Source organism: Xiphophorus maculatus, chromosome 17 (genome assembly GCF_002775205.1).
Source record: "Xiphophorus maculatus strain JP 163 A chromosome 17, X_maculatus-5.0-male, whole genome shotgun sequence".
NCBI classification, from domain to species: domain Eukaryota; kingdom Metazoa; phylum Chordata; class Actinopteri; order Cyprinodontiformes; family Poeciliidae; genus Xiphophorus; species Xiphophorus maculatus.
This window is the reverse complement of record NC_036459.1, coordinates 12,816,385-13,091,602: the sequence shown is the minus strand read 5'-3', so window position 1 is coordinate 13,091,602 and position 275,218 is coordinate 12,816,385. Positions and strand designations below refer to the sequence as shown.

The following is a 275,218-nucleotide window of genomic DNA, read 5'->3' as shown; positions in this document are numbered from 1 at the left end:
GGCACTTATTTTAACTTTCAGTTTGATCGTTGAGCTCTTTCAAAGGTCAAGGAAGTGTTGTCATGATATGTTTAGAATACTGCAAAAGTATTCCTCATCTTATTACTTTTGCGTACTTTCTGATGGAGCAACGGTGTAGTACCTTGTTTACAGCAAACAAGGTACTATTTAAATGTGATTGTGGCAACAAGGTGTTTACAAAGCTGCCGTCACTCCCAGATTTAGACACGGTGGAGGCGGCATCATCCTGTGGGAATTCAGCAAGGACAGAGAAGTTAATAGGAAAATTGATAGACCCTCCAGCTGGTTGATGGCTTGCTTGAAAGTCAACCTCCAGTTCGGAACCAGTTCGATACACAAACATGTGTTTTAGTTAATTACTTTTGAAAAATACTAATAATTACTTTGTGAGATAAATTTAATAACCTTCTAGGAAAACAAGTACGGACTTTGACAGATTTATTAGCACTTATTAGCCGTCTAAACCTTCGCTTGCAGAGTAATTCTAAAATTTCCAAGTGTAAGTGAAGGCATCATTGAATTCTACGCATTTACGTATCCTATGGTGGGTTTTTTATGGAGTTAGGGCTGAAGTGAAATGGAAACGGCGCCATTTGTTAGCGATGAATAGTGAAACAGCGCTGGATAAACATGTCTGCGAAGTTAAACAGCGATTATGTGAGTAAAGTTTGTTCAGTAAATATTTCAGAGCTAGCACTTTGGAGCTAGCCCGAAACAAATATAGCTGAATATTATTACATTTCATCATATCCTGATATCGTCACCATGGCAACTCGGCTTTTTAATGCGAAGTTCGCGGACAAGAATGCAGCCATACTGGAAATATGACGTATGTAGGCAACGAATGTATTTCAGGTGGAGATTTAAAAGTCACACCAGCACCGTAATGAAATAATTTTATCAGAAAACAACAAAAAATGTTACAATTTTTGAAATTTTGAGCTGAACATTTGTGTACTGGTTGTAACGTCCGACTAACCACAGTGATATGTTTATTTTCTCAGAGCCGAAAGCAAGTTGGGAAAGATGAGAAAAGAGTGCATGGAAATAAGAAGGATATTCATTTATTGAGGATTCCTTCCTTGAGAAGAAGAATAAAACGGAACCAGAACCAAGTACTGACCAGGAGAAGAACACAGAACAAGGTAGGAGAATATTATCGTAGAAATGCAAGAGTTGCACTTTAACAGGGCTGCCACTTGTGAATATGAATGAGGACAACTGCATAAGTTTGAATCACTGAAAATGCAGCAGCATCGTGGCTGAATTTTCTGATGGCAAAAATCCTAAAGAAAGGTGTAATAGTTTCCAGAAAAACATCCATTCAAGGCTGGTTCGAGAATATAAAATATGAAGCTGCAGATTTACTTAAAACAAAAAAGAGAAACTTAGTTAACTAATGTAACTAAATGAAATTAGTTACATTACTTAAAGTAGTATTTATTGAACAATACTACATCTTTCGAGGGGCTTGCATTCAGAAAGCATATTTTAATTTGATCAATAATATAAAAATAATAAATGCAGGTTCTCACAGCGTGTAACTACGATACTGATAAGCTTTCCAACACTGATCAAATCTGTGAGCCTCGTCTTGTTATTGCCATGTGTTCTCACGCCACCAGCTCTACATATGGTTAACTGTACACCCATGTCAGCTTAGGTGATTTTCACTGTACGGGCGCTGCTGGTTGCAGCCAACCAAACAGGCCCCACCTCCTTATATCAATAATTTACTTTCTCTGCTGTGGGCAGGTTTATGGGGGGTGGAGAGGTCACAGAGAGGTTTCTCACCAACATCTCGCTGTCTGTGGAGCGCTTAAAGCGGACGAGTCAGACGTGTAAACTCCTCTGAGCCACTGAGGTTTAAATATTCTGGTAAATTATGACACTTAAGCTCTATTGATTACAACATTACTCTCGAGGTACTGCTTTTAGCCAAAAAAGAAGAAGTAAAAACCAGTTAAATATCTAATATAGCTCTTACTACTGTAAAAAAAACAATTTTTAAAGTTCATAAAGCAAACAAATTTTCCCCAACAGGCGTCTAAGAGGACAGCATTTTCTAAACCATGTCAGTCACTGAATGTTTAAAGATAAATGATTTTACCACAACAACAAAAAACATTTGTAACAATTTCAGTAATTTGCAAAAACAAAACAAATGTAAACAAATTCACAAAAGACTGATATCTGAGTGTCGTTTCTGTGCATCTCTCTGAAATTAGAGTTTGATCTGACACGTCTCTTATTTCTAAATATCTTCACTTCCTTTCTTTTTTGGCAGCCCAGCATGGTATTTTATTGAATTTTCTGGTCTTGCATTTTGAAAGAAATCTTGCTCATGAATATTTAGTTATTGTTTTTCCCTGAAATATGTTGAAAGAAATGTTTTCTCTCTTTTCCTATGCTTTCAGATATGTGCAAGAATATATAGTCCACTTTACTCTGATACCCTGAAATAAAATGTCATTTATGGGTCAAGGTTAGGATGTAACCCCTCCTTTACATCAAAGCAAAATCCTTAAGGTTCGAGAACACAAAGCAGACACAGAAATAGACACAAGCACTGATCCAGGAGTACTTTTTATGTTAAATAAGTAACTACAGTATTTTTCGGCCGCTACTTTTTTCCCCCACGCTTTGAACCTCGCGGCTCATAGCCCGGTGCGGCTTTTCTGTGGATTTTTCTTCAACCGCCAGGGGGCTCTGTAGCAGGAAGTGAATGATTGGAAGTCAAAATCGGAAATCAAAGAAGAAGTGCTGATTTTTATTTAGAACGAGCACATGCTAGCAGCAGGCACATGGAGAAATTTCTTCAAACTCAAACCTACGGTGGCCGACAGGTGCAAATGCGCAGCAAAAGAGAAAACATGCAAATGCAGCAAATAAAAAGAGAGACGCAAACACCCCCGAATGAAATGCAGCAAATAAAAAAAGAGACGCAAACACCCCCGAATGAAATGCAGCAAATAAAAAGAGAGACGCAAACACCCCCGAATGAAATGCAGCAAATAAAAAGAGAGACGCAAACACCCCCGAATGAAATGCAGCAAATAAAAAGAGAGACGCAAACACCCCCGAATGAAATGCAGCAAATAAAAAGAGAGACGCAAACACCCCCGAATGAAATGCAGCAAATAAAAAGTGTTGAAAACGGAAGTGCTCCAGACCACTAGGGGGAGTCAAAGAAAATAGTATTCATTTCTATGGGACCAGATGCAAGATTCAGAGAAAGAAATTTGAAAGAAAGTAAAGGTATCTCTCTGAATCTTGCATCTGGAAAGTGTGATTATTGTGAGAAGTCTGAAACAATAGAGCATGTTATTTTAGAGTGTTGTAAGTATGAAGAAGAGAGAAGATGCATGCTGAGAGAGTGTGTAGGTATTAAAGAAAGGTTTAATTTAATAGAATTTTTGAGGAGAGATTTCGGGAGTAGACATATTCAAATAATTATTCGGTATCTTAAAAAAACAAAGCTATTTCATAGGATATGAGTAGAGCAAGTTGGGTGTGAATGTGTAAAGAATATCAAAGAGGGGTATATAAAGCTATAAGCAAGTTGGATAATATAAGCAGGTGTGTATGTGTGGGGGTATGTTTAATCAGGAGTTAATGGAGGGAAAAGGTAGAAAGTGAAAGTTTATAGACCATCTCGAACCACACTCCATACTGGTAAGTGGCGGTAATGCTACTGTAAGTTTGTTGCCAACCGCCAATAAATACCAAGAAGAAGAAGAAGAAGAAGAAGAAGAATCTTGCATCTGGTCCCATAGAAATGAATACTATTTTCTTTGACTCCCCCTAGTGGTCTGGAGCACTTCCGTTTTCAACACTTTTTATTTGCTGCATTTCATTCGGGGGTGTTTGCGTCTCTCTTTTTATTTGCTGCATTTCATTCGGGGGTGTTTGCGTCTCTCTTTTTATTTGCTGCATTTCATTCGGGGGTGTTTGCGTCTCTCTTTTTATTTGCTGCATTTCATTCGGGGGTGTTTGCGTCTCTCTTTTTATTTGCTGCATTTCATTCGGGGGTGTTTGCGTCTCTCTTTTTATTTGCTGCATTTCATTCGGGGGTGTCTTCTTTTTTGTTTGCATGTTTTCTCTTTTGCTGCGCATTTGCACCTGTCGGCCACCGTACAAACCCCCTCATCATGGAAACAACACGAAGAAGTTCATATGACGGTTTTCAGTTTTTATAATTTAAAAAAAAAAACAACCTTTGTGGGTGCGGTTTATAGTGAGGTGCGCTCTACAGTCTGGAAAATACGGTAGTTAATGGAAAAACAGACATTTCCCATCTTCTTGAACAGTGACAGAGCCAAGTGTCTCATCTGTAGAAAGAGACCTAGTCAAAGTCCAAACTCACGTAAATCCATTGTGTCCAGCCAATGTGACAGAGCTTGATCTATTTTACAAGCAAGAATGATCAAAACGGGTTTTTTTTTCTAGATTTCCAAAGTTGGTAGAGATGTAAGCAGAAAGGCTTGTAGTTGTAGAATCCACATAGAATATATAAACGAGAAACAGTTCAAACGATTTTAAGACTTTTCTCAGGGCTCTGGAAATAACTGTGAGCCGTTTACCTTCTCACTGGCACACTGACATTAATGGGAGGGGGTCGGCTCACGCCCCTCACTGTGCTGTCTGAGGGTAACTCCGCCCTCTCGGGACACGCGGGGACAGCGAATCAAGCAGATTTGTGAAGTCGGGGGGGGACATCATCCGCAGCAAGAGAAACAGATAGAAAGAAGAGGAAGAGGAGACCCTCAACTTGGTTCCCCGTAGTGGAGCAGCTCCTCCTGGTGCGGTGCAGTCTCGGCTCTCCGCCGGACCGGGCATGCACGACCCGCCGCGGAGAGAGTGATCCACGCCGCAGCGAGCAAAGATGCAGGCGGAGGACATGGAGGTACCTATCATTAATAACCTTAACGATAACGGCGACAGACAGAGGCCGAAAGGGAAAGATGTGTTCAAGGATCAGCAGAAAGAGTCGGAGGTAAATGCGAGAGGCGATGTGTACATTGGGGCTGTCACAGCTTGTAGTAGGTGCGTGTGTGTGTGAACGTGTGTGTATGTTGTTGCTGGGGAGCTTTCAGATCAGCTGAATGTCCTTATTCCATGCAGTGTCTTGGCTCGAAAGCGTGCAGGCATGCAGGCAGACGGGGATGTGTTATTTTGGCAGCTGAGTCCTAAAAATAACCCGGTAATCCTACAGTGGTGCTGCATGCAGGTGGTGAAATGTGACTGCTGCTGCCAGGACCACTCAGCAGCCACCAGACACGCATTTACAACAAAACACTAGCCTACTTTACGCTCTCTAAACATCACCAGTCTTATAGGTTTTATTGACATCTGGACCATCCAATTTTTTAAAAGAATTAGATCATGTGTAATGTGAATAATAATTGAGATGTCTGGTTTAAAGCTAATATCTTGTTAAATATATATATATATATATATATATATATATATATATTGAAAAACAGTCTTGAGAATAAAAACCCAGTACTGTGGATTTCCACATCAGGATTTCACAAATTGTTTTTTAAAAGCACTTTGAGTAAAAAAAACCATGCTAATTTTGCTTTGTTTGTATTTGGGTCTGTGACATCACAAGAGGCACAGGAATCATGCCGATTGATCTCAAATTTGAGCAACAGTTCCACACAAAAAAATTACATGTCCAAAATATGAGCTTTCAAGTTTGATATGGTCTTGTTTGCAAACTACTTGTGTATATTTCAAACTTGTTTTTTATTTTTATTTTATTGAAACCTTATATTATTATTTTTTTACTGTTTTCCAATGTACACATTTACAAATGAGACAACAGAACAAGAAGTCACATTTCTAAAAATGTGACATTGTAGAAATATTTCCCAGCAGGCATTGAAGAGGGCACCATTTTACTAAAATGGGTTTCAAATGTAAAATGTTTGATTGGAGTAAATTATCTTACAGGGAATAGGTTTCACAAAAGGACTTTTAAAAGCATGAAATGTTGTCAAACATGTTGCTTAACTGTAAATAAACAAATTTTACACAACAGATACATGTCAGTGTAGTTTACATAATATGTATCCAAAATTTGAAGACAAAAAATATTTGACTTTTTTATTTTTTTTATTTTTTAGCTCCAACCAGAATACAGCAATTCCCATTTGAAGAATATATTTGATTAAAAATGTGTAAAAACAAACGATAAAAGTTCAAATAGATGGACTTGAGAATTCATGCCTCTTGTGATGTGATCAGAGTCGTGCATATGGGAGCTTGTTTTAGAGAGTAGATAGTCTATCTTAAGAAATGTTTTATATATATGTATAAAAAAATGTCAGAACAGATAGAAACACTCCATGGCATGTTATTCTGCAGGTGTCCATTCATATCTTAAGACATTTTGGTTGATTTCAAAGAAGAGTCTGACTTGTAACTTTAAGTAATGCGTTAAGCTAAAAGAACTATTACTTCATTTATGCATCGTATTGCTACTTTTTCTTGTGTTTGAACTCTGGAAATCAACTTTGAATGCCTCCTTCACTTTCTCAGCCCTCATCAAGCCAGCACAGCTGAGTTCATGTCTATTAATGATTCTCCTCATGCAAAAATAACAAGAAGATGAAGCTGTGTTGCTAGGCCTGCCGAGTCCAGATGTGGTACATTAGAGATTCTGGTTGTCAGTCAGTGCTGTCATTCAGCTCATGCTTTGAAAGCAGCGGAGGGGGTGTTGGAGAGAATTAGAGCAAATTCGTCTCACAGCCGTTGGATTCTGGGATGGGCAGGGCCGAGGAGGGGGTTGGTTGATGGTGTCGGTGGCTCCATGGCTCAGGCGTTGAAAGCTTTTATTGTCAAAGCTGTGTTTAGATGCTCTGCGTATGAAGTCGTGGCTGTGTGGAAGTTAGTTGTTTCTGCCGGTTCCAGTGGTCATCTGTTGTCTCTGTGGCAAGTAAGAAGACAGGATGAAGAAGGTAGGAAAAAAGGCAAAATGGACTTGGTGCGAATGCAAGCTCTCACTTTTAGGATGGTGGATAAACATCTCCGTTCTGAACCTTGTCTCGTTCAGATACTTAAAGGGATAATTCAGATTTTTCAGAAAATTTTAAACCTGCCTGCTGTTGTCAAGTCTATTAGTGTGTTAACTTGGACAAACAGATCAGGTTTGGAGCTTGTGGTGAGCATTTGTATTCAGCCCCCTTTAGTCTGATACCTTTGATTAAATTTCAGTGCAACACATTGCCTTCAGGAGCCACTTAATACTCAATTAGACTCCAGCTATGTGTAATTTAATCTGTGAATAAATCCAGCTGTTTAATGAAGGCCTTCGAGAACATTAGTGAACAAACCGCATCATGAAGACCAACACACACAGCACACACATGTCAGGGTGAAAGTGGTGGAGCCGTTTAAAGCAGAGTTGGATTCTTACTCGTATTCCTCAACTAAACCAAATCCTGAACTTTCCTACTGCTGTAGCAAATGATTTCCTTACTTATTTGCACTTTTACGTGGGTCTTTTTTAAGAGCAGTAATGGTATGGAATGGTGTTATTTAGCCAGTCCTACACGATGCTGACTGAGTGTCGGCATGTATTTATAGGAGACTGTTAATGAACTGCAGCAGACGGTTATTTAATCGGGATGGCTGACTCAGAGAGCACGTCCTTATTTACGAATCTGGGCTGGGCCCCTCAGGGATTGTTTTCATAGGGTTAAATGCAGCTAACTCTCCGAGCTCAGAGCTTCAGGTGACGTCAGGATTGTATTTAATCCTCATCCGCATAAAATTAGACTTTTGTTATTAATCTGGTGGTCAGGCTGCTTCCCTTATTTGTTTTTTTGTTTGATGTATTGGTCCATAATGTAAAAGATTTAGAGCACTCTTATTATGATCGGTTCCTGTTTACGTTCCAGTGTTGTCTTCCACTTTCATGCCGTGATGTGTCTTGCACAACCTGTTTTCCTGCAAATTGCTTCCTTGTCACACGCTTGCCTGAGTGTGCAAAGAAATCCGTCAAGCTTGGATCTTGTTACCTCGAAACCAACTTTTAAACTTCTTGAAACCCTTTCTTCCTTGTCCTGAAGGTAATTTTTTTCTTATTTTAATGCAAACACTTATAATATATTTGCTGCAGTTGCACTGAGCTGCTGAGCATTTTCTATCCCATCACATGTTGGGTCAACAGGGACCCCCCCATCCTCCCTTCCTGACCACAGCAGCTAATCCTCTGTGAAACCGAGGCGGCCATATTTGATCGTGTGCTCCTTCCATCCTCTCCTCTACTCTCCTCTTCTCTCCCCTCTCACTGCTGCATTGCCGCTGCTCTTTGTTGCAACACCAGACCACTTTGAGGCTCCTGTAACCGTTCAATTACAGGCTGATTAATTCAGGAGCCGCACATGTCCCACAGAGAGCACCTGTAAACTGTGGGGCAAGGATCTGAGGCAAAATATGCAAATGGATAATCAGCACCACCTGAAACCGGAACAGGCAATATTAATAACCTGAAAATCCAAATGGGGAGACAGAATGAACCAGAAGAAGAGAGTGTGTGTTTATGTGTTGTTTATGGGTGGAACAAAAATGTAAGACAAATGGTGCAGAATAATCTCAGGACAATGGAAAACTTTGGTGTGCAATGACACTGTCAGCTGGGTCATGCCTATTCTATACCTGGGTTTAAGTTATAGGGATGAATGAAAGTTCAGAATGATTCATGATGGGCTAATTTGGTTGTTTTTCCCTCAGAGCTCCATGGAGTCTCCAAACCTGGAGTTTGAATATGGAGACTCGGACATGCTCACAGCTGAGCTCTCAGGTAGGAGTCAAAGGTCACTGAAGTCCCTTCATCTGCTGCATGCTGACCTTTTTTCAAGCACTGCCACCCTTTCATATTTTTTGTAAAAATATGTAGAAAAGCCTTAAAGGAGATTGGCACTATGGCAACTTAGTCCAGCGTTCACGTTTTGCTGCAGCTCCCAAACTACTGTATAAGCTAGGACGAAGTTTGTTTTTATTTCCTATGTTCTTTGCCTTCCTCTTCACTGTCCGTTGTGGCGAGATGAACTTACGTCCTGTCTTCCAGCCTTGTTTGTCACAGCTCAGCTGTTTCAGACTCTTCGTTTTTGCTCAGGCTATAGAAAAGGGCAACTGTAGGTCAGTAGTTTATTTTCTTGGAGCCACTTCCTGAACTTTGTACCCTGATATTCCATCTTTCCAAGGGTGCATTCACACCAACCCTTTAATCAAATTCTTGTTCATTTGCCTAGAAAGTCCAGTTCTTTTGAGGACGGGTGAATCTAACTCCAAAAAATAAAATCTGGTTTGCATAAAAACCTTTGTCTCACTCTACTAATTTTTTGTTCACATTTTGTGAAGAAGTTGTGCTCAGAGGTTTTTGTGTTGTTTCCTTCAGTGGTTCATGGTGCAGCGCCCCAACCGTTGAGGTGGTAAAGGGTTTGTTTCATTTGACACAATGCAGTGTGAAAGTGAATCGCACCAGCTGAAAATGCAACAAATGTTGCAACTTTGGTCCCCAATCAAACCAAACCTATCAAGGTGTGTGAACATCCTACTTTTGAAGAGGCTTTTTTTTTAATCAGGGGTGCCAATATAGCAAATCCAACCATATCCAAATTTTTTTTGATTGACCTTGACTTAATTTTGAGTGACTAATTTAGGCTTCCATCCAGCACCAGTCTGTGTTTTGTACGTGTTTGATTTTGAGTCATGATGTTCACGGCACGCGGCGGGCCATTTGCCAGAGTCTTACTCACCCTGGTGAGCATGCAGTCAGTCACAACAGCTCATCTCCTTGAGGTCAGACGATAACGAGTGCTCTGAGAGCAGAAGGAGACTTGTAGCAGTGTGACAAATGGATGGATGCCCACGAAAACGATGTGATCCACATCAATTTAGACAGAAGCTGAGGTCTTTTCTTCTGTAAGTCTAGCCAGAACCAGTTATCCTCTTTTGATTCAAAGCCTGGTCTAATTAGCCTCCTTTAAGGAGTTTGCCTCGTTTACTGGCACATTTTAGGTCAGTTTCACTAAAGAATTTTTTTTTTTTCCTTTTTTTTTCTCTGAAGAGTTTTTGCGGCGCTAGTGGCTCGTATGTTTTTTGTACAGTAGGCAGACAGGAAGGAGGGTGAGGAGAGGGGGGAAGACATGCGGCAAAGGTCGTCGGGACCGGGAGTCGAACCCGCGACGTCCCCGTCGAGGACTAAGGCCTCCAAACGTGGGGCGTGCTAACCCCCTGCGCCACCACAGCACGCTCCTTCACTAAAGAATTTAAGCCAGGCGTCTTCAGTTTGCTGTAAAGCTTAAAGGATTACAATGATTGTTGACAGGAAGTGGACCTGGAGAGTCAAAATTATGCTCTGGTGAGAGGCTTCGTTTTAAACACCTGCCTGACACTTAATGAAACCAACTTCGAGTTTTCTAAGTACAGACAGAAGGGGGTTGTAGTTACCAGTAGTTACCATCCCATCCCCACTCTCCACGGTTACACATTTCTTCTGTTTTGTCTCGCTTAAATTTTCAGCCCAACATTAAGAACAGATAGATATAATCAGCATAAATTAAACAAAATTCATTTAAAAAATAAATGTGTTTTTAAATTTGTTGTGGAGACTATTTGGTTCACTTTTCTTTGGAAAATTTGTTTTATTTTCAAGCATAAATTTGAGCCTATACTTCAATTGAAGTACTTCATAATTTTTCTTTGAAACATACAGGGAGACACAACTGTACTTTTTGACAGGAAAATTGTAATATTTTGTTTCATGTTTTCTGCAGAGCTGTACAGTTACACAGAAGAGCCAGAGTTCGCCCTGAACAGAGACTACTTCGAGGAGGACTTCAGGAGCCATGGTAGTGTTTCTCTCCGTCTTAATGTGTCTGACTTGAATTAAATTGAAATTTATTGAATTTATTTTGGTGATGGAACAAAGATCAGAATTAACACCTACTAACAAGAATCAGGTATCATCGAGCATAACAATACAAAAAAACGAAGAGCTTATTTCCTTATTTCCCTATAAAACTCAGTACAAACATACATTAACAGACACATTACTACTGAAAACAAATGGAAGGAAAGAGATGGTATAAAACTTATACTGTTCTTAAGAGGACTTAAACCCTAAAGAACAGAATATCTGGACACCTACACATAATTTAGTTACTGTTTTATAACCAGGTAGGAAAGAAAGAAAAAAAAGCTGCTTTTCTCTTTAAGGTTTGGGGATTTAGCAATATCTCTACCAGCCAATCATAGACTTTATGTAACTCAGTGCTAAGCATCTCCTCAACCCAGTCTGCAACCAATAAAACTGAATCACCAGCAGATAAAGTGACTGGGAGAAAACAGAAGCTTCAAAATTGTTCAGAAATCACAAATAAAACAGGGAGCTAAGGATGGTTCCCTGTGGTGCGCCCAATCCCAGAGCTTTTTCACTTTCAGATTCCAATTTACTTCTACCATTTGACCACCCAAATTGTATTTTTCATTTCTAGATCAATCCTGTTTTTGCTTTTTCTTCCCCCCCCCGTTATTTGTCGACATTTCATTTTAGCGAGCCAGAGGGTTTCACCATAAAAAATAAAAAACACACAAAGCACTCACTGTGCTCCAAAAAAAAAAGCATGTACTATTTTTTTTTTAATCAGAAGTGCTGCTCTGTCACCTCGCCTCCGAATTGATGGGTAATAAATAGCAGGATTAGATGACGGCCTCTCTGGCTGCTGCTTCACAGAGATGCAGCTCAGGGCCGCCTGTTTGCACCGTGGTCTTTTCATTAGGATGAGTGCGTTGTGTGTGCAACCGATCGACAGGCTGGTTTCCCTGCTTGACTTGGGCTCTGCAGTGCATGTGAAACTGACAGGCTGCTCATCAATCTTTTATGTTGCTGCCCCATGAATTCTCAGGAAGAGAATTCACAAACATAAATTACAGTAATAGAGGAGACATGTCTGATTGAGGCCTTTTGCAGTCTTTTTTTTTTTTTTTTTGACAGGGCTGAAATTAAAAATCTTATTTTCATTTCCTGAGAGCACACAGAGTAAGTCTCAGCATCCTTTAAAGGCTATCAGTTCTTCCCCGATGATGATGCTTAGTGTCTATTAAAATTGATCAAATAAACAGTCTAATAATGGATCACAGTGAAAACAGGAAAAGCATTTTGCTTTGTTTTCCTTCTGTAGAAGTGTACTTATTGTGTGTGCCTCATTTCCTGCTGGGTCTTAATAATCTTTTCCAATTTCTCATAATAGCACCATCAGTTCCTGTTAATTAGGGCTTTCTGTGCTTTCAGATACTTCCTGCAGCTAATGCAAAGGGATGGCACTCAATATGCCACTAATAACACACAGACTGAAGCAGGAGTTGGCCTCCCCATTCACATCCGTACTCGCCAAACAAAGTTATTACATACCTGTTATTATTATATACGGTAATTATTAAATCAGAAAGTAAGGGAGATGATGGGCCTGATTAGGAGACAAGTAGGACAAATCATGTATTAAGACAGTCGGGAGATTACTGGAGAAAACAAATGATGTTTCAGAGTACCTGGTTTTGACTTCTTAAGTTGAGAAAAAGAAGTGGGCCCAAAACAGAGCCTTGGTGAACCTCGTGATTTGGCTTTTTGTCCATTTCACTCAAAAACAAATAAAAATAATTCCACAAAAAGGGTTGTTGAAGCAGATGTGTTATGGTGAAGAAATTTGTTAAGTCAGGGGATGATGAGCAGTGCAATTTATTAACTATCAATTTGATAAAAATCCTAAAATGTTTAGAGATGTTCTAGAAAATGTAGCACCTCCAGGGTTTTAGGCTTATCTTGTCACAATACCAAAATATTTTCAAATGAAGATTGTAGTTCAGAATCTTTTTTTTACTTCGAGTCATGCAGAACCAACATTTTCTTGCTGAAAGAGGCAAGATCACCCTTGTTTAAAAAAAATATATATATAATAAATGTAAAATGAAAGTCGGTTGTATGTATTTCTCCAAACAGAAATTTAAATGTTTCAGATCATCAAATTAATTTTAACACCAGACAAGGATAACTTTTTGTAAATACAAAACACAGTTTTAAAATTAGGATTTATTTTATGGATTGAGGGAAAAGGTTCCCGTTCATCACTGTGGAGATGTTTCTTTTATAGAATGTCCTGCCATAGCATCGAAAATGGATTTAAGGTTAGACTTTGAATAGGCCATTTCAGTTGTTTCTTTATTTCCACTAGCCAAGCAGTGATCACGCCCGGGTGTGGCAAGTTCAATTGTGGTTAAGTATATTTTCACACAGGCCGGTAGTTTTCGGTCGCTTTTTCTCCACCCGAGAAATTGAGTCATCATTTGAAAGCTGTTTTTCAGATTGCTGGTATGAAAATGTGTTGAGAACCATGGAAGTAAAGCAAAAATAGAAGCAAACTCTTGCATTGCAGCTCGAGGCAGAAGGTGGACGGAGTTGACGGTGGACGAGCAGAGGGCGTACGTCATGAGACTGCTGGACGCGCTGGAGGTGACGGACAGGGACAAGAGGCTGAAGGTGGCCAGGGCCATCCTCTACCTGGCTCAGGGTTCGTGCTCCCAATCCATCACCAACAGCCTCAGCACATTCAGCTCTGAAAAAAAATTAAGAGACCATTTAAAAAAATCAGTTTCTTGCATTTTACTTTTTATAGACATATGTGTGAGTAAACTGAACATTGTTGCTTTATGCTATGAACTACTGACAACATGTCTCTGAAATTCCAAGCAAAAAATGTTGTATTTATTTGCAGAAAATGAGGAACGGTCAAAATAAGAAAAAAGATGTTATTTAGACATCAAATAATGCAAAGAAAACAAGTTAGTATTAATTTAGAAACAACAATACTAATGTTTTAACTCGGGAAGAGTTCAGAAATCAATATTTGGTGTAATAACCATGGGGTTTTCAATGGGACTCAATGCAGTGGGATCTTAATTTTTCCAGAACTGTGTAAGTATAAATGTGATAGTGTTACTCCATCATTTTATCACTTCTGCCTTTAATTTCTTTTCACTTTCAGACCTTTAATTGGGACCCCGCACTAGCTAAACTACTGACAATCAGTTGGTTTGTGTTTCATTTCTTTTGCCAGGTGTGTTTGATGAGTGTGACACAGAGGTGGATGTGCTCCACTGGTCCAGACACAACATCTTCCTGCTTTACGACATGGGCATCTTCACAGCGCTGCTGGAGCTGCTCAGCATGGAGATAGAGTAAGCAGGAAACGGTTCCCTTCACTAAAGACCAAGAGAAATTTGTAATTTATATATGGATACTTTAAAGGGTACTTCACGCCTCTTAGATTTTCTTGTAAATATGTGGTTAGTACTGCTGGTGTCAGCCTTCTTGGGAATGTAGTTATGTAAGCTTCACCAAGGCACAGTCTAAGTACAAATCTGTACTAGTGAGACAAATACATATAGAATGACAGATTATGTTGGGAAATAAATAAAAAAATAACACTCTTGATAAGACTTGTTGCTCATAATGTAATTATTACTTGTTTGCTGCAAGTTATCTTGTATTCCTTTGCAAGGATTTTCAGACTTTCTTGCGATTAAAAAAAAAAAAAAAAGAACCAATATTTCTTTCTACAGTAACAGCCAGGCGTGCAGCAGTGCAGTGAGGAAGCCTGCCATCTCTCTGGCAGACAGCACCGAGCTCAGGTAAGTCATTTGAACACACGAATCGCAGCAAACACCACTCCTCGTTTGTTTCAGATGAAAATACTGAGAGATGATAAGTAGAGGAAACTGACTCTTTACTGTTTGTTCGTTTTAATTTCTAAGCTTCTGCTTCTTTTGGTGGAAATGATGCTTAAACAAAGTAGGCCGAACGCCACAGTCACACTCTTTGCTCAGATGACACACTCAGAGCTCCTTCTGTGCTCTTTCTGGATAAATGTGCACAAATAATTACCAGCTGGAGAAGCAGATTTACAACCAAGTACTTCTAAAGTACTGATAAGTGTTGAATTAGAAGTACTTGCAGCATATAATTGTCAGCAGTGTTTTGTACAGTGAAATATCCGAGGACACTGTACAAGCATAGCAACTGAATTAAAATAATTCACCAAATAAAATAAAACAATGTAAGTAGAGTATCTAATCTGCCAGCTTTGCACATTTAGAGTCTGACATTTTGTATACTTTGAGCAGAACTGCTCAAAATTAGTCAGATTGGACAGAGAGCACTTGTGAATTGTCCATTTTCAAGTCTTTCCATTGATTTTTAAATGAATTTATATCTAGATCTAGGTCTAAATTCTAAATATTAAAGACTATGCTTCAACATTAGAGTGTGGCTGTTTGAGGACTTTGTCCTGCTGAAAAGTGAACCTTTGCCCAAATATCAAGTTTTTTGTAGATTTTAAGACATTTCTGGAATTTAGCTTGAAAACTAGCTAGACCCAGACTTCCTAAACTAGGTTTTAAATTAGATTTTACTCAAATATATTTAGGTAATCATGCATTTTGCTTCATTTGTTGCTTATTTTGATAATTGCACTGTCGGTATTTATTTGTAATTTTGCTACAAGTCACAAGGAACAAACAGGAAGCTGTAAGCCTGTTGAAATGTGCTTCTGAAACCGTTTTTCTGTGTGGGAAGGCAAATGAAATCCAAACAATCTTGATAGATTTTCCACTGCCTGCTCCTTCATCATGGGAGAGTGTATGTTCAAGAAAGAATGGCTTGAAAGCAGCAGTTTTAATAGCTGACTAAAACATGTAACCTATGATTGTTATGAGCAAATATGTACCCTGTAGGAACACATGGAAGTTACATGACAAACCATGTAAATGAAGTTGACATAGTTATATTTACTTAAGCTATTAATTAAGCTTCAAACAAATGATTAAAGTAGTAATTTATGTTTTTTTTAAGATTTCTTTTGGTCTTAAAGTTACACCATAATGGTGGTGAAACTGTCTTAAAAAGCCTTTAACCTAGCTTATTGTCCTGTCCCTACTGGTGGGGGGGAGCGTTCCCACATCATGATGCTGCCACCTTCATGCTTCACTGTGGAAGTGTTTATTTTGGGATTTCCACTTTCAGTCCATCTCTAATATTCCTTCCACTTCATAATTATGCACTCCAATGTGAGATATGAAAAAGTTCAAGAGGTACGAATGCTTCATCAAAATACTGTAACTAAAGAGGCTGCTGAGGATTTGATCTTGTACTAAAACAGAAACGGTTTGCAGAATCACCCGAAGCTTCAAGGACAAAACCACCCTTTGCACGATCTGTCTAACTGTATCATGTGCTCAAAATCTCAGAGTGCTCCTGAGCATCATGTACCTGATGGTGGAGACCATTCGTGTCCAAACAGAGGATGACCGACCCGAGTGGAGGGCAGCCAGAGAGACCTTCAAGAACGAGCTTGGTGTGTGTACGCAGTGTGTTTGCACAGCTTTTCTCATGACTGTCGTCGTTTCTAACCCGCAGACTCTCGTAACAACCCTCAGGTTCGCCTCTGTACAACGGAGAGCCCTTCGCTCTGCTCCTCTTCACCATGGTGACCAAGTTCTGCAGCATGAACGCGCCTCACTTCCCTATGAAGAAAGTGCTGCTGCTGCTGTGGAAAACTGTGCTGGTTGGTGCAATAAAGCTAAAAAAATTTTCTATGTTCTATGAGCTTTAATGTGATTTATTATGATTTTATGTGATTGACCAAATAGTTTTAAAATGTTTTTTCAGAAATAAATCTAGTAGTGGCAGCATCATGCTGCTACTGCATTCTTTTCATTGACGCATAGTGGCGAGTAAAGTCTGCCGTCCTTAATATCTCTCTGTTTTATTCTGTTCATCTTTTCTTTTTATATTCAGCAACCAAAGAGGTTTCTGTTTTATGTTTTATAAATACGTCTAATTTTAATAACGTGAGGAAACTTGAATTTTAGTATTTTGAACAGCTGAGTTGGAAAAGTCAAAACGTTGCTAGGAAAAAAACAGAGAAACTTTATATTCACTTTATATTAATCTCAAATTTTCTAAAAAAAAAACTTGGAAATTTCTAAGTTTCAGAAATCAAAACATTTCAACTTTTGACTCAGAAACTAGAAAATTTGTGAGATCATTAATTTTTTCTTACAAATTATTGACTTTTCAAACTCAAATTTCTCAAATTATTCTAAAAATTCCTGAGTTTTTTTTTTTTTTTTAGCAAATTTTAAACTTTTGAAGCTCAGAAAGTAGCTATAGTTTTTTGGTGGAAATTTACTTTTTTTTTTTCTAGCCACAATATCCCTAATGCGCCATTGTCCAACCCCCTTCATCCAAGACAAAACTGAGCTTGTATTTAGCTGCTTATGACTTAATCATTAAACGATAAGATTGATTGATTAATTCATTAATAATATCTGAGAATCGCTGCTCTTATGTCCCGCTTCCCAGTTCACGTTGGGGGGCTTCGAGGAGCTCCAGCAGATGAAGGTGGGGGCCCGGGAGCGCCTCAGCTTGCCCCCGCTGCCGGAGGACAGCATCAAGGTGGTGAGAGCCATGAGGGCGGCGTCTCCCCCGGCCTCGGCCATGGAGCTCATCGAGCAGCAGCAGCAGCAGAAGAGAGGCCGCCGCAGCCGCAGGGTACACGCATCCAGACCTGCTCACACTCACACATGCACCCCCCCCCCCCCACCACCACACACACACACACACCTCAGCTGTTTTGCTAACAGCTAACCCCTCATTAGCATGGAAGAGTAGATCTTCTGCAGCTTTTCTCTAACTGCTTCACCAACATCATCAGTTCCCTGCTGTAAGTCAGTGACCGAAGATGATCTTGGTGGGATTCCCAGCCCTCTGCTTATTATTTATTATTATTTTTCTTTCATTAGAGCTCTAACTGCCCTCTGGTTTCTCATTGCCCCTCTGCCTTCTGTCCCCACAGAGTGCCTTTGTTGATAGCTTGGAAGGAGACAGTCCCTTTCCCAAGAAGCAGGTCTTTACCCACAAATTCCCTTCTCTTTTCCTCCTGCATTTCCTCTTTGCACCGAGCTGGACTTTTTGCACTCCTCTCCCACTTCCCTGCGGTCCCACTTTTCTTCTTCCTTTCTGTTAGTTTCTTTACTTTCTCCTCGTATGTTATTTTCGACTCTCATTATCCCACTTTTTCTAATTCCTCTTCTCTCTGTCTGTGCTCTGTATTTCCTCCTTCCCTGATATTCTCCTCCTCCTCTGTGGGCAGCAGGGTTGGCGGAACAGGGCTGACTTGCTGGCTGTAACCATCGGCTCCGGAGTGGTCACTCTCTCCACTCTCCCATATAGACAGTTCACTTCAGACATTCACTTTAGGAGCATCTCTCCCGCAGTATCCATCACATTGCGGCTAGTTTCTTTTAGCTTCAAAACAAGCCACCGCGCTCTGTAGCGTTTCGGCAAGGGGCCACTTCCTTTAAAATGCATTCATTGAGACTCTATTTCTAGCTTGAACTTCTCCAAGCTCTCAACTGGATGTAATTGAAAGCTGTGGCCCTCCTAACCCCGATAGCAGAACTCCGGCTTTGTCGTTTCACTCAGCAGAGAATGGCTTTTCCATATAGAGAATGGCTCCCCACACAGTTCCACCTGCTCCTCTCTTCTCATCCCCCCACCACCACCACCTTCCCACCACACACACTCTATGTACCCGTCACCTCTAGTTCCCCGATTGATGCACCATACATCAGCTGCAGTAGTCCAGCTAGCAGCCAGAAAGCTTACTCATGCCTGATGCTTGCACCGTTGCCATTCACACACTGTGTGAGTTTGTGCGGTTCACACTCGGAATGGGATTGTTTGGACGTGAAAACTCGGTGTTGGCTTGAGTTGTGTGCCTTTTTCTTCTGATGTGCTCCTGTGTGGTAAGTTCAAAACGCTGCGTTTGGTTGCTGTGGAAACGTTCTTTTTGTCCCCCACTTAAGTCAGACTACTGCGAGCCGTCAGCCCCTGAGTTTGATTTTTGAGGTTTTAGAAAAACTTTCGGCATTCAGCATTCTGATTTGTCTTCCTATGCAAATCAGAAAATATGATGGATTTGAGAAATAATGATCTAATAACAGTAACAGTAAGAGTCTGGGTCTTTTTTTTTTTTTATTCCACCTCAAAATCCCTTGAAGTGATTCTGATTTCTGGCAAGTTCGGTGGTGGTGGTATTATAATGTGGGAATGCTTAGGTTGGCTTAACCTAAAAGGTTATCTGCCAAATATTGCAGGATGCTTTCACAAGAAGCCAATATACCATCAATTGTTGCCGATTCTGATCAATAGTAAGAGTGATGACAGTATCACAATGTGAGAATGTTATTTTATTGTTTTTTGGGAGTTTTTTCTTTGCTTGGAGCCTAGAAAATAGGGATATATGCAGAATAAAAAGCATAAATATAAATTTTCTTCAAGTTCTTTGTGGTCAAAAATTCTTGATTCCAAGCCCTTGCAATTTTTTGTTTAGATTGGACTTAATCCCATAACAAACGGCAACAAGAACATTTAAGGTTTTTTTAAATTCAGAAACATTAAAACGATTTTCTGACTTCTTGTTACATCCTCAATCTACATGTAACTACCAACTACTGCCTTTAAGCAGGAGCCAGTGAGTGGAATATATATTTTTTCTTTTGTAAACCCAGATAAACTCCTGTGGGTTTATTACACGTGCCGCAGGCAAACAGGTGTTATCGTCGTTTAATCTGTCCTCCTCTCCGGTGTGCGTGGGTGTGTGCAAGTTGCGCTTGACTGACGTGTTTCTCCTCCTGTTTGTTTTGTCGCAGCTGTTAAAAGGCAAAATGATGGAAGATTTCATTCGTTCTCATAATCACGACTCAAACTCTAAATTGTCCTTTTTAAGAATAAAGAAAAATTGGCCGTTATATTAGAGTACGGCAGTGTGGGCTGGTAAGTTTAAGGAGACCTGTCAATGTTCTTATACGTTCATCCAAAAAGCAACTGAAATAAAGATTAAAAGATGATTAGAATGTTGTTGGTTTTTTCCAAGATGACACATTTGAACTCCCATAAGTACAGTCTCACCTTGTGAGTGTTGACTCCCTGTCCTCTGTCTCCCCTTCCAGCCCCTGGTCAAGCAGGACAGCCTGGACACCTACAACGAGCGGGACCCCTTTAAGAACGATGACGCCCGTGACGAAGAGGACGACCCGGAGGACACGGACAGCGGCATCGAGGGGGAAGTGGACCCCCTGGATCGGGACGTCATCATCCAGCTTCCGCCGCCTCCGCCTCCACTGAGACCCCCAACAGAGAGGGTCAACTTCCCCAAAGGCCTGCCGTGGGCCCCCAAAGTTAGGTGAGCGTCTCATTCACTGAAGGATTTGAAAAAAAGTTGAAAAGGCTGGAATTTTTTTTGTTGTTGTTGAAGATTTTATTTCAGTATAGGGCTGAAACGGTTAATCGTGATGAATCGATTATTGAAATAATTGTCAGCTAATTTAGCAATCGATTAATCGTTAACTGGAGAACACAGACAAAAGCAGTAACTAAGCCAAAACTGTACCAAAATATTATACATTTTGCATTTACAATAATAGTAAAAAAAACTTGTCTATAAATATGTTCTACCCAGAACTCAATGACATAGTTTTAGCTTCATCCAGTTAAAATTCTGTGAAAAAAAGTCTGTTTAGTATCTTTTGCTGTCCAATTATTAACCAGTAAATCCAAAAAACATATTTAACAGATCAGGGCTGAATTGTGTTGTTATTGAATCCAGCAGAAATAACTGAGTTTTTCACATGTTGTTAGAAGGATATTTTTTAGCTTTACATTTATCCTTTGCTACAAATCAAGTGTACACAAAAGCAATGCTATGCTATTCCATGGTAGGTAATAAAATGTTCATTTTCTTTTAGTGTATTTCAGATCTTGTATAAAATACGTGTATGTATGTATCTATCCGATTAATCATTGGAATAATTGATTAGTAAAATAATAGCTTGCTATAGCACTATTTAAATTTTTAAAGAGGAAAATTAGATTACAGAAAAAGAAAATCCTCAATATGTTATCGAATTGTTACATAAACACCCACAATTTCTAGTATTAGTCCGTTTTTTTTTTTTTTTGTTTTGTTTTTTTGTCAAATCATGAAATTCCTGAACTACAGTCAGAAACATGATGTTTGTTTTTCATCCATTTCCTAACGCTGAACCCTGAAAGGCCGTGTTGTCAGGACTAATTTTCCCTACTTTCATATATGCCAGCATTTAAAAGGTTAAAATTAGGTCTAAATAAAAATTCCTTACAGTTTTCTCTCTTTGCTCTCAAGCAGCAATATGCTCTCCATCTGTTTATTCCAGAGAGCAGCCTGGGTGTTTCTGCAGGGTGCCGCTGCTGCTTCAGTACGCATGAATAATGTCAATGCTGTGCATCTTTTATCTCTTATTAGAACACCTAGCTGCTGGGTTTGTCTTTCTTGAGCTGTGCTGATTCCTGCAGGGCCAAACAGGAGCATTTACTCCACCGTCTGATTCTTTGTATTCACAGGGAGAAGGACATCGAGCATTTCCTGGAGACCAGCAGGAACAAGTTCATTGGTTTTACATTGGGAAAGTAAGTGCGCCGCTCCTGAAGGTCAATCAGTTCATCTCTCTGCCAGGTTTAACCCTTTGGTCTCCCATAGTGACACGGAGACCCTGGTGGGGTTACCCAGGCCCATCCATGAGAGTGTCAAGACCCTCAAACAGGTGAGTAGGCGAACTTTTACTGTGTTTTGCTTTCTATAAAAACTTTTTACAGTGCTGCGAGAAAACATTGGGACCGGCAGATTTCTTCTGCTTTTGCTTTTTTTTCATGCAGTTTTCAGGCCACTAATCAATCTGGAACATCAAACTTAATAACTGTTTGACTCTCACTTTGGTTTACTGGAGTCCAATCACCTGAGAAATGATTTTGTAATCCTTTCCAGACTAATATATGTCAATGACTTTGTTTCTCATGTGTTGAATTTTGGTAGGACTGAAACAATTAATCGGGTTAATCGTGATTAATCAGAACAGTCATCAACTAAGTAACTGATTAATCGTTAACTGGAAAAATAAAGCTTTCTTTGAGCAGTAATTAAACCAAAATTGTACAAAATACAGTATATTAACATTTTGCCTTTCATGTTAAAAACATATTTGTCTGTAAATCTGTTTTCGTTGAAATGCCACAAGCTGCATAGTTTTAGCTTCACCGGGTTCAAATTCACTAAACGAACAATATGTTGTTACATTTTAGGCAACAAAATGTTGATTTTCTTATCTAAAAAACAAATTGAATTGTTTGTTTATTTACATCTTTTAATAAATTTCTGTTGCATAAAATGGCTTAAGTGGTTAAATGAAAAATCTGGAGAATATGCATATTTTTTTAATCCGATTAATCGTTACAATAATCGATTACTAAAATAATCATTAGCTGAAGAACGCGGCCTCATGTTTTGTCATGTGAAATTTGCTACCCTACTTCAACCTGTCTGACAGGTTTTATTTAGATAAATTACTTTTCCACAAAGGGTGAGCTTGGCTTTCAAAGGCTTTTCTATTCAATATATGTTTTTTGAAGTTCCTCCGGTTATTTTTGCCTTTGTCGAAAGAAGTCGGACGATCCACAAAAGCAAAACTAAAAAGACACTTTTTCACAGTCTAAATAACAGAACGGTTATTTAGAACCATTACAGCAGCTGCCTTGTTCTTCTCTTCTCTAGCACAAGTATGTGTCGGTATCTGAGATCCAGATCAGGAGAGAAGAGGAGCTCCTGCAGTGTCCACTCAGTCTGGTGAGCTGCTGTTTCAATTTCTCTTCATTCATCATTAGACTTGGTTTAAGCTCAAATTAAAACTCTAATTAAAGGCAGCTCTGTTAGACACTCAACGTAGTAATTGCTTGTCTGATGTGTGTGTTGTGCTGACAGGGTGAGGAGGAGGTGGAGGAAACCCCTGCTGAGATTCTATACGTGGGAATGCTTCCTAATCTCTCGCAGTACGTGGTGAGTGGCTCTTTATTAACCTCTCATTACTCATACCCCCTCTGTGAAGGAAACCTGAGCACTTTTTTCAAATGTAGCTGAAGCATTTCAGCCTTATGAATCAGACTGAAAATGTAATGGTGTAATAGGACCAATAGGTGGTGCTATAATGTGTTACACATTCGGAGGCGGGGGGAGGGGAGGAAACTGAAAGTCATATACAGCTTCTTTTTTACTCAATTAGACGCAAGTTTAAGTTTTAATTCTTGAATAAAGCTGATACAAACCCCATTCTGCTGACTACTTGAAATTAGTGATTTTACTGTCATCTATTTAGTCCTTCCCTGTTCCCTATTACTTGTTGCCTGTTTTTAGTAACCATTGGAGCCCTTTTTTGGAATTGTTGCAAAACTAGCACAGTGTCTTTCAAAATAAAAGCAGTGATTTTGTTGTTTGTAAACCAGTAAAGTTCCAAATGCTTATCAAAACTTTTCTTTCCATTCACTTAAATGCATTTGGGAATACTGCACACAGTAATCTTAACCAAAACATAAAGATGTATCCAGGCAGAAAGTGGTGAACAAATATTCAACTTCACAAAATCGTTAATATGAAACAGACGCACTTTGAGCTTCATTTGGTAAAACCTGGAAGGGTCTTTCCAGGTTTTTATTAAGCAACCTGTTAATGGATAATATAAAGTTGCCCGTTTTCGTATTCTCGTCAGATCGCCCTCCTGAAGCTCCTGCTGGCAGCAGCTCCGACATCCAAAGCCAAAACCGACTCAATCAATATCCTGGCTGATGTGCTGCCCGAGGAGATGCCGTAAGCGCACACATCCTGCTCACTTTTTTTCTTTTGTTGTTTGTGTTTATTTTAACATCATAAATACCAACGTTTCCCATGAATTTATGGCAGATTTTTTCACACTGGATAGACTTTTAAATATGAAGTCCACCCAAACCAGGGAATGCAAGCAACAGGAAAGGAAGTTGAGGAAGGAAGGATGGAAGGACCGACAGGAAAAAGTAATGACAAAAGGAGGGAAATAAGACAATAAGATAGCAAATAAAGTCTACAAATACAAATATTTAAGTTAGTCATTAGGTAGGAGTGACTTATTGATCAGGTGACTTTTACTCCACAGAATTTGTCTGCTTTCGTCACAGTTTGTCTAACCATAAAGACAGAAAGTTACAGTTCTCGTCAGTTTGTATTTTTGTCCAAAGGAGGCGCTGTTGAACATAAACCGCTTTGTATTATTTATATGTTGTTGGATGTCTTTGACGCAGTCAGTGGAAAAAAGAAACATTTCCCACCCAATATGTCACACGTTTGTCTAAGTTATCCTTGACTCCGAAGGAGGAAGAGCCTGGTCTTCCTCCTTTTCTAGACATATTTGTGTCATACAAATCTTATGGATTACAGTTAGAGTGTGTGTGTGTGTGTGTGTGTGTGTGCGTGTGCGTGTGTGTGTGTTTGTCCTGCAGCATCACCGTCCTTCAGAGCATGAAGCTGGGGATTGACGTGAACCGTCACAAAGAAATCATCGTCAAGGCCATCTCCGCCCTGCTGCTGCTGCTGCTTAAGCACTTAAAGCTGAACCACATCTACCAGGTACCAGCCATCAGCGCAGGTGTTCCCCTGACCTTTGACCCCATACTCACAACTCCCAGTTCCACAGACATCATCACTCCATTCCGCTTTGGAGGAACGCACCGATGTAGATATTTTCTGTTGCTATGAGGAAACGTTTTTTGTAATCTCCTTCAGTTTGCTGCTGAGTGGAGTTAAAATGCTGGCTCCCTCTGCTGCCACAAAGAGGAACTGCATGCATTAAAGTATTTTGCAAATATTAGGGCCCTATAACATTTCACAGAATTATCTGAGATCTAAAGAACCACAGTTATTACTTCAATGGCAGGTGGAAGAAATAAAAAAAAAACCTAATGTCTTGATCATTACGGGAATGTGCACAGGTTTTTGCTTTTTGCACGTTTTTTACGCGACAAATATTTTGCTGTTCAGTTAAACTCTAAAGCATTTTTCAAAAGGAGTCTTCTATGTTAAAAACAAGACTCTTAGTTTTGCTCCTAATTTTTTTATTCTTATTTTCAAAAAATGATGGGGAATCACAAGCCTTGGTTCAACAAAACCAATGTTCTGTTGAACCAGCGAAGTTTTGTTATGTTTGTGATCCAGAATAACAGTGAGTCTTGATCTGTAGCTATTGTTTTGTTAATTTTGTTTTTCATCCACAGCTTAATTACATACTCTTGCGGTTAATAAATATGATCAGAATTGAATTCAGAAAAACAGAAAAGGGGAAAAAAGTGGAATTTGTAGAAAAATTAAAGATTTATTATGGCCCTGCTTTTCCTTCCACTTCACAATTATGCATTACTTTGTGTTGATCTGTCACATTAAATCCAAATAAAATACACAAGTTTGTGGTTGTAAAGGCACTCTATGTTTTACATTATTTGACAACAAATAAGCTAAACAATTCAGGTTAGATATAAAAAAATGGAAGTTTAACTCATATTTAATCACTTGACTTTTAAATCCTGATAGCCCGCTGCTGAACTGATGCTGTGTGTAATCTTTCTAAAGCTTCTCCAGCAATGTGAAGGATTTATATTTCTGCTGCATGAGAATAAAATCCTCCGACTCTTGACCTTTTCCACAGGCAAAACCTTATTAATGAAACGGGATCATTTTTGATCTTTGAGCATTTCCTTTTCCCGCAGTTCGAAATAGTCTCCCAGCATTTGGTGTTCGCCAACTGCATCCCGCTCATCCTCAAGTTCTTCAACCAGAACATCATGTCCTACATCAGTGCCAAAAACAGGTAGGAAACGTCAGCTCACATACAGAATTAAAAATGTTGCAGAACGTTTCGTTACATACGTGAAAACATGCGATGTGTCGCAGCATATGCGTGCTGGACTTTCCCCACTGTGTGGTCCATGAGATGCCTGAGCTCACGGCCGAGAGCTTGGTGAGTGACAGAAAGCGCCAGACGAAGATCAGCTAGCATCTCTGCGTCGCTCCGACTCGGCTGAGTTGTGTTTGTTTTGTTTGTTTTTGTTTTTTAGGAAGCAGGAGACAACAACCAGTTCTGCTGGAGGAACCTTTTCTCCTGTATCAACCTGCTGAGGATCCTCAACAAGCTGACCAAGTGGAAACACTCCAGAACCATGGTGTGTGTGTAAGATGTCTTGATAAGCCAATAGCACCCCTGATGAAAACATATGGAAAGCTTCAATGTTTATGTATATTTAAGTGCAGCAGTGTCATTTTGCATTGATTCATTTGAGCAATAATTGGAGCTTTTTATCACCTTCTGAGAGTTTTTGTAATATTTGTTTACATCTTTTATATTCATTATATCAGAAAATACGAGCTTTTCTTTTTGCTAAAGTTTTATGCTCTTTTTATTTTAAAACTTAGAAATAGAAATATTACTGTGGGTCATTTGAAATATTTTCTGTAGTAGAAATGTAAAAAAAATTATTGTACTTGTCTGTTTTACTGTAATGTAACATTTACGGCTTTTATTTAGCTACACTGAGAGCAAAAATGGCTCTTTAGATTCTAAAGGTGGCAGACCCGGGATTTAACCCAGAGGCCTTATACTTCAAAGCTGCGATCAAATTTTTAGTTCAGTGTTTAGATTTTACAACAAATGTTTAAAATGCCACTGTTCATAATGAGAAAGACTAGAGAACATGACTCAAGACAGGACAGGAAATAGCTACGAGAAAATAGCTGCTTACTTAAATTTTCAGTCAGAGCCATAAATAAATGGCTAAAAAATATAATAATTATATATATATATATATGTATATATATTCCTCCTTTTCAGATGTTGGTTGTTTTTAAGTCGGCCCCCATCCTGAAGAGAGCTCTGAAGGTCAAGCAGGCCATGATGCAGCTCTACGTTCTCAAGCTGCTCAAGATTCAGACCAAGTATCTGGGCCGCCAGTGGAGGAAGAGCAACATGAAGACCATGTCGGCCATCTACCAGAAAGTCCGCCACAGGCTCAATGACGACTGGGCCTACGGAAACGGTAAACATGCGTTTCTAGCGGCTAATATTTTGAGGTTTGAGGTCTAAAACATCTCAAAAAGCAATGCAACTCCAATTGGCTAAAAAAAAAAAAGACAAAGGTTTTTTGGACAGATTTTTAAAAAAATGCCATTAAATGTAATTTTGTGTTTATTTCAGGGTTATTCCTTTCCAGTATTAAAATGTTTGGTTTGTAACATTTAAGTGTGATTAAAAAAGGCAAAAACAGAAAAAATTTATCAATTTTTTTAACAGCGTTTCTCTCCTCACTATGCACAATTATAGTATTATTGTGCGCTCTGAAACATAATCCTGCACCAGTCTCTTGCAATAATCTGGGTGGTGTTGCCATAGCAACATAGAGGGGGCAGACTTCTCAGGGTCACTATTTCTCATAGGAGAGTGATTTGTCACCATGAGAGAAGCACAGATTGATAGGAAGAGGACATATTACATGGAGACGAGCAAATGTGGACACAAATGTCCTATCTGAAAAAGTGGAATTGATTTCAATCGACGCATGCTAATACAAGTTCTTCTCCTGCTCTCTGTCACCAGATATCGATGCTCGACCTTGGGACTTCCAGGCGGAGGAGTGCGCCCTGCGGGAGAGCATCGAGAAGTTCAACAGCCGGCGCTACGACAAGAACAAAAACGGCGACTTCGCGCCCGTGGACAACTGCCTGCAGAGCGTGCTGGGCCAGCGCGTGGAGCTGCCGGAGGACTTCCACTACAGCTACGAGATGTGGCTGGAGCGAGAGGTGTTCTCTCAGCCCATCCAGTGGGAGGGGCTGCTGCAGAACCCGTAACGGCCGAGGCTGGGAGGAGGTGAAGGCGGCAGGGAAACGTGGCACTGCAGAGGTCAATTAAAAGTGTGGTTTTTATTTCAGAAGTTAGCTAGGTTTCGCTGAAAGACGACAACAACGGTGTTTGGTCAAATCTCAGGAGGAAGGAGAAACGCAGGTAAGATCAGGTCGATTTGATGCCGCACATATACATTTTCTACGATAACATGTGCCTAAGACTACTGTGAACACGTAAGCACATAAGAATGAAAGTAGCAGCTCAAAAACCTTTCAGATTGTTGTAGCACGACACTGTTTCGGCCAGTTCTACTGCCCCCACCCCCCGCCAGTCCCTCTTCTTTAGTAAGTCGGTGCTCTTCTGATTCCTTCATTATGTTTTATTTATTTTTAACACTTTATGGGAAACATTTTATGATGTTTTTAGAAATACACGTTAAAATCCAATTTACTTTTATATTTCGAAACAAATTAGTTGGAGGTAGTAGGTTTTAGATTGTAAGCAGAAACTCAAACATTGTTTTATCCATTTTCTTTAAAAAAAAAAAAAAGTTGCAAGAATAATATCAACAAAAAAAAAATACGGTTCTGGGAGCTACAGGAAAATAGGGAAGCAAAACCAGCTGTAGGTGTATTAGTTTATTTATGGATGTTGTTTATGAAAGGAAAGCAAAGCAAACACAGTTAAAGGAATGTCAAACAATAATTCTTCTTTTTTTTTAAAAAAAAAAAAAAAAGCTATATGCTGAATGCTTAATATTAAACTACAGAACTGACGGGGAGAATTACTTTCATTTTGAGTTTGGAGTTAAACTTGCAGACACAGCTGTCGTCCATCTGCTATACATATCAAAACCTGTCAGCACTTAGAGTTCTGGATGGTTCCACAGGAAAGTTCAGGGAGATGAAATTCAGACCTGTCCTTCATAAAAAAATAAATTTAACAGGTCATGCTTGTAAGATGGGCACAAAATTATGTGGTAATAAAGCTAGCTACTTACTGATATTATGTACAGTAGGGTTAGCATTGACTAAACTGGCCTTTCTATGTTGTTGAGGGACATTTTTGGTGTCATAAAGTAGTTACAACTGAGAAAGTCTGCAGATTAAATAAGCAACTTCAACACAGTTTTCAACAGTCACTACATTTTCCTTTGTGGAGTTGCTTCCCTGAGCCTTTCCCCTGAACCATCTGGGTTTCTCAAATCTCAGCAATTAGCACTTACATGGAACAGCTGGAAATCTGTAGCGACTCTCATTGACACTATGTTTATCTTTCCAACTACAGCACAATATGTAACTGTTCAGCACACCGATGGTGGGATTTGATTGCTACAATAATTGGTGCTGTTTTTTTTTTTTTTGTTGCTATTCTTCCTTCACTTTGGAGTACCCAAGCAGGGCACCAAACCCAGTTGTTACGCACACGGACGAGCACAGTGGGATGTTTTGATGTCATTTTTTGGTTTGTAGTGTACTCGCTCTGTGGGACAAGTTCCTCCGTGTCTTTGTATACAGTAGGATCCTCATCTTGACGCTCGGCTGTTTGCCTTTGTGTACAAATTGTGCATGACCAACATTTTCTCTGCACCTGTATTCAGACATTAAAGGGATACTTCAGGATTTCTGAAGCAGAGTTGGGTTAAAAGGTAATAAGCTATCAAAATCTTACATGCAGTGGAAAATACCTTTGGTGTCTACATTAATATAAGTCTAAATAAATTGGTTTGATTTATCCTGAATGACGACGTCAAGAAAGTTAGCGACTGCAGGTAAGATGTTATCAGCTTGCAACCTTTAAAAAAAGAATCTTACTTCAGAAAACTGTATTTCTAGCTCTATTATCATTATTCTGTTTTCCTGTTAAAGTCACAATTTTCTTCACAAAGAAAATAGTTTGAAAATAGTTTATATATATTCTCAGGTTTATGGAGATAACATATAGCAAGAGTTTTAAAATCTTCCTCACCGTTGTCTAGCTCACTACATGGAGAAACGTACACAGCTCCGCTCTCATAGTTCAGTACAATAAACTTTAACTCCAGAAGGTGTACACAGTAGTGAAGTCGCATTTGTCAGCTGCATTTAATTTCTTTTTATATATATATCTTGTGCCAAATTTGAGTGCCATCTCCTATTTGTTAATTATGTCGACACTTTTGCATTGAAATCACTACTGGAGGTTTGCAATACAGTTGTTTTATTTTCTACCTTTTAACTGTACAATCAAAAAAATAATAGCTGTGTCTTGTATCTTGTACAGTGTTTTACATGAGGTGTGTAGGATTCTGTGGAAGTCAGTACAGTATCTATGTGTGTTTGTATTACTCTTCCATATCTGTATATTCTGGATGGTGTTACTTCTCTTTACTGAATTTATTCAGGGGTATGTGCAATTACAGATCCACAGAGGCATTATACAACAGAGTGATAAATTACAATATCAGAGTTACCTATTAAAACCTGTCTAAAAACTTTATTTGCTTCTGATCTGATTTTTAAGCATACTTTGTGCGTTAAGCCAAGTGTATTCGTGCATGCTGGAGGTCAGGCGAAACGCATCCAGGCAGGATTCGGGAGTAAATAAGAGAATAGAGAACTGACTTCATCCACTTTCCATTAATATTCCTGGAGTAAGAGTTGGAAGTGAAGTAGTTAGAAACAGCCGACGCGCCCAAAGCGGAACCCGTCCGATAATGTAATGTGTTAAATGAAGCTGACGCAGGCAGGCACTTGCTGTGTTGAAACACAGAAAGTGACTCTAGGCTACAGACATGAAGCGCTAATTTCAGATATCTGCCCGCTGAACTGCAGATATTCTGCTCATGGACCCTTGCTCTTCGGCTTAATCAAATTAATTAGCTGGCACTTCATTATATAATTTTAGTATATAAAAAAATCGAGAAAGAATTTATGTGGGATTTCAGACAGACCAGAGTGAAAAATTAAGTGGATAAAACAAAACTACACAGAATGACAAAAAAAACGTTTTAACATCTTGAGGCAGGAAACCATGCAGCAGATTAGCAGTTCTGCTTTGTTGTTGTGGCAGTGTTTGCCTCATGGCGGCAGTTTCAAACGTTCATGCGGTGCGTGTCAGGAGCAGGGCCGGATTTTGTAAAATGTGGCTCCCCGGGCCAGGGCCAGCTTGGCGACCTCACCACACAAGCTTCTTTTACACATGAAAGTGAGAATATATTCATATTCATTCATATTCACCTTCATTCACCCCATGAGTGTTTCCAAAACGACCTTTGTGTTTTAAAAACAAAATTCATTATAAACTCTGCATCATTCCTACTAATTTATTCATCCTCGCAAGGAAATAATCCAAAATGTTAATCAATCTGACACAATGTAGCGCCAAAGTCAACAAGATGCAAAATAAATTTGAAATTGTATATCTTGGCTTTTTTACTCTGCTCATTGGAAATTATGACTTGTTTACACCTTAAATCCTTCACTATGTCATTTCTAAACCCATGAAGCAAATAAACGCCCCTTGCCACATCCGTCATTTCAAAGGTGCCTTAACCCTGCCTGCAACTGCTCTCTGAAGGAGGCTTGCGTGTCCAAATTCAGCTTCAAGAGCTGGGAGCTGCCGTGGGAAGGAGTCGTCAACAGGTCCTGATCAGCCAATCGGAGACGGACTGTTTATATTATGTTGTTTAGAGGAAGAGAACAAGAATTTAAATAAAGGATATTTTAGATTAAACTACACCCGTTGACTCTGCTTCCTCAAGATTTCCAATATCTAATTGTTTTACTGAATAAATAGAGATGTTTACATTTGAACGTTTAATCAACTTTCAATGTTGGTGTTTTCCTAAGGCAGTTTAGCTTTAGTACAATGATTCTTTAGTCTGTTTTTTTGTCTAGAGGTTGTGCAGCAGTTTGAGACCAAGCGCTGCTTCACCGTGGAAGTCTCCAGTCCACTTCAGGCCTTGTGTGTCAGTAAAGGTACCCTCTCCCTCCAGCCTATAAAACACCATTCCAGATTTTCAGAACTGTGCTTTGTGACATTTGAAATGACTGAGGGTACTCTGGCGACTACCTGTCATTGTAAAATTGGCCCTTATACATAGAGCCGTCCGGAAATGTGTACGTTCCAGAGCCGTTGTACGCGTTGTCTTTGAACTCTCCTTCATACACAGCCCCAGAGGGAAACTGCAGGGTCCCTTTGCCCAGCATCTGGAGAGAGGAAAGACATGCATCATAAACAAACAGATGTTAAAAGAGGACAGAGAGATGGATAACGCATACTTTGTCCTCTTGCCACTCTCCTATATATATGATGCCACTGGCTGAAGTGTGTTTTCCTGTGCCACTTCTCACCAGCTCTCCAGATTCAGACTTGCGACACTCGCCCTCTGTGACATGAACAAACAGCTTATGTAACTCTGGCACTACTCCTGATTACTTTAATATGTATTTACTTTATTTTACTCGTAGGTTTTTGTCATCATTTGAATTATTTTTTTATAACTACGTACTCAGGTTATCTTTCTGTGATTAAAAACATTTGGTCAAACAAATGTTTCCAACTCACAACTTGTGTGACTAAATGTGCTCCACATTGGTGAAATCAGTTGGGCAACCTTTGTAGATTTTTGTTGCATCTTAAGTAAAACTTCATTAAACCTGTACAGGAAATTACAAAACCTGTGGGAAAAGGTCCAGACATTCAAGTGTTGGTTGGGTTTACGTCCCTACTCACCATACTTGTCCCCATTTGGAAAAATGAGGGAAACCTTGAATGCAGCGTCTGCAGACAAACAAATCCATTTAACACTTAAATAAAATTGGTCTAAATGTGGATATTTACATATTCAAACTATGTCCCTTTTTGTTGTCTGACAGAAGATAGAATCACTTGGTTTTTTTTTTTCTCTGTGTGATAGTATTTGCACCTCACCAGTCATGCTATGACAGCTTCCCTCAGTTGGCAGATGGCTGTCGGAGTCAACAACAGACGCTGTTTCACTATGAATGGGAAAGCAAAAAAAAATGTGTAAAGTCGGAAAATTGATCCCAGAAGTCGTGGAGAATGAAGAGTCAGTCTTAGCAATGCCCAAACTGGTGTAATTGGTCTACAATTTTCACACGTTTTCATTAAGAACGAGCTCCGGCAGTTAACTGCAGGTAGGTGTTGCCATGGTAACAGTGGGGTCTGGCTACCACTGCGGAAGAGGACGAGGTTGTACATCGAAAGGGCGTGGCCTATTAAAAATACGGACTGAGCCGAACACCGCCATCCTCTGGAGAGCGGAAAGAACTACAACTACATTTAAAAACCGTACAAAAAAAGTTTTAATAACTTTACCAAAATGTATCAAAATATTTCAGTGAATCTGGATGCCTTGGACATGATTATATTTTAATGGCTTTATTAAAAATTAATTTGGACTTTTTTCTTTTGTTAGGAACGGCCAGACATGACTAAAATGAAGTTTCAGTTCAAGTTTTTCTTATCAAAACTTGAAATATGATTTTTTTTAAATGGAAGTAATTTACCATTACCTGTGGACTTTGAACCCAACAATGACACACAGCGGATGGTATTATTGCATTTATTACACTGTGGATACAAGAATGAGAAATGTTTTCAATTTATATTATCTGTAGTTTGCCTGTTGTGTGACTTTTTATACATTTAGTGATAAAATTAACAGAAAAGGCAGCCAGACAACATTTTTCTCTGCAGGGAGACATGCAACTAAAAGCATTAGTACTGTACATGCAGCTTTTTATTTGCACCTGTCGGCCACCGTAGAAATCACTGCAAATATTACTAGCTGATGATATAACTGTATCCATGCTACATTCAAAAAAGGAAATTTAGAAAAGTTTCTAATGCTAGTTTGAATGGAATAAAGTTTTTTATTAGTATTTCTCTTATGTTTACTTGCTTCTTTCTCTTTAACTTAATGCGGTTAACTTATGTAGCAGCAGCGGAAGACAGGAGAATCAAGGACCAATCACAGCAGTTAGGGGGCGGGGCTTGACTTTAAATCCCGCCCACTACTTCCTCTCACGTAGTTGGAAAAATGTATAGATTTCTTTAAGGTATTGTTTCATCAAAATTGATATTACTGCTAAGCTCGTGTAATGCCAAATGTTATGAGTAACTTAAGAGTGGTTTAAAAACTACAGTTATGCAACACAAGAACCGGAAAAGAAAGTATGAACTCCGAACTTCGGCCAATGAAAGAGAATGTAGTGTGCCGGGGGGCGCAGGGTGTCGGAGCTGCTGTTTCAGGTATGTTCACATTTTAAAAGTTATTTTCTGAAAGGTGTGCGTCGTCGGCGGTATCGGTTATGTCACGTTTCAGACGTTTAGGTTAATCCTAAACTGTGAAACATGAGAGTCTGGGCTGTGAGGAAATCTTTTAACACATAGCCTAGCATGCTACAGTGGAAGTTAAGAGCGTGCTAACTGTTAGCTTGTTAGCTAACAATATGGTCGGGCTCCCGGTTCGCTAATTTCTCATTCGTAAACAAACCACATGTACCGAGACCTTGTACAGTTTATTTCTCATAGTAGCTGCGTATTTTTATGAACTATTACCATTTCATAGTAGTATAAAAGACTCAATTATCATATCTTCTTTAATTTGTGTACTATTTTCATTTAAACCTTTTTTTCTACATAATTTTTCAGTTGATAAGTATGATGGTCTTTGTTTTTGACATGTTAACTTGTAGGATACACGACACATTATGTCTTCTGATCCCACTTAAATAACTCCAGGCGACCTCTTGGATGATATTTGTTGAAGTCATGTAATCAAATTAATTTTGAGTACATCGTAGAACATTTCCTTAAACCCTCAAACACATTCCCACTCAGTAAATATGATTTAATTGGGTTTAGTCATGAAAAAGCTGAATGTTTTCTCAAATTGGAGTGCTTGGAGTTTTAAATTAATAATGAGGTCAAATTAATTGACCACCAATTGAGCATCAGTAGCCTGAGGTTAGTGGTAGTGAACTGGACTAGATGTGTCCTTAAGAACATGATGATTGCTTTAACACATTTTAAAATCACATCAACCTCTGAAATATAGTATATTCAGTATAGAAAGACAATTTACAGATCATACAAATTTTTAGTCTTATTCAGCTACATGTCCATAAAAAAGAACCTAATAATAGGAAGTGTAAAAGATTAGAGTGATTCTGTTTTATAAATAAAAAAATCAAATAAAAAAACAACGTATTCTTAACAACAGTAAAACTTTTGATTAGGACCACTTAAAATTTTTAATTTTTTAAAAAACATATCTATAAAAAAAAAAACACGAAACTGTTTGAAGACAAAAGCGCTAAGCCAAAGAGATTATATTGATTAAATTTAGCTGTCGTTTCATATTGGCCATGAGGAAAGACAGATTAAGAAATGGCTAATATCTCTAAAATGGCAACCCTAATAATAATAAAATTATATATGGTTTGTGCAATAATAAGAATAGGAAAGATAAATTCTTAATACCTAGGTAGCCTTGAATTTAATACCTTTTCCTAATAATGCTGAAGTGTGACTGTAGCAAATTCAATCTTGATGATGTCAGTTTGATTTTTACTTTGCAGCATTTCTGTACTCAAATTAATCTTCTATAAAAATTTAAACCACATCTCAAAACACACCTTTTCAGAACAGCTTTTAATGTACGATTATTGTCTTGTTTTATGCTTATTAATGTGCTATTTATTTAAGTGTTATATTGTTATGATTTTGTTTGATGTACTTGGCGTTCTGTTCGTAATTTTACTTGTTTCCTGTAAAGTGTCTAAGTGTTTAGCAAAGCACCACACAAATAAAATGTATTATTATTATAATTACTATAAAAGCCAATGTAGAGCTGTAAAACAATTAAAATTTGACAAGAATGTTTTAGATAAAGTTTGATAATCGAATTGATTAAAAGAAAAAGTGCAGATAATGTTGTGTACAACGCAACCTGATTGCACTGTGGAATTAAAACTTGGTGTGTACGACTAAATTAGTTTTGTTTGTCTGTGTGTGTGTAAAAAAAAACCTAAATAAAAAAAGAAAAGTACAGACTTTATGCGTTAAAATGACAAGCAACCCCCCCATCTGACTTTTCTTAACTCTCTGAAGAGTTTCTAACCTTCCCCATGATTGTGCCCTCATGGCTCTTTTTGCTAATAATACGCCTGAGCAGCCGCGTCGCCTCTGGACTGTGCGGCCCTGCTGGGGTTGTTACTCCGCGGTTTGATTGCGTAATTGCAGCCAACAGCGTTGTGTGTCAGCCACCATCTCATTGCTTTGCACTTGAATTGAAAATCCCCCCTCAGCTATAAGCCACTCTCCGCTCCGTCGTGCCCGTACAGTAACCGCCTCGCTCTGCGTCTAGCAGACGTCTCCGCTGCTGTTTCCAGGATTCCATGCTGCCTTTCCTTTTTTTTTTTCTTGCTTTAAAAGCTGAAAACACACACATCCAATCTGCTCTTTTTCTGTCTCCGTTCACAGATGGTTCGCAGGCATGAAGGAGCACTGACTGAAGGTTTGCCTACTTTGAAGTTTACGGGAGTTTATTTGGAGAAATCCTGTGTGTTTTATTTTTTTGTTTTTTTGCACTGATTGTGTGTGTCGGAGCAGAAAGATGAACGCCAAGAGAAGAGGAGGGAAGCCAAACAGAGGAGGAGGGAGGTTTAACAAGCCCAGAGGAGGCGGAGGTGGCGGAGGTGGAAGCCGGAAGGGAGGAGGAGCCGGTCGCTGGGATGACGACGACGATGATTTCAGCCTCGATTTTGGACCCTCTCGCTCCAGCAGGTACTCACGGCATCACTTGTCACTTTATCGCCTTTGCCTTCCCTGAACTTCCGTCACTTCAGACCTGGCAAAGGACGAGGCGGCATCGGTGGTGCCGGCGGTGGCGGGCGTGGAAGGGGGAGAGATGCGGGACGAGGACGGGGATTTAATGATCGCCGAAGGGACTCGAAGGGCGACAGGAAGCCCCTCCCCAGGTCCCTTGTGAGCACCAGGGTCCCTCTGAAAGCAGGCGATGGCAGCAGGCCCGAGGCGAGCAGCATGCCCTTGCAGAGGATCTTCATGACCAATGAGAACCAAGAGCAGCTCAAGGAGTTGCTGCGGGAGCTGCAGACGCAGGATTTTGACGAGCCTTATGAGTGAGTCTACGCTTCTGTTATTATAATTTTATGAGTTATTGGGCACAAACTTATGACTCTTGTTTGCAGCAGGGAGTCTGGCTCTGATTATTCACAAGAAGAGGGGGAGGAATATGATGAGTTGGATCCTCGTGAGGAAGGTCAGTTTTGGGTCACTAACGATGAGCCTGTGGAGCGAGATGAGAGCCCTGCTTATTACCCAGAGGAGGAAGAGGAAGAGGAGGAAGACAAGGAGCGGCCCACACCTGAACCCGTTATCTCCTTATTTGCTGTTGGGAAGCTCTGCAGGTGATCGCATCATGAAGTTTATGTTGGGAGGTGAAACAGGGTTGAAACCTGAAACCTGAGCTGCTCCTGAAATTAATCAGTTTCTATTAAAACTTTGGAAAAGTTTGGACTTTAACCAAATTACTTTTACTAATTATTTGATTTTCCAAACTTTATTTTTGATATTATCATGTCTGTGTTTTTTTGTTTTTCTTTCATTCTTGCCTTCTTTTGTCCTTCCTTTCATCCCCTTTTCCTTCCTTCTACTAACATCTTTAATTATAAATATAATAACAGATACAAGTTTATGCAAGTCTTCAGTTTTTCATTGAATAATTAATTGAATTTCTACAACAGAATTACATTAAAGGTCCCAGTAACATGATGTAGATCTGTTTTTGTCAGCTTTTTTTGTTTTTTAGATAATTTTCCATGAATATCAACATCCCAGAAATGAAAACAGATCCATTCTTATTTATCCAAAGTGCTATGTTATTTATTTTAAACATAATCAAAATAATATGGTGTTTTTTTTTTAAGTTACAACTAATTTCCTTTACTAGATTTTTATCTAAAGCTCATGTAACACTTGGTGCTCTGAACCAGTTTTATTTATTTTATTATTTATAATTTATTTTCTTGTAACATTTTTGTGTTCCCTTTTGAAGATACGGCTTCGACAGGGAGAGAAGCAAACAGGCTCTGGAGTCCGGCGGAGGAGAATTCGGGTCGACTTTAGAGCATCTCCTCCTCCAGGTCTTCAGCGAACGCTATGGACAGAAAGCGGTTTCCCCCGATGGCCTCCAGGGGGTGCCGATGGACGAATGCCTGAGCCAGCGTCAGGAGGAAGCCCTAGCGTTGGCTGCCATTTTTGGCGACCGTTTCTACGAGCGCATCGCCAACGCCGTGTGGACGGTGTCTCTGGACGTCTCCTTCCTCTCTGACAAACCGGCCCGAAACGGAGGCGATGCCGCGGGCAAAAACAGCCGCAACGTTTGTAAATTCTACCTCAAAGACCGCGGCTGCCGCTTCGGCGACAAATGCCGGTTCAGACACGAGCTTCCGGGTAGAGAGAGGTCCGGGGCGGGTTCCTTGGACCCAAAAGGGCCAAGCCAGCCCGGCTTCACCAGCTACTCTCCTCCTGAGTATGAGCTGGAGGTCCGCTTCCCAAAGGGAAACCGTTACCCTCACCAGGCGCCGATAGTTGCCTTCAGCACCAACGACGAGTCGGTAGCAGCCGCGGGGAGACTCGGTGTCACCGAGAAGCTGTTTGGAGAAGCACTAGCTGCGGCGAAGAGTGGCGAGCCCGTCGTTTACACCCTGATCACCCTCTGCGAGGACGAACTCAGTATGAAGGAGCTTCTGGCCGTCGGGCATCACAAGTACAGCACGCCGCCTCCTGTGGTGGCACCACAACCGAATCCTCTCGGCATCGCAAAGAGCAGAACCAGCAGCACGAACAGCAGGAGGGCCGCTCCACCAGCAACCCAGAAACCCGCAGAAAGTGAGTCATCCAGGTCCACAGACATCTGACATTTGTTGTTTCGCTTTTGATGCCTGTTTTTCCTTTCAGTAAAAGCGACTGGAGAGGCTGAGGAGCCTGAGGAGGAGGCAGAGGTGGAGGCAGAGGTGGAGGTGGAAGCCGTCCCAGTGGAGGCTGAGAGCTATGTCAACCTGAGGAAGAAGATGGAGAGCAAGCACAGTCAGAAAACTGAGAACCTCCTGCAAGAAAACGGCAAGCTGTGTCGAGACTTCCAGAGAAAACGGGTAAATCTGACTGAAAACATCAGGAACTTTACATTGTCCCCTTCGTACAATAATGGCCTAAGTCGTTTTATCCAAGATAACATTTGGAAAGAAAGAGGTGATTTTATTTTGTGCCAAAACCACTTTTGCCATAACTGTGGAAAGGTGTCCATTTATGTACTTTAGTACGGAAGATGATCAGGGCCACTAATAAAAACTGAATTCTGACTTTAATGTCAATATTATGACCTTTTTTCCCCCCCAATTTCTGACATTTTTCTTCTGACGTTTTTTTTCTAATGTTGATGTTTTTTTCCCCTCCAATTTCTGACGTCTTTTTCTCCAAATTCTAAAGTTTTTTTTCTCCAAATTTTGAAAAAAAAAATTTCTCTCCAAATTCTGACTTTAAACTCAGATTTCGGACTTCAATCTCAGAAGGCCGATTCTCAGAATTTGGACTCTAAACCCTGAATCCAGTCTCTGAATTCTGAATTTTTTTCCTCAGAATTCTAACTTTTAGACTTATGCTTCTCTTTCATTCCCGGCCCAGTCTTCCCGGCGCTTTAAGTCTATGCTGGAGCAGAGGAGGAACCTCCCGGCTTGGCAGGAGAAAGAGAACATCCTGGATGAGTTGGACAGCTGTCAGGTTCTGGTGATCAGCGGGATGACCGGGTAAGGCGACGCTCTTCATCTGTCGTGTTTCTGTTCTCTGTGCATTTTTAAAACGTCTCCCATCTTTCCAGGTGTGGTAAGACCACTCAGATTCCTCAGTTCATCCTGGACGCCTCTCTGGCCGGTCCCGCCGGACAGGTGGCCAACATCATCTGCACCCAGCCTCGGCGGATTTCTGCCATCTCTGTGGCTCAGAGAGTCGCACAGGAGCGGGCCGAGTGTCTGGGGAACTCGGTGGGCTACCAGATCCGCCTGGAGAGCGTCAGGGTATGCACACATGCTGGTTTATATTCCATTAGTAAGTGCGTGTGCAGGATTTTAACATTTCATGACATTTAAACTCATTTCAAACTCTTGATTACATGTAGAGGAAACCCAAATGTGGATACCTTACATTTGCCGTTATTTCAGCACCTTGCAGAGAAGATAAATCTCTTTCTTTCCTCCAATTTTCCAGACGCCGGCCACCCGGCTGCTGTACTGCACCACAGGCGTTCTGCTCAGAAGACTGGAGGGCGACGCAGACCTCAGAGGAGTCTCGCACGTTATTGTGGATGAGGTGCATGAGCGGACAGAGGAGAGGTCAGCTTACTGAACTCAGATGAATGTCAAAACCTGTGCAGAGTCTTCATGTTTTCTTTATGTCTTCTGTTTGTTTTTTTTTGTTTTGTTTTGTTATCCACACAGCGACTTCCTGCTGTTGGTGCTTAAGGATCTTATTACAAAGAGGCAAGACCTGAAGATTATTCTAATGAGTGCCACTCTCAATGCCAACCTCTTCTCTGAGTATTTCTACGACTGTCCTACTATCCATATACCCGGTACGGACTCTGGTCCACAGTAAATAACTTGAATGTGGAACTTTAATGTATCTAATCTAAATGTTCCTCTTCTCCAGGTCGTACATTCCCTGTTGATCAGTTTTTCCTTGAAGATGCTGTTGCTAAAACTGGGTAATAATCTCCACTTTTCTTCTAGCTAAACTCATAATTGTTTTATTGCAGCAGGGTTCCTAAGTAGTCTGGAAAAGCCTGTCATTTGATTTGAGATTTTCCAGGTCTGGATGAAATGAAATGTTTGAATTTTCACATTTTACTCTTTATTCCACTTGTCTTCCTTTCTTGGTTTCCGTCTTTGCTCCTTTGTTTCTTTGTCTGTTTTTCTTTCCATTGTCTGATTTTTACTTTCTTTTTTTCTGTTGTTTTTCTTTCTCTCTTTCATTCATTGTTTCTTTTTACTTTCTATTTGTCTTGCACCTTTTTTTCTTGTTTTCTGTCTTTGTTGTTTTTTCATTTCTGTCTGTCCTTTATCTGTCTGTTTGTCCTATCTGTCAATCCATTTTTACATCTGACCTTGCCCCCCCCAATCCTTTGTTTCATTTATGTTTCCAGCTACGTCATAGAAGACGGCAGCCCTTACTTGCGCTCAGGAAAGCAGAACTCGTCTTCCGCAAGCAGCCAAAGAGTTACGAGGGACACGGTGGACGACTTGGGCGACGACGTGTGGAACTTCATGTCTTTCTGCAAGAAAGATTTTGTCAAAGACTCGACCCCAGACCAGCAGCTCAGCCTGCAGGAGCTGACCATTAGATACAAAGGTGAGTTTAGAAGAAATTATTCAGCTTCAAGGTTCTTTTGGTGTTTTAATGATCCACTTTACTCTTATAGACACAAAGAAATCTGTCCTGAAAACTATTGCTGCCATGGACCTGGACAAGATCAACATGGACTTGGTGGAGAGCCTGCTGGAGTGGATAGTGGACGGACAACACAACTACCCACCAGGTCAGAGTTCCTCAGAGCCAGTCAAGACACTTTGTGCTGCTCTTCGTAAAACGGTGATATTCTTAATATTTTAAACTACTTGTATTGGTTTGATTGCAGGTGCTGTGTTGGTGTTTATGCCAGGCCTTGCTGAGATTAAAATGCTTTATGAGCAGCTGCAGTCCAACAGAATATTCAACAACAGACGCACCACCAGGTTTGGGACCTTTATTACATTTTTTTTTTTTTTTTGAAGTGCAATTATTATTATTTTTTTAAAAGTGAGCTTTACAGAAACAAAACATTTGCCGACATTAAATCCCACAGTTTGTGCAGCAAAATAATAATTTTTGGACGTTTTAGTCAGTGGGCGAAATTGTCTTCCAGAAAAATGGCAAGAATCCCTTAAAATAAACTGAAAAATTTACTTACAACTCATTCTCTTTTTTAAGTTTAGAATTTAGAGTAGTGTGGGAGTTTAAGATGATTGCTCCCACAATAAAAGGTTCACTTATTCTAAGGCTTTTTGCACATCCTGTGAATTCACTGAATTACATGATTCTCAGTTTGTAAAAGATCCACGATGTTCAATTTCTATGTTTGTCACACACACACACACACACACCAGATGCGTGGTCTACCCCCTCCACTCCACCCTGTCCAACGAGGAGCAGCAGGCAGTCTTCAGCCGCCCCCCCGAGGGCGTCACCAAGATCATCATCTCCACCAATATTGCGGAGACCTCGGTAACCATCGACGACGTGGTTTATGTCATCGATTCTGGAAAGATGAAGGAAAAGAGGTGGGATTAGATTAAACAGATGAATCCTTTTTTTAAAAAACGGTTTTGAGACGAGTCCGTGTTGCGCTGTCTGTTCTCAGGTACGATGCTTCCAAGAGCATGGAGAGCCTGGAGGACTCGTGGGTGTCCCGGGCCAATGCGCTGCAGAGGAAAGGTCGAGCGGGCCGAGTGGCCTCGGGGGTTTGCTTCCACCTCTTCACCAGCCACTGCTTCCGCCATCAGCTGGCCGAGCAGCAGCTGCCCGAGATCCAGAGAGTTCCCCTGGAGCAGCTCTGCCTGCGGTCCGTCCGTCTACTTCCTGGCTTTGCTCTTTTGTCAAAGCGGAGTTTTTAAATTCTAACTCGTATTTCCTACTCTTTCCGTGACAGAATTAAGATCCTGGACTTGTTCGCCGAGCAGCAGCTGGAGTCCGTCTTCTCTCGGCTCATCGAGCCGCCGGCCGAGGGGAGCCAGGACGCCGCCAGGCAGCGCCTCCAGGACCTGGGAGCTCTGACCCCGGATGAGAAGCTGACCCCACTGGGCTACCACCTGGCCTGCCTGCCCGTCGACGTGCGCATCGGGAAACTCATGCTGTTCGGCGCCATCTTCCGCTGCCTCGACCCGGCGCTCACCATCGCAGCCAGTCTGGCCTTTAAATCACCGTTTGTAAGCAGGCCTCGGATTTTCTTTGCAATGTGAATCACAACTACGTGGAGCTAATCTCTAATATGAAAAAAGAAAAACAATCCAACATCCTGATTCCTGAAGCCTTTGTGCATTTGGGCCATTTCCAGGTGTCACCATGGGATAAGAGAGAGGAAGCCAGTGAGAAGAAACTTGGCTTTGCTGTGGCCAACAGTGACCATCTGGCTTTGTTACAGGCATACAAGGTACTGACTGTTATTTTTTTTTCTACATGGTATGAACGGCATTACACAGTCTAATTATCTTTCCCACCATCTGTGTGATAAATCTCCTGCTTCAGTGTAAAAAAGCAATCCACTGTCTTATGATACAGCAAGAAAATGTGATAGAAATATCTGGGAATGTGAGTTTTGGAACAGTACAAATTGTGTAACAGATCCTCTCCCTCCTTGGCAGGGTTGGTGCTGCGCTGCAAAGAGCGGTAACCAGGCCGGCTTCCGCTACTGTAGGGAGAACTTCCTGTCCTGGCGCAGTTTGCAGGTCAGAAATCACAAACTTCTTAGATAAAAGTTTGGGATCATGTTGTGAAATAATTCTTTAAACTTTGCTCCCTGTCCAGGAAATCGCCAGCCTGAAGAGGCAGTTTGCAGAGCTGCTGTCAGACATCGGCTTCATTAAGGAGGGATTGAGGGCCAGGGTTATTGAACGCTTATCCTCACAGGGAGCGGATGGTGTTTTGGAGGCTACTGGGCCTGAGGTGAGTCACATGCACACACACACACACTGAATCCATCATTTTGCTTTAAACGTGAAGAACGCCTCTTAAAATCAGTCACATTTTGCTTCCCAGGCCAACCTTAACTCAGAAAACATCCGCCTGATGTCTGCAATGCTGTGCGCAGCTCTCTATCCAAATGTGGTGCAGGTGATTGTCCTTTGATGTTTCCTGCTCCCAATAATTTAAAAAAGGTTCTTTTATGAGCTGAAGCTCGATATTTTTGGTCGATCCAGGTTCGAGCTCCGCAGGGGAATTACAAGATGACCAGCAAGGGAGCCATGAAGATGCAACCGAAAGCCAACGAGCTGCGCTTCATGACCAAGAGCGACGGCTGCGTCCACATCCACCCCTCGTCCGTCAACTACACAGTAAGCTTGAGCCGCACGGAACCGCCGAGGTCAGCTCAGACCAAAAAAAAAAAAAAAAAAAACGTGATTCTTTCGACTCTGAGGTGCGTCATTACGGCAGCCCCTACCTGGTTTACCACGAGAAGGTGAAGACGAGCCGCGTCTTCATCAGAGACTGCAGCATGGTGTCCGTCTACCCGCTGGTGCTGTTCGGAGGCGGTCAGGTCAATGTGGAGCTCCACAAAGGGGAGTTTGTCATCTCTCTGGATGACGGCTGGATCCGGTTCGCAGCAGCATCGCATCAGGTCAGACAAACTATTACGGATGAAATAAAATAAATAACTTGATCCCAAATTCTTCTTTTGTTGGGTCGAGACTACCAACCGACCAGCCTGTGTGTGTGTTTTCCAGGTGGCTGAGCTGGTGAAGGAGCTGCGCTGGGAGCTGGACCAGCTGCTGGAAGACAAAATCAGGAACCCGAGCATGGACCTGTGCAGCTGCCCCCGAGGTTCCCGCATCATCCGCATGATCGTCCACCTCATAACCACCCAGTAAGGCCCCGGCTGAGCTCCTCATGATCCGTTTTTCCTGAAGGGCTAAAACACGTGGAGCTCTGCTATTGACTGTAATTGAATCTCCAGCTCTATGAAGAGGATCAAGTCTTATTTTTGATATCTCGTTTTGTGTATCAATTCCAAACTATTGCTGCACTAAAGCACACGTGCACTTGATGTCAGATACACTTTTTAGGTGGTCATTGTAGGTGGCGATGGGGTTGTCTGTGTCACAACTTGAGCTTTTTCTCGGGTCCATATTGGATTTTTTTTTTTTCTAATTCTGAAGTGACTGCATGCAAATGTGTATTTATTTGAAATGCATGATTGATTGAGATCCAAGAGTTGTTGCATGGTTTTCAGATATTTTCCCAATATGCTGAATGTATTTTTCTGTCGAAATGATGTCAAAACTACACTGTAACAACGCTAGAGAGACGGGACGTGATCTACGCTGCCAAAGAAAGCCGTCATCTTTCAAATGACAAACCCCAACTTTACAGTGCACTGCAAATAAAACTGAAAGTAATACCTGGTTTCAGTATATTCTTTGTCTTAAAAGGCTAATTTTTCTACAAAGTTTCACTTCAATTGATGCCTTTTCTATTATTAAGATGCTGTAATGAGGTTAGAGTGGCGCTCCAAGTTGGGTTGGGAGGTTTGCTCTCTTGGATTCAGTGAAGAAATGTGGAGGTTTGGGAGAAAGGCCAGTCGCTTTATTCAGTCCAGTGTCCACGGTCTCCAGGACAACAGGCTATAAACAAACGGAGTATCACCGTCTCACCAGGACTCATTTGGTTGCTACTCGGAACCGTGCCAAGACAACCACTGGTAAGAATTATTTGGTTTTTTTTTTTACCTTTATACTTTTAACTTATTTTCTTATTCATCTGAATCTTATGTGTAATGTCTCTTCCAGAAATGTAAAATATCTTCTGCTATGGTAAAGTACCAGTCTATGACTGGTAAAGTCATTATTTTAAAAAGCCTACCTATCAATCACATATTAAGAAAAGTTACTTTTTATTTTCTTTCTGTAAGCCTATCAAGCCGAGATCCCACAGCTCCAAGTCTGCCAAGAAAACCAAGAGTCCAAAAACTCTTAAAGAAATCTTCTTCCAAATGCAACAAGATGGAGGTGGACGTCCTCAGCTCTGCAGCCATGGAAAAACTCTACTACATATCCCACAATGCACCAGACTGTCTGGAGTACAGAGGGTTTGGGTGGCCAAATTCCCAAAAGAAGGGAACAGATAAGATCTGCCAAACATTAAAGGGTTATAGCGCCATCTGTTGAAAGAACATTTTTAATGTAAGAGTTGAGGCTCAAAGGAATGAGAATGTTATTAATGTCATTTTCTGTAATTTTATTGTAGGCTTGAGGATTGAGAACAATGTTTGTGAAGGTGTAGCAAAACGTTTGGCAGTTGTTACTAAAAATTCAGAAGGTAGTTTAATTATATTGTACATCTCAATGCACTTTAAACATTATCATCACACTGCATTATAAAAAAAAAAAAAAACAACAGGCGACCAGTGCCGGCAAACTTTAAAGTGATCCCACCAGTTAGCTGCATTATTCGTTAAATCAAGTTTCTAGGCAATTTACCCATGGAGGAAAACTCCAATGGGAACAAGGATTTATTACAGAGAAGGGAAACGAATACTGCTCCTGGAACTGCTTATGCTTTTACTCATGTCAAATAATCCTGTAGCGAATGCACACCCCCGTCCACCCTGAGACAACAGAACCCTGTGGATAAATAATCTCTGCAGAAGATGTCTCCTCTTCCTTGAAGCACAGTCCAGCTTTGCTCACTCAGGGGGCTTCTTCTTGGCCTCCACGTCCTTTTTAAAAGCTTCAATTTTCTTGGCTATGTTGGGTACCTAACGGGGTCAGAATCTAGGTTAATATTGGCAACAGAACATTTAAATAGAAATAGCAATTGGCAAATAAGAGAAACAGCATTTGTCTTTTTTCTTTCAGTATGAGCAGGGTTTCACATTTATAGGGCAGGGGTGTCAAACTCTTAAAGAGCTGCTTGTGCCAGAATATATTTATTAAACCCGTTAAAGATATTACTGAATTCTTATAATTAAATAAAGGGCCACATAAAAAACTATGGTGGGCCGGATTTGGCCCTCGGGCCTTGAGTTTGACACACGTGGGATAGGGAATAAAGTCTAGAAATATGACATTTTTAATGAAACAAATAAACAAAACTTACTTCATAATTTTGAGCAAGGTACATTCCCACTACATTCCCCAAAGTGAAGCCAGCCTGCAAACAAAGAAGTAGAGCTGTTATTCATCCCACATCTTTTTGGAGGGTCTCTGCTGCTCACTTTACTGTGTACAGCAGAAAAATAAAAGGTATGACAGAAAACTGTTTTTACACAGAAAAAACTTTGTTACAGCAACTCCGTAAAGCAAACTGTCTTGTAATTGTAGGAGCTTTCTTTTCTTTAGATCAAGGACATTCACCCAGCGTTGACAAAATTACCAACTGACAATATATCCACTAAACTAGACCTTATTCACAAATGATAACTTATCTTGAAACGAAAATTAAGTTGTATTAATGGGGTGTCAATCTTTCACATTTTCAATGTTTTTTGCTCTTTGTTAATTTACTTTCAGATTAAATTGATTATCTAATCTAAATATGGCATAAATATTGCTAGTAGCATACATATTTTGATGTGCCAAAAATTGCAACAAACTCATTCAATCCTATAAAGACAGAATCTCTCAGGTATTTTCTCATGATCAACTTTTAACAGATATTTTATCAGCATGTAGCGCTAACAGTTAGCATTTAAGCTACTCCGGACTTGGCAAAACTATGGCTGTCAGGCGTCGACGTGGAAGAATAACTCACCAAAAACTGCAACATGACGACGTAAATAAACGTATCAAAGTTCTGCTCCTGTTACTGATAAACGTTGTAGCTAAAAGCAGGTCGGTGCGTCAAAGTTAAGCGATCCAAACCAGCTAGCTAACGAAGCTAGCCGTCCACCAATACGCATGCGCGTGACAACGAGCTGTTTCCGTCCTGACTTGTAGTCTTTTTCCTTTCAGCTGAAGAAACTGCAACTCCCAGCTCCACGCGGTCTCCGTTGTCGCAATGGTGGTTCCGGGGGGACATTGAATGACTTTGGCTCCATCTCGACATAGAGCCTCTTTAAAACCCGTTGACCAGCAAACATGGAGGCTCTTATCCCCGTGATAAACAAGCTGCAGGATGTGTTCAACACCGTGGGGGCCGATATCATCCAGCTGCCGCAGATTGCAGTGGTGGGGACTCAGGTAAAAAGCTGCGCCTGTGAGCATTTTGGTGATAGCAGCTGTCATGCTAGCCCTATAACCTTGCTTCAAACATGCACGAATGAAGCGGAAGCACTAAAAATTGCAGTGTTTGATTTAATTGCACTTTATTATATCCTTGAAATAAGTGAGATTTGACCAAATGGTTATGACGAAACCGTTTTTATTGGAGCTGATGCACATGATCAAATCTGCACACTGGTGAATGTTATCAGCCCACATTCTTAAATTAGCCCCAGTTGTCTAAAAGCAGGTCGGTTCCTGAGTGCAAACACCCCAGCTGGCTGAATATGTTTCCATATCAGGCTGTGTTTATATTGTCTTCGTGCCTCCAGAGCAGTGGAAAGAGCTCTGTGCTGGAGAGCCTGGTGGGCAGGGACCTGCTGCCCCGTGGGACTGGCATTGTAACCAGGCGGCCCCTCATCCTTCAGCTGGTCCACGTAGATCCTGGAGACCGCCGGAAAAATGAGGAGGGAGGTGGGTGCCTGCAAGAAATTCACTTCTTTCCTTGACATATGTGGTGTTCGGTCAATAGAAAAAAATATCCAATGCAGTAATGAACATAAATAAACACACCATTTTGAATTTTATAGAGATTTATATATTAGGATGCACTTTACTGCTACTTTTTCCATTAAATCCAACAAATACAGTAAGGATACACAATAAATGTGGAATCCTGATCCTGTAGAATTAAATAGGCTGGACTTTTTTTTATTTATTATCTTTATCTTTAGATAGTTTCCCACATGATTGGAGTAAAGCAATCAGTTTTCTCTCTCTGTGTCACTATTTTCCGAACCACATGCAGAAGCAAAGCAGAGCGCCTCAGAGTTACAGCGTTCCAGGTGTCTGTATTTTTCATAGCTGAATTTAGCGTCTTGTAGCTCAGCCATGATTCCTCCTCCTCTCCCATATTCTTAGCTGCTTAGATAAACCACAACATTACCTCTGGCCAGATGTTGATCCTTGCATTAGTTGTGTTTAATTTGCCTCCTGTACACAGCAGTTTCTTTCTAGCTTTAATAAGTTGTTACTGTTTTTTTTTTTTTTTTAAATATATGTTTATGACTCAATTTCTCACTGTGTCTCACAGATGTGGAGGAGTGGGGGAAGTTTTTACACACTAAAAATAAGGTACTCCTCCACGTAATCCTGAACAGTGTGGTTATCTTGGTCATGACTTGTTGTGAAGCTTTCCTCCTTTTTTTCTTTCCATTTTGCAGATCTACTCAGATTTTGATGAAATCCGACAGGAAATTGAAAACGAAACGGAGCGAGTGTCGGGGAATAACAAGGTGAGATGGAGAGCTACGACCGAGGTGGTGTGTTTGTGTGTTTCCTGACGGCCAAAAAGTTACTGCGATTGGAAAACAAAATGAAAAGCAAAATGTTGTTTTAGCCTTTTGTTTGGGTTTAATAAATCCTTGGCTTTGTGATCTTGTACTATTCTACCACGAAGCCTCGTTCATCAAAACTTAAATACACCAAACCCTCAGTCTCTTGTGAATTGTTTGTTGTGTCTATCTGTATTTATTAAGTGAGAGAGTAACTTCTTCTCTATGTCGGCAGCATGAATATTGCCATTTGGGGCAACAAAATTAGTGATTTTTGAATCAGTTGTTTAGTGATTATTTTTTGTGAGTTGGGGGGGAAAAAGATGCTTTAACTTTCAGGATTAAAACTATATCAGTGAGTATTTCTCCGCAGGTAGACGTTATAACTCCTGTAAAGTCAGTCCAAACTCTGCAAAGGTTTAACTGTGACCCTTCGTACGTCATGGACGCAGACTCTCGTCTTTACTGGATTTATACCTGAGACGCTAATTTCTGATCGCCAGCTCTTACATTTTGAAATGGGGTTAAAGTTCCTCCTAGCTCCAACAAAATAGGGCATTGACGTAGCAAGCTAGGACTGTGCTAATAATAATAACAAATAAAACGACAGTATTTTATAACCGGCAAGGGTCGGGAACATAGCAAAAAAAAAAAAAAATGCAGAGGTACGAAAGATTGAAATAACGACGACGGGAGTGACGGCACCTTTTAGCAAACAAACAGCTATCAAGCCGTATAATTAGTTTTGTTAAATATAAATTTCTTGTCTTATTTTTTATTTATGTTTCCACTGTTTTTAAATATTATTTCCTGTTTACATTTCCCACAGTATTTTAAAGGGCATTCATTTTATTAATTTTTTATTTTTTTACAAACTAACCTATGGTGTTAATTTTTTTTAACCATATAGGCAAAAAGCATCTATTTAAAAGTACTCATAGGCCAAAGAATTATTTTTATTTTAAATGATAAAATTTAAAATCCTTAATTCTATTGATTTATTTTTTAACATATTTTCAACTACATAGTCAATGTTTGTTATTAATATTGTTGGACAGGGTGTACAGTCATGGCCAAAAGTATTGAGAATGACACAAATATTATATTTTCACATGATCTGCTGCCCTCTGGCTTTCATGTGTGTATGTCAGATATTGTCATCACATACAGAAATACAATTGCAATCATATTACTAGAAAATTTCTGAAGAAACTTAAACAGGGCCTGCCAAAGTGTGCCTGTCGGTTGGAACCCAGCGTTCTGATGCTACAAATTAGCATCAATGCTAAAGTAAGCTGCAATGTACTTTATAGCATGTGGAGAGTCACAAACATGTTGAGTAACATGGACTTATGCAGTATGTTGAAATTAGTGTACAAGTTAAAATGAGCCATATTTCTAACATTAGCCAAAATGCTGTCAGTAGCATGTGGGGCATCACTAGCATGTTGTCTTACATTGACTTACTCCATTCAATGTACTAAGCGTTGCTAATAAATAAGAAAAATAGCTAAAAGCTTTTTTTTAGGCAAAAGGCTAATGCTAAAGGAGGGCAGTGAAATGCTAATGCTTGTGATAATGTTAATTCACTGCCTTGCGTAACTCAGAGTTCCACCATCATTAACTGGTAACACAACCCTCCTCCCTAGTAACTGAGTGTTCCGCCATTAATGTAGTTCTAACCATCAGCCATCATTGTAGTTCTAAAGGGCAGCTCTGACCTCAGCCAACTGTCGTGTGTGAGAGACAGAAAGGTGGAGAAAGAATTCTATCTTTGTGAGACACACAGCCAGTTTTTCTGGAAAAAAAAACAGTCCAAACAACTCCTTCCTGTTCAGGAACCGTGAGACTTATTCGAAAATCGTTTAAAGCGTGCCAGAGGGCTATTTCTCGTCTTTGATAGTAGTAGATTCATATCTGTACCTCACTCACAGTAATAGCAGCGATGAGAGCGAGATGGTGTCATCATGACCGACTATCATACCAATAGAGCCATATTTGTGAGGGTGAGTTAAAACTGTTTTGGGGTCAGAAATCCACTCTGTCTGCCTAAGACAGTGCACTAACTTGAGAGGAATATTGAGGCTTTTATTTTGAAATTTTCAGTAAGCTTCATTTTAAAGGGCCACAATAATCCCATGTCTAATAGTGGTTGGATTAAACCAGTCATATAATGACCAAAACAGCAATTACCTGTTGTGAAAAATATAAAGGCTTTTATTATGTAGGGTATGTGATGCTCTAACTTCGACAGTCCATTGTGGTTGTCAGTTAAGGGGTATCAGGATTCGTGACTTCCTTTGCTCTTCTGCCATCTTGTCTGTATTAAATGTTCCATCAAGGTGCTATTTCTGTATTTCTGAATGGCAGCTCAGCCTTCGGTAGTAACTCAGTGTTCCAACATCACTGTAGTTTTTAACCCTCTGAATGCACCATTATATGAGGTCAGAATGTTCAGTTCCAATCGTATCAATGACATCAGCAGTTATGACGTCACTCTATGATACCACAAAGGAATCTCTCTCTTGAATGTAGCTCACAGACAGAGTTTTCTCAGACCTGTTCCACAGTTCTATCGCGACAGATCACTCTTCAGAGCAAGTTCGAAATTAATCGAAACAAGCGGGATATCGATTCCAGATATTACACGCCTTTCAGAGAAGCAAGAATTTACCAGAACATCGACATGAAGCAACAACAGATTGCTTGTGAGCATGAAGCTTTTCCAGCTGAGATTTCATGGGTCGACATGATGGACCTGAACATCCAAGTCGACTACGACGCTGTCATTTCTTTTGAAGAAGACATAGACAGCCCCATTAAACCGGAAGATGAATCAGCAGAGATCCAGGGGGAATCGGGTCCTTCCGGCGACTCTGAGAGTCCAACATCATTGGAAGTCAAGCAGGAAACAACTCCCTCTGCTGGCTTCGAGATTACCCCCTCAGAGGAAGTCGTGGAAGAGACAAGCCAACAGGTCATTGATCTGACAAAGCAGGTAGACGATCTTAAAAACGAGTTGCAGAGTAAGATTTTGGATCTCCATGAGGAAAGAGAACGAAGGATTGCATGTCAGGCTGAAGTCAAATCACAGCAGGAGGAGATTGAGAAACTGCAAAAAATGGTAGTAAAAGAACATCACCTGCGACTCCAACGTGAACATGGAAGAAACGTGCCAGAGAATAAAGATGTATCAAAGGTTTCTTGCTCTTCTAAAGTTACAGCCGACAAGAGCGTTCTTCAACAGCTGGAGTATTTTAAGAGGGAGGCTGAAAAATACGCCTCCCGCAACAAAGGTCTGATAGAAGTCATGGTAGAAGAATACAGAGTGAGACTTAAATATGAAGAGCAGCTCAAAAGTCACACTGAGCAAGCTTCCAAATTCAAAGCCCAGGAAGAAACAATGAAATCTCTGCAGGGTCATGTTGCAGACCTGAAGGTGAAGTTGAAACTTGCTCTGGAAAATAACCATCTTAGAGTCTCCACCCAACCAGAGACCCCCCTGCAGACAGAAGGCACCCTGCAAACAGAGGAGTCCAAGCAAAGACAGACCTTCAATCAATCAGGGAGGTCTGAGGAAAGACAGACCTTCAATCAACGATTGGTCTCCCATAGCCTGGTTCAGCCTTTGCACCGACCCACTCCCAGGTTGCAACCAGAGGAGTCCATGCAAAACCAAACCTCCACACAAACATGGAGGTCTGAGGGAAGACAGACGTCCAATCAACCAGGGAGGTCTGAGGAAAGACAGACCTTCAATCAACCAGGGGTCTCCCATAATCTGGCTCGGCCTTTGTGCCGACCCACTCCCAGGTTGCAACCAGAGGAGTCCATGCAAACCCAGCCCTCCACACAAACATGGAGGTCTGAGGGAAGACAGACGTCCATGCGACCAACCTCCACTGGTTGCATGGAGGGCCTTCATGTTGGCATTGGTATGAAGGCCAATCTATGCCCGGCTCGACCTTTACGCCGACCCACACCCAGGTGGTACTAAACTAGGTCACTATTCAAACCCATGTTTAGCTAAAACTGGGCATTATGGAAATTTGAGGCTTTACACAAATTTGGTAAGTAAAAACAAACACAGGCCTCAACGCAAATAAAATTCCTGACTCCAAAATCAATGGAGAAAACACAAGATCAGTTTCAGAGTTCAAAACAGCATAAGAAATATTATTAAAACTTTCCTATATAAAAACTGATCAGGTAAAATTGATCAAAAATTAATTGATTAATTGATCTCTCTAAATTGCCCTAAAGTGTGAATGTGTGTGTGCAAGGATAAGTGTGTTAGATGATGGATGGATGAATATTTGTTAAAAGTGTCTGACAGTAGAATATGAAACAGAGAATCTGTGAAAAGTCCTCTGGCTCTGCTACTGTCCAGAAACAACCAATCAGAACCAAAAGACAAACTTTTGGTTCTGATTGGTTTCTAATGTGTTGAATGTGTCTCAGCACATTCAACACATTAGACTACTAATGTACTGCAGCTACACAATTGGCAGAAATACAACCTAACATTATACCATCATTGTTTATAATGATTTAGAAAACAAAATGCTGTACAGGTTTGTCAAAACTATTTCAACCCATATTAGAACTTTGCATTGATTTCCCTTCATTTTAGTAGCTGCAATTTTGCCTAACCCACACATTTTCCCTAACCCTAACCAATACTAGTCTATTCCTAACCCTAACCCTAACTAAAACTTAATTAGCATCTTACCTCTAAATGTTACCCCTGACCCAAAACAATGAGTCCATCATATTAGGACTGGACTTTGGTCCTAATATGATGGAACTAATGCAGTGTTTCTCCATTCCGGTCCTCAGGCCCCCCTGCCCTTCATGTTTTAGGTGTTCCCCTTCTGCCACACACCTGTATTGAATCTGTGGGTGATTAACATGCTACTGCAGTACTTGATGACTGCAGAAGAGATCATGCAATCATTTGGATCAGCTGTTCTGAAATAGAGACACATCTAAAACATGCAGAGCAGGAGGTTTAAAGACTGGAATTGAGAAGAACTGACCTAAAGTGACACTGGACATATAATGGTGCGTTCACACCAAATGTGTTTTGAGCGTCAGGCACGTCTGGTTTATATTCAAAGTCTATGTGGAGGCGCGTCGAGGGCCGTTGCGACTCGCTTCCAGCGTCTAGCGCGGCGCGATTTGAACCGTTTGGAGTGTTTGACACATCTAACACATCCAACACTCCACATAGACTTTGAATATAAACCAGACTCACCTGATGCTCAAAACGTGTTTGATGTGAATGCGCCATTAGAATGTTCAGTTCTACTGGTAACAATGACATCAGCAGTGATGACATCACTCTTTGATGCATCAAATGAATCTCTCTCTTGAGTGTAGCACTCAGACTGTTTTTCAGACCTGTTCCTGTTTCAGACTTATAAGTTATAAGTTATGAATCTTTTCCAGGAGTATTGTTAAAATGATTTGAAGGCACAGAATCAGCCCAGTACAGGTTCACATTCTCAGGTTAGAGAGACTCACCTGGTATAAAGTTAATTTTTCGGTACTGGAATTACATTTTTTACTTTAATGAAATCATGTCATGAATATGTGTACATGTGTCCATCTTAAGTCCAGAGCATACTAGTCTTTTGTTGCTTTTGTCTCCACTAGATGATATGCATATAAGATATAACATAAACAGCACTATTCAGAGATGCAATGAGTTCATAGCAGTTGTTCGAATTATCTAGTCGTCTGTTGATTTGCAGTAATAATTAATAGCAGATATAGACGGCCCCAAAATAAAATTCTGCTTTGTCCCCATGGAGGCTTTCAGCCTCCATGGGGCCATATTAAAGAAACCATATTAAAGATTGTGATTGTAGCATTTGTTACACACACCAGGACTGGTGTCAGTGTAACAGATGTTGATTTTCCTGTAAAAAGTAAAGAACAGGTAGGAATGATTAAACAAATCTGTGCTTCACTGATCCTCCTGGAATCTGTTCTGGTTTAACATTTATTAAACATTTCCAAACAGCACCAGACCTGATCTTTCTTCAAAATAATCATTGTGTCCATGTTATTTTCTTTGTCGTTCTAGAGAACATACTCATTCCTGTAATAAACAGTTTTAGATCCTTTAATACAGAGGATCTAAAACTGCAACAATATAGTTGCAACAATATTATTTTTTAAATCATTTTATAAATAAACAATGATGATATAATGTTAGGTTGTATTTCTGCCAACTGCAAAAATACAGCTTGTCACACACTTAAGTCTAAGAATAACCCCCATTTGTTACCCCCATCTGCCTACTGCATAAAGAATATACAATCTATTGGTATTTTTTTTAATACACCAACATGTTCACAGAAAGACACAAAATAGCTAAACAGATTTGACTCATGTAACATAAAAGCAATCTAAACAACATAATACTTTCTAACAACTTCCAGAAGTATTTCATAGCTGATAACTGACGGCATATTAAGCAATCTGTACATAAAAACAGAACGCAACAGCTCCTGTACAGTAGCTTTATACCTCAGCTAACTAGAACCGGGTCATTCTTTTTCCTCCCCACGCCCGTTAGTTCAGTTGCTATGACAACGGTAAATAAAACACAAAAGAAGTAGAATTGAATGTTCCACCATGTCTGTAGTTCTGACATTCTGCCATCACTGTGGTTCTAAAGAGCAGCTCAGAGGGGCAGACTAAACTAGAAAATTTCTGAAGAAATTTAGCCGGGGCCTGCCAAGGCGTGCCCGTCGGTTTGGGCCCGGCGTTGTCATGCTACAAATTAGCATCGATGCTAAAGAACGCTGCAACGTAATCAATAGCATGTGGAGAATCACAAGAACGTTAAGTAAGGTGGACGTGCACCATTCAGTACGATTTAAAATTTTGTCAAGGCTTTTATTTTGGAAGTTTTGTTAAACTTCATTTGAAACGGTTACGGATGAAAAATAAAGAATTATAATAATATTAAAGACACCTTTCTTGGGAGAATAGCAATAGGTTCCTGCCATTGCTTTGCATGGCAGGCCCCAATGAGTAACAAAAGCTTTTAATGACAGTTAGAATGAGTTAATGCAGCAAGTCAATATTTGCAGTGTTGACCCCTCTTCTTCAGGACCTCTGCAATTCTCCCTGGCATGCTCTCAATCAATTTCTGGACCAAATCCTGACTGATAGTCCATTCTTGCACAATCAATGCTTGCATTTTGTCAGAATTCCTAGGTTTTCGTTTGTCCACCCGTCTCTTGATGATTGACCACAAGTTTTCAATGGGATTAAGATCAGGGGAGTTTCCAGGCCATGGACCCAAAATCTCTATGTTTTGTTCCCTGAGCCAGTTAGATATCACCTTTGCTTTATGGCAAGGTGCTCCATCATGCTGGAAAAGGCATTGTTCATCACCAAACTGCTCTTGGACGGTTGGGAGAAGTTGCTCTCGGAGGACATTCTGGTACCATTCTTTATTCATGGCTGTGTTTTTAGGTAAGACTGTGAGAGAGCCGACTCCCTTGGCTGAGAAGCAACCCCACACATGAATGGTTTCAGGATGCTTTACAGTTGGCATGAGACAAGACTGGTGGTAGCGCTCACCTCGTCTTCTCCGAACAAGCTGTTTTCCAGATGTCCCAAACAATCGGAAAGGGGATTCATCAGAGAAAATGACTTTACCCCAGTCCTCAGCAGTCCACTCCCTGTACCTTTTGCAGAATATCAGTCTGTCCCTGATGTTTTTCCTGGAGAGAAGTGGCTTCTTTGCTGCCCTCCTTGAGACCAGGCCTTGCTCCAAGAGTCTCCGCCTCACAGTGCGTGCAGATGCACTCACACCTGCCTGCTGCCATTCCTGAGCAAGCTCTGCACTGCCGGTAGCCCGATCCCACAGCTGAAACACTTTTAACAGACAGTCCTGGCGCTTGCTGGTCTTTCTTGGGCGCCCTGAAGCCTTTTTGGCAACAATGGAACCTCTCTCCTTGAAGTTCTTGATGATGCGATAGATTGTTGACTGAGGTGCAATCTTTCTAGCTGCGATTCTCTTTCCTGTTAGGCCATTTTTGTGCAGTGCAATGATGACTGCACGTGTTTCTTTCGAGGTAACCATGGTTCACAGAAGAGAAACAATGATGCCAAGCACCAGCCTCTTTTTAAAGTGTCCAGTGGTGTCATTCTTACTTAATCATGACAGATTGATCTCCAGTCCTGTCCTCATCACCACCCACACCTGTGTTAATGGAGCAATCACTGAAACGATGTTAGCTGGTCCTTTTAAGGCAGGGCTGCAATGAAGTTGAAATGTGTTTTGGGGGATAAAGTTAATTTTCTAGGCAAATATTGACTTTGCAATTAATTGCTGTTACGCTGATCACTCTTTATAACATTCTGGAGTATATGCAAATTGCCGTTATAAAAACTGAAGCAGTAGACTTTGTAAATATTAACATTTGAATCATTCTCAAAACATTTGGCCATGACTGTAGCTCTTTAGCCTTAACAGAAGAAAGAACGGTTTTAAGCAGTTTTGGGCTCGGTTGAAAAATGTACTTTGTCCTCCGCAATAAAAACAGGATTTGGAATCATTTACTATTTTTAATGAAGTCTCATAACTAAAAGCTGCCTTGGCTGCACCAAAGTGCTGCTGAGTAAAAGTCACTGGGTTGTTAAAAGTTGAATACTTTGCTTTCTGTGTAGCATTTTGCCCTGTAAAAATATTATTTGTCAGTAATGATTAAATTAACTGATTAAAAGAAGTAAAAGTCCCCATCCGAATTAACCATTCCTTGCTTATGTATCATTCTTGAGTCGCTGTCTGGAGTTTTGTGTCTAAAGTTGATACTGACGTTTATTTAGTTATTTTAGAGCTGATTAATCTCAGGCATCTCAATGATACGACTGTTTGGGGGGTTGGCAGGAGCTGGGCTGTCTTTTGGAAATCCATTATTCAAGTGTAGTCTAACATTATTAAGTTATAAATATACTGCTGGAGAGAATAACAAAGATCCTGTGGTATCTGCTGCCTGGCGAACAGCAATATACTCCTCATCTGATCGCAGCCTGCAGGAGAATCTAAACGTATCTCGCTGCTTCTGATTCTGTGACGGACGACGCGCTGAGCTAACTTCCTGTTCCTCTGCAGGGAATCAGCGACGATCCCATTCACCTGAAGATCTTCTCCCCTCACGTCGTCAACCTCACACTGGTGGATCTGCCAGGAATCACCAAGGTAACCCATCCCGTTTCCGGCTCCCGCAGGACGAGCCTTTCGATCGCTCTGTGAAGAAACCTGACACCATCTCCTCTACCTTCTGGACCCGCTCCTCTCCAGGTGCCTGTGGGTGATCAGCCCAAAGACATCGAGATCCAGATAAGAGATCTGATCCTTAAGCACATCTCCAACCCCAACTGCATCATCCTGGCGGTCACGGCGGCCAACACGGACATGGCCACCTCGGAAGCCCTTAAGGTGGCCCGGGAGGTGGATCCAGACGGTACGAAAGCAAAACGTGATCTTTAAATGGCAGCGATCCTCGCCGAGTTTTCGTTTTGAATGGATGTGAATCTTCAGGCAGGAGGACGCTGGCCGTGGTGACCAAGTTGGACCTGATGGACGCCGGTACGGACGCTATGGACGTGCTGATGGGCAGAGTCATTCCTGTTAAGCTGGGGATCATTGGAGTTGTGAACAGGTGTGAGCAGCATTTTATTATCAAACATGAAAGTGGCCATGATGCCTCATCGTTATGGGTAGGCATTAGGGCAAAAAAAGAGAAATTTATAAGTTTTCTTTTTTTCTCGTAAAATCCCAATTTGATAAAAAATAATATTTGTTTGTATAATTTTACTAACTTGAGTCAAACACAACTGAGGTTTAAAAAACGTTTAAGTGACTAAATGAAAAATTGTGTATGATGATTATCATATTCATTATTTAACTTCAGCTTCAGATGATGCATATCAGAAGTGACGTGTTTAATGTACAATCAAAACAACTCCAACCTTTTATCATTGCACCAACTAAATATGGCTTTAATGTTAATTATATATTAAGAGTTGAATGCCAACTAAATAATAGTAACTGTTTATGGTTTTATCATTAAAGCCCTAAAAGCAGAAGCTAAGTTGTGAGGCTGAAGGAAAAGAAACAAAACTGATGTGAAAGCATAGACCTTTATTGTATAGAATGTGTGTTACAGACAATCTTCCCCTTTTTGCAGATCATGGGTAGATTGTTGTCCTTCCAGATGCAATGTTATTATCATAGTTCCCACCCCTGCTCTTAGCTTAGCTCAAGTGAACTCAGGCATACGTTGTTGTGGTACAATGTAGATTTCTTTCTGTAAATGTTTCTGGTCTGAACCCTCAGGAGTCAGCTGGACATCAACAATAAGAAGTCTGTGGCCGACGCCATCCGCGACGAGTACGCCTTCCTGCAGAAGAAATACCCGTCGCTGGCCAACAGAAACGGAACCAAATACCTGGCCCGGACCCTTAACAGGTGAGCTCACCTCTGGGGGAAATGGCTCAGCAATAATGCAGTGCATGAAAAGTCAGTTTTTAAAAGTTCATAGCAGTAAAAAGATCAGAATTTGCATTCCCACATCAAGCTGCTCCCACTGCCGTGCTTCATGTCTGTTAACCTTTTGCCCACTGTGCCTTTACTGCTATTCTTCAAATATAATGACGAAATAAACACACATTTCATCAAACCAAAGACATTTTTAAAAAAGCTTAAACTGCAGATATTTTTGCTATTTTAAAACTTTGATTTTAATTTTTTTTTAAGACATTAGTTCTATAATCCAGGAAATATTCTAAGGTGATGAAAGTCTGACTTTGTAACTACTCCTATGTGTCTCTGAATGTCGCATAGACAGAGGTAAAAAAATATGTTTACATAAATTAAGTATTTTGTTCCAAGCTAAACATCAATTACAAAACAACAACGCAGTTTTTTTTTTCTTTATTTCTGATATACAAAATATTGACTTATTATCTGCACCTCCTACGACGTTTCTAGCTCTGAAGCAGCTGATGTTGCAGCTCTGAGTCGCCTCAGTAAAAATAAATTCTCATAATTTCAGCTCAATTTTTTCAATTTCTTCAAGCGTGCAGCCGCCTCTCACATCCCCCACAACAACAAATTACACCCAGGCAGGAGTCCTGCTGAATGATGTTTGTTGTTTTGTTCGTATTATGTGGCTCTCCTTTTTTATTTATTCATTTTTTATAGACCAAAGAACTTGTAAAACAACTCTCTGACATTCAGCTCTCATATTTTGTATTTGTGCTTATGCTCCCATATTTACCGTCCCTGTTATCAGAGGACATGATGTAAAGCCGCATCGCTCCTCCTGGAGCAGCAGGCGTCTTCCCAGAGAATTGCTAATGTCTGTCATTTAAAGCCAAGCGTTCTGCCCTTTCCTCTGCTAATGTCAGGCTACTGATGCATCACATCCGAGACTGCCTCCCAGAGCTGAAGACGCGGATCAACGTCCTGGCGGCCCAGTACCAGTCCCTGCTCAGCAGCTACGGCGAGCCCGTGGAAGACCAGAGCGCCACCTTGCTGCAGCTTATCACCAAGTTCGCCACGGAGTACTGCAACACCATCGAGGGCACGGCCAAGTACATCGAGACGGCAGAGCTGTAAGTAGCCGGTGAACCGCTTTCGGTTTCTGATTTTATTTATTTATTTAACCTTTAAGACAAGATAAGATGACTGAGAACAAATTCTTATTTTGAACAATGACCTGTTCAGAAAACGTTAAAATGTCACACAGCTGAAAACTGAAGAATGTCATGAAATGGAGAAAGAACAACTGAATACACATAAGTGAGCAGTTTTTAAAAATAAGTACATTTAGGCCTGTCACCATTACACATTTTTCTGGTCGATCATTTTTGTTCCAGAAGTTACTATGACAAACGAGTAATGTTGTTGTTTTGAGGCCATTTTTTAAAGTAATATAATGGTAATGGCAAAATAAAGAACACATTCTCAAAGATCAGTAAACTTTAAATTCTGATGAATATTTAACACTACAACTGGAAGAGATATTAAATATCCAAAGTAAATGAATAAGACAACAAATAAAATGAATTTTGAAGTCTTTGTAAGCAAAATTGTTGAGACCAAAACACCAAACTGAAGACTGTTATCATCCAGCTTTTGGTAGAAAGAGAGGGAGAGAAACAGTAAATCATGTTAATGGAAATTATTGAGTTTGTTTTAATTGATTTATTGATTATAGTGACAGGCCTACGTAAGGTACTATGATTTTTTAAAAGTTGATAAATGTCAATATTGAACGTACTTGAGCTTTAGTGTTTGGGGGGTTTTTTTTGCAAGTTGTTTCCATCGTTGGTAGCAGCAAAATGAAATGAGGATTGATCTAATGATGTACGTCTGGGACCATCAGAGTGATGAACTTATTACAGCGAAAAGTGCAAGCATTGTTGGAAATGCTGAGTGAGAGATATCTATAGTTTTATAAATGAATTTGTACCAATTTATCAATCTGTGTGATGGCCAGTTTACAAGGCACCAGTAATAAAACGGACTGCAGAGCAACAGATGACATCTAGCTCATGGAGTTGAGTTGTAGACAGATTTTTCATCTTTTAACATGCTGGAAGTTGTGAGTCGGATGCCGCAGCGTTGACATGACGACCGTCTCCATCTCCGGCCGCTGCGTTTCAGGTGCGGCGGGGCCCGGATCTGCTACATATTCCACGAGACGTTCGGCCGGACGCTGGAGTCCGTGGATCCCCTCGGAGGACTCAGCACCATCGACATCCTGACGGCCATCAGGAACGCGACGGTGCGTCTCACGTCCTTCCGTTCAAACAGGAAATAACAAATAATAATAAACGGGGCCGAAAGCACGAATCGCCATCGATTATTGGAGTAATCACCTCAATTAGTAATCGATTAATCATCAACAGGAGTACACAGACTCTGAAACATGCAGTTTGCAGAGCTGTAATTAAGCAAAAACTCCTTAAAAAACAAACAAACTCCTTTGTCTATAAATATATTCTAATCAAAACTCAAGTGGCAGTTTCTGCTGCCACTTCTTAAATTCTTTTTATTCCTGCCATTTTTCCTTTCCAATTATTAATCGCTTAATCAAAAAAAAATTTTTTTTAAATCAACAGATCAGTTCCACACTGTCGATAAGTAAAGCTAAAGGAATCCTATGCTGTTTGCATTTTAGACAATAAAATTAATTAGTTGTTTATTTGCATTTTTATACTGCATATAAAAGACTGAAGTGGTTAAATGAAAAATCTACAGAATGCGCCACTTTTTAAAAAAAAAATTTATTTGATTAATCTTCAGAGTAGTTGACTTATTAGTCGTAGCCCTGATAATAAAGCCGTCCCCCGCCGTCCCCGCCGCCAGGGCCCGCGGCCGTCCCTGTTCGTGCCTGAGGTTTCCTTCGAGCTGCTGGTGAAGAAGCAGGTGAAGCGTTTGGAGGAGCCCAGCCTGCGCTGCGTGGAGCTGGTTCACGAGGAGATGCAGCGGATCATCCAGCACTGCAGCAACTACAGCACCCAGGTAGAAAAAACACACTCATTCTGTGTCCTCATCTTCTCCAGATACACACACACACACGTTCATGGTCACACCGTTTTATCTGTCAGGAGCTGCAGAGATTCCCAAAGCTTCATGAAGCCATCGTTGAAGTGGTCACCTCCCTCCTGAGGAAGAGACTCCCCATCACCAACGAGATGGTACAAACCTCTAGCCGCACGCCTGCGTCTGATTGGCTGCAGAGTTTAGGACGAGTTATTCTCCTCGTTGCAGGTTCACAACTTGGTTGCAATCGAGCTGGCCTACATCAACACCAAGCACCCAGACTTTGCCGACGCCTGCGGAGTCATGAATAACAACATAGAGGTGCGCACCCGCTTCACTAATTTCATCTGACCGGAATTTCTTTTTTTTTTTTACCGTTTCATTTATTTATTTTTATTATTTTAATTTCTAGGAGCAGAGGAGAAACAGGATGAGAGAGCTGCCCGCCGCAGTACCGAGGGATAAGGTAAACGTTTGAGTCGGGTTTCTGAAGTCTCAGTCTCATTTGCTCTAATATTAGAGTTGGAATCTGCAGCGTCTGCTCACAGCGAGACGACCGGCAAACGCAAACAGCTCCGGATAGTTTCCGTCCAGGAATCTAATCCTAAATCTCCAGGCTCATTCTCTGAGAGTCTTCTCAACTTCCCACTGCCAGCCTCGCCTTTTTTTTTTTTTTTTTTTTACTTCTGTCTTCTCAGAGCCTTTTTTTTTCCTCCCTCCCCTCCTCTCCTCTTCCACATTTCTGCCCTCATATTCCTGCTAGTCTGTTGGCAAAGGCCCGGCAGGCCCAGCTGCGGTTTCTGGCGAGCCCTCTGCGTCCGGAACAGACGTGGACAGTGCCAAGGTGGGCACAAACTGCAGCCTGCTGGCTCCGCGCCCAGCCGGCTGTGGGTCTGATGGTGCTGCACGGACGGACGGATGGATGGATGGATGGATGGATGCTTAGATGGATGGATGTGCATGAGCTGCTGGCATGCACTGTGATCTTTGTCTGCAGACGTGTTGCTGTCCCTCAGACTGATGGAACTTGCTCTAACAGCTGTGTGCGTGTTTTTCTTCAACCAAAGCTCGTCCCACAGGAAACCCTCCAAAAATAATAATCTCCCTCTCTTCCCTGTTTTTCCAACTCAACACTTTTTAATGCTTCTTTGATCTTAGGAAGATCTTGTGAGGCTCAGATCCCGTTTGGGGTTTTATTGGTGAATTTGAACAGTTTTGTTTTTTCTAAGAGGGACACACGGATCTGATTTTGATATCAGTTTCGTATCGGCCGATCGGATACAGAAAAACGTTTTTGTTTACATGCAGACTTTATTACAAATTTCATTAATAACTGCACCAGTACGTCACTGGCATGTGCATCACAGATATCAATATCAGATTGGTGCATCTCTAATGAAAATTACAGACTTCTCCATTCTTTGTAAATGGGAAAACTTGAAAAGTCGACTGTGCATCAAATGCAAATTTTACCCCACTGTTCCTTCTGGATTTCAACCTTGTTAACTACATGTCTCTTGGATCAGGAACCTGTGGTACTGATGAAACTTTTTAACGCCAGACTTCTACAGTTGAAGGACAAACGTTGGGTTTCGTTTGCTTTTCTTTAAAACCCATTTCGAGTCGGGTTTATGTGGCTCCTTGTATTGCCCAGCTGTTATTTTAGCTTTGCTTACAAATGTCAGAAAGCTGCTTGGATTCCTTTTTATAATCTCTCAGCAGTAAATTTGATCCCCATTTAAAGCAACCAGGTTCCCCCACAGCATGACTTTGCCATTGCCCTGCTTCACACCTTTTAATAGTTTTGACTTCCAGTGCTGGATTGCCCAGTTTCGTTTCACTTAAAGACTTTTTGATCTCTGTACTTTTATCTCAAGCGTTTGTGCAGTAGATCCCCACGTCGTGGCTGTGGTACTGCTTTGCTTCACACCATTTAATCTTTGGTTCATTCTTGAGAGTGTTTTAATGCATAAATTCAAACCTGCAACAAAGCTTCCCACATCATGAACCTGCCACTGCACCAACCACAAACCAGTCCTGATATGTAGGATTAAATCAGAGACAAGTAAATTAGATGCAGGCCAACTTGTTTGTGTATTTGCTTGTTCCACCAGAAACAATTTTTGTGAATCCTTGTTATCCTAACTATTTTGCTTTTAACCCTTGGTTTGTGTGTGTGTGTGTGTGTGTGTGTGTTAGGGAGCGGCTGCAGGGCCTCAAGGTGAGCAGGACGGCACCGGGAACTGGAGAGGGATGCTGAAGAAGGGGGAGGAAACGGCCGGCTCCGGACCAGGAAGTCCCCTGAAAGGAGTTGTTAACTTGCTTGACGTGGTAACCAAACCTCACCCTGCAAAGTGCATTGTTGGATTTTTTTCAACTTTTTATAAATGAACTCCTTTCATTGTTTGGACCTTTTGGTTTGCTTCCCCAGCCGGTCCCGGTTGCCAGGAAGCTGTCGTCACGGGAGCAGAGGGACTGCGAGGTCATCGAGCGCCTCATCAAGTCGTATTTCCTCATCGTCCGAAAGAACATCCAGGACAGGTGGGCCCAGGGATCTCCTGCTGAACCTTTATACCCTGATAAAAATCCACAGTGTGCTTCTAGAAGTTTATTTCAATGGCATGCTCTCTTGGCCTTCTGACTTTGAAAAGTGGTGTACAAAATGGAGCCTTTTGACATGTCATTGCTTAACTTTTTATACTCAAAAGTGAAGCATAAAAAAAAAAAAGCTTTCTACTGTTATAGGATTTTTTTAAGGGTGACACCAATGACGTCATGTTGGTTGAGGATCTCCATCCGTTTACTTTGCCCCCCCTTCCGCAGTGTGCCAAAGGCGGTGATGCACTTCCTGGTGAACCACGTGAAGGACAGCCTGCAGAGCGAGCTCGTCGGACAGCTGTACAAGTCAGGCCTCCTCAACGACTTGCTGACGGAGTCTGAAGACATGGCCCAGCGGCGCAAGGAGGCTGCCGACATGCTGCAGGTAACATGCGCCGCCCTTCCAGTGTAGGAATCTAGTTCTTCCTATTTTGACTTTTATTATTAATTAGTACATTTTTATCCAACAGGCATTACAGAGGGCCAGTCAGGTGATCGCTGAGATCAGGGAAACACATCTTTGGTGAAAAAGTCACCAGAGGATGACCAGAGGATAATTGTTCAATTCATCATCTCTGAACTTGATCAAATTGTACAATAGTTAGCATACAAACATCTAAGAAATGCTTTTAAAAAAAACCCAGAAAGCTTGCACTGAATTTGTGGGACATGTGTGTGATGGTGTTCCCACTGAAAGTTAGAAAATAATAATTTCCAGCCTTTTTCCTTTAAGAAGTAGCACTTGTCAAATAAGAACACTGAACTTCTGTTTATTTTATTTTTTTTGCACTATTGTCAAACTGTATTGTAAAGCAGGTCACAGTTACCATCAGGTTTATTTATTGTGTCATTTAAGTTTACATTTGCTGCCTAGATGTGAAATTTCTGTAAAGCTTCTAAAAGAATGAATAAATAAGTATTTTATTGCCATTAAATGCAACAAAACAAGGTATTCTAAAATGTGCTTGATTTCTGTCGACTTGTTTTTTGGTGCAACTCATGCAAGCCTTTCCTATATTAAGAAAGGCTTGCAGGTAAAAATGAGCAAAGCGAACAGCTGGTTAATTTATCTACTGCCTTTTTTTTTTCTTTTTTTTTACACACATGATCAAATTCTTAATCGTATTGTATAGTATGTCATTTTTTGGACATTTTCGACGTCATAGTACTACTGACGTAGAAAATGTCCATAAAATGACATACTATACTATGACGTTGAAAATGTCCAAAGAATGACATAGTATAGTATGACGTCGAAAATGTCCAAAAAAATGACATACTATACTATGACGTCGAAAATGTCTATGACGTCAAAAATATCCAAAAAATGACATAGTATAGTATGACGTCGAAAATGTCCAAAAAAATTGACATTTTCCAAATGTCCAAAAAATGACATAGTATACTATGACGTCGAAAATGTCCAAAAAAATGACATAGTATACTATTACGTCGAAAATGTCCAAAAAATCACATGGTATACTATGATGTCGAAAATATCCAAAAAAATGACATACTATACTATGACGTCGAAAATGTCCAAAAAATGACATACTATAGTATTACGTCGAAAATGTCCAAAAAATCACATAGTATACTATGACGTCGAAAATGTCCAAAAAATGAAATACGTATTACGTCGAAAATGTCCAAAAAAATGACATACTATACTATGATGTCGAAAATGTCCAAAAAATCACATGGTATACTATGACGTCGAAAATGTCCAAAAAAATGACATACTATACTATGATGTCGAAAATGTCCAAAAAATCACATGGTATACTATGACGTCGAAAATGTCCAAAAAATCACATGGTATACTATGACGTCGAAAATGTCCAAAAAAATGACATACTATACTATGACGTCGAAAATGTCCAAAAAATGACATACTATAGCATTACGTCGAAAATGTCCAAAAAAATGACGTACTATACTATGATGTCGAAAATGTCCAAAAAATCACATGGTATACTATGATGTCGAAAATGTCCAAAAAATCACATGGTATACTATGATGTCGAAAATGTCCAAAAAATTACATACTATAGTATTACGTCGAAAATGTCCAAAAATCACATGGTATACTATGATGTCGAAAATGTCCAAAAAATCACATGGTATACTATGATGTCGAAAATGTCCAAAAAATCACATGGTATACTATGACGTCGAAAATGTCCAAAAAAATGACATACTATACTATGACGTCGAAAATGTCCAAAAAATCACATGGTATACTATGACGTCGAAAATGTCCAAAAAAATGACATACTATACTATGACGTCGAAAATGTCCAAAAAAATGACATACTATACTATGACGTCGAAAATGTCCAAAAAATCACATGGTATACTATGATGTCGAAAATGTCCAAAAAATGACATACTATATAGTATTACGTCGAAAATGTAACAAAAATCACCTAGTATACTATGATGTCGAAAATGTCCAAAAAAATGACATACTATACTATGATGTCGAAAATGTCCAACAAATCACATGGTATACTATGACGTCGAAAATGTCCAAAAAAATGACATACTATACTATGATGTTGAAAATGTCCAAAAAATCACATGGTATATGATGACGTCGAAAATGTTCAAAAAAATGACATACTATACTATGACGTCGAAAATGTCCAAAAAAATGACATACTATACTATGACGTCGAAAATGTCTATGACGTCAAAAATATCCAAAAAATGACATAGTATAGTATGACGTCGAAAATGTCCAAAAAAATTGACATTTTCCAAATGTCCAAAAAATGACATAGTATACTATGACGTCGAAAATGTCCAAAAAAATGACATAGTATACTATTACGTCGAAAATGTCCAAAAAATCACATGGTATACTATGATGTCGAAAATATCCAAAAAAATGACATACTATACTATGACGTCGAAAATGTCCAAAAAATGACATACTATAGTATTACGTCGAAAATGTCCAAAAAATCACATAGTATACTATGACGTCGAAAATGTCCAAAAAATGAAATACGTATTACGTCGAAAATGTCCAAAAAAATGACATACTATACTATGATGTCGAAAATGTCCAAAAAATGACATACTATACTATGACGTCGAAAATGTCCAAAAAATGACATACTATAGCATTACGTCGAAAATGTCCAAAAAAATGACGTACTATACTATGATGTCGAAAATGTCCAAAAAATCACATGGTATACTATGATGTCGAAAATGTCCAAAAAATGACATATTATAGTATTACGTCGAAAATGTCACAAAAATCACATGGTATACTATGACGTCGAAAATGTCCAAAAAAATTGACATTTTCCAAATGTCCAAAAAATGACATAGTATACTATGACGTCGAAAATGTCCAAAAAATGACATACTATACTATGACATCGAAAATGTCCAAAAAATGACATGGTATACTATGATATCGAAAATGTCCAAAAAATGACATACTATAGTATAACGTCGAAAATGTCCAAAAAACTCACCTGGTATACTATGACGTCGAAAATGTCCAAAAAATCACATGGTATACTATGATGTCGAAAATGTCCAAAAAATGACATCTATACTATGATGTTGAAAATGTCCAAAAAATCACATGGTATACAATGACGTCGAAAATGTCCAAAAAAATGACATACTATACTATGACGTCGAAAATGTCCAAAAAAAATGACATACTATAGCATTACGTCGAAAATGTCCAAAAAAATGACGTACTATACTATGATGTCGAAAATATCCAAAAAAATTACATACTATACTATGACGTCGAAAATGTCCAAAAAATGAAATACGTATTACGTCGAAAATGTCCAAAAAAATGACATACTATACTATGATGTCGAAAATGTCCAAAAAATCACATGGTATACTATGACGTCGAAAATGTCCAAAAAATCACATGGTATACTATGATGTCAAAAATGTCCAAAAAATGACATACTATAGTATTACGTCGAAAATGTCACAAAAATCACCTAGTATACTATGACGTCGAAAATGTCCAAAAAATCACATGGTATACTATGATGTCGAAAATGTCCAAAAAAATGACATACTATACTATGATGTCGAAAATGTCCAAAAAATCACATGGTATACTATGACGTCGAAAATGTCCAAAAAAATGACATACTATACTATGATGTTGAAAATGTCCAAAAAATCACATGGTATACTATGACGTCGAAAATGTTCAAAAAAATGACATACTATACTATGACGTCGAAAATGTCCAAAAAAATGACATACTATACTATGACGTCGAAATGTCCAAAAAATGACATACTATAGCATTACGTCGAAAATGTCCAAAAAAATGACGTACTATACTATGATGTCGAAAATGTCCAAAACATCACATGGTATACTATGATGTCGAAAATGTCCAAAAAATGACATACTATATAGTATTACGTCGAAAATGTAACAAAAATCACCTAGTATACTATGATGTCGAAAATGTCCAAAAAAATGACATACTATACTATGATGTCGAAAATGTCCAACAAATCACATGGTATACTATGACGTCGAAAATGTCCAAAAAAATGACATACTATACTATGATGTTGAAAATGTCCAAAAAATCACATGGTATATGATGACGTCGAAAATGTTCAAAAAAATGACATACTATACTATGACGTCGAAAATGTCCAAAAAAATGACATACTATACTATGACGTCGAAAATGTCTATGACGTCAAAAATATCCAAAAAATGACATAGTATAGTATGACGTCGAAAATGTCCAAAAAAATTGACATTTTCCAAATGTCCAAAAAATGACATAGTATACTATGACGTCGAAAATGTCCAAAAAAATGACATAGTATACTATTACGTCGAAAATGTCCAAAAAATCACATGGTATACTATGATGTCGAAAATATCCAAAAAAATGACATACTATACTATGACGTCGAAAATGTCCAAAAAATGACATACTATAGTATTACGTCGAAAATGTCCAAAAAATCACATAGTATACTATGACGTCGAAAATGTCCAAAAAATGAAATACGTATTACGTCGAAAATGTCCAAAAAAATGACATACTATACTATGATGTCGAAAATGTCCAAAAAATGACATACTATACTATGACGTCGAAAATGTCCAAAAAATGACATACTATAGCATTACGTCGAAAATGTCCAAAAAAATGACGTACTATACTATGATGTCGAAAATGTCCAAAAAATCACATGGTATACTATGATGTCGAAAATGTCCAAAAAATGACATATTATAGTATTACGTCGAAAATGTCACAAAAATCACATGGTATACTATGACGTCGAAAATGTCCAAAAAAATTGACATTTTCCAAATGTCCAAAAAATGACATAGTATACTATGACGTCGAAAATGTCCAAAAAATGACATACTATACTATGACATCGAAAATGTCCAAAAAATGACATGGTATACTATGATATCGAAAATGTCCAAAAAATGACATACTATAGTATAACGTCGAAAATGTCCAAAAAACTCACCTGGTATACTATGACGTCGAAAATGTCCAAAAAATCACATGGTATACTATGATGTCGAAAATGTCCAAAAAATGACATCTATACTATGATGTTGAAAATGTCCAAAAAATCACATGGTATACAATGACGTCGAAAATGTCCAAAAAAATGACATACTATACTATGACGTCGAAAATGTCCAAAAAAAATGACATACTATAGCATTACGTCGAAAATGTCCAAAAAAATGACGTACTATACTATGATGTCGAAAATATCCAAAAAAATTACATACTATACTATGACGTCGAAAATGTCCAAAAAATGAAATACGTATTACGTCGAAAATGTCCAAAAAAATGACATACTATACTATGATGTCGAAAATGTCCAAAAAATCACATGGTATACTATGACGTCGAAAATGTCCAAAAAATCACATGGTATACTATGATGTCAAAAATGTCCAAAAAATGACATACTATAGTATTACGTCGAAAATGTCACAAAAATCACCTAGTATACTATGACGTCGAAAATGTCCAAAAAATCACATGGTATACTATGATGTCGAAAATGTCCAAAAAAATGACATACTATACTATGATGTCGAAAATGTCCAAAAAATCACATGGTATACTATGACGTCGAAAATGTCCAAAAAAATGACATACTATACTATGATGTTGAAAATGTCCAAAAAATCACATGGTATACTATGACGTCGAAAATGTTCAAAAAAATGACATACTATACTATGACGTCGAAAATGTCCAAAAAAATGACATACTATACTATGACGTCGAAATGTCCAAAAAATGACATACTATAGCATTACGTCGAAAATGTCCAAAAAAATGACGTACTATACTATGATGTCGAAAATGTCCAAAACATCACATGGTATACTATGATGTCGAAAATGTCCAAAAAATCACATACTATACTATGATGTCGAAAATGTCCAAAACATCACATGGTATACTATGATGTCGAAAATGTCCAAAAAATCACATACTATACTATGATGTCGAAAATGTCCAAAAAATGACATACTATAGTATTACGTCGAAAATGTCCAAAAAATCACATGGTATACTATGATGTCGAAAATGTCCAAAAAATCACATGGTATACTATGATGTCAAAAATGTCCAAAAAATCACATGGTATACTATGATGTCGAAAATGTCCAAAAAATCACATGGTATACTATGAGGTCGAAAATGTCCAAAAAATCACATGGTATACCATGATGTCGAAAATGTCCAAAAAATGATATAGTATACTATGAGGTCGAAAATGTCCAAAAAATGATGTAGTATACTATGAGGTCGAAAATGTTCAAAAAATCACCTGGTATACTATGACGTCGAAAATGTCCCAAAAATGACATGGTATACTATGATGTCGAAAATGTCCAAAAAATGACATACTACAGTATTACGTAGAAAATGTCCAAAAAATCACATGGTATACTATGATGTCGAAAATATCCAAAAAAATGACATACTGTAGTATTACGTCGAAAATGTCCAAAAAATCACATGGTATACTATGATGTCGAAAATATCCAAAAAAATGACATACTATAGTATTACGTCGAAAATGTCCAAAAAAATGACATACTATACTATGATGTCGAAAATGTCCAAAAAAATTGACATTTTCCAAATGTCCAAAAAATGACATAGTATACTATGACGTCGAAAATGTCCAAAAAAAATGACATACTATACTATGATGTCGAAAATGTCCAAAAAATGACATACTATACTATGACATCGAAAATGTCCAAAAAATGACATGGTATACCATGATATCGAAAATGTCCAAAAAATGACATACTATAGTATAACGTCGAAAATGTCCAAAAAACTCACCTGGTATACTATGACGTCGAAAATGTCCAAAAAATCACATGGTATACTATGATGTCGAAAATGTCCAAAAAATGACATCTATACTATGATGTTGAAAATGTCCAAAAAATCACATGGTATACAATGACGTCGAAAATGTCCAAAAAAATGACATACTATACTATGACGTCGAAAATGTCCAAAAAAATGACATACTATAGCATTACGTCGAAAATGTCCAAAAAAATGACGTACTATACTATGATGTCGAAAATATCCAAAAAAATTACATACTATACTATGACGTCGAAAATGTCCAAAAAATGAAATACGTATTACGTCGAAAATGTCCAAAAAAATGACATACTATACTATGATGTCGAAAATGTCCAAAAAATCACATGGTATACTATGACGTCGAAAATGTCCAAAAAATCACATGGTATACTATGATGTCAAAAATGTCCAAAAAATGACATACTATAGTATTACGTCGAAAATGTCACAAAAATCACCTAGTATACTATGACGTCGAAAATGTCCAAAAAATCACATGGTATACTATGATGTCGAAAATGTCCAAAAAAATGACATACTATACTATGATGTCGAAAATGTCCAAAAAATCACATGGTATACTATGACGTCGAAAATGTCCAAAAAAATGACATACTATACTATGATGTTGAAAATGTCCAAAAAATCACATGGTATACTATGACGTCGAAAATGTTCAAAAAAATGACATACTATACTATGACGTCGAAAATGTCCAAAAAAATGACATACTATACTATGACGTCGAAATGTCCAAAAAATGACATACTATAGCATTACGTCGAAAATGTCCAAAAAAATGACGTACTATACTATGATGTCGAAAATGTCCAAAACATCACATGGTATACTATGATGTCGAAAATGTCCAAAAAATCACATACTATACTATGATGTCGAAAATGTCCAAAACATCACATGGTATACTATGATGTCGAAAATGTCCAAAAAATCACATACTATACTATGATGTCGAAAATGTCCAAAAAATGACATACTATAGTATTACGTCAAATATCCAAAAAATCACATGGTATACTATGATGTCGAAAATGTCCAAAAAATCACATGGTATACTATGATGTCAAAAATGTCCAAAAAATCACATGGTATACTATGACGTCGAAAATGTCCAAAAAAATGACATACTATACTATGACGTCGAAAATGTCCAAAAAAATGACATACTATAGCATTACGTCGAAAATGTCCAAAAAAATGACGTACTATACTATGATGTCGAAAATGTCCAAAAAATCACATGGTATACTATGATGTCGAAAATGTCCAAAAAATGACATACTATAGTATTACGTCGAAAATGTCACAAAAATCACCTAGTATACTATGACGTCGAAAATGTCACAAAAATCACCTAGTATACTATGACGTCGAAAATGTCCAAAAAATCGCATGGTATACTATGATGTCGAAAATGTCCAAAAAATCACATGGTATACTATGATGTCGAAAATGTCCAAAAAATCACATGGTATACTATGAGGTCGAAAATGTCCAAAAAATCACATGGTATACCATGATGTCGAAAATGTCCAAAAAATTATATAGAATACTATGAGGTCGAAAATGTCCAAAAAATGATGTAGTATACTATGAGGTCGAAAATGTTAAAAAAATCACCTGGTATACTATGACGTCGAAAATGTCCAAAAAATGACATGGTATACTATGATGTCGAAAATGTCCAAAAAATGACATACTACAGTATTACGTAGAAAATGTCCAAAAAATCACATGGTATACTATGATGTCGAAAATATCCAAAAAAATGACATACTATAGTATTACGTCGAAAATGTCCAAAAAATCACATGGTATACTATGATGTCGAAAATATCCAAAAAAATGACATACTATAGTATTACGTCGAAAATGTCCAAAAAAATGACATACTATACTATGATGTCGAAAATGTCCAAAAAATCACATGGTATACTATGATGTCGAAAATGTCCAAAAAATGACATACTATAGTATTACGTCGAAAATGTCACAAAAATCACCTAGCATACTATGACGTCGAAAATGTCCAAAAAATCACATGGTATACTATGATGTCGAAAATATCCAAAAAAATGACATACTATAGTATTACGTCGAAAATGTCCAAAAAAATGACATACTATACTATGACGTCGAAAATGTCCAAAAAATCACATGGTATACTATGATGTCGAAAATGTCCAAAAAATGACATGGTATACTATGACGTCGAAAATGTCCAAAAAAATGACATACTATACTATGACGTCGAAAATGTCCAAAAAATGACATACTATAGCATTACGTCGAAAATGTCCAAAAAAAATGACGTACTATACTATGATGTCGAAAATGTCCAAAAAATCACATGGTATACTATGATGTCGAAAATGTCCAAAAAATGACATACTACAGTATTACGTCGAAAATGTCCAAAAAATCACATGGTATACTATGATGTCGAAAATGTCCAAAAAATGACATACTACAGTATTACGTCGAAAATGTCCAAAAAATCACATGGTATACTATGATGTCGAAAATATCCAAAAAATCACATGGTATTCTATGATGTCGAAAATGTCCAAAAAATCACATGGTATACTATGATGTCGAAAATGTCCAAAAATGACATACTATATACATATAACGTCGAAAATGTCCAAAAAATCACATGGTATACTATGATGTCGAAAATGTCCAAAAAATCACATGGTATACTATGAGGTCGAAAATGTCCAAAAAATCACATGGTATACCATGATGTCGAAAATGTCCAAAAAATCACATGGTATACTATGATGTCGAAAATGTTCAAAAAATCACATGGTATACTATTACGTCGAAAATGTTCAAAAAATCACCTGGTATACTATGACGTCGAAAATGTCCAAAAAATCACTATGATGTCGAAAATGTCCAAAAAATGATATAGTATACTATGACGTCGAAAATGTCCAAAAAATGACATGGTATACTATGATGTGGAAAATGTCCAAAAAAAGACATACTACAGTATTACGTAGAAAATGTCCAAAAAATCACATGGTATACTATGATGTCGAAAATATCCAAAAAAATGACATACTATAGTATTACGTCGAAAATGTCCAAAAAAATGACATACTATACTATGATGTCGAAAATGTCCAAAAAATCACATGGTATACTATGATGTCGAAAATATCCAAAAAAAAGACATACTATAGTATTACGTCGAAAATCTCCAAAAAATCACTTGGTATACTATGATGTCGAAAATATCCAAAAAAATGACATACTATACTATGACTTCGAAAATGTCCAAAAAATGACATACTATAGTATTACGTCGAAAATGTCCAAAAAAATGACATACTATACTATGACGTCGAAAATGTCCAAAAAAATGACATACTATACTATGACGTCGAAAATGTCCAAAAAAATCACAGGGTATACTATGATGTCGAAAATGTCCAAAAAATCACATGGTATACTATGATGTCGAAAATGTCCAAAAAATCACATGGTATACTATGATGTCGAAAATGTCCAAAAAATCACATGGTATACTATGATGTCGAAAATGTCCAAAAATGACATAGTATAGTATAACGTCGAAAATGTCCAAAAAATCACATGGTATACTATGATGTCGAAAATGTCCAAAAAAATCACAGGGTATACTATGATGTCGAAAATGTCCAAAAAATCACATGGTATACTATGATGTCGAAAATGTCCAAAAAATCACATGGTATACTATGACGTCGAAAATGTCCAAAAAATGACATGGTATACTATGATGTGGAAAATGTCCAAAAAAAGACATACTACAGTATTACGTAGAAAATGTCCAAAAAATCACATGGTATACTATGATGTCAAAAATGTCCAGAAAAATGACATACTATACTATGACGTCGAAAATGTCCAAAAAAATGACATACTATAGCATTACGTCGAAAATGTCCAAAAAAATGACGTACTATACTATGATGTCGAAAATATCCAAAAAAATGACATACTATACTATGACGTCGAAAATGTCCAAAAAATGAAATACGTATTACGTCGAAAATGTCCAAAAAAATGACATACTATACTATGATGTCGAAAATGTCCAAAAAATCACATGGTATACTATGACGTCGAAAATGTCCAAAAAAATGACATACTATACTATGATGTCGAAAATGTCCAAAAAATCACATGGTATACTATGATGTCGAAAATATCCAAAAAAAATGACATACTATAGTATTACGTCGAAAATGTCCAAAAAAATGACATACTATAGTATTACGTCGAAAATGTCCAAAAAAATGACATACTATACTATGACGTCGAAAATGTCCAAAAAATCACATGGTATACTATGATGTCGAAAATGTCCAAAAAATGACATACTACAGTATTACGTCGAAAATCTCCAAAAAATCACTTGGTATACTATGATGTCGAAAATATCCAAAAAAATGACATACTATACTATGACTTCGAAAATGTCCAAAAAATGACATACTATAGTATTACGTCGAAAATGTCCAAAAAAATGACATACTATACTATGACGTCGAAAATGTCCAAAAAAATGACATACTATACTATGACGTCGAAAATGTCCAAAAAATTACATACTGCATTACGTCGAAAATGTCCAAAAAAATGACGTACTATACTATGATGTCGAAAATGTCCAAAAAATGACATACTATAGTATTACGTCGAAAATGTCACAAAAATCACCTAGTATACTATGACGTCAAAAATGTCCAAAAAATCACATGGTATACTATGATGTCGAAAATGTCCAAAAAAATGACATACTACAGTATTACGTCGAAAATGTCCAAAAAATCACATGGTATACTATGATGTCGAAAATATCCAAAAAATCACATGGTATACTATGATGTCGAAAATGTCCAAAAAATCACATGGTATACTATGATGTCGAAAATGTCCAAAAATGACATACTATAGTATAACGTCGAAAATGTCCAAAAAATCACATGGTATACTATGATGTCGAAAATGTCCAAAAAAATCACAGGGTATACTATGATGTCGAAAATGTCCAAAAAATCACATGGTATACTATGATGTCGAAAATGTCCAAAAAATCACTTGGTATACTATGATGTCGAAAATGTCCAAAAAAATCACATGGTATACTATGATGTCGAAAATGTCCAAAAATGACATAGTATAGTATAACGTCGAAAATGTCCAAAAAATCACATGGTATACTATGATGTCGAAAATGTCCAAAAAAATCACAGGGTATACTATGATGTCGAAAATGTCCAAAAAATCACATGGTATACTATGATGTCGAAAATGTCCAAAAAATCACATGGTATACTATGACGTCGAAAATGTCCAAAAAAATGACATACTATACTATGACGTCGAAAATGTCCAAAAAATGACATACTATAGCATTACGTCGAAAATGTCCAAAAAAATGACGTATTATACTATGATGTCGAAAATGTCCAAAAAATGACATACTATAGTATTACGTCAAAAATGTCACAAAAATCACCTAGTATACTATGACGTCGAAAATGTCCAAAAAATCGCATGGTATACTATGATGTCGAAAATGTCCAAAAAATGACATACTACAGTATTACGTCGAAAATGTCCTAAAAATCACATGGTATACTATGATGTCGAAAATATCCAAAAAATCACATGTTATACTATGATGTCGAAAATGTCCAAAAAATCACATGGTATACTATGATGTCGAAAATGTCCAAAAATGACATACTATAGTATAACGTCGAAAATGTCCAAAAAATCACATGGTATGTGATTGTCCAAAAAATCACATGGTATACTATGAGGTCGAAAATGTCCAAAAAATCACATGGTATACCATGATGTCGAAAATGTCCAAAAAATCACAGGGTATACTATGAGGTCGAAAATGTCCAAAAAATCACATGGTATACTATGAGGTCGAAAATGTCCAAGAAATCACATGGTATACCATGATGTCGAAAATGTCCAAAAAATCACAGGGTATACTATGACGTCGAAAATGTCCAAAAAATGATATAGTATACTATGAGGTCGAAAATGTCCAAAAAATGATGTAGTATACTATGAGGTCGAAAATGTTCAAAAAATCACCTGGTATACTATGACGTCGAAAATGTCCAAAAAATGACATGGTATACTATGATGTCGAAAATATCCAAAAAAATGACATACTATAGTATTACGTCGAAAATGTCCAAAAAAATGACATACTATACTATGATGTCGAAAATGTCCAAAAAATCACATGGTATACTATGATGTCGAAAATATCCAAAAAAATGACATACTATAGTATTACGTCGAAAATGTCCAAAAAAATGACATACTATAGTATTACGTCGAAAATGTCCAAAAAAATGACATACTATACTATGACGTCGAAAATGTCCAAAAAATCACATGGTATTCTATGATGTCGAAAATGTCCAAAAAATGACATACTACAGTATTACGTCGAAAATCTCCAAAAAATCACTTGGTATACTATGATGTCGAAAATATCCCAAAAAATGACATACTATACTATGACTTCGAAAATGTCCAAAAAATGACATACTATAGTATTACGTCGAAAATGTCCAAAAAAATGACATACTATACTATGACGTCGAAAATGTCCAAAAAAATGACATACTATACTATGACGTCGAAAATGTCCAAAAAAATGACGTACTATACTATGATGTCGAAAATGTCCAAAAAATGACATACTATAGTATTACGTCGAAAATGTCACAAAAATCACCTAGTATACTATGACGTCAAAAATGTCCAAAAAATCACATGGTATACTATGATGTCGAAAATGTCCAAAAAATGACATACTACAGTATTACGTCGAAAATGTCCAAAAAATCACATGGTATACTATGATGTCGAAAATATCCAAAAAATCACATGGTATACTATGATGTCGAAAATGTCCAAAAAATAATATGGTATACTATGATGTCGAAAATGTCCAAAAATGACATACTATAGTATAACGTCGAAAATGTCCAAAAAATCACATGGTATACTATGATGTCGAAAATGTCCAAAAAAATCACAGGGTATACTATGATGTCGAAAATGTCCAAAAAATCACATGGTATACTATGATGTCGAAAATGTCCAAAAAATCACATGGTATACTATGATGTCGAAAATGTCCAAAAAATCACATGGTATACTATGATGTCGAAAATGTCCAAAAATGACATGGTATACTATGATGTCGAAAATGTCCAAAAAATCACATGGTATACTATGATGTCGAAAATGTCCAAAAAATCACATGGTATACTATGACGTCGAAAATGTCCAAAAAATGACATGCTATACTATGATGTCGAAAATATCCAAAAAATCACATGGTATACTATGATGTCGAAAATGTCCAAAAAATAATATGGTATACTATGATGTCGAAAATGTCCAAAAATGACATACTATAGTATAACGTCGAAAATGTCCAAAAAATCACATGGTATACTATGATGTCGAAAATGTCCAAAAAAATCACAGGGTATACTATGATGTCGAAAATGTCCAAAAAATCACATGGTATACTATGATGTCGAAAATGTCCAAAAATGACATGGTATACTATGATGTCGAAAATGTCCAAAAAAATCACAGGGTATACTATGATGTCGAAAATGTCCAAAAAATCACATGGTATACTATGATGTCGAAAATGTCCAAAAAATCACATGGTATACTATGACGTCGAAAATGTCCAAAAAAATGACATACTATACTATGACGTCGAAAATGTCCAAAAAAATGACATAGTATACTATGTCAAAAATGTCCAAAAAAATGACATGCTATACTATGACGTCGAAAATGTCCAAAAAATGACATACTATATATAGTTTGACGTTGAAAATGTCCAAAAAATGACATACTATACTATGATGTCGAAAATCTCCAAAGAAATTACATAGTATACTATGACGTCGAAAATGTCCAAAAAATGACATGCTATACTATGATGTCAAAAATGTCCAAAAAATGACATACTATACTATGATGTCGAAAATGTCCAAAAAATAACATGGTATACTATGACGTCGAAAATGTCCAAAAAAAATGACATACTATACTATGACGTCGAAAATGTCCAAAAAAATGACATACTATACTATGACGTCAAAAATGTCCAAAAAAATGACATACTATACTATGACGTCAAAAATGTCCAAAAAAATGACATACTATACTATGACGTCGAAAATGTCCAAAAAAATGACATGCTATACTATGACGTCGAAAATGTCCAAGAAATGACATTCTATAGGATGACGTCGAAAATGTCCAAAAATGACATAGTATACTATGTCAAAAATGTCCAAAAAAATGACATGCTATACTATGACGTCGAAAATGTCCAAAAAATGACATACTATATACTATGACGTCGAAAATGTCCAAAAAAATGACATACTATACTATGACGTCGAAAATGTCCAAAAAATGAAATACGTATTACGTCGAAAATGTCCAAAAAAATGACATACTATACTATGATGTCGAAAATGTCCAAAAAATCACATGGTATACTATGACGTCGAAAATGTCCAAAAAAATGACATACTATACTATGATGTCGAAAATGTCCAAAAAATCACATGGTATACTATGATGTCGAAAATATCCAAAAAAAATGACATACTATAGTATTACGTCGAAAATGTCCAAAAATGACATAGTATACTATGTCAAAAATGTCCAAAAAAATGACATGCTATACTATGACGTCGAAAATGTCCAAAAAATGACATACTATATACTATGACGTCGAAAATGTCCAAAAAAATGACATACTATACTATGACGTCGAAAATGTCCAAAAAATGAAATACGTATTACGTCGAAAATGTCCAAAAAAATGACATACTATACTATGATGTCGAAAATGTCCAAAAAATCACATGGTATACTATGACGTCGAAAATGTCCAAAAAAATGACATACTATACTATGATGTCGAAAATGTCCAAAAAATCACATGGTATACTATGATGTCGAAAATATCCAAAAAAAATGACATACTATAGTATTACGTCGAAAATGTCCAAAAAAATGACATACTATAGTATTACGTCGAAAATGTCCAAAAAAATGACATACTATACTATGACGTCGAAAATGTCCAAAAAATCACATGGTATACTATGATGTCGAAAATGTCCAAAAAATGACATACTACAGTATTACGTCGAAAATCTCCAAAAAATCACTTGGTATACTATGATGTCGAAAATATCCAAAAAAATGACATACTATACTATGACTTCGAAAATGTCCAAAAAATGACATACTATAGTATTACGTCGAAAATGTCCAAAAAAATGACATACTATACTATGACGTCGAAAATGTCCAAAAAAATGACATACTATACTATGACGTCGAAAATGTCCAAAAAATTACATACTGCATTACGTCGAAAATGTCCAAAAAAATGACGTACTATACTATGATGTCGAAAATGTCCAAAAAATGACATACTATAGTATTACATCGAAAATGTCACAAAAATCACCTAGTATACTATGACGTCAAAAATGTCCAAAAAATCACATGGTATACTATGATGTCGAAAATGTCCAAAAAATGACATACTACAGTATTACGTCGAAAATGTCCAAAAAATCACATGGTATACTATGATGTCGAAAATGTCCAAAAAATCACATGGTATACTATGACGTCGAAAATGTCCAAAAAAATTGACATTTTCCAAATGTCCAAAAAATGACATACTATAGCATTACGTCGAAAATGTCCAAAAAAATGACGTACTATACTATGATGTCGAAAATGTCCAAAAAATGACATACTATAGTATTACATCGAAAATGTCACAAAAATCACCTAGTATACTATGACGTCAAAAATGTCCAAAAAATGACATGCTATACTATGATGTCAAAAATGTCCAAAAAATGACATGCTATACTATGATGTCAAAAATGTCCAAAAAATCACATGGTATACTATGATGTCGAAAATGTCCAAAAAATCACATGGTATACTATGACGTCGAAAATGTCAAAAAAAATTGACATTTTCCAAATGTCCAAAAAATGACATACTATAGCATTACGTCGAAAATGTCCAAAAAAATGACGTACTATACTATGATGTCGAAAATATCCAAAAAAATGACATACTATACTATGACGTCGAAAATGTCCAAAAAATGAAATACGTATTACGTCGAAAATGTCCAAAAAAATGACATACTATACTATGATGTCGAAAATGTCCAAAAAATCACATGGTATACTATGACGTCGAAAATGTCCAAAAAAATGACATACTATACTATGATGTCGAAAATGTCCAAAAAATCACATGGTATACTATGATGTCGAAAATATCCAAAAAAAATGACATACTATAGTATTACGTCGAAAATGTCCAAAAAAATGACATACTATAGTATTACGTCGAAAATGTCCAAAAAAATGACATACTATACTATGACGTCGAAAATGTCCAAAAAATCACATGGTATACTATGATGTCGAAAATGTCCAAAAAATGACATACTACAGTATTACGTCGAAAATCTCCAAAAAATCACTTGGTATACTATGATGTCGAAAATATCCAAAAAAATGACATACTATACTATGACTTCGAAAATGTCCAAAAAATGACATACTATAGTATTACGTCGAAAATGTCCAAAAAAATGACATACTATACTATGACGTCGAAAATGTCCAAAAAAATGACATACTATACTATGACGTCGAAAATGTCCAAAAAATTACATACTGCATTACGTCGAAAATGTCCAAAAAAATGACGTACTATACTATGATGTCGAAAATGTCCAAAAAATGACATACTATAGTATTACATCGAAAATGTCACAAAAATCACCTAGTATACTATGACGTCAAAAATGTCCAAAAAATCACATGGTATACTATGATGTCGAAAATGTCCAAAAAATGACATACTACAGTATTACGTCGAAAATGTCCAAAAAATCACATGGTATACTATGATGTCGAAAATATCCAAAAAATCACATGGTATACTATGATGTCGAAAATGTCCAAAAAATCACATGGTATACTATGATGTCGAAAATGTCCAAAAATGACATACTATAGTATAACGTCGAAAATGTCCAAAAAATCACATGGTATACTATGATGTCGAAAATGTCCAAAAAAATCACAGGGTATACTATGATGTCGAAAATGTCCAAAAAATCACATGGTATACTATGATGTCGAAAATGTCCAAAAAATCACTTGGTATACTATGATGTCGAAAATGTCCAAAAAATCACATGGTATACTATGATGTCGAAAATGTCCAAAAATGACATAGTATAGTATAACGTCGAAAATGTCCAAAAAATCACATGGTATACTATGATGTCGAAAATGTCCAAAAAAATCACAGGGTATACTATGATGTCGAAAATGTCCAAAAAATCACATGGTATACTATGATGTCGAAAATGTCCAAAAAATCACATGGTATACTATGACGTCGAAAATGTCCAAAAAAATGACATACTATACTATGACGTCGAAAATGTCCAAAAAATGACATACTATAGCATTACGTCGAAAATGTCCAAAAAAATGACGTATTATACTATGATGTCGAAAATGTCCAAAAAATGACATACTATAGTATTACGTCAAAAATGTCACAAAAATCACCTAGTATACTATGACGTCGAAAATGTCCAAAAAATCGCATGGTATACTATGATGTCGAAAATGTCCAAAAAATGACATACTACAGTATTACGTCGAAAATGTCCAAAAAATCACATGGTATACTATGATGTCGAAAATATCCAAAAAATCACATGTTATACTATGATGTCGAAAATGTCCAAAAAATCACATGGTATACTATGATGTCGAAAATGTCCAAAAATGACATACTATAGTATAACGTCGAAAATGTCCAAAAAATCACATGGTATGTGATTGTCCAAAAAATCACATGGTATACTATGAGGTCGAAAATGTCCAAAAAATCACATGGTATACCATGATGTCGAAAATGTCCAAAAAATCACAGGGTATACTATGAGGTCGAAAATGTCCAAAAAATCACATGGTATACTATGAGGTCGAAAATGTCCAAGAAATCACATGGTATACCATGATGTCGAAAATGTCCAAAAAATCACAGGGTATACTATGACGTCGAAAATGTCCAAAAAATGATATAGTATACTATGAGGTCGAAAATGTCCAAAAAATGATGTAGTATACTATGAGGTCGAAAATGTTCAAAAAATCACCTGGTATACTATGACGTCGAAAATGTCCAAAAAATGACATGGTATACTATGATGTCGAAAATATCCAAAAAAATGACATACTATAGTATTACGTCGAAAATGTCCAAAAAAATGACATACTATACTATGATGTCGAAAATGTCCAAAAAATCACATGGTATACTATGATGTCGAAAATATCCAAAAAAAATGACATACTATAGTATTACGTCGAAAATGTCCAAAAAAATGACATACTATAGTATTACGTCGAAAATGTCCAAAAAATGACATACTATATACTATGACGTCGAAAATGTCCAAAAAAATGACATACTATATATAGTTTGACGTTGAAAATGTCCAAAAAATGACATACTATACTATGATGTCGAAAATCTCCAAAGAAATTACATAGTATACTATGACGTCGAAAATGTCCAAAAAATCACATGGTATACTGACGTCGAAAATGTCCAAAAAATGACATGCTATACTATGATGTCAAAAATGTCCAAAAAATGACATGCTATACTATGATGTCAAAAATGTCCAAAAAATCACATGGTATACTATGATGTCGAAAATGTCCAAAAAATCACATGGTATACTATGACGTCGAAAATGTCCAAAAAAATTGACATTTTCCAAATGTCCAAAAAATGACATACTATAGCATTACGTCGAAAATGTCCAAAAAAATGACGTACTATACTATGATGTCGAAAATATCCAAAAAAATGACATACTATACTATGACGTCGAAAATGTCCAAAAAATGAAATACGTATTACGTCGAAAATGTCCAAAAAAATGACATACTATACTATGATGTCGAAAATGTCCAAAAAATCACATGGTATACTATGACGTCGAAAATGTCCAAAAAATCACATGGTATACTATGATGTCGAAAATATCCAAAAAAAATGACATACTATAGTATTACGTCGAAAATGTCCAAAAAAATGACATACTATAGTATTACGTCGAAAATGTCCAAAAAAATGACATACTATACTATGACGTCGAAAATGTCCAAAAAATCACATGGTATACTATGATGTCGAAAATGTCCAAAAAATGACATACTACAGTATTACGTCGAAAATCTCCAAAAAATCACTTGGTATACTATGATGTCGAAAATATCCAAAAAAATGACATACTATACTATGACTTCGAAAATGTCCAAAAATTGACATACTATAGTATTACGTCAAAAATGTCACAAAAATCACCTAGTATACTATGACGTCGAAAATGTCCAAAAAATCGCATGGTATACTATGATGTCGAAAATGTCCAAAAAATGACATACTACAGTATTACGTCGAAAATGTCCAAAAAATCACATGGTATACTATGATGTCGAAAATATCCAAAAAATCACATGTTATACTATGATGTCGAAAATGTCCAAAAAATCACATGGTATACTATGATGTCGAAAATGTCCAAAAATGACATACTATAGTATAACGTCGAAAATGTCCAAAAAATCACATGGTATGTGATTGTCCAAAAAATCACATGGTATACTATGAGGTCGAAAATGTCCAAAAAATCACATGGTATACCATGATGTCGAAAATGTCCAAAAAATCACAGGGTATACTATGAGGTCGAAAATGTCCAAAAAATCACATGGTATACTATGAGGTCGAAAATGTCCAAGAAATCACATGGTATACCATGATGTCGAAAAAGTCCAAAAAATCACAGGGTATACTATGACGTCGAAAATGTCCAAAAAATGATATAGTATACTATGAGGTCGAAAATGTCCAAAAAATGATGTAGTATACTATGAGGTCGAAAATGTTCAAAAAATCACCTGGTATACTATGACGTCGAAAATGTCCAAAAAATGACATGGTATACTATGATGTCGAAAATATCCAAAAAAATGACATACTATAGTATTACGTCGAAAATGTCCAAAAAAATGACATACTATACTATGATGTCGAAAATGTCCAAAAAATCACATGGTATACTATGATGTCGAAAATATCCCAAAAAAATGACATACTATAGTATTACGTCGAAAATGTCCAAAAAAATGACATACTATAGTATTACGTCGAAAATGTCCAAAAAATGACATACTATATACTATGACGTCGAAAATGTCCAAAAAAATGACATACTATATATAGTTTGACGTTGAAAATGTCCAAAAAATGACATACTATACTATGATGTCGAAAATCTCCAAAGAAATTACATAGTATACTATGACGTCGAAAATGTCCAAAAAATCACATGGTATACTGACGTCGAAAATGTCCAAAAAATGACATGCTATACTATGATGTCAAAAATGTCCAAAAAATGACATGCTATACTATGATGTCAAAAATGTCCAAAAAATCACATGGTATACTATGATGTCGAAAATGTCCAAAAAATCACATGGTATACTATGACGTCGAAAATGTCCAAAAAAATTGACATTTTCCAAATGTCCAAAAAATGACATACTATAGCATTACGTCGAAAATGTCCAAAAAAATGACGTACTATACTATGATGTCGAAAATATCCAAAAAAATGACATACTATACTATGACGTCGAAAATGTCCAAAAAATGAAATACGTATTACGTCGAAAATGTCCAAAAAAATGACATACTATACTATGATGTCGAAAATGTCCAAAAAATCACATGGTATACTATGACGTCGAAAATGTCCAAAAAATCACATGGTATACTATGATGTCGAAAATATCCAAAAAAAATGACATACTATAGTATTACGTCGAAAATGTCCAAAAAAATGACATACTATAGTATTACGTCGAAAATGTCCAAAAAAATGACATACTACAGTATTACGTCGAAAATCTCCAAAAAATCACTTGGTATACTATGATGTCGAAAATATCCAAAAAAATGACATACTATACTATGACTTCGAAAATGTCCAAAAATTGACATACTATAGTATTACGTCGAAAATGTCCAAAAAAATGACATACTATACTATGACGTCGAAAATGTCCAAAAAAATGACATACTATACTATGACGTCGAAAATGTCCAAAAAATTACATACTGCATTACGTCGAAAATGTCCAAAAAAATGACGTACTATACTATGATGTCGAAAATGTCCAAAAAATGACATACTATAGTATTACATCGAAAATGTCACAAAAATCACCTAGTATACTATGACGTCAAAAATGTCCAAAAAATCACATGGTATACTATGATGTCGAAAATGTCCAAAAATGACATACTACAGTATTACGTCGAAAATGTCCAAAAAATCACATGGTATACTATGATGTCGAAAATATCCAAAAAATCACATGGTATACTATGATGTCGAAAATGTCCAAAAAATCACATGGTATACTATGATGTCGAAAATGTCCAAAAATGACATACTATAGTATAACGTCGAAAATGTCCAAAAAATCACATGGTATACTATGATGTCGAAAATATCCAAAAAATCACATGGTATACTATGATGTCGAAAATGTCCAAAAAATCACATGGTATACTATGATGTCGAAAATGTCCAAAAATGACATACTATAGTATAACGTCGAAAATGTCCAAAAAATCACATGGTATACTATGATGTCGAAAATGTCCAAAAAAATTACAGGGTATACTATGATGTCGAAAATGTCCAAAAAATCACATGGTATACTATGATGTCGAAAATGTCCAAAAAATCACTTGGTATACTATGATGTCGAAAATGTCCAAAAAATCACATGGTATACTATGATGTCGAAAATGTCCAAAAATGACATAGTATAGTATAACGTCGAAAATGTCCAAAAAATCACATGGTATACTATGATGTCGAAAATGTCCAAAAAAATCACAGGGTATGTGATTGTCCAAAAAATCACATGGTATACTATGAGGTCGAAAATGTCCAAAAAATCACATGGTATACCATGATGTCGAAAATGTCCAAAAAATCACAGGGTATACTATGAGGTCGAAAATGTCCAAAAAATCACATGGTATACTATGAGGTCGAAAATGTCCAAGAAATCACATGGTATACCATGATGTCGAAAATGTCCAAAAAATCACAGGGTATACTATGACGTCGAAAATGTCCAAAAAATGATATAGTATACTATGAGGTCGAAAATGTCCAAAAAATGATGTAGTATACTATGAGGTCGAAAATGTTCAAAAAATCACCTGGTATACTATGACGTCGAAAATGTCCAAAAAATGACATGGTATACTATGATGTCGAAAATATCCAAAAAAATGACATACTATAGTATTACGTCGAAAATGTCCAAAAAAATGACATACTATACTATGATGTCGAAAATGTCCAAAAAATCACATGGTATACTATGATGTCGAAAATATCCAAAAAAAATGACATACTATAGTATTACGTCGAAAATGTCCAAAAAAATGACATACTATAGTATTACGTCGAAAATGTCCAAAAAATGACATACTATATATAGTTTGACGTTGAAAATGTCCAAAAAATGACATACTATACTATGATGTCGAAAATCTCCAAAGAAATTACATAGTATACTATGACGTCGAAAATGTCCAAAAAATCACATGGTATACTGACGTCGAAAATGTCCAAAAAATGACATGCTATACTATGATGTCAAAAATGTCCAAAAAATGACATGCTATACTATGATGTCAAAAATGTCCAAAAAATCACATGGTATACTATGATGTCGAAAATGTCCAAAAAATCACATGGTATACTATGACGTCGAAAATGTCCAAAAAAATTGACATTTTCCAAATGTCCAAAAAATGACATACTATAGCATTACGTCGAAAATGTCCAAAAAAATGACGTACTATACTATGATGTCGAAAATATCCAAAAAAATGACATACTATACTATGACGTCGAAAATGTCCAAAAAATGAAATACGTATTACGTCGAAAATGTCCAAAAAAATGACATACTATACTATGATGTCGAAAATGTCCAAAAAATCACATGGTATACTATGACGTCGAAAATGTCCAAAAAATCACATGGTATACTATGATGTCGAAAATATCCAAAAAAAATGACATACTATAGTATTACGTCGAAAATGTCCAAAAAAATGACATACTATAGTATTACGTCGAAAATGTCCAAAAAAATGACATACTATACTATGACGTCGAAAATGTCCAAAAAATCACATGGTATACTATGATGTCGAAAATGTCCAAAAAATGACATACTACAGTATTACGTCGAAAATCTCCAAAAAATCACTTGGTATACTATGATGTCGAAAATATCCAAAAAAATGACATACTATACTATGACTTCGAAAATGTCCAAAAAATGACATACTATAGTATTACGTCGAAAATGTCCAAAAAAATGACATACTATACTATGACGTCGAAAATGTCCAAAAAAATGACATACTATACTATGACGTCGAAAATGTCCAAAAAATTACATACTGCATTACGTCGAAAATGTCCAAAAAAATGACGTACTATACTATGATGTCGAAAATGTCCAAAAAATGACATACTATAGTATTACATCGAAAATGTCACAAAAATCACCTAGTATACTATGACGTCAAAAATGTCCAAAAAATCACATGGTATACTATGATGTCGAAAATGTCCAAAAAATGACATACTACAGTATTACGTCGAAAATGTCCAAAAAATCACATGGTATACTATGATGTCGAAAATATCCAAAAAATCACATGGTATACTATGATGTCGAAAATGTCCAAAAAATCACATGGTATACTATGATGTCGAAAATGTCCAAAAATGACATACTATAGTATAACGTCGAAAATGTCCAAAAAATCACATGGTATACTATGATGTCGAAAATATCCAAAAAATCACATGGTATACTATGATGTCGAAAATGTCCAAAAAATCACATGGTATACTATGATGTCGAAAATGTCCAAAAATGACATACTATAGTATAACGTCGAAAATGTCCAAAAAATCACATGGTATACTATGATGTCGAAAATGTCCAAAAAAATCACAGGGTATACTATCATGTCGAAAATGTCCAAAAAATCACATGGTATACTATGATGTCGAAAATGTCCAAAAAATCACTTGGTATACTATGATGTCGAAAATGTCCAAAAAATCACATGGTATACTATGATGTCGAAAATGTCCAAAAATGACATAGTATAGTATAACGTCGAAAATGTCCAAAAAATCACATGGTATACTATGATGTCGAAAATGTCCCAAAAAATCACAGGGTATACTATGATGTCGAAAATGTCCAAAAAATCACATGGTATACTATGATGTCGAAAATGTCCAAAAAATCACATGGTATACTATGACGTCGAAAATGTCCAAAAAAATGACATACTATACTATGACGTCGAAAATGTCCAAAAAATGACATACTATAGCATTACGTCGAAAATGTCCAAAAAAATGACGTATTATACTATGATGTCGAAAATGTCCAAAAAATGACATACTATAGTATTACGTCAAAAATGTCACAAAAATCACCTAGTATACTATGACGTCGAAAATGTCCAAAAAATCGCATGGTATACTATGATGTCGAAAATGTCCAAAAAATGACATACTACAGTATTACGTCGAAAATGTCCAAAAAATCACATGGTATACTATGATGTCGAAAATATCCAAAAAATCACATGTTATACTATGATGTCGAAAATGTCCAAAAAATCACATGGTATACTATGATGTCGAAAATGTCCAAAAATGACATACTATAGTATAACGTCGAAAATGTCCAAAAAATCACATGGTATGTGATTGTCCAAAAAATCACATGGTATACTATGAGGTCGAAAATGTCCAAAAAATCACATGGTATACCATGATGTCGAAAATGTCCAAAAAATCACAGGGTATACTATGAGGTCGAAAATGTCCAAAAAATCACATGGTATACTATGAGGTCGAAAATGTCCAAGAAATCACATGGTATACCATGATGTCGAAAATGTCCAAAAAATCACAGGGTATATACTATGACGTCGAAAATGTCCAAAAAATTATATAGTATACTATGAGGTCGAAAATGTCCAAAAAATGATGTAGTATACTATGAGGTCGAAAATGTTCAAAAAATCACCTGGTATACTATGACGTCGAAAATGTCCAAAAAATGACATGGTATACTATGATGTCGAAAATATCCAAAAAAATGACATACTATAGTATTACGTCGAAAATGTCCAAAAAAATGACATACTATACTATGATGTCGAAAATGTCCAAAAAATCACATGGTATACTATGATGTCGAAAATATCCAAAAAAAATGACATACTATAGTATTACGTCGAAAATGTCCAAAAAAATGACATACTATAGTATTACGTCGAAAATGTCCAAAAAAATGACATACTATACTATGACGTCGAAAATGTCCAAAAAATCACATGGTATTCTATGATGTCGAAAATGTCCAAAAAATGACATACTACAGTATTACGTCGAAAATCTCCAAAAAATCACTTGGTATACTATGATGTCGAAAATATCCCAAAAAATGACATACTATACTATGACTTCGAAAATGTCCAAAAAATGACATACTATAGTATTACGTCGAAAATGTCCAAAAAAATGACATACTATACTATGACGTCGAAAATGTCCAAAAAAATGACATACTATACTATGACGTCGAAAATGTCCAAAAAAATGACGTACTATACTATGATGTCGAAAATGTCCAAAAAATGACATACTATAGTATTACGTCGAAAATGTCACAAAAATCACCTAGTATACTATGACGTCAAAAATGTCCAAAAAATCACATGGTATACTATGATGTCGAAAATGTCCAAAAAATGACATACTACAGTATTACGTCGAAAATGTCCAAAAAATCACATGGTATACTATGATGTCGAAAATATCCAAAAAATCACATGGTATACTATGATGTCGAAAATGTCCAAAAAATAATATGGTATACTATGATGTCGAAAATGTCCAAAAATGACATACTATAGTATAACGTCGAAAATGTCCAAAAAATCACATGGTATACTATGATGTCGAAAATGTCCAAAAAAATCACAGGGTATACTATGATGTCGAAAATGTCCAAAAAATCACAGGGTATACTATGATGTCGAAAATGTCCAAAAAATCACATGGTATACTATGACGTCGAAAATGTCCAAAAAATGACATGCTATACTATGATGTCGAAAATATCCAAAAAATCACATGGTATACTATGATGTCGAAAATGTCCAAAAAATAATATGGTATACTATGATGTCGAAAATGTCCAAAAATGACATACTATAGTATAACGTCGAAAATGTCCAAAAAATCACATGGTATACTATGATGTCGAAAATGTCCAAAAAAATCACAGGGTATACTATGATGTCGAAAATGTCCAAAAAATCACATGGTATACTATGATGTCGAAAATGTCCAAAAAATCACATGGTATACTATGATGTCGAAAATGTCCAAAAAATCACATGGTATACTATGATGTCGAAAATGTCCAAAAATGACATGGTATACTATGATGTCGAAAATGTCCAAAAAAATCACAGGGTATACTATGATGTCGAAAATGTCCAAAAAATCACATGGTATACTATGATGTCGAAAATGTCCAAAAAATCATATGGTATACTATGACGTCGAAAATATCCAAAAAAATGACATACTATACTATGACGTCGAAAATGTCCAAAAAAATGACATAGTATACTATGTCAAAAATGTCCAAAAAAATGACATGCTATACTATGACGTCGAAAATGTCCAAAAAATGACATACTATATATAGTTTGACGTTGAAAATGTCCAAAAAATGACATACTATACTATGATGTCGAAAATCTCCAAAGAAATTACATAGTATACTATGATGTCGAAAATGTCCAAAAAATGACATGCTATACTATGATGTCAAAAATGTCCAAAAAATGACATACTATACTATGATGTCGAAAATGTCCAAAAAATAACATGGTATACTATGACGTCGAAAATGTCCAAAAAAAATGACATACTATACTATGACGTCGAAAATGTCCAAAAAAATGACATACTATACTATGACGTCAAAACTGTCCAAAAAAATGACATACTATACTATGACGTCGAAAATGTCCAAAAAAATGACATGCTATACTATGACGTCGAAAATGTCCAAGAAATGACATTCTATAGGATGACGTCGAAAATGTCCAAAAATGACATAGTATACTATGTCAAAAATGTCCAAAAAAATGACATGCTATACTATGACGTCGAAAATGTCCAAAAAATGACATACTATATACTATGACGTCGAAAATGTCCAAAAAAATGACATACTATACTATGATGTCGAAAATCTCCAAAGAAATTACATAGTATACTATGACGTCGAAAATGTCCAAAAAATCACATGGTATACTGACGTCGAAAATGTCCAAAAAATGACATGCTATACTATGATGTCAAAAATGTCCAAAAAATGACATACTATACTATGATGTCGAAAATGTCCAAAAAATAACATGGTATACTATGACGTCGAAAATGTCCAAAAAAATGACATACTATATTGCATGACGTCGAAAATGTCCCAAAAAAATGACATACTATACTATGACGTCGAAAATGTCCAAAAAAATGACATACTATACTATGACGTCGAAAATGTCCAAAAAAATGACATGCTATACTATGACGTCGAAAATGTCCAAGAAATGACATTCTATAGGATGACGTCGAAAATGTCCAAAAATGACATAGTATACTATGTCAAAAATGTCCAAAAAAATGACATGCTATACTATGACGTCGAAAATGTCCAAAAAATGACATACTATATACTATGACGTCGAAAATGTCCAAAAAAATGACATACTATATATAGTTTGACGTTGAAAATGTCCAAAAAATGACATACTATACTATGATGTCAAAAATGTCCAAAAAATGACATACTACAGTATTACGTCGAAAATGTCCAAAAAATCACATGGTATACTATGATGTCGAAAATATCCAAAAAAATGACATACTATACTATGACATCGAAAATGTCCAAAAAATGACATACTATAGAATTACGTCGAAAATGTCCAAAAAAATGACATACTATACTATGATGTCGAAAATGTCCAAAAAATAACATGGTATACTATGACGTCGAAAATGTCCAAAAAAATGACATACTATACTATGACGTCGAAAATGTCCAAAAAAATGACATACTATACTATGACGTCAAAAATGTCCAAAAAATGACATACTACAGTATTACGTCGAAAATGTCCAAAAAATCACATGGTATACTATGATGTCGAAAATATCCAAAAAAATGACATACTATACTATGACGTCGAAAATGTCCAAAAAATGACATACTATAGAATTACGTCGAAAATGTCCAAAAAAATGACATACTATACTATGATGTCGAAAATGTCCAAAAAATAACATGGTATACTATGACGTCGAAAATGTCCAAAAAAATGACATACTATACTATGACGTCGAAAATGTCCAAAAAAATGACATACTATACTATGACGTCAAAAATGTCCAAAAAAATGACATGCTATACTATGATGTCGAAAATGTCCAAAAAATGACATACTACAGTATTACGTCGAAAATGTCCAAAAAATCACATGGTATACTATGATGTCGAAAATATCCAAAAAAATGACATACTATACTATGACGTCGAAAATGTCCAAAAAATGACATACTATAGTATTACGTCGAAAATGTCCAAAAAAATGACATACTATACTATGATGTCGAAAATGTCCAAAAAATAACATGGTATACTATGACGTCGAAAATGTCCAAAAAAATGACATACTATACTATGACGTCGAAAATGTCCAAAAAAATGACATACTATACTATGACGTCAAAAATGTCCAAAAAAATGACATGCTATACTATGACGTCGAAAATGTCCAAGAAATGACATTCTATAGGATGACGTCGAAAATGTCCAAAAATGACATAGTATACTATGTCAAAAATGTCCAAAAAAATGACATGCTATATATACTATGACGTCGAAAATGTCCAAGAAATGACATTCTATAGGATGACGTCGAAAATGTCCAAAAATGACATAGTATACTATGTCAAAAATGTCCAAAAAAATGACATGCTATACTATGACGTCGAAAATGTCCAAAAAAATGACATACTATATATAGTTTGACGTTGAAAATGTCCAAAAAATGACATACTATACTATGATGTCGAAAATCTCCAAAGAAATTACATAGTATACTATGACGTCGAAAATGTCCAAAAAATCACATGGTATACTGACGTCGAAAATGTCCAAAAAATGACATGCTATACTATGATGTCAAAAATGTCCAAAAAATGACATAGTATACTATGACGTCGAAAATGTCCAAAAAAATCACCTGGTATACTATGATGTCGAAAATGTCCAAAAAATGACATGGTATACTATGATGTCGAAAATGTCCAAAAAATGACATGGTATACTATGATGTCGAAAATATCCAAAAAAATGACATACTATACTATGACGTCGAAAATGTCCAAAAAATGACATACTATAGTATTACGTCGAAAATGTCCAAAAAAATGACATACTATACTATGATGTCGAAAATGTCCAAAAAATAACATGGTATACTATGACGTCGAAAATGTCCAAAAAAATGACATACTATACTATGACGTCGAAAATGTCCAAAAAAATGACATGCTATACTATGAAGTCGAAAATGTCCAAGAAATGACATTCTATAGGATGACGTCGAAAATGTCCAAAAATGACATAGTATACTATGTCAAAAATGTCCAAAAAAATGACATGCTATACTATGACGTCGAAAATGTCCAAAAAATGACATACTATATACTATGACGTCGAAAATGTCCAAAAAAATGACATACTATATATAGTTTGACGTTGAAAATGTCCAAAAAATGACATACTATACTATGATGTCGAAAATCTCCAAAGAAATTACATAGTATACTATGACGTCGAAAATGTCCAAAAAATCACATGGTATACTGACGTCGAAAATGTCCAAAAAATGACATGCTATACTATGATGTCAAAAATGTCCAAAAAATGACATACTATACTATGATGTCGAAAATGTCCAAAAAATAACATGGTATACTATGACGTCGAAAATGTCCAAAAAAATGACATACTATATTGCATGACGTCGAAAATGTCCCAAAAAAATGACATACTATACTATGACGTCGAAAATGTCCAAAAAAATGACATGCTATACTATGACGTCGAAAATGTCCAAAAAAATGACATACTATATATAGTTTGACGTTGAAAATGTCCAAAAAATGACATAGTATACTATGTCAAAAATGTCCAAAAAAATGACATGCTATACTATGACGTCGAAAATGTCCAAAAAATGACATGGTATACTGACGTCGAAAATGTCCAAAAAATGACATGCTATACTATGATGTCAAAAATGTCCAAAAAATGACATACTATACTATGACGTCGAAAATGTTTTTAAAAATTACATACTATAATACTATGACGTCGAAAATGTTCAGAAAATGACATACTATACTACACTGCTCAAAAAAATAAAGGGAACACTTAAACAACACAATATAACTCCAAGGAAATCAAACTTCTGTGAAATCAAACTTAGGAAGCAACAATCAATTTCACCTGCTGTTGTGCAAATGGAATAGACAACAGGTGGAAATTATTGGCAATTAGCAAGACACACTCAATAAAGGAGTGGTTCCACAGACCACTTCTCAGTACCTGTGCTGTCTGGCTGATGTTTTGGTCAGTTTTGAATGTTGGTGGTGCTTTCACACTCGTGGTAGCATGAGGCGGACTCCACAACCCACACAAGTGGCTCAGGTAGTGCAGCTCATCCAGGATGGCACATCAATGCGAGCTGTGGCAAGAAGGTTTGCTGTGTCTGTCAGCGTAGTGTCCAGAGGCTGGAGGCGCTACCAAGAGACAGGCCAGTACACCAGGAGACGTGGAGGAGGCCGTAGGAGGGCAACAACCCAGCAGCAGGACCGCTACCTCCGCCTTTGTGCAAGAAGGAACAGGAGGAGCACTGCCAGAGCCCTGCAAAATGTCCTCCAGCAGGCCACAAATGTGCATGTGTCTGCACAAACGGTTAGAAACCGACTCCATGAGGATGGTATGAGGGTCCGACGTCCACAGATGGGGGTTGTGCTCACAGCCCAACACCGTGCAGGACGCTTGGCATTTGCCAGAGAACACCAGGATTGGCAAATTCGCCACTGGCGCCTTGTGCTCTTCACAGATGAAAGCAGGTTCACACTGAGCACATGTGACAGGGTCTGGAGACGCCGTGGAGAGCGGTCTGCTGCCTGCAACATCCTTCAGCATGACCGGTTTGGCAGTGGGTCAGTAATGGTGTGGGGTGGCATTTCTTTGGAGGGCCGCACAGCCCTCCATGTGCTCACCAGAGGTAGCCTGACTGCCATTAGGTACCTAGATGAGATCCTCAGACCCCTTGTGAGACCATATGCTGGTACGGTTGGCCCTGGGTTCCTCCTAATGCAGGACAATGCTAGACCTCATGTGGCTGGAGTGTGTCAGCAGTTCCTGCAAGATGAAGGCATTGAAGCTATGGACTGGCCAGCCCGTTCCCCAGACCTGAATCCGATTGAGCACATCTGGGACATCATGTCTCGCTCCATCCACCAACGTCACGTTGCACCACAGACTGTCCAGGAGTTGGCGGATGCTTTAGTCCAGGTCTGGGAGGAGATCCCTCAGGAGACCATCCGCCACCTCATCAGGAGCATGCCCAGGCGTTGTAGGGAGGCACTTGGAGGCCACACACAATACTGAGCCTCATTTTGACTTGTTTTAAGGACATTACATTAAAGTTGGATCAGCGTGTAGTGTTATTTCACTTTAATTTTATGTGTGGCTCCAAATCCAGGCCTCCATTGGTTAATAAATTTGATTTCCATTGATGATTTTTGTGTGATTTTGTTGTCAACTTTGTACAGAACAAAGTATTCAATGAGAAAATTTCTTTCATTCAGATCTACGATGTGTTATTTGAGTGTTCCCTTTATTTTTTTGAGCAGTGTATTTATGTGTATGTACATATTTTTACTTCACCTTACCCTGAGAATCAGATTGCGTTGCACCATAAACTTTTCAGAATTTTCAACTATCAGTTTCATAACATGCTTTATAAAGTCCTTTTTCCACTGCTGAAAAAAATGACATAAAAAAAAACAGAGCCAGAAATTCAATATTTTTTATTTTTCTTAAAAAAAAAAAAAAAGAAGAGCTCAGACACACAAAAAAAGCTAAAAATATTCAGACTTTCTGAGAAACAGCATTACAACATAGTCTGATACCTTTAGTCACTTTCATATAAATCAAGCATGTTTTAAAAACAGTAAATCATGCCTCTGCTTTCAGAATGTCAAGAATAAACAGCCGTTACAAATGTCAATAAAAACCAAACAATACTCAAAGTATTTCTGAAGGGAAATAAATACATTTTAAAGCATAACGCTAAAAATACATTCTTTTCCCAGCAGAGACAAAAACAATTAAATAAGCACTTTGGTCTTCCTCCTCAAATGCTCTCGAGACATAAATGATAACGCTAGCAACTTTACAACTCGAACTTGTTTTGAGGCTTCTTTTATGTCAGCATCCTAATCACAACTTTACGTACCACGTAGGATTTCCTTCAGAGAATGATTTGAATTGTCAAAATAGAAAAGTGCTAGCTAGCGTTTACTTCCAACACAAGTGAGGTACATAGAAATGTGACCACAAAAACATTTGTAACTTTCTACCCCATAAAATCTGATGTTAAAGTGCATATTTCTCATTTGCATACAGACGTTACTAACATGCGTTGTCTCAGACCGGCTGTACGGCAGAGAGATCTGTGAAATCGAGTGAAGTATATAAAAATGCCTTTGATCAACACTGAACAACATAAAACAGCATCTTTAAAAGTAACTAACTCTCTGTTCAAGAACCTCAATGTGCCCAGGAGACTGAAACTGCTGAAGTTTATCTACAAATTACACAAAACGAAGGTTTTGCTGCTTGTTAGAACACACTCAGTTTTTATTTGTCCTAAGCTATATAAGGAGAGGTTCTCTACCTACACATGTATTGCTGTAAATACTGCTGAGGCCTGAAACAATCTGGTTTTAATCAATGATTGTTTGTTGAAGTGCTGCCGTGTTCTGCCAGGTGAGAACAAGTCATGGATCTATTTTCTCAGCTACACCAGACAGAGCTATCGCCATCATGAAATGTAATGTCTACAATGTGGGGTTTAAACTGTTTGCTGCAGATATGCAACCATTATCAGCATTAGATAGATACAGTGTTGCCCTCTTCATGTTTTGCCTTCGAGTTAAAAAAAAAAAGAAAGAAAAGAAGGTAATGTGCAGCTGAGAACATAACTTATGTTCATAACGTGTTTTCCAGAAGGCAAAAATAGCTTCGTCTTGTGTTACAGAACACAAAAGTTGTACAACCTAGAATTAAAACAAAACTTAAGTAGAAACACTGAGAGGGTAAATAAATAATCTGAATTGCACAAAGTGGAAACATAGAAGGTCAGGAAACTGATATGTCCAGACTGAGATGCAGTTTCTCTTTATTGTCATGATTTGATCTTCCAAAGCTGCGAACAGAAGAGAGAAACAGATTAGACTACAAATGGCATCAAAACTGTTGGCTATGCAGAAATTATTAACCTTACATTAAAAGCTTTTCTGTTTTTTTTTTTTGTGTGCCAGAAACGTACATATTCGTAATTAGAATGTTTCATTACATCTGAACAGTTACTTTTCATGCATTGACTAATAATGCAAAATATAAAAAATAATTGTGCACACAGGTTCAGATTTATGCACTAATCTTTGGTAAAATAAATTTTAGCAGGTTGCAGAGAAAAAATGTGTTTCTAATAACAAACAAATGGGTGCAATTTTGACAAAAATGTTTGAGTTCAGTTAAACTGTCAGACTCCACCTTTGATATGATGAAAGGTCAAGTATCCTGACAGTCTAACGCCAAAAGTTTTTTGATGTTTACAAATAATCTGGTTTAATGCAGCTCATTAAAGGTCATCCATCCAAAATTAGTGCAGGCCAATAAACATCTGAGGTGATATTAATTATGTAAACCCTATTAAAATATGAAAAAGTCATTCAAATCATCCGTCCTAGAAGACTAAGTGTTTAAAAACAAAAGCGTGTATGTAAATGGCCTGACCATTTACAACTGGATCAGAGGAAAGAACAAGAGACTAAGTGGGTCATTGCAGTTTCTGTTTTATTATGTTTTGCTGATCCAAGTTGAGTTGATTGGGACAACACTATGATAACTGTTCAATCTGTATCCTCTACAAGATAAAACATTAACTGGACAGGGCAGAGAGTTGGCTTTCTGGTTGTGAAAACAGTGATTATCCAGATTTATGTGACAAAGTTTTATTTGTCCTCTGCTGATGACTGCTGAGAAAATACTTTCAATAAACAAAAAATCTCTGGATCTTTTTAAACGTGACACTAAGAACGTTTTGGTTGGTTACTGAACTTGATGAGAACAGTTCTTTCCTAGCTAAAGGAGCACCAGAACTTAAAAAGACCCGGCAATATAGAATAGTTTTGGAAATAGAAGTCAAAGTATTTATAATACTCTACAGTTAGGACTTTATTGCTGTTACCTTGAGATTAAATCCTAGTAAGTCAGAAATGACTCCTGACACAGCAGACAGGATGACGACCTGGGTGATGTTGTAGAGCAGAGGGTTCATGGTCAAACCGTACAACCTGAACGGAGTGTCCAGCTCCTGGACAGAGAGAAAAATCAGACAGCAGTGTAAGAAATCCAAACCGTCTGGATCTAAGATGAGTTATGAGGCTGAGAGTTGGTACCTTGAGTAGCTTGGTAGCCAGTTTCAGAACATTATTGACCAGCGTCAGCTCCTCCTTCTTGTTCGGCTTCTTCTCCATCTTTAGATAGAGGTTGATCTACGAGAGATGGAACAGGTCAGTGCGACTGTGGGAGCAAAATCCTCTGCTGCATCTGCAGTCTGCATTATACCTGTTCAGTGAGCAGGATGGAGGTGTTGCTGTACTTCTTGCTGGTTTCTGAGCCCAGAGTGACAAACCTGAGCAGGAACAGAGACAAACTGGTGCACCAGATCACCAGCTCCCAGTTATAGTGATACTCCAGGAACGTTTCATGGACGTGGAGAAGCTGGAGGAAGATGGAGAGGCAGATTGGTTGAGTAGAAGACAAACTTGTAGATATTGTTACTGCAATTGGACTCCTATTCTATAACTTAAGTTTATTTCCCCCTATGTGCCAAGAAAAAAAATCAGAATGTTGAAAAACTAAACTGACACTTACAGATACAACCCAGCCAAATACTAAGTCTTTAAAACGTTTCTTCCAATAAAGTATAACCATTAGAATTAAACAGCCAAGTTGTGTTGAACAAAATGTCGCCCCAAAGCCACCTTAATGTTGCAAAAACTCCCTTTTGACATCTAATACAGATGTTTTAAAGCCTTAAAATAAATCTCTTAGGATAATCTCATGTTGGGACTTAAAGCATGAATTGATTGAAGAGAAAATAATTAAAGGTTATATTTTTCAACTTGAGTTCAGACTGTTGACCAGGGCTTCATAAAGTGTCTGTTAACCATTAAAGTCTAATTTTCTCACCTGGGCACAGCAGATGAAGACCACTGACAGAGTGAGGAGGAAGGCAGAGGACACAATGACGTCCACTGAGCGCTGAGGACCTCGTCTCTGCAAATTCATTCAGATTTGAATCACGTCTTCCAATAAAACCTCTGTCAGATCATGAATATGTATTATTAGTCGTGTACCTTGAGGTAGGAGCGCAGCGAGAGCCACATCTTAATGTTCTGAACTTTCTTCAGTCTAAAATGTGGGACTTCAGACTTCCTGGCTCTGCGGGCCGACGTCAGGTGACCAAACAGTTTGGCGAACAGCAGCCTCTGAAATCCAGAGATCAGAGGAGCTACAAACACCTGCCGGTTTTATGGGAAATTATGCAGGATTTCATTATCTTACCTGTTTGTAGGTCCTCTCTGCTACGCTGAGCAGGAAGAAGAAGAGCCATATAAGGCAAACACGCACCAGAAAGCTGAGTGTTACCATGGTGATCACCAAGGCATCAGATTCAGAGCCTCCCCCCAAAACAACAGAGAGTATCTCATTGGCTGAAAGCGTGGTGAACTGATCCAGGTCGCAGTATTGGATCAACCTGTGGAGGGAGGAAATGTGGAAATCAGGAAAGTTTCCAACATGAAATGATTTTAGGAACATTGGAGTTTGCTGTACCTGTAGACAAACGGTGTGAGTCCGAGTGTGACTGAGACCAGGTTCCCAAACACCTGGTAGCCAATACCAGGAGTGTAGAGGTTCACCTGAACAGAGAGGAATGTCAGCGTGGTTGACTCAATAAAACGTTAATTTCCTTCCACAGGTACTCAAATTGCCGCTCACTCTGTTCATGATCATTCCACTGATCTCTAGGACGGACATGTCGGCCTTCTTGCACTCGTTTCCCTCCCAAACGATGGCGCTCACCCTCTCCAGGCCAGGGTTGGAGCTGTGCAGCCAGGGAATATGACTCTGCAGCAAAAACAACAACCAATGACTATTTAACACAAAACTCAGAAAACGTAAATATTATCAAGAAAAAAACACTTAATACACAATGTTTTGTTGTGGCCTGGAAAGACTACTGACTCGTGCAACAGGCATCCTCTTAGTTCATTGTTGGCTGTTTAAAGACTTACATCTAAGCATATATGTAAAACGTTGAGTGGAAGGAAAAAATACGCAAGGATAAACAGAGTCCTGACCAACTTAAGGTTTATGCTGTATGGAGTTTAAACAATATAAAGACTCATATATGTTCAATGCTTGGTCAGTGAAAGAACAGAGATTGGAAAAAGAGTGTACTTTCTGGAAGTCATTTCTTATTCTATTAAATATAAAAACCTCAGTATCTAAAAGAAACAACAGACCAGATTTCACTATGCTGATCTTCCCATCCTCCTAAATAAGGGTTAAAATGCCAAACTCTTAAAATACATCAGAACAGAGGCATAAAATTCAACAAGCTGAGCTGTAAATATCTGGACTATATGCTTTCACACCTGATGGAAAGGGTCGTCCCTGTATTCCTTCTTAGATGGAGGACATACAGATGTCCCTCCTCCTTCTCCCTCTGCAAAAACAACAATCACAGTATAAGCCATCATGCTGGAGCCCAAAGTTTTCCATGAATGTTTAAACCGTCCCACCTGTCTCTGAGGTGCAGGACGACCTGCATTCTGCACAGTGCAGGAAGTCCTCCCACATCAGGTCCTCTGTTTCCGACTCATGCCGAGTGCTCTCAGAGTCCTGGGTTCTCATGCTGGAACATCTGGAGCTGCAGCTGGTGCCGGATTTGGGAACATCCTGAAAGACGAAAACAAAGGGTTGTGATTTTTAAGAAGCAGATTCTCCGTGGTTTTTCTTTTAATCAGACTAAGTGGCTTACCTCCACAGCGTAGTGTTTCTTGTAAAGATGTGTGTTTTTGCGGTTTCTGAGTGTACCGTCGCTGTTCTTTCTCTCGGATGCCCTGCGGAGGGCGCTGTAGGACGCTTCAGGATCCTCCTCACTAGAAGCTTCATCAGATGCAGGCTCCTTAAAAGCCAAACAAATAAAGTAGTGAGAAATGTTCCCTGATGTCTTTGTAAAACTAATAAAGTCGAGTGAATTTCTGAGTTATTACCTTATTGCCACCTGCCATGAGCAGCCCTGAGCTGTGCGGTGCGTGAGAGTATGAGGGCTGGATGTGAGGGGTCCAGCACGCCTCGTCTGGCCGGGTCAGTAGGTCACATTTCTGCTCTGGCAGCTGAAGCCCCTCCTCGGTGCTGCGGTTGGTCACCCGACCATCCAGAGACACGTAGCCGTTATCTGTCTCTGTCGATTTATCGATGGACAGCTTGGACTTCTTAGATCTACAGAGGGAGGGAGGCGAGTGACCAGAGTCAGCGGATCGGTCGTCATTGGGTCTTTATTGGATGCATTGGATACATCAATAATACAGAGGGTCATGTGTCATATACTGAACTGGAGATGAATCCACATACTGCAAATATGGTATTACTGCAGACAAAATAAATTGTAGCAAACTTCTTAAATATTGGTTTTAGGAATGGGCGAATAGGTAAGTGAATTATTAAAGGGCATATATCCTTTTACAGCCGAAAATGATAAAAACACGAAATAATTTTTTCCCCATCTCAAGTCATGCTCGCTAAAACAGATAAATCACTATTATGTGAGGATGAGTTAGCATTTGCAACAGCACAAACTGGAAATTTCACACTGTAATCACAGGAGGATTAATTGGTTCAAAAAATAATTTTACCATGGGGTTATAAAGTAAATATTTCAGATTAAAGGGTAGGAACAAAGAGATGACATTTTACGGTAAAGATACTACACAAACAGCGAGACTATTAAGCTATGTGTCAGCATAAAAATGTATTAGGTAAGAAAATGCTCTCTTTTTCCTTTGTGCCTGAGCCAAGTGAAGGACAGAAGAGTGAACTCGTCTTCCATCCACCATTGTTTCAGTATAAAATGACTTTCATGTTTCTTGTAGAAAAAGCTGTTTATAAACTTACTGAGATCGAGTCACATGACAGGATGTTTCGACTTTTACATTATTGTAGCATCTATTTCCAGATTCTTTAGAGTAGTGCCTTTCTAAAATATTCAAAAGCTTGGGAAGCTGAAATAAATGCCTTGAGCTCATATGTTTCTTCTTAACATTTTTGCATTTTAAAAAAATGCATGTTATATGCCCTTTAATAAGAAAATCAAGTGAGATGTTCAGGTTTCTTTTCACTAGATGAAGTGACACTGATGGATAAAATAACCCAAGACTGAAATCTTATTAGAGGGAAAACATGGACGGGAGGAAGCATGCTTTGTTTAAACACAACCTTAATGAGCAGATTAATCACAACAAAATTAGCTGCAAAATCCTTCAACTGCTCAATAAAAAAAACAACAAACTGATTTGGTGCTGCAAGGAATCAACAGAAACTTTGGTTTTAGATCAGCTGTATTAAGACTTAATTTCTCAGAAGGGTTCAAGGCGACAGTAAAGGATGTTGCAGCTGAGGAAGCACAGTAAAGTCTGAGGCAAGGCTGGCTCTTATTCCGTTTAAAACTTTACACACTACTGCCAAATTTCACATTTGAATAAACTGCATTTTGTGTGATTAAATAAACCAGATATTTCTTTTCTCTTCCCAAAGCGCAGCCTCGTCTCTTTGCATCGTCTCATCACAGAAACCAGGAGAATGAAAATACACACCCAGCTTTACAGATATCATGCCAGAAATCTTGGAAGAAAGCGCCCAGGCTGTATGTGGTGCTGGCTGAGTGAGAGTGTGGCGCCCCCTCCTGTGTGTTATCGGTAGTGCTAGACCCGTCTCCTTCCCTATGCACCTCCATCTGAGATGCCTTCCTCAACTTCCTTCAGTTTGGAAAGAACGGAGATTAGAGAAAAGACTTAGAGAAAACCAAGAGGCCAGAGACGGGAAAGTCTTCAGAATAAGGCTGAGACAGGATTTAAATCATTAAAAAAAACCTTCACATTGGTGTTATTATTCTGCAAAAGTAAATATTTAATGAACTCGTTAAAGCAAAGCATCACAAAAGTGGATAGATGACGTTTTTAATGCTTATTTTCTCTACTGTTGCAGAATTTACCCTTTCAACAAATTATTCCAAAAAAGCCACTCAGGTCAAAGAAAATGTTGAACAGATCTAGAAATATGATTTTCTCATTTTAAAGTCAAGATAATTATGTTATGATCACTGATAGGAGAAAAGGAAAGGGGTGATTTACTGTTAATGTTTCCTCTATAAAGAGTCTCCGCTTGAAGGTTTATACTGGATGTCATAATGACGTGTCAAAAGTAACATATCAGTAAATAAGGATATCATTGAAGAGTTAAACTCATTTAGTTAAATAACACAGTTCTATTTCTGCTAGTTTTATAGCCAAGAAAATCCTAAGGTGAAGCAGCTCAAAAAGTGCATAAAATCATCAACATCCCTCAAGGACGGCAGGTCGTAAAGAATGATTTCACAGCATGTTGTTGGGAAGTTGAGTGGAAGGAAGAACTACAGTAGAAAAGGTTTAGCTACCAACAGTGAAAATTGCAGCCTTGAGAGGATTGTGAAGACATTTTAATATTTGGAGGAGATTTGCGAGGCGTGACTTGTGGCCCGAGTCACTGATTATGCAGACATGGACTACAAATATGTTTTATTACTTGGTCTTATGCTCCTATTACTCAGGAAACTGAATTTTGGATTTTATTTTGGCTAAAAACTATAATCAGCTAAATTAACTGAAAAACAGTTCAAATATTTCACTCTAATGCATTTATACATGTTTAAATTGACTAAAATCTACTTTTCAGTAACATTTTGATTTATTGAGATGTATTTGTATTAATGAACTGAACTGAAACTGGCTATAAATCTCGTTATATTCTGCTCTGATCCCCTCCGGCCGTCCTTCAAGTGAATTAAAAACCGCTAAAGAAAGACAACTGTCCCCCAAATTCTTTCCTAAAACAGAGGATCAGTTTTCTTCTGGGGTCGGAAAACTGGCAGCAGCATGCTGATGAGCATGAAGCCAACAAACTGGAAACACTCCAAACACAGCAAACAAACACACCACTGCAAGTCAAGATTCATGTTTTAACCTCTTTATCAGATGTCCCTACATCACTTTACTGACTTAGAGCTGATTATTTTATCAGCTCGGAAAAAATTAGTCATTTTCTTCTCCTTATTTAACTTAAAATCCTTTCTGTCGCCACATTCCTTCAGCAGCTCACCTGCGTCTCTTCCCCCCGCTGCTGGAGGTGGGTTTGGGGGTTCTGGTGGAGACGATCTGACAGTGGACGGTTCCCAGCAGCAACATGAGCCAGATGGCTCCGAACACCTCTGTGACTGGGATCCCATGAGGCTGAGAGATGGACACATACAGGGCGGCTGCTGCCACTGAGCAGAACCAGGGACAAACAACAACGATTAGTCTGGTTCAGTTCCTTCTTCGGTCCCAATTATCTCCATCAGGGCAGTACAAGTCCATCCAACTGTCCACTTCTATTAGTTTTATCTGTGATATTATTGCCAGGAACTTGAAGCCCGTTCATCAAAATTGGCAGCTAGAAATGCCTCCATCAATACATTTATAAGAAAAATCAAAAACAGGACTCTAAAGTTAAGAAGGGTTACAAACACACTTCTGAAGTATGAAATTTAATTTTCTTGTTTTCAATGTCTGGATAAGGAAGGAAAATATAATTTTTTTCAGATGTATTCCCTTCTCCATCTTCATTCTTATTTAATTTGTTACTTTTATCCTCTTGTCCAGCCTCTTTTATTCCAATTCCCTTCATCCTTTCTAACTTCACTCATCCTTTCCTTCCTTCTTTGTGTCTTTCTTTCCTTTTGGGGGATTTTTCTACATGAGAAAACATGTAGGAACATTTTTAAATCAGCATCTGGCAGATCAGATAAAATCCTGCAGGAAGTACTGATGATACTGGTCATTCAAGCAAAGAAACATACTAGCAGCTGATTACTCTGTCAAGTTTGTTGTCACAGTTAAATTGAGCATAATGTTTGGGGGGAAACAATGCTACAATGGAGCAATAATGTACTTTGTCCAGCCTAGTTTGGTGGAAACCCTTCATGTTGGTGTGTTGGGTTGGTGATCTGGATGGAGACACTAAAACAGCCTGTAAACCTGACTTAGGAACTAAGTCTGTGTTCAAAACATCAGCAGAGTGTTTAAAAAAGAAGTGCTGCATATTTTACTCAAGCAAAAGTTGACCAATGTCTGGTTGCTGTAAGCAGATATTCCCATCCCAGATGATCAGACTACACTCTCCAGTTTCTCTGCATTACTCTGTTCTACCTCAAAAAGGATTTTAGGCATCGCCTTGCAAGGGTTTTATTGAGTAAAGGTGATCAGGCTGGATTCTCTCTACTGTTTATTCTGCCTTGTTGATGCATCCATTTAAGGACATTTCCTCTTCTGCATGAGGTGTCATGATCAAGTATTGCAATGTAGTTAAGCTGCTCTTTGACATGTAGAATGAGATCTGAGGTCAGAGTGAGAAACTGTACCATGATGCCTGAACCACCGTGCTTCACACCACAGTGGCGCGATCGTCTGATAAACTGCCTGCTTCAGTTCAAAGTGTTGCTCCATTTCAATTTAGGTCAGTCAATATGCCCTCTTCAACCCCAGCCCAGAGGAGTTTTGCCAATATCTGACATTAACTCTGGGTCCTAAATTTTAACAGAGCACACAGGCATCTGCAGACATTTGTTGAGCCCTGCACATTTTATACTATTGGTCTTAATTTAGTATGTTGGGGAGAAATGAGGTCAGTCCTACCTTGCAGCAGATACAGAGCCAACAGGAGAAGGAAAATGCCTTTGGAGGTGACCTGAATCCACCATCGGTAGAAGAACGGGAAGAAGACGACTCTGACGATGCCCTTCCTGGTCAGGGACGTCCACGGACTCTCTGGCTTGGCCTTGGCAAACGCTGAACCTGAGAACCAAACGGGTTTCAGCTCATTATCTTTCAGCAAAGCACAGAAGAGTGTGACCGAGTGTTTCCAGTTTCTGTCGTCACCTCTGACTAAATCCACATCTATCAGATCTGGTTTGAGATGTCCAGTCTTCTTTGGCTTGTTCCTCAAGCCCTGCAGGGGGAGACAGAGACACAGTTAAAGCCACACAGACATGGAAATCAAACTCTTTAAACTGAGGGTGTTCACTGGTGGAATCAAGAACAGGTTCTAACCTTTATCCACTCACTTCTGGAGGGTTTTTCTATACATCCAGCATCTACCAGCTCTACTCAGCAGTTTTTTATGGCTCCTAAAGGTCTCAGTCGTTGAAAGCGAGTTGTCGGTGTGTGTGCCAGCTGTAGAGCTGGACAGGGCCCAGGGAATACACCTCCCCGTTCTTAACTTCCTGCACCAGTGTGTCACTTCCTCTTATGAAGCAGCGAGTTGGTTAGTGTGTTTACACACAGACTCAATGAAAAGCTACATGTTATAGAATTTCAATATACTGCTTAAAGTCTAGTTTGTAGGCTTTCATATTAGTGTCTGAAAGTAAACAGACAAAGTAATGTTTTTAATTATTTTATATATAGAAATAGGGGGGGGGGTATTCAACCCAACTTGGTCCTTTATGGAAATTAATCACTCCCCTTGGCTAACTTTGTATCAAGTGTTTATTCTGACTAGCAATGAATTCTTCCTCACTCTAGTTTGCAGACCTTTTTCAATTAACAGCATTAATAGTTTTTAAATTTTGCCACTGTGTCCAAGTTGGATTTAATTGGATTTAGGTGCGAACTTTGACTAGGTGTTTCCAAAACCTCTCTCTTTTTTGGAGTGATTTAGAAGTGGATATGGAACATTTTATTTTTGTTTACACAAGTTGTCTTAATCTGACATTTAATTTGTTTGATGATCTGAAACATTTAAGTATTAAAAAAAAAAAAACTAACTGAAAACATTTTCTTTTTCATGACACCGTGCATTTATTTTTGGCAAACATCCTGGATCAATTTTTATAGTTGAAAAGAAAAGTGGTTAGTGTCAGGCTAACATTTACACAAACATATCGCGTCCTCTTATCAGTCACCAATGAGATAGTGGTCTCTTTATCTGAAAACGGCTCACCCAACAAGCTAAATCACTGTTTGCACAGCGTAATCAGGGTGTAAAGCTGGCAGCAGCTGACCAATAACTTCCTGTTAGATTTACTGCAACGTAGTGCTTGGTAAACCCATTGCTCTGTGCTATTTAAAGTCTTAAGCAAATTTTCCCACACTGATTAACTCAGGATTATTAGTTTTCAATGTCATTAATAATCTAATGCTCTACATTTACTAGTAAAATTGCCTTTAGCTTAACCCATTAAAATAAAATGTAATTTTTGATTTTACCAGCAGGAGGCTTTTGGGTTGAACCCTGAGAAAAGTGTAAATCATAAAACGTCTTCCCTTCAAACAATAATAGCTGTAAGTGAAATAAGGAGTTCTTTTGGGATTTGCATCACAAATTAAAGAGCTCTAAAGCATCAACTATTCTGGCATTTACTTTTTAAACATCTTATTTGTTTTATTTTAATCAAACATACAATTAACAGTGGAACTCTGCACATATTGACTTATTTTTAAACATTTGTCGATGCTGGGTAACTTGAAAAGTGCAGGAACAATAATGGAAGATGCATTGTGCTAAAAATAGAGCTACAGTAAAGTTACATCAAACAACTACTCTAGATTTATGAGTCAAGTTTTTATTAGCCTGTAAGCAGCTTAATTACCCCTTGGTAAGGGTGAAAAGGACACAACTGGTGCAGGACTGACAGTCTGCCTGCTGCAGAGACCTTTGAGAGAGCCGAGCCAAGGTCAAACGCAGCCCTGCGTTTGTAAAACACAGGTCTTTGTGTTTTAGAGAAGATGGTGCAACTTTCAGAGAAGAGGAGACACGGTTCACTATCGCCACAAATGATTTCATTCTGAATACAGTCCTGCAGCACCACAGTTACGCAACAGACCTACAGCATCTTGCAGATGTTTTCATACTTCCTGGCATTACATCCACATACTTCAGTGAATTTTACTGGGATTTTATGCAACAAATGACCGCAAAGCAGGACATAATTGTGAAATTAAATGAAAATCTAATAAAAGGGCACATGTACACACCCCTTTACTGTAATACCTCTAAAATTCTGTACAATAAATTGCCTTTCAAAGACATCTAGTTAGCAAACCAGCCAGAAAAATAGGGACGTATTCAAGTATTTTCGAATTGAACTGAACTGAATTTAGAGGAATGTTTTGAGAAAGTTTTTAGTTGCGTGTCCAAAAACCTGATCTGGAAAAAGACGCTCTGGTCAGATGAGACCAAAGTGTGGAGGGGAAACTGGTACTGCACATTACAGCACAAATACCATCACCATGGTGAAACACGGTGGTGGCAGCATCAAGCTGCGGCAAAGCAGGTTGGAGTTGGGAGATAAATTCTGGAAGAAAACCGCTCCAGCAGGACAATGACGAGTTAAACTCCTGACCTGAATCAAGCTGTAACAAGGGGGGCTGAATAGAAAAGCATGCCACACTTTTCAGATTTTTATTGGTCAAAATGTTGAAACCCATCTATCATCATCGTTTCAACACCTAATAATGCAGCACTTGGTCCTGATAAAACACAATGAAGTGTGTGGTTGGAATGTGGTTAAATAATTTAGCAAGGCACCATAGGAGGGGCTGATTCCCAGGAACGCAATGAACGTTCATGCACAACACACACGCACACACACCGTTCCCTCATTATCCTGCAGTTTAGGCCTTTAACCTGACACCGTGGTACGATCCTCTGCTAACACCGTTTTTATTACACAAACACAAAGCAATTAATAACACAGTTATTAAAGAGAATAATATTTTCAGCACAAATAAAATGTGCTTTTAAATTAGCAGATAGAATAATTTCAAACCTTGCTATTCTGGTAAATCACTCGTCCCACTTCTCCTCTACAACCATCGACCCGACCTCTGTGCCGTTTGATTATCGTTAAACTTTGCTGGGCTGACACAAACCAGCTCAATAAAATGAAGAATAAGGTTTTCGTCGTGTGTAAATTAAAACGACAGAAACGCAGGAAGTGTGTGATCCTAAAACATTTTATTGAGGTCAACAATCATTTAAGTTGTCTGTGGCATTTAAAGAAAAATAAATGTTTTACTTGATGCCGCTCTGACTCCATGACTCATCATGCTGTGGTCCCACCCACCCAGACAACTCCAATTACTTCCAACTACGGCTGCATGTTAACCTTCCTGCAGCCATTTTTAATTCATCAATCTGAACGCAGGCAGGGTTAGTGTGCAACACTGCAGCTGATGTCAAACCAACCACATACTAACGCTCTATGGCGAGGGTGAGAGGACATGCACAGTGGGACGCCCTGCTGCGTACTCACCAGAGAAATAAACTGCAGAGAGGAGGAGGGAAGGATGGACGGAGGAGGAAATGGCCAGAGAGGAAAGAGTTAAAAGAAAAGCACCGGAAAAGAACTGATGGTGCAGCGACATGGAGTCAAAATGAGTGAGAGTCAGAGAGCGGAGAAATAAAACCAGACAAATGAGTGGAGACTGAGAAAAGGCAAAGAATGACAGAATATGAACTGGAAATAAAGAGTGAGCTAATTAAACATAAAAGCAACATACCTTTATTTCTCTTTGCTCCACTGATTTCTCCCAAATCTGCTGGTCATAGGCTCCGATCTGCAAAGATAAGCAATTCTGAGAGTCATAAGGAAAAACGCGCTTTCTGCGTTAAACATCCAAACAACAAAAACATTGTCAGTGTTCGACACATTTCATTTTGTTCAGCCAAAATAAATGTCCACGTATTCAGGGATTCATGTCAAAAAGGGAATGGTTACTAATTTCTAAAACGTCTGTTTGGTATAAAATGTGAGATGTAGGATGACACCACCTAAGCAGATCGCTGCACTCATGCGAATGAGCTTGTCTCCCATTCATGGAGTCTGGGTCAAGCTTTGAGCTCGCCAGTGGAAAGTCTGCATCATTAATGAGTCCTCATTAAAAATTGATGGAAAGAAGAGAAGGGGGTCAAGGACAAGAACACGAAGAAACAGAAGCAGAGTAAAGAAAGTGCCTCTAATGCAGGATTGTTGCACTGCAAGATGATTTAAGGAATGCAGGCAGCAGTGAAAGATGTGTGCATGCTAATTTTACAACCATCTCCAAATGATAACGAATCTCTAGTAATTTATATACTGTTCAGCTGAACTAGTAGCCTGGGTGGTTTTGATCTTTAGCTTTCTGGGAAATTCTTAAAATGTTATAAATATATCAATTTGTTTTGCCTGTAAGCAGATGAAGCTACTGAAACTACAGTAGGTTAAACCCAGAAGCGATGATGTGTCAATATGAGTAAATCAGACGTCAACTTATCACAAAATGTAAAAAAAGAAACCAAAAAAGTGGTGACTTAACTTAATGTCACAATAAAAAATAAAAACATCAAACAGCTGTACTCGTTACTCATTTTTTGAATCTTTGGTGGTCAAAGGGGAACTGCAGCTTGAAGAGGTATTAATTAATCAGCTGCTTGACCGCAGTCTGAACCTCCACCTTTCTGCAAAAACTGGTATTTGTGATTGGCCATAAATTATATATAATCAGACTCTCAGTAAAATCTTATTTCCTTCTTCAAATAGCTGGAGATGCCACTCATTATCCAGGGTCTATATTTGTTATGAACTCAAAGCAGACAAATGTCACACTTTCTTCTGTTTTATAAATCAAACCAGTATCACAAATCGCATGTTTCCACCTAGTATGGTGCAGCCTAGTTAATTACAAGGAAACTACATTTCTGATGAAATATTGATGCACATCTTCAGTTCATTCCAGATGTGAGAGCAAGATTTCAGCAAATAACAGGAAGGCTGAATGAAAAGAGCGCAGCAAAGTTGCTCTTTTGGACTCAAATATTGGAGTTTGAATACTGAAGACAGTTTAAAACATAAATTAATTTTGTCTGTTTTAAATGAGTAAAGTAAATGAGTAAGAGTAAAAATGTTGTGCTTAGATCTGAGTTGAAAATTGTCTGCAATACTTTGCTCAGCCTATGCTCATTTATGATTCAACGTTCACTTTTTCCACTCAGCATGAAAACTCTGTCACATAACCAGCTCCACTCCCAGATCTCACACACTAAGTGTGACCTCATCACGCCCTGGCTTTACTGGCTTTGGATGTTGCTACTGGATTGGCTGAGTTACAGTTCTACCTGATGATTTTTGATGCTCGACTCAGCCAATCAGACGTGAGGGATTGGCAGCCAGGCCTGCAGGTTATTTACACGATGCCAAACCATTGCAACATACAGAGCAATTCTGCAGAAATGCTGCAGATGAACAGTGCAACAGTGCACTTTAAATCTACAGATATATTCTGTAAATGATAAAATCTAGATATACAGGTACACAATGTGAGACGAGCAGAGAATATGGAGGATGTTGTGTGGGGAAGAAGAGGACCGACAGAGGGCAAACTTGACCAGACTACAGAGTCTGAATATGAAGGAGGGGCTTAGTTGAGAGAAAAAAAAACACCTAATGTGTCGTTTCATCGTAAAGTCATGAGGTAACTGAGAACTAAAGCAAATCCTCTTATCCTCACACACACATCCCTGCATCACTTTCTGCTCCTCTCAAAATAAAAGAGCCCTTTGCTGCCAGAGACAGCATCTCCATATAAACAGCAGCTTAAGAGGAAGTCGAATATTTTAGCCCTGATCAAGTCAAACAAAGGATTTGTGTAGGTTCGAAGAAGATAAATCCCAGGCTTCAGTGATTTGAGAGGCAAAACATCTGCCGAAAGTGAAAGAAAGACGACCAGGCGGAGAGCGGCGCTGCTGCAGCACGGCTGGCGGCTTTATGACACCAGTTGGAGGGCAGAGAGAGAGAGAGTTACATAACAACTGTCTATGCAAAGCGCAGGAACAGGTCTACTGAAAAACAAGCGCTTGGATGACAACAAACAGAAAAAGTTCAGCAAAAATGACAGCTATGTTTAAAATGAACTGATCATCGAGGTCTAATGATAAAGTTTAAATATTCATTTTGTGGACAAGAATGATCGAGCATCAGGTAGAATAATCATGAAGCTCGCATTTTTTCAGCACAGACATGCATCATTTTGACTTTGATTCACTTATTTTCTTTTCTAAAGATTGTAACTCATTTTAGATAAAAAGGTTCGTTTGTTATTGTGGTTTTGAAATCTACAGAAATTGTCCATGTTTGTGCATCCAAACGTGTCCCCTAACCCAAGTTAATTAAATCAAAAAGTAAATCAAATATATTATTTAAAAAAGTACAAAAAATCGTAATTCTGATCTCTTATGCACCTCTCAGTTAAAACACTGTAAATACAAACATATTTTGCTTTATTTCATTGAACTGTCCAGCACTTTAGTCAACATCTGTTTTGCTACATAAATAAATTGTCAGACATTTTAGCTGTTCATCTAAAAACGGTTAAATCCTGAGTCTTATAAACCTTTAATACACTCAGATTAAACTCATTGCTTGGATATAAAAAAAAAAAAAAACATTCCTTGCTCTTGCTCTTATATGGAAAGTAAAACAAACAATGAGTCTTACCAAACAGGTTTTTTGCAGCTGAATGAATCATAACAAATATAAAAGCCCCAAATTAGCATTCCCGTCATGAATAACAAATGCTTCAATGCCATGTGGATGACCTCTTCTTCCTGCTTCCTTCCAGTCTTCACACCTCCCACTGTCAATCAGTCTCCCTTTTATACATATTTCCACGTGTGTGTTTAGGTGTGGTCACATGTTGCTGGAGCAGGTGGAAATTTCACACTACTAAAATGCAATGATATCTAAATGAAAAACCTCATGGTTTATTGCTTAGATTATAAATGCCTTTTGCTGAATATACTTGTCATGTTACATAAAAAAAAGATTGTTTCTTAATTGTTGTTGTGTTTGGAGCTAAAATTAAGCATAAATGATTAAAATATAATTAAACACACACACGTTTCTTATTATTAAACTGCAAAAACTAATTTCCATTTTAAAACGGAAGAAATTTGACTACCAAAGTTGTTTTAGAGACAAAACATGTAAACAGAAAACAACTGCATCATAGTTTTGTTTCTGTTTTCCCTGTTTGATTTCCTGAGAAATCATAAAACAGGAAGAATAAAGAGAAGCTAAAATACAAAAAGTAAACCACATCTGACATGATTTTCACATTCTTGGTGTCTTATCTATTTTCACTTGTATTTTTAAGGATGTTTCATGGATGGATGAGTTAAAAGCAGTCAAGAATTGGCTCTTTGTGTTGGTGTAATTCAGCAGAACCCACGGCTGAAAGCTTGATACTAGATAATGTGTAAAAATTCCCCTCTGGTCTAAATATAAACATCCTCCACAAACATCCCACTGCATCCAGAGAGAATCTTCACACCAACACTTTGCACTTATGTAAACAAATTAACATTCACAACTCTCGCCCACAGACTGAAAACCTAAACTGTTTGGCTTCACTTCACTCCTCAAACTTTAAATTCTTCAGACAACTGAAGCAAAAGCAGATTATTTCGTTAGTAATTGTGGAAATTAAAGACATATTACTAATCGAAACACTCACAATTATGATAATTCATCTCCAAAATAAGCTGAAAAAGGGCTTCACTACTTGGCTGCACAGACATATTGCTATCTGGCACCCAGCAGATTCAGAGTGCATGACCCATCACTGTGATCTGGGCCTAACTCGGCTGTGTAGTCAGAGAAAAAACGGCTCTCAACATAGCAACGATTCGAGTCTATTTGCAGCAGGCGTCCAGACAGAGTCAGAAATACACTGTGACTCATCGCCTGTGGCGCACACAGAGGCTGCAGATGACAGAATCAGTCTGAAATATAAAATAAACTATTAAGATTATTGACCAAGGTATAAGTCTGAGTGGTCTGTATAGGCCAGCTCAACATGCCAGGTTATGGATCTTCCAGTTCACACGCCTAACTAATGGAAAATACAGATAACTTGATACTCATGTGAATGAAGTTTGTTTAAAAGGAGCTCAATTAAATAATTCAGCAGTCATGCAGGCTCTGCAGGATGATTCACTGAGCTAGATTACCTCAATTGTTCTGAGTTGGTGTGTGTAAAGGTGCCGCAGAATATACTTGCTGCATTTTCCACAACATGTGCAGGCAAAAGATGCCTGAGTGGGACAGATTAGCACAGCCAGACTGTTGGCAATATTTATGCAATAAAAGCAAACACCATGATTAAACTTTAATATTGTGCCATGTTATTTCACAAACACAAATACGAACAGCCAACCATCACGGAGTCAAAGGAATTTTGAAGATGAAACAAATAAAAAGATTTCCCACCTTTGAAAATTCTTTATTTTTTTTGCAAAAGCCAGTTATTGCTCTGCAGATCCTCAGGTTTTAATGTTATTTTCTCAGTGTTTCCTGCAGAAGACTTCATGGATCTGATGTATGACTCATTCAAAATGTTTTGCCTATCTTCTTTGCCTTAATGTTGGATGATGAGGCAAAAATCCCTCACCAAATATCTAAAACTAAGCTTCTCCATCTACACCTTATGGACCAAGGGGTAACCCAGATAACATGTAAGGACATGTTATCATTTACATCCCTTTAGCAGGGAGGTGGGGGCGTGACATCACACTGAAATGGGTCCATAATCCTGTTTGATTGTCGGAGGTTTGCCTCCGACAATCAAACAGGGTGGCAGAGCGATAGCGCCTTGGAATCATGTCAAGATTGATTTGGGTCGCTCATTTGAAAAGACCTTAAAATTGAGAGCAAAAAGTAAATGTGTCGAGCACAAAATCACGTTTCATTTTTGTTCTGAATCTTTGTGGCAAAACTCTAAAACAGGGTGTTGTTTTAAAATATTATGCCATGCTAATCTCATATCGATCCATTCCTAGATCACTTTTATAATCCCATAACACAACTTTTTCCACCTGTTAAGGCTTGCATAGCACCTGGGAATCTCCTAAAGGAAGTTTTTTTTATTAATCTAGCATGGCTTCAGCTCTTCACTTATCCTGTTTCAGTGCATGGCCAACCCAGCAAACTGAATGTCAATCTTTGCTGTTCACAGATAACTTTAAGACGCCTTACCTTGATCCACAAACATTACTTTTGTTTGCATTTTATTCAGGTGTTCCAAGGTGGGGAAGATGGCAAGCAACTAAACTAAGTGACACATCTACGAAATAAACACCCTGACAACAGGTGTGCCTGCTTCTTAAAAAGGTTAATTCACTCTGACTCAGCGGCTGTCGTCCCGGGTGATGCTTCTGCCCAGACAAGCTTAGTTTGACACAAAACTCATGTAACAAGATCCACTGAGAAAGTTATCAACGTTGATCTGAATGCTTTCTGGTTTTTGTCCAGTTTCTGACATTTAATCTAGACGTATAATATAATTTAGGATTTCTCATCTAATACTTGAGCTAAATTAAATTCTCACTGTAATTATATCAAGACAAATTAAACTGAAGCTATAAAACGCAGCTCGGAGAAAGCTGTATTAGAGAAAACGGTGAGTATAAACTTTTAATTAAAGTCTAAAACTTGAGAGTTATGTTTTGTTTGGATGGTTTCAAATTCAAACAGGACCTCAGAGAGGAAAAAGGATGGTTTCAGAGGCAGAGGTTTCAGAGTAAAAACAAGCAGAGCAAAGAAGAGATAGATGTGGCTGGAATGACAAGAGATGCAGATGAGAGTGTAAGATGATGAGTGCAGGAGGAACGGTGCAGGAGTCCAGCAGAAGATCAGATATCCGAGACCATGGAAGAAGAGGACATATAACACCAGCCTGGCACACACTGAGCCAGACAACCCGAAACGTTTTGGCTTTCCGCATGTGTGCAGATGGAAAAGGGACGAGAAAGTGAGCAGCAACCCATCTCTGCGAAAATGTGTTGTCTAATTTTAACAGTAGTATACTTTATTGTTTATGGTCAAAAATAAAGCGTATTTTGTCCAGCTAACATTGTTCAGCAATAAGATACCACAACTTTGAGAAAAAGATCAAATGTTCTGCACATTTTTAAAGCAAACCTGATTTCAAGAGCACATTTTCTCTGCCTCATGATTTAAATCTGAATATCTGCCATGCTGTCTCTGCAGAATTATTACAAATCCCAACAAAATAAAAATAAAAAATAAATAAAAGGAAACCTTGTTTTCAAATTAGAAAGCATGTCTGAAACAACAAAACTTCTTACCTTTTTCTGGTACCAAACAACAGCATCTTTTACTTTGGAAGCCATTTACATTTCCTTCTCCCGCCTAGGGCATCTTAGGCTGAAACCACAGAGAGACACAGAAGAAGACAGCAGAGTGAGTGGCAACATAATGAGGAGGCAGAGAGGGCGGCTGAGATCTACACCTGGAGAGAAGGTGTGTCTTGAGATCTAAAAAGAGTGAGGGAGGAGAACGCACTCATGTATTTCCATCCTAAATAAAAATGAAAAGGTTTTCTTGGAGCAACTCCCATCTTTCTCTGAGTAAAAGTCAAAATGTCTAAACACGTTACATGATTATCCAGAGTACTGCTGGTATGTAGAGTAAAACATTTATTTTATATCACTGTAAATTCATGCTTACACATCACCTCCTTTAAGCAAGCACCTCAACACCAAAACAGCAGGAGCCTAAAAACAATAAACTTATCTTATAATATGTTTCTTCTGAAATGTACATGTATTTTAACCTACAAAGGAGAATTATAACTCACTGGGAAACATGTAGAAAAACAGGTAGAGCAACTAATTACACTCAACTGACAACATTATACATCATTTAGTGTTAGCAGGCAAGAGGAATTTATTTGTTTGATACGTAAAAAAAATATTAATGTCACTCCACCTTATTCACAACTAGAAAAAAGATGTAATCCCAATTTTTTAACAGTTGTTAAAAACATTCAGTTCTTTGAGTTAACAACTTGAAGGTTGACTGTAACTTTCTGTCATCCGCAGACACAGTGAGCTGCACACCTGCAATTTGTGAAGCCAGTTTTTAAATATCACATCCTATTTTTGTCTGCACAGCTGGCAAAACAACACTACAGACTGCACTCATTTTATCAATGTAACAAATCAGACTTTTTACAATAAAGTTAACAGTGAAAGTGCAACTATTGCCCATGTGATTAGCAGCTACACAGAAAGCAGCTGAAACACTAGTCAGTAAATGTTACAATGTTCAAAGAAAAGTGCAATTTGATATGAGAATAACGTTTTTCCAAGCTGTCTGCTCATGAGAAGCAAGAAGCACAATAAAATATATTACAGGCAAGATAACCAATAAGTCATATCAAAACAAAGAACATGCTAATCATAGCCTACTACTCTAGCTCACTGAAATCAATATCAAAAAAGAGATTTTTTAAAAGACTAATTGTAAATAAAATTTGATTGATTGATTGATTGATTGAAGTCTGCTACGTCACCTGAAGCTCTGAATGCTGTACAAAGGTTGTCGAACCAGAAACTCAAAAACAAAATTACAGACACCTAACATTTAGTTTCTGAATAGTCAGGTCAGGGGTGTCGAACTCAGTCCTCGAGGGCCAACGTCCTGCAGTTTTTAAATGTGCCACAGGTACCAAACACTGGAATGAAATGGCTTAATTACCTCCTCCTTGTGTAGATCAGTTCTCCAGAGTATTGATAATGACCCAATTATTCTTTTCAGGTGTGGTGCAGCAGAGGCACATCTAAAAGTTGCAGGACAGCGGCCCTCCAGGACTGGAGTTTGACACCTGTGAGCTAGATGATATCACAGAGACTATATCCATATTTTATAGAAAAAAAAAAACAACAAATAGGGCTTCAGTTTCACTTAAGTTTTTTACAAATATTTCTGAATTTTTTAATGATTGGAGAAACTTAACTGTCACTTCATCAAACTGCATTGAAGACGATACCCAAAAAGTCATCTTTAAAAAAATAAATAGGATTAAAAGAATATGATTCAAATGTTTATTTTAACATTCCTAATGCACACACATATCTATCTATATAAACACACATGCATATATACATAAATGTTTTGTTGAAACATAAGGTATCTCAGATTCATTGTAGCAATTCTCTTTCATAGCTTTGACAGCTTTTACATTTTAAATCAGCTTGACGTGAAACTTTTCTTTTCTTTGTTTATGATTTTGTCTGGTGCGCAGGTGCTTTATTTTTGCTGAGTTTTTCAAAAGAGCTTTTATATAAATAAAATGTATTATTCTCATCAGTGGAGGTAATAAATGAACAGAAGATGTGGTTATTAAACAACTATTCAGATAACACTCAGAGGTTTTTGTGGTTAGCCGCTAACCTTTCTTTCATACCCTGTCTTAACCCGTCTTCCTTCCTCATCTTCCTTTGAGACTCTTTGAATTTCTTTATTATTCTGTTACGCAAGTGTAGTATTGTTCGGCTGAGTGAGAGGGTGGCCCAGAAAGCAGAGCAGCTAAAGGGAAAGTTTTTTATTTAAGTTAAAGATAATTCATGTTATTTTCAAAATTATTGTAGTTAATGATAAGAGGCAAAACTAAATTTGTTCTTTTATTGCACTTCTCCCATTAGTAGTATTTCTAAAACCAGTTTCCGTCCGATTACAAGTTTGTAGAGTAACGAAAGCATCTCTTATGCTTCTTTGCTCAGAGCTAAACTCTTGGTTTCAATATAGTCAAGTGAAGACGTCCTGCTTTGCATGTGAAAACTCGACAGCGCAGCACACAGTCAACACTTTACAGAGTGCTTCTCTGTCAGTACTGAACAATTTTGCTGCCTGCTTTGAGGGGCGGCACTGCCCAAAAGCAGTAACAAGTGCAAGGGCTAAAAATAAAAACCCTCAAGATTATCTCATGAGGCAGCTTGGTGACCATCTGCAGCCTGTGGCTCAAAGAAATGAGAGAGATCAGTTGATGCCAGCAAATTGTATCGTTCAACTAGCAAACCACAACATGCCACGTTTATATCACTGATAAAGTTACCACTTCAGAGGCCTGCTAGTGTCAGCGCCTGACGTATGAAAACAAACTAAACCAATGTAAGAAATGTGTGAGAAGTTAAAACTAAACAGCAGGAAGAGGAGAAAATGTTCTCAGGAGTCTGACCATGCAAACTGTTTAAAGGTTTCTGTACACATGCATGCATAAAAAGCTGCAGGGGTGGTGTCAGTGTCTGTATGTATACATGCTGCAAGTTGCTCAGAGACATTATTGGAAACAGGAAGGAAGTCTCTCTCTCGCACTCTCTGACAGCTAGAACTGCCATCACACCTACCTTTATCTGTGAGTCCTAACATTTACTTACATGCATGATTCTGATGCAAATTGAAGCAAAATGAAAGAGATTTTTTATCCCAAAACAGGGATATTGTAGAAAAACAAGAACTAAGTTGACAGAAATTATTCTGACAAGCGATGACTTACCATAATTTTCAATAAACTGCTAAACTACTGAAAGGAAATGCAATTATATGAATCAAATAAACAACAATTGCTCAGTTATTCTGACTTAATCTGATATTTAATCAACTGGTCCATCCAGAAATCACAAACAGAACATATGACAAAATCCCCTGATGGTATTAAATTAATTAAAAAAATTACAAGATTATGAGCATTGTTTTAGTTAAAAATCCTAACTTCAAACATTAATACATAGTTAAGGGCATTAAAGTGGTTTTGTTTATGGTTATAGAAATAATTTGGCAAAATCAGGGCACAAACCAGAAACTCGAAGCCGTTTCAGTATCAGTGGAGGTCGTTAAACCAAAATGCATGTAAAGAGTTGGAAATAATTAAAATTTGGAGAAATAGAGAACAGCAATAATCATCCATTTAATATTCAAAATTGGATATAAGAGTAACTTGAAAGCAAAAGCATATTGAGGTAGGTAATACATTTTTAATGAACAGCCAGTTTATCTAAACTAAGGTTTTCTCTTTTCTAACTAATTGGATTCATAAAAACGGATGAGAAATGCCTGGAAAATATCTAGACACAATATGTATTGTTTTAAAGCTTATTTTTTAGCAAACTGATAGTAATTCAAGAATGGCTACACACATTTTGAAGCAGAATCTCTTAAGATTCTGTATGTAGCGCCATTTAGTCAAATCGTAGTGTTCTGTGGAGTTTTGAAGAAAAGTGACAATGTAGGGAAGATGAAAACCACTTGCTATCAAGTCTAACAGCTGACAAAGTGCAGACACACAGATACATGTTCACCACACGGAGTAGGATGAACTGAAGTCGGTTCCTGATTATGAATTTATAATTATTTGGTAAATTAACTATCAGTAGTTTAAGTCTTTAAAATATAAACTGCTGAGGTCTTTGTAAAACAGTTTTAAAAGTTGGATATTATATTTACCTTCAAGTCTTTAACCACCTTGCAAGTTAAAAAATATTGTCGCAAAAACCCCCTCCAAAAACACACATCACCATGAGGTATTCAGGAAGCAGTTGCAATAAAGTACATCCATGTAAACAAACCCAAAGGAGCAACACCCCACCATTACTGGAGTATGACACAAACTCTCAGATTGGTAACTCTCTGACCACAAATCCTCCTCATGCTGAAACGGCGATAGGAAAAACAGAGAGAGCCTCTTTATTTAAAGCCTTTAAATCCTATTTTCATCTGCACTGAGATTCTACACACATTGTTAGACAAAAACAATCCTAGAGATGCTCATTATTGCCTAATGCAGCTTCAATCATCAGCCTAAGTGTGTGATGAGGGGTAATTACCCCTGTAAAACATTGTTTTCCAAAATATATGAGGGTTATCCTCTAGGATAATCATGAAACGCAGCTTAGAGCACTGACACAAAAACACTTATTATCCTAAGATGGTCACAAGAGGAAAATCGCACAAATTCAAGAAGTGATTTATAACAAAATCCTACATTTATGAGACAGCTTTAGGCATTGATGCATCAAAAATCTGCCTACAACAAAACTTATTCCAAAAACAGCTCTTATGGAAGATTTTCCATACCCATGTTCACACAGCCTGCAGCCTTGAATCTTGCCAAATCTGTCTGACCAGCAGTGTGTCTGAACTGACCTATTTACAGAGAGAGCAGTCAAGTCGGACAGTCTGCGCTAAGTAGGCCATGGTTTAAATGAGGGTTATTGTGCTCATGGCATGAGTTTCTGAACGCGTGCAAGCAGCCGGTGTGTGTCCAGAGCTAGGTATGAATAATTACTAAACCTGAAAAAACAGATAAACCACAGAGAGTTTGTTGTTTTCTACTGGGCTGCTTGTGTGCACATTAATACCACACAAAAAACTAACGCCTCGCTGAACTCTCAAACACTGGGATTTTCCACAAATCAAGGACTAAAATGAATTCACCGTAACCAATTCAGAGCTATGAGAGTGGGTGTGGTGAGTGAGCTTAGGTGAAAATGGGTGTGTATGTGAAAGCCATGTCACTCAAGGGTATTGTTTTATACAGCTTCTAATTTCTTTCTTACCTTAATACAAAATGGCATTGCCCTATCCTCCGCAGCTGTAACAGCTTCATATCTCAACGAAATGCTTCATATTTCAAGGTGTGTTTATGGAAATATCTGACCATTCTTCCAGGAGAGGTTTAATGAGGTCAGGCACTAATGTTGGACTAAGAGGCCTGGCTCAGTCTACGCTCCAATTCCTCAGGTTGGTCTCAGCCTGCCTTAATATTGAGTAGCGAGGGAACTTGGTGAGTTATTTCACCTTTGGCATTTTATTACTTAGCTCCGGAGAGCAACACATTCTTTCATAAAAGTTGGAACTGTGGCCACGGAACTGGTGACTAAGTATTATTATATAATTAGTCAAAACGCTATTAATCTGCTAAGCCTGTCTGTCGCAATAAACAATCTTGTGATAAATTAAAATGAACTCCATCATTTCTATTCAGCTATTTAATATAAGTTCACTTTATAATCCATTTAATTTATGGTTTTGGTTGTGTGTAGTTTTTATTTTTTTTGTGTTTGTTGTTTTATTTGAGATATTCTAAATATCTAAAGTAAGTGTGACGTGTTCTGTACAAAATTAAAGAGCATGAGTCTTTGAGAGGGTAAACTTGTTACGCCATTATAAATATGTTACTTAAAAACAAAATATTATTGCATCATCACATTTTTTTGGACACTTTATCATCCAGGAAAATTTGTTAGGCCTATTATCTGCCATGTTTTTTTCGATGACCTGATGCACCGACTCAATCTTTTCTCATCAGTTTGCACCGTGACCAGTTTATCACGTACCTATTAGTGACTTTACTGGTGTTAATGTCTGGCTTCAGCCAAGTCAAAGTTGAGGCTTAAATCTGATTAAAATGCTGCAACATGCAATCAAAGAGGCTGATAATTAAAAATCATCCAGTGTTGCTTATTTTTTTTTAAATTAACTTAAACATGTCTGAAGGTTTTTTTTGTAAATTAGAATCAAGAGCAACCCTTGTTTATTGTTGCTCATACCTTGAGCTTAGTGAAGCATAGAAAACTATGTTAGGCTGCTGCGGCGTAAGCTTGCTCCATCATATGTGTGTATATTTGTTGACTGCTCTTTCCCAGAGGTCTGCAGCCTGAGGCTATGGAGTCAAAGTGGCTCTTTGATTCTTCCACAATAGTTCTTAATAACTTTGGCTAAGAATAATTTTTTAAAAAACAGCTAATATTTTAAGAGTTAGATATAAAGATTTTTCAGTTTCTTTCAGCTATATTAAAAAATTGTTTAACATTTGCGACTCTAAATGAGTTTTATTTGGCTGGATTGAGCTTGACCCTCGCAGTATCCAAATGCAACAACACCAAAGTGATAAGCTTACAGAGCCAGGTTGTTAGCAGTGTGTATCTTTTGAAGGCACAAAAACCCTCATCACTAACCTGCTGTGGTTGTCAAATTAAAGCTACAGCAGAGATTCAGAAGGCATATGTTTGAATTCAGCTTGATATAAATACAAACTGATGTCAGCGGTAAGTCAGGGGGAGATATCCTTCATGAATCTGCGATCTCGTGGTGTGTAACACTAGCTTCTGCCCTCCATCTCTGCTGGGTGGAGCCATGTGTGTTACAGCGATTTAGTATGTAGTATTCCTGCCAACAGGAAACCCGAGACTCCAGCCCAGGAGGCGATTAAAGGTCAAAGGATTGGTAATCGGTTCAAGAGTGTTTATCAGTAACAAGATGATGAAGACCTGGTTTGTATCGAGCAAGAAGATTCTCCTACTACCATAACTTACACCAAATGGTCCAACAATTCACTTTTACATTTGTAAAAGTGAGGAAGAATTTGACCTGTGGCTGCATCACAAGGACATGATTTTTACGGCAGCGAGCATAACCAATGTTTGCAAATAGGCTTGTCATAAACTCACCGAAGCAGGACAATTGGGATTAGAGAAATGCAACCTCCCGTGATCAGTCCTGATTTCTCCCGAGACATTCGGATGCCTCACCAAGCTGCAAAAATTGTAAACAATAGCATAACCAAGAGAGAATGCAAAGCAGCTAGCTGTGCAGAAAGGTCATGTAAAACTAGACTGCTGCAGTTTGCTGGGCAGGAACCAAGTAACCGCAGATGAACTGAAACTTAAAAAAAGGTTTCTGCTGCTGCTGACTGTAGGCAGCAGACAAGTGCTAAAAATAAGAGCCCTGAGTTTGCGTCTTATGTGCGCTCCCAAAACAGGAAGTTTGTTTTCTAAATCCACACTCTTATTCCTCCATCTGTTTCAGTGAAGTGTTGTTGATGTGTAAGCAGAAAGGCTCTGTACACGTATGCTGACATGCTCGTAGCAACAGATGAAGCAGCTAAACCATGCAGCAGCAGAAAAACAAAAATAGTCTGAAGGGTTTGTGGAAGAACCGGGACTCACCTCTGATCTGGCCTCGTAGCTGAGTGACGGTTTGTCCTCACGACCAAAGATCTGCACAGAAAAGAGAGAGAAAATTTAGACCATATTTGGTATAAGAAGTAACCTACAGGAGCAACAATCTTGTTGTACATATGTAAATACTAGCATAAAGCTTTTCTGATCCTTACAAAACAAGATTACATAATAATAATATATATAAAGGGAAGAGCTTCAGTTCTTCCATCAAACTCCTCATGTAACAAAAAGGTTTGACATTTTTCCAACCAGAATTCTGACAGATTTATCCACATAAAAATGTCATACTTTTTAGATCAACATTCCAGAGTTATCTAAAAAGTAACTCTGTCCATTATTCTTTATGTTTACTTTAAAATGTGAAATACAAAAATTTATAATGAATGGTTAGCTGATATTTCTACAATAAAAGGGTTTTGAAAAAGGAAACGGCATAAAACAAGAAAAGGAAGGCAGAAAGAAAGAAAAAAGAAAAAAGGAAGGACAGGAACAAGAAGAAGGAAAGAGTCGCAAGAGAGGAAGGAAGTAGGAAAGATAAATAAAGAAGAGAAAAACTCAAGAAAGGAAGAATGATAGCATTTAAGGAAGGAAACAAAGGATAGAAAAGATGAAACAGGAAAGGAAAGACAGGAGGAATAATACAAAGAAGAAAGGATTAAGAAAGAAGGACAAAAGGAAGATATGGAGGACACCTAAAGAAGTAAGAAAGCACTTTTAATAAAAGGAAAGAAAGATAGAACACTAAGAAAGGACGCTTGAGTTAAATTTTGGGGCACGCCATAAATGTCAATTCTCCTGCAGCTTTTAGTTCGTAGTTCAACACACCTGAATGAAACAGCTGTGTGTGAACACAGACTATCTACTATATCCTACAGACTTTACTGCATACTGTAGCCTAATGTCCTAATTATTTGATACAGCTGATACAGAGAGTTTGCAGGACACCGGCTCCTGAGGACAATCACATTAGGCTGAGCTCAACCTAAACAAATGAGCCAATTAATTAACCAACTTGTCCTATTTGTGTTACTCTATAAAACCAATCAATAGGAATAATAAATATTCAGCTTTTTAATAACTAAAGTATCTCATTTTGAAGTGGCTGAAACAGGAGTTTACGATTCCTTATTCTTTATGTTGGTTGTCCACGTTATACTCACCCAAAATGACTTAAATTAAACCGCTGAAGCTGGTAAAAACTGAGGCTATAAATGTAGTTCCTTAAGTGGTGCAAATTGGTGACAGAAGTGAAGAAACACTGACTCATTTCAGAGAGAGTACCAGAGTTATGCAACGTCTCCCCGTCATATGGGAACAAATAAATTAGCTGGTTTGAATCATCCAAGCCAGTGGTAAAAACAGCTTTCCACTGATTACTTGCAGAAGTTTGTCTGCTTTTCAGGACCATGTGAGCAGTTACAGGCTGTCTTTTATTTGCAGGCCAAACAAATTATAACATTAGTAGTTATTAGCTCACTGCTACCAAGAGAAACCCCACAAGTTCTCAACAAATGGAAGAGCTCCAGTAAACCTACAGTAGGTAAAATATTTAGCACTGCTCTCGAGTCCAATGAAAAACAGAGACTATTTCCATTAAACCCTTGACATGCTTCCACATTTGCAAGCTCAACTCATTTAAACTTGATTTGCATACCAGTCTTAGTTAGTAAACAAATTACACCTCAAGGGTGTTTTTCAGATGTCAAAATAAAACCAGATAATAAAAAAGGACACTTAAAAGTTTGAATCTGCATCTAAAATTTAGGTGCCTCTGCCCACAGCTGCTCTGTTTACTCAATCACTGCAGTTTCATATAAACTGTCAGGGAAAAACATGCAAGAAGCGACTTCAAGATTCATTGACTGGATGCAATGTTTAATCTTGGGTTAGAACTTTGTTTTTTCTTACATTAACTCTGCAATGCATTTCAAAATAAAGTGTGATGAACATTCATCCAAATAAAAACAGTGAATGTGATGGCTTTTAGTCAATGAATGGATTCATGTATTTTTTCTTTAACCAATGTAAAGAGCCACACAAAAATTTTAAGGATTTTTGCTGCAAATGTCCCTAAATCTGAGTAACAAATATCCAAACCTCTAAATGAAGACATAGTTGGTTATAGAGAGAAAAAATTTAGAAACAAAGATATTGTATTAACTTTGGTTATATTCAGTAAGCCATGATTTTTACCACATAAAATGTAAAATATTCTCCATTAACATACAAAACTGGATTAAAAAGAAGATGTAGATTCTCTTAATTTAACATCAGATCACAGTTCCTTTTCATTGTTGCCAGTTCTATGCTTTAAAATATTTGTGGTGTGCCTGAAAGGGAAATATAAATAGGAATGTCATTGCCAGAACTTACTCCTGAAAGTAAACTAAAGTACTTATTTTTCTGCTATTCTCCACAGTCATCGCTTTTGCTGCTTAGATCAAAATGACACTTGATCTGCTTATATCGAGTTTAGTTTGTGGGATTATGGATTGCTGCAGAAAAAAGTATTTCATCTTGACAGATTTTTAATTAGTACTTAGCGTTGCGTTAACGTAGGGTGTGACAGACTCAGCAACTGATTTACGCCTCTCACAGCTAAATTAGACTCAAACATATACAGTAGCTAAGCAGAAAACCTTCTAGGAGAATTTGCTAAATGCGACGATTATTTACTTTTTTCCAGAATCCAAGCATTAAAGGCATGGACTCTGCTTTATAGCATCTCCCGTCTGGAAGTAATATTGTTTTGAAGTTGCCAAGCCAGAGTACCAACTTGAATCTGAGAGAATGTGTGGAGGAGCTAAACATTAAGGCAAATGCAAATTTGAACCTCATTTCCCACAGTTTCATTATCTTTAGAGAGATACCAGTGACCAAATCAGATTTCTGAAAGGTTGCCAAGATTCCCAAACCCAAAATGTTTGATGACATAAAAGCTAAAAAAGATAAATCTGAGCCACTGTGCTGTACTCTCTTCATCCTTTTTCTTAGCCAATTTAGGTCTCCAACATCTTCCTTCAGCAACTACTTCCACAATGAAGAGTGGACTGTCAACTCTTTGCACAAATAGTTTGTATTTTTGAGCTTCCAACCAGTCATGGCTCATCAACCTGAAACAAACTAATCTGGTCAAAGGCCAGTTTTGTTGTGAATGTTCACTGACATCTTCTGCAACAGCAAAACAACCCGCGATATTTCATACTATGTTTAAAATACGTTAATATTACAATTTTATCAAATTTTCAAGGTTTCCCTGAGAAAACTCGGTAGTTGGAGGCTAGGGCAGTCATTCGTTCACCAGCCCGTCGTGTTTTTGAGTTAAAAAATGTTTAAAGTTGACAGGAAAGTTGAAAATATCACTTGATAATTATGTATTATTGAAAGATTGGAAGATTAATACCTGAACACCAACTATAAAGTCTTTAAAAAAATGCAAACATTTTAAAAAGATTTAAATATATAAGCAATGTAAACATAAAGCCTGCCAGGCTTATAATACACTGGGGGAAACTCTGGATTTAATTTTACTAGTCAAAGGAACCAAGTATAAAATGTTGCATTTGTGTCCCATTTGTTACAGTCACCACATTTGATTTGGAGACGGCCTGGTGGAGACGTGTTTTCCAACATCTGACGAGCGCAAATAAAACAAGACTACTCAGGTTGCAACACAACCAGTAAGAATCCACTCCATAGTGAATCAGAGCAACAAGGCCAATAAATCTCACAACTCAGAATGTTTTATGCTTCTGTAAAATATACAATTGCCCTGCAGGTTTCTGCGTTGTCGCTGAAACATAAAATGACAGCAGTCCTGTGTGTAATGTAACCAGACTGCAGCTGGTGACGTAACCAGCTGCAGTCTGGTTACATGGCGAACGACACAAAACACACCACTGAGACGAGTGAGAGAGAGGCGTTACAAAGAGTCCACATTAAAGTACAACATGTGAGCACTAACATTAAATCAGGCAGTTGCATCAAACGACACGCCCTAAACAAAGGCGGATTTTGAGCCTTTTGACAAACTGATGCACTGCTATGCTGACAGACAGGTACTACTGAGGACAACTGTCTCAAATGTTTCCGCTCAAAGATGCAGACTCTCACTTCTTGCTTACATAATTGCATTTCTCACAGAACATGCCTGACCTGGGCTTTAACTCTGTAGGAAGACAAATGTTGACTTTTCCTCTGGTGTTTTACCCAAACTTAGCGATTGAACCCTATTGTTCGGTCTTTCAATGCTAAGTTCCCCAACAGGGTCAGGAAGTACCACAACCTGAAAAATCTTGGTTGAGCAAGATCTCTGTGATCCACTGTATCAGATTAATCAAATTTTTAAGTTGAGAACATGTATACAGAGCAAATAGAGCATGTTTTATATGAAATATCACATATGTTTCATAAAATCTTACCAAAACAGTAGTCCTTATAAAACTCTCTAAAGGGGAAACAGTCAAATCTGCCAGCTTTAGCTCCAGATCATCTTGAGAACAGTTGTTTCCATTTTATTATTTTTGGAGCATTAATTTTATGTTCAATTTGGTCTAATGTTATTAATATTTTATATATTTGTTTAATGAGACAGAAAATAATATTTAGGAGCAAAAAAGAGCCATTTTAGATTTAAAAATGTAGGACTTGATGGCAAGTATGATAAATAATTAAATCTCCAGCTGAAGTTGTGAATGACATATCTATGCACTGATGTCCCAAAGTGATGAGTGAAGCCGCGCCTTTTTTCTTCATTAGTGCCTCTATAGATTTGGTGGTGGAGACATTTCTGTTAACATTGAAATTTGGTGTGATAAGATGTTTCCTGATTCACTAAAATGCACGGTCTGACTTCTGCACCATAGACAGCGCTATACAGCTATGCTGATAATCGCACTACTAGGTAAAATGTCAGTGTCTCAAATGAAATAACTCATCTTTTATATGTCAAAAAGTGAAAACAAGTTTTTTGTAAACACTGATTTAGCTAATGGAAATGGAAACACCCATGTCATAAACATACTGCTAATTAAAAAGCAAAGAGTTGGGATTAAACAGCAGCTAAGCAGCTTTCTTGTCTTATCAATTAAGATAAGACATTCCTTTGTCAGTATAAAGGAATGGAAGCCAAGCATATTACTCTAAAAACATGTCAGTCAGTCCTTTGTTAAGTATACTGTTGAACAGTGTTTGTGCAAACTAGTCATAGAAGAAGTCACATACCAGCTCCAATACATGTCTAAACCAATTAAGATAAACTACATTCTAGACCAGCGTTCAAAGAGAGTCAAATGAAAATGCTGCATCATCTTGCAGCTAATCATTTCTATAGCAGTCAAAAGTTTTAAAAACAAAGTGTATCTTGCTCAACACGTTCACATTTATTTCACAAATAGTAAATATGCAATACTTTTATTTCTGACACATAGACTAATAAAATGTATCTCCAATATGGAAAGACTTGACGCAAGAGTCTTGCCATAAGATAGATAAGATAAGATAAATCTTTATTGTCATTGTCACAAGGACAATGAAATTCAAAGGGTGCCATCAGTCGGTGCACATGCCCAAAAACAAAAAATAACTGTCTCACAATTCACACACAACGCAAGAATCAACAAACTGGCAAAAAAAAGTAAGAATAGCCACATTCTCACATACATCATTTATGATGCTTAATGGTTGTTTTTGATTGCATTTAGTTTTGTTATACAAGGTGCCCACATCACTGGTTGTGCCACAATTGGTGGCAACAACTCCAATTGTTTGAGTCATTTTTGTTATTCTGTAGAGTTGTAACAATACAGCCACATTGCGGAGGTTTTGCACATAAACAGCTTCTTTAAAGGTCATGCACACCTGTCGAAATAAGCAATTATTCAATTAACAATTAGTTTGATCATTTCCATTCTTATGAATATTTTTTGAAGGGAAATTTTGTTTACAGAGACTTTGTAATCATTTTTTTATGGTTTTGGTTGTATGTGGCTTTTATTTCCTTTTATGAATTGCTTTTTGTGGTTGTATTTTATTTTGGATATTTTTTTTTTTTAAAAATCCAGTGTGGAGTGCTCTCTATAAAGTTACAGTTTGTTAGACTTTGAGAGGGTCAACTTGAAATATATTACTTGAAAATGGTTTCAAAATGACAATATTATTGTAATAATTTTTAGATACAAAGTAGTTAAATTTTAGGATATTTCAGCCCACGGTGCTGATATTGCTTGTGAAATTCAGCCGCAAAAAGAAGTACAACCCTCGTGATCTGCGATTCAATGAAACAGGACCAGGCTGGTTTGGAAAGCCTCTCCCTTCAACAGGTGACACTCTAATTTAAAAACTGCATTTTGATAACCAAAAGTCAAGATACTTTGGTTATCTTGACCTTCATTCATTCATTCATTGTTCACTTAGGAAGGAGACACATTCCTAAACTTTAATACAGATTTACATATTTAGAAACTTAACTACTTGCCAATATACTCCGAATAGATTTTTGTATGAGCCCTTAAATACTGGGTAATGCATTAATAGCATTACATGCTCTATTTTGGTAGTTAAGTACTCCAATCTACCCAATTGCGCCAACAATCGGATCAAACAGTTTAAATGGGGTTCAATTGGGGTTGAGTTGGTTCTATTTTCCCAACATCTTTACCCCTCAAACACCAATAGACTTTTTTGTGCCACTTGTCATGCCGACTTTCCCCAACTAATGGAGAATTTGTTTACCTTGGAAAAACAAGCTTATTTGCGTCTTCAGGTTATAGTTAGATCAATATTTGCACATAATCTGGTAGCAGAGACAGCAACACCCAAAAATACCCCTGAAAAAAGAGCCATATTTTTATCATGAAAAGTGTCACAAAAAATACACACTGATCAAATAAAAGAAGAAAGAATCAAAGTTACCTGTTATCAGGAACTGCACGTTTACAGCAGTTACATCTTGTTCGCAATTATACGCCTCAACAATACTAAATATAGGTTGGTCCAAGGTTTTCATATTAAGTGCAAATACAATGGTTTAACTTGTATCACATAAAAATAGCAAGCCAAAAGCAGCTTTGACAATAATTTAGCATGTTTAGAAAATTGGATGCACACCGCAGGATGCATCTATGCTTTCACATTGTTAAAGTCAAAATCTTACCCCATCATCTGAACATTACAGGTGAAGTTTAGACTCAACAGATTGCAGTTTTTAGCTAACAGGATTGATAGCTGATGCTGTTTATAATCTGAGATTCAATGGGTTTTGTGTTCCTAAATGGTTGTCTGCATTGGATCCCTAAGTTATCGAGCTGTTGTTGCCTTTCTGTGATCTTGAACCTGTCAGGCCATTCTGCACAACTGCTGCTCATAAGATATGTTTTCTTTCAAACCATCCACTTCAAACAGTTGGGATCATTACGCATAAAATCCCTGCAGATCAGACGTTTCTGAAATACAAGTCCAAAGTCACTTAAATCCTCTTTTCTTTCCCCTCCATTCTGATGTTTGAACTTGATTTGCCACCTGTGTGCATAAGAAACTGGATAAAGCACTGCCTAATTCTACATACTCGTAAAGGTTCGTATTTCTTTGCCCTAAAAATAAAAACCAAATCTTGTAATTCAACACAATTTTGCGCCATGCATAATATGTATAGAGCCTTCTGTATTGTTGGTGCAAAGGCAAAACTGTATCTTAGAAAGGATGCTGACCCCGCCATCCAGCGAAAGACTGGTCTGTTAACATTGCTTGGTTTACTGAGAGCAACTACAGTTGAGTGAGCAAGAAATATTTAAACCCAGTGAGTCATCCATCTCCTGCACCATGTTGAAAATAAACATAACTAGCAACCACAAATGAGCCACACGGCTGGTGTTTTTGTATTAAAATTGGATTAGTTCCGCATTAACCCTTTAATGTTTGCTCACTGTAGAAATAGCCGAATTTAAACGTTTAGCTTAAAGGGTTGTTAGTTGGGTGACTTCAGTACAGGAGGAGGGGGAAGGTAGGGTTGCTGCATTTTTCAGTGAAACAAAAGATCGTAACCTTCGTGGTGCTGTAACGGCATGTGAAGCAGCTATTTTTTTTAAAGCTAATTACCTTGTATTGGGGCGCAGAAACTGTTTTCCACCAGTCTTTTCGGCTGCTTTAGCTCAAGCCAAGCTACACAGTTAGCTAAGCCACCGGCGGCAGCCACAAAGAGCCCGCACAGCTGTACTCAATATCTATAAGCTCCGTCTTACCTCCTTTTCACGCCGCAGCTGTCCCACGTCCACTCCGTCAAACCAATACCTGTGCTATCTGAAGGTCAACTGTGGCGCAAAGAGTTAGCGAGCTTTTCCCACAGTCTGGAGGAGATGCTCACAGTCCTGCTCGGTGATGTTTGAAACGCTAGCTTTCCCCTTTCTAACGCTCAGTGCGAAAATACTACTCGGAGCATATTACCGTAAAGCTTCGTGAGAACGTGAAGTTACATTTTTGATCAACTTAAACTTGACCATCGGTTTACACGACGAATTGTATAAATTGATTCTAAACAATATTTATATGAAAAGTACAAATCCCGCTGTTTTTGTTATCAATAGTTGTGCGTAAAATTGGATACAACTATAAACATATGAAATAGTGGGGGGGGGGGGGGGACACTACCGCCCTCTAGTGGACATCTAACCTAACCACAGACTGTGCGCCTTTACAAAACCTTTACGGTTTGACGCCAAAATGGTTACACATGTTCTAGATACGCAAGAGAAAACGGCTACCGTCAGGGCGGTCGACATATTGTGACTGGCACAGCTGTTTAACTTCGCTTTGAGACCAGGGATTTAGTATAAAAGAAACATTAAGTTTACACATAAAAATAAACAATGGATAAATTATAAATGTAGAACATTTGCTCATTTTAGAACTAATGATGACCATTAAAATAAAAATAAAAAATATACCAAAGAACTACATTTAACTAACCAAGTTTTAACTGTATTAAGTTCAGCTATCTTGTTTTGTCAAAAAATATTTAGGAGTGGCGGTACAATAATGTTTTCAAATGTACCAAAGCACCACATTTCATTTATTTGTAGCTATAATAACAACCAAACCTATTTGCTTCCAACAAAGATGCAACTTAAAACATGGCGGTGACGATGACGTGCGCCGTTCAACTTCTACTCGTTTATGTCTATGGAACGTACGACCAACGTAAAGGAGGAAAAACAAAATAACCAATCGTATTCTTGGAGGGGCGGGACAAACCCGAATATAACGGGACTGTGGTCATTATTACTGCTGTGGACTATAATAATCTTAATAATATAACTGGTAGGCAGTGACATAATTGTGTTTATCTATGTTTGAGGTGCAGAAAGAGACTAGAGGATGCTGGACAGAGAGTTGGGAACACACTAATGTAAGTCAACTAATGGATTAGCACAATGCTATTTGAGCTAGCCGAGAGCAACCCGTTGCTTACAATGAATGAAAAGCTTTAATTGAATACATATAGATTCAGTTTGCACTACATCAAATGATTATTTTTTCTAGCAAGACTGTAACTTATAGGCTTATTATGGTAAAGGATCGATCCGCTGTTCTTCTTAGCTTCATACGATTCTATTACAAGCAATAAGCGATTATCATCATTGATAAAGCAGTAGCTTTTTGCGTGTTTACCATGGATTAATTTTCTCCTCTGATGTGCGTCCGCATAGTGAGATGTCTCTGGCCCAGAGGGTGTTGTTGACCTGGGTCTTTACCCTGGTGTTTCTCATCATGCTGGTGCTCAAACTGGATGGGAAGGTATACTGACCTCTGTTTGTGGTCGAACTATTTTATTGTTTTAATTTGAGATTCAGCAAATAAAAAATAATTGTGGTGTGTATTTGTATTAATTTCCTGTGATACAATACCTTCTGGTAGAATTACAGCTACAGGTATTTTCACAGCTAGAGACTGAAATGGTTGCAATAGCTTAGACTTTTCAGATGGGCTCAGATCTAGACTTTGACTAGACCATTCTAGCATTAAGATTCTTTGATCTAGACCCGATCCATCATTGTACTTCTGGTCTCATGTTTCAAGTTGGCCAGCTGGACTGTAAACCTCTTACCTTTTTCTACTGAGACTAAATATTCACTATTAATACAATAGTTATATTTGTTTTGACTGGATTTTATTTTATGGTATTAGAGTAAAGGAGCTCGAAAACAAATGCGCACAACATTTTCAGATCTGTACTCATTAATTTCCCCTTTATTTCACAATTATTCAATACCTTAATCATGATCATCTCTTCCTCATTCCAGGTGCAATGGAACTGGTTCCTCATCTTTCTCCCAGTCTGGGTCTTCGACGGCATCCTCATCCTCATGCTCGCAGTCAAGATGGCGGGCCGCTGCAAACTCGGGTACGACCTGCGGAACGGCTCGTCGTCCCTGCGCCTACGCACTTGGTACTTGACTGCCATGCTGCTCAAACTGGGCTTCTGCCTGACGCTGTGCGCCAAGCTGGAGAAGCTGGCCGACGTGAAGCTGACGTTTGTCTGCATACCCCTGTGGACCATGCTGCTGGGAGCACTGGTGGAGCTGGGGCTGAATATTTGTCCTGAAAGAAGAGAGGCTTGAAGCAGTCTCGTCTCAACACACTTTCTGAGTAAGAGAACAGCCCTCTAAAAGAAGCCGCTAGTTGGTCAATCAATCCCCAGAGCTTCAATTCTTTATTGAAGAGCAGCTGTTTGTTAATCTACTGTGAAGCCAACACTGAAGAAAAAAAAAATTCTCATGATCAGTATTGTTTTTTTTTTTAGTATTTCAATTGTTTACTTTGTAATTGTTATACTTGAGTTACATGTGCTTTGGCTGCGTTCCTCCACACTTCTTTCATTCCTCAGCTGGAAAATTGGGAGTTAGCTTAGCTGCTAGCACTCACCATCCTGTCATTTATCCTCTGGCTGCTCCTGGATTTCTACAAGCTCCTTTTTCTACTCTATAAGTAGTAATGTGTCTCGAACTGTCACTCTCTTTGCATGCAGAGTAAATCCAAATTAAACCCTTTCTACCAGCAGTTTATTTGTGGATTGGATCTCAGTCGAATTCATTCTTGTACCACTAATGTTTATTTTGTGCCAACAATTGCTCCAAACACTTTTTTTTTCAGTATATATATATATATATATATATATATATATATATATATATATATATATATATATATATATATTTGCACTTTATTTAACAACAACAAAAAAGAAAACAACACTGTTTAAGACTGTATGCATGTGATGTAATTAATAAATGTCTGATTTCTATTACACTGGGTGTTTCTTTTTGTTACAGTTCATATTCCTACCTAAGAATTTACAAATGTAGGAGGCTCACTTATTAGGAGATAATAAAGCTGTTGGGGGAAATCTAAACAAGACAATCTGAAATAGCCTGAGGAGGAGGAGGCACACTGCCAGGAGAGTGGCTGCCCTTTAAAGGAAACTTCAGCTCATCTGACATGCAGCCAGCACACTGCACAAGTTTGTCCAATATTACACAACACTTAACAATTAATAACTCGACAGAAGGATAATAACAGGAGCAGGAAATGATTCTCAGCAGGAATCTGAGAAGTAGGGAGAAAATTTGGTTTGGGGTGAATTTGAGCCAAAGCAAACCAGCACTGAATTATGTAGCCACAGCGTTAGAGTGTGTGTGTGTGTGTGTGTGTGTGTGTGTGTGTGTGTGTGTGTGTTGTCTGCCTGAATCAAAGTGGTGGTCTTTGTGATGCAGACTGCAGGCGGTGGGTGGTTGCATAACAGCTGTAAAGAACATACAGGCAGGTAAACAAAACACACACAGGAGAAAAATAACTACATAAAAAAACCCCTATTTGTATTTAACATTATTTTCTCAAAAATGTTAAGTTGCTTGTTATTTAGCTTCTATTCATGGATCTGTAACACAAACATGAACTGCTGCTGCCATTCATTTTCAGTACTTTTGTTTTTATTTCTACGTCTGGTTCCGTTATTGAGGGTTTAATTCTCTTTCCTGAACAAAGCCAATGACAGACCTGTTAACTGCATGTCTGTCCCATAGAAAGTAAAAATGTCATTTCTCTTAGAACTGGACTATTTGTGATCACTTGTTCTAAACTCACATTAGTCATTCACTGTTCATTAACTGTGTGCGAACTGATACCAGCTGGTTTGTGTGATCATTTTTTGTAAGCTTTATGGAGTTTCATGTGAACTTTGTTTTTATTAACATAATCTCATTAACAGAGAACAGTGATATGTGTTTAAGGTCTTCTACTATCAGTAGGTCTTTAGCATTTAGCTTTTTTTTTATCACATTCTAGTGACGCTGGCAGATCTACGGTATTAGCATATAGCTAAGTCCAGCCTTTTGTCTGGGTGTGCAAGCCCAAGAAGAAAAATATGTAATTTACTCTGATTACTTTGCTCCTGTATTCAGACTAAATGCATAATTCTGTTACAATTTTAACTGAAATAGGATTTAATTGATAAGAATTTGAACCTTTTAAAAAAAAAAAAAAAATTGTCTTAAGATGACAAATGAGGATTTCAAACGAGAGAACAGAAACGTATAAACGGTTTTCATACTTTGAACCTTTTATTAGCTAGGTTCATATTTAAAGTAGAAACCACACTACAAGTTTTTTTTCCTCTTTACAAAAACCTCTTATGTACACTACAGTGCTGACAGTTGAAATAACTAAAATGGAAAAAAAAAAAACCAACCAAAAAACGTTGATATAAATAAATCCTGTGAAAACAATGCTAGCCCCCGAGGACATCTGTTTTCAACCAAAGGTTTTGTTACAATTGTACCAAAATAAAATAAAATAAAATAAAATTAAAAAAAAAGGATCTTGTCATGTTTCTGTAACATTTAAACCCAAAAAGCACAAAACGAGCTGCAGAGCAACCTTACGACTGTTGATCAAATGCTTCGTTATCGCCTTTATCTCCCCAGAGATGCACAGAGTAAGGTCGCTCAAATTGGGTCGTTTGAGGCAGGAAAGACAGAAAAAAAAAAAAAGCTAAGGCGTCATTCTTACATTTATCTGGATTTCGCAGGCTTGTGGTGAGACTTAAGAGGAACAATTCGAACCCTTCTTTGAGGGTGGCATCCTTCTAAGTCTTCCCTATTTGAAACAGATATTTAGAGGCTTTTCAGCGGATGTGGGAACCCAATTTAAGGCGGTGCTCTCGTACAGAGAGAACTTCAACTGCGACTCATAAAAGGAAGAAACTCCCTGCACTGAGCGCCTCTGGACCACTGAGGAGTTCACAGTTAAGGACAGGCACTGGGGAAATGTTGAGGGCTACATTATCAAGAGGGCTGTACTCTAATATAGACAATGAAAATAATTTAAGAAAAGACACTGGTGACAAAAAAAGTTGCTGTCATTGTTAAACTTCCGCAGATGTAGGTCGCACACAGGTCCCTTCAGTCTCTGGCTGATAAATAAAAATCTGAACACTGTGGCAAAAGTAGACCGGCAAACCGATAAATAATGCTTTGGGGATGAGCTCCAGACGGTTCCATTAAAGTGTCAAAAAAAAAAAGGACTGAATACATTTTACATTTCAGTTTGGGAAGAACCTGAAATATCCATTAATTCATAAAAATCCAACACTTCATCAGAAATCTCCGTTTGCAAGCAGAAGGAAATAAATGTGTTTAGTAAGTAGGTGCTGCACATATGGGAACTGTTCCCCTGGCACGGGCCGGCAACCGTTATTCCTGCTGCCACAAAAACATCATGTTGATTATTACAGCTAAAATAAAATCGTCATATAAATTTGGGATTTATTACTTTAACACCTAGACAGAAAAATCAAACCTGCAAAAATTTGTCCTTTTTTTTTTTCTTCAGTTTTGTTTATTTTTTAATTGCAAATAATTTCCAGAGAAAGGTTGTAACCGAGGCAGCATGCAGCAACAGGTGAGGAAGGGGCAGCAGTGTATAACTCTATGTTCCATACAGCCAGAAAAGAAATGACTTGAACCATGACAACACAATAATGGTGAATTTTAATGAGGCCGTTTAATCCTCGGTTATACTCTGTTAACCGGCCCGTGCCTGGGTTTGACCTCCTACGTCTTTGTATTGCTTTTTGAATTCAGTTTTCAAAAAGTTTAAATGTTCAACAGGAGCAGCATATCTGCAGAAACCTCAGTCAAACCGTTTAAGAATCGACTGCGTGAAACTAGAAACCTAGCAGTAAAACCATTAAAGCGAGCATTTTTTTAGTTTGTAGATGGAAGTGTTTTCCTGAGACCGTCTTGGCTGCGGTTGAACCAACTCCTCAACCAAAACTCATCTAAACAGCCAGAAGACATTAAAAATGACATTAGCGCTCTGCCACCGAAGGCAAACGGTCTGACTTACAATTCACACGGAGCCTAGAGTCGAGTACATAACATTCCTTTTTTTAACCAATGAAACACTTGAAAAGTTTAGAAACATCTATTAATTGCACTCATCATTATTATGTTCCATTGTCCACTTAAAAACATGAGTAAAAAGACAGACACAGGTTTCTGTTTGATATTTAGCGGGTTATTGCTCTATACACAACCTGGTGGAAAAGTCCAGCCAGTATCCGTGTCGACTTGTACTGATAAATACCGAGGACAAAATGATGCAGTATCGTATCAATACACAACTGAATTAAATAAACCCCCTGAAAATGGAAGCATTAGCTGCAAGTTTCATTAAAAAACAGTTTAAAAAGCTCTTTTAAATAAATAAGTTTTCTTCCTATGTCTGACGGTGGGTTCTGTTGGCGCCGAAAGGACGAAAACAGAACCGGACAACACATCTGCACGCCAGGGGCCTCACTTGAACATCATTCGGGGTTAAAAACAGGTGCACCCTTCACTTTCTAAAAGCAACAGCTTCCTGCAAATGAAATGAAATGTAAAACAGTTTTATACTTCAAGCCTCAGTAAAAATCTGAGCCAGTTTAGTGCGGCGGGGTGGGCTTAAACGATGCCTTACATGAGGATTTGCACCCACAAAGTGAGACATTTTCTCAGGTCAGACTCAAACCTCAGCGCATTCTACTGTGATCTTAAAGATTTTTTTAAACACAAAGTAGTGCATGATTGAAAATGGGAAGAAAATGTGTGTTCTTAAAGGGTTTTGTCTGCAACCGTTGGCTGCGAAGCCACAAGTGGCTCTTTGGAGTTTCCACAATGGCTCTTAGAAACTTTGACTATAAATGTAAAAAATAAATAAATAGAAATGCAAGTTTTAGTTGTTTTTCAGTTTCTTCCTGAAATAATTGCATTTCATTTCCACAACAGAATGAAACTAAAGCACCAGTCATTTTTATCTAGATCTATTTTTCTTATTTGCAGGCTGGAAACTAAAACTATGTAAATATCAACATCCAATAAAAGAACATGAAGCCATTATATTTTTGAAAATAAGTTTTGTTTTCCTTCGAGATAAAAAAAAAAACCTCAACTAAAAATAGGAGTAAAATGGTTGCTCTTTAAAAAACTACTTACAGTGGATAATTATCAAAAATGATGATATCCTTTTTCAAAAGGTAAGTTCATATTTGTAAATCTAGATCTGTTTTATTTAGCTGGACTGAGGGCAAAATTGGCTCTTTGGATGGTAAGAGTTGCAGACTCCTGCATTAGAACAAAACTACCAAACAAAATGAGAGGGATGAACTCCTCGTCAGGACACGGTGGAGGCAGCAACATGATGTGGGAATACTTTTCTTCATAAACAAACTCCAAAAGCCTTCCAGCTGTAATTGCAGCAAAAGGTGGCCTTAAAAAGTTTTAAAATTGTGTAGCATTTTTCTTCCATTTCCAGATTACAAACATCTCCTGGTAAAATGCACTGAAGTTTGCGGTTGTACGGTGACAAAATGAGAAGTTAAGGGTATAAATTCTTATGAAAGGCACCGTGTTTTAGTCCCACTCTGCTCACTAACAAAACAAAAAAAACTTGACTTCCTCCCACCTTACTTCCTTTTTACAGCTTTACAACAGCACAACCAAAACAAAGCCTCCTACATGTACAGTTACTTAAATTTACCATCGGTATATACAAACACTCCTATAAAATCTGTTTCTGCTCGTTGTCATGCCTCGGGGGGAGGGGGGAAGATGGAAGGGGAGGGCTGAGGCAAGGGGGGAGGTGGCGGGAAAGGGGGAGGGAGCGGAGGCGGCGTGGAGGACGGGGGAGGCGGAGCGTGAGGGGAGGTAAACGACTGCGACAGAAGCAGCTGGGGCTGCACCGGTGCTGAGGTTTGGTACTGTGGCTGCAGTGGGTAAGAAGCGGGTGGCTGCGGGAGGAAGGACTGATGAGGGAGGAAGGGGTGAGAGGGGAAGCCGGGGTGCTGGGGGGGGAAGAAGGGTTTGGCGAACTGGTGGTGGTAGGAGAAATGAGGCGAGAGAGATTGGGAGCTGGTGAGGGGGGTGTTTGGCTGAGAGGGGGAGGAGGAGGGAGGGCCCATGAAGTAAGGCTGAGACTGTGTGGTGAGGCTGGGCGGGTGGGGGGGGTGCAGATGGCTCAGGTGAACCGAATGGGGCGGCACCGCCTGACTGAGGAAGGAGTTCAGAGGGCGCTGCTCATGGGGACTGGAGACGGGTGTCTGGGGGAGGACGTGAGGCTGAAGGTGGGAATGGGGGGGTAGGAGAGGAGGGAAAGGAGGGGCAAGCATCTGCGGGAGGTGCTGGGGGGGGTACTGCTGCATGTACACCCCTCGCCGTGTCACGTCTGGCGCCAGATGCTGCTGCACATCAACACAAGTCCTGGAGTCGGGATCCGAGCTGCGAGTCCTCGTCTCCGAATTGGAGGAGGTTGGTGTCCGTGTGTCCGCCGCCGGGCGGGTCCAATGCTCGGCCGGGGCGGAGCGAGTCTGTACGTCCGCCACGGGTCTCCCATGCGACGATGTCCACAAGTCGGACGGTGTCGGCACCCGGGCGGAGTCCTTCGTGCGGGAATCGTCGAGTTGCTCCGTACGGGAAGACGAAGGCAGCTGGAGGGAAGAGGAAACACTGGAAGGAGGAAGAGTTTTCATGAGAGCCTCTACTGCCGACGTGGGACTCGTCAGAGAGGAAGAGGAAGCCGACGGAGACTGGGAGGTAGAAGACACAGTGTGCAAGGAAGTGAAGGCGGCTCCCGCTGGAGACGAGGATGACGTGTGGGCGGAAGACTTGGAGCAACCGGAGGGTTTCTTAGGCAAGGAGGAAGACGCCGTCCTGCTGTCAGGGTGAGTGTGGAGGTGAGGTTTAGCTGAGGCTTTGTATTTCACGTCCTTATGAGGAGAAGCAGGGGGAGGAAGATGAAGAGGAGAGGGTGATTTATTCTTGCAGGGAGGAGAAGTTGGAGCTTCTGTCTTCGCCTTTTCAGGAGGAGAAACCCAGTGAGGTTCTTCTTTCTTTCGCGTCGCCTTCTCTTCGTCTCTGCTGGCATCTGAGACATCATTCGAGGGTTGATACGACAGAAGACGATCATCGCCTTCCTCCTTTTTGTCAGTGAGCAACGTCCGTTTTTCTGCCACATCCACCTCCTCCTCTTCCTCCTTTATCCTCTCCTTCTTCTCGCCACCCTGCTCCTCAGCCGTCGTTGTCTCTTCCTCCTCCTTCAGCCCAGCTTTCTCCTCCTCCTCGTCGTCTTTCTCCTCCTGGTGGTACTGCTGCAGGCGTACGTGCCACGCCAGGCTGCAGACGGCCGATACCGTCTTGAACTGGTGGACCACGTTGCGGGGGATGAAGTAGATGTCGTCGTGGCAAAGCTGGATGCGGGCGTAGCGGATGCCCTCTCGCCGAAGCTGGTTCAGTTTGGCATCGTCCACCCACTGGACGCACTGCGGAGAGGACGAAGAGGATGGTTAGAGCTGCAGTCGAAATAGACACAAAATCACTCAATGCAAAAAGAGGGGTAAAATGTAATTTAATCAGCAGCTGTTTATTTAAAATGTTTCAGTTTTACCCAGTCTCTATTTGTTAAGGTCTTGAACTCTGACCTTAACTGAGGCGAGCAAAACATGCCGTTCCTTACATGTTGCTCTGGCTTTTTTGGTAACCTCCTGGGTTCGTTTTTTTTTTTTACCCTCTCCGGGAATAATTTCCAGGAGAGGAAAGTTATTTCCAAGGTTATTTTTTTTGCTTCTAATCATCTGGCAGTAATCAAGCGTTGTGTTTACTTGTGGTAAATCAGTTCAATTATGATTTAACAAGGTTATATTTACACATACAACCAGGTTGGTCTGCATAGCTTTTTCCTGTCAAACTGAGAAATTATCATTTAAAAACAGCTTTTCGTATTCAATAGATTATGTTTGATATTAAAATGAGATGAATGATCTGAGACATTTAAATGTGACAATAAAGCAACAACAAAATAAAACTGTAAGAGGACAACATGTTTGGTTTCATAATAAGCAATAAAAGCAAACATGCATTTCAACAAAACTGAAACAAATGATTAGCATTTTGTTTGAAGAAGAGTTGCTTTTCCTGAACTCTTAATCTCTTTGTAACGATTTCTGAAGCCTTTTGATGTTGCCTTTTTCTGCATAAGTCCTTGAAGTTTAGTATTTATTTGGAAAAATACGACACGTCTGGAAAGCCACAAATCAAAGTAGCAACCATCTGGTTATGCCTGATATCAACTTTCCATCTCATTCAGTCTATTTTTAACCACTGACCAACGTGATTATGAGTCAAGTCTCTTCATGGTATCAAAGCGGAGATGAGAACACTTTTTCCACCAGATGGCAGCATTGATCCTCTGTTTGAGTTGTGTATCATTAACACTGCAAGGAGGTACAGTACGTTCTGTGTCCATCTGGAGATGCCGCTGTGTGGTTATTCATTTGCGGTTGTGTGTAAATGAACACCTGAGACAGCGGCGGTTCGTACAAGTCCAACTGCAGCCTCTGAACGACGTAAGGGAAATCCCCAGCATGGAAACAAACAACGTCTTTGGTTACATGAGGCGACTCCGACCTGAAAATAAGGCAGAGAGGGTAGGTGGAGGAAAACGGAGCGATTACACTCTATCTGTCATGTGTAAACATTGAGCATGTGTCACGTCCGGGCAAACTGCCATTAAGGGTGCATATTTTTTCTCTACCTTTCTACAGTGCAGACAGCCTTCAGCACTCCCACGGCCGCTGTGGTCTGACGCTCGAAGCCCTGGCCGATGTGGTCGGCGTGGGCGCGGGTCCGGTCCTCGAACAGAATCTCTCTGGGCTCGCTGGTCCGGGGCATCGATTGGAGCAGATTCTTTACCTCGTTAGTGGAGCTAAGAAAGAAAAAAACAAAACAAAACAAACACAGTTTTAGGTCTGCTTCCCTGAAGTGAAACTAAAAGGTAAAGGTGAGTGGGATGATCTTTGTTGTCTGCTATTTTAAAACAACAAAAAATAAACATTTTCAGGTGATAGAGGAAACACAGATAGAGTGTAGGTCTGGCAGTAGGCTGGTAAATGTGTGTCAGTGTGTTTGATTTCAAAACAGTGTGAAATAAGATCATAAATAACAATGCATTATTGATTAATATGTCTTGATTTATATCTAGAGTGTCCATAAATTAAATACTAAAAGCCACACTTAACCATATTTAGTTGCTTTTGGATCAATCCGCAGATACAGAATATACATATATATAGAACATCATCAAAAAGTGACTTTATCTCAGTAATTAAATTAAAAAGTGAAGCTTGTAAATATACAAATTCGTTACCGTTTATGATTTTGGCTTACAGCTAACTAAAAAAAAAATTTTTATCGCACTGTGTGTGATGTATCTCTTTTAGTCCATTTTGTTGAGCTGTACCATTAAATTATTTGATCTATAATTAACAGAACTGCTGCTGGTTATTTTAATTCTGTCCATACAAAACCATTCAGTGTTAAAATTTTACAACTGAAGACTTATTTTATTATTAACTAATGTTAACCTGATGGCAAAAAACAGCCAAACTCTATTAAATGTTGGATGTGATATTATAAGATCAAAGGCAAACGAATGTAATAGGAAAAAAAAAAAACACTTTGCAAAATAAATAAAGGGTAATGTATCCTCTTAGTTAATGAAAATAAATAAATCACTCAATATAGAGTAAGAACAGGGAACCAGTAGTATAATCTGCTTTACTTTTAACATTCATATTACAAATAAGGTAAGGCACAAAAAAATGCAGAATATGTACAGTATGTTTACACTGGATTTCGCAGCATACACCCCGAGAACCTGAAGAGCAAAAGCATAGAAACGAGCCATACCGCCGAACAATAGAAGTACTGCAGTCAGCTCCCTGCTAGATCAGTGACTCACACCAGAGCTGCATTCAGGTTCAAACGGGAGGCTGAACACGCATGCAGGAAATCTGCGAGAATCCTTCAACACACGGCGCACGCATACGCACGGACCAAAGAACAGCTAGACTATCGTGCTGTGCTCATTCATTCAGAGATAAGAAGAAAGATGCATGAGCCGGTGGAGAACGGCGGGGGGGAAAAAAAGAAGAAAAAAACTGAGATGGAGGAAAATATTGCAGAGCAAAGGGGCAGATGAAGGCGAACACACACAGCTCTGAGTGTGTGTGTGGGGGAGCGGGCACGCGCGCGCATGTGTGTGTGTGTGTGTGCTGACTGCAGCCTGGCAGTAATAAATGTAAAAGCAGAAAAGCTGATAAGGGAAGCAGCCGGGAAGGACTGCAGAGAAAAAAAACCCATTCAACTTAGATCCTAAAACACCCTCTGCATGTGAGGTCCTGTTTTTTGTTTCCATGCATGGGAGTGTGTCGCCGTCAGGATGCATTTATGTATATTTATGGCCAGATAACGTGGGGGCAAGGGAGATACGTACAACCGAGAGCTGTAACACTATGGAGATGATGAAGAGGAGGAGGTGGAAAGGGGGGTAAAAGAATCACAAGTTAAGGTGATATGAAATATAGTAGAAACGGGCAAGAAAGGGAGTTGGAGTCAAATCCAAGAAAATCTTTATGCATCTCATTTTATTCCCAACAAATTTATTAGCTGAGGAAAACAAATCTGCTTGCATTTTTGTTAAGTATTACTGTTATGCAACAATACTTTTGTCCTGATTGTATTTTATTTTATAAAATGAAGCTACAGCAGAGTAGAAAACAGAGAATGAGTATATACTGTCCAAAAACGCACGATTGTTTACATTCTAGTGTGGACCGAGGAATCCTCGTTATCTCTACCACCTGCTGGTTTCACTTTTCATTTGGCCTAAAAGGAAGGTTTCAAAGTTCTTCATTCATATAAATACAAAAAAAAAAAAAAAGAAGTAAAATGTTGCTTTCATTCACGGATATAAACTGAGGAAAAAGTTAACAGTTAACTGTTACAGTGGTGTAATTTCCACTAATTAGCATTAGAGTGTTAAAAAGAATGAAATAAGTTAAAGTTCATTTGTGTCAATAAGATCAGGCAGAAGGCAGTAAAAGTAAATTAGGGATAATTTAGCCATCAATTACAACAGCCTTCAGACTAACTATACTTCAGGCTTGTTCAAAAATGTGCATGTATAAAATCCATTGCTGTTAAAGTTAATAGAAAATAAAAGATCGGACTATTTTAAACTCATGACAGAATTAAAATGTTACATAAATCCAACCAATTCTTTTACAATTTCCCTCCAAATCTATCCATTCAAAAAGTTTCCTGTTATAGAAAACATCCATCAGGTTTATTACGCAAGTTTTATTAAGAATATCTTTACAATTCATGTTTATATTGGAGAAAATGTAAAATTTATTCTATTGTTTTATATGTTGTTATCTTACCTTCAGTTATCCACATATTCTCACTGGCAGGGTCTTATTCTGAAACGTTGTATTTCAACAATGCTGTAATAATATTAATCTTGAAAAAGACTGCAGCTGCCGTTACCGTTACCAAAAATGCAGTCAGGACGCCGCTTCACTGAAAGCTGAGGCATTTGGGTTTATTTTCAAAGTGTATCACTATAATCAACTCAGATTCTCAGACGGAGAGTCTCAGCGCTGTCATAAATGCTCCAAGTCTTGACCTTTTCACCGAAACCACCAACCGAACAGCACGAGAGCCCGCGAAACGATGCAGTCACTTCCTTCAAAACAACGTCTAGAGAAGCAGCAGCCAAGGACTAACTGCGAACATGATCACATTCACATCTTTCTCTGCACCGTACCATCGCTTTCTTTTCTAAAACAGTTTTTTTCCTTACGTCTCTTTTTCCATAAGCACCGACAGATGTAAACAACAGCGGCTGCATACTGATGACATTTCCAATATATGAGCTTGAGCATATACTATCTGGGTTCCTGAAAACACCTGCATAATAACTCTGCTATAAATCAACTTAAAAGCAGTAAGAGGGGGTCAAGAGGATGAAGCTGAAAAAAAGATGGTAGAGGAAACGGAGAGATAGCGCTGATGTTTACAAGTCGCAGGAGGACAAGGACAGAAAGGAGAAAGAGACGGGGACTGTGGAGGAAATAAAAGAAAAGAGTGGATGTCAGTTCTTAACAGAAATTAATGAAAATGTATACTTTCTTGGTGGAAAGAGACAGGAGATACATTGATATTAATGAGTTATTGTTTTCAAAGGCAATATCAGCCTCATGTACAATGTATACAGTGCTTTATTAGCTGACAATATTTTAAGCACAATTAAGTGGCTACCATGAAAAAACAAAAATAAAACTGAAGAATGAGGTGAGATAAATTGGGTTCCACAGGAATGAGTGCAGTGTGTGTGTTGCCCGCTGTTTGCCTCTCAGCCATGAGAAGCAGAGTCTGATGCAACGATGATCTCATCGGAGCGGTGAGCCGATGACATCACACACGTAAACCGAACTCACTGGTTTCTACCCGTCTTGCTCGCAGACGTCCGCGCGTTCGAGACGCCGCCGATACGCGAGCAACGGCGACACAGGCGAGTGGAGAGGGTAATTGCCTCATACAGCTCTCCTCGACAACAACAAAGCTTCATGCTGTTACCACGGCTGCGGCTTGAAATTGGTAAGTGTTTGATATAAATGTGTGTTTTTTTATTTTTCTTATGATAAGTGCTCACAAACACCGTGGAGAGTACAGAAGCGAGTCGGCTCAACAAGGCAGAAACAATGCATCTCGGGATTATTGCAAGGGTTTCCAGCTGGACTCACCGCTTTCTTTTAAAAGGAGACTTTGGTATATCGGCTACAGGTATCATCTGTTCTCCGGGTCTGACCCACATTATTGGACCATCGTCGCTCTTTGTTGGACTCATGTTTCTTAGGCTGGAAAGCGTTCCCCATGGAAGAGTCCGCTGCATTTAAAACAGGCAGGAGAAAGCAATGAGGAACACCAAAGCAACAGGTTGTTACAAGGGCTGCAAGTAGCAATTATTTTAGTAATAGATTAATCTGTCGAAAATTGGCATATTCTGCATATTTCTCAATTAACCACTCTAGCCTCTTTTATACAATATTAAAAATACATTATGATATGCATATAGACAAATAACTCAGTTCCTTTTTTAAATAAGAAAAACTTTTTATTGCCTAAAATGCAATAACATATCATTCCTTTAGAGATTTTGAACCGGGTGAAATTAAAACTATGCCTCTTGACAAGTTTTGGGTAAAATATACTTACAAACAAATCCCTGTTTTTTTATCTTAAATCCAAAATGTATATTTATTTTGTATGGTTTTGGCTTAATATCTGGTTTGAGTATGTTGTTCTTTCATGAAGTTAAATTTTTTTGAGTCTCTCCAGGTAACAATAAATTGATTACTAAACAAGTTGACGATTTTTTCAATAATCAATTCATCACGACTAATCGCTTCAGCCCTTGTTAAGAGGCCTTTCTACAGTTCATCAGCTCTTTTAACAGTCTTCTCTTCTATTTTTCAAATACAAGGACTGAATGTGAAAATCTTTTGATTGGTTTTCAAAAATACAAGATCGATAGAGAAAATCCCAAAACACTCGGCCTGTTTGGAAAGCAACATCACCCGGAAACCAGTGTTCCCACACTAAAACATGGGAGTAGCAGCATCATGCTGAGGGGATGTTTTCCATCGTTATGAACAAATGCTAAAAACAATGAATCATTTCCCTTCCACTTGATTCTGCACTACTGTGTGTTGATCTATCACTTCAAATCCTAATAAGACAAATAAACTTCTGTTTTTAATGCGACAAAAGGCATTTTGCCAGCATTTTAACAAGGTTACATCTGGAATAATTCTTCATCAGAAGTGTATAATTCAACAAAATCAAGTGTGACTCTCATCCACTTAAGGGTTTTAATCTATCACAAGGTTTAAGTCCACTGATGCAGTCCAAGATAAAAACCTTCTAAATGTTTTGAGCCGGTCTCAATCCTTCTGTCACTTTTCAAAGCTCAATCCATTTGTCTGCTGAGCTCCTGTTTTGGATCACTGCCACGCGTCTGCTGCAGCAGCCTCACCTTCAGGAAGGGGGACTCCTCCAGCAAGCTGAGGAACTCTGGGAAATAATCCCCGACCTCTTCATCCACGGCTCCCACCAGACTGATCTGTCTCATCGCTCCGGCTCTGTACGTACCGTGGCTGTAAGTTCTCTTCACCTGATTTAGGAGGAAGAAGCAGACATGTTCAAGATTTGACTTTGTTTTTTAGGGTGGAAGCAAGTGGTGAAATCCTATAACAAAAACCGTAAATGTATTAAAAATACAATTATGAGTATAAATTCAAATCAAATTGCAGTACATATTTGTCTTTCAATAGAAGAGAGATGGTTTTTTTTCCATTTAAATGCTAATTTTTCAAGAGATTCTCACACAAAACTGATCTACAGCTAAATACAATGTTTCTAGAGCTACCAAACCACGAGCAATGTTTATTCTTTATTCCTGTGAGTTTCAGGGGAACAAACACCGGATGCAGTAAAGTCTGAACTGGGGAGAAACAAATCTACATGGAAGCTGTAAAATCATTACCGGGTGTCAGAATAGACACTGTATGTGTGAGTGCCGGCGGATTTACTTTTCCGTTTCTGCTCCACTGATGTGACTCAGAAGGTTTGGGGCTTTTCACTTGGCTGACGGAGCATTGCGCGTGTGTGACAGTGCATCTACCCGTCTCTCACGGGTTTGGCCCCTCAACAGTCCCTCTGTGTGTGCGTGCCAATGCAGTATGTGCAGCATGTGGCCTGCACGCTGTACTCTTGGCTTATTTTGGATGCGGGTGGAGTGAGTGCGTGTGTGTGTGTTTGTGTGTGTGTCCAGGCTAGCCAAATCCTTGGCTGCGCGCCTTCAGTGAGTCACCACTTGACAACGAGGCAGAGATGGAGGTGGAGAGGAGTCAGGATACCCGGGAGAGGAAGAAACAGGTGGAGGGAAGTGGGGAGGAAAGAGAGAGAGAGGGGCTGGAGGGTGACATCACCACAGCACAGTGAGTGCAGACAGAACATGGACAAAAAGGAAAAAGAATCGAAATACATAAAGAGCCTTGAAAAAACTAAATCTCCTTGATCTTTTCAAGATTTTGTCACTTTATGACCACAAGCTAATTGCATGTTGTATTCTTGTTTTAAGAAAAAAAATATTCTGTAAAGTGAGGCATTATTTGATGTCCTCTTTTTGCTTTGGTGCCCCTAAATAAGATCCTGGACATCTTATGGGCCATATGGGTCAACTAATTGCTTATTAAATGACATATGGGACTGGGGATATGTAATTTGAATTTTATCATGATATTTTGTGGTACTATTGTGTTAACAATAGAAAATATGATAAAAACTCTTATTTTACTATTTGGTAACTGTATGGATGTCACTGCTTGGCACACCGACTCTGATGCAGACCAATAAACAAACTCAAGGTCTCTGTTCAGTTTCCTGGTGCGGGTCGAATGCATGATGTGGATGCAAACAGATCAGAGACCGCTCAAAAAGCAGGAGGTTGACTATATTTCAGGGCATTCTGGGTAAATACAACCAAAACAAATGCTTGAATCTAGCACTGGCAAAGGAAATGGCGTGTGGTCTTTTACCAAAACCAAAAGGGAAATCTGATGCCACTCTATTATCGTTTACATTTCATGAAGAAAGAAGTTGAACTCAGGGTCTTCTTCGGAGGTTTTCGTGTTTGTTCCTTCAGTGGTTCTTGGTGCAGCGCCACAACAGGCGAAGGAGTGCAAAAGGTTTTTCGAACCACACTGGCTGAAAAGTGTAACAAATGTTGCAATTTTGGGATTTTCAGGAAACATCCTTAATCTCAGTTTAAATCCAGCTGTTCTCTGAAAGCCTCAGAGAGGTTTGTTGATGGCAATTAGTGAACAAACCGAATGATGAAGACCAACAATTGCCCAAAATTTGAACATCTCAGAGGATGCAAATCATGTCAGGTTTGGTTAAAAACAGAAAAAGAAAATGTTAAAGAAATGGCAAATGAAGGACGGGTAATAAAAGTATAAAGTATAACCTGGAGAAACACTTGAGGAGAAAGTGCTTGACAGCTGCCAGGAGCATCTCTGGGCAGGGTGCCGGATCCCAAACTAAAGCTACTTAGAAGCGGATCCAAAAGAGCATTGAGTACATGTAGCCTCCATGCTGCATGTGTTTTCCACATCACTGTTAACCAACGGACCCAACGGTGTCTGTAATTTATAAACAAGCTAAATATAAAACTATCTGACTCATTCTGTTTGAGAGGCAAAAAGCAATATGACTACATGTTGTGCTTCTCCCACTTCATTAGATCTGTGTCCCAACACTGAAGACGATGTATGCCAAAGGCTTGGAAGATTCCCACCCATCCACCCACCCACCTACCCCCACAACTTTAAAAAGTGCCACTGAGTCAATGACCCAAATATGTTTGTGCACACATGGATTCATCATAACATCCACAACTGACTTCCGCAGTGTCACAGTGTGCATTTGTGAGTGGATGCATTTATCTGTGTGCCTGGTTTTAATTAGCCCCGCTCACGAGCATCTATTTATCTGTGTTTGTGTGTTTACATGTGCATAATTTAACAGCTGAATAACCCCCGTGTCGATTGCAAAGAGCGGCATTAGGAAACACTATCCGGGCCTCAAATAAACAGACGCGTTTTACAGTCTGCGGTTGGCACGCTGCTCGCAGCTTGGGTCTATATTAAGAGAAGGAAAACAGAAGGAAAAGGGAAATGCGGCAGACTTCCTCTTGAGTAGTTATCAACGAGATTCTGCGGTTCATCGCCTCTGTTTACGTGCGCGCTAAGACACCGTCTACTCTGCATTCGACTCGTCTCATTTTCTCTATTGTCTTGGTCTGGTCTCTCCATCAGCCCCTCCTTACATTTCCTTCATAAATCTCTGATCCCTGCTGGAAAGCTAAACTGTTCTTCTGCTTGTTAATTCTGCACCAACTTCCCTCGCCTTTAATCAACTCATCCTGGCTGAATTTACGCTAAGCCATCTTCTCACTACTCTAGCTGACCTTTCAGGAACCTCTGTGTCTGCCTGCGTCTCCCTCATCCTCGGATCTCAGCGTCTCTCTGTCTCAGTCATAAGTCTGGCCAGTCTCTTGACTGCTAAGTCTATTAGTCCATTACTGTGCCTGCGTCACAACAAAGCTTCAGGCTGCTGACTGGGGGCCTCACACACAACTGGACACACTTTTGGATCATAATCTCTCCCCTGGCTATCTTCAAAGTGAAACAGATGAACGTAAGACCTTAAATAGACATAAACAGTGATGTAACACTTAAGAAAATAAACGACTTATCGTTTTGCCTGTAAAGTTATTTTTTAAAAAGAAATGGTGAACATACTTTTAATTTTCACTTAGATCAAAAACAGTGCTGTCCTCTTAGACCCGGGCGATATGGACTGAAAGTAAAACTTTTTTTTTAATACCAGATCTGATTTTAATAATTTTCTTCTGTTTTCTTTTCTAAAAAATAAAAAAAATGTCACATGACAGGAAATCATTTTAAGAAGTGCTTTTATTTCACTCATCCCTTCTGTGATCTGGATGACAGAGTATTAGGGCCTGGTTACAAGAATTTTTGCTTAATTATGAAAATATAGTCATATTAGCAGACTAAAGATGCAATGCACAAGAAGAACACCTTAAAAATCATTTTAATTAGAAAAAAGACAGGATAATTAGTTTTGGTTTTTTGTGTTGGCGTTCTCATAAAATTACTACTTCATTATCTTAGTATTGCTTTATCATCATATTATCTCGAATTAAAATCAAATGTGAATAAGCTTAATCATGCAATAAGTCACTAGAAAACATGCCTCGCCATCATCCTTCTACCACTTCCTGTTGTTATCCCCATCATTTTTGCATCCAGTTGTTAATCACATGACGTGTGATGAGAAAAAAAGCATTTCCATTGTGGTTCTGTGAAATACACAAATTTTGTAACAGCCGAAAAACCACCTAAATCACAGCAAAAAAAACACTTTAATCAAAGGACGTGAATTTTCAGTTTCCATCAAGCAAATTTATTTTCGTACAACTGTATGGCCAGTGGAAACACAGCTAATGTTGGCAGGCTGAGCAACAGTTGAGGAGTTTATAACTTATAATTGACATAAAGGATGCTTGAAAATTACAGTAAAATGACTAAAATGTCATCCATAACATTATTAGAATGGTTGTAAAATGTTGTTTTAGCAGCAGTAGAAAGTTTTCTGAGTCATTGCTTTACCATTAGTAGCTGCTAGATAGTCAATTTGGTTACATACATTTTTAAATCACCACACTTACATGAGTACAATGTGAGGTGATGATTATCCCACCTTATAAAGGTTGCACTGTGTTCCTGCTCGCTTATCACCTGATGTTGTGACAACATTCCTGCTACCCGTGACTGAATAAGAGACCAAATTACTCCTTAGTACAGGCACATCATGTATCGACTGCTGGGGTCTGCCTACCCTGAGAAAATGGAGAGCTGTAATCTTCTATAATCCTTCCCAGCAGTGAAAATGGCTTTAGTCAGGTACTAAATTCAAAATACACCCGACGCACTAACTTCGGCTCCTGCCCGCTTTCACAATTCGAACATTGCAAATAAACCGTGAGCTCTTGAAGCCGAAGTGAAAACCCTGCACAAACAGCTTTTGCTTTTCTCCCCTCTCTCCCGCTTTCTCCTTTTATTCCTTCCTTTCTGCCCTCACACCATATAAAAGGCAGCGGTGCAGTCATTCATGGCTGGAACACAGAGCTACTACACAACTGAGCAGAACCGTGGAGCACGGGGGTAAAAGAGACACTGAAAGACTAACAGAGTGAGGCACACAATAAAAGAGAAAGAAAGGGAGAGGAAAAATGTGCCTGATACACCATTAATCCATGTGTGTGTGGGTATGTTATCAGTATGCATGCTCACATCTGTGCGTATGTGCAGACTGTATATCTACATCCCAAGGTCACTGCTGAGAGGTACGAGGGAGGGAAAAAAATTAACAAGGCCAGCGGACAATGACATTAGCCCTGCAGGGAACATTACACTGAGAATCAAGACAAGGGGTTTAGTTAGATTATATCAAATGTAGAGAATTAGCTTGGATATTCTGGGGTTTTCCTTTAAAATGTGCAGAGATTACAAATGTTTTTTTGCTTTTTTTTTTTTAATGCAGGGAAGCTCCAAAGAAAGACAAAAAAAAAACTATAAAACCTTTAGGTTATTTTTTCAGTTCCAGTAAACGCATAGGGAGTGTTGTAGAGAGAAAAGCCCCTCACACGCCTCCTGCTGCATTCACACGCTTCCACTGAAAAAGAGCAGGCAGGTTCTTACTACTGAGCCACTCAGGAGGTCTGAGGCAACAAAAGGCTTTTCATTAGTAAACTGTAGGTCTGAGACGAGTCGAAATGAAGAGGTGTATCTGTGTCACCGGGCTCTGGAGACCATCCAGATCAGCCTCCCCCCCCACACACACACGTTCCTCCCTTTAGCCAGTTGTCCTCAAACGGTTGCGCTCACCAGGTTTCAGACTATCAGCTGCTGCAGCGCTTGAGCGTTTTAAATAGCGAAGATGAAAAACACCTTTTTTTTTTAAAGTGTTTTTTGACTCCCAGTCTGACATGCTGTGAACCGCTGCTACCTGCATTACAGCTTTCATCTCTCACAGCCTGGTAACGCCACTTCTCATTTTCTACCAGCACTTGTATTTTCTTCTTTCTTTCAACGTTTTTGTTAAATGACCATTTGTTACTTTTGAATTTAATTTCTTTAGAAAGGCACAGATGAAAGCGGGTATTTATATACACTGCATAAAAAGCCTCTTTCTGTTTAATAATAATAATAATTTACCTAAATCAGTAAAGCTATTTAAGGTCAGACAGCAAGAGAAAAGGTTTTCAGTTCTCATTTAAATTGTATTTTGATAGCTCTGACATAAAAACTGTGTCCAAATGTCTATTGTATAAAAGTTTTCACATTATTACTGTTCAGTTTTAAAAAAATGAAGATCAGATTTCCAGCATGAACACCAAACATGTTAATAATGCTGAACAGATGGAGGCAGATGCTTTAACCAGATGCTTAGAACCACAACCGTACAACTCTATCAAGCACTCAGCAGTTAAACAACAAATTTATTCATTCATTTATTAATCACTTGAACGTTTCTGAGGCAATATGCATATAGAGTAACTATGTGGCTAGATGTAGAGCTTAGAGGCCCTTTGTGAGACGTTTCTAATTTTTCCTGTTCATTCAGGATGTAGGAATACTGAATGGAAGACAGTTAAGCATTTTAACCTTTTGAGTTTTCAACCTTTGTCTGGAAATTAAGAATATTTGCAGCCTTTAGGCAACATTTTACATTCTCTAGAGAACGCGAACAGAAAGTTACAAACAGTTTTAGTAACGCTGCCCATGCTAACAGCTAATATTAGAAGAATTACTGCTTAAAATGCCAACTCTAGTTATTTGTAATTGCTTGTTTTTTTATAGGAGCAAAGATAGAAATATTATTTTGAATGCTACGTTTAAAGCTTTGTGTATTATTAACATTGAAGAGATTACAGAATCATTTAAAAAAAAAAAACAACATCTAAGGTAAAGAAAGAAAAAAAAAAACTGATCAAATATCGGCCACAAAATTCTGATTGATGCATTTCCACAAACCAATAGAGAGAATCATGGAGAACTTGCACCAAAAGAGCCCTGCTCAAATATTTATCTTCTATAAGAAATCACTGCATGGCAGACAGGCTATTTCAAAATACAAAAAGCATACTTAACAAATAAATCATGGACAATTTGCTCCATAACATATTAACTTCAACTTTAATTGAAGCTAATATGTTCAATTATACAGCATAATGACTGTATCCTGTCATTATAATACCAATGATCTGTACAACACTGATCACAGCTTAAACTACTCGGTATCTTGGGTTCACATCTTGTGCCTCGAGAGGGAAACCACAAACCAACGAATTCTGCTCATAAAATATCTCTGTGAAAACTCTTCAAAGCATGTTCTAACTTCACCAGCCAAGACCATTTTCACTTGCAACGACATCTTCCCTGCTTCAGACCGCAACATGCAACTCGACTCGCTACAGAGTAAATAGACATAAACAGGTCGGTGCAGGTGTGAATGTGTCTCGGTCTCTCCTTGTACGACAGAAAACGACAAGCTTCAATTTGCAGGCCTCCCCTCTTCCTGTGCCTGCAAGCCTGCATAATGTGAGACAGTTTAAAGTCTAAAATGCTGTGCTGGCATTCGCTACTCTGTTTATTTCTGCTGCAAGTGATCTTTGTCTAAGTAGGACCTACACTGCTTGACTGTTTTCTAAACAAAGATTTTCTCTCCAGCTACAGAAAGAATTAAGCAAAACTGTGCATGCCTGTTCTTCTGCACATATTAAGCAAAACACACCTTGAGTCTTCTCATGTTTTGTCAAATATTAACCACAAAGCTTTGTGTATTTTACAAAGATATTTTGCAATACACTGCAAAAAAGTAGTGCATAACTGTGAAGTGAAATGAAACTGATGTGTGGTTTTAAATATTTTGTTAGAAGATTTAAAAAGTTAATGCTCTAGCTATAATTTAAAAAAAAAAAAAAAAAAAAAAGGTTATTCTATTTGCAAAGAAAATTTTCATTCCACTTCAAAGTTATTGCCTCTTTGGGCGTGCCGTGGTGGCGTAGCGGTTAGCACGACCCGTATTTGGAGGCCTCGAGTCCTCGACGCGGCCGTCGCGGGTTCGACTCCCGGACTCGATGACATTTGCCGCATGTCTTCCCCCCTCTCCTTCCCCGTTTCCTGTCAGCCTACTTTCATATAAGGGACACTAGAGCCCACAAAAAGAACCCCTGGAGGGGTAAAAAAATAAAAAAAATTATTGCCTCTTTGTCAACAAAAACATTGTGTCTGAACGTGACAGAATGTGAAAACATTTGTGTGTCGGTCCTTTTATTTTAGCAGTTTGTTCTCCATTGTCTCTGCGATTGAGTTCAACCTACCTGAGAGTAGAAATTAGCCATAGTGGTTGTTTCTATGTCCTTCTTTCCGAGTATTTCCATTTTGACAGGAGCCGATGGGAACTTGGTTGAAAAGTAATCCAAGAAGTCGGGAAGGTTCTTGGCTTCTCCGTGAACAATCCCCATGACATAATGAGCTGCCTGCAACAAAACAAAGGAAGAATCTGGAATGTGATTCGGAAACGACAGATTAGGTTTCTAGAATGAAACGTGCAACATTAAAAGCGCTTTTTAAAAAAAAAAAAGAAAAAAAAAGAAGCAACTTGAAAGGTTATTTATTTCTCAGAAGCACTTTACCTTGGACTTGTCCTCGCTGAACGATAACGTGACAAACTCCTGGGCAAATCTCTGCCTCTGGTCCACAGAGAGAGAGGAGAGCTGAGATGCATACGCATGAGCTACCAGACCTCCTCCATTCGGCTGGTTTTCGATGTAAATGTAGGGCGCAAACTCGAGGCCTGCCATTCCAGGATGGATGCTCTGCGAGTTGTGTTTTGTAGAAAAGGGGAGCTTTGAGTTGGAGGAGTTGAAGAGTGACTTGGAGGCAGGAGGAGGAGAAGAGGGCCTGAGATTGGAGTTTTTGTTGTTGGACGTCAGGTAAACGGGTGGAGGAGACTTGAAGGGCGATGCAGAAGAGTTGTTTGTTTGCTCAGAGGAGGAGAAGGACTTGGCGGATGAGGGGGGAGGAGGTGGTAGGAGAAGCAGGCCGGCGCAGATGGTTTGGCAGGAGCGGTGGTACATCTTCACTCTCTTGTGCTTCTCCCCGTCTTTGTGTTTCTTCTTCTTTTTCTTCTTCGCTTTTTTGATTTGCAGCTCCTCCAACTTGATCTTCGCTTTCTCTTTTTCTTCTGGACGGGGCCGACAGAAAGACAGGGAGATCGAACTTTAGTTCTCAAATATCAATAAGCAAGTTCAAGAAGTATCTTAAAGCAAAGCGCTGCATTTAAATAAATTCTCTCGCTTTCTGATCTCGGAATACCGTGGAAAATAACAAATGATAGTAGGAGACATCAAAACATCCACATTGAGCCTTTAACAATCCAAACAAGACGACTACTTTAAACAAGCATTTAAAAGGAGAACACTGACAGAAATGAGCACTAACTATTTTGAAACAAGAGCAGACAGATGAGTCATCGCTCTCCCCAGCTGACATGCCTCTTCCCGTGGTGTACATACTAAATAAATTGAAACAGAATCCCTCGAGAAAAGCAGCTCCGACTAAGTCAGGAAACAGTTTAGTCAACATCTGAAGAGAGATTAAAAAAAACAAACAAACTGCACCACGGTTCATCTCCTTAAATCCCAGACGCGAGACAAATTGGAACGTGGAAATTTCTGCTCGGCGCTGTTTGTGACTGCATGTGCGAGGGAAACAATTACCAGGTTGAATCTTCTAGACTCTGATGATGATTATTCCTTACTCTCATTTTTATCTGTCTGCATATACCGCATGTGTGTGAGCGACGCTGTTGGAGCACGAGACGAGGGAGGAAGGGGATGCAGAATATGAAACAGCAGAGGGACAGACGGTATTAAAGAGAGCAGCAGAGAGACGGGGTATTTAGAGTACAATACTAGAGCTACTAATCCAAAAGCTCTTTAACACACAAATCACCCCTCCCCCCTAACTCAAACTAAATATGGACACAAACAGAAACACTTCTGTTCCCAAATATCTACCTTCATCACACCAGCCAGATATTGACAAAAATGCATGGATCATAATCAGTCTGGTGGAGATTTCTGTTATTATTTTCCAGGACTACATTTAATAACCGCTTTACAGCTTCTTATTTTTCTATCTTTATTATTCTATCTTCTATCTTATTTTTTTGCTACCACAAGCTTCAGTGCATTTCATTTTATGTGTAAAGAAATTTAGCCTCAGTTATGTCATCTTCTAAAGAATAAAAGTCTGAAAAGTGCGGCGTGTGTTTGTCTCACAACCCAAAATAAGAAAGAGTCGCCTCCCAAAGTCTGCCTGTCTGTCGGCAGAGTAGCAAAAATATTTCTTTACGCTAAAAAAAATGAAGACGCTGACCTCTAACCTCTGGTCTGGTTGTGCTTTAACTAATATTCCATGTCCTCATATTTCTTACAATAAACACAAAGTGGCTTTGTGTTTGAACACACAAACGTAACGACAAAGCGTGTCGTTACGTTATTTGTTTACCATTACTTTTTCAGTTTTTGTTTACACTCCCCTAACTTCATGGTGAAGGATTGTATGTGACAAAAGTACACAAGCTGGTGGGTAGTCCTCCATTAATTATGACACATGTATGATCAATATTAATAGGACGACCCTTAAACAGGTTAAACCTTTGCGGAGGCTGTCTCAAACAAAACATGGGAAAATGAAAGAAAAACTCTCCATGGAACAACCAAATAATTTCACACAGAAGAGAAGTAGGCCTTCACAGTTGTTACATAATTATACATTTCTGATTATTTGGGCTAATTAGGATCACTCACATACTTAGGCTTATACATTTCTAATCCTCAGCCAAGTCATAATATGCTGTGTAATATTTTCACATGGCTTTTCATTGTCTGACAGACTGAAAAATTCAAAGAACACTATTATTTACTCATCAGGCTGATATCTATTCAGGTTTTGGGTTTTGAGGTCTAACCTTTCCGTTCTGATTCCGAATGTCTCCAAAGTGTACAAACACACAGTGTAGAAGCAAAACGGTCGCTTCACATAAAGCAGTGATTTTGAAATTCAGAAAAAAAAATTATTATGCGTCAAAAAATCTATCAAAACTAAAAAGGGTCCAGAAAATATTGGGCACTGATCAAAATAACACCAGTTTTTAACCTGTTTGGCCAGATAACACACTGTATCTAAAGCTACCAGATTATGCTAACACTCTTTAATCATGTCACTTTAGTTCGGATTATTTTTAATACAGCAGGAAGCTGGCTAAATGTTTTAAATGCTGTTCCTGTATCTTCTTATGTTACAGTTCTCAAAAGAAAATAGGAATCAGTGCAATTATAGAACAAAAAAAAAGGGGAACACTTGTGTTTTAATGTATTTAATAATATCCAAGAAATGAAATCTGATTTTTAATCATTAATACGCCGATCAATGGACAGGGCAGATAAATTGAAGACTCCATCACTATTATTTAAATCTAGTTAAAATACTTGTGCAGGTTAATCAGACAGCTCTAAAAGACTGACACTGAAACTAAATACAGACTGAAAAGCCATTTTTAATAAACGACCACTCCATCAGTTAATTCACTGCAACCCTCAGTGTTATGACTGCCGTAATAAAACCAGTGGAGCTAGTCCTGGCAGGAAATCTCTTTCTGTTACCCCTCTACTGCCTGCTTTAAAGTAAAAGCAAGTCTAATGAATAACTAAAATTCCTTGTGCCACTCGGCTGAACAGTCCTGATCTGTTTAAGGTCAGATAAGTTTGCAGTCAAATCCACACACATACCCACAAACAACCTCAGCGGCAGTAAAAAAGACTTACTGTCAGAGTGGTCGTTTGCTGCTTATTGATTCTCCATCCTTTCCTCCACTGGCTGCCTCGCTCGCTCTCTCCTTCTCTCTCTGTGTCAATTGTAAACTTAACACTCTTTCGCTGATTAGATTTCTAACTTTCTCCTCACAGTCTCTATGTCACTTGCGGCATTTGCAGGTTGAATACTCTGATTTAACACCACAGTACTTTCCTGCTCTGGTCCCTTCAAAAGATTCAAAATCTCACGGTGGATTTCAGCGTCCCTATTAACCAAAACACACATGATTAAATACCAGACTCCTGTGCAGGGTGACTGCAGGATTAGCGCTCACTCTTACTCTCGGTCTCTCGCTAGACCAGTCATCTCCCAAGTCTTCATAAGTAATGAGAAGATGAATCAACATTACGAGGCTGCACTTCCTCTCTCCAGAGAGCAGGAAGAGTGACATATTACAGATAATCTCAATGTAATTTCCATCTGCAGCCAGTGGTCATGGTGTGTGGTTAAAGTGCCGCTAAGTCCTTGAAATGTCACAAGGCGGCCATGGCCTAATGCTATGGAAGACTGCCAGTCCAACTGTAGTTTCAGAACAAATCAAATCAATGGGAATAAAGCCGGTATTCATTGAGATCTACACGCCTGTGTGATGCCGATTTAACCTTGTAAGCTTCACTCAACTTATGTTTCTCCCGACTGGGAAAACAACAAAAAAAAGAAAATATTTTAATGCTATATTATGATACTAATAAAATACAAGTTGGCTGGGTAGTGAGCAACAATATATTAATAAATAAATCTATCCTGAGTTTAGCCTTCGACAGGCAAAACGAGAGCCATTGAAATTTGCTGAAGTACACAACTCTTGGATTTTCCCCCTTTACAACCTGCTACAGGTGAATCAGTGCCTTACAGCATTACTCAAATTTATTCCGATAATTCAAAAGTTCAAAAAGTGAAGCTCGGATTCATTACACAACGAGTGATGTCTTTCATAGGTTAATTTCTGTTCATTTTTATGATTAAATAGGCTAAACAGAAAAAATAATTTAACATAGGAAAGGCACAGTTAAGTGGTCATAAGGAGTATCGCTGCAGTCACCCTCACCAAGGAGGGCAAGCTGGACATGTTAGTTGGATTTTCAAAAAGGGCTGTGTGCAAGCATATAAGTGGAAAGTTGAGTGGAAGGAAGAAGTGGAGAAAAAAGATTTCTCAAGCAACAACAAGAACTATTTCTTACTGGCCCTAGTTTTCGAAGAAACTATTTTGTTCTTCTTGTAGCCAGAAGCTAGAAAAAAATTTACTGAAATAAATGCTTGAAATACATAATTTTGATGTATATATCATATAATTGTCACTGTCTGAGCAGAATTACTCAAATAAATAAATTGATGATATTCTAATATGCACGTGTTGTCACAGTAGGTTTTATGTTTGGTATCAGATGATTGAATGTAAATGCATGCCACACTTTTAAGTTAGTTTTTTTGGCACAAAGCTTCGACAACCATGTATCGTTTTCCTTTAGCTTTACTGTTTTACATCAGCTTATGATTTTTTTATTAAATTAAATCAAAATGAATTTAAGTTTGTTGTTGGCAAAATACAAAACCTTTCAGAGGATATTAATGCGTTTGCGAGACAAAGAGTAGGAGAAAAAACTAATTTATGAACCATAAACAAAAGTGGCCAAAAGCCAAAAAGGAAGTATTTACAGAGGCGTGTCACAGCTTTAAAATCAGAGTGCAGAAACTCACAGAAAGTCAGATGGTCCAACTAAATAAATCATGAGCTCCGTTTCATCACATGGCAGGAAGCCCGCCCCAAAGGTCAACCTAATGTCACAGATGCTATCGTCACACCTTGAGCTTCCTGCTGCCAGCCCCGCTACAGTGAAACGTTTAGATTTTTACGGCACCGTATTAGGAGTTTTTATAACCTCTGAACATTAATCTTCCACTAATGATTAACTGCACACCAAGAAAGAGTTTGAAATATGGAGCACATTCATTCCGATGTCTGACATTACAAACATTTTCATTTTTGAATGTTATGTCAAAGTTTTGTGCTACTTTCTGTCGTTTAGGCTATGATTTAACAATTAAACTTCCCTGATAATTACTTTAATTAGAAAATATTTATTGTAAATGTAACTTAAATTGGTTCGGGGGCATTTCCAGTTGGACATCTTAAAATACCACTTTCACCAACTGCAGCTTAAACAGACGAGATTTGTTTCCCTCCCGCTCGTCATTTGGTATGCATGAGTGTTTCCACCAACCTTTAATCGGCTGCTTGACTTCGCCGTTCTCTCTCTTGATCTCATTCATCACTTTGTGCTTTTTCTTCTCCTTCTCTCGTTCTTTCACCTTCTTCTTTTCGCGCGCCTTCATCTTGTCCTTGTTGGGGTTTTCTGCAAAAATGGATGAGGTAGGTTTCATTATTTCAGACCACACAAGTTGATGCGCACTTAGTCCAGGTTAAGGTTTTTAAACCAGAAAAATCTGTTGAAAATGTTAATATTCCTCTTTTATTTGCTGGAGTGGTTTTTTTTTTTGGAAAGGCACAGCAAGGACGCCGACTAACACCCGCAGTTCCCGGCTGAGCAACGAGCCTCCACCTTTCTTGATAAAACTTCCAAGTTTGATCCAATCTTTTATTACTCGCCCTCTTTGATCATTTGCTTCCTTTCACTTCCCATAAAAAATTCATTAAAAAAACTGATAACTTTCTTCTTTCAACCCTGTCAGCAGAAGCAGCTGGTAAAAAGGAAGCTGTGTTTTCATACTGCGGGTAGAAGACCACAGTCTAGCTCTGCTCACTGTTTGCAGGATCAAAGATAAAAGAACCCTTGCAGGAGCGTAGAAGAATAATAAGTGAACTGATTCGATGGTACGATATTAACACTCAAATAACGCCAAGCAAGCTGGTTACTGAAATCTACCAATTTTCAACATGACCAGCTGACCACAGAAATTCCAATCTTCTGTCTTTTCAGTGAATGCACCATCTCTCCATATGTGGGAGTTGTTACTGAGGAAGAAAAGACTCTTAAGGTATAAATAACTATATCAGAATCAGTGATGTTTTAACAAAAAGGAGCAAACATGTAAGAAAATATTTAGGCAGTGTTTGTTTCGAGTTTTTGCCATTTTGGTCATTTCTTGATTGCCTTTTCCAGGTAGAAAAAAAGAGGCATCCATCATATTGACCATATAGATGTCAGGGAAATAAATCAGTGGAAGTGACCATTTAAAATGTGAAACATTGTTTTACAGAAATTCTACTTTTTTCACACACACACACACCCCGACGTCAACTCTGATCCTATCATGAATAATGAATGACATCTCTCACACAAGAAACTGTAGAAAGAAACATTTCAAGGAGATATCAGGATTTTAAAAAGAATTTTAAAAAGTAGATTTTTCTCTAAAGTTTTGCCAACTGCCAGAAATCTCTAATCGGTGAATGTCTGGTAGAGTTTAGAGCTGCAGGATATCGAACAGGCTTGCGATGGTGGCAATTTTGGTAAGTATATGTCTACTTTCTTTTATCCTGTATTTCTTATTTGAGCTTCTATTTCTCTGCGACCTTTAGCATCTGCTTCTGAGACTCTGTCCAACTGCCTAATTAATATATTAACAAATAAAATGCAAGTTCATAACATTTGGAACATATAAGCCAACAATTATCGCACTCTAAACACACTCGGATTTTGAAATGTCGATATATTGTGCAGCCTTAATAGAGTGGTCCGTCAAAATTTAGCAAGGGAAAACTAACTCAATACACTCTTGTGCCTCATTTCATAAATTGAACATCAAGAATAAAATAAATGTCAGATCACTCAAAGAAATGAGGAAAATAAAAGCTGCAGGTGTCATATCAGTTTGGCTCAACAGGAAGCAGCAGGCTTTAGTGGAGGGAGCCTCAACCTTACTGCCAGATTCATAAATGGTCTGTTCCTGCGTCTAGGAGACAGCAGCCCAGGTGGGTTACCCAACCTCAACTACACTGAAAAGAAAAAGCAGACTGCATCACAGCTCAATACAGGGGGATTCCCCACAGAAACGAACAGAAACTTTCTCATAGGCTTCATTAGTTCTAATATACAGACTTCTGTGGAGGTATAAATAATCAGAAACCAATGTGCAGCCCTTCTCTGGTTGTTTTGTTTTCTGATTTTGCTGCAGCCATCGGTTTTGAAGGGGAGCACAGCGGGTGGTTTTCACCATTCCGATGATCACAGGAAAGACGCCAGAGGCAGGCGGCTCGCAATCTTCAACTACACCACCCGTTGCTCGCATCCAGCGTCTTAAATTCAGGGGAACAAAATGAGAAAATAAGATATACGCATATATCAGTGGGTCTTTGTTTGATGTTGTCTGTTGGGGAGGGAAAAATGCAATGTAGAATGAAAAACAGCTTCATTCTTTCACTGTCTGTGCTCAGTTTTGCTCTCATTTCACCAGTGCTTAAAACTTGTGTATTTTTGCAGACATTTCTGAGCACACCTGCAACATGGTGACCCCGGTCACCTTTAAATGCAGGAGAACATTTGGACCTGCAGCAACATAATATTGCTACTGTAGAAATCTTGATGTAGTAAACTAATACTGACAAACTGTTTCTTCCAGTTTCAACGTCTCTCCATCAATATTAGAAAAGCTGTGCACTTTTCTCTTTTTTTAAACAGAACACAAATGCATGAAAGAAAAGAAGTACTCTGCTTAGTTTAATGGATGTTTCATGTTTGAATACGGGAGACTCAAACAAGCACAAACACTGTGTACCCAGGAACGCTGGGAAGTGTAATCCATCAAGCCTCTGTCGCATTCTTAAAGTTATATAAGTTTTGGTTGTTTTTTTTTTTTTAAAAAAGGAGCTAAATGAAAACCATATTTGTTCCAGAAGGCTCATACTGTGGATCTGTCAACAGCATCTCAGCACACACACGGCCCCTAAACGAAACTGAATTTATTCATAATAAAAAGGTGCATGAAGTCAGATTTTTGATTCACAAATAGCTATAGGTAAGAAAATATCCTTTATTTCCAATGAAAGCAAGCTGAGTACACCGACATCTTATAAAGGAAACCCAAACATTATGCTACTTCTGGTATAGCAAGCCCAAGCTCCTCAAAAAAATTATATCTAATAAGGGAAACTAAATCCAACCCAGGCGTAACCCCGACTAAGACGTTTGAGCAACTTAAAAGTTCCTTTAATAGATGTCAGAGAAGTTGCCAGGTTAAACAGATTTTATGGGTCCATTCGTTTTTGTTTTTTCAAGAGTCAAATATGGAAAATATTTGGTGAGAAAAAAAATGTTTAGGTAACAATTTATATCACTATTTATATCACTTTAAAAGCATTATGAATATAATTTAGCTTTTGTTGTTTAGCAATTGAATCTCAGTATAGATTTGTTTTGTTTGTTTGAACATTGTTTTACATGTTCTTGGTCAAAGAATATCTGACATTCTGTGACCAAGAGATATTCTGAGATATTCTGTGACCTTTTATTTAAATCTGTTGAGTCATCTCTCACTGGCCAGGATAACCTTTAGACATTTACATCAACACAAAGTAATTTTTTTTAACTTATAAATAAACCCTTTGACTATCCCAGGTACAAACAAAGGTCAGAGTTGGAGGGAAAACTAAAAGAAAAAGTGACATTTGATGCATGTTTCCAACAATCGACAGTGGGCTAAGGATGTTTTTAAAGCTACTTAAACATTAATTATTGCTCCTTTTTTATTTCCTTATTTAAATTTATTAACAGAGTAAAAATTTGCTCCACTTTATTCCTCACAAAATTTTGATTTCATTCTGAGAAGTGTCTTAAACCGTATACCGATAACAACCAACCCTTTTCTGTTGCAGGACTAAATGCAGTCAGCAGTCGCTGTTCCCTCAGGGAAGCACCAACGCCAGCTAACACTAATAATATTACTTGATGATCTGATACTGCTTGGATCCTCGTAGGAGAATTCTTGCCCTTCAAGAGAGAGTACAGTGCAACTTTAAGAAAGTGTTTCTGACCCTATTAGTCTCCATGCTTAAACTACATCTGAGAAAAATGTTTAACACCAGTGAAAGGAATATTACTAGACATGTCAGAAAATAACAGTTCATGTTGCAAACTATAGATGTCAAATGAAAAGCATTAAAGGAAATTGTTTACCTTATATTTAAAGCAAGAATACACAGATGTATACCAATTTTGATCAATACTGTAGTTTTATAAAGTACTGCCTGCTAGTTTTTTTTTACACCAACAATATTAAAGTCCCCCCCACCCCCCAAGTCTGTTTACAGCACTGCATCTTCCAACCTTTCTGGGCAATAACATCCTATCCTAGTGTCCAATTTGACAGCAGTAGCTGTTCATCGTGTGACATGACCTCTTAAACTGACCAACTGGAAAAGGGTGACATCATGCGCTCACACACACCGACATGTGCCCACCGGATCTCCCCGCTGGAGTAAGAGCACTAAAAATGTTCATTTGTGAGGAGACAGAGGCACACAGAAAACAAAACACAGATCTGTCTAAAAATATGTCTACCCTGTACGTTTTTTCACATTACAACCACAGACAGCGATGTGTTTTATAAGGATTTTAAGTGATTGACCAAAAGAATATAATGCACAATTGTAGAGTGGAAGGAAATTTATACATTGTTTTCAAAGTCGATCTCACTGTATACTTTGTTGTCGGGATGGGTGCGCCGTGTTACTTTTCTGCCACGCAATTTGGATGTTGGTCACATTGTTCAACCCTGGTCCAGGTTTACCTGAACACCTTGCCGTGTCCCATTCATGCCTTTTGGCAAACTGAAAACAAGATTTATTTCCACAATAGCTCTCGTTTGCCAAATCTTCCATAGAAGCCAGATTTGTGGACGATGAAATAAAGATGTCCATCAACCCTTGGGATATTGTTTCCTAACCTAATCCAACTTTAAACTTCTCCAAAGCTACATCCCCAGCCTAAGCATATGTTGACTAAACATATGCTTAGGTTCTAGGAAAGAAAGACCTGTTCGGAAAAACCAAACATTCTCGAGTGGTAGGGTATGGCGGTTTGCATCCAACATAGGGTGAAAGTCATGAGTCTCAAAGGAGATTTCCCATAGAAAAGAAATTATTTATACTCAAGACCCAATAAAAAGCATTCATGTGACTTCATATTTTAGTCAACTATATTGACAGTAAATTTTGTCATAAAATGACAATAGATGGCTAAGCTGAATAAAACAAAACTACACATTTGTCAAAAGACAGACTAAAACTTAAAGTAAAATGTGTGACTCAGAATTAATAAAAAATTATATTCGCTATAACTTGAATAAATACGGAAAAGTAAAAAGTGTATGAATACTGCTATACTGTGGCACTCAACCTGTCACTAAAATATAATAAAGCTGCAGAATTGTTGTTGCAAAGACTGCATGAATTCAATATTTAGAATAGGTCATATTATTGAAGTAGCAGCCTTGCATTTAAACTCAGCTTTCCAATATTAAACTTGGCCAGTCTAGTCAGATGCCCTGGCACTGGTTTTATGCACTTGGTAAGATGAAGTAACTCAAGGAGATTGGTTCAACCAATGACATGATGTAGAATAAATAGAAGAGAAAGAAAAATGTAAATTGAGGCTTGTGCCTTCAGACAAAAAGCAAAAATAAAATAAAACCTTACAAATATATAAAATTTATTTCAATATGCAATTGTTAAGTCATAGAAGGATTGAATAGTTTATTTAGGTAACTATATGTGACAATGTCACTGTTGTTTCTCAGAATGTGTAATACTTAACAACACAGTTGCCCGTGATGACACTTTAGTAGTAAATGCAATTAATGTGAAACAAATTGTCCTAATTTCCAAATGAATTTTTGCCACCTTCGTAATTGTTTAAGCTCAGGACTCCGTCTGACTGCTCATCCATACAGCCTGAGGTTACAGAGGGGGGCGTGGTGCACTACCAAAACAACACTTAGCCTATAATGGCGGGCGGCTGTCATATTGTTTTGACAGAATGAGCGTGTAGTTCTTCTACGCTCACAACTCGTAATAAAAATAAAGCGAAGAAGCATAAAAAAAAAAAAACTCGGCTTGGGTTCTAGGTCGACATTTGGTTTAGTTTCACTATAATTGCCGTTTTCTAATAAAATGTGTAACATTGTAGCCATACGTCGTAATTACGTAACTATTCCGCCGCAGCACGAGAGCGGCTGGTTATAACGCCAACAACCAGGTCGCGCGACGGACCGTTGCTCTTTCTAGAGCTCGAGGGTTCACGCGCGGGTGAGCGAGCGACAAAAAAAAAAAAAAAAAAAAGCTGGCAGAGCTCAGGCCACAGACACGTCGATCAAACTGGGTTTAAAAATCACTAAACAGGTTGTAAACATTCCCCCCACCGGCGTTCAAATGTCGACTACAGAAGCGCTTGGCTCGTTTGTGTATGATTTCACGAGCGGTGGCTTTAAAACGGGAGCTAAAAGCGGGACTGCTGGGATATGTTAAAAGGCAGACGCTCTCTGGGTCAGGGCCACATGTTCAAATGGCTGAATCTACCATCCTAGAAGCTACCAAAGAGCACAACTCGAGACCACTCATTACAAACACTAAAGTTCTGGTATTAAAGACGTAAACGAAAATTATCATGGCCTACCTTTTGATGGTAACAGGACATCTCCGTTTTCTCTCTTCGCCGCAGAAACGTTGTTAAACCCTTTAATGTCGTTGCTGTTAGTAACATTATTCCCAACTCCGGAGGTCACCAACAGTTCATGTTTCTTTTTCTCCTCCCCGCCTCCTTTCCTCTTTTCCCTCTCCTCCTTCTGTTTATCTTTACACTTGGTTTTCGAGGAAGGCGCCTTGTGGAGGAAGAAATCGCTCTGTTTAAAGACTTTGAGTGGCTGGGATCCATCGGCAGCAGGCACCGAAAGGCTGCTGCCGCTGTTCGTCTTAACCGGGCTGAAGCTCCATAAGCCCGCGCTACTGCTACTAAGATTCTGCTGCTTAGTGAGCTGCTGGGTTTTCTTTTTCCCGCTGCCGTTGCTTCCATCACCGCCGTCCTTGCTGACTTTCTTGGGTTTAACGCTCCTCTCCTCGACTCGGACCTTCTTGGGTGGCGGTGGGCTAAAATCTCCGGAACACTGCGGGCGGTTGTCAGCGGCTCCCTTCGACTCGGCTGCCTTGCCGAGTCCGTTTTTGACCGAAGCTCCGGCAGCGGAAGGAGAAGTAGCAACAGCCGGAGCTCCGGAGAGGTGAACAGAGCCCTGCGAGTCAGCCATCTTGAGGCTTCTCCCTCTATTTACTCTCTTCCCCAACTGCCGCCGATGCGGCTGGTTTTTTTTTTTTCCGCGACGTACAAGCTATGTGGGGGCGGGGCTTAGCCTTGATTGACAAGTATGGAATCGGGGGGCGGGGTCAAATTATGACTGACAGCGGGGGGCGGGGCTAGCCTGAATAAATAAGGAACTGTTTTTCACATCAGTGATATCTCTGTGTATTAAAGTTAGAGTAATCTCAATATCTCAGACATTGAATGATGTAAATTGCCTCAAGTAATTTTGTCAGAGAAAAAAAAAATGCATTTACAACTACGATTTAGTAAACTATATTTTTGATTTAATAAAGCACATTTTACTATATATTGATTTGGAAAATAATCTAGAAGTCATACAACGATAACCTAAGTAGATGCAAAATGCAGTTTTAATTTTATTTATTAGGCGAGAAGAAAGTCCAAATCAATTTGGTCCAACTTTTCCTAATCAAAGTCCTGACTTAAATCTGACTGAGCTGCTGGGGAAGTATGTCAAACAGGTTGTTCATGCTTGAAATCCTCCAATGTGGCTGAAATAAAACAATTCAGCAAAAATTCCTCCTCGCTAATTTAAAAGACTGCGAGTTTAAGCAAATGCTCCATGGCAGTCGTTAGCACAACCAGTTGTTGCATTTGGAGCAATCACTTTCACATGGCATCAGGTTGGTTTGGATATCTGTTCTCCCTTGACAGATGCCAGCCAATCTGATTCAAAGTGTTACTCTTCGATAGTTTTAATCAAGTCAGTATGAATGTGTCCCCTCCTGTTATTGTAATTAAAAAGATACGCCTTCTGTTTTTTTGGAATCTAATATATACAGCAACAGGCTCATCGCACTCGCTTTTTATTATACAAGGTTGTAAATCTTCTGGCTAGGTTTAAACTCTGATTCAATGAATTTTAAATGTTCTCTTCGATTCCAGAAAAAGGCAAAAATGTTAGCAAATACCAGCCGGTTATTGACATAGTAAACCGCATCAGATGTTGAGATTAGATGCAAGCTAGAGGTGGGAACTGGTGTTGCTCCGATTCAAATGCAGTATTTCCTGCAGGTTTTCTATTTTCTACATGTTTTCAAACAGAGCCGACAGTTTGCAGTGTCTTCAGACGCCAGTGCATCCTGGTGCTACAGCTACACATGCTCAGCTGTAGCTGGTTATATTTATAACATTGCATAACGAGTTAAAGCGCTCTTTGGGGAAACCGAGGTGGCCCAGTTAAGGCAGCAACCGTGCTACATTTGAAACATTTTTAATTCATATTGTGCCAAATAAAATATCAGAGCTTGCATCAGTACCTCTGAACCAGAAAGAATGGTGAGGGTTTTTTTTGTTTTGTTTTAGTTATGCACACAGTTCAGTCTCTATTTTGTGTAAAAAAATAAAAATAAAAAAAAATGCATATTTGGGTAAAGCTGTGTAAGATTATTCCAATAGCTTCATGAATGATTCGTAATCATTAAAGCATACAGATCAGGGCGTTCATGCCATGCATTTGGATCACAACTCTTAACCTCTAATGTATGTTATGACTGTAAATAAGAAACATTAATGATTCCCGGATTCTTGATGAAGCATGCTGTTAATCCCTAATTAATTCCCTGCCCTTTAACACAAAGTTGCCGACCCTTCAATTTAGCTAATTTAAATCTAAATGAGATGTTATTAATTTTCACGAATGCAATTTCTCTTCTTTCAGCAGAATTTACAGTTACAGTAATGCACTTAAAAAAAAAAAAAGATGGATAGTCCATTAGCAAAGGCTCTAGAGGAGCATGTGGATCAGAGGTCATGCGTTTTATAATTATGATTTTATGTCTTCCGGGGTACGTTGCCAGATTTTTCACTAGTTAGTGTGTGTGGCCGATTCAGGATTCAGCGTGGGAACTGGCTCCCTCGGAGGTCATTTTGACCCTTTGACCCCCAGCCCCTGCCTACCTAAGCACTGCAAAGGACAACCTCTGGTCTAATAGTGAATCTTGTGTCATGATTATTAATCCCTGTGTAATTAACACAAATCAAGCATACGCTGAATTTCAAAACTCCCTATATTTTCCAGTTAAAATCACTTTCATTTCTCTGTTTTAAAAAAATAATGACAGTTTTTCATTCATTTTATTTTTCTTAACTGAACTTAGATCAGCTGCTTCACAATGACAAAACTCAAAAAGAGAAAATGTTGGAACGCATTATCCAACAAGAAAATGTTAACTGTGATAACTATTCTGTTTGGGAAAATAAGCAAATGTTCTTCCTCTGGACGACTTCTTAGCCACACCCAGTTTAAGGATGACTTGTGGAGTTGAAAATTATGATCTTTTGTTAAAAGACTGGGAATTAGTCATGCCTTAATCTCTTTCGCAGGGATAAAAAGCGTTTGAAAAATATTTCTAGGAACAAAAACAAACAGAAAACTAAACACTGTTGAGCTTCAGAGAGCATGCTAAAAGCCAGAGCACTAATTAACCAGCTTATGCAAGTGTGTTATACTTATGTTAATCTTTAAAGAGCAGAATGATAAAAAACCTATAATGTTTTTGCACAATAAGCACAAGAAAAATACTACAAAACAAAATGCTTTTTGAACATTTTTAGCTACATTATTTTATGGCTTGGTATTATTTTATATAAAAGAATAAATTGTGGAAACTCAGCTCAATTTTCTTCTTTCTAATTTTGATGTTTTTCCCTGTGCCCATAAAATGATTCCCTTTTTCCAAGCCTGCGTAGAAACACCACGACAAATGTTCATTAATATCCCTCCAACAGTTCACATATGATCCATGATCTAGTCATCATATTCTAATTTATTAGACAGGATTATAACTTAATAAGAAAGAGTGAATTTTTACAAGCTCATCTTGTCTGCATCCTAAAATGATTACCATCCACGCACACCGTCATTCAACCTGAACGAGAAACAAAACATAAACAGGAACATGCTTACTTTAGGTTCATCTTTACTGATTGATTTCCGCAATATACAAACATCTGGAGTGGGTCTGTGTGTGTTTTTGTGTTATGGTGGAGCAAGAGGATGAGGCAGCGAATCAACTCACATTTCAGTTAAATGACGATTGAAGGAGAGGTCGGAGAGGATGGGAGGCGTTCTCGCTTAAAGGCACAGGAGTTGGGCTCCTTTCTGAGCTTGAGGTTTGCATAAATGAGTGAAGCGGAGACAGAAAAAACGAGAAAACCAAACAGTTAAGTAGCCCACATCGTGTCTGTGTGTGTGTGTGTTTTTCGTTTTGTGTAACTCTGAACCGCCAGCAGCTTACATCTGCTTAATTGAAGCGATCAGTAAAGTATCACAGCTTTAAGGAAAATTTAAATCCTAGGATGCTAAGTAAAAGACAAAAAAAAAAAAAAAAAAAATGTTAGCGCATAAAATCACTGGGGGAGAAAAAGGGAGGTTTTATAAAATGGAGAAGCTGAGCGAGCATGTGGGACGCAACAAACGACTTTGTGTACAAAAATAACTTTCAAAATATCATGTACAAAAACAATGAATTATTATTTCCATCATCAATATTATTATTATTATTATTATTATTATTAATACAATCTTATCCAGAGCCCATTGTAGTCATCATTCAAGGCCCAGTGGGCGGTCTGTGCTTCCTGCTCTGCCCAATAATAAAACATTTATTAACCTGTTAGCCATAAAGTCTGAAAACAATAAAAAAAAAAAACTTAAACCCTGAACATGTTCACCATAAGATATCAGAATAACTTACATTATCTATGGGGAGGAATCATCATCATCATCATCATCATGCACTGAACTTCTTACATCTTCTGTTAATGCAAATATTTAAAGAATAGCAAAAAGAAACTGGAAACAGTTTACATATCTAAACTGCTCTATACAGTTCTTTATCTTTATAGAAAAAAACTATGCATATACTGTACGGCCACTGTTGCTAAAAAAAAAAAAAAAAAAAAGGTCCTTGGTCTTTATAGCTGCTCCTGGTGTGTTATAGGATCATCAACAGGTACAGGGGTTAGCCTGTTGGTGTGTGTGTGTGTGTGAAAGAGGAGCAGCTGGCGGTTTAATATTTCGGTCAAATCCCAGTTTCAAGTGTTTCAGGTGCAACATTCAGACTCTGAAACACAGATATACCGCGAGAAGCCATGAGGAGACATTTCAGGAAGAGGACAAAAACAGCAACACGATTTTGGCCAGAGCTACCGACACCCCTGGTGAAGATGTGGAAAGACTGTTCAAATAATAATAATAATAAAAAAAACCCAAAATATTCATATTTTATTAGAGAAACAATTTCTTACAGAGAAATGTTGAAAAGTCCAGCATGTAATGTCAGTACATTTATTCGGCGAGGGGACAAAAGTTAAGATTGTTTTTAAACAAAGTCACAGCTGGAACAATCGTTGGTCCCTCTTTCAATGAACTAAATGCAACTTAAGCATGTCATAATTTACACTTTTCCATTATTTTATAATTTACTAAGTTTCTACTAGCTCTAGAACAGTGATCAGAAGGATTTTGGTCAGACAGGATTAATATTAAACTTTTCCACATTAATCAGTCCAGGTGGGTTTTGGTGTGAAGATGCTGAAACCGTTTTGTGCCTACTGTTATGTACAGTAGTGGATCCGTGATGCTGTGGGCCCGTTTCTCTTCCACAGACCATGGGAATACTGAAAAGAGTACAAAACAACTAGAGGTCTTTCTGTTAATATTAATTAATAGCAAATATTCTTAAATAAAAATCAGATTTCAGTGTAGGATTGTGCTACTGGAATAAAAAATGAATTTAGTTTTAGGCTTTTGACACATCTTTACCAGGGGGCCCGAAAAGAGAAAACCAGAAACATACATTTTCTTTTTTTAGATTTTAAGTCCTAATAAATAAATGATTGATCTTTTCAATTTTGCAGATGACTTATTATGAATTTTCTGCCGTTTTAAAAACTCCCCATCAATCTCGCAGCCCAAGCTACATCTGATTGGTCTGAAAAATTCAGTGAAAAAGGAGGAAAAAAAAAAATACTTTCTGTTCTTGTGTTTCTCAGACTCGGTAGGGAAATAGATTAAAGCACATAAGAAAGAAAGAAAATTCTCAAACATTAGTGACTCAAAGTCAGATTCAAGGGTAAAATCAAGCAATTAACAAATCCTGTTAGCATACGGACGCCAACAAAAAAAAAAAAGGGCATAAAAATGGAAAACAGTGGAACCCGATAGAAAAACCACAACAAAGTTGACGAATTACTGAATGGTGTTAAACCCCCAGTGCTCCGGTATCTATCCTGATCTCGAGTGAAGTAGCACCAGAAAGAAGAGAAAGAGAGAGACAGCAATACAAAAGAAGTCAGAGAAAGTACCCAGGCAACCTCTGCATACCCAACTGAAAAGGTTGCATCATGAGTACGAGATTATCTAAGTTCGCTTTGAAGATTGTTCGTTCAGCGGGAGGCAGCAGAACCACTTCTGGGACAGAGAACTGCTTCCCTGCTCTCTAGCTTTTCCTGATGAAGTTGCTTTTCTTCTCATTTGGCTTGAAACTAGTTTAAAAGTCTCTTAGATCTCGCTTCATTTAGTGTAAAAAAAAAAAAAAAAAGAAGAAGAAGAAGAAATTAGGCTCTTCTTTTAGCCCTCTATCAGTTTAACAGAGAGAGATCCCATGTCAGCTTCTACAGAAGTCAACAATGTGAGGAGCAAAAACTCAGGAATAAAAGTCTCATATTTTATTTTCCTGTGTGACAGCCTGTTCTTTTTTTTTTGTTTTCGTTTGGGCCAACCAGTCCGGACTCCGTATCCTAATAGGGAAAACAGCCGATGGTGGATGGATCCTTCCATCATGTCCACTTCACAGAGGGTTCTCGAGGGCCTTTGGGCTGAATGCAGCGGTTACCGAACCCTGAAAGGAGAAAGGGTCTTAGCTGGGTTTGGCTTTTCTTTGGACGGAATAAATGGCATCCGAAAGTTTCCCTCCATCCTGCCTGCTCTTAAAGCCCAATATTTCCTGCACACGCGGTCCAAAGCTAGATTTCCCTTCAGCAAAGGCAACGCCACACATCAGAAATATGTCCGTCAGCAACATTCTCTGCAAATGTGCTGCGATTCGTTTTCCCTTTAGGTTCGTACCCCTTAAAACCTCTTTAAACTTATTCACATTTTGTCACATTCCAACCACAAACTTCAATGAGTTTTACTGAAATTTATGTGACAGACCAACACAAAGTAGTACGTACTGTAACTGTAACGGAAAAGAAAAATGATGAATGGTTTTCAAAAGTTTTTTTTTCTCCCCACAAATAAAAACCTGAAGTGGTTTGGATATATTTTAAGAACTGCAGTGTCGACACTTTGTGGAACAACAACTCTCTGAAATTACAGCTGCAAGTCTTTTAGGTTGTCTCTCTACCAGCTTTGTACATCTAGAGACTGAAATAAATTAGTAAATTATTTTTTGTAAAATGGCAGACTGTATGGCAAACCTTTGAACATCAATATTCTTCATTTAAATCAGGTCTGAACTTTGACTGGGTCGTTCAAATACACCAATATGTTTGATGCTATTCTGCATTGCACATAAAGTCCAAGAACAATACGCAAAAATCTCAAAATGTGGAAAAGGAATATGAATAATTTGTGCAATCCACTGAAGTAACCAGTGCGTAAAATATATTAATGAAGGTTGACGGCGCACTTACCCACCCAGGTCTACTTGGCTAACTCCTGCCGTGCTGCCGTCTGATGCAGACACCGCTGGCGATGCCTCACAACAATCAGAGACATCTGGACATTAAAAAAAACCAGACAGAAAATGTTTTGACGAGCTTCACTTGAGACTTTTCAAAATACTTAAAATCGGATAAAACTACAAGTATTTGCAGTGAAGATCCTCATGCTTCTGTGAGACGTTCTTCTGTAAAAAGTTTCACAAAGCTGCTATAAGGAGGTAAATCCCATGAAAGACAACGAGTGCAGATTTAAAGTCTGGCTTTATAACATTAAATTAGTCAGACTGGAGATGTTTTTATCCGATCTCAGTTACTGCTTGGAGTCGGAACCATACCTTCTTTTTTTTTTTTTTTTTTACATGATTATACAGAAAACCTTTTCTTCCTGTACTGTGTGTCAGCTGCAGTCAAAGTCCTAACCTGCTTTCATGTGCTTGACTTGCAGAACTTTTATTACTCAGGCTTTATTATTTTGTTAATCTAATCAATTGTGTTTTTGCACCATTTGCAATGACATTCACAGTGAAAGAGAGACTGTATTGGCTGCTGCACCTTCATGAAACTTGTTTTGCACTTGTGCTGTTTCAAAGTGATCTCCAGTTGGAAGAAAATACCTTCCTGCAGTACTGGTTTGGGTCTTGATGGGACCAAATAAAAGGAAGTCTCTTGATTTTCTTAAAATTAAATTTGCACTCAGTGAAAACACTTCCAACTCGAAGAGTAATTCCCTTTGGATGAAGCCGCAGACCTGCACCAGAACCACTGAAGCAGTAAATTGGCACTAACAATCATTAAACAATCCTCACAGCACTCATTTTTATTGCACCTCTCTGCAGAGTTGTTTTATCTCTCCCTCTTCTTTATCTGCTTTACTCACACTCTTTCTCTAACAGCTGCCCCTGACTACTCTTGTCACGATTATCGCTCAGCGGCTAATTCATGAAAGCTTTCCATTTCCTCCTCCGCCCACCTCTGTGAGCACTCGGACAAGTCTGGAAGAAGATAAACGGAGACGATCTTTCCTGTATACACCGAGGCTAAGAACCTAAAACAACTGAGGAAAGAGAGAATCGAGGTCAGCCAAAGTGTTTTGTACCTTTTTGTGAGCAGCTCCATTCAGCTAAGGCTGATGTTTTCACTTCCAGAGGATCTGAGAGAGGAAGACGATCGTTCAGTTTCAACGTTTTATCCACGGACACGTTAAGATAAAAGAGAAACATACCGTCACACACTCATTCCACTCATGCTACTTTCAGAATCAGACTTTACCAACCCCAAAAATAAAGAGGAAAATCTAAACCTTCACTCCGAAGCGAGTCTCGGGTTTTAATTTCTTTATCTGCTGTCCCGTCATAGAAACCCACGTTGAAAAGATGTTCACACAACTTCAGTTCCTCGTCAATATCATTTATTGTAATTCTTTTTGTGATAGACCAAAAGAAAACGAGGCATAATTGGAAGATGCAAAGAAAAGGCAGTTTTCTTTTTTATATCTGCAATCTGAAAAACGTGGCATGCGTTTCTGTTGTGTCCCCTTTACTATGATACACCTAAATAAAATTCACATAAGACATCCAGGTGTCTCCAGAGCGGCGTAGGAAAACCCCCCAAACCACCAGCAGCTGTAGCAGGGTTCCTTCACATTTGCAATGTGAAACAAAAAAAAAAGATGTTTTTCAAACTCAAATTTTAAAAACTGTCTGGTAATCCAAGTGTAACACACACAGGTGTCAGAAATCAAAATTAATTGACGCCTACTAAGCAAAAATTACTGTATAAAGCCATGTATTCTCTAGAAACACTAATCTTTCTCTTTCAGACAATAAAAAAACTCCAGAAACCTAAAAAATAAATGACTTTGTTTTTTTCTCCACGTCATCTAGACATTAAAAAATTTAATTCTATACTTTTGCAAACTTTCAGAGGGCATATAAACCGTTTACTACAAATCTAAACCATACTTTTGAGACCGTGAACCTCTTTCCTTCTACTTCCCAATGATGCCCTAGTTTCTGTTAGTCCATCACATAATGTGGGCTTAATGTGATAAAACCAGAAAAAGTATTTGTTGTGTGAATTCACTGGACCTGTGGTCAATGCTGCCCTCTAGTGTTGCAACAGCGGTAAAGACTCGAAGAAATCACCACTTCTTCTCCAACTTATTCGTTTGGATGGCAGAGCATCACAAAACATGAGGAAAACATCAATACCTTTTCACACACAGTGCTAAAATTAATCACGGATTAATCACAACCCAAAAAGCGTCAGCCAACCACTTGGGTCTTTGCTAAGCACAGCTCATCTTTTTTGCATTTCAGCCTCACAGGTCCATCCAGCTCGGGAAAAGATGGCCGACAGCATGGAGGCAACCCAGTAAATCTGCGCCACCGCAGATTTACCCACCTGACGACTGTGACCAACACAAACGCACCTGTGGCCAGTATGAAGGACTCGGGGGTTCTCTCAGGGAGAGGGGGAGGAGAGTCGTCAGTGTCCCAGCAGTCTGGGTTAAGAGGTCAGAGGGCAAACGAGAGGGAAAGTTAACAATTGGCCGAGAAGAGAAAGAGAAGAGAAAGTAATTTGCTATGATTTAAAACGCTGCTCTTGTTTCCAATATCATTTATTATTCCAGAGGGATTGTGACATTTTAATATTCCAAAGATTGAGTACTAAAGTAATATTTATGTATGTTTTCTTTCACTGTAGAGATTTACCTTCCACAATATTAAGTTTCTAAAAGAAAAACTCCATCAATATCACTGCTTTGGCTGGTTTTAAGGCCTGGGTGACAAGCTGTTCACATCTTAAAAGTTTTATGCCTGCACACTGTGTGGGTTTGAAATTATCTTAATTTATTTGTCTGTCTATCATATTAATATTTTATGGATGTGTGTTCCGGATTAGTCGTCACGTTTATAGCTGGGCTGCAGATTTACTGCTGCTCTAGCTGGGTTGTTTGATGAAGAACGAGTTCGAGGTTTCACCCGCCAGCGAGAGCCAATATATTTTTCTTGACCAGAGCATTTTTGATTTAAGGGAGAAGATGTAGCTCTGCTGACACTACTTGATACTACATGTAAAAATGAGCCTTTAATTACTTTATTATAGAAAACCACAGCTCAGTTCTTTATTAGTTTTTGTCACAGACATTACCAGGGCTTAAACATTTGCATGCCACTCCAAAAGTAAACGTGCTTAAAAGTGTCCACATCAATAACGAGAACAATAGTTGTACAGTACATAAACAATCTTATATTTAATTGATTATAATCTGCAGGCTCCAGCTGTATTTAGGTCCTACACTGGATTTTTTAATGAACAAAAATGATTAAGTTGATGGTTTCTAATAAGAAATTGTATTAATATTCTTAAAATTGGTAAAATTGAACAGCTAAAGGGTTTAATAAACGCTAAGACATATGTCCAGTGGACCTGGACTAGTATTTACAATCATTTCTAGTTGATGTAAATGATTATTTCCTATTACAGTGTCTTTTGTGCATTTTAATCATAACAATAAATATGTAAATCAAGTAAGTCACACTGAATATGCATGTTCAGATTAAAATATTTGAAGTCATGTTTTTTTTCTTGCTGAGACATAAACTTTAGAAAATCTGACATCTAAGCTTATAATTTTAGCCTTCAGACGACTAAAATGCAGCCACACGTCTTCAAGTTTCTCATTAGTGCCAACCCTGATTAGCGCATCTCCATTTGACGTAACTTACAGCTTCTATTGTTAGTTATGAAGTCAATAATAAAGTTCATCCAACCACCACGATGCAGCAGCTTGCTCAGCGCGCCTCGTTAACAAGCAGCCATTAGATCATTGCAACAATCAAACAGCCGCCGTTAGCTAGCGGTAAATAAAACCGCCACTGCTGAAAAGAGTGCCAGAAAGCGAAGCAGGCCAAGACGCTCAACCTTATTAGCCCTCGTTACAACAGCGAGAACAAACATCTCCACCACCATAAACCAGAATCTTAAAAGTAGAAAAAAAAAAAAAAGAAGAGAGAATCAATAAAAGATCAGGAGGAATTTCAGCCTTTAAACCACCAATCGACTAAACCCACATCCTGTAGTCATGGCAGCAGAGGACAAAACAAGCCAACAGGGTGACACTGCTTTGTTCAGCCCCGCCGTGCACAAATGTGGCACCAATCAGTATCATGCAGTGTTGATCCTTAGCCGTCCGACGTGCACTCAAGTTCACACACAACCACAGGATTTCTCTCATTCCCAAACCGATCGCTTGGACAAACACAGACAGGAGGGGCGGAAAGAGGAGGGAGTTTGGACAGATGTTTTGGCTGCAAATGTTTGCAGCCTTCCTTGCAAACCAAACCAATTAGTGAGAAGTCATGCTTTTAAGCAAGACACATGGAGTAATAGTGCTGCACATTGTTCCCGCTACTTCTACTTGTAAGCTTCCCTCGTGTCTTCTGAGTTTTTTTCTTTTCTTTAACCAAGTTAAGAGAATTTGTTGACATTTACAGTGTCTTGCAAAGAAAAAAAAAAAAAGATCCTTGAATTTTCCCGCATTTTGAAGCAACTAACGCACAAAACTTGAGAGAAACTTAGGAGACAGACCAACACACAGTAGTGCATAATTGCAAAGTGGAAGGAAAAGCACTCAATTTTATAACAAGAACACTTAATACATAAAGACTAAAGAATGATATAAATTTGTTTATTAAACTTAAGATTTTTAATCAAGGTAAATTTACTATTGTCAAATTTTCTTGCAATGGAAAATGTTAAGTACAACATAAAGTATTTGTATTTTAACTACCAAACTTTAATAATAAGTATAACTCCAGATGCTTTTACTGAAAAGACAATGCCGCACCCAAATCACTTGTACTTAATTTCTTAAACTTGGCTAAATTTAGCAGGCATTTTGAAAGAAGGTGACCCGAATCCTGTTCTTATATTTGCGAAAAAATTTATCTAAGCATGCCTAAAGGAATTTTAAAAAATAGATGCTTTTCAATTAATAGAGAAGTTTTAGATCTACAACAAATAACAATCCTTTTCAACAATAAATAAATAAGTACCGGTATATATATACATAAACTAGCAGCTGTAATATCAATGAGAAATTCACTCCATATTTTCAGTTGTGCCATTTTCCTTCAACTCAATTATTATTATTCCCGTCACAATAACAAATTTTGCTGGACGATAAATGATCCCAGAAATTATTGTGATAAATGATAGCATTGCTATTTTGAGACCATTTTCAACCAATGGCATATTAATGCAAGTACACGCACTCAAAGATAAAAAAAAGTAATAATATCTAAACAACACTTCACTTAATAATTGTTCACTTTAGACTAACAGTGGCTCCACGCCGGATAAGGGAAAACAGCCAAAGTGGCAAGTAATGCAAACTAACTACTGGGTGTTTATCAAAATGGCGGCTTTTCAACAATATTAACGACTGCGGTCCAAATGGAAATGATCATGCTCATTTTAATTCATCGTGTGATTAATTGATTTATTGCTTATTTATTTAATAATTATGCAACGACTTGAGTTGGTCTATGACCCAAAATCATAACAAAATACATTTAAATTATTTAGTGTGAAAAGTGAAAAAGTGTGTCAGTGGATTAGCAAAAGCAAAACATATTGAATTAGGAGAGGAATTAGAAAGTGAAAACAGCTTGACATACTTGCTGGGCTTGCAGAGGGTGATGGGATGGTCTGTCCCGCGATGGACATGGGCAGCACCTTTCTGATGGACTGCTGGGTTTCCAGGTGAGGCGAGGTGGTCACGGTGCCCGTCGCCGTGGAGACGTTTTTATGATAACTCTCCTTCAGCTCGGACATCTCCTCGTTCCCCTCCTCTTCAGAGTTATCGGAGTGCAGGGGGTTGGTGAAACTCAGGGCAGTCCTGACAGGAGTGGAGGAGGACGACGACGATGAGGAGGAGGATATGTGGGACGAGGAAGAGGAGGAAGGAGCGGCTCTGTCTGAGGAAGAAGAGGAGGAGGAGGTCTTGGGAAACGGTTTTTCGGGGCTGTTGCAGGAGTGCGTCCATGTCGTGTGGCCGGGTTTCGAGTCTTGCGTCTTCTTTTTGCCGTCACTCGTCACGGGAAGGTGGTTCGGTCTGGTTAGGACACCCTCGTCCGAGTGGCTCTCTCCGCATCCGCCCGACCCCCCCTCCGTCCCGGAGTCCTCCGACAGAGAAGAGCTGGACGTCAGCAGGGTTTGACCGGACCGGGCTTTAAAGGCGTGGGCCCTTTGCAGCGTGGAGCCACTGTTAGTCGAATTGTTGGCTCCTGTGGAGGAGGAGGTGTCGAAGCTGCGAGGTCCTTCCTGCAGCGGCACCTTCTTGATCTCTATGCTGAGCTTCCTCTCGATCCGAGGGGCGCCGCAGCATTCGACGACCGGCGACAGGGGCGAGGAGGGCGTCGGAGTCTGGCTCGGGCCCAATTCGGACTTTGTCGACTTTGACGAAGATTTGTTGTTGTAGTTGTCGTTGAGATCCAGGTGTGAGACCTGGGTCTGCTGATTCTGGCTTTGTACATTCAGATCTCTGGGCTTTGATTGGCTGGCAGGTTTGTGGAGACTGGATTCGGACTGGTTCTGCTGCTTATTCGCTTCTTCGTTCTGCAATCAGCAAGAAACGAGACGTGATCTCCATTCCGGAAAGAAAAAAACATCCAACAAAGCAATCTTTGATTTCCTTATATCATATGGGATGAAATAATCCTAGATTTAACCTGATAAGTGTTATAAATAAAGCAAATGTTTCAGCACACGTAACTAATTCTGGAACTTGTTGCTTCTTTTCTAGGAAGTCAGTTTTATAAGAGCTTTTTCTCATTTTGTACCATTAAAAAAACTATAAATAAAAGCTAATAGTAAAGACAAGTACAAATCAGTCAGCATTGGTTTAAAAGCACCTGTTACTGTGAAACAGTAACAACTTAATGTCAGTCGGACTTAAAGACAATCAGTCAAACAATTACGAGAGCAAAACCTAAGCAGCTTTGTTTGTATTCATGACTGCATCTCATTCAGGTATTATTTTGTTGATTGGTCATTCAGTTAATCTGGTGATACGCAAATAAAATATTTATTTTATTAAAGTCCCCATGAACCGAATATGGTTCATGGGGACTTTTACAGACAACTTTAAAGGACAAATACAAAACTTTCCTGTGACATATTCCTACAGCACAAATATTTTAATAAATGGTAATAGTTTAGCATGTAGTCTATTGTTGTTGTTTTTGTTGCTGTTGTCGTTTTCTGCCTCTGGTGTTTTCCAACCACATTTATGAGATCTACACATGGTAGTCCCCTCATTTCCTTGTTTAAGCTGAGCCACAGTAGAGTTTGTTATTGCTTTGTGGGAGAAGAGATGAGAATCAGACCTTGAGGGAATTTGTTCATTTTCTTAAATCACTTTTTAGTCAAAGATCTTTATGTAAATAAAGCCTCAGTCACATATAATTTCATTTTGGATTCACAACAAAGCTTCTACAAACAAACTTAATGTTCAATTGGCATAAAATTACCTAAAGGAACAACTCAACCAGGCTTCATAACTTTTGAAATTAACTTTACTGTAATGCTGTGCACTCTACTATCTTTCACGAATGACTAAATAACACAAATATATTTCAGTTTACCTCTTTCAGGCTGCGCTGTGTGGTATCCAGGACATGTATGACGGGTTTGGGATGGTAGCGGTCGTTGTCCTGCCGTACGTTGGTGACGGTGGGGAAAGCAGACGGGGGAGACGGGGTGAGAATCGGGGGGACGGGGTGAGCCTCGGGGGGCTGGAGAATCTCCTCCTTAACGTCACCTTCCACCTGCGAACTACACCAAACCACAGAGGAAGTAAATGATTAGTTTCTGATGTAAAGAGAGAGTAAAAAGACAAAGTTGGTGAATTTAACTGTCATTCCATTTGTTTCGCATACTGTTTAATGGGAAAATAATATTCCTCGGATGTGATATCACCACTAGAGGGCAGGCTTTTAAAGCGTCTGGCAGTACAGTCCAGAGTTGCTCTGCTGAGACAAATGACATATTCCCAGATTTCAGGGTTCGACTCTCGGGACGTTTTAGCCCATATTTTGTGGATTTACAGTAAAAATAGTATCTGAGCAAACCGAAAAACATCCTTAGAATCTGATTTATTTCTCTTTAGCAAACTTTAGATTCAGGGATTGTAAATTTCCCGCAAAAAAAAAGAAAATCTCTAAAATGCACAAGTAGTCTTGCAGAGCTTCAAGTGTTGCACAAATTCAGCTGCATATAAGTGTGAATCACACACAGGATACAAAGTTACACACTAAGGCATCATTCCACTCCCCCAAAACGGGCGTTTACATGCTGGTGCGCATGCAACGGCAGCGATGCGGAGAAACAGCGAAAGGATGTGGTGGTGTGCTAATTCAAGAGCACATGACTGAGGCTAGAGCTGAGGCAGGAGTGACTGCACATGATGCTGCGTGGATCAAAGGCAGACAGACAGAAAGAAAGTCAGACAGGCTAGAAGCACAAGGGGATTTCCTTTCCTTCTGTGCGGCAGTCAAGCCATAAAAGCCTTTGTCATTAAGCCTAAGTTCTGGAGTACAGCTGTCACTGGCTTATTCTTTGAAAGAGGCTGCGAACTGCTGAGCTTTTCATTGTTTATTTGTCTCTGCGTTACACTCGGCTGAGGCACGCCGAAGCTGTTAAAACGTTGAAGAAAGTAAGCCCACGAGATGTTTGCTTTCCTTTATAAATACTGTAACAGTAGAACGTCGAGTTATTAAGTTCTGTTTTTGAGGTGCAGAGCTTTTCAAACCGTAATAATGTCCTGCTGAATCCCAAAAGTCGCCTATTGGAAACTGGAGCACGTTAGGCTAAACGTTATCCTTTTATTTTCTTTAATAAAGAAAAACAAACACCCCAGAGAATATCTAATTTTTATCATATTTGTTGCCTCGAGAGGCCAAAATTATATTTAACAATAACAATGACGACTTCCGCTGACACCGACTGCTTCTATAGGGATTTGGATTATCTATATAAAACTACATAAGATTAAATGTGAAACCTGAATGATTTCTAGGGGACAGAAATCATTCTGTTCTCTAGAAACGAGCGGCACCAACACTAAAACCTGCACAAGACACAAGTGGTTTAACACACTGACACAATTCGATTTATCGAATTAATCATAATGAACCCGTTATTGAAATAATCGCCAACTAACTCAAGTAATTGATCTATTGCTAAGACGCCATTTGCCCAAAAAAAAAAAAAATCTAAACATACTCAAAGCACTAATTAAGCAAAAACTGTACAAATAATATTTTGTATTTTTGAAGTTTATTGAATGTTAAGTCAATAAAGTAATGTTATGTTGCTGCCTTTTAGGCAATGTTTCTTTCCTTATTTCAAAAAGGAATTAATTCGAATGGTTTGCCGTCTTTCTAATATTGTCTGAAAACGACTTAAGTGGTTAAATGAAAAGTCTGCAGAATGTGCCAATTTTTTTCAATCAATTAATTGTCGGAATAATCGATGGAATTGGAATTGCCAAAAAAAAAACAACTTAATGTCGTATCATTAAGAAAGAACAACCATCAGCTTCTTGTCTTCAGTGTTTGATTTTTTTAATCATAATCCGTATCTCATGATCTTAGGTGAGGTTTGGAACACTATATTGGTAAATCATGAATTTGTTTATTTTTTGGCGTAGCTCTTCCTTCACCTCGACAGTCTGAAGCAGTACTCGCTTTTCTCATTAGAAGACAAGTGGTTAAAGTCCAAAGAAAAACTCTGAGAGAGATTCAGAAACCTCAGAGAACCACTGAGAAGATCAGCTTAAAAGGTTAGGAAAAAGGTTTGGCTGCTTAGAAACGAAATGTGAAGTAGCGAGGGACGATTCAAACACTTCATAATAAGATTAACAAAGGCATCTGTTAAGCAACTCCTTCATGTTACTCTATCCAGCTCCTCTGCTAAGTTCTCCTTAGAGAGGGTGTTGCGTTTTAAACAGCGGCACGGTTTCTGCTGCTCGCTTTCGTAGACGGGAAGCTTAGAAAGACGTCTGCTTGTCCCCCGTTGCATTTCAATAGATTCACACCGACAACCGAGAAAAGTGGCAAACCGTACGTGCAGGCCACAGATATTTAGGTCGCTCCCTCACTCTCTAGAGCCGGACAAGTACGGCTCTTTCATTCAATATTTGAGATTCTCTGAGTGAGAACTCAAGAGCTATTGAGGACTAAAAGCCGAGTGTGTAAATAAATAAGCACATGACAAAGCCATGACTCCACTCCTTTACACTTCCTGCTGTATCTCCCTCCATCTCTTACACACACACAACTATAATCTCCCTTAAACACACACACTCACCAAAGTGACCCAGTGGGAGTGCGGCTGGCAGAACGTGGCTTATCTGGATAAAAATAGCTCGTACCATCAGCCGATTAGGCTTGAATAAGTTCTTCACATTACGTCTTGAGAGACAGAGGAGAGATACTGAGACGTCAGAGGACAAGAGGCATAAGAGACGCCCAGAATACCCTCTTCTGTCCCACTTCCAGGAAATCTTGCTCTCTTGGCTGCGTCTCAAACTTGAAATTTGTGTGTTTTAATAACAGGAAAGAAACTCTTCAGTAAACAGCTCACTTACAGCTACATCCTAAAATTAGAAGCTCTGGAAAACGTTTCCCATCAAACCAGTTAGTTAAAAAAAAAATTAAGGAAAGTAACAGTAGAAGAGTCTGAATGTGATAAGAGAAAGCAATAAAAAGTAGATCGGATGCTGTCCGATTTATGAAACTAGAACTTTGGTTGATTTTGTTTACCTCAGAAAAAATGGTTGGTGGTAACAGGAAAATATTTTCCTGACAAAAGAAACAGCACTCAGACAAATGCTTGTGAATGTGAAATTTCTCCAAAAACAAAATATGGGCCTTTACAGTGACTTTTACTTTCTAATGTGCACTCTGTACAAAAACATCTGCTAATATCCACTGATGTTTTTAAACTAAACTGAACATGTTTACTCATAAAGGGCAGTTGCTCTTCTGCCTTAATTTTTTTTTATCAGTGTCTGAGCCACATGAATGACAGGCTACAAAACATTTATATTCTGACTTTTAATTACCAACATTAATATTAGCCAGACGTTACTTTTTAGGTTGGAAGAATGTAGACTTGCATTAGAATCTGAGGGGTCAGGGAGACAATGAACATGGCTAACATGTTGTGACTTTTAGCTGCTTCCCTTCACTGATTTTTACAAAGCGACAGTTGCGAGGAGAAATGGGAGATCTAATGATAACACTGCTCAGAAAAAGAGTACAAATAATTACGTCTACCTGTATGACGGCAGAATTTTCCACTTATCCATTTTCTTTGTCAAAAAATTCAATTATTTTAATTAAAATTTTTGTCTAAAGTGGTCTCTCACCAGAGAATCACAAGGACTGTCACAAAGTTTTATGTCTCTGGGAAGTACTTTACGTCTAGATCAAGCTTCTGATTTTTTACAATGTTTGTCCTAGAATTAACTTTTTGCTGGACGAATCGCCATGTAAATTTTCTTCTTGGGTCAAAAACTAGTTCTGTACAATTCCTATAATTTATTTCAATCATTTTTAAACATTTTTCAACTTTGGACACGGAAATTAATTAAACCACTGTAATCTGCCGACCTGAAACTAACAGAAATAAAAGTCTGTTAGACTTTTATGATGGCAAGACTTTAAATTCAGTCGGTGAGCTTAAAGCTAAGACAACATCTTCAACAATAACTAGGCTGTTTTGCTGCAGCTGAATGTTCAAACAATGAATTCCCTAAATGCCACAAATGATCAAGCAGAGAAACAACCACCACCCAATATGGTGCTAAAGCAAACATTTCTTGTCAAAACTTTATGTAACAAGAAATGAAATGATATACTGCCTCCTGGCAAGAAGACATCCTCTCAGACATTAAAGGTTTAGTACAGAGGCAACTTTTAGGCATCCTTCAACCTCGTTAAAAAAGTTGTCAACTGTTATATATATATATATGGCTGCAAGTAAAGGGGGGGAGAGTAATGCATTCTGTGGATAGACTGTAGTGGAGCAGAACCCCTGATGGACACATACTGCACAGCTGAAGTAGAAAAATGTCAAGTGAAGGAAGGAGAGAGGGGGAAGAAATGAGCAAAAAATAAGATGAAAAAGAAACAAAGAGAAATAATATATTTATATATATATAAAAGAGGATAACTATGTATTTATATCAAAGAGTTAGTGTCTGAAACAAAGCGTCTGGATGTGCTTTAAAGACTTTTTGTTTACAGAGAAAGATGAAAATTTTAACTCGCCTTGGGTCGCGTTATATCCAACGTTATGTAGAATTGCACAGTATTGCAGCATGATTTATAGATACAACTTTGCCTCTGGTAGCCATAACCAGCCAAACAAAAGCTTACTCAGAAACCAAAGGCTGGCTGCATCTGTGGGCTGATTCAGAGCACAGGAGCCAGGAACTGCTCCTCTTTCGTCAGGTTATGTATTCGTCACTGACAAAAACGTACAGTATTGTAATAAATTTTTTTTCTCCCAACACAACACCACCTCTGCTATGTTCAACAGCGTTCCACCTACTCATCTTTCAATAGGGATGAACCTGTTAATTCATCTCTGTGGAGGATGAATGTGACTTGGGTTTATTTAATGGTTGAGTTTAGCTTGTTTGGAAAAATATTAACAGAAAAATGAAGTATTACCTGCGAATGCGAGGAGGTTTAGGCGGCGGAGTGTCCCATCGTTCCTCATCTGACTGAATGCTTGTTTTGTCCGGACTGCTTTCGTTCTGCGCAGACAAAAAAACATATATACAGGATTGTTTTTATGAGGGTTTTATTTCTTTTCCCAATAAATACTTATAACTTAGACATTATTTCTAAAATATAGATTTATCCTTAACTAAAATCGCTTTTGCTCCCATTATTCCTGGCTGAATTGTAAATGATCTTTCAGTTGAATGTCCCGATGTGGCTGAAAATAACTAAAGGAAATCTGAGTGTATACGGGTTAAGTTTCTTGAAATGTAAATCAGAATTTCTCAGAACAAAATTGATGTTTACATCTATTTAACTTTATGTTTAAGTTTGCCACAGAAAATGTTGTATTCAAATGTGCAGAATGTCAAAAAACAGAAAAAAATTCAAGTTTATGAGAAGAATCTGAAAGGAAAATAGGCAAGAAACAAAAACCAAAACACATTATAAAATGTTTAAAGGTCTAAATTAAAAGTTATATCATTAACTGGGTAACCTAAATATTTGGGGATTTAGCTTCAAACTTTGTTAAAATGATTAGGATGATAATGTCCACTCTTCCAAATTTTAATAGTATTTCTACAGTCGCCTTACAAACTCGCATCTTTTTCAAATTGGACGTTTATGGTTAAACTTTGTTTATTATCTAATCTTTGTTTCTTCCCCATAACATGTTCTAAGAAGAAAAGTGACAAGTGACTGCAGCAAAACTGCTCCAGAACAGAGAAAATTATTCTGAACGATACCTTCTTCCTCCAAACTACTCTTCTTTCTTCTTCTCGTTTTTTCAGGCATCGCTTTTATTTTATTTTGCCTGCGATCATAAACTCTTACAAACTCTTAGACTAGAGCCTTTGGTAGCAAACTTCCAAAGCACCGGCTCACTAAGACGACACGTATGCAAAGATGTTTGGTGGGAGACCATCAAGCGCAGAAACGAGTGTGGGATGCGCGTACCGTGTAGGCTTTATTGTTCTTGTTGCCTTGAGGAGAACCTTATGTGGGTGTAGTAATCACTAACAATGGCTGACTGGACCTGAGTCAGGCTGTGAAGGAACTGAGTCAGATCATCTCTCTGATAAACGGTAGGCTGAGACAGGAGTTTCTTTTTGGACTACCAAACAAGTAATAGACGTTTTAATCAGCAGCGAAAAATATAATGTAATAAGAGTTTAAATGCAACAAATGTATTAAAGTGTCACATTTTATTCTTATTTTGTCATATCCTATTCTTGTAGGAAATAGAATGCTATTGAAATTATTCAGTTGTTTTTTGCTCCTATTATTTATTGCATCAAACGACATAAATTAATGTGTAATGGGTATGTTTTCTTAGAACATCGATGATAGTTTTCATGTGAAAAGAACCTTAATGTGATGTTTTCAAGGGAGTAAGGACTGTTTCTGTCTAGTGTAGAATTATTTCTATCTTGCTACATTTGTCTAGAGTTGGCTCCCTCGGGGTTAGCCATTGTTTCGGAATCATCCACACATCAATCCTGAATGTTTCCGAACGGCGCTGTGAGATCCGGGGAAGGTAAATTAAAATCTGGTGCCTCAGAAGTAGCGGAGGCATGTGGGAGTGTCGCTCTCATCAGGATGTGATCTCTGCAGGGAAACGGCCTGATCAGCTGTACCCAGCCACATTGTTTAATAACGTGTGATACAACGTCATAGTTTTCCAGCCCCTTTTTCTTTTTATATAAAGTAAGACAGTATCTCATGTTTAGTAAGATTCTGGTTCAACTTTGGAGTCCAAGACACACGGTGGAAAACAGATACTCTGTATTTTTAAAGACTGAAAGACTGGTTACTCTTTCCCAATGGACTGGTGTCTCGTTTAAGAGTCAAAGTGCATCGATATCAGAGCTTCCTGAACAGGAAGTCATCTGGTTTTCTGCCAGAACTCTCATCATCTGTGGTTTTCAGACACTACAATCTTCCTATTGTTTGTACAGAAGCAGAAACGCATCAAAAACAGTCGTTGAAGAGATAACTGTGAAGACTCTGAGCAAGTTGTGATAGCATTGAAATCATGTGGTAATCTTACCAAACCCTGCAAGCAGACATTTTGTAAGATCCACGAGCTGTGAGCTCTCCTTTAGCTCCTCACATCTAAGTGCTGCGTCACCATATCTGAGAATGTGCTTCTTTGCCAGTGTACAAATGTCTGCTGATCCATAGTCAAAATGTCTGACCTCAATGCTTCAATATACTGTACTGTTCTTCTATTTGCACAAACTCCGACAGCCATTTAATCTTAAAAGAAGTGCACTTCTTTTTTACTTTGGCTTGGTGAGTGGATGTCCCGCTGCCCGTTCGCTTAGAGATGAAGTGTCTAGGCTTTCGTGTCTCTTAACTCCGCTGCACTATTCTGCACGGTGCCACAGCGCATATTACCAAGGCATGTACACACAATAGCATGAGATGATTGGCTGCGTAGCGAAAGTGAACCGTATCGTATCATTGGCTGGACACCTGTCACTCACTGAGTTAGATCGCAAAGTAGTACAGAAAAAGATTTTATTGGTCCATAGTCAAAACTGATGTCTGAGCCCAATGTCCAGTTTACGTTGGACTTTATTTTATGCGCTACATAGATTTTCTTGTACGCTGAGAATAGTGCACGATTGCACAGGCGTGCAGCTTAGAGGGAACATTGATTGTAAAGTGGAAGAAAAAAAAAAATTACATGATTGTCAACAAGTAACAATCTGAAAAATCTGAGGTGCATTCAGTCCATTTTATTCTGTTATCCATAAATAAAACAAAGTTTATTTGTTATCCACATGTTGGCTTACCAGAAACCTGCATGTACAAGAAGTTTTTCCGGTCAGACGGACAAAAATGAAACTTTTCTTTGTGCAAACAGCTTAGTTTTGCAGAAAACTAGGAAGAGCACAAAGTTCACATTGTAAAACCCGGTGGTGGGGGCATCATAGGTTTTCGGTAAGGAAGCTGATTTATAGGAAGATTGTGTGGAGTTACAGTTAAATCACCCAGTTTTACTCATCTCAATTTTGTGAATTTGAGAGAAGTGTTAAGAACTTTTTGACTCTGTATCGGTTTGTATCCATGTTTTCGGGATGAGGGAAGACAGCATAAAAAAAGCCTCAATGAGGTCAGTGGTGGCAGACAGAACAAAAGTTTTTGTTTTCCAACAGAGGAGCTGTCTGGCATTAGCCTGAACGAAAAAATCTTTTTCCTTCAGGCACAATCCCTCCTGATCTTCTGAGCTTTTAGACGGCAGACTCTCCTCCATTTCTCCTTCCCTCTATCCCCCCGTGACTAATTATTTGGCTTCTTCCTACTCCAAGTGTTACTCAGCCACATCCTGTCTCTCAAACACCAGACGAAATCAGTGCAATGTGAGCGTGTCGTACCATGCCATCGTGTATCTGCGTGCTGGTGGGGCTCTCCAAAAGCTGCAGTTGTTTCTCAAAAAGCTGAGCGATCGCTCTGTGAACCAACTCATACTGCTCCTAGAAGGAGAGAGATAAAGGCAAAGTGAGGGAGGAAAAGTAGACGAATAAAATCTGAGGAAAATGAAATGTTGATGATACAACTGAAAGAATCAGTGACTCTGTATAAATTAAAAAACTCATTCATCTTGAATGTTTCTCTTAGAAAGGGACCATAAATCTAAAGCATGTTAGAAAAAGAAAAAAAGTCCCATCTGCACCGTATGAAAATTTACAAGAAACGAATTTCAAAATACTGGCATAACAAGAATATCATTCAAACAGCCTAGAGGAAAAGTTAGACAAGAATCAGGGAAGAAGACCACAGCAGATTTAAACAAATCCAGTCTGCCTTAAAATGAAAGAAATCGATGCAACTGGATCCAACTTGCTTTATACCAATCAATAATGTTATAATAATAAAATCATAATAAAGGCATTTTTCCTAAGTACTGATGATCCGCATAAGGAAAAAAGTGACCAGGATTAGCCAGTTTTGAGCTAATGAACCAGTCGGAAACTAAAACGAAAAACAAAAGAGATGAATCTGCTCTTCGTCTACTTCAGTAAAAAAAAAAAAGAATTAAACAAAAAGGAAAATTTTGTGATGTTTTTCATTCAGCAAATGCATATTAAGCACATTGTACTCCAACTTCACTTCGGTGGCGAAGATAGCAGTGAGAGACGGATGCACAAAATATGCAAGACGCAGGTTTTTTTTATTCAAAGTGTTAGTCCAACCTCAGCAGATAACAGAAAGGCAACTACAGCAAAGTCACGAACCACCAATATTACAGATCATTTAAAATAATAATCTCATGATCATTTTAAATAATCTGTAATATCTTTACTGACCACTTCATCACATGTTGTGACATCAGAAGTGATATCATGCCTCCCTAAGGCTAGAAAAAAAGGAATCTACCGTATTTTGCATGTTGTTAGAAAAGAAGTAAGAACAAACCTTTGTTTGAACAGCAGAATGCCGCTGCGTCCTCATCTCTTGGATTAACCGGAAAACGTTAAAGTCCTCTGGAATTTTCTAGAAAGACACAATAAGGTATAAAATTGAGGACCGATCGGACCGGGCACTGGATTTTAAGATTGATGTGAAGAATACGTAAAGATGGGTGTGTTGCAATAAGGTATCAAAGGTTCGTGTTTGTTGCATACCCCAGCTTTGAGGAGATTCCACGTGTAGTCAATGGCACAAATAGCCCCCGTCCTCCCACAACCTGCACTGCACACACAAACAGATCCCATCAAAGAACGCACTCGCACACGAGAGTTTTAATCCCACAGCTAAGATGAAAACTCTCCAAATGCTAGCTCTATTTTCTATTAGTTGCCAGGCAATATACACTAAAAATGTATGTTTAACAGCAGAGCAACACCTTCTGCAGACAGGAAGGCGACAGAAGCTATAGAGGCTAATCGCTGCTTATGTATAAAATCATAAAACCTGATCTCATGCTGTCAAACAGCTTGCTGTGACTCGAAAGAGCCGGCTGTCTCCACATCAGCCCACACAAAGCATCTTCACAGAAACAGAAACACAGCTTTTGAGTCCTGCTGTGTGACACAGGAACCCGGAAACGTCCCCAGGCTGCTCATTACAGCTTATTACACACACATGGAGGCAAGCCTGTGCGCTTATGAGTAAACACATGTGCAGCAGTGAACTTGGAACGCTCATTCTTTTAATGTAATCTCTTTAATAATTATGGGTTCTTAATAATTGCTGTTATTTTGATCAGTACAATAGTAAGAGCTATAGCGATGTGTGTCATAATAATCACATATTTTGCTATTTTTGCGTGAGCTTACCTGCAGTGAACACAAATAGAAACGTCATCGTTCTCCTGGTATTCCCTCATTTGTCCGATCATATCCAATATGGAGTCAAACGACGATGGGACGTCGTGATCAGGCCAGTTGATATAATGGAACTGAGATATCCGCCGTGTTTCCTGCAAGACCACATTTTGAACATTTCTTTTATTATTCTTTTACTGGAGGTATGCAATAAACTGAAACAAAGCAGAGCAGAATTTGGTTTTCTGTCTTGTTTTACAACAACAACAACAAAAAACTACTAAAAATCTGAATAGTGCAATGGGTTTTCAGGGCCCCTAAGCCAACACTTTGTAAAACCGCATTTTGCTGCAACAGCTGCAAGTCTTTCAGGGTATATCTCTGCCAGCTTTGCACATCTGGAAACTGAAATTGTTGCAGCTTCTTTGCTAAGTAGCTCAGTTAGAGTGGATGGTGGGCATCTGTGAATGTCAATTTTCTCAGCTGGTTTTAGGCTTGAAGTCGGACTGGGATTCTGTTCGCTCGGCTCGAAATTATTGCCCTCTAAGCATTTTGCCATGAAGACCAAAATGTGAACGCATTATTGGGGAACAGAAATTGGATTTTTTTTTTGTTGTTGTATTTAACTGGGCGGTGAAACATATTATTTTGAGCCACCTAGCAATAAACTAAACATCCTAAATTTTTTATAAAACTATGTTTTTGTTTCTTTTTTCCAAGAATAGACAGACAACATAAAAATGTTCTGAATCTTGTGTTTCTCAGTTTAAGTTGTGGGTTTTTTTTGTGGTTCAAGTTACTAAAAATCAACCTCCGCCTGTTTCAAGTCTTTAGCAGGAGTGCTTTCTCATGACTGCCCTGTATGTAGCTCCACCCACCTTCACATTTACTCTGACCACTTCCTGCTTAAAAGATGCACCCGCATCATGCAGTCGCCACTATGCTTCATCATAGAAAGTGTGTGCATGGGTTGATGCAGTGTTAGCTTTCCACAACACACACAACCTCTGAGGCCTTCACAGAACCGCTGAGTGTCTACTGAGATTATGCAACACAGATTGACTATTTACTGCTGTATTTAAGGCAACTGATTACACTGAATTTCATTTAGGGGTGTTAGAGTTAAAGAGGCTCAATAGAAAAGTAAACAACACTTTCCGGCTTTATTTAAAAAACATAAAGCTAATGCTTTTTCCTTTAATTTCATCATTATGAACAACTACAAAACACAAAAAATTGTGATCGTTAGTTCTTTTACTACTTACGTTATTATACTGCACCGTCAAAGTCCTGATAAAGTAGTCTGTTCTTTGCTGCTCTGATTCCTTAAAAAAAAAGATAAAAAACATTTTAATAATCCCTGACCGAAGCCACACATCATAACACAATGTGGGAGATGAATGATTCTCTTTATTTCATCGCAATATCGCACGTTTCTCGACTTACACAGGAGATTCTGAAAGGGCCGAAACTCAAGGGCTCCTCGTCTCGTGATGGAAAATACCGCTCGCATTTTTTCTAAAGCAGAACAGAGAAGCCGTTACCACAAAGGGAGATGCCGCTGCTTCCTGCGCACACAAACCTTTGTAGTCTGAAGTACACAATCGAAGCGACACGCAGAACAAAGGCAGAGAGAATTAAAGCAGAAAAAGACAGAAAACTCTATTTTGACAAGAACGGACTCTCAACTGTTGAAGGATGTTTGGTGAGGGGAAAAACTACAAACAAGACTTGTGATTCATTTATATATCGATCAGTTTTTTTTTTTGTTTGCCTTCATTTTCTCTTACACAAATATTAAATTCAGATTTTATATAGTCGCGCAACTGTTCAGATTCTTGACTTTATTTAATTTTTTTAACAGAACTGAAAAGCAAAGAGAAATCTTTCAACTATCCTCTTGAAATGGTTTTCTTCTTTTCTCTAATTTGAAGTTTTCTTGCTATGACGCTGCCTCCCCTTTAACTAATCATGCATAAAAGCTTCTAAATATGCAGACGCTGTGCTTGAACAGATTAGAAAGTTTTCTCACATCAATCTAAAGAAACACAATCAAATACACAAAGTTGATTTAATCTTTCTCCCACGACCATAAGCTGCTTATTTAAATACCTTCTTATCAGATATGAGCGGAATAGTGTAGCACGAATACACATGAGGAAATGCAAGTAATTTATTTCAACTCAAATGTGGATCAATTGAAATTTATTCAAGGCTTTTTAAAAAGCTTTTTATCTTTTGTATAAAGACATTCCATCACATGCAGGAGAGACAAGAACATCCACAAAGAAACGCTAGAAAATCTGAAAATCTTCAAGGATAAACAACCTTCAACAGTAATGCTAAAGAATGAAACCTTGGAGGGGAAAAAAAATGTTCTTTGAGATTTTGTTGAAGGTTGTGCAGAGACGGCGTGCTGCAGCGTTGATGGAGGCAATAAAAACACAGATATCTGTGCAAACACTTTGCCTGAATTGACACGAGTCACAGCCTTACCCTTCCCATCTCAAATTCTCGGCAAGCCATTACAATAACCTGCAGAGACACAGACAGGAGGAATTAATACAAATCAATACATGCACAAAGCTGAAAACTGCATGTTTGGTAAGAGAGCCTTAATACTATCTTAGCACGCCGTGTTTGTGCAGGTTTTAATACGAGGAAACAGTTTCCAACACATTTCCTGAAGCCTGTAGTCCTGAATTATTTTAACCATACATTTCCCAAACACTGTTTAGGAGGTTGCTACAACTTTACAGAATACATACATGAGGAAATGCACATAGAAATGAGTAAAAATACACAGAAATACAAATACAGATCGTCATTTAGATTTGCAGCTGTTTTATTTTATGAAACAATAAAATAGTTAATATAATATGGTGCCCCTTGTTGGCCCTAATACTGAAATTCAATATTGCTGCTTTGCCTGCTCATTTTTAAAAGCTTTCAAACACGATTTCTTGAATATGTTTTGACCTACATGAACCTTCATGCAGCGTCAACTCTGAGACCATAACCCTTCACACAAAGTAACACATTTGTGGCTTCCTGTTCGTGCTAAACTAAAGCTTTAAGTCGGTTTATAAATGATTTTCGACTTAATTTGATTGTCTCTTGTTCAAAAATGAAGATACTTGGATGGATTAACTCTGAATTTCAAATGGATATGAATAAAAAATAATAAATAAGAAGTGGACACAACTAGACTGGAATATTTCACACTTTTAACAGATTCTTTAGAACAAATTTTGTGATTTATAAAACCTCTCATCCTTTGGTTTCGTCCCAAATATTATTCGTGTCCTATACGTATGATGTATGATTCTGTCGAGGAATTGTTTTTTGTTTTATTTTTAACAGATTCTCTTGAGAAAAATAATATACTTTTAGCTCAGACACATCATTTTTGACTCATAACGATTTTTATATTAAAAAAAAAAACATTTCTAAAAGCAAGAATATAGATTAAATGCCTGTTTTTACTCTGGTTCTTGTTTGTATAACCTTCCCAGCCCCTAAATAACGACTCTCTTCTACGGTGGATCACACTCACAGCGACATTGTACTCCCAGTTCATCCTCCAGAAGTCGATGACCGTGTTTGGGAGCGGACCCTGAGTTGCGATGTAGGTTTTTGGGCCATCAACACCCTGAATAAACATGCAGTGGAAGAATAAATCAAAGAAATCGTGGTCTGGATCCAAACTAGTTGACATAATCTCACTGCAAATCTACATGACAGTTTACCTTAATAAAGTTTGCGTTGATGTAATCTGTGTCCTGATTGGTTGTTTTTAATGTCAGCTTTACTCTAGTGTGGTCAACTGTGGGAAGGAAAACAAAAGTGGTTTAATATATTTATTTATTTTTAATAGTGAGCACAACAGCAATGACAGAATAAGACAGGAGGTGAAAACGGTCAAACGAGGCCACGAGGTTTTATGCTCGGTTTCAGAGGAAAAAAAACAAAAAACCTCATCCTCATTGCTATGTACGGCAGCATCTGTGTGCTCGCGTGCGTGTCTGCATCTGTTATGGATGAACCAGTTCTTCCTTTGCCTTATCAGCTCATTCTCTAAAAGCTTTAATGAATGGATGGGGAGAAAGGAGAGGGTAACAGAGGATAAACATATTAAGGAAAAAGTAGGACAGACGTTGGGTCACATAAGCTTCCCTGAGGTTGTTACGTACAGAAACAAACAAAAACATCTCATGACTTGTAAAGATGACCGTTTATTCAGTACACAGAACAAAAAAACAAGAATAGATTTTCTTGTAAAATCTTCACATCATCCTTGAAATGTTTGCACTCATACTAATCTCTAACCTCCTCCTTTTTTTTTTTTTTCTAGGTGCTAATATTATCTCCGATGAAATGTGGATTTGTCTAGTCAGGCGGTGACCTTTAAAGCTGAGCTGATAGATGCACGAAATTTTAAAGCTGCAGCCCTTGCAGGACACAAGGTTGCAGAGAGATTAGATTGTGAAAGCACTGCGGCCGGATGAAAACTGCGAGCATTATTCTAATGGCCTAATGCCCACATCTTCCACACACACACACACACACATGCATGAATTTATATATATATGAGAAAGGAAGAAAAAAATGTACATTATGAGCTTTGTTGGAGGGTAAACCACGACTTACATGGCAGTATATCTTTGTATCGGTTCTTCTTCACATTTTCTTCCCTCTCTCCTACGTTGGTGGGGTAGATCTTCTCCGTTCGGTACTTGGTTGATAGCCGCCGCAACCGCTAAAATAAACAAGACAAAAGAAAGACAAACATTAGTGGATTATAAGCGCTGACGCTGCTCTTACAGAAGTGATTGCACAATTCTTAAACTAAGGTTCAATCAGCTACAAAAACAGTCACTCAAAGACTATGGTTATATAACCCACAGAAGGCGAGGCTTTTAAGGCTTGGATCGCTGTACCAGCTGCCAAGCACGGTGGTGGCAACATCATACCGAGGGGCTATTATGGTACCACTGGTGCTGGTGCATTGCACAATGTGTCGGATGCCATTTCTGATTGGAAGAGTGTTCTCTCTTCAACCTGTTCAGAGACATTTAACCAAATATTGAGGAGGTTCTATGGATATTTCTGTTTTCTTCAATTTGGCTATAAATCCTATACCTAGAAAACTTGTTAATGTCTTCTAAAATGGTGCCACATTGGTAAATAAGATATATTCGCAGGTTGACCATGTGGGTTTGAGTAGTTAAAAACGCATGCCACATCCATCTGGCAGTGCCAAACAGCTTATTCTGCAGTTGAGTCTTATTTGATGATGTTTCATCGTATTTGGTGATAACAGGCACAAGAAAACAAGACATGCTGGCTAATTAACATTTTACTAATTTAACAACACGAGTAAGAGAGCCGAACACAAACACAACAGAGTAGTTGGAGGATAGAGAGGACACAGAACCTCATCCTCATACCTTACTACATTGAGATTCGCCACCAATGATGACCGATTAAAGTAGCATTCGTGTCGGTAATCTGCGCATGTGAACGTCTCTGCGTGACGGAGTACAACAGACGGAAATGTAAAACAGGAGTAACTTGTCAGTTTATCTGTATCAAAATCAGAGAACACAAGCAGCCTGCCAATATGATTGTCTTAGTCTGGTAAAACCACAGTTAGCCGGAACATAAAGGGATTGTGCTTCATATCTGTTCTTACAGGAATCCTGCTTGCAAACTTGCATATTAATGTGCATTTGTCAGCTCTGACACTGCTATTAATACTGCCACATCAAAGCTTCACAAACACACTCCCTTTTCTCTTCATATGACGGTGCATAAAGTTCAGCACATCCTAATCTAATATACGCTGACACTGATGAAGACGCATTCGGTTAATGGGAAGGGAACAATTACACAGTCTCTCAGCTGACAGGACAAAACTTAGCCCGACATCCGCAAACACACTGGCTGAGAACAGAGGACTTCCAGCGGCAGCGGGGATGACAATGTTTTATCATTCATGTCACACACATTTCAAAGAGCAGAGCGCTATTATTTCTAAACGATCAAGCTCTGAACCCAGGGTTTTCTTCTGCCGTTTATAGACATCAGTCTAGTATTCATGTGCTGTGATTTGAGCTCTGTTGAAATCAAGGTGACCTCCATCAGGCATTGTGCCTGAAAGCATCATTGGCACAAAAACCGTACAACATTATCTACAAATTCAGCAGAGGATGACTGAAAGAAAAAGGTCAGAATTAATTAAAGAGATAGATTAGTTTCACAGAGAGAAAAAAAAATATGTACAGGGTAATAAACATGTTTTTTCTACTGTATATTAAAAATTTTATCAGTTCAAAACACTTGCTTCACTTACTTGAAGCAAGTGTTTTGTTCAATCCATCAATAGTTGTATGTACAGGGGTTGGACAATGAAACTGAAACACCTCTCATTTTAGTGTGGGAGGTTTCATGGCTAAATTGGACCAGCCTGGTGGCCAATCTTTGGGCTGCCATATCATGGCATTCCCTTGGCCCCATACTTGTGCTAGATGGGCGCGTCACTGCCAAGGACTACCGAACCATTCTGGAGGACCATGTGCATCCAATGGTTCAAACATTGTATCCTGAAGGAGGTGCCGTGTATCAGGATGACAATGCACCAATACACACAGCAAGACTGGTGAAAGACTGGTTTGATGAACATGAAAGTGAAGTTGAACAGCTCCCATGGCCTGCACAGTCACCAGATCTAAATATTATTGAACCACTTTGGGGTGTTTTGGAGGAGCGAGTCAGGAAACATTTTCCTCCACCAGCATCACGTCGTGATCTGGCCACTCTCCTGCAAGAAGAATGGCTTAAAATCCCTCTGACCACTGTGCAGGACTTGTACATGTCATTCCCAAGACGAATTGACGCTGTATTGGCCGCAAAAGGAGGCCCTACACCATACTAATAAGTTATTGTGGTCTAAAACCAGGTGTTTCAGTTTCATTGTCCAACCCCTGTATATTTCTCAGAAGTGAGGGAGGGCTCATTAGTCAGCAGATATCTTAAGTGTAGTATTAACTATCTGACTAATAGTGAAACTATCTGATGTCTAGAACAGAGACAGAGGAATAGAGAGAAGTAGTTTTGTAGTATTGAGGTTTTAAATGAAGTAATGCCAAGTTGTTGTAATCTTGTGGGTCGTTGCATATTTTCCTCACAGCTCGTAGACCCCACATTTGTACATCTTGACTAAATTGTACGGCATCATGTGATGTCTCAAAAACTCCCTAATAAAAAGAATGCACCAAATATGATAAAGACTGGGTTAGGATTGTCCCATCATCCACAGGAGCTTGAAGAATGAATGATGCTGCTGAAAAGCAAAATAAAAGTTGACACGATTCTTTTAGTACTTGGCACATAGGGTTTTGTTTCCTGTTGCTTTCTTGGCCATCCTATCACAACAGTACCAACTACATGTTCACAATGATGGTTCCTCAAAGTCTTTGTAAAATTGCTACAATATAAAGGTTTCTGCACCTCCATCATCAGTTTCAGTCTTAATTTGGAGAAGCAACAACCAGTAAATGTCCGCAAAGAGTGCAAAACCCCTTCAAGCATTCCATCCTGCTCAACAGGATATTGTGCTGTTTCTGTTATTGCTAGAGCACATCTACAAGAACCTTGTAATGAATTATCTTAACAAGGAAGAGTGTTTACATGGTGAAGTTGGAACTGGGCTCATAATGAAGCATTACGATGTCGTCACAGAAGTTTTATGTATGCTGAAAAGATTCTAGGAACCTTCTTGAACAACAGGGAGAACATTACATTACTACCATCAGAGACCCTTCATTTTGTGGCTATTTCTGTTTTGTTTTGGTAGAGTCTTTTCCTGTTTAAAGAGGGTCTTCATTCATGTGTTGCCAAACTGTTTTTGCCAACACACGGAGAAGCTAAATTTCAAAACTTTATCAGCTATCTTGGACTTAGTAAATCTATGGTAATTCATGCCTAAAACAGGGTTTCCACAGTGCATTATAAGCCTGGCGGGCCACCAGGCTTTACTTGTGCCCCCACCAGGCTAAGCATTGCTTATTTATTTAAGTCTTTTTAAAATGTTTGTATTTTTAAAACCTTATAGCTGGTGTTCAGGTATTCATCTTCCAATTTTTCAATCACGCAAAATTATCAAGTGATATTTTCAAATTTCCTGGTAACTTTAAACATATTTTAACTCAAAAACACGATGGATGAGTGATTGCCCTAGCACCGGACCACCAGGCTTAGCAAGTTTTCTGGGGGAAATTTGGCTAAAATAACAATTTATTTAGTTAGCGTTTTCAGGATTTGGTACATCATGAGAGCCTCTGGAACATCACTGTAAAACTTTTAAAGAAGGCCGACTTAAAAACCTTGAGGAGTCATGAAAAAAAATCTTGTTGAGCTCCAATAACCCTCATGTAGTTTCATTCTCAGGGGTCCTTTTTTATCCTCTCAGAACTTTCATTTCTTTGTGAAACATTAGGCATATCTGCATCTCGACTGTCTCTCCTCCCCTCCGTCACTTAGTGAGTCTGAGAAAGTTGGCGTGGGCGTTCAGGCTTCTGAAGCCTCCAGTGAAAAATGGCCCCACCTCTGCTTGATGGCCCTGGCTGCAGGCTTTCCTCTTGTTACCGACGCGGACATGTACTGCGAATTTCCCAAATTTCCCCAAATCTCCAAAGACCTACCTCCTGTTCCTGTTTCACTTCTCCAACTTCTGGACTAATTTAGGTTTCTTTTTTTCCCTTTTTTAAAGTGCTTACAATGAGCTGCTGAAAACTCACAACCAGTTAATACCAGAAGCACAGAAGTGCCCTAAAAACATGATGATCTTTGTAGACCACAACAAAGAGACAATCAGCGACTGAGGGAGGGGAAGCAAAGGAGAAAAGGGAGTTTGAGGTACGCAGAGTGAACGTGGGCGGTAGCACAGCTGTGCGTGTGTGTTCATTTATGTCAGAGTGTGGGGTAATAGCATTACAGCTCCTCTGGCCTCATGTGAATTACATTTGCAACAGAGGTCTGCTTCTGTGCTGGGCCACAGCCCGACAACATGCACAAACAGAAATACACAAACAGCAGAAAGAGGAAAAAAAAACAAAAAAAACCCTCAAGCAGTAATGATGATAAGCAGCTTCCCTTTGTAGTAACATTTCACTCCATTTCCAGCAAAGTGGAGAAAATAACACAATTTTCTCATTACAAAAGTAAACCGGGGCGCATTCAGGCACTTAAATAACGGCTCATTTTGGCTGAAGACCACAAAACGTCATCTGTGAACACAAACGAAGTCATCTGTGTTTTACGGGTGATTTTTGAGATTATAGAACTTGGTTTCTTAACCGTAATTAAAATGACCACTTTGTACTAGGAGTGAAACATTTTTAGTCTAGAAGTTCTCACTGAGAAAAGAAAAAGTCAAAGTTACTCAAACCTAGGTTTAAATCAGTAAGATGTCAAAAAGTATGGCCTCTCTTTTATATCTTCATAAACTCTATAAAGAAGCAACATTTCCTCATAATCCAGCTAATATCTGGGTAAGAAAGAAAACATGCTGTAATTCTTCTCCAGTCGTTGAGGGTAAAAAATACCAAGCAAGAATTTTCATCCCAGCCATTTGTGCAATACAATAAATACGAGTAAGCTGTATTTTATCAGCCTAGACAGGGGAGAAATATTTTCCAAGGATTTTATATATTTTTTCATGTTCACATGCTTTATACTGCAACGATATGTGAACAAACCACAAAAATATGGCAATTTATTTCTAATTAGCGAGGTACATGTACAACATTGAGCCACCATTGTCCTGAACCCTCTCTCTAATTACTTCTACTTCCTTTCCTACATCAAACACTGACATGTGCAAGCACAAGGACAGACTTGTATAAAAGGGGAGCAGGTTTATTATGTACCAACTAAGAAGGTAGAAATGATATTATGAAATAAAAACATTAGGAAAAGTACCACAGATACAGAGGAAAAACAAACTGAAAAGTTGAGGAGAGAGTTTAGTCTAGGCTTTCTCTGAAACTCATGCTAACTAAGCTAAATGACCCTTTCCGTTACAGCTATTACTTAATTCCCACACTCTCAATACACACTACCAGCATCTTAAGGTGTGTGTAAAGATAGAAGACAAATAAGTAAATATTGCTGATATCAAGACTTTATTTTTTGAACTTTTCACTGTGCATTAGTCTCCACCAAAGGGCAAAAACCAACAGGGTAGAGGAGGCAATATACTGATTTCCCACTCTAAATTGGCATTTTTAAACAAAAGCACCCCGTACCATGATGCTGCCACCACCGCGTTTCACTGTAGTGTGAATAAAATACGAGTTTTCATTCTGTTCTCATCTGAACCCTGTTATATGGATCATTTGGTTTCATTTGACTAGTTAATAGTGTCAAATTAAAGCGCACTGAACAAACATGAACGTCACTCTTCTAATTTAGATTATCAAAGCAGATAATCCAATATAGAGTTTGGACAGCAATAACAACAATAACAAGAAAGTTTAACTATTGTCACCTCTGGAGATGGACTGTGCCCCTGTTTCTACACATTTCCCCCTCTTGTTTTTGTTTTCTACTTCCTGCCAGTCAGAGAAGTCACCAGCATGACTGACTCGGTCAGTTTCCTGTGAACTCACAGGGAGGAGCCCACACAGGGGCCCAACAACAACTTCAGAGACCCCCTTCCGGGTGTTTGTGACTCATGCATGTTAGCAGAAATATTTTAGACAATGACTTGGATGACATGACTTAAGGATGCCAGAACAGTTGCTAGAGTTAAAGGAGGGAAAGACGTCAAATGTGACAACGTTATAGAAGCTGAAAGAGATGATATTGAATCTAACCTAGATTCTACTCTTCTCTGAATAAGCCATCATCTCTGTACTTCCCTGGCACAATAAATAATTCACACACACACACGCACACACACATATACGTACGTACACACACAGAAATACGTTCTGTTTCTTGAACCCAGCACTGATCGGCTGAAAACGTGCTCTTCCTGCAGAGGCGGTGGGGAAAAGGTTTTCGACTGTGGCCAGGAAGTGGGCTCGTTGAGCGCGGGTGGTAGAAAGCCTTTACCGACGGTCACCTTCCATGCACACAGACACACAAAAGCTAAAATAGGTCAGCCCTTACAATGCTCTCAGAAAAATCTATCTGCCACGCCGCAAAAGCATGCGGGGAAAAAGATGCCCTGCAACAGCGCAGAGACTAAAAGGCTTTGCCTCCTGCTCTTTCCAGAATCAGTCAGTGGTGGTCGCTCTCTCTCTTTTTTTATTCACCTGGGCAACAAGAATGTCAATGATTTGCCAAAAAGCTGCAAAGTGCATCCTGAAGAGTGTGAATGCTTAGCATGTTTCGTGTTTCAAACTGATTGTAGAACAAACAGCAGAATACTGCGTCAAAAAGGTTTGACAGAAAGAGACAGACATTTGCTGGGTTTTTAACAGTGAGGTGAAGGTGTGTCCTGGTGATCTGCAGGGCCAGAGGCTAAAGCCATCTGTTCCAAGCTAAACAACAATACGCACCATGAATCCATGTTAAAAACATTAATATAAGTCCATAAGTGGAATAAGCGATAATCAAACCTGTATCTTCATTTTTGAAGTTATATATTATATTGTATATAAATATTTTACCCAGAGTTTAAAAGACAAGAACAATCAGGCAGTAAGGATAGGTAAGGCACGTTAGCCGATTTACAGAGTAAAGATTTCTAAGCCACAAGAAAGTTTCGCCAGACTCTTCCTACAGCGAGATCCCAGAGAAAGAGTGTTCTCAGTTTGTATGAAATGTAACTCAAAACAGCCTTCGCTGTGCACTGCTGGTCAGCTAGGCGTCCCTTCTTCTCTGTCCCTCTGCCACTGGACATTTTTCCAGTTGACAAACATCGACAGTCATGTTATGGAGACCATTGAAGCGCCTTTAATTGCTTTTATTAACGTGGTTTTGACAGCACAGTTGGCAAACTACACGTAGCCTATTTAACAAGCCAACCTCTCAACTAAAGGCTAGTTCTCGTAAGTGTTTTTAAGGAGGTCCGGGGTTAAGACGCTTTGCTTTACATTACAGAAGAAGTCTGACTAAAGTAACCTCACTCTTGGGCAATGTCTGTCACCCTCATGCAAGAAGCTTTTGCAGAACTGGAGAGCTCCCTCAGTGACAGACTGCTGCGTCCTCGGTGCACAAAGACCGAAGAGGAAACAGTTGACCATCTCCAGCCCTGAGGAGCCTCTGTCTTATCAGTTTTAGACGTTTTCCTGCTTTAACATACCCAGATCAAATGAATGGCATTCTGGCAGGTTTCTGTAGAATACTGAGGAGGGGAACTCGGCAGCCGACTGATCTGTGTTGGAGCAGGGACACATCTACAGCAGACAGGACACCTGCTGAGGACTGGCTTTGGACCCGCCTGGACTGGTGCAGGTAGTCCTTCAAACGCCACTCATGAATCAAACTCATCAAGTCTTTTGGCTTGTAAGGAAACAAATCCAAAAATATGAACCCTCCACCCTGATAACCAGCAGGAGTCAGTGCTCCAGCCTTTGCTAGCTGATGATCTCTCCAAAGATAACATCAAACAGATTGGATCAGTTACCAAACGGGTAAACACACGCTCACCAGCACACGCTTCATCATGGAGCTGTCATTTCCATTTAATGACAACTGGCCAATATAGGTCAGTGGAGCACAGGCAGCATTCACACATGTGATGGCTATAACAGCTCGTCATTCAGTGACACAAAGCAGAATGTGATTTCCTTTTATCAGCCACCAGGCTTCCCTTCCTTTCCGTCTCCCCTTTCGTTTTCTCTTCTCAGCCATCTGCCACAATCACTGCACACAAACGTAGTTATGCAACAGAGTGCCATGTGGCTTTTCTGGCTAAAAACAGGATCTCGGACCGCTTTGTTTAACAAATTTAGCGAGCAACCGCGCAAGGCGACAATCGCAAACCCCAAAGTCTGCAACTGTGACAATTGATGCAAACTGTGGTCAGATTAAACTGAACTGACTTTGGCTGCGGGAAGCACCTACACTGAACTGAGAGCAGTCGGCTCAGCCAGCCATTTCGGCCAGGGTGCTCACTTCCTCAGAGATCTGTCAAACGTGCATGTACCGTCTGTGTCCGGCTGTAAACCCAGACAGCCACAGAAAAACTACTCACTGGGCTTCCTGACTAAACGGTCAGAGGTGTGGAAGGGAAAGAGGCAGAAGAAGTCAGATGAGCCTTTAACAGAACAGAACAAGGAGTAAAGAAAAAAATAGTTATCTTGTGATTCTTTTCTTTCTGAGCTATGCATCTTTAATCCATGAGGATGATCTTCAGTTTTGCTTTGCAAATTAACGTTAAAATCTCTGTGAAAAAATATGAATTTTGTTCAATTTCGCAACAAAAAGTCTAGACGCCGCTGCATTTGTTTCTAGTGCTTTCATTCTTGAAGGTGAATCAGTTCCAACATTATGTATAGATTCTCACAATGAAAAATGGATAAAATTACTTTTTGGGGTTAAGGCACATATTTGTTGGATAAACAAAATCCCATGTTAAGAAATGATCATTTTCAACAAACTCACCACTCATTCACAAGCTCCCTACAGATGTATGGGAGGAGAAACAGGCCCACATCATCGTGGATTAAACAAAATTGTGCGCCAGATTCTTTATTTTGCATATTCTTTTTCTACTTCACGCCAAACCCACGTGGAGTTAGTAGAGAAAAAGTTGAGTCTCATCTGCTCGAACGAGACTGTTAAAGTCCTGGTAAGGTTTAGCAAACTCCACACATTTATCTTTGCAATAGGACAGGACCTGTTCTTTTGGCCGCCTCCCAAAGAACAGGTTTCATGGTTGCCACAGAAACATTTTGAACCCTGGATTACTAATTAAAATGTCCTAGAAACTGATCTACAAAAAAGTGACAAATTAGAAAATGCTTGAGTTACATTTCTTCAAACTGACTGTTAGTTAAAACAATATATGTGCTAGTTGTTGTTTTATTATCAAGATTTTTTTAACATGGGATTTATTTATTTCGCTGAATAAAAGAAGGTGATATAAAAAATGTGCTTTTTTCTTAACATGAGTGGCCACAACAAATGACCAGCTTTAATGATTTAAATTAAAATGGAGTCTTCGTTGTATGTCGGCAAAAAGGGTTAAGTGGCATTAGTGAGGATATAATTTCCCTCTCTGGATCCAGCCCTGCAGCAGGAAGCAGATGTGGACAAACCTCACATAATCCCAGTCATCTGGGACCGAGGGTCATTGTGTGTGCAGTGCGTCCACGTTTGTAGTTTTTGCTTCCCAGCTGAAAGTTATTTGATTATAAATACTGCAAAGATTAATTTCTCAAATCAGATTATAAATGTGACCCCCACTGTGTGATTTTTTTATTTTTTATTTAAAGGCAGCCCATCTTGAATTTAAAGTTTGCTTCACATACAGCCAACACGACTCGTCTATTGAACCATTTCCTTTCACATAAATCACATATTACCAGAAGACGGCATCAGTGGAAATTTCCTGTGTGTGAGCGTGTGTGGCCTCCTTATCTCGATCAATGAAGTTCTTCTGCCATGTCGGCGGGTCAGCTCGCTTTCATCCACTAAAGCCTCTCTCACTCACACACAAATACATGCACACACCAGAACTGCAGAGCGGAAATACTGGGTTACGGTTTTTCTCGGAAGCAGCCGTCTCCGAGGCTGCGTTTTGAGTTAAGCCGTGGGAAGGGTTTGGGTGAGAACCAGGGAGACTTGTGACACCAGAAGAAATTGGGAAGTCGTGTTTCATGGTGTAGTAACACGAGGAGGGCAGACAGTAGTCGCCACACACAAACGCACTGAGGACCAGCAGCCGAGCCCTGCGGTGCGCCCCTTTGCACCCACGCACAAAAACAAGCTCATAAAAGCTCAGACGAACAAACACAGCTGGATTCTCATTTTCTGAGGGAATACAACCATCCAGGCACTTTTTACCAGCCTTCCACTGCACATACATTAAAATATGTATGTACAGCCAAAGTACAGCTGCAAATATGCTTTGGGAACTGATAAATGTTTTTCATTTTCTGGGCTAGTTTACATAGGATGAATAAAGTCCTGAAACGCTTAGCAATAATTTCCAGCTACAAATATCATATTGTTCAAATTTTATGTGATAGACCAGCACAAAAATTAAGTGAAGGAAAACTGAATTTTTATTACAAATTAAAGTCACAAAAATGTGGTTTGCATTTGGATGTACACCCCTTTACTCTGATACCACTTAATAAAATGAAGGTAAAAGATACGGACTTCAAGTTTTATCACGATATTTTGCAGAAAAGTGATAACGATAAAAGTGAGTTCCATAAATGGAATTTATGGTGACAAAGAGAAATTTATTGCGATAAAGGACAAAAACAAGAAATGCTCAAGGTTTGGTGGTAATGATCCACATCTAAGTATACATCAATGACCTGTTACAGAAGACCTGCAGGTCCACTCAAGTACCAGAAATAAATATGATATAATTTCATTCCTACTTTATCCATCCATCCATCGTTTCGGGCGAGAGGCGGGTTCACCCTGGACAGGTCGCCAGTCCATCGCAGGGCAACAGAGAGACATACAGGACACACAACCATGCACACACTCACACCTAGGGAGAATTTAGAGAGACCAATTAACCTAACAGTCATGTTTTTGAACTGTGGGAGGAAGCCAGAGAACCTGGAGAGAAACCATGCATGCACAGGGAGAACATGCAAACTCCATGCAGAAAGACCCCGGCCGGGAATCGAACCCAGGACCAACGGCGCCACTGTGCAGCCCACTGTGCAGCTGTACTTTATGTGTATATAATATATAAAATGCCCATTAAACACACTGAAGATTGTGTTTGCGAAGTGATAAAAAAGCTGGGAATTTTAGGAGGTATGAAAAATGTTTTCAACTATAATTATTTTATAGATATTCTTCTTATTTTTTCTTTAATTATTGTCTAAAACAATCAAATCTTTAAAAAGCTTCATCAAGTGTCTGGCTTGTGTTTCGCGAAGCTCCGAGGCTCAATTGCGGCATGCCTCACTGATGAGTCTGAAATAAGACTCATCATGCCAAACATCCTCCAGGTGGTAAATGACTTCACCAAGAGTAAATCCGAACCAGTTCGACTTCTTCATTTTGGTCACAAAATCCCGGATTAAAAATGCACCATATTTTCTTATCTATTCTCTGTCTCACAGCTGCATAAAAAAAAAAAAAAAAATTGTCGCCTTCTATGCACTTAAAACATAAACTCGCATGACAAAGTTCATGCAAAATTAATAGACATGCAAAACCAAAAGAGAATATTATTAGAAACTGTTACCACATACGCACATAAGCTCATGTTCGACACTTTCACGTTTCCCCTTTTCTGCATCCCATCTCAGTTTCTTCTGTCTGCCAGACAGGACACTTCACATAAGTGTGTGTGTGTTTGCACTTTTTCGCTTTCTTTGATGTGCTGATTTGGAGTCATCAGCATGCAGAGGCGTGGCAGGAACACACACTACTACACACACACATAGGGGCTGAACTCCTAAACCCTGTCTAGACTGCATTATCGAGCTCCACTGTAGCTACATGTGCGCTTTATGTTGGCACATTTAACAGTTGGCAAGATAATATCAAAGCTGCTGCAGTGACACAACATAAAGGTAACAGCTCACACAGATCTGTGCTTCTTTTAGTTTCCGGCTGTACAATCTGCTTCCTGTCTTTGCTTCAAGCTCCCTTGACTTCTTCTTGAGTGAAAATATTTGTGGCTTCACCTGCTGACTAAAACACCTACGCAGACACTTAAAGTCTTACTTAAATTTTAGAACATGTTTATAAAATGAAAGGCCGAGCCCAAGTGATGCACGAGGTACACCTGAGAGTAAATTTGTGTAAAAAAAAAAAAACCAAGAGAAAAGAAGCAGAAACCCTCAGCCCTCACTTGTCCCAGCGCACTCAGATGAAATAATTTTTTTTTTTTTTTATCAATGTTGCAGTTCTCTTATACTGCAGATAAGCCCAAGATTACATGAATAGCACACACCTAATATTTAAAAACGGTCCAAATTCAACTCAGATCAGTCGAATCACAGCCACATTCAGGTTCAACTGTGTGCAATCCGATCTGATTGTAATTACAGAATGATTAAAGCCAGTGGTAAAAAAAAAAAAAAAACTACGAAGGAAGCTCTCCTAATTTGTATTAAATTACCACCATTACTCTGAGCTTTAACACAAGGTGGCGCTGATGTGCCTTTAACTGTTTGTCAGCAGCTGTTAATGCAACAGAAGAAAAACAGCAGCAACGGTTTAGCTATGGACTGCTATCAATCCAGATGTTTAACAGATTCCTTGCATATTCAAGAACAAGCACCAGATATAGAAATATAATTATAATCACAATATAGGTGAGCATAATGTCACTATCAGAAAAGACGGACTAGACACAATATTTTTCAGGGCATACATTCCTCAAACTCTAAATATAAACAGCATATCTGGTCAGCTGGATGGATGACTACTCCATTTCTACACCAGCGTGTATTTTTGTGGCAAAGCTCATGGAAGATGGTGGGAAAAGAAAGAAAAGCCTCCAGAAAATTTGATTTAAACATAGTCCATATCACTATTACAATTCTCAGCATTCCGAAATAAAATATTTTCCTGAAATTGTGCAGTTCTACTCTGGGCAGTATGTTTATAAAATACAACGCAACAAACTCGCAATAATATACTTAAAAATGTGCAGATGAGGTGGTTTTTGGATTAAGTGCTGGAATATTATGAATTGTAACAGTAAAATATTCTGTAAAAATGCTAAGGTTTCATTCTGTCATGATATGTATACAAAAATGTGAAACAAAAATCTGACATGATTTTAGTTTTTGTCTGTTTTATTCCTACGTACCACTTACTATAGTCACATCAATGTTATCAATTACTTTTAGCTAAATTACATATTTAATTATTAGATATTTTACTTGTATATCACTTAAAGTATTTTCAATACAGATTTTTTTTTTTAGATGTTGTTTTAAAATAATATTATCTACTGACACATTCAAGGCATTTTAAAACAATAACATTTGCTAAACTTTTCGCACGCCTCACTAAGAGATTAAATGAATTGTAACTTTATCTCCTACAGTGAAGCATGGTGGCCTCTCTCTTTCAGGGCATTTATCACCGCACACATTTCCCAGCTCCGTCTCAGCAGCTTGGAGGTGTTTATTAAACTACCATCAAATTCAACTGTGCTAAAAGCAAACGTAATATGGTTTGCAACCCAGGCCAAAACTCAAAAAGGAGAAACTGTATGGGTTTTTTTTTTTTTTCCCCTCCTCCATGCAGAAAAACTGAAAAGGTTAAAAGTTTGCTGCATAACTTTTTTTTTTAAGCACTTTGAAGGAGGACACCCAGCTTAAAGATGAAAGGTAACCAAGACAAAATGACTGGCGGTTGAGTTTGCGGTAACCGGGCTCCCCTGCGAGTGAGCGGCAAGTTGGACAAGCTTTGCTAAAGTCATGTGATATTCAGGACTCTCTTATGCTCAAATGCAGTTTGCCTCAGGATATCGTCTCCAGCTCCAGAACAACCGATAAATTGTGGTAAGACTGCGAATTATGCTAAAGTTGAAGATTTGCAGTTTTCAAGAGACTTCAGATTTTGCATACGTCCATATTTTCTTGTTTCCTACTTGACTCCTTCCTTCCCCAGTTTTTGACACTTTCTGTCTTCCTTCTTCATCCTCTTCCTTTCAACAGTCCTTTATTCCTTCAGTCCATCCATGTTTCCTTCTTCCCTCCCTTTGTCTCGCCCTCTTTTTTTCCTTCCTTGTTTCTACTTTTAATTTTTTCCCTCCATTCCTTTTCTCACTTCTTCCGTCTTTCATTAGTCATTAACTTATTTATTTTATTCCTTCCTTCTTTCAGTGCTAGCTTCTTTTAATATTCCCCCTTTCCTTGCATTCTTCTCTTACTTTCCATTTTCTAACTTCCTTCTTTCTTTCCTCATTCCTTGTCTCTTCCTTTCTTCTTTGTTGGATCCATCTTGTGTTTTTTGAAAGTTTGATACTAAAAGCATTTGGTTGGTTTTACTTAAGTCTGAAACAATGCATGGCATTTGGACATAGAAAGGATGCACACAAACTGTGATGGCCTTTTCTCATTTCCACTGCTGAAATATGTCATTTAATAAAATACATTTTAGTAAAACTTTACTAAAGATATTTTAATCTAATCTTGAATCCTTTTCCAACATTTTGTCAGTGTTTGGTTAATTCATCTAAAAAAAGAACAAGAAAAGAAAAAAAGTGTCTCTTTCATCAACCAATTTGAAAAGTCATGGGTTGACTAAGCAAGCTGATAAGCACCTTATGCAACAAGTAAGATTGCTATTGTTTGGTTTTGGGGAACTAGAACTCCACAGATGGTCCATTTTTGCAGAACCTGTGTCATGAGACCGACTCCAGGGTGCAGCAGTACGTGTTTTGTTTCTTGCACAATCAGTATTTTCAAGATAACCTGAAGCAGAGTAGAAAGGTAGAACGTCTTCTATACCCAACACACCTCAATGTGGATAAAATAACTGCATCACGTATATTTTGCTCAATCTATGTAGAAATCAGTGGAGCCACTAGTTCCAGAAACAAAGTTTTATTTAAAAAGATGCTTCTGGCTAAATCCGCTGTCCTGAGAAGATCAAGCTTGTTCGTAGTTTCGTAATGACCAGTAGCAAAACATCTTATCCTAAATATTTCTGAGTTAATGCAGTACTTTGAGACATTTGGAATGAATACAATCAAAGTGCAGTCATCCTTTGAAATGGCCCAGTCAAAGTCTAGACCCAATTCTAACTCAGAATCTTCCCAGACCAACCACACTGGCTGAGTTTAAGTTTTAAACAAAATTGGGTGAATTTTAGTCTGTACGTGGGCAAATCTAGTGGAAGCATGATTCTGAATGCCAGACTTACTAGATTTGTTTCGATTTAAAAAAAATTTTTTTTATTGTCTTTTAACTTCAATTCACGATTATGAACATCTCTAGCAAAAAAATACCCCAAATTTTGGTATTTGGGGGCATTTTGGTAATATTGGTATTTATAGAGAAACATAATCCTGACATTAAAAATGAACATCACATATTTTCCAAGGGATCGGGTCCCACAACAACAGAACTGAGCTGCACAAACTTGGATTTGTAGCCAAATGAGAAAGAAATATGCATCCATGCTGCTCTATCAAATTGTTGAAAAAGCCCAGCGAACAAAGAGTATAATCTCTGACTCCTTACCCCTCTGGAGCCTGTAATTATGCCTATAAAACACATTCTATATATAAACAACAATAGACAGTTAAAGTGGGAGTTACATCAGGTTGTTCTGGTGACTCAGAGCGCAGAAGGAGCACAACCCATGCGTTTATGGCGGTAAGGCTTTAAAACACGTCCTTCACAGCAGGCTGGAGCTCGGTAAAACGGACTGTGACGTGAAGGCCGTGGCCGGTCAACCTTCGCATCGCTCTAATCGGTATGCTGGCACACAGCTCACCTGCATTCAGCCAGGACAGGTTTTCTCGGTTCCTGGCTGCGTGAGCTAAGTCACTTTAAATAAATAAAGAAACATTTTTTTAAAGGAACAAGATTTGCCTGAAGCTCTGTTTAAGTTGCGAAACTTCACTTACGGTAATCTTGTTACTGTAACGACAATATAACAGGAGTCGATGCAAAAGCAAGCGAGAAAGCTTTCCTCAGGAGAAGCACAGTAACCTAATAGAAAACAGAAAATAAGAAGCAAAAGGAAGGTTTGTACGGAAACACAACTTCACAAACAACCTTTTCCTTTAGAGAGATGTGAGAGCTGTTTGAAAGCAGATAGCCTAACAAGGCGTGGATACGTGTTAAATATGTAAATGTTTGGTATATTGGTGGTAAATTGAGACGCAATCATTTAGCTGGAATACACAGAGAGACTACCCAGCTCCTAACGCCAGTTTGTCTTCTTCAAAGACAAACTGTTATCATTCCCATTGTTTTGTTGGACTCTTAATGTGCCGATAATGTTTCACTCTGCAAGCCATGTACAAAATGTTATGAAATAGGCCAAGAAAGAATGTTGCAAGCTCCAGCAAGCAGCGTGTGCACGAAGTGGGGAAGTAAGGAGTGTTTGTTTGCAAGTGTAGACAAATACAAGAAAAGTTTAAATGCTGAGGCTGATTAGCCCAGACGACACTCCATGATTTAGGGGGGGGAAAAAATGGATTGCTATAAGAAAAAAAGTACCTACTGAATCCATTTGTATTTCTAATCCCTCGCTACACTTAGTCCGAATGCAAACGCGCCAATTAAAAGTCTTCTACCACCCATTTAAAACAAAATTCTTAAGGCCTCAGAAGTTATTTTAGAAGTGCCATTCATGCTATTTCAGCTACTTCACAAGCCCAGGGAGAAGGAGAGGCCTCATTTAGAGTTCAGAGTTGCAACATCCAGAGATGGAACAGACACAAACTTATTGCCGCCAGTCTGTGGTCATCAGACAAACAGAACAAGATGTTGAAATCACCAATAAACTACTGTTTCCAATATCAGAAGGATCTTCCATGCATACTTAATAGCTTAATAATTAATTTGTCATTTGTCCATTTATTGAGTGGAAATACAGTAACTGTTTGGATTGATTTCACTTCCCGTATCAATTGCAACTGCGATTTGGCTGACATGAGGATCCTGCAGAAGATAGTGAGGGGAGCAGAAAGAGTGATTCGAGTATCTTGGTTGTCTGTCAAGGCTCTACCGTCAGACTCCTCACACCCTCGACATGCACTTGCAGAACTGCTGTCATCAGTAAACCCACCGGGCTGATACGCCGAGTTTTGCCTCAGGTCGCTGAAATGCTGAACTGAAGTTGGCCAGGACTCGTTTTCTTTCAGCTCGGATCTCCCAATTCAGATCAATGTTTGTCTAGATGACTAGAAAACGCAAAACACATGCATTGAAGGGTCCTTAAACTGGAGCCGTGGTTTTGAATCAAACGACGACGACACAGGAAGAAGTTCATCCTCATCAGAATCAATCTATCAATCTTTTTTATTTCATTACATTCTACAATTGCCAAAAACAGTCTCATTTTGACTAATGGTATTAGACTATAAATGGGTTTGATTTCATATTGATTTCATATGCCCAATTCTTGTTAGACCGACTATTTATAGAAATGCACTCACCAGGCTTTTCTTGTTATATATCGATTGTCTTTGACCTCTGACCTGCTGTTAGACGCCGTTTTATCTTACAACTATAACAGAAGACAAATGTGCCACAGGTTCTTTAATATGTGTAAATGTAACAGAAAATTAACTAACTTCAATATCTCTATTTACGTAAATAATATGTTAGGCTCCCCCCCCCAAAAAAAACAGTGAAAGCTGCTTGATGCATTCGCAGACCAAATTATGGTGGGAGCTTTAAGTTTTGATTCAGAGAAATGATTGCACTAATCAATTTGCCTAAGATTGGAATCAGATGACTTTATTTTGATTAAATGTATATTTTTTCCATGCATTTTCATCTATTAAACTGCTGAAGATCTCAAAGAAATTCTCTCATTTTTTTTGGTATGGTATTAGTCACACAATAAATGTAAGACTTGGTGGAGAAATCTTAATCTATTGTACATTTTTTACCTTTCTATACCAATCCAGTCACTAAGAAATTTAAAGGTACATAAATTTGCACCCAATATTCATTTTAAGTGATTACAAAAGAAGCATTGCACTGTAACCCAACAATCATGACAGTAAAAGCCACAACAACACAGCACTTTAACCTTAACTTAGCTGCTCCAGTAACACCTAAACATTAACAGAAAAATAATGGCCTGCTTGTGTGTTTTTTTTTTTTTGGTTTCTTTTTTTACATTTCTGAAAGCAGAACTCGGTGGTTGTTGCTGAGGTTTGGGAGACAATGCAAGGCCGCCATATAAAGACTGGAAATGGGAGGAAAAGGAAGAGGGCAGTGTGGCCGCCCCTGCCTCACCTCCTGGGGGATACAGGGCAACCAAGAGACGGGAAGGGGAGGTGGTGGGATATGGAGGAGGTTCTGTGTGAAATAAATGCAAGATAAAGATCCAGGTTTGTGCTCCTGGTAATTCTGACCCACCATAAAGTCGCTGCCGAAGTTGTCCTCTGCCCTGTCCTGGTCCAGTTCGCTCATGGCCTTCACCCTCTGGATAAAGTTTCTCAGGATGCCGGCTTGGTCCATCCTTCAGTCCTCTTGTAAGGCCGCCTTTTCCCTTAAAAAGATTCCCCAAACTAACAAGGTGGGAATAATACAAAAGAGGATACAGGGGGTGGGGGGTAAAAATGGGTAATAAATAAAAATAAATAGGCTTCACGGGTCCTCCCAGAGAGTCATCGTCGGTTCGCCACACAACACATTTTTTTATTATCGCCCCATGTTGTTCCTGCCTTCCCGTCTTTCTTCTGGACTATTTCCACAACGACAGCACTTAGTCCCGAAGAAAAGCGCCAACCGGCTCCGCAGCCCCGCAAACAAGTTCCTAAACGTGGCGTGGTGTCGACCGTGATGGCCTGGCGGTACGAGAAACGAAAAATACAGCAAAACGGGACCCAAAAATGAGAACCACACCGGTCCGGTTAGTATTTCCACCCCTCCCTGTCTACCTCGATTGCCACATTCACACACCGCCGCTGCTGCTGCTGCCGCTGCTGCTATTCCGCTACTGGGGGGAACATCCGGACAGGGCACAGCCAACAAGAGGTAGACCCGCCTCCGACAGGAAATGTCCGCCTCTGATTGGTTAGTGAAAATACAGTGTTGGAATCCCATTGGATAAAATGGATGCCGCTCTACTAAATGAGTGCGTGTGATTGGAGAGAAAGCATGTCCCTTGTTTCGACACGTATTAGCGTCGGCGCTTTCAGAAAATAATGTGAAATAAATAAATACTAAAGAAAATATGCAATATATTTTACATTTACAGTATTTTTAGGCACATTTATTTGAATATATTGTTAGAATACTTGGTTTAGCCAGGCTTCTTATTTTTGCACAACTTGAATGACAGCAAATGTAAAACGAATAAAATAAAATTAAAATAAAAGATGAGACAGCAAAACTGTAAATAATGCAACAATTTATTTTGCTTCAAAACTTATTTAGTTAAATATGCTGCCGATGTCGTATTGAGTGGAACTTATATAAAATGGAACCAACCACCACAGATCTAGAATCCAAAACATTGGTTTCACAGATAACACTTTAACATAAAAATAAACTAATATATATTATATTATAAATGGCCAAGAAGTAAAAGTATTTTTGAAGTACTTATTGATACAGAATTAAATATTTTTTAATAAACTCCCATTTTGGTGATATCCTCAGTGTTAGTAATTGACAGCTCAAACTATGCACCAGTATATAAATGATGAAGTAACATAAAAACCAGCTGCAAAGCACCACAACTATTCATGTTGTTTTTCAGCAAAAAACAAACAAAAACATACCTAAGTTTTGGGGAGAACAAATATATTCATAATTTTGAACTGGAAGGGAAATAAATAACTAAATGATCTTTATACATGTGTACAAATAAAAATCTGAGATGAAGAATATTTGCATTCTGCTCCCTTTACTCTAATACAATTGTTCAACTTAATATGAGATATTGGAAAATGGACCAAAAAAAATCCTGCCCATTTAGTAAGACATGGCTGTCCACTTAAACTAACAAGCAATGAGGTCATTAATCAAAGAAGCAGCCCAGAGTCCCATTGAAATTCTGCTTGAACTCCAACAATCCACAACTCAGTTAAGACAAGACAACTGTTGGTTGGCCACTATACACACACTGCTGTGGAGAAATCCTGTTTGGCACAAGAAACATGGAAAAGTTGATTTGGTCAGATGAGAACAAGCAACAGTAATTTGGATTTGGATGAAGATAAATACGTGAGAGACGCAGTTCGTCAAAGTCCAGACCTGAGTAAAATCTAAAAACAGTGGCAAGACGTCAAGAAAAACAGTTTTCTCCGAATCTCTCCTCCCAGTTTGACTGAGGTGGAGCTAATTGGTACAGAAAAGCTTTTTAAAACTTCCCAACAGAAAATAGACTCTCATGCTTATAAAATCATATGTTTAGGGCTGCAAATTTGAGATTTAAGCTAACTTACAACTACATGATTTACAATAAAGAGAAGCACATAATACTCCATAATGTTGCCATTACAAAGGACTTCAGTAGACTCTTATGCCGCAGGAATTGTCCTCTGGTAAACACACACACACACACACACACAGAGAGAGAGACACACCAAAACAAGGAATCAAGCTACTTTGTTTTCCTTTAGTTCTAGCAGCAGCGGCAAACAAACCCATCCTTTCACTGCGAGTGAGAGCGAAACAGAGAAGGGACGCTGCTGCTGTGCCAGCAAACGTATTGCTCACACAAGCTGCTTTTTGTTGCTCTTGTCTTCTAACTTATTTGCTTGTTGTTTCCGTACATATTCAGTCTTTGCTTTTTCTTCTTCTTCTTCTTCTTCTTCTCCCACTTCTGCTTCTGCTCTGTCCCCATTAGGCCTCTTCAGCCACAGACTGATCCAGCTCAGAGAATTTAAATGTACCTCCGTTCCCAGTATTTTTTTTTTTTTTTTTTTTAGAAATGAACTTTTCTGGTGGAAAAACAACAACAAACAACGAGAAAGCAGTTTTTATTTCGTAATATGTATGCATCTCATGGATGACGAAAAAAGCAAAAATGAAAGTTTTGTGACTTAATCTTTTTCCAATATCTCTAGATTGTCCAAAGTCCTGTCTTGCTGTCTTTCTGTTTTAAATAAATAAATCAAATTAAATCTTCTCTCTTCAGCTCACCCACTGGGTCTCAGCAGGATTGTAGTTTTAGGAGCTCCAATCATCAAAAATGGCCAATTTGTATCTAGTAAACCATTTCTGGGTTGATTTATTCTGTTATTCCAAAGAGTTCATGATGCCATGCACTACAACAATGTTCCCATGTCCTTTAGAAGAGAAACCAACCCACAGCATTACAGATCCTCCACTTTACTTATCATTGTACATCAGATGATTTTCTACATCTGTATTTATTTTCTTTTATTTTATGTCAGGTGGAATGTTTGCTATGAAAGAAACAAATCTTACTCTCATCTGTCCAAAGTACAAAATTAAATTGAGGTCAAATCTTTGGAAAGTTTGCTTTCGGGGTTCGTCTTGCGGATATGTTTGACCTGACCTGAGATAACTGAGGTTTTCAGTGGTTTAGAAGATGTTGCTCCTTTTGTGACATCCTGAACAATTTGGTAGGCTGGTCACTCTGGCAGATGGTTTCATCGCTGCTTCATGTTCACCATGTGCTGCACAGTGAATCCAAAGCTTTAGAAATTCGCTTTGTATACTTTCACAAACTCAATGACAACTTTCTCATCTTTTCCCTTCTCATTTCTTTAGGTCGACACGTGAAATCTTACTTTGCGAAATCTTCTCCACCTTGTTGGAGAGGATTCTGATCAATTCTAGAGGACAGAATAATAATCTTAAATCATTAATTACAACTAATGATTTAATGAGAGTGCCCTCACTTTCAATAAATCAAAATGAAAATTGTATTTTGTATATATGAAAGGAACTGTGTGTCAAGTTTGTGTATAAAAAGTCACTTTAGTTATCCAAATTCCATTCTGTATACTGATGAATAAATGCTTCAGCGAGTCAGTCTTCTGTGTGTTTTCTGTAATGGATGCATAAAATGACCTCGTGACCTTTCCTTCTTTTCTCAGCGCTGGCTCTGGTTACTCTGTACTGTATCTGACCCTGACCTTTGATCCCCACGTGGGAAAAAAAGGGGCCAGAGGTTCACTATTTCACAGCAGGGGTCATTTACACATCATCTTATTATTTCCCTCCCCTTCCTTAAACCGCTTCCTCTCTCTGTCCACTACTGCTGTGCTTTCTAACTTTCAACACAGCACACTGCCTTGCTCTTTAATCCCCTCTTGTTCTCTCCTTTTCTCTCCACTTCTCTCCCTTCATTCCTCCTCCTCTCTTTCTCTTTTTTGTCTCTATCCTCCCTCTCTCTTTCTGGAATGTGCTGTGCAGAAGCAGCTGAGTAAAGGAATGCTGCTGTAACAAGCCCATGCATAACCCTGAAGGTGGGGAGGCTCCCTGCAATCACTCGCAAGAACACAAATAAAAATCTCCCTCCTCACGACTCTCTTCGCTTTAACAAAGAGTTCCACTTCCTCACATTCTGCTCATCCGCGAGGACGAGAGGAGCATGACGACGCATGTTTGAAAGCGGGGTGAAACGGGGATGTGCGGTTGGCACACGCAGCCGTGTGGTAGTGTAAAAAAGATTTACCCTGCGGGCCCTTAAAGGAGAGGTAGGTTACACAACCGGACCAAGCCCCTTCCTGCTTCAGATATCAGTCAGTTACTGGTAACGGTGCGGGCCAGTATTAATAGGCGACATGATCGCTGTCATGCTCTGCGACTAATAGGTGCTACAGCAGCAGATTAGGTAAGGATAAAAAAAAAAAAAAAAAAAAAAACGATTGATAAAGCAGCAGAAAATGCATCTCAGCTTCAATGTCAGAACTCATTATGTGGAAATGAGTTTCATTCTTTTCCTTTAATCTCATCTGTTTCTGCAACACTGTGCTTAAAGGTGTTGTTCTTAATGTACAATTATCAGTCAATTAGAATATTATGGAAAAGTTCATTTATTTCAGTAACTCAATTCACTAAGTGAAACACATGAGCTAGATTGACTGCACACAGGCGGGGATCAATGTTTTCTGTTAATTGTGAAGTATAAATACATTTTAATTATTATCATGGCGTATAATTAAGATTTATTTCAGGAGCTGTATAATTACAACTACTGAACGCTTAGATTAGAATTTTGCCACATACCAATAAAAATCATTTTTAGCACAGAAATGTGGGCTTAAAAGTATTTCTGTTATACTTGCTTGGAAATGATCTCGTTTTTTTTCTCCCCAATTTATCATGTTTTACCTGCAGATCAGATACTTCAGATTTGGTCAGAGCATCTTTAAAGGATGGCCATTTCCAGTTGGGCTAAATGTATCGAACGTTGCTCTGTGAGATGTTCGAAAGCTTGGGATGTTATTAATCCAGACTTCTTTGAATTTCTGCACATCCTTCTCCCTGACCTGCCTGCTGTGTGTCTGATCTTTATTCTGCTTCTGATGCCTCCAAAAATGATAATTATACACAAGTAGAGTCTGTTTACCAATTAGTTAGCGTCTCAACGTCACCAGACGCTTTTTATTTTAATTAGGGAGCAAAGGAATCAGAGCACAGAGGCATGCAGCATTTTGTAAATCCATTTGAAAACCCTGCATCATCTTACTTTCTCTTGACAAATAAGCATTGGTCACATAAAGTGCACTGAATTTTATGGCTGGAATGTAAAAAAAGGTCTACAGGTATGAGTATTTTTTCTTTTCAAAGCACTATATGAGAAAAAGGCAGAAAAAACTGCTTTTTCATATATTTGTGCTTCACGTAGTTTTAAAGTTAGAGATCCCTTTGAGCACATTACAGCCAGAGCAGAATTTGTATTTGCTGCAGCCGTAAACCAAACGCCAGCTCATCCAGTAAAAACACTTAAGAAATTTGTCAGAATTCGTAAAACGTTATCAATCCGATTTAAAGGCAGCAAGGCAGATTCATTTCCAGCAGGCTTTTGGTCGCTCTTTTAAAAGAAATGTTATCTGTCAAGTCCTTTAACCTGAAAAAAATCCCCCCAAAAATCCTACTAGTTGTTTTTACAGAATAATGCTTCTTTAGGAATTTGTGCTTATGTAATGTTCTGCAGACATATCTTCGTAATATTCATCCTGGAAGGTTCTCAGGTCACTTCTCTGGATTGTCTAAACTTTGCTTTGACTTTAAGATACGTCTGCATTATGAAATCTTATATTAATGGTGGAGCATAAACCTGTCTACTTAATTATCCATCCATCTATTTCCTGGACCTCCTTAATGTTGCGCAGGGTTCCATGTGGCTGGTGCTTTCACCCTGCAGTCACCGATTCAATTACATCCAGAAAGTTCATCACAGCACAGAGAGACTGCAGTCAACTTAGAGGAGATGCTTATGTTGAAAAAAAAAAGGGACTAATATTACAAATTCTGCAAAAGGTGTTTATATAAAATATAGTGCCTAGTATAGAGAAACAAAAGTGTCATAATCCTTTATGTGGATATCAAAATGTGAATTCATACCATACTAGAATCAAATCAACTGCATTTTTTTTATTTAGTTATTTAAATACAGCAGGAGATTGTTGTAAGGAAAATGTTTACAAAGAGAGATGAAAATTAATAAGGGCATCTAAATGTAAAAATTTCACGTGTTCGAACATTAAGTGTGTTTCATTTTAAGGGCTAAATCTGTGAACTGGCCTCAAAGACAAATGTGACCAAGAACACGGCATAAATTAGTTAAATTATACTGTGAAGTCAGAAATGTTGCTCTTGTACTGCTTTTTCTGTATAAACGTTGTTCTGACCTGACTTGACATTAAAACTATTTACTTTTAAAATATAAAGATATTTAGAAAGTCGTCTCCTGCAGGCAAGACACCGATTGGTCATTACTTCTCCACAGCTCTCGACAAACAAAACTTTAAAAATGTTCTCCGAAGGCGAGCATTATCGCCTTCGGAGTGGTTCTCCTCCTCAACAATTTACAGTTATGCCAAAATAAAAAAAAAAAAGCAAACAACCTCTCAGGCTGTAAAATCTCCATTACTTCACAGGGCAACACATTGACAAACCACAACAGCTACCATTGTAGGCATTACCTCATGGCATGCAGTCACACAAACAGTGAGTTACTTGTTTATGAAGACTAGTACATTACCCTAAAAGAGAACCATGTCTCCATGGTGTGTTTGTGTCCTTACAGCAACACCGCACACTCACACACTCTTGGCTGCAGCCAGGCGGTGGTGGTTAGATGCTCTGTCAGATTTAGACCTGTAATTACTGTTTTAACTTCTGGGGACCGTATATTTGTGAGTGTGTGTCTGTGTGAAGTCGCCAAACTAAATATACTTTTAAATGCCAGCATGTAGCAGGTTTACTGTTACAGTCCTAACAGACCCTCTGGACTTCAATTACTAATCAATTAAAATGCCAAAATGCTTCAAGACCACGTGAATGTCAACTCCAGTATTTTATTTTATTTTATTTTTTTAAATTGTCCATTTGCACCACTTAGTGGCCAATGTGAGATTTGTTTACTTTTCAGCTCCTGGGATCCAAATGATTGAAATCCTCTCATGTGGAAGATGAAACTATACATAAAAAGCTACTTTTTAAACATAAAAACATGTACACATCTCGAATCTCAATGAGGAGATTTCTGATATTATTAGACGGGCCAAGAAAAGAAAGAAAGAAACGAAAAGGGAGGGGGAAAAGACACCGAAGTTAGCATCTGATTCACTTTCTGATGTTAAATGAGTGAAAACGGCGCCTTCAGAAGCTACATGTCGTATGCTAACTTCAGCTCCAAAAGGCAAGAGAAGCCGCTCAGTTACGTTTTCTAAACTAACTTTCTCTTGTTCAGCATGCACAAAGGTTACCCATTAATTCAGTTATGGTTTAAAATTAAGCTACTTAATAACACTACACTTTGTTTCAAATAGCTACGTTAGCGGTAAATGGAAAGATACAAACATTGTCTGCTACTCATTTCGTCACATAAAACACATACATGTGACATAGCAACGATTAAGCTGTACTCAAGTATGAATTTTATCATGCAACCCTTATTCATATTGTACTAATTTGCTTATAAAGAATTATATAACAACAAAAATAAATTTAATGGGACATTACAACGTTTCAGAGCTTACAGGTTGTGCATTTGATGACCACAACAGAGCAACTGAAGAAAAAGTGGGAAACTTACTGATTAAATTAGTTTATAACACGTAGGATAAAGACTGAGGGGTTACTTCTGACTCATCTTGTAGATGAAAAGGTTTAAAAAGCGTCCAGCTATTGTCCCAAAGGCCGGTTTCCTGTCAAAATGTGTCTAAAACTGTCCAACACTGGAGACAAACGGGGAGACACAGTGACATGAAGTCATTACTTTTGACAGGCCCCTCATTTCTTTCTGCTGCTGCCTGTAGCTTTAGCAAAAATAAACAATTAAATGCAAGCAAATAAGTTATTCTGACTTCAGTAGTTTTGTTTAAATGTCTTGTCTTTTCACACACAACAGATGCTACAGCCAGCTGCGTTCTGCTGGAAACTACTGGTGGCCAAGGAATAACAAAACAGAAAAGCAACCAAATTAGTAAGACTGTCTAAACAATGTTTTTAAAAAACATCTTGTCACGGTGTTAAAATGTCTTGTCTTCATACTCCCTGAATTTCTGAACACTTTTACAAGGTCCTTAATATATACATATGGATAAGATAAAATATCAGGCAGGTAAGAGTATAAAAAAGTTTTAACCTACCTTCCACCATTACCAGGGTAAACCAGTAAGTTGCTTAACTTCTCAGGACAGTAATCAACACCATCGTCTTCAGTCAGAAGTTGCAACACAGACTGCTGCAGAAGATCCTTCCTCCCAGCCATCAGCAGCTATAATTGCTCTATGAAGAAACTTCAAATTTGAGTGGACAGACTTACATGACGGATGGAAAGATTAAAAGGAGAATAAAAATAAGGAGAGATTGTTAGATGGAATAATTGAAAGCAGAAAGAATTTTTTTTTTTCCCTCACTTATGCACATTTGGTGTGTATTTAAATGACGTTTTGCTCTTTTCTTAATGCACAGGGACCCTGAATAATCGATTCATCTCTGTGGCAACAGCTTGCAAAAAGAGTAAACCACAATCAGGCAATTCATGTTTGTTTTTAATGAATATGAAAAACTTTGACACATTTCGTGGCACAAATGTACTGCGATAAGGTTTGGCGACACAATTAAACCTATAAAATACATATATAAATTAAATAAATAAAATTCTGGACAACGTTAACTCACACTGAGTACAGAACAAGAGACTCGAATGTTTTTCGTTTTATGCACGTGGATTTCAAACGGTATAAACATGTGCAGTAGACGTAACAGAGTGGGGCAGGAATTGCGATGAAAAAGCAAGTTTGTGGCGACAGCTGATTGGCTGATTTGCGTTTTTTAACTCACGTGTGCTTGGATTCAGTCTCTTTAGGTTCAAGTAAAAATTAATCACTATAAAAACATGTTCTCGCCGAGGAGCGCTGCGTTTGGCTTCCCTCGAGTCCTGAGCGCCTCGTGTCATGGCTCTGGTTTTTATTTATCGCAAGACACTCAACACACACACACACACACAAACACCCCCTCACACCCACACAGTTTCAGTCTGATCTAGGTTTGTATTTCTAAAGAATGTCGAAGTATTTAAAGTGTGTACAGAGATTTTCTGTAAATATTTCAGCATTAACGTCTCGGTTCATCTGGATGATGGACGTCCATCTGCGGCTGTTTCATCACCACCGTGAAGAGGAAGGATTTTATGACTCTGCAACAAGCAGAAATATAAAGCAAACATCAAAAACAAGCTGTAAAATAATTACAAAAAGCTATGTGGATTAGCCGTACCTATGACTTCAGGTGTATCGTCAGTCAGCGAATCAGAGTTCATCACATACTTGGTGCCAAAGATCTGCACCAACTGCTCAAAATATTTGCACTCTTGTTTATCCCCTCTGAGTACAGGAAAGAAAGGAATAATTATAAGTAGTAAAAAAGCTCGGTGGATGAGAGTTGTGCAATATATTCTGCGCTTACTGTCGTCCCTCCAGGAACTGTCTGAAGTTGGCCCTCAGCCTCTTCACCCTGGACTGACACTGTTCAGGGGAGCGGAGGTAGCCCTGGCTGGCCATGACCTGAGAAATCTGCTTATAGATGCTTTTGTTCTTGTTGCCACCCTTCAGATTCTCCTGGATCTCAGCGCTCCCCCAAATGTCCAGGAGGGCCTCCGTCTCTCCGTCCCCCCAGGCCATCTTGGAGCTGTCGGCCAGCCAGTGGTTACCTGAGGCTATCGAGGAAGCACATAGAGGCAGGAATGTTTCTCTGAGGAACAACGTCGAGGTGACGTGGTCGTGATGAAATATGCAAAACTTTACTTGGGGGAGGAGGGGCAATTAAACGACATATAAGGTGATTTAATTACTTTCCACATTGTGAATTTTACAGGATAGACAAAACACAGTGCATGATTATGACGTGGAATAAAATGATGCATTTACATTTTTAGTTTTACACAATAAAAGATAGAAAATTGTGTCGTGCATTTGTATTGGGAACCCCGTTTCGCTGCAGTTACAGGTCCAAGTCTTGTCATGTCACATCTTAAAAATCCATACTTACAGTATCTACCCAGAGTTCTGTTTAAAATGTAAGACACTAAAGTTCACTGCGGATTAGTATTACAGTATCTACAGTTGCCCTATGCATAGAATACTGAAAAAACAGAGACTGGAGGGAAGAAAGGAAGTGAAACAGAGCAAAAAGTAACAGAAGGAAAGACACAAGGTAAGGAAACAGGAAGAAGAAATTGCATAAGAAAGGAAGGAAGAAATCTATTCCTCCTTTTTGAAAGACACAAAGAAGTGCAACGACAAAGACCAGGAAAAAAAGTGGTATTGGACTCAGATCAAGGAAGGAAGATAGGAACTTTTACACTCTGGAGTAAGGAATAAACTCTGAAGATGCTAACATTTCCCATACATTTCTTTCCCCTTCCTTTCCCAGAAAGTGTAACGACCCTGAAGCTGCCCTGTCAGTAGAGCGGAGTGGATCTTATTTATAAAGAGGGCAGAATTCAAAATCATTCCCCACTTTTCAGATTTTTGTTTTGTAAAACATGTTAAAAGAAAAACGTCCTCACAAATATTCACGGCCAAGGTACTAGTCAGAAAAATGCCTCCATTTTACCTTTCACTTGGTGCGCTTCAGAGGCCAGCTCGTCCGTTTCGTCTACAGTGAACGGGTTGACAGCAGAGTCGTCCATGTTCAGGTCCTTCCTGAAGATTTTGTCCATTTCATTGAAGAATTTGAATTCTTCCCTGGATTTAAAGGAAAAATAAAAACAAAATCATAAGGAAACAACCTAATAACAAACACGTTGCTACAGTTCGACTCACTTCTCGTGGACAAAGCTGTATTTAAGGCGCTTCATGCGGGTGTAGCACTGCTCGGTGGTCCTGATGAAGCCGTGGTTGCTCAGCTTCTCTGAGATGTACTCAAACACGTGTCGGTTCTTCAGGCAGCCCCTCAGGGTGAGCTGGACGCTGTCCTCGCCCCAGATCTCCAGGAGGGTGCGAGTCTCAAGGTCAGACCAGGGAGTCTTTCTGCTCATGTCTGTCAGGATGTGGCTGGTCGAGGGCTGCTCATCTAAAACAAGAAAAAAAACCCCCAAACTTTTACAGGTTTCTTTGTCGGTTAATTAAGAAATGCGTACAATAAAGTGCAAACAAGAAGGTGTCATTGCATTTATACGTACACATTACAGGATCGTGGTCCATTAGGGGCTCTACGGCGGTTTCGGTGGCCGAACCGTCCACATCTACGAACGCCAAATCGTTGCCGAGCACCGGCGCGAGAAGGTTGAAGTATCGAAACACTGCCGGCCGCCCTCCGTTTCTGGAAATTGTGAATCCCTTTCAAATGCACAGGAAAACAAAAACGACAAAAGAAACAAACCGATCTGATTCCTGCACCTGCGGCTGTTGCAGTAGCGCCTGTACGTCTTCTTCAGCCGTTTGATCCTCAGCTGGCACTGCTCCGCCGTCCGCAGGTAGCCGTAGGAGGCCAGCTTCTCGGATATGTCTTCGTACACGTGGCCGTTGCGCATGGAGTTCTTCAGGCTGTGCTGCACGTCGTCAGCGGCCCACACCTCGACGAGGGCCACCGTCTCTTCCTCCGACCACGGCGTGTTCGTCTGTTCATCTGAAGACCCTGCAAGCGGACAAGATATCCAAAGATCTGTGGGACGTTGCTGCTTGTTCTGGCCCAACGAGAAGGTGTGAACGTTTAGAGGCGGTACCTGGATCCATGGCAGCTTGATCGTCCCGCTCATCAAACTCATCAATGCTCATGGCCTCCTGGCCCAGGATCTGCTCCAGCTGGTGGTAGAACTTGTAATCCATTTTTCTTCCACTCCTAGAAAGAGCAAATTGATTTTTTTATTTTTGTTTCAAAAGAAAGGGTTGACTCAGAATCTGTAAAAAAAAAAAATCACCATATTTTTCAAGTGGAGAAGAATTCGGAGAAAGAAAATATGAATAGAGAAAAATATTTGTATTTACATACTTCAGTTCCTTATCTACTCTTCTACCTCATAGGAATAGGCATTTAATGCATAATTTATTATGTTCAATTGGGGCCTGCCATGCAAAGCAATGGCAGGAACCTATTGCTATTCTCCCAAGAAAAGTTTCTTTATTATTGGGGCCTGCCATGCAAAGCAATGGCAGGAACCTATTACTATTGTCGGAGAGAAGCGTCTCTTTATTGGGGCCTGCCATGCAAAGCAATGGCAGGAACCTATTACTCTACACCCAACAAAGTGTCTCTTTGGGGCCTGCCATGCAAAGCAATGGCAGGAACCTATTACTCTACACCCAACAAAGTGTCTCTTTATTATAATTCTTTATTTTTCTTCCGTCACCGTTAATGCGGCTCATACCGCTGGGTGCACACCTACAAATGAGGTATCAAAACGTGCAGAAAATTCACGCCATTGGAGCTATTATTTGTGGTGGGATTTGGGCTTAACGTGGCGACATAATTCGCAAAAAACTACGAAAAAAAACCCATTATAAGTCAATGGGAAAAATCCTGGAAATACCCTATTTTTGAGGATTTTCTGTGTCGTCACAAATTCACCTAGAAATGCCATTCAAATTTCATTTTGTAGATACGTCTGTGATCTCTTCGAAAGTGAAGACGGCTCGTCGATACCAGTTACGGTTTGTCCACAATTTGCCTCTAAGCGACCCAAAGTTTCTCATTTTTCCTAAAGTTAGAGTGCTTCTCTCGCTGATTAGAGTGAGAGATCAAGACAACTTTTTCCACCCAAATCATTTTTGAAATCGCCATCACGGCCACAAATATCGCACGATTAGTATCAAAATCGGTCCTGACATTGATACGCCTGTCTGCTCCGGTAAAATGTTTTCGAAATTTATCTAGACCGTACGGTTTTCTGTCACGGTGCTTCAGAGCAAAGTCATGCGACAGGATTTTCTGAGGCTCTCAGGCTCTTTCACTAACACTTCACACCTTGGTGTGAAACTTATTTAACATAGCAACGGAGCTCAAGAGGCTATTGGCTGCTGGTTTGGACTACAAATACGCATCATTGTAGTTCTATCTATCCTCAGTTGAAACAGATCAGGACTGAACTGGCCTTTATAACTAATTGCTGCTATGGGCTGTATATAACTGATTTAACTCAGTAACTGTTACACATGGGATTAGTTTGGAACTTTAAAATGAAGCTTAACAAAAATTTCACAATAAAAGCCTTGAATATTTTTACATCATGTAATTGCTCTTTTTGGCTTTATTTGACTTTTTCATCCAAAGCACTGTTACACATGGGATTAGTTTGGCCCTTTGAAATGAAGCTTAACAAAAATTTCAAAATAAAAGCCTTGAATATTTTTACATCAGAAAATTGCTCTTTTGAGCTGTATATAACTGATTTAACCCAGCAATTGTTACACATGGGATTAGTGTGGCAATTTAAAATTAAGCTTGATGAAAATTTCAAAATAAAAGCCTTGAATATTTTTACATCAGGTAATTGCTGTTTTTGGCTTTATTTCACTTTTTCATCCAAAGCACTGTTACACATGGTATTAGTTTGGCCCTTTGAAATGAAGCTTAAGTTACGGTTTGTCCACAATTTGCCTCTAAGCGACCCAAAGTTTCTCATTTTTGCTCAAGTTAGAGTGCGTTTCTGGCTGCTTAGAGTGAGAGATGAAGACAACTTTTTCAACCCAAATCATTTTTGAAATCGCCATCACGCCCACAAATATCGCACGATTAGTATCAAAATCGGTCCTGACATTGATACGCCTGTCTGCTCCGGTAAAATGTTTTCGAAATTTATCTAGACCGTACGGTTTTCTGTCACGGTGCTTCAGAGCAAAGTCATGCGACAGGATTTTCTGAGGCTGTCTGAGGCTCTCTCCCATGTATTTGAATAGAATTTCCGATCTGGGCACAACATTTCTTTCTCTCATCGCTGTAAATGTTCTGAGTGAGGTACAGATATGAATCTCGGGACTATCGCAGAAGACACATTGAACTGTCATACGCTGCAAACGCTTTTCGAATATGTATTACGGTTCCCGAACAAGAAGGATTTGTTTCCAATGCTTTTTTGTCAGTAAAATGTGTTTGCTCAAACACACTTGTGTGTTTGAGAGCTCAGAGCTCACAGTTCACACCTGCTGAGACCATTATTTGCCATAGCAACGGAACTCAAGAGGCTATTGGCTGCTGATTTGGACTACGAATACGCATCACTGTAGTTCTATCTATCCTCAGTTGAAACAGATCAGGACTGAGAACTGGCCTTTAGAACTACCTGCTGCTTTGGGCTGTATATAACTGATTTAACTCAGTAACTGTTACACATGAAATTAGTTTGGAACTTTAAAATGGAGCATAATAATAATTTCAAAATAAAAGCCTTGAATATTTTACATGACGTAATTGCTCTTTTTGGCCGTATATGACTTTTTCATCCGAAGCAATGTTACACATGGGATTAGTTTGGAACTTTAAAATGGAGAATAATAATTTCAAAATAAAAGCCTTGAATATTTTTACATCAGGTAATTGCTGTTTTTGGCTTTATTTGACGTTTTCATCCAAAGCACTTTTACACATGGGATTAGTTTGGAACTTTAAAATGGAGCATAATAATAATTTCAAAATAAAAGCCTTGAATAGTTTTACATCAGGTAATTGCTGTTTTTGGCTTTATTTGACGTTTTCATCCAAAGCACTGTTACACATGGGATTACTTTGGAACTTTAAAATGGAGAATAATAATAATTTCAAAATAAAAGCCTTGAATATTTTTACATCAGGTAATTGCTTTTTTTGGCCGTATATGACTTTTTCATCCAAAGCAATGTTACACATGGGATTAGTTTGGAACTTTAAAATGGAGAATAATAATTTCAAAATAAAAGCCTTGAATATTTTTACATCAGGTAATTGCTGTTTTTGGCTTTATTTGACGTTTTCATCCAAAGCACTGTTACACATGGGATTAGTTTGGAACTTTAAAATGGAGCATAATAATAATTTCAAAATAAAAGCCTTGAATATTTTTACATCAGGTAATTGCTGTTTTTGGCTTTATATGACTTTTTCATCCAAAGCACTGTTACACATGGGATTAGTTTGGAACTTTAAAATGGAGCATAATAATAATTTCAAAATAAAAGCCTTGAATATTTTTACATCAGGTCATTGCTCTTTTTGACTTTATTTGACTTTTTCATCCAAAGCACTGTTACACGTGGTATTAGTTTGGCCCTTTGAAATGAAGCATTCTGAAAATTTCAAAATAAAAGCCTTGAATAATTTTACATGACGTAATTGCTCTTTTTCGCTTTATTTGACTTTTTCATCCAAAGCACTGTTACACGTGGTATTAGTTTGGCCCTTTGAAATGAAGCATACTGAAAATTTCAAAATAAAAGCCTTGAATATTTTTACATCAGCTACTTGTGTTTTGAGCATTATATAACTATTTTAACCCAAGGACTATTACGCATGGGATTAGTTTGGCCCTTTGAAATGAAGTTTAACAAAACTTCCAAAATAAAAGCCTTGACAACATTTTAAATCGTACCGAACGGTGCACGTCCGCCTCGCTTAACGTTCTTGCGGTTCTCCGCGTGCCACTGCTTACGTCGCGGCGTTCTTTGGCGTCGACGCCGATTTGTGGCGCGACGACGCCGGGCCCGAACCCCACGTCCGCGCCTCGGCAGGCCCCGGCTAAATTTCTTCCGAAATTTTCTAGTTAATATTATTATAATTCTTTATTTTTCTTCCGTAACCGTTAATGCGGCTCGTACCGCTGGGTGCACACCTACAAATGAGGTATCAAAACGTGCAGAAAATTCACGCCATTGGAGCTATTACTTGTGGTGGGATTTGGGCTTAACGTGGCGACATAATTCGCAAAAAACTACGAAAAAAACCCCATTATAACTCAATGGGAAAAATCCTAGAAATACCCTATTTTTGAGGATTTGCTGTGTCGTCACAAATTCACCTAGAAATGCCATTCAAATTTCATTTTGTAGATACGTCTGTGATCTCTTCGAAAGTGAAGACGGCTCGTCGATACCAGTTATGGTTTGTCCACAATTTGCCTCTAAGCGACCCAAACTTTCTCATTTTTGCTGAAATTACAGTGACAGCCGATCTCGGTTCAGATCTGGGCACAACATTTCTTTCTCTCATCACTGTAAATGCTCTGAGTGAGGTACAGATATGAATCTCGGGACTATCGCAGAAGACACATTGAACTGTCATACGCTCGAAACGCTTTTCGAATATGTATTACGGTTCCCGAACAAGAAGGATTTGTTTCCAATGCTTTTTTTCAGTAAAGTGTGTTTGCTCAAACACACTTGTGTGTTTGAGAGCTCACAGCTCAGAGCTCACACCTGCTGAGACCATTATTTGCCATAGCAACGGAACTCAAGAGGCTATTGGCTGCTGATTTGGACTACGAATACGCATCGCTGTAGTTCTATCTATCCTCAGTTGAAACAGATCAGGACTGAGAACTGGCCTTTAGAACTACTGCTGCTATGGGCTGTATATAACTGATTTAACTCAGTAACTGTTACACATGGGATTAGTTTGGAACTTTAAAATGGAGCATAATAATAATTTCAAAATAAAAGCCTTGAATAGTTTTACATCAGGTAATTGCTGTTTTTGGCTTTATTTGACGTTTTCATCCAAAGCACTGTTACACATGGGATTACTTTGGAACTTTAAAATGGAGAATAATAATAATTTCAAAATAAAAGCCTTGAATATTTTTACATCAGGTAATTGCTTTTTTTGGCCGTATATGACTTTTTCATCCAAAGCAATGTTACACATGGGATTAGTTTGGAACTTTAAAATGGAGAATAATAATTTCAAAATAAAAGCCTTGAATATTTTTACATCAGGTAATTGCTGTTTTTGGCTTTATTTGACGTTTTCATCCAAAGCACTGTTACACATGGGATTACTTTGGAACTTTAAAATGGAGAATAATAATAATTTCAAAATAAAAGCCTTGAATAGTTTTACATCAGGTAATTGCTGTTTTTGGCTTTATTTGACGTTTTCATCCAAAGCACTGTTACACATGGGATTACTTTGGAACTTTAAAATGGAGAATAATAATAATTTCAAAATAAAAGCCTTGAATATTTTTACATCAGGTAATTGCTTTTTTTGGCCGTATATGACTTTTTCATCCAAAGCAATGTTACACATGGGATTAGTTTGGAACTTTAAAATGGAGAATAATAATTTCAAAATAAAAGCCTTGAATATTTTACATGACGTAATTGCTCTTTTTGGCCGTATATGACTTTTTCATCCGAAGCAATGTTACACATGGGATTAGTTCGGAACTTTAAAATGGAGCATAATAATAATTTCAAAATAAAAGCCTTGAATATTTTTACATCAGGTAATTGCTGTTTTTGGCTTTATGTGACTTTTTCATCCAAAGCACTGTTACACATGGTATTAGTTTGGCCCTTTGAAATGAATATTAACAAAAATTTCAAAATAAAAGCCTTGAATATTTTTACATCATGTAATTGCTCTTTTTGGCTTTATTTGACTTTTTCATCCAAAGCACTGTTACACGTGGTATTAGTTTGGCCCTTTGAAATGAAGCTTAACAAAAGTTTCAAAATAAAAGCCTTGAATATTTTTACATGACGTAATTGCTCTTTTTGGCTTTATTTGACTTTTTCATCCAAAGCACTCTTACACATGGGATTAGTTCGGAACTTTAAAATGGAGCATAATAATAATTTCAAAATAAAAGCCTTGAATATTTTTACATCAGGTAATTGCTGTTTTTGGCTTTATGTGACTTTTTCATCCAAAGCACTGTTACACGTGGTATTAGTTTGGCCCTCTGAAATGAAGCATACTGAAAATTTCAAAATAAAAGCCTTGAATATTTTTACATCATGTAATTGCTTTTTTTGGCCGTATATGACTTTTTCATCCACAGCACTGTTACACATGGGATTAGTTTGGAACTTTAAAATGGAGCAAAGTAATAATTTCAAAATAAAAGCCTTGAATATTTTTACATCATGCAATTGCTGTTTTTGGCTTTGTATGACTTTTTCATCCAAAGCACTGTTACACATGGTATTAGTTTGGCCCTTTGAAATGAAGATTAACAAAAATTTCAAAATAAAAGCCTTGAATATTTTGACATCATGTAATTGCTCTTTTTGGCTTTATTTGACTTTTTCATCCAAAGCACTGTTACACATGGTATTAGTTTGGCCCTTTGAAATGAAGCATACTGAAAATTTCAAAATAAAAGCCTTGAATATTTTTACATGACGTAATTGCTCTTTTTGGCTTTATTTGACTTTTTCATCCAAAGCACTCTTACACGTGGTATTAGTTCAGAACTTTAAAATGAAGCATACTGAAAATTTCAAAATAAAAGCCTTGAATACTTTTACATCAGCTACTTGTGTTTTGAGCATTATATAACTATTTTAACCCAAGGACTATTACGCATGGGATTAGTTTGGCCCTTTGAAATGAAGCATACTGAAACTTCCAAAATAAAAGCCTTGACAACATTTTAAATCGTACCGAACGGTGCACGTCCGCCTCGCTTAACGTTCTTGCGGTTCTCCGCGTGCCACTGGTGACGTCGCGGCGTTCTTTGGCGTCGACGCCGATTTGTGGCGCGACGACGCCGGGCCCGAACCCCACGGGCGCGCCTTGGCAGGCCCCGTCTAAATTTCTTCCGAAATTTTCTAGTTATAATTCTTTATTTTTCTTCCGTAACCGTTAATGCGGCTCATACCGCTGGGTGCACACCTACAAATGAGGTATCAAAACGTGCAGAAAATTCACGCCATTGGAGCTATTATTTTTGGTGGGATTTGGGCTTAACGTGGCGACATAATTCGCAAAAAACTGCGAAAAAAACCCCATTATAACTCAATGGGAAAAATCCTAGAAATACCCTATTTTTGAGGATTTGCTGTGTCGTCACAAATTCACCTAGAAATGCCATTCAAATTTCATTTTGTAGATACGTCTGTGATCTCTTCGAAAGTGAAGACGGCTCGTCGATACCAGTTACGGTTTGTCCACAATTTGCCTCTAAGCGACCCAAAGTTTCTCATTTTTCTTCAAATTAGAGTGACAGCCCATCTCGGTTCATATCTGGGCACAACATTTCTTTCTCTCATCACTGTAAATGTTCTGAGTGAGGTACAGATATGAATCTCGGGACTATCGCAGAAGACACATTGAACTGTCATACGTTCGAAACGCTTTTCGAATATGTATTACGGTTCCCGAACAAGAAGGATTTGTTTCCAATGCTTTTTTTCAGTAAAGTGTGTTTGCTCAAACACACTTGTGTGTTTGAGAGCTCACAGCTCAGAGCTCACACCTGCTGAGACCATTATTTGCCATAGCAACGGAACTCAAGAGGCTATTGGCTGCTGATTTGGACTACGAATACGCATCGCTGTAGTTCTATCTATCCTCAGTTGAAACAGATCAGGACTGAGAACTGGCCTTTAGAACTACTGCTGCTATGGGCTGTATATAACTGATTTAACTCAGTAACTGTTACACATGGGATTAGTTTGGAACTTTAAAATGGAGCATAATAATAATTTCAAAATAAAAGCCTTGAATAGTTTTACATCAGGTAATTGCTGTTTTTGGCTTTATTTGACGTTTTCATCCAAAGCACTGTTACACATGGGATTACTTTGGAACTTTAAAATGGAGAATAATAATAATTTCAAAATAAAAGCCTTGAATATTTTTACATCAGGTAATTGCTTTTTTTGGCCGTATATGACTTTTTCATCCAAAGCAATGTTACACATGGGATTAGTTTGGAACTTTAAAATGGAGAATAATAATTTCAAAATAAAAGCCTTGAATATTTTTACATCAGGTAATTGCTGTTTTTGGCTTTATTTGACGTTTTCATCCAAAGCACTGTTACACATGGGATTACTTTGGAACTTTAAAATGGAGAATAATAATAATTTCAAAATAAAAGCCTTGAATAGTTTTACATCAGGTAATTGCTGTTTTTGGCTTTATTTGACGTTTTCATCCAAAGCACTGTTACACATGGGATTACTTTGGAACTTTAAAATGGAGAATAATAATAATTTCAAAATAAAAGCCTTGAATATTTTTACATCAGGTAATTGCTTTTTTTGGCTTTATTTGACGTTTTCATCCAAAGCACTGTTACACATGGGATTAGTTTGGAACTTTAAAATGGAGCATAATAATAATTTCAAAATAAAAGCCTTGAATAGTTTTACATCAGGTAATTGCTGTTTTTGGCTTTATTTGACGTTTTCATCCAAAGCACTGTTACACATGGGATTACTTTGGAACTTTAAAATGGAGAATAATAATAATTTCAAAATAAAAGCCTTGAATATTTTTACATCAGGTAATTGCTTTTTTTGGCCGTATATGACTTTTTCATCCAAAGCAATGTTACACATGGGATTAGTTTGGAACTTTAAAATGGAGAATAATAATTTCAAAATAAAAGCCTTGAATATTTTACATGACGTAATTGCTCTTTTTGGCCGTATATGACTTTTTCATCAAAAGCACTGTTACACGTGGTATTAGTTTGGCCCTCTGAAATGAAGCATACTGAAAATTTCAAAATAAAAGCCTTGAATATTTTTACATTATGTAATTGCTTTTTTTGGCCGTATATGACTTTTTCATCCAAAGCACTGTTACACATGGGATTAGTTTGGAACTTTAAAATGGAGCATAATAATAATTTCAAAATAAAAGCCTTGAATATTTTTACATGAGGTAATAGCTCTTTTTGGCTTTTTTTGACTTTTTCATCCAAAGCACTCTTACACGTGGTATTAGTTCGGAACTTAAAAATGAAGCATACTGAAAATTTCAAAATAAAAGCCTTGCATTTTTTTACATCAGGTAATTGCTTTTTTTGGCCGTATATGACTTTTTCATCCAAAGCAATGTTACACATGGGATTAGTTTGGAACTTTAAAATGGAGAATAATAATTTCAAAATAAAAGCCTTGAATATTTTTACATCAGGTAATTGCTGTTTTTGGCTTTATTTGACGTTTTCATCCAAAGCACTGTTACACATGGGATTACTTTGGAACTTTAAAATGGAGAATAATAATAATTTCAAAATAAAAGCCTTGAATATTTTTACATCAGGTAATTGCTGTTTTTGCCTTTATATGACTTTTTCATCCAAAGCACTGTTACACATGGGATTAGTTTGGAACTTTAAAATGGAGCATAATAATAATTTCAAAATAAAAGCCTTGAATATTTTTACATCAGGTAATTGCTCTTTTTGGCTTTATTTGACTTTTTCATCCAAAGCACTGTTACACGTGGTATTAGTTTGGCCCTTTGAAATGAAGCATTCTGAAAATTTCAAAATAAAAGCCTTGAATAATTTTACATGACGTAATTGCTCTTTTTGGCTTTATTTGACTTTTTCATCCAAAGCACTGTTACACGTGGTATTAGCATACTGAAAATTTCAAAATAAAAGCCTTGAATACTTTTACATCAGCTACTTGTGTTTTGAGCATTATATAACTATTTTAACCCAAGGACTATTACGCATGGGATTAGTTTGGCCCTTTGAAATGAAGCATACTGAAACTTCCAAAATAAAAGCCTCGACAACATTTTAAATCGTACCGAACGGTGCACGTCCGCCTCGCTTAACGTTCTTGCGGTTCTCCGCGTGCCACTGATCACGTCGCGGCGTTCTTTGGCGTCGACGCCGATTTGTGGCGCGACGACGCCGGGCCCATGCCCGACGGGCGCGCCTTGGCAGGCCCCGGCTAAATTTCTTCCGAAATTTTCTAGTTGGGGCCTGCCATGCAAAGCAATGGCAGGAACCTATTGCTATTCTCCCAAGAAAAGTTTCTTTATTATTATTATTCTTTATTTTTCATCCGTAACCGTTAATGCGGCTCATACCGCTGCGTGCACACCTACAAAAGAGGTATCAAAACGTGCAGAAAATTCACGCCATTCCAGCTATTACTTTTGGTGGGATTCGGGATTAACATGGCGACATAATTCGCAAAAAACTACGAAAAAAACCCCATTATAACTCAATGGGAAAAATCCTAGAAATACCCTATTTTTGAGGATTTGCTGTGTCGTCACAAATTCACCTAGAAATGCCATTCAAATTTCATTTTGTAGATACGTCTGTGATCTCTTCGAAAGTGAAGACGGCTCGTCGATACCAGTTATGGTTTGTCCACAATTTGCCTCTAAGCGACCCAAAGTTTCTCATTTTTGCTCATATTAGAGTGACAGCCGACCTCGGTTCATATCTGGGCACAACATTTCTTTCTCTCATCACTGTAAATGCTCTGAGTGAGGTACAGATATGAATCTCGGGACTATCGCAGAAGACACATTGAACTGTCATACGCTTAAAACGCTTTTCGAATATGTATTACGGTTCCCGAACAAGAAGGATTTGTTTCCAATGCTTTTTTTCAGTAAAGTGTGTTTGCTCAAACACACTTGTGTGTTTGAGAGCTCACAGCTCAGAGCTCACACCTGCTGAGACCATTATTTGCCATAGCAACGGAACTCAAGAGGCTATTGGCTGCTGGTTAGGACTACGAATACGCATCGTTGTAGTTCTATCTATCCTCAGTTGAAACAGATCAGGACTGAGAACTGGCCTTTACAACTACTTGCTGCTTTGGGCTGTATATAACTGATTTAACTCAGTAACTGTTACACATGGGATTAGTTTTACACTTTAAAATTAAGCATATTGAAAATTTCACAATAAAAGCCCTGAATATTTTTACATGACGTAATTGCTCTTTTTTGGCTTTATTTGACTTTTTCATCCAAAGCACTGTTACACATGGTATTAGTTTGGCCCTTTAAAATGAAGCTTAACAAAAATTTCAAAATAAAAGCCTTGAATATTTTTACATCAGCTACTTGTGTTTTGAGCATTATATAACTATTTTAACCGAAGGACTATTACGCATGGGATTAGTTTGGCCCTTTGAAATGAAGCATCCTGCAAATTTCAAAATAAAAGCCTTGAATATTTTTACATGACGTAATTGCTCTTTTTGGCTTTATTTGACTTTTTCATCCAAAGCACTGTTACACATGGTATTAGTTTGGCCCTTTGAAATGAATATTAACAAAAATTTCAAAATTAAAGCCTTGAATATTTTTACATCATGTAATTGCTCTTTTTGGCTTTATTTGACTTTTTCATCCAAAGCACTGTTACACGTGGTATTAGTTTGGCCCTTTGAAATGAAGCTTAACAAAAGTTTCAAAATAAAAGCCTTGAATATTTTTACATGACGTAATTGCTCTTTTTGGCTTTATTTGACTTTTTCATCCAAAGCACTCTTACACGTGGTATTAGTTCAGAACTTTAAAATGAAGCATACTGAAAATTTCAAAATAAAAGCCTTGAATATTTTACATGAAGTAATTGCTCTTTTTGGCCGTATATGACTTTTTCATCCAAAGCAATGTTACACATGGGATTAGTTCGGAACTTTAAAATGGAGCATAATAATAATTTCAAAATAAAAGCCTTGAATATTTTTACATCAGGTAATTGCTGTTTTTGGCTTTATTTGACGTTTTCATCCAAAGCACTGTTACACATGGGATTACTTTGGAACTTTGAAATGAAGCATACTGAAAATTTCAAAATAAAAGCCTTGAATATTTTTACATCAGGTAATTGCTGTTTTTGGCTTTATATGACTTTTTCATCCAAAGCACTGTTACACATGGGATTAGTTTGGAACTTTAAAATGGAGCATAATAATAATTTCAAAATAAAAGCCTTGAATATTTTTACATCAGGTAATTGCTCTTTTTGGCTTTATTTGACTTTTTCATCCAAAGCACTGTTACACGTGGTATTAGTTTGGCCCTTTGAAATGAAGCATTCTGAAAATTTCAAAATAAAAGCCTTGAATAATTTTACATGACGTAATTGCTCTTTTTGGCTTTATTTGACTTTTTCATCCAAAGCACTGTTACACGTGGTATTAGTTTGGCCCTTTGAAATGAAGCATACTGAAAATTTCAAAATAAAAGCCTTGAATATTTTTACATCAGCTACTTGTGTTTTGAGCATTATATAACTATTTTAACCCAAGGACTATTACGCATGGGATTAGTTTGGCCCTTTGAAATGAAGGTTAACAAAACTTCCAAAATAAAAGCCTTGACAACATTTTAAATCGTACCGAACGGTGCACGTCCGCCTCGCTTAACGTTCTTGCGGTTCTCCGCGTGCCACTGATCACGTCGCGGCGTCCTTTGGCGTCGACGCCGATTTGTGGCGCGACGACGCCGGGCCCATGCCCGACGGGCGCGCCTTGGCAGGCCCCGGCTAAATTTCTTCCGAAATTTTCTAGTTATTATTATAATTCTTTATTTTTCATCCGTAACCGTTAATGCGGCTCATACTGCTGCGTGCACACCTACAAAAGAGGTATCAAAACCTGCAGAAAATTCACGCCATTCCAGCTATTACTTTTGGTGGGATTCGGGATGAACATGGCGACATAATTCGCAAAAAACTACGAAAAAAACCCCATTATAATTCAATGGGAAAACTCCTACAAACGCCCTAATACCCTACTGGCTAAAACAGAGAATTGTCTCCCCCAGCTGGCTCAAATGAAGTATTGTAAGTCTGAAAAGCGAAAAGAGCAAGTATGAAAAAAAAAAAAAGATTGTGCCTTGGATATACTGGATTAAACAAAACTTTAAATTTGATTGGTAAACATCCAACAGGTAGATGTGAGTGTGGTATGGATATGGAAACAGTAGAACATGTAATAATTAATTGTGGAAAATATAAAGCAAGTACAATAAATTAGGAAATATGATATAGAGACATTTAAACTTAATAAGATATTAATTAAACACAAAATAAATAAAGCGGTTATTACATTTTTGAAGGTAACAGGATTATATGTAAGACTTTAGATTGGGGAGCGGTTAACTGAAACGTGGGGCGTGCTAACCCCCTGCGCCACCACAGCACGCCCCATGAATATTTATGTTATTTCATAAAATTTCTTAAGAAAACTAAACTGATAGAAAGGATTTAGTGTTTTTTTTTTTAAGTTGCGCCCTGATCCACACTCCATACCAGTAGGTGGCGGTAATGCACACCATTAAGTTGCTTGCCAACCGCCATTAAAAACAAAAAGAAGAAGAAGAGCTTTCTGCTTCCGACTGCTTGGTTAAGGTAAGTATTATTAGAACTGCTTACAGTTGTTAAATGTAATGTGTTCTTTAAGAAATGTGATCGATTTTAAAAGTTTGACTGCTGTGGGATATTTTGTTGTGGCTCTGATAGCGTAGCTGCTAGCTTGATGGAACCACAATTTGTTCACATGTTAGCACTTTGCTAACTGGCTTTCGTGAAACCTGTTAGGCTACAAAATCTCTGTTAACATCAATCTGATCAGCTGAAATAAGGCAATTTTGTTTTACCTCAACCTAGAGCTATTGTGACTTGCAGAAATTGCCACAAATAACCGGAACTAGCATATTAAGCTACTTCACTGAATCAGTTGCTTCGGATACAGATACTCTCAGCTGCCGTCTTGTGCCGACAGTGAAAAACAGCAGAACTACATAATATTACCTTGGTATGATGTAAATTATAATTTTTGTTTGAATTACATAAAATAACTTCATGATCTGAGTTTTTTTTCATTATGCTTGGCCTATCAATAATTTCTAATAATAAAACATAAAATATCTGGGTTTATTTTGTTCATCCGAACCAGAACCTCCAGGTTCTCCGTTGTAGAGTTTTACTGAAAATCAGCGGAGAAATATCTGTAGCGCAGCAGCTGCGGTACAGTCTGCCCACTAGAGTAGAACTGAACCGAACCAAACATGAACGTATTTCATCGCCTAACGAAAGACAAGGAAGCAAAGAGATTTCGGCTAAAGAAATCTGAACTTGATTACATTGCAGCATCCTTTAGCGTCGATGCCAATTTGTAGCGTGACGACGCCGGGCACAAACCAGACGGGCGCGCCTTGGCAGGCCCCGGCTAAATTTCTTCAGAAATTTTGTTTTTCTAGTTTCTTATTATGATCTGAATTTTTATTTCTTTCTTTCACAATAAATTTCAAGTGTTGAGGTTTAAATTCCTCCCAAAAATGTCTGTATTGTCGGGATTATTGTCAGGCAATTTTTTCCACTGTTTGTTCAATGAGAACATCAAAAAACATCAATAAATCAGAAAGTACGATTAACTGCAAATACTGTGTGTGGTTTCCTTCTTGTCCTTTCTTCCAGTGTCTGTTTTCTCTGGCCTCCATATAGAAAACCTGACTGCAGATGCATCAAAATGCAGAAATCTCTGCCATTAAGCTATAGTAAAGATTACGTTTAAGATTTTTGAAGGACTGAGGACCCTGGAAAGTTTTTGCATAGCAATTTGTCGGAACCCCAAAAACGGTTTCACAGGAGAACAGAGAGGAAGACCTCACTTCTTCCTGTCGTAGCACTGCCGGAAGTTGATCCTCAGCGACTTGACTTTGGAGCGGCACTGCTCTGGGGTTTTGGAGAAGCCGAGGTCGTGCAGCCGCTCCGAGATCTCGGCGTAAACGTGCCCGTTGTGGATGAAGCCCCTCAGAGCCCGCTGGATGTCCACATCACCCCAGATCTCGATAAGAGCCAGGGTTTCCTCGTCCGACCAGGTGCTGGTCGCTGGTTTGTCTGCCGATACCTCCGGGGACTCTCCATCTGGTGCAGAACAGGCAGCACTGGTTGTAACATTGTGTGACTTGTTGACTCCAAGCAAGTAAAACCTAAGAAAATTCACCTGAGTCTATAGTCATAGGAGAGGTGAACACAAGACAATGTATGCAATTTTAATGAGACAAACCCAACAAGCTTGCAGGACTAAAATGGAGCCAAGAAATGAACTCAGTGAACTGAACTGAATTAGACAAATGTTTTATTTTATTATCAATCAATCAGCTTGCTTTGGTATGAATTGTTATGCAGACGTTTAGTGATTTAACCTAAAGTGATTATTGATTAATTTTTTTCCCATTTTAATTAGTTTTCAGTTTGCAAAAAAAAAAATAAACAAAATCAAACCAAACCCCCGGAAAATAAAGAAGAACTGAGTTCAAACAAAGGCCTCAAACGTCTGAAAGGAATCACATAGATATTGAAGGTGGCTTCAATATTAATGCAATGATGTGCCATAAGACCTCATATTTTTGTTTGTAATCTATTAAAGAGTTGAAAGTCTTAACAAGCTGCAGCAAACCAACGATTGTTATTTTTCTCTGTTCCTCAAAACCCAATCCTACAAGCCCGCAAGGCTTCCTTCACAAAGTAAGATTTGCTCCTGAATTAGAAAAGAAACAGCCTCTCTGCCCATATTTAAAACAAGATGCATTTGGGTGAAAGTTAGCAGATTTTCCTGTGTATTGATGAGGATTTTAAGAAGCTCCTACTACAATAAAAGCAGCACTTTTCAGAGGAAGCAGCTTGCGTAAAGTTTGTGGTCACCTGAGCGTTGGTGGTAATTCTGGGATTGCTGACCTTTCTTGGCAACAAAGCAGAAAAAACAAGTGATGTGGAAAATTTAGAGCCGGCAGCAAATGCAGCTCAACCTTAGCGTATCAAGGTCGTGAGGTTTGATGCTGTAAAACTACAGAGGGATGCTAGTTTGTTGTCTTTAGCTGGATAGGACAGAAAGGGAAGAGGTCGCCTACCTCTCTCTGTTCCAGACTCGCCATTGGAGTCTTCTGATATTTCAATGGAGTCGGTTATGATGGTGGACGACGTTGACGGCTGCTTGTCCAAAATCTGCTCCAGCAGATCGTAGAATTTAAAGTCGACTCGGTCCGTTCCGGATGAGCTGCAGATATAAAACAAGAGTTATGAGCGCCCATGTATAAAAAAATAAAAATATATATATATTTTTTTAAATCACAACGATCAACAACATTTCGGTTGCTTTTACCTCATGTTTTCTTTACACTGGCGGTAGGCGGCTTTCAGCCGTTTGATCCTGGTGTGGCACTGCTCCGGGGTGCGGGAGTAACCGTTGGCATTCAGCTTCTCTGACACCTCAGTAAAGATGTGTCCGTTGTGCGGGTAGCGCCTCAAGCACTGCTGCATCTGAACAGTAAAGCATCTTTAGCATCTAAACAACGTATTCAGTTAATTAAAAACTGGGTTTAGACCAGTTAACCGCCTGGTATGGCAATGGGAGTAACGTAGATCTCGCATGAATGAACTGGGCTCTCTACCTGAGGGTCGCCCCAAACCTCCAGGAGGATGATGGTCTCTTTGTCGGACCACGGCACTTTCTTTCGGTCCTCCTGAACTCCCACAGCAGACTCTGGAGACACAAACATTTAACCTGGGATTATTATCAGCACTTACAGTATGTTAGCAGCTGCATATCCCAGTCGGGGTCAATCAGTTTGAATTTTCCATGTAGAAAATTACTTGGGAGTCTGCAGGGAGAAAGACTATTCACTAGTGGAAAATATTCAGGATTGTTGACATTCCTTCCAGGAGCGGAGAGTCCCAGCAAATTCCACACGTAGATCAAAATGCTGACCGGTCAGAAAATTTCCAAAAATAATCAGAGCGGAGCACACAGAGTTACTTCTGCTGGGAGAAGCTTTGTGGGAATTTAAGCAAAGTTTGCGTTTGCAGTGTTGCTCCTAAAAAAAACCCACCCAAATTCAGGAAAAAAAAAAAAAAAGTAGGTTGGTGCAGTACTTTGAAAATAAACATTGCAATTTCTGTTTCTTCGTAAGGAAACTATGGATTTTAGGGAGGAATGCGGATCACAACTTGGATCTGAAATAACACAGATGGTTTATTTTCAACGTCTTTTGATTGGTTGTTGTGTAAGAGGGATTTCACATCCTGTCAGCAACTTTCAATATGAAATCTGGTTCCAACAGACAACTTCCAGCTCTTTTGCTCAGGATACTAGAAAAATCCTGACAAAAGAGAAACAAGCTCTGCTGGTAATGCCGTGGTTGAAGAGGTCAAAGGTCAAACTGCTTGTGGAGGCCCGTGACAGCCAGAGACTGCTCCTCTCTGGGCCGTTCTGATGAAAGCGCCCCAAACTTATCTACGTCAGCAGATGCCAACAACAATCCTGGGTTCACTGGGAGCCACCTGGAGCAGCAGAGGCTGGAAACCGGCAGCAGCCGTCACTGAGAAGATAAACGTAGCATCTGCGGCCTTGAGAAGACGAGCAAGCTTCAGTAAATTTCAAGCTGCTCTGCTTGTGTAACTAAAGTGCTGCGAAAAAGAGTTTTCTCTCCTCCAGATTTCTTCTGTTTCTGCTTTATTTTCAGGCAATTTTAAGCCAAGTTTATTCTAAATGTAGGGCTAAAATATGGATTTCATTTATTAAAGGGGGAAAAAGTTATCCAAACCCTTAATATGGCTCTTTGTCAAAAAGCAATAACCCCAAAAAGTAGACAAGATCCAAACTAATGCTTAAAAGAGAAGGTAAGATTCCCTTGATTAGAGAGTAATTCAGTGGGTGAAGAATTTAAACCTTACACTATTATCTTATCAAGAAATTAATCAAATTTATCAATAGATAAAAATGGCAGGCCAAATGGGACAGAGGAGTGCTTCTTCTGCATGTTTATTAAAGATAATTATAAACCTTTTACCGATGTTATGGTGACTGAAGGAAGGAAAGTCACCGTCATCGTCCTTCATCGACATGTCGTCCAGCTGCATCACCGACTGGAAGTCCTTGACTAAAATCCTTCCCAGCTCATTGTAAAACTTGCACTGAACTTGTTCATGTCCTTTCAAGCTAGAAAATATTAACAGAAGAAAGGCACATTTAAATATTACAGGGAACATCACACACATTCCCTTCCATCCCTCCCTGTGTAAGTGTGTGTACTTGTTTTGGTAGCACTGCCTGAAGCTGGATTTGAGCCGTTTCAGTCTCGTCTGGCACTGCTCCGGCGTGCGGGAAAAGCCCAGGGCGGCCATCTTGCTGGATATGATGGAGAAAAGGTGTCCCGTTCGGTTCCCTCTCAGGTCCTGCTGCATTTTGTCGGTGCTCCAAATGTTGATGAGGGCCAGGGTCTCCATGTCCGTCCACGGCACACTTCGAGTTCCTACCACGACGAAAGCAGTTGGATGAAAACGACCGGATGAGTCCTGTGTGCAACACGGCCTTACGACAGCATGGATTCCACTTCAACTTTTTTATTTTTAGTCACCTCCCAACCGCAATCGTCTAGGTTTGTTGTTGGGATTTTATAGGACAGATGACAACAAATTGGTGTTTATACCTGAGGTTCTTCAGAATAGGGAGGGTCTATTTATCTATATCTATTTTCCCCATCAACTCAGACCAGTATTTCTAAATTTGTGGAGGATAAATGTTCCCAAAGCATGATTCTGCCACCACCATGCTTCACCATGTGTTCAGGCTGATGTGCACTTTCTTCAACATATTTGCAACATCCCCTGAATCACATGCAGCAAACCTGAAATGAACCTTCCGTTTCAAATCAGCTTTCTTTTTACTTCTCTTTCGTAATATTGAGGTTTGTAGGTTTCAATAGTACTTGAAGAAAAGGAATAACACTTTACATTTCTGAGATTAAATAAACCGAGATTAAAACTAAGGATATGAATGCAACATTGTACCGATTTCTAGCTGCCCGGAGTGTCCAATAAACTGCAAGTCTTCTTCTCCGTCTTGGGTGTCATCGTCGTCGTCGTCGACGACTTCCTCCACATCGTAGGTTATCTCAGGGAGAGACGAGGCGGATGAAGAGCCGATGATCTGCTCAAGCTTTGAGTAAAATTTATGGTCCGGCCTCGAGTTCCCTCTGACGGTAGATAAGGAACGAGCGTTTTTAATGCAGATCACTCACATTTTCTCCAATGCTTCATAAATGAAAGAGGAGGGTTACTTGAGGCTCTGGCGGAAGCATTTCTTCAGTCGTTTGATCCTCGTCTGGCACTGCTCCACAGTCCTCATGTAGCCCCTCTCGGCCATCTTCTGCGCGATTTGAGTAAATATGTGGCGGTTTTTCAAGCAGCCCTTCAAGGCTTGCTGCACCGAATCCTTCCCCCAGATGTCAAGCAGATGGAGCGTCTCTTCATCTGACCAGGGGACCTTTGAGTCCACCAGAACGGGGAAGGAACGTTCCTGAGAGTCTAAAATTAGACACAGCCTATTCAATAGCTAGTTTATTTAAAAGTCTAAACTCTGCATACATGCACGGTACAAACCTGTATATTCTCCCCATATGGAGATCAGGGGAGATTCACCTGAATTCTCATCATCCACTGAGGAATTTCTGCAAAAGCGGGAAATATAAATTTCGATAACTACAAACATAAAACAGTATTTCACGTGTTATTTAAGAAATGAACTTAAGCGTGTCTGTTTCTCTTACAGAACGGCTGAAGCCTCGGCATTTTGCTTCCTGGGAACGTCCACGCCTCCACTCAGCTTCCTCTTTCTTGAGCTCTGGGAGCCCAACAAGCTGGGGGTGCTCTCGCTGGCCTCCGAGTCCGAGTCCGCCCCCTCGTTGGAAATAGTGAGGTCAATGGTTTCGTTGCACGGCCGCGTCGAGCTCTGCATTTTCCGTTCCTGAGAAGTGGTCATGTTCCTGACCTGCAGCTGCCAAGCGCCGGACTCCCGCTCCTCCCTCAGTTTCTGCCTCAGCGTGTCAGAAGCCCTGTTGCTCGGCTTCTCTTGGCTGCTGGTGTTGCTCGCAGCTCCAAGATGTGCTGGAGGGGTTGAGTCTTTAGCTAGGGCAGGAGACTCGGAGGTGGCTTCAATAACAGGCCTGGTTCCAGGAGGCAGCGAGAGGGAGGAGAGGATGCAGTCATCCATTGGTAACAGTTCTGGATCTGCAGGGTAATAATAATGTTTTTTAAAACGTGACCACAGTTTGGTTGAAATTTAGCGTTTGGCTTTGATAAATCAAAGTCCCACCTTTTTCTTCAAAATGGCCGAGGTTCTTGTGGTGATCAAGTAAAGCCTTCATGTCATCTGGTGGGAAAAATGTTCGTAAACAGTCTTCAAGAAATGTAGGGACGTCTGTCAGCAAAGCTGCCAACTGAGAAGAAAGATTACATTAGTGCATTTATTACACATTCACATTGTTTTTTTGTTTGTTTGGGGTTTTTTTTTTATAGCTGAAAGAAACAATTGTCTTGCAGCTTCCAGGACGCCCGAGACCATGAAAACGTCACTGGATTGTGGAAGACCTGCAGATCATCACAGGACTTCCGTCCTAGGCACCTGTACTAAGAGGTTTCTTTACAATTTGCAAAATCCTCTACAATCTACTGGGTCTTATTTTATTTTTAATGTTGTGGTGTTATCTTAGTCTGGTATGAATGCGGTCGTAGACTTGATTTAGATGCACTGCATTTAAATTGCATTCAAAATCATCGAATTACACTCAAACAGCGTAAATTTAAAAGATAGGTATAATCACTGTTGCCTATTTAACGCACTAATTTCCTATGTTGAGATGACTAAAAGGCTTTGTGATTGTGTTTTTCTCTAGGGATTCTCTGCTAAAAAAGAAGGATTATGAGGAAGAGTCTACTGGGACAGTGTGGCCGATCTGCTCCCAGTTAACCATCCTCCACCTTTCATCACACCTGAGCCCTCAGTACTCAGGACACATCGCGCAACTGAGCGCTGAATTTGGATTAAAGGAGACAAAAACGTGTTATATTTGGCTTTGGACCATCGATATATTGGAGTCAAATGTAACATGCTGAAGCTTTGTTTAATATAAGTGGTTAATAATGTCTTCTATGCTCCAGCTGAAGTAACAAAGCACCTGGTTGAAGTCTGGAATAGGCATTAGCTCATCCAGTCTTGATATGAACTCCCACACCAGCATCTCGAGGGCAGCGTCATACTTTGGGCCGAAATACACCGGGAAGATTTCCTGCAAATGAAATCCAAACATCAAAGACATAAATCTGTTTAACATATTCTGAAAACTTGAATTTCTCTGAATCCACTAGATCATTTTTAGTATAACAAGGAGAAACATTGCAATCAGCGGTTTTAGGCAATTTAACAAGAAGTGCAGCACAGAGCATCAGTGGAGGATTTGACCTTTGCTTCCCATGTGAAGGCGATGCTTAATCACCAGTGAAACACCAGGAAGAAAAACCATCAAACATTTTGTTTTGCATCATTCATATACGCTGTTGTGTGCATGGGCCTTTTTCTAAATAAAACTGTTATGAAGAATGAGAATATTTACAAGTCAAATGTGGCAATAATTACAACCCAATGTGGTCGTCAACTCTTAGATTTTTGGTGTTGTGGGGATATAATTGTGTGGCTTCAGCAGTTTTATGCTCTGGGCTCCAAAATGTGGCCTTAACAGTCCAGCGCTCTATAAATCATCAGTGCGTGAGATGGAGGGATGCAGAGCGCACATAAGGAGCATATACTCAATGCCCCTGCAGCGTAGCAGCGTGCTACGTGGATGTGTGCTACGGCTGCTGTGATAAGATGATTATTTTTAAAAAAATATGTACATTTGAGTATGCAGGTGCTTTTCTGTGATTGGTGGAGCCACAAGATGGACAAGTACAGTTACCTAAAAGGACGGCTGTTATCCATCCTGTGCTCATCTCAACCTGAAGCACCTCTGTGAACATCTTTAAAGCCGAATGTTACGTTGAGGAGTTTGTAGGAATGGACTGTCCTTTTTCAGACCTCCTGTTTATCTTAGTTAGGAAGATAAACTTATCTTATTGTTTGATTTATTGATTTTAAATACGTATGTTTGGTTAATATTTCTGACAGTTTCCTTTTAATTGTTCACACTGGACTCACACCCGGTTCCATTTAAGTGTTAAATATCTAAATCTAATCTAAAAACACGTCAAAGATAAATTATTGTAAATTGTTCAACTGTGCGTTTTAGCTGCTGGAGGTCCGATGAAGACGGACCATTTTCATGTTGTGGTCTAAATTCAATACCTTAAAATTCCTGTTCATTCCCGAAGAAAGTTTCAAACTTTTAAACATGTCCTGAAATTTTGCAACCCTAATGAGCCGTATCAAAACAGAACGAAAACATGCACTCAGTTTGCTAAAGTATTGAACTCCAGCGAACCGAAGAAAGCATGTGATGAGCCAAACGTAACGTTAGAAAATAAATTTAAAAGCTATGAGCGTTTTAGGTAACGTGCTGGCAGAGTATTACAGTCGCTTCCTTAACATGCAGCAGCAGCATATTAATCTGCAGAAAGTCCAGTCGTAACACAAATCAAAAAGTGAGTCAACTGCTATATAAAAACCATATGATCATTTTTATTTATTCACTGCAACTGAAAAGTACTAAAATGTCAAACCTATCCATAGCATTCATTTAAAGAAAACAGAAGCCGAAACATGTTATCCGCAAATCTTGACATAAATGGAACAGCAAGCAAACAAAGTGAGAGGTCTTACTTGGAAAAAATATTTTCTCTCAGACGGATCTTCAAGTAACGAGTGCACCAGCTCTACAAAGTTCACCTCAGACTCCTCCACCTGGTTTATGGTTACCTTAAAAAAGGGAAAACAACAACAACAACAAACAGATATGGAGTATATCATCTAAGTATAAAATTGCAGATGTGACTCAACTAACTGGGAGTCCTGGTTTGCTCACATGGTGATCCTTGGCTGTGCTGACCGGAGCTTTTATTCTGTCCAGATGTGGCTGAATGGTCTGCATGTCCACTGGGTGATCTCCTCGGCAGAGCTCCAGGACCAACTAGTTACACAAGGCAGGTCATTTTAGCTTTCATAAAATGTTACTACAGGGGATGTAAATACGGACGTGTAGTTGGTTAAAATTAACTATACAAATACAGTACAAAGAACCAAGTTGATGCTGATTTTATGCTTTATTTAAAAACAGCATCAGCAACATGATTGCAGTATTTATTATGCGTCATTAATCAAGAAAAAAAAAAAAAAAAAACCCTCTACTGACCCTGGCCCTGAGGCCCAGGATGAGCTGAGCCCTCTGACTGTAGCTCATCAGCTCTGGGACCAGCTCCGTCACCATGGTAACAAACTCCTCGAGCATCCCATAGTGATCCACGAGTCCCCGCTGCACGACTTGCCACACTGCAGCCGACAGGAGCTGCAAGGGTGGGGCCAGGAGCCGCAGATAACGGACAGGGAGATCATTACCTAGAGACAAACACGACGACATAAACGCCTCAAAATATATTTAAGAAGTTGTGTAAAATACCCAAGAGCTCAGCAAATAATTTAGAAATGCATACGTGATCTTTACAGTTTTCATTCAAAGGAAAATAATGATAATATTTGAGGCAATTGGCTCAAGATATGTTAAAATGTGCAATTAAAATCCAGCTTTACACAATGTTGCTGTTTTTTTTTTTACTTCTTTTAATTACAAAAACAAATAAGTACATCCAACGACACACACCAATGACACACACCTTGAACTTTTCCACATTTTGACATGTTGCAAACCTCTCTAAGATTATAAGAGATAGACAAACACAACTTTAACAGTTTATGTAAGTGCAAATCTGGAAACTGTGGCATATATTTGCCCTGACGGCCCTTTACACAGGCACACCTAAGCAAAATCTAGTTCAACTAATTGCCTTCAGTGTGTGTCAAATATTAAAATGACAACATACAGTATGTGTCTCCGTCACTCTGAGACCTTTAACATTTTGGCACAATGTATTTGTGTCAGGTGAGAGCATCTGCTCGGCTGATGATATCTTTGCGATGTACCGTGCATCTAAAGTGTCAACGTTAGCAAGCGACACCCAAAGCGAGACGTGGTGGTGGCAGCGTCATGCTGTGGGGGAAGCTGTTTTCAGCAGAGACAAGGATTGGGTGAGGCGATTACACAGAGTAATCCTGGACTTCAACCTTAGTCTGTGGTCAACAATGCTACACACGTATCCATACATGCATGCAAGATTAATAGCATGTTCGTATGTAACTCAGACCTAAATACAACTGGTACTTAAAGCTTGCAAAACGCTTGTAAAAAGGGCAGAAGTTCAGCTACCAGCAGGACAACGACCCTAAACAAAGGTTTAGATAAAAGCATAGTCATGTGTTATGGCCCAGTCAAAGTCCAAACATGAATTAAATCGAGAATCCTGGACGAGGCTTGGAAAAAGCTTTTCATGGAAGCCCTGCGTCCAATGAGACTGAGCTTAAGCCATTCTGCACAGAAGGATTGGCCGTTTTTAAGTGCAAAGCCAGCAGAAGAGCCTGAAAAGACTTGCAGCCGAGGTGGCAATGGAAGACGGTTTCTCCAAAGTAATGACCCGGTGGAGTCTGAATGCAAATGCACATCACACGTTCCAGCATTTTAACAGTGGAAATTTGAAAGGCATTAATCAATTCGCCTTCGTTTCACGATCATGCACTACTTTGTCTTGGTCTATCAAACGAAAGCCCAATAAAAACACGCTGAAATTTGAGATTGTAACCTGGGGAAAAAAAGGAGGAGAAAATATTCAAGAGCTCTGGATGCTAGCAAGATGCATCCACTCATGGTTGCATCCTCAGTCTACAGCCTCCTCCGGAAGCCCGAAATGATCCATCTAGGAGCAAAGCACGCATAAGTGAACTCACATTGGAGAATTACTGCGTAAAATAATGACATGACAGCGTCTAGCACAAACTCCTCCGACTGTTGTACTGAGGGCTTCGTGGAGCTGTTGGGCTTTTGGCACAAATATGGGAGGAAAGAAGAAAAAAAAAAACACTGAATAATGCTGTGATCGGCAAGGAAAGAATATGGCACACAAATATTCAGCCAAACAGATGCGTGCCCCAAGGAGGGGTGGGAATAAAACAGCCTTCACCTCCCATCACTATTAGCAAAGACCGGATTGTATATTCATTAATAATATAAATGGCAGTGATGAGAACAAAAGCAGTTATTTACTCTATTCCTGTGAGTCTCGTAGTAGCCAGTAGTCGCCAGCACAAAATCCGGCATAACAAAACGGTAAACATTTGGATTATTTTGAGGAGGATGCACGCACCTCGGCTGTTTCCACTTTCCGCTCCGCGTTTTATTTCCATTTAGCAGCTGACCGAAAGGGAAAAATGCACGGCCCTGGATCTCGCCCTCGGGTTGTGGTTGCTACAGAAAATGAACGGGGGGAAGGACGGGGGGGTCGGGGGGATAGGGGGGGGGGGAGAAAGACACAGAGAGCAAGCCTTATGAGATAGCTTTATAAATAAATCCAAATTTTTTGATAAGTGTGTCAACCATCTGCGATCGACAGCCCATGAAAAGGAGGCGCGGATTTTCTGGACGCATGAAAAACCTCCTGAATTTCGTCTTGGGCTCGGATTATGAGCAGAACAATGGTTCCTGGTCTCATCCGCCTCAGTCCAGATCATGGCAAACCCTCTTTCCTGGTTGGTTGACGAAGACCGGCTCGACCAAGCAACTCTGCTCATTCACCGCTAGATGGCGCCAAAGGCTCTGTTTATTGCCAGGTTTTATTAGCGCGCTTTAATTAAAGGCAATAATAAAGGAGACGCGACGCTTGAGCGAACGAACTAAATGAGCTAATTAAGAATAAATACATAAAATAACTCATATTGTTATGTAAAAAAAAATCGCTTGCTGTCTTTAGATAAGTCAATCTTAATGTGGCAAGAAAAGAAAAACACCCTAACATGGAATAGTCTTTAAAAAATAGAAGTAATCCTCAACAGGCAAAAAACACAAAACTCTATTAGTGAAAGAAAAGATAATCAGTTTTATTATCTGCTGAGATGTCTACTTGTAACTATCTGAAAAATTGACATTTTATAGACATTTAAAAGTAAGAATGGGGGAAATGTTAAAACTAACCTTACAACTCCTTAAAAAACTGAAAAGAAACAAAGTTCAGTGAAAGAAGAACTCACTTGTTTTTTATTTTCTGTAGATAAAACACAATATAAAAAACATTCAGTAACGTCGTAATGTAATGTTGCGAACTTAACCTTAACCAAATAAAAAGAACTATGTTAAAAATAATGATAAAAACAAACAAAACGGTTATTGAGATGTAATTTTGCCCAGGGAGGCACAGACTAGAGAGTTTTTTTTTTTTTTTTTTTTTACCGTCAGTGGGTATAGGCGCCTCCTGTACCAGTCGCAGTTGATTTGAGATGTTTGAAACTATTTTTTTAATTTGATCAAATCCTTGGTATCAACCTAAATCAGTCAATATAAAAGGAGGCCATTTAGTACCACAGAGACAGTATGCAGAGCAGCCACCACGAACAAAAACGTCCATAAAAGTGTTTGCCGTAATAAAGAAACAACATAAAACGCATATCAGTGCAGTTTCATGCGCATACAAATGAAATGTGCGGTGCTGCTGAAGACAAGCGTCCCCATAGCATGATGCTGCCACCACGGGGTCAGAGTGTCCTCCCACGCAGCAAACTGAACAGGACTTCTTGTGAAAGGCGGATTATTAGAGTCCTCAATGTTCTCTTGGCGGGTTGAGCCACATGGTTCGAATCCGAGAAAAAGGGGACGGAATTCCCATCACCGGTCCAAATTCCTTCAATTTCCAAAAGTCATTAAGAGCGCGTCGCCATTCACACGCTCTGCGCATGTGTCCGATCCGGCTGTGTGTCAAGATGGAGGCCGACATCAAGCAGCGGTCAGTCTGGAAGACGCCGCCCACCCAAAAATAAACCGGCGGCGCGACGGGAGGCCGACGCGGAGAGAAGTCGTCGAAAGCCTGGGAGACGATAAAAAAGGCGTTCGGGATGTATGGAAACCTCTCAGGGACATGTTTGTGAAGACGAAAGAGAGAAAATAAGCACTGCAGCGAAACCGAACCACTGCTTTTCCAGCCGGGAAGTGGGCGACAACCAGAGAGAAGCTGGAGCAACAGCAAAACTCAGATACATACATGAATAAACTGCATGTAATTAATGTGTCGTCTGTTTTAATTTGATGAGATGGATACAAGAAATCGCTCATTGTCATTCATCCACCCCGTGGTGACACCGACACATGGTTACGGTAGCGTCATGCTATGGGAATGCAGAAGGGAACGATAGTCCAAATGGTCAAAGTTCAAGGGAAGCTGGAGTTCAGGCAAGACTAGCATAATCATCAAATACATAGACGTCCATAGCTGGAACATGATGTAAAAAAAAGTGTATAAATACATTCACAAGGCACTGCAGCTATCAGCAAACAAAATCATCCTTGTTAACAACTGTTGTCCAGTTTTAACAACCCACCAAAAATGCACTGAATTGCTGTAACTGACTATAAATCAAACCATAAATAAGAAAATAATGTGTTAAAAGTGAGCATAACATTTAAAAATGTGTTTTTAAATACACTGACATGTTCAATGCACAGTAATATTTATTACAATTCTCCTCAGGTCAGATACTAGGCAGGCAGCCAACCCTCAAATTAAGTTAATATTTCATTGTAAATGAATACAAATACAATTAAACTACACCAGCATTTCCCTGGGAACAGTGAACCTATAAAAAATAACAAAAAAAATTAAAAGATGCATTAAACATCCGAGGGAGTCCTGCAGGGTCCTCTCATTCATCTTGTCATATTGCAGTTGTGATGCCATGCCAATGTATAGTATGTAATTATTAATTAATGATTTATTAAATGAATAAAGTTGAAGTTCCTTTAGCTGAATCTGGGAATCATCCAGAATCTCTGGAATCATGAGCCAAACTTGTCAGTCTTTTGCAAAGGATTTTATTTCTAATAAAGTCTGAGAATTTAACAAAATAACCAAACTTTACAGGTAAATTATCCCATAAATAACTCTTTTCTCTTGCTACTGACGTGCGATCTAACTGATGGAAAAGAAAAAGGGAATATATATATATATATAATGATGAAAATGGGGATTAAATCAGATTAACGAAGAAGCTGCGATGTAATGAAATGGAATACTGAAAAATAACTTCAAAACTAACTAATTAAAAAAAGAACAAAGGAAAAGAGACATCAGCAGAGTCACAATGCAGCAAATGTATCACAGATTAGTCAGTCCTTCTTTAAGATGATGAGAAAACAAATATTAAGGGTTTTAGGACACAGTCCAGATTCGGACCGGCTTTGGAACAAAGGCTCACAAAACGCAACCATGCCATTGGGCCTAACCTTAAGTTAAACCAAGAGTCATAGCTCTGGAACTTGACACTATATGATTACCAAATCAATGTGTTTAAAGGGACAAAAGAAAGGAGAAAGAAAGAGAAAAATCTGCAAATAACTTCAACGGGTCACAGCACACATCAGCAGAAGAAATGACAACGCTTTGGGATTCAGGTCTTGGTCTTATCGGCCTTATCAGCTGTGAGTTTTATTGCAGGTTTTATAGTTTTATAGTCACATGACACGGATTGCCGTAAGTTAAAGCAATAACCTGCTCAGCCAATCAGGTTTGGCCTCCAGGACGCGCAGCGCCACCGCAGCAGGGGCAAATACTCTTCTCCCACCCGCAGAGCGCCAGTTTCGTGAGGTATGGGGCTTTAAAGACAAAGTCTTTATAAAAGACCTGTTTGTTAAATGATAATAATGTGTCATGTGATGATGGTCACATGACATGTGGAGGGGGCGAGAGTGGGGGGGCAAATAAGGGGTGGGGAAAAAGTTTCCATACACAGGAGAATGTAAAATGTATATTTTTTTATATACCCAATGTACCCAACTGAAAATAGATCAATAGCTCCTACACCAAAGAAGATGCGTTTGACAAAAGAGCAAAGAATTGAAATGATACTGATGGCTGAATCTTGAAGCTGTCACATGGTTGTACGAAACTTTAACAGAAAACATGGAACGAGCGTCACGACACTGTGGAAAAACTTATATGTAGTTTCCAAAAACTGGAAATGCTGCACATCAACCACGAAGTGATCCACGTATTAATCTGTGTATTCAAAACAATGCTAATCATATAGAGAACATTATATAAATAAAAACGGTTGTCCAATATAAAATGTTTCTTTTTCTCTGGAAACTTATGGCCCATCCTGTAGATATATGATGTAGATATGTAGAAATAGATATTCAAATCTACATAAGGAGCAGTGCAACTTGTATATACAACATATATGTAACAGAGAGAAAAGTGTGTATGTGAATTTTGCCCAAAATAATAATAATAATAATAGTGTGTGAAAATTAGGGGTTGTTTTTGCTGGTGTGACTATGCAGAACACTGTGGTGAGTCGGTCAGAACTCCAAAGAACGCAGAGTCGTACTCCAGGTGATTCAACTCGTACTTGCGGTTTATTTAGGTAATTGTGTGTGGTTCCTGAAATTAAACAACAATACAGCGTCAATGTCTGAATAAACTGACTGAAGTAGCATCACACATACTGCATAACTGCACATTTCTACATAAATACACGACACAAACAAAATCCACCGTGTATAACTCTCAAGTGTGCACGTGAACAGAGCATGCTATTAATTAAGGGTAAAACTAAAATACTCTGCTAAATAAACAATATTATTAATATGTAACATCACTTACTTGTATTTCCACGCACACACATCAAGGAGTAACAATAAACGGCAAACAGCAAGTTAAAATAAACAAAATGCGAACATAAACTATACTCTCTTTCACTCTACTCTTTTTTTTCTCTTTCTTCGTCTGCATGCTGCAGCTGCTCTAAGCCCCGCCCCTTAAAGGCTCAGCATGGCAGTTTGTTACACAGCCTTTTCCACAGCCGCCCCTGTATTCACCTGTGAATACGAATATCAAGAAAAAGGCTGAATAAAAGGAGGTGATTAATCATCATTAGGCAGGGCAGGTAGGCTGACAAGCCTTGCCACGGGTCGAATGTAAGTTCGTCCCTTTACAGTCACTTCAGCAGATCTGATCCGGGTGTCTGGTCCAGGAAAAACTTGAGAGACTTTACCCACAGGCCAGAGGGCTCGCGGAAACTGGTTGTCCACGATCATAACCACATCTCCTACTTGTAGATTTGCTGATTCAGTCTGCCACTTCTGGCGGGCTTGGAGTCCTGGCAGGTAGTACTTCAGAAAGTTCTGCCAGAAATGGTCGGCTAAAATCTGGCTGTGCCTCCATCTTCTCCTCCCAAGAATCTCCGGGCTGTCATAGATGACTTGCGGCAGCGAAGCATCCCGCCGTCCCATGATGAGATAGTTAGGGGTCACTGGGTCAGGATCTGCTACTTCGGATGAGATGTAACCTAGGGGTTTTGAATTAAGCATCCCCTCGATTTCGATCAGAACGGTGTGCAGCACCTCTTCAGTGACGATTTGGGCTCCAATGATGACTTGAAGAGCAGTCTTTAGCGAGCGAATTTCACGCTCCCAGCAACCTCCAAAGTGTGGGGAACCAGGGGGATTGAAAATGAACTTGATTTGCTGGCAAGCTAGCTGCTCTTTGAGGTCAGGGTGAAGAGCTTGAAATGCTTCCTGCAGCTCACGTTCTCCTCCTCTGAAGTTTGTCCCCTGGTCACAGAGGATCTCCTTGGGTTTCCCACGCCTGGCTACAAAGCGTCTCAGAGCCATTAAGAAAGCATCTGTGTCCATACTCGGGATCAAATCAAGGTGCACTGCTCTTGTAGTTAGACATTTAAACAATATTCCCCACCTTTTCTCATGACTGCGTCGGATCTTGATGGTGTATGGCCCAAAACAATCCACCCCCGTGGAATAAAATGCCGGCTTGAATAGACGCAGTCTGGCTGGAGGGAGATCCGCCATCCGGGGTGGGTTAGGTTGACCTTTCCACCTCTTGCACTCAGCGCAGAATCTCTGATGGCGGCGTACTGCTTCACGTCCACGTAGCACCCAATATCTCCTTCTGATCTCAGCGAACACCCTTTCTGGCCCAGGATGTTGAAGCTTCCTATCATAATCTTGTATGATGAGTTGGGTCAGAGCGTGTCTGGGGTCCAGAACAATAGGGTGAACTTCATCTACAGCCAGGTCAGGATTCCGGCGTAGACGGCCTCCTACTCTGATGAGCCCTGTTTTTTCATCAAACTCAGGTGCAAGTAAAAGAAGACAACTAGATTTGGCAATAGGTTTACCGGCCATTAGCAGGGTGATTTCCTCCAAGAATGATTCCCTTTGGGCTCGTTGTAGAGCTTCCATCTCAGCAGCAGCATAGGAATCAGCAGTGATAGGGTGGTTGGGGTCAGCCGCCCCGTGAAGGTGATGTACGATGGCCTCCAAGTAGCTGTCCCAAGTTTGGTGCTGGCGTGGATCTGGAACACTGGAGCTGGACACAGTTAGACAAACAGCTTGTCGTTTCAGCTCACCTTCAGGATTACTCTGGGGTGGAGGTGATAGGTCAGGCCAGTAACCTGGAGCTAGTTTCAGGAATTCAGGTCCATCGGTCCATCTACTGCCTTTGCAGATGTCTTGGATAGTGAGGCCACGAGTAATATCATCTGCTGGGTTGTCTCTTGAGGGCACATATCTCCACGTGGAAGCTTCCGTCATATCTTGTATTTCTGCCACACGAGTGCCCACAAAAACCTTGTATCTGCAGGAGTCTGAACCCAACCAGGTTAGGACTGTGGCTGAGTCAGACCACAAGGTACAGCTGCGTATGGGAAGAGTTAACTCAGAGCTGACGACTTTGCAGAGCTGAGCACCTGTTAGAGCGGCACACAACTCTAACCGAGGAACAGATTGCTGCTTCTTTGGAGCAACACGAGATCGAGCTGCAAGGAAGGCAACCTCGACTTCTCCTTCTGGACTCTCTGTTCTGAGATAAGCCACTGATCCATATGCCTGTTCAGAGGCATCACAGAATACATGGATATCTCTCATACAGTTGGGCTGGTCTAATCTGTGACTAGTGTAGCACCTAGGCAGTGTGATCTTGTGCAACTGTTCCAGCTCTGCTTCCCATGCATGCCACTTCTGCAGCAGCTCCTCAGGGAGTTGTGGGTCATCCCAATCCCTCTGCTTCTCCCACAGGTGGCGTACAATAACTTTGGCTCGGGTAGTATAAGGCACTATGTAGCCAAGAGGATCATACTGGCTAGCTAAAACTCTATAGATGTTCCTCATAGTAGCCACTGAGCAATCGATTCGTCTGTGTTTGTAAGTGAGGGTGTCAGACTTACAGTTCCAGTGTAGCCCAAGGGCTGGCTCTTGGATGTCGGACTGACCTTGACTGAGCCACAGCTCACAACTGGATGACCTGAGGTCTGGAGGAAGATGGCAGATAACATCTGGATTATTACTGGCCCACTGCCTCAACTCGAATCCCCCATCGGCCAGAAGGTGGCGCAGTTTGTTAATGAGTGTCTTGGCGGCTATTGGACATGTGAGACTCTGTAAGCAGTTGTCCACGTAGAAGGACTTGTTAATGGCAACACGAACATCTTCTTCTGGTTGGCTGTGGTCTATGACGTGTTTCTGCAACGCGAACGTTGCGCAACAAGGGCTGCAAGTAGTTCCAAATGGAAGTACTTGCCACTCGTAGACATCAGGGGGCTTGTCTCGGTTCATGTCCCGCCACAGAAACCGAAGCAGGGGTCGATCTGCCGGTAGGAGCCTCACTTGGTGGAACATGCCACGAATATCGCTGCTGAAGGCCACAGCATGTTCCCTGAAACGTAGGAGCACCGCTAGCAAGGCAGGGCCGAGAGTGGGACCTGGTAAGAGGAGTTGATTTAGGTTGTAACCTTGATGTTGGAATGAACAGTTGTACACCACCCGGTTCTTCCCATTATGTTGAACCATGTGATGGGGTATATACCAAGCTTCACCAATGGTGTCAGACTGATGGTCCACCAACTTCACTACATATCCAGATTCTACAAGCTTCTCAATCTCCATCTGATAAGCAGCAGCTTGTTCTGGCGACTTGGCTAGGCGCTTCTCTGTGCTTCTCAGGAGAGGCAACACTGCTTCTGGTGTGGAGTTCAGTAGAGGCATGTTCTTGATTCGAAGAAGGGGTGTGGCATAACGCTCAACACCACTGACATTGACTCTCACAGTCTGTTTTTGCAGGAGCCCGACTGCTTCGTGATCTTGTCGTGACCTAACTGCTAACTTCTCACTGCGGTAAGGGAGCACATCCATCTGCCATAACTTCTCTACACAGGAGAACAGCTCTGTGGGTGATGATGTAGACGTGAAGAGACAGTGACTCACATTCGTGATGGATTCCATGGCTTGTGCTGGTCCCTGTAGTGTCCAACCGAGGAGAGTCTTCACTGCTGCTGGCCCACCAGGTGATCCCAGTCTGACTGGCTCCACAGGTGTTATGAGGTGCGTGTAATCGGCGCCAATCAGCAACATGGGGCGGACTCTGTTTAAAGGAGGAAGAGGCAAACCTGACAAATGTTTGTACTTCTCCTGGAGTGAGACAACTGGATGGGAATGCTCTGCTAAACTCAGTTGCTCGGCTGTAAAGGCATTCTGGATGCTGTACACTTTGTCAGGGTTGGCTGCTGGGGAAATTGTGAAAGACACAGCCGCCCCGTGGAGCTTCTCCACTTCTTGTCTGACTGTACGAAGAGCTAACACCTCTTTGCTTCCTTTAAGGCCCAACTGTTTGGCAGCAGGCTGAAGCAGGATTGTCCGCTCAGAGCCATCGTCTAAGACGGCATACGTCTCAAGGGACTTGTCACCATTTCTCAGGACTACCTTACTGATCTTCAGTAGCACCTTGCAGTTGTAAACTGGTCGGTCAACATACATGACTTTATTGGCAGAGTTAACAAGGCAACTTTCTGCTGAAGGTGAAACTGATGTTGGTTCCTCCTCTGCTCTCTCATTCACCTCATGCAGCACTAGCAGATGTCTCCTACCACAGGTTTTGCAGGGAGCTTTAAGTGTACACTTTGCCGCTTGGTGATTACGTCCACAACGCCAACACTTATTATTCGTTTTAATCCATGTCACCTTCTGTTCTTTGCTCAAGGTCTTAAAGTTAGAACAGTTGTTCAGGAAGTGCTTGTCGTTGTCACAATAGGGACAGTAAGCCGTAAACTTCTCTATTCCCTTTGACTTGTTGACAACATATCCAGGTGTAGGTGGTGCTGCTACACTATTTGATCCAGATACCTTCTCAGTACCCAGGAGGATAGTAGCAGTCTTACTTGAGAGTTTGGAAGTGCGCTTGGTATCAGGCTTCTTGTTAAACGACTCCTCTCTCCTCGGGGGCTTCATGCTGTCTTCCTGAACTTCCAGCTCATATTCTAGCCAATCAGCAAAGTCAATGAGGGTAGGAATGGCTACTCTCAGGGGATGGATAAATCTCTTAAAGCTGGCATTGAGGTCATAGGGAAGTTTACTTAAGAGTCTTGAAACATGAGAGCCACAGACTAACTCGATTTGACCTCTCTGCCCCAGTTGTTCCAACATGCCTACTAGTGACCGCACGTTGAGGGCAAACAGACGAAAGCTCTTCACATCACCACAGCGTATATTTGGACCATCCATTAACTCTGCAATCCGTTGCACTGCAAGCTTGTGGGGCTGTCCATACATCTTCGTGAGAGCCAACATTGTATCAGTGTAAGGTTGCCTTGAGTTGCAGTAGGAGTCTGCTACAAGTGAAGCTTCTTCACACTGGAGATGATCAGTGAGGATCTGGTATTTGTATCTTTCAGTAGCATCGCCTGGTAATAGATTCTCTAAGGCAATCTTCATGCGTGCAAACTCTCTGGGATCTGGTGATGTAAATCTGGGGATAGTGGGCTTTGGCCCCCTGTATGTGGTCTCTCTCTGTGGCTCATTAAAGCTGGGAACTTGGACAAATGAAGAATCTCTATGTGAATAGGAAGGTGCGCTCTGCTGTGGTGTGTCTGCGTAATATAGGCTATGAGGCAGACCACCAGATGTTTGGGAAACTCTAGGATTAGTGAAATCTAATGGCAGGTTTCTTCGGGAGCTGAATGTTGGATATTGTAGCTGCTGGTATGCTGGAGAATTGGTAGGGGGTTGGTAAGGTCCATAACCACCGCTGTACACACTTTGAGGTGGAGGAGGTGGGAACAGAGACTGATGGGCGGCTGGCTGGGACTGTAAAGCAACCATCAGGCTCTGAAACTGTTTACGAAGCTCAGCGTTTTCTTGGCGCATCTCTTCGAGAGCAGCACTAAACTCTGGAACTTGGCTGGTCTGCTGCTCCCCGGTGACTTGCTCCATAGATTGACAAAGCTCTCGTTCTTGCTCCATATCATCCCTCAAATCCATCATGTCGAAGCTCTGGCTAATGGGTGGTGATGGAGATCTGGCAGTTGGACGCTCTAGTCCGCTTTGCTCATCTGATGGTTCCCCTGCAGCTGCTGTCCGGGATCTACTATGAGCTCCAGGTCCACTTAGGTCATAATCTGACAGGTATGAAGGAACTGACATTCGTCGTTTGGGTCGAGTGTCCAATGCCTTTGACTCTGAATTCTGCATCTTTTAAACAGTAGTCTGCTATCCGGCTCGAAGGACCATTGAAAATTAGGGGTTGTTTTTGCTGGTGTGACTATGCAGAACACTGTGGTGAGTCGGTCAGAACTCCAAAGAACGCAGAGTCGTACTCCAGGTGATTCAACTCGTACTTGCGGTTTATTTAGGTAATTGTGTGTGGTTCCTGAAATTAAACAACAATACAGCGTCAATGTCTGAATAAACTGACTGAAGTAGCATCACACATACTGCATAACTGCACATTTCTACATAAATACACGACACAAACAAAATCCACCGTGTATAACTCTCAAGTGTGCACGTGAACAGAGCATGCTATTAATTAAGGGTAAAACTAAAATACTCTGCTAAATAAACAATATTATTAATATGTAACATCACTTACTTGTATTTCCACGCACACACATCAAGGAGTAACAATAAACGGCAAACAGCAAGTTAAAATAAACAAAATGCGAACATAAACTATACTCTCTTTCACTCTACTCTTTTTTTTCTCTTTCTTCGTCTGCATGCTGCAGCTGCTCTAAGCCCCGCCCCTTAAAGGCTCAGCATGGCAGTTTGTTACACAGCCTTTTCCACAGTGTGTATGTGTTTGTAATGAGATTGTTGTATCCATGTGTTTAGAGCCACTTAGTGGTGTGATGAGTGACTGCATGCAACGGGTCCTTCAGGCGCTCTCTCGGCTTCCCCCACCAGGATCCTGAGGAACTGCTGGTGGAGGGAGGTGCGAGAGAGGCAGCTCTTCGCTATTGTTTTTACTTAGGGTCATATTTTTCTACTTCAACGATTAACGAAATACTGTAAGATCATTTAACAAATATAATTTATAAAGTTTTCTTGTGGTTGGGCTGGAAAAATATGAGCCTATGAGTTGGAGCTGCGCCAGTTGGCTTTGCGCTTTTTTTAAGACCTTGTCTTTTTTTAAAAATACTTTTTTTAAAGACTAGTTCTTTAAAAAAAGCCCCGGCACCAATACTTTTATTTTCCGTCTCCCTTGGCAACACTTGTGAACGAACCCTGATTTTCGGTCTATGCTAAAACCTAAATCTACAAAGATTTAGAGACGGACGGAGAGAGAGGTAAGAGACGGGAACGATGATCTATCCTAGGATAATCTATCTAGACTGAAAATGAGGTCAGTCTAGATCTATCTAGACTGAAAATGAGGTTTAGATAGATCATCGTTCCCGTCTCTTACCTCTTTCTCCGTCCGTCCCTAAATCTTTGTAGATTTAGGTTTTAGCAAAGACTGAAAGTGAGGTTTCGTTCACAAGTGTTGCCACGTGAGACAAAATCAAAAAGATTAGTGACCGAGTAGAGAAATGATGCAGAGGGTCTACATTCAAAGACTCCGCTCCGGCCGGTCTATGACGTCAGTCTGACGTCAATCTGTGACGTCACAGATGAAAAAGTAAAATGACCTGCATTCAAATACTGTATGTAAATAGGATTGTGTGGAGCGGTCGCCTGCACCTGATTTGCTCAGCTGGTCACGTGATCCTCGGGTGGCCTATTCAAACTCCGAATCACACGTCACAGATTGACGTTTTTTTAAAAGGCAAATTCTTAAAATAAAAAAAACCTTCGCAGGAAGCGTAAGGTACGATGATGGCAGGATGGAGGAGGAGTTTTTGCCCTGAATTATTTATTCTCTGTTGGCAAATCAGCCTTTGTATAATCACTGAATATTGTAAACACTGAACATTTTCACTAATGCAATTATCCTCATTTATTTGTTACTGTGACAGGACTAAGACAGTAGTATTAATCTTAAGAGTAGTTTAGAAAATTACTAATAAATATTACTAATAAATCCTAAAATATTGTACATATAAAAGAGCAAGAGCTACACTTAAATATAAGTACATCTCACATACAGTAAGTGCTTAATAGCAAAATATTGCAACAACATCAAAGAGAAATTCTTCATCTTTCAATCATTGACTCAGGCTTGGCCACTGAAGACTATAGACCAACACACAACAGTTGCAGACTGAAACAAACTACGACAGAACAAAACGCTTTAAAGTGTCACTTACATGATAAAACAAACATGATTTAAAAATATTAACTGCTTTGCCTTCATTTTATTTACAAAAAAGCTTTTAGGCCCAATATACTGAAACCACATGTGCCCCATATAGTGTTCCCATTTCTGTCCCACTCCCAGTTAGCCCACATTAATGCTGAATAGGGCCCGTACATTTAGCCCAAATGGGCCAACAATATGGGTCCCATTTTAGGTTAACCTTATGGGCCTCATGCAGTGAGCCCAGATAAAACCTGTGCCCACTCATCATTACCTATATAGCCCACAACTAAACGGTTCAGTGCAGCTTCATTTAAAAACTGCACCCTTGCATGGGTGGGTCCCAGCCAAGCCAGCATGCTGGTTCAATGTACACAGAATAAAAGCACAATAGTTACTCTTTTAAAATCAAGCAAGTAATTTTAACCTGTCAAGACACTTTGAAACAACCTTCTTGAGTGAACCCATTTTATTCTGCCGCGTTGGCGCTCAAATGGACCAGCAAATTGAATATGGCGCCGCAGAATTTGAAAACGGTTTGGCCCACAACAGTGCGGAGTTTGAAATCGCTCTGCACCAAAATATGCTTATCGTGGGTGTAGCTGTGTGTGTTAGCAATATTATAAAAATGATCAAATACAGAAAGAAAAGCAAAAATAACAATAAAAATCAAGTCTCTTTTGGGGTACTCCGGTCATCCGGTCCGTTACGAGCAGCAAATTCTTTTAACTAGCAATTTAAAATCTCTCCCTAAACCTTTATACAATACAGGTAAAAAAGACAGAAGAAATGTACTTACAGATTCTTTTGTAGGACAGAATTACTAAATGAGCCAGATACAGGACCATATAGCGAGCATGTTTTAGGTTCAAATACATTACACCTTGGTGACCTCCAAGACGAGATCACCATCCAAGGAGAGCCTTTCCTTTAGTGGAAAGAAAAGCTTATGCAATTGCTTCTACAATTTGCCTTAAATATCAACTCTATTTTAGGTCAACTATATGGGTCCCATGCAGTTAGCCCACAACAAACCCATGTGGGACCCACCCATGCATGCTGGCTGGGGAGCGTCACACACGACACTGTGGCAAAACTTATTTGCAAGTTTCAGAAAACTGGAAATGTTGCACAACAACCACAAAGTGATCCACGTATTAATCTGTGTATTCAAAACAATGCTAATCATATAGAGAACATTATATAAATAAGAACGGTTGTCCAATATAAAAGAAAAATTTTCTATGGAAACTTATGGCCCATCCTGTAGATATATGATGTAGATATGTAGAAATAGATATTCAAATCTACATAAGGAGCAGTGCAACTTGTATATACAACATATATGTAACAGAGAGAAAAGTGTGTATGTGAATTTTGCCCAAAATAATAATAATAATAATAGTGTGTATGTGTTTGTAATGAGATTGTTGTATCCATGTGTTTGGAGCCACCTAGTGGTGTGATGAGTGACTGCATGCAACGGGTCCTTCAGGCGCTCTCTCGGCTTCCCCCACCAGGATCCTGAGGAACTGCTGGTGGAGGGAGGTGCGAGAGAGGCAGCTCTTCGCTATTGTTTTTACTTAGGGTCATATTTTTCTACTTCAACGATTAACGAAATACTGTAAGATCATTTAACAAATATAATTTATAAAGTTTTCTTGTGGTTGGGCTGGAAAAATATGAGCCTATGAGTTGGAGCTGCGCCAGTTGGCTTTGCGCTTTTTTTTTAAGACCTTGTCTTTTTTAAAAAATACTTTTTTTAAAGACTAGTTCTTTAAAAAAAGCCCCGGCACCAATACTTTTATTTTCCGTCTCCCTTGGCAACACTTGTGAACGAACCCTGATTTTCGGTCTATGCTAAAACCTAAATCTACAAAGATTTAGAGACGGACGGAGAGAGAGGTAAGAGACGGGAACGATGATCTATCCTAGGATAATCTATCTAGACTGAAAATGAGGTCAGTCTAGATCTATCTAGACTGAAAATGAGGTTTAGATAGATCATCGTTCCCGTCTCTTACCTCTTTCTCCGTCCGTCCCTAAATCTTTGTAGATTTAGGTTTTAGCAAAGACTGAAAGTGAGGTTTCGTTCACAAGTGTTGCCACGTGAGACAAAATCAAAAAGATTAGTGACCGAGTAGAGAAATGATGCAGAGGGTCTACATTCAAAGACTCCGCTCCGGCCGGTCTATGACGTCAGTCTGACGTCAATCTGTGACGTCACAGATGAAAAAGTAAAAGGACCAGCATTCAAATACTCTATGTAAATAGGATTGTGTGGAGCGGTCGCCTGCACCTGATTTGCTCAGCTGGTCACGTGATCCTCGGGTGGCCTATTCAAACTCCGAATCACACGGCACAGACTGACGTTTTTTGAAAGACAAATTCTTAAAAAAAAAAAAAAAAAAAACTACGCAGGAAGCGTAAGGTACGATGATGGCGGGATGGAGGAGGAGTTTTTGCCCTGAATTATTTATTCTATATGTTGTATATACAAGTTGCACTGCTCCTTATGTAGATTTGAATATCTATTTCTACATATCATCATATATCTATGTTATGTGACTATTAAAGTTGAGTCACATGACACGGATTGCCGTAAGTAAAAGCAATAACCTGCTCAGCCAATCAGGTTTGGCCTCCAGGACGCGCAGCGCCACGGCAGCAGGGGCAACTACTCTTCTCCCACCCGCAGAGCGCCAGTTTTGTGAGGTATGGGGCTTTCAAGACAAAGTCTTTATAAAAAAGACCTGTTTGTTAAATGATAATAGGGGGTCTGTGTCATGTGATTATGGTCACAGGACATGTGGGGGGTGGGGGGGGGACAAATTAGGGGTGGGGAAAAAGTTTCATCAACTTATTTGCAAGTTTTGTCATGATGGGTTCAAGTTTTCTACCCCACATGCAGAACACAAGGCAGGGGAGTAGAAATCAGTTTATGTGATTTATTAAGATCACACAATTATCAGAATGTGTCAAGGTGGTCTGGTCCAGGGAATCAACAGTAACGGGCAGCAGTGGTTCACTGCCAGGGGGAAGAGCAGACTGGTGAGTTCAGGGGTCGTGGGAAGATGGAAAGATCTCAGAGAAAACACAGGTTGTTCTTACTTGTGGTGGTTGGCTCTGAATCTTGGAAGGTAACTCAGTATGTCCAGGGTCTCAGTCTCTTAGTGGGCCCAGGAACAACGGAGGAGTGCGGCGGAGAACGGACAGGCAGGCTCGGGTGCAACGGAGACACAGAGGAGTGGTTCGGCCGCCAGCCGTGGGATCCAGGAGAGGAAACAACGGAGAGGTGAGTCTGGGAACTCGGGCAACCAGTGGGTTCTTTCCACGGCGTCACAAGGGAGGTTCTGAAACCAGGAAAACAGCCAGGATCTAGTCAGCGGGTCCAGAGTGTCAAAAGGGATCACCCTCAGGGCTGCGTCCTGAGCCCTCTGCTGTTCACTCTGATGACACACGACTGCGCCCCCAGGTTCGCCACCAACCACATCGTAAAGTTCGTGGACGACACAACGGTGGTGGGCCTCATCAGAGACGACAACGACCTGGACTACAGAGAGGAGGTGGAGCAGCTGGTGGACTGGTGCAGAGACAACAGCCTGATCCTGAACGTTGACAAGACGAAGGAGATGATCGTCAACTTCAGGAAGAACCGGCCCAGCCACGCTCCACTGCTCATCAACAGCTCGGCTGTGGAGGTGGTCAGCAGCACCAAATTCCTGAGGGTGCACATCACTAACAACCACACCTGGACTGGGAACACCACGTCTCTGGTCAAGAGGGCACAGAAATGCTTGTACTTCCTGCGGAGGATGAGAAGAGCACACCTGCCCCCGCCCATCCTCAAGACGTTGTACAGAAGCACCATAGAGAGCATTCTGACCAGCTGCCTCTCTGTGTGGTGTGGAAGCTGCAGCGCCTCCGACTGGAGGAACGTGAGGAGAGTGGTGCGGACAGCAGAGAGGATCATCGGGGCCCCCCTTCCCTCCATTCAGGACATTTCATCCCAACGCTGCGTGTCCCGAGGCCGAAACATCATCAGTATCCCCTCACACCCCCACCATGGACTGTTCTCCCTGCTGCCCTCTGGAAAGAGGTTCCGCAGCATCCGGTGCAGGTCCACCAGGTTCCGAAACAGCTTTTTCCCACTTGCCATCAGACTGCTGAACTCTTAACTGGACTGCACTCAAAAACTGGTCTCCACTTCATACCTTGCACATATACAAAGCTAAATAACTTCTATTTTACTGTCATTCCTGCACTTTATATTTTATATTCATAT

At 38.8% G+C, this 275,218-nt stretch overlaps 11 protein-coding genes and 1 long non-coding RNA gene across 29 annotated transcripts; 5 read left to right on the top strand and 7 right to left on the bottom strand.

Annotated features, from left to right (window-relative positions):
• Positions 1 to 4,647: 4,647 nt before the first annotated feature.
• On the top strand, positions 4,648 to 30,352 carry LOC102227670 (striatin-interacting protein 1 homolog). 5 transcript variants are annotated; one of them, XM_023350167.1, is made up of 22 exons: positions 4,648 to 5,017; positions 8,767 to 8,836; positions 10,815 to 10,889; positions 13,470 to 13,604; positions 14,151 to 14,271; positions 14,656 to 14,724; positions 16,339 to 16,445; positions 16,528 to 16,655; positions 17,456 to 17,644; positions 17,949 to 17,999; positions 20,107 to 20,339; positions 21,536 to 21,601; positions 21,672 to 21,735; positions 22,740 to 22,811; positions 22,947 to 23,021; positions 23,728 to 23,825; positions 24,491 to 24,617; positions 25,751 to 25,851; positions 25,935 to 26,001; positions 26,099 to 26,203; positions 26,869 to 27,073; positions 27,631 to 30,352. In XM_023350167.1, exons 1-22 carry the CDS (start codon positions 4,907 to 4,909, stop codon positions 27,879 to 27,881), a joined length of 2,520 nt encoding a protein of 839 aa, XP_023205935.1. In that variant the 5' UTR covers positions 4,648 to 4,906; the 3' UTR covers positions 27,882 to 30,352. The 5 variants fall into 5 exon arrangements, with proteins under 5 accessions (XP_023205935.1, XP_023205936.1, XP_005797257.2 ...); XM_023350168.1 differs by having other exon boundaries at positions 4,649 to 4,927; XM_023350169.1 differs by lacking the exon at positions 4,648 to 5,017 and adding an exon at positions 6,898 to 6,989.
• Positions 29,208 to 33,024, bottom strand: morn2 (MORN repeat containing 2). Of its 2 annotated transcripts, XM_005797198.3 has the most exons (5): positions 32,791 to 33,024; positions 32,593 to 32,640; positions 32,139 to 32,245; positions 31,930 to 32,066; positions 29,208 to 31,853 (listed from the first exon to the last, which is right to left on the bottom strand). In XM_005797198.3, the coding sequence occupies exons 1-5, from the start codon at positions 32,795 to 32,797 to the stop codon at positions 31,751 to 31,753; spliced, it is 402 nt and encodes a 133-aa protein (XP_005797255.1). In that variant the 5' UTR covers positions 32,798 to 33,024; the 3' UTR covers positions 29,208 to 31,750. The 2 variants fall into 2 exon arrangements, with proteins under 2 accessions (XP_005797255.1, XP_023205939.1); XM_023350171.1 differs by lacking the exon at positions 32,139 to 32,245.
• An 875-nt stretch (positions 33,025 to 33,899) lies between these two features.
• On the top strand, positions 33,900 to 45,117 carry dhx57 (DExH-box helicase 57). Of its 4 annotated transcripts, XM_023349992.1 has the most exons (26): positions 33,924 to 33,941; positions 34,029 to 34,134; positions 36,370 to 36,403; positions 36,499 to 36,672; positions 36,735 to 37,028; positions 37,098 to 37,316; positions 37,964 to 38,799; positions 38,869 to 39,062; positions 39,592 to 39,713; positions 39,785 to 39,980; positions 40,171 to 40,295; positions 40,401 to 40,534; positions 40,612 to 40,666; positions 41,105 to 41,310; positions 41,381 to 41,497; positions 41,597 to 41,693; positions 42,105 to 42,278; positions 42,359 to 42,559; positions 42,647 to 42,923; positions 43,052 to 43,147; positions 43,359 to 43,442; positions 43,522 to 43,659; positions 43,753 to 43,827; positions 43,914 to 44,048; positions 44,132 to 44,332; positions 44,439 to 45,117. In XM_023349992.1, exons 4-26 carry the CDS (start codon positions 36,503 to 36,505, stop codon positions 44,580 to 44,582), a joined length of 4,290 nt encoding a protein of 1,429 aa, XP_023205760.1. In that variant the 5' UTR covers positions 33,924 to 33,941; positions 34,029 to 34,134; positions 36,370 to 36,403; positions 36,499 to 36,502; the 3' UTR covers positions 44,583 to 45,117. The 4 variants fall into 4 exon arrangements, with proteins under 4 accessions (XP_014331543.1, XP_023205759.1, XP_023205760.1 ...); XM_014476057.2 differs by having other exon boundaries at positions 33,900 to 34,134; positions 37,101 to 37,316; XM_023349991.1 differs by having other exon boundaries at positions 33,900 to 34,134.
• Positions 45,118 to 45,928: 811 nt separating this feature from the next.
• On the bottom strand, positions 45,929 to 47,617 carry stmp1 (short transmembrane mitochondrial protein 1). The gene is made up of 3 exons (XM_005797197.3): positions 47,464 to 47,617; positions 46,810 to 46,863; positions 45,929 to 46,468 (listed from the first exon to the last, which is right to left on the bottom strand). Exons 1-3 carry the CDS (start codon positions 47,476 to 47,478, stop codon positions 46,397 to 46,399), a joined length of 141 nt encoding a protein of 46 aa, XP_005797254.1. The 5' UTR covers positions 47,479 to 47,617; the 3' UTR covers positions 45,929 to 46,396.
• Positions 47,618 to 47,700: 83 nt separating this feature from the next.
• LOC102237758 (dynamin-1-like protein) lies at positions 47,701 to 66,374 on the top strand. Of its 2 annotated transcripts, XM_023349994.1 has the most exons (19): positions 47,701 to 47,891; positions 48,245 to 48,386; positions 49,006 to 49,046; positions 49,136 to 49,207; positions 58,386 to 58,472; positions 58,575 to 58,737; positions 58,815 to 58,935; positions 59,613 to 59,744; positions 60,686 to 60,892; positions 61,947 to 62,067; positions 62,652 to 62,807; positions 62,894 to 62,983; positions 63,057 to 63,149; positions 63,241 to 63,294; positions 63,592 to 63,672; positions 65,028 to 65,159; positions 65,260 to 65,369; positions 65,652 to 65,811; positions 65,897 to 66,374. In XM_023349994.1, the coding sequence occupies exons 1-19, from the start codon at positions 47,790 to 47,792 to the stop codon at positions 65,951 to 65,953; spliced, it is 2,121 nt and encodes a 706-aa protein (XP_023205762.1). In that variant the 5' UTR covers positions 47,701 to 47,789; the 3' UTR covers positions 65,954 to 66,374. The 2 variants fall into 2 exon arrangements, with proteins under 2 accessions (XP_023205762.1, XP_023205763.1); XM_023349995.1 differs by lacking the exon at positions 63,592 to 63,672.
• Positions 66,375 to 99,397: 33,023 nt separating this feature from the next.
• Positions 99,398 to 136,257, bottom strand: phtf2 (putative homeodomain transcription factor 2). Of its 4 annotated transcripts, XM_023350149.1 has the most exons (23): positions 136,073 to 136,257; positions 127,821 to 127,871; positions 127,323 to 127,407; positions 120,159 to 120,237; positions 113,537 to 113,593; positions 113,290 to 113,301; positions 109,913 to 109,982; positions 109,670 to 109,828; positions 108,096 to 108,261; positions 106,556 to 106,717; positions 104,957 to 105,185; positions 104,722 to 104,868; positions 104,483 to 104,639; positions 104,336 to 104,406; positions 103,677 to 103,805; positions 103,512 to 103,597; positions 103,242 to 103,434; positions 103,034 to 103,165; positions 102,867 to 102,953; positions 102,240 to 102,395; positions 102,071 to 102,166; positions 101,860 to 101,985; positions 99,398 to 100,812 (listed from the first exon to the last, which is right to left on the bottom strand). In XM_023350149.1, the coding sequence occupies exons 4-23, from the start codon at positions 120,201 to 120,203 to the stop codon at positions 100,792 to 100,794; spliced, it is 2,301 nt and encodes a 766-aa protein (XP_023205917.1). In that variant the 5' UTR covers positions 120,204 to 120,237; positions 127,323 to 127,407; positions 127,821 to 127,871; positions 136,073 to 136,257; the 3' UTR covers positions 99,398 to 100,791. The 4 variants fall into 4 exon arrangements, with proteins under 4 accessions (XP_023205917.1, XP_023205916.1, XP_023205919.1 ...); XM_023350148.1 differs by lacking the exon at positions 127,323 to 127,407; XM_023350151.1 differs by lacking the exons at positions 106,556 to 106,717; positions 127,323 to 127,407.
• A 715-nt stretch (positions 136,258 to 136,972) lies between these two features.
• Positions 136,973 to 138,974, top strand: LOC102226215 (transmembrane protein 60-like). Of its 2 annotated transcripts, XM_005797193.3 has the most exons (3): positions 136,981 to 137,235; positions 137,537 to 137,624; positions 138,131 to 138,974. In XM_005797193.3, exons 2-3 carry the CDS (start codon positions 137,541 to 137,543, stop codon positions 138,446 to 138,448), a joined length of 402 nt encoding a protein of 133 aa, XP_005797250.1. In that variant the 5' UTR covers positions 136,981 to 137,235; positions 137,537 to 137,540; the 3' UTR covers positions 138,449 to 138,974. The 2 variants fall into 2 exon arrangements, with proteins under 2 accessions (XP_005797251.1, XP_005797250.1); XM_005797194.3 differs by lacking the exon at positions 137,537 to 137,624 and having other exon boundaries at positions 136,973 to 137,235.
• Positions 138,975 to 140,427: 1,453 nt separating this feature from the next.
• Positions 140,428 to 173,220, bottom strand: LOC102219208 (round spermatid basic protein 1-like). The gene is made up of 9 exons (XM_023350157.1): positions 172,488 to 173,220; positions 166,080 to 166,211; positions 160,611 to 161,161; positions 160,296 to 160,454; positions 152,298 to 152,435; positions 151,006 to 151,148; positions 146,952 to 147,122; positions 146,716 to 146,824; positions 140,428 to 145,680 (listed from the first exon to the last, which is right to left on the bottom strand). Exons 1-9 carry the CDS (start codon positions 173,110 to 173,112, stop codon positions 143,950 to 143,952), a joined length of 3,759 nt encoding a protein of 1,252 aa, XP_023205925.1. The 5' UTR covers positions 173,113 to 173,220; the 3' UTR covers positions 140,428 to 143,949.
• Positions 147,108 to 152,319, top strand: LOC111611835. The gene is made up of 3 exons (XR_002754265.1): positions 147,108 to 147,197; positions 150,725 to 150,859; positions 152,231 to 152,319. It is a non-coding gene; the product is annotated as an uncharacterized LOC111611835 (long non-coding RNA).
• A 2,718-nt stretch (positions 173,221 to 175,938) lies between the features above and the next one.
• Positions 175,939 to 221,741, bottom strand: ptpn12 (protein tyrosine phosphatase, non-receptor type 12). 3 transcript variants are annotated; one of them, XM_023350056.1, is made up of 18 exons: positions 221,163 to 221,741; positions 202,588 to 202,696; positions 201,687 to 201,763; positions 201,494 to 201,589; positions 200,434 to 200,472; positions 199,384 to 199,455; positions 199,203 to 199,262; positions 197,950 to 198,092; positions 197,296 to 197,362; positions 197,087 to 197,164; positions 196,045 to 196,143; positions 192,608 to 192,693; positions 187,511 to 187,700; positions 185,543 to 186,482; positions 182,290 to 182,361; positions 180,955 to 181,008; positions 179,829 to 179,913; positions 175,939 to 179,032 (listed from the first exon to the last, which is right to left on the bottom strand). In XM_023350056.1, the coding sequence occupies exons 1-18, from the start codon at positions 221,262 to 221,264 to the stop codon at positions 179,023 to 179,025; spliced, it is 2,379 nt and encodes a 792-aa protein (XP_023205824.1). In that variant the 5' UTR covers positions 221,265 to 221,741; the 3' UTR covers positions 175,939 to 179,022. The 3 variants fall into 3 exon arrangements, with proteins under 3 accessions (XP_023205824.1, XP_014331520.2, XP_023205825.1); XM_014476034.2 differs by having other exon boundaries at positions 179,833 to 179,913; XM_023350057.1 differs by lacking the exon at positions 182,290 to 182,361 and having other exon boundaries at positions 179,833 to 179,913.
• An 8,195-nt stretch (positions 221,742 to 229,936) lies between these two features.
• On the bottom strand, positions 229,937 to 258,641 carry LOC102218681. Of its 2 annotated transcripts, XM_023350631.1 has the most exons (24): positions 258,508 to 258,641; positions 256,449 to 256,651; positions 256,122 to 256,226; positions 255,920 to 256,015; positions 254,283 to 254,393; positions 253,421 to 253,544; positions 252,876 to 253,335; positions 252,709 to 252,776; positions 252,387 to 252,633; positions 252,118 to 252,302; positions 251,360 to 251,579; positions 251,118 to 251,266; positions 249,720 to 249,811; positions 249,431 to 249,588; positions 249,180 to 249,325; positions 247,938 to 248,193; positions 233,131 to 233,246; positions 232,805 to 233,042; positions 232,588 to 232,727; positions 232,229 to 232,478; positions 232,020 to 232,150; positions 230,871 to 231,120; positions 230,682 to 230,788; positions 229,937 to 230,601 (listed from the first exon to the last, which is right to left on the bottom strand). In XM_023350631.1, the coding sequence occupies exons 1-24, from the start codon at positions 258,545 to 258,547 to the stop codon at positions 230,594 to 230,596; spliced, it is 3,900 nt and encodes a 1,299-aa protein (XP_023206399.1). In that variant the 5' UTR covers positions 258,548 to 258,641; the 3' UTR covers positions 229,937 to 230,593. The 2 variants fall into 2 exon arrangements, with proteins under 2 accessions (XP_023206399.1, XP_023206400.1); XM_023350632.1 differs by lacking the exons at positions 255,920 to 256,015; positions 256,122 to 256,226; positions 256,449 to 256,651; positions 258,508 to 258,641 and having other exon boundaries at positions 253,421 to 253,477; positions 254,283 to 254,366.
• A 4,016-nt stretch (positions 258,642 to 262,657) lies between these two features.
• LOC111611790 lies at positions 262,658 to 269,473 on the bottom strand. Of its 2 annotated transcripts, none has more exons than XR_002754232.1 (2): positions 263,011 to 269,473; positions 262,658 to 262,788 (listed from the first exon to the last, which is right to left on the bottom strand). XR_002754232.1 is itself a non-coding variant. In XM_023349868.1 (2 exons), exon 2 carries the CDS (start codon positions 268,884 to 268,886, stop codon positions 263,271 to 263,273), a length of 5,616 nt encoding a protein of 1,871 aa, XP_023205636.1. In that variant the 5' UTR covers positions 268,887 to 269,064; positions 269,287 to 269,473; the 3' UTR covers positions 262,658 to 263,270. The 2 variants fall into 2 exon arrangements, 1 of the variants encoding a protein (XP_023205636.1); XM_023349868.1 differs by having other exon boundaries at positions 262,658 to 269,064; positions 269,287 to 269,473.
• Positions 269,474 to 275,218: the final 5,745 nt, after the last annotated feature.

Coding starts and splice junctions, on each gene's coding strand:
- phtf2 (XM_023350149.1), bottom strand. CDS start 120,203: ATGGCTTCCAAAGTAAAAGATGCTGTTGTTTGGTACCAGAAAAAG. Junction 104,640..104,721: donor AGAAACACTACGCTGTGGAG/GTAAGCCACTTA, acceptor TTCGTCTTTCAG/GATGTTCCCAAATCCGGCAC. Junction 104,407..104,482: donor GTCCTGCACCTCAGAGACAG/GTGGGACGGTTT, acceptor TTGTTTTTGCAG/AGGGAGAAGGAGGAGGGACA.
- LOC111611790 (XM_023349868.1), bottom strand. CDS start 268,886: ATGCAGAATTCAGAGTCAAAGGCATTGGACACTCGACCCAAACGACGA.
- LOC102237758 (XM_023349994.1), top strand. CDS start 47,790: ATGGAGGCTCTTATCCCCGTGATAAACAAGCTGCAGGATGTGTTCAAC. Junction 62,068..62,651: donor CGGCCATCAGGAACGCGACG/GTGCGTCTCACG, acceptor CCCCGCCGCCAG/GGCCCGCGGCCGTCCCTGTT. Junction 65,370..65,651: donor CGAAAGAACATCCAGGACAG/GTGGGCCCAGGG, acceptor CCCCTTCCGCAG/TGTGCCAAAGGCGGTGATGC.
- LOC102219208 (XM_023350157.1), bottom strand. CDS start 173,112: ATGGCTGACTCGCAGGGCTCTGTTCACCTCTCCGGAGCTCCGGCTGTT. Junction 161,162..166,079: donor AGTCAAGCAGCCGATTAAAG/GTTGGTGGAAAC, acceptor GGCCCCGTCCAG/AAGAAAAAGAGAAAGCGAAG. Junction 160,455..160,610: donor TCAGCGAGGACAAGTCCAAG/GTAAAGTGCTTC, acceptor GTTTTGTTGCAG/GCAGCTCATTATGTCATGGG.
- ptpn12 (XM_014476034.2), bottom strand. CDS start 221,264: ATGGACCAAGCCGGCATCCTGAGAAACTTTATCCAGAGGGTGAAGGCC. Junction 181,009..182,289: donor GTCCTTCATACTGGCCACAG/GTGCGTTTGTGT, acceptor TTCCTCTCTCAG/ATCCTCTGGAAGTGAAAACA. Junction 179,033..179,832: donor AGTTAGCCAAGTAGACCTGG/GTGGGTAAGTGC, acceptor TTCTCCTTTCAG/GGTTCGGTAACCGCTGCATT.
- dhx57 (XM_023349991.1), top strand. CDS start 36,503: ATGAACGCCAAGAGAAGAGGAGGGAAGCCAAACAGAGGAGGAGGGAGG. Junction 39,714..39,784: donor GTGATCAGCGGGATGACCGG/GTAAGGCGACGC, acceptor CCATCTTTCCAG/GTGTGGTAAGACCACTCAGA. Junction 40,667..41,104: donor GATGCTGTTGCTAAAACTGG/GTAATAATCTCC, acceptor TTATGTTTCCAG/CTACGTCATAGAAGACGGCA.
- LOC102226215 (XM_005797193.3), top strand. CDS start 137,541: ATGTCTCTGGCCCAGAGGGTGTTGTTGACCTGGGTCTTTACCCTGGTG. Junction 137,625..138,130: donor TGCTCAAACTGGATGGGAAG/GTATACTGACCT, acceptor TCCTCATTCCAG/GTGCAATGGAACTGGTTCCT.
- LOC102227670 (XM_023350167.1), top strand. CDS start 4,907: ATGCAGGCGGAGGACATGGAGGTACCTATCATTAATAACCTTAACGAT. Junction 24,618..25,750: donor AGCTGAACCACATCTACCAG/GTACCAGCCATC, acceptor CTTTTCCCGCAG/TTCGAAATAGTCTCCCAGCA. Junction 26,204..26,868: donor GGAAACACTCCAGAACCATG/GTGTGTGTGTAA, acceptor CCTCCTTTTCAG/ATGTTGGTTGTTTTTAAGTC.
- LOC102218681 (XM_023350631.1), bottom strand. CDS start 258,547: ATGGAAATAAAACGCGGAGCGGAAAGTGGAAACAGCCGAG. Junction 256,016..256,121: donor GCACAGCCAAGGATCACCAT/GTGAGCAAACCA, acceptor CCCTTTTTTAAG/GTAACCATAAACCAGGTGGA. Junction 252,777..252,875: donor GCCGAGGCTTCAGCCGTTCT/GTAAGAGAAACA, acceptor CCGCTTTTGCAG/AAATTCCTCAGTGGATGATG.
- stmp1 (XM_005797197.3), bottom strand. Junction 46,469..46,809: donor ACCTTGCTCAAAATTATGAA/GTAAGTTTTGTT, acceptor TGACCCCGTTAG/GTACCCAACATAGCCAAGAA.
- morn2 (XM_005797198.3), bottom strand. Junction 32,246..32,592: donor TCCAAATGGGGACAAGTATG/GTGAGTAGGGAC, acceptor TTCATGTCACAG/AGGGCGAGTGTCGCAAGTCT. Junction 32,067..32,138: donor GAGAGTGGCAAGAGGACAAA/GTATGCGTTATC, acceptor TCCTCTCTCCAG/ATGCTGGGCAAAGGGACCCT.